General features: G+C 44.6%; 2 protein-coding genes across 2 annotated transcripts in view; both read right to left on the minus strand.

Annotated features, from left to right (window-relative positions):
• Positions 1-123,417: 123,417 nt before the first annotated feature.
• LOC148543382 (intelectin-1-like) lies at positions 123,418-231,267 on the minus strand. The gene is made up of 7 exons (XM_088468519.1): positions 231,208-231,267; positions 175,310-175,468; positions 171,601-171,848; positions 171,289-171,447; positions 145,662-145,782; positions 143,181-143,287; positions 123,418-123,570 (listed from the first exon to the last, which is right to left on the minus strand). Exons 1-7 carry the CDS (start codon positions 231,242-231,244, stop codon positions 123,418-123,420), a joined length of 984 nt encoding a protein of 327 aa, XP_088324645.1. The 5' UTR covers positions 231,245-231,267.
• Positions 231,268-264,601: 33,334 nt separating this feature from the next.
• LOC148543383 (intelectin-1-like) overlaps positions 264,602-282,844 on the minus strand; it is a 55,155-nt gene continuing 36,912 nt past the window's right edge. Inside the window, exon 6 of the mRNA XM_088468533.1 lies at positions 264,602-264,754. Within this exon, the coding sequence (XP_088324659.1) occupies positions 264,602-264,754 (153 nt within the window). The remainder of the gene's footprint in view (positions 264,755-282,844) is intronic.

Genomic DNA, 282,844 nt, shown 5'->3' on the forward strand with positions numbered 1-282,844 from the left:
TGGAGAGAGGGAGTGAAAAGACCCCCCTCTGGCGATCCCTGCCTGAGTAGGCTAGGCTGATGCGCTGTGTCTCATCTCCTGGCCGGCACACTGGGCATGCGCGGGATCTCACAAAGTGCCCCTGTCATTTAATGCCTCAATAATACATGGAGGAGAAGCAGTATCAGTGCACATAACATGCACTGATACCACTTTTTCCCCATATCACCCCTTAATACACCTACCCACAGTACCATACAGTACAAGAGGCCTCCACTATAGAATCTTTCAAAACCAGGCTCAAGATTTACCTGTTTACGCATCTCATTAGTGCCCCTTTAGTTTTGCTATCTTTTCCATAGTCTGTTAATACTTTATTTTATTTTGTATTCTTTTTTCCCCTTATCTGTAAATGTAAGTGCTATTGGGGGAATGCATTAAGCCTTGGAGAGGGATAAAGTGGAGAGTGATAAAGTACCAACCAATCAGCTCCAAACTTTCATTTTTCAAACACAGCCTGTAAACTGACAGTTTGGAGCTGATTGGTTGGTACTTTATCTCTCTCCACGGTTTAGTGGATCTCTTTTGAGTCCTATTGGGGGAAAAGCACATTATTATCTCTCGGATACAAGAGCTGAATGCTTTGTACTATTGATAAAGTGACTGTGCTCCATGTATATGTGATCTCTATATAGAATGCTAATGAAAGTCTTCCTTTTTATAAGTTAACCACTTAATAGGTGCAGTTGCATGGGATGCGACCGCAGCCAGCTGGAATTTAGTTGACACAGTCGCATCCCATGCGACGGTGACGTTCCATTGTGTCTCCCGGATTTTAAGGAGGATTTCCTCCTCCTCATCCGTCCGCTCTTCAGTGATTGCCGACATCACTGCTGGATTTGCACCCCAGAATGCCATGCAAACGGTACTCTGGGGTGCTGCGGGCACTATTTGGTTGAACTCTGCAAGTCAGATCAGCTGTAGCAGGAGAGACTAATGATCAGATCATGCTCCACCACTCTGCAAGATTGCAATTTTGGAGGGGGGGGTTGGGTTGGTGTGACAATGGCACAGGGGAGATGGTTTTGCCCCACATTATAATTATTCAGGGCCGCAACTAGGGTGATGTGACCAGTGCCCTGGCACAGGGCACCGAAGGGCAGGGGGCGTTGTTTGGGCCTGTCAATTTTCTCGTTTATTATCATTCTCACTTGTAGCTTCCTCTTATTTTATCCCCAGCATCTCCTGGCCTCCCCTTTCTCTTCCCTGGCCCTTCCCCATTAGGCCATGGCCCTTTTTCAGGTGAACTATCTTATGTTCCTATTAAAATGGGGGGGGGGGCGCCAATGCTCTCTCTGGCACAGGGCACCAAAAAGTCTAGTTACGGCTCTGTACTTATTGGTGGGGTGCATATATATATATATATATATATATATATATAGATATATATATATATATATCTATACACACACACACAATGTGGTCACATACCATATTCCACCCCAAATCTAGGAATGGTGAGTGCCGTGGATTAGTACTTTTTATATATAGACATATGACACTGGTAAGTGGGAGGGCTCTACCAGTGGGGTTTTGTTACCACTAGGCTGTGTGGAAAATACCAGTATGGTGTGGCCTGTGGAGATGGGGTAAAAGGTGAGATACTTACAGGAATCATTTGTTTTCAAAAACATTTTTAAATACATTTTTGCCATTACATTTTTTTCTTTAAATGTTTTCAAAAACTAAAATTTTCGGGCAGTTTGTGGGCAAATATTAGCGTGATTAAGTGATTAAACACATGTATGTCAAAACCTGATTAGATTTAAAAAGAGCAGCCCTTATGAGTTTACGATGGTTATCAGGGCAGTTAGAACTTAGTAGCCCTCACTGTGTTATACCAGCTGGCAGATATCTACTACAAATACAATCATTGTGTCCTCCAGGCACTTTTGTATCCCCTATATTTACGGATTAATATAATATCAACAAAGTTACGTTGAAATTAATTGTAAATAAGTTATTTATGTTATTGGTTTTTCTGGATTTTGATGATTTTTATCTAGTTTCAGAGTATGTTTAAAGGCTCTAATTCTGAGGCAAGTCCCAATTATTTATTATTCCCAATTATCTAAAAACGGGCACATTAACATGACTGTGTCCAAAAATATTCAATTTGCGAAGAACTTTAAGACACACTTTATTTGACCAGATGTATAATTTCTGAGTTGTCAGGACAGAGCTGCACTACTGAGCAGACGTCTGCGCAAGCCAGAACCGAAAAAAACAGCGAATGGTATTCCATAGGCTACTAACATGGTGTTAGCGTCTGGAGCTTGGTAAATCCGGCAGCTGCTGCTGTCAGAAATGAAGGGTTAGTGGTAAAAAGAAACGGACACTAACTGGCAGAGAATATAATCTAGAACTTTCACTTCTTCATATTTTACCCAATTGTAAAGCTCAACAGAAAATGCTGGCACTATATGACTAAATGTTAATAAATGTGACTTACCACATGAGTACCGACCAGTGACCAGGACGGCCAGCATCACCACCAGACTGTATATAGACATCTCCTGTAACAGAACATTTATAGTACAAATATAATACAAATATAAATACTCCATCACGCTGGTGTAAAGAAAGCATTGACTAGACCCTTACCATTCTCTCACTTTTGTCTTGTGGAATAATATTGAATATTCTTCAGGTCCCGTTTTATACTTTATAACTGCCCGCATTCCTATTGTATATGTTCAGATAGCTTAGGTTGGTAAATAATGGGGATGGCATATATAAATAAATAGATACGTCATCTATTCATCTCTTAGGGAAATCCTGTTTCTTCATCCTGTACAGTATTTAGTTAGTACAGGTATTTAACCACAAAATTATAGGACTGCCTGATTGTGGTGTAGATCTTATACTTATTCATTCATGATAACAGAATCACAACGTACTCACACATAGCACTTGAGACCATCCAAAAATCATAATATGAATCCCAATAATGTCAATGAATAAAAAAAAAGGAAATTACCATAATAACTTTGTGGGGACACATACTCTCAAATGCTGGTGCGAAAAGTCTTTGTTAAAAAACTGGGATAACTTTTCACCATGTTTTACATGGTGAAAGAAAGTGCAGAATTGGGGTTTATGGGAGCAGGCTTAAAAAGAATAGCCTGCCCCCCTGGGAGTGTCCCCTAAAAATAATCTGTGTCAAAAAAACGTTTAAAAACAAATCGGGACACCCAAAAAAATGAACTTGAATTTTGGGGTTAAAAAAAATATGAGGGACAAAATCCTAAAGTAGCGAAATAGATTCCAGAGGGGTTCCCAAGTATGCGGCAGGTGTTTTCTTTATTGCGGGTAGTTGCAGCTTGTGCATTTATGAAGAATTTTAAAAATGCACTTTAGGGACTTAAAAATATACTTGCAGCCATTTTCATGTACCCCAAGTTTGATGGCCATAGTTATTTTTTAGAAAAAAAAAACCTAAGTGCTATTCTGCATCACTTCTTCACAGGCGCAAAAAAGCACTTGCCGTGGCTATTTAAAACCCCTAATTAGCTTCAGCAGGGAAAAACGGGGGTACCCATAGTGATCCCCCATGGCAGGACATCTTTAGGGGGGTCCTAGGAATAATTCCCCAAAATTCCCGAAGTTTTGCGATACTTACCTTTCCGCCAGGTCCCGTTTTCGCTGGACCCTAATTGAATGCGGGGATAAAGTGGGCGTGCGCTCAATACATTATCCCTGCAAAACCTCCCATGTGGAGCGAAAAGTCCAGCATAGACTTTTCGCTCCCAAATTGAATATGGCCCTTAGTCTCTGTCAATATGACTTCAGTTTTTCCACTAGCCCACATACAGTAGTCAGTGACCATAGTGAAGTGTCAATGGATCAAAATACAGGTTGAGTCTCCCATATCCAAATATTCCGAAATGCGGAATTTGATCTAGCATGACTGAGATAATGAAACCTTTGCTTTTTGACGTACACAAACTTTGGTTAAGGCACAAAATTATTAAGAATATTGTATAAAATGACCTATAGGCTGTGTGTATAAGGTGTATATAAAACATAAATGCATTCTGTGTTTAGATTTCGTTCCCATTCCCAAGATATCTCATTATGGTATGCAAATATTCCAAAATACGGAATATTCCGATATACAAAATACCCTGGTCCCAAGCATTTTGGATATGGGAGACTCAATCAGTACTACTATAGGCATCATGCACGCTTAGTTCTTCCTCTGAGTATTTATATGGAAACCTTTCTGTTACTACAGTATGTTGGATAGTTCTGTTTTGTGGCAGCTGCAGTATGTTTTGACTTTTATGGGTAAATACGATAGCTTGTGGATCGCAGGCATCAGTGACTTCCTGGTGACCGATAAAGTAGCAATCATTTAAGAGACAAACCAGGTTGGTTTCGTTAGAGGATGTCGCTTAGCATTGTCTCCTCTCCTGTTGCTGCCAAGGCCCTGCAGTGCACGACCTCCAACCTCAATGGACTACTGAGCATCTATGCACTCTCAGACCCAGTCCTTAGCAGCATTTACAATTTGACTGTGGCACGGCTGGCTCACAGACCGGCAGCCAATCTGGAGTGGCCACGTAACTGCTCCTAATTAGCTGCCAGTCCACGAGCCGTGATTGGCTCACAGACTGGCACCCAATTACGGGTGGTTATGTGGCCGTCCCTGATTGGCTGCCAGTCCGTGAGCCACAATTGGCTTGCAGCCGCACCAAGTTGAAAATGCCATCGGTCGCCCCTGATTGGCTGTCGGTCCACGAGTCGTGTTTGGCCAGCGGCCCAAGCCAAATTTAAACAGAAGCCTGCAGCCGCTTGTTGATCAGCGCTGGGACAGTGACAATCCCAGTGAAGTGAGGTACCGGTAGGACATACCGTTTCATACTGGCACACTTCGAGCACTGCTGGCAAGGCTTTAAAACATCAGCATTATGAAGCTAAAGAAATTATTATGTATTTCATCTATGTTTTTCCCTTTCATTATAATGTATGCAAACGCTGTACTGCTGTCACACAAGTTTTTAACAGTTCTACATGATTCTCTATATAATAAGCGAGAAAGCATGTCTGTCTGTTTGTCTTTTATGCACGGCCAGAGTTTTGGACCTAGCTCCATCAAATTTGGCATGGTGGTGTAGTTTGACCAGGATTATGTTTTTGCCTAGGTTTGAACATGTCAGGGCCACACACTGTCACACAATCCCTAAAAATGGGGGCACTCTGGGGCTCGCTCAAGTGGAAATTGACAGTCTGTCAAAAACCTGTGTGAAAGCAACAAAAGTATCCTTTTAACCTCACAGTCTGAGCAAGTGTCAAATTTTATGACTCATGCAAGTTCATATTAAATCCACAGTTAGTCCTTTTCAAAATGACCATATATATTAGTAAGCCTCCTGTGTTTTTGCATGCAAGGGTGTGACTAGAACTTTGGGGGCCACATAGTAAGATCTTAAAATGGCCCAGCCAAAGGTAAAAAAAACACATACATTTGCCACCTAACAGGGCCCATTCATGTTATGCCACACAGAGCCATTCAGGTTATGCCACACAGTTGTACCCCTTATACATTATGCCATACAGTAATGAATCTTACACTACACAGAAATGCCCCTTACCAGTGGCGTAACTAGGGTATATGGAGCCCAGGGCAAATTTTAAAATGAAAACCCCCCCATGTGCACGCGCCAAAAAAGTGGGCGTGGTCACAAGGGGCATGTTTACTTAAAAATGGGGTGTGTCAACATGACACACACCCCTATCTATCCACTCTAAACATTCCTTTCCATTCCATATGCACCTTAATGAAGTGACCCTTATACAGTCCCCCCTCTGCAGTTCCCCCAGTAGTGGTCCCCCGATGCAGTGCCCCAGTAGTAGCCTCCTCCCCAGTAGTGTCCCCAGTAGTGGTCCGCCCCGATGCAGTTTCCATAGTAGTGGTCCCCGCTGATGCAGTGCCCCAGTAGTAGCCCCCTCCTCAGTAGTGCTCCCTCCCCAGTAGTGGTCCCCCCCAATGCAGAGCCCCCAGCAGTAGTCCCCCCACAGTAGTAGTCCCCCCCTGATGCCGTGCCCCAGTAGTAGCCCCCTCCCCAGTAGTGCACCCAGTAGTGGTCCCCCCGATGCAGTGCCCCCAGTAGTAGTCCCCAGTAGAGGGTCGTCCCCGATGCAGTGCCCCCAGTAGTAGACAAACACATGAGTAAAAAAAATACAACTTACTTGAATCCCCGCTCCGGCGCCTCCCGGGCTGGTGCACTTTGCATTATGGGAGAGACATCATGACGTCTCTCCCATTACCCACTGCAGGAGCAGGAAGAAGGAGCTCATGAGTGAGCTCCAGCCTGGTGCTTGCAGTGGGCGCAGCAGCAGCAGCCAATGAGAGTCTGTCTGACTCTCATTGGCTGCTGATTAACACACACATTGCCACCACGCTGGTGGTGATGTGTGTGTAAATGCACTAGCCTGAGCCCCCCTCCCACCCTCCGCCTAGCACTATTGGGTTAGTGCTCAGGGGGAGGGAAGGGGCTCAGCTGTGCAGCACAGGATGGCACTGGGCACAGGGAAGCCTAGCACAAGTCCTGAGTAAATGTGTAGTGCTGATCGCACTCACTGCGGTCAGCACTACACTGGCTAACTAGGACAGGCCGCTACCATGGTCAGCGGCGCCCCCCGTGCCACCTGTCCCATGGCACCCAGGGCACGAACCCCATGGCCCTGCCCTAGATACACCACTGCCCCTTACACATTATACCAAACAGGAATGTCCTTTACAGATTATGCCACATAGTAGTACTGTCCAATATAACACATTATTCCACACAATAGTAGTGCCCTTTACACATTATGCCACACAGTAATGCCCCTTAAAAAATTATGCCACAGAGTAATGCCCCTTACACATTATGCCTCCCTTAATATATATATATATATTTTTTTTTACATAATTTTTTACACTTTTTTCTCTCTCACCATCTCCACATACACTTATTCTTTATGTATACATACATATCTCAGTATTATTATTGAATACTCATTACCCCACACTGTTTTCATTTGTCTTCTCATTTATTTATCTCAGCCATGTTCTCATCACTTTGATGTTTCATCAATTTTATAACCTTAATTCCTGATCACTCTATACATCCAACATATCCTTTTGGTATTTACCTTATACTTCATGTCAACTTATGTCAAGGTATTTCTGCAGACAATCTGTATTCACATTTGTATACACTTTTCTAGAATATATCACTGTCGTCACATCACCATTCATATTCATATATTTATTAATTATTTATTATCTATTTATTAATTTTTATTATATTCTTTATTATTATTATTTTTATTATCTTTATATTTATTTTTAATATTTTTATTTATTTTTATTTTTATTATTGGTATCATTTTCTTTATTCTAATCACTTTATACACACTTATCTACTATTTATATATCTGTATGTTTGGTATTAGCATTTTTGCATAACTATTTTTGCTGCAAGACAGACACTTCAGCTACTAGTCAGGTTTTCCACCTTAGCCTGTTAGCCTGATCGTTATGAGCTTCATCTAACCCAAACACTCCCCCCTCCTATGACTCACTCCCTCCTGTTGCTGTGGACCAATAGAGGGAGTTAACACTTGGACCTATTGACAAGGGTATTGCATCTGCAACACACAGCAGCTGCTCTCCCATTGGTCACAAAGCAGGTTAAAGATCACCTGTGTATCACAGTCCACATGCATCTGACTGAGGAAGCGACAGTGAAACGTGCGTCTCAGACCCGCGAATCTGGCTGTGTACAGGCGGGATTCGTCATGGCAGCATACTGACAGGCTCTTCTAGCGGCAGATTTTCTATACTACCCACTGGCTCCCTGGAGGTGAGCGCTCAGGTACTTTTCATACTACACTTTCTTTAGCGCACTGAGTGGCTTTATTTAACAGAGACAAGTTTGTGACCCTACAATACCTTTAGGGCAACAGAGCTCCACTTGTCCTGTACTAGCCATAGTGCAGCTACACTCATACTCTTTCTTCCTATCACTGCATATGCGATCTGGGTTTCCCACCACTCACCACTACCTTTTGGTATATGACTGGCAGCAGCACAGATCGCAAACCTATGCTGTGTTATTTCATTACGATAACTATTGTCTCTATGAGTACTCTCATTGGGGTCCGTCTATTAGAGGTTCCTGCAATGTTTACACCAGGACCTTCTTTTTAACACAGTCCAACAGCAGATACTCATTGTACTTATTCCCTACCCTGGGAGTACCTTTATAGTACGCTCACTTGCCATTCAATGGCTATACAATGGCATGCAGCAGCTGCTATTTTGTAAACTCCACATAAAGGAGTAGCTTTACTTTTTCCTATAACTTTACTGTCTACAAGTACCTGGGTGGCATCACAGGCGACCTACGTGTGATCTGCCTCTCATTACAACCTGTGATTTACTTATATTCATTTTGATATTTGCAGGGTCAGCTATTATTCCATCTGACCCCCTTATCATTGTATTTCTCTGATTACTGTTCAGTGTTATTGTGCTGTGATATCTCACGTAACCTATATTGAATATTGTATGGTTATTATCACATTTTTTTCTAGAAGATTTCCTTGTATGCTTCTGCCGTAATTTTGATTAGCCATTGTGCTATGACGACATTATGAGGTCATTGAACTAGTAAATGTTTTATATAGGTCTCAATATTGTATGAGACAGAGAATTATAGACCTATTTGTAATATTTCACTTAGCTTCACACAATTGTGATAAGTATTGTATTATATGTTGTCTTATGTTCTATGTATGTTCGTGTTCTGCTTGTGATAATTTATAGCTGTTATTCCAACAGTAATGCCAATAAGTAACAGGCTCAGACTTGTTTTTGGTATTTTAAAATATATCTAATAAAAGTTATTTTTTATATATTATTCTTATTAGAACCTTTACATTCAGGTGCCCCCAAACAAGAGAGTTTTCTTCTTCTTCCCCATACTACGTTTATCTATACTCTCATGGGGAGCACCTCCACACTTTATAATATTTCTTCTTGACACCTATACTAGGGTTTGATATTTATAATTGTGGATTTTCATTATTCTTTTGACTATTTATATTCAATATATTAGATCCTGTGCTCAAACTATATCCCCCTATTCCCCCCTTCCCTGGTCATTTACATTATGCCTCCCCTCAGCAACTCACCTCCCTCTGTCCCTCCAGAAACTCTCACCTCCACCTGTGTGCCATCGGCAGCCAGCAGATGTGAATTTGGTGCCGGGCCACCAGCTAATTACAGCTGGTGCACCGGCAGGCAGTGGCAGACAGTGCCAGCACAATTTGAATCTGGAGCCGGTCGCGAGCCAATCAAAGCTTGCGGGCCAGCAGCAAAATGGCAGAGGCAAGTGTGCTTCGATTTGGACAAATGAAAATACATGTGAAGAAAAGACAGCAGTGGGTTTAGAGAAGCAAATTAAAAAAAATTCACACAATGTATATGTAATACATATGGAAAAAAACACGCACATTGACACCGACAGGGTAAAAAAAACCACACAATAGCCCCTCATGAAAAACAAAACACATTGGCCCCAACAGGGTAAAAAAAAAATAGTATGATGTCCCCGCATGGAAAAAAACACATACATTGCTACTGACAGGGTAGAAAAAAAACACACAATAGCCCCTCATGAAAAACAAAACACATTGGCGCTGACAGGGTAAAAAACAATATACAATGTCCCTATATGCAAAACAACACAAACATTGCCACCGACAGGGTAAAAAAAACACACAATAGCCCCCACATGATAAACAAAACACATTGACCACAACAGGGTAAAAAAAATAATACAATGTCCCCGTATGGAAAAAAACACATACATTGCTACTGACAGGGTAAAAAAAAAAAACAATTGCCCCCTCATAAAACATATTTTCTAGTTTTTAAGTAAACAAGTTATTCCATAGAAGAGGAACAAAGAATTCCCAAACACTTTTGCCCCGACAGGGTAAAAAAAAAACACACACAATAGCCCAAACATGAGAGAAAAAAAAACACACACAATAGCCCAAACATGAAAAAAAAAAAAACACATTGGCCCTGACAGGGTAAAAAAAATCCATACAATGTCCCCATCTGGAAAAAACGCACACATTGCTACCAACAGGTTTACAAAAAAGCACACAATAGCCCCCACATGAAAAAAAAAAACACTTTGGCCCCGAGTGGGTAACAAAATACATACAATTTCCCTATATGGAAAAGAAACTCGCACATTGCCACCGATAGGGTAAAAAAACCCCCACACATTAGCCCCCACAAGAAAAACAAAATACATTGGTCCCCGACAGGGTAAAAAAAAACAATACAATAGCCCGACATAGAAAAAAACACACATTGGCCCCGACAGGGCAACTGTACATTATTGGCCCACCTGTCAGGGCTTGCTATACTGTATTGCCATCTCCATCCACTGCTACTGTATTCAGTTTTGTAGTTTTCATCAGTGTAGCACTGACCACTCAGCAGTAAAGCTTTGTATTGCATGCCGTGGATCCTTTTGCATCGTACCACGCCGACCCACGGTATTTTCATGCAGTGACTAAGATGCCTGTATGGCATGACCAGAGTAAAGATGAATGATGACACATCTGTATTTAATAAAGATTGAAGCATGGGACCCGGTCAACACAGAACACATCAATATATAAAGATTCAATGGTTGAAAAAGTGGTCAAGGAGTCCTCCAAATATAGTCCTCCAAATAAAGTGTCTAGTATAATTCCACAGATATAGATATTTATGTACTGTCCGAGTGCCGCACCATCTGTTTGTTGTGTATGATTTCTCTGTGAGGGCACCGGAGACCTTTGTGACATTTGGTGAAGAGTGCCGAATCCTTGTAAATATATATATATATTTATGGAATGGTGATCTTGGGAAGCGCCAAATTCCAATTATGCAAGTTAAACTCAACCAGAGTACACACAATGACAATCAATCAGTTTCTGTCTGCTTCGTTGACATTTGGTTTTATTGAAAACAAATACATTTAAAATGAATAAAAACCTTACATCACACATATATCATGGCCCTTGTGGGTTAGATGTTGTTAATACAATAAAATACAAAACTTCATACATAGATACAAACAAATATGATCTTACAAATCCACACTATGGGTTGTTCCAAAAACTATTTCAATCTCCAGATGTTTTCAATGTGTCAGTCCATATATAAGAAAAAACATAAAAAAGAGAAAATATATTGTAGTAATGTTCAACAATAATGAATTTTAACACCCCAAATGTGGGTAGTCATAAGGTATGGTGAAAGTCCAAATCCAGGAAAAACTTTAGGATATCTAAGATCCCATCACAAGCACCCCACACGTAATCGATGCATCATAGGAAGGTGCTTATATGTATGCTTACTGTTGTAAGGTATGGTAAAGACACAGCAGTTTCTTTAGTATCCTCCCACAAGTGTTTTCATACAGGATCCTCAGAATGACATATAAGTTTGGTCCAAAGAATCCAAAAGAAACTGAGGTAATCACAACAAATGACTATATTACCATCAATTTATTAAAAGTACATAAATTAACATATGCATACCCTCTATGCACACCAACATAGACTACTGCGAAAGATGGATCCCGGGAATACCCCTATGTAGGCAATATGGGTCACATTGGGTAGATGATGTTTGTGAAGTAAAAAAAAGAGACACTTAATCAACGCGTTTCAACGCTCTGCAGCGTCTTTTTCAAGGTGTGTCTATTAAAACTAAAATTACAAACATAAACTTTTCAGTAAATATATCAATCATATAAATAGTACTTTAATAGGACAATGTGCAACTCACCGCAAACTGGATCATATTTCTCATGCTGCCGCCATCTTGTCTTTACAGACTACAGTTCCCATAATGCCTGGCTGTTATTTATGCCATGTGGGATCTTAGTAGGGGCGGGACATCTTCCTCCTTTACTTAAGCTAATTGGACTATGTAGCCGACACGTGGCTAAACATCCTGCTTCCTACGTCGCCAGGACGTGCGCGCATACACCATGTAGCTCCCAAATTAATATCGGGGCTCATCAGTATGATGAATGACCTATCCATCCTGATGTTTCTTATTGTCCCTACTTAAACATTGGCATCCTTAGTAAATTATCATATATTAATTTATCAATTTAATTCAAAACAATTTGTCAATTCAGCCAATCGGTATAACTGACAAAAATTGGTAATTTCCCACTAACAACAATTGTTGCACTACATAATCTTAGTAGTACTTACTCAGCTGGAGATATCCAATGGAGGGCAGCTTCCCTGCAACAGTGTACAGCTCACAGGTCCGGTAGTGAATGCTGCTGAGCTAGGGATCTCCCTTTTATACCCAAAGGTTCATTACATCACTTCCTATCTGGCCCTTAACTCTAAAGCCGTTATTTTCTTAATATAATAAATGACTTCATTTTACATTTAGCTGTATTATTTGCCGCCACATTGGCTGACGGAGTGTCTTATAGGGATTTTAATACAGCTAAATGTTAAATGCATTATGATCCTATTGTGGTCTATGACTATATGAGGGATATATGCATATGGTCAAATGCTTTTGGATCCTATTTTGGTCTAAATGATATTAATGATATATGTATATGCCTTTCAACACTTGTTAATTATATATATTTTGGAATTAATTTTATAATGTATATTGAGACACCCATTATATTTTAAAGACACACCTGAAGAAGTCATTATTGGCGAAACGCATTGGGTGACTTGTTTCTGTGACCAAAAAGAGGGGTCAACGAGATGTCAATGAGCTTGCCCCATTAAGGGGTGACAGTGAGTTATTAGCAACATCTAACCCCCAATAGCCACGATAGCCACGATATATGTGTGATGTAAGGTTTTTATTAGTTTTAAATGTATTTATTTTCAGTAAAACCAAATGTTAACAAAGCAGACAGAAACTGATTGTCATTGTGTGTACTCTGGTTGAGGGTATCATTGTAGAAACTGAAAGTGGATCCCTTCTTCATCTTCATCTTTATCCCCTTAAAAGGACACTGAAACAGAAAATATTAAGGAAAAATTTGAACCTGCATAATTGGAGTTTGGCGCTTCCCAAGATCACCATTCCGTAGAACCTTTCTGGTCCATACTGGCAAGGGACCGCACTTGGGGCTGCAGCCTCTACTAAAATGACTTTTTAACGAATCGTACTGTATGTTTTTTATATTTGCATTTAAGATAAATTGGTTGATGTAGCGCGACATAGGTATTGTAATATATATATAAATATATATATATATGCAAATTTTGGACTGCCCATGTCATACATTAATAACAGTTTACCTACTGTACATGTATCACTGAGCGATCTAGTATATTTTTTATTGTTAAATCTCATACAATTGAACAATGAATAAAACTATCATACGGTAAAGAGAAAAAGCATACCATTAATCAGTTGTAATGCTGCATTAGTGGTCACATTCCACCGTTACAAAGAGGAGGAGATAGGGAGAAGATTCTGCTCCAAAGGGAACTCCAATGGATACAAAGGCTGAACACCGAATGGCTTGAATGAGGAGTTTAGAATGGGCTGTTTCCCCTTTTGGTTGCAATTATGGCATATGTCATGGGGGCACGGCCCTGTGTCTCATAATGGCATAATGCAGCTCATCACAATAATGTTACCATGTTGACATCGCTGTATGTTGTACTTTTGTCTCCAGATGGCACAGTGGGTGAAGGGAGAAATGTCATGACGTCTCTCCCTTAGTGCCGAGCAGTATGGGAGGAGTGGACAGCAGCGGGTGCAGGAGCAGGGATTCGGGTAAGTATAGTTTGTGTTTTTTGTTGTGTCTTTCTGTGTGTGTGTTTTATATGTAAAGGGCACTTCTGGGAGAACTGTATAAGGGGCATTGTATAAGGGGCCCTTCTGGGGGGCAGTGTATAAGGGCACTACTGGAGGCACTTCATAAGGGGCACTGCTACTGGAGGCACAGCTACAGGGAGCATTGCATATGGGACACTGCTACTGGGGACATTACTGCAAGGGGCATTGCATAAGGGGCACTGCTACTGGGAGCATTGCATAACGGGCACTACTACTGAGGGCATTAAGGTGCATATGGAATGGAAAAGAATAATCCCAGAGTGACAAGAAATGGTGATATGTCATGTTGACATGCCCCCTTTTTTAGTGGCCACGCCCCTTGTGGCATGTGGTCACGCCCACCTTTTTGGCACGTGCACCTTAGGCATACGCTCACAATTTTGGAGGCTCCGTTTTTCATTTTGCCCTGGGCTCCAAAGACCCTAGTTATGCCACTTCTGCACATTGTTTTCTAAAATGATCTTCATTTGAGCAATTATGTCTGTTACAATTTTGTTTGATATAGTCTGATGCTGAGAGACTCAACAGCTCTCATAACAAACATATTGTAGTGTTCCCTATTGGATATAAGACATGCTTAAGACAACACTGTGATTGGAGGGGTTATCATTTATTATAATAACGAAGTGTGATTGGCTTAGCGCTAGTATTATAAGATTCCAGGGAGCACAATGCACAGGCTGCTCTGTGATCAAGCTTTCTTTGCAAAATGTAAGTCAGTCCGTCAATGGGTCACATGTGCCAACACATGACCCGTTCCGCTTGTAGAGTCTTGGCAGTCAGGACCATGTAACGGATGAGGAGATGGCTGGAACTTTGTGATCTGGGATTCACGTGGAATCACAAGTACACCTTCTCTCCACCTGGGCAAGCAGTGTGTTTTGGCTTGCACTGCAGTTAGCACCAGGGTGGACATCCACGGTTACTGGATTACCCTACGTTTTTATCCTCTATGGTCCCAGAATTTATAAGAGCTGGACTGCTGTATATCCACTCGAACATGAAACTTCCTATCTGCCCCCTTAGTAGTTGCAGCGCTGCACTTATCCACCATTATGGGGCATTAGGGAGCAATTTTTTCAGCTGCTATAGCTGCAAATGCAACCTGTTATATGTGATTTGTGTTATGTTGAGGGCTGATGCCTCTTCTTTTTGGCTTCTGCATGCTGACAAATTTAGGATGGTATACATAATTTATTTTATTCATAATCATTGTACATGTTTACCCATCCTGCTTTGTGACCAGGTTATATTATGAGCCTCAAGTCAATGTGCCATTACAGTGGGGGTTTATCCAAAGGTATTACTGATTCTATCCGGAAAGGTTCCTCCGGCTTGAGGCTCACAGATGGATTATAAATCATGTATGGCTATGTGATACCCCAAAGCTTGGGGTCTCCCATTTATTATTAGGAACTCCTTTGCCCCTTAGCACCAATTGTTTTTTTTTTTTAAAGCAGTGTTAAATAGCCTTATGGATAAGAATGACAGGCTACACTGAACTCTGGCTGACCCCACTTTCCTCGGTCCTCACTGAGTATATTCAACAAAGGGGGAAGAAAATACCCTTTGGTCAGTAACCCATTTATGCAGGAAAATTTCTCATCTTTTATTGGTGGCCTGGGTGTCTGGGTAGAGGAGCCCAGGGGCAGTGTTACCGGGACCCCCTATCCACTCAGAGGAGTTGGGACAGACCCAGGAAGGCGGGCAGAGTAGTGTAGGGAGATTATAAAAATGGTTCCCCGGAGGGTGGAGAGAGCCCTGATGGGTAGGAGCAGGGCAGCAGGAGCTGCCATGTAGCTTGTATAGAGATTCAAATCCTGCAGAAGGGGGAGCAGCTGAGGACACATGGAGATGCCTCAGCAAAGGGAATTCCAGCTGCGGTACGCTGGCACAAGACCCCCCTGCAGGACTCTGACTTCCGGGATGTTACTGCTATTCGGCTGTTGGAGAAAGTGCCTGGACCATGACTGTTATGGGCTGCTGCTGTATGTGTGGAGAGGTGCCTGCCTCTGCCAGTTACCGGTTAGAAAATCTGACCACATTGATCACCTCACTGCTGGAGGACAGAAGCTGAAAGGACCCCAGGGATTGTCTACTTACCGCTGCCAGAGATATACCACTGTATACCTGTCCCAGGGAAAGCTGCTGTGCTGCCGAGCTGTAGAAAGAGACAGCCACAGGAATCCTTGGGAGGAAGACCCCATCGACAGCTGGCTGCTCGGGGGAGTGCCTGTGCAACAGCAGACCTACATCGAGGAGCCTGCTGCAGGACCAGAGGGAGAAGGCCCGCGCTGCGAGGGTGCCCATCACTGCTGCTGACCTGGGAGACACCTGCAGAAGGAAAACCCTGCCCAGGAGCCCAGTAGAGAGTATCCGACAGTAGCAGGCTAAAGAGGGGATGGCCCCTGAAGAGAGCCAATGAGGCCCCCTGGTGACAAGCAGGGCACTGGAAGAGACAGAGTGCCCGGATCCAGGGATTATATAGTTGTGCCTGGTGACGACTGCCCTGGAGGAGGGAGCAGCAGTGGACTATCCGGACCCTAGTCCCACTTAGCATAGCCTGGTGTGGTGCACAGCTTCCCAGGCAGTGCTGGAGATCATGGGATGGCAGAAGAGCTGCTGCATGTGGTGAGGCACTGCTTAAGCCCCCTACTCATCCCCACCCTTAAAATACCTGTTTAGTGGGGTCCCCTCACACTGTAATTCATTGCTGCCCCAGCGCAGCTTTTAGGGAGTAACTAGTGCCCCATCCTATGTTTGAGTGGCCACCCTGTAGTATATCTAGAGTTCTGGGGTTGGTCTCTTGTGTGTTAAGGGAAGTGTGACCCCCTGTATTTGGGTCTTATGGTATACACTGCTAGTGTTTGATGCTGTAATTCATGGGGAAGCCTCTTCATGTTTGTTTAAATATGTCTAATCCATTATGTCAAGTTATGCTGTACATTTACTTTGTTGCATGTAGATCCTGGTTCATTAGCTGGTAAATATTTAAATGATGATTTTTCTACATGTATCACATGTCCATTAACTGTTCACACTCAAATGCTGGTCCTCCAATGTTTGACCATGTGTCCCCTGCAATGCTTATAGCTGTTTACTGTGAACGTCACTAAAGGCCTGTAGGTGTTTTCCCGTCATTGTCATATATGTGTGCTGCATAGATTGCAATGTTACCTGCTTACCTGATTCTTCACTAGTTTCTCTGTGCACCTCAAAAGCTTGCAGTAACCACGCATCTGTTGAACTGTGCTGAACTGTTATTTGCAATATTAAACTGCATGCTAACCAAAGGCTGGTAGTGACTCCAGCTGGTGCATCATAAACTTTTCAATTGCTCCTCACAGTGACATGCATGTGCAGATATTTTATTGCTTGTACTGGTACAATTTAGAAAACTGCTTACCATATAACTTAAGTTGATGAATTGTTGTATTCTACCAAATGTTATTTAGATACAATATAATTGTGTTGTACCCTTATATGTCTGTCATTGTGTCTGTTAATTGGGAAACACATTGTTTGCCCCTCTGATCGAATTCAAACCTGGTCCCTGATAAAAATGGGACATTACAGCTACATCGTTATTGCAGCAATTTGCTACAAATAGGATATGTGTTATTAGATTTTCACATATTGCTTTTAGATTGCCTCAGTTTTGAGACATAGGGGTCTATTTACTAAGCAGTGTTAGGAGACAGAGTGAAAAGTGATAAGGTGCCAGCCAATCAGCTCCCAACTATCATTTTTCAAACAAAGCCTGTGAGATGGCAGTTAGGAGCTGATTGGCTGGTACCTTATCACTTTTCATTCTGTCTCCTAACACTGCTTAGTAAATAGACCCCATATTGTTACACTCATTACTACTGCTATCAAATTTATTTTCTTAAGTTGCATACACACGGTACGATCTGCACAAACAAAGATATCGCTGAATGATTTCCCTACAACTTTTCTGTAGTGCAGGACAAAGTATATTGGATGTACACACTGAAAGATGTCTATGCTAGATATCTTTTCAGTGAAGTCATCCTGCCACATATCTGTACAGGCAATTCTGGATGATATCGTCCAGGTTGGCCTGCATGTACGGACGACCATAGATATCGTTATTGTCCATGTGGGAACGCGCATCGTTGGTTGTTCGTTGGTCGTTCGCTGCATAAAAGTGAACGATGTTAATGATTTATCATTGAACGATGTCATTATCGTTCATATCGTTCATAGATATTGTACAGTGTGTACACACCTTTAGTTGCAAGTGTATCATCAGACTGGATTTTGCTGTTGTATGCATATACATTGCCATTTTAGTTTAAATTTATACTTGAGACATTGTCACTTACCTGTATAAAAATAATCTTTTTGATACTGGGACACAACCCACGGCAAAAACTGAAAGCTATATATTAACTTGTATTATTTTTTGTTTTGTATTGTTCAATTTTGTTACTGTTTCCTTGTAAGTTTGCACCAAACAGGAGTCCTTTTTGCCTTTCCTTGGTTAGTTTTTCTCAAGCACTGCAAAGGGGTAAAATGTGTTTACACATATTCCTCATTAGTTCTTGGGCCACAGGTGAGGGAGGGTAACATGTTAGTACAGGTGTGAGGGAAGGAATGTGTTACTATAGATGTGAGAGAGGAAAATTTGTTACTGCACAGGTGAGGGAGGAAAATGTATTACTATAGAGGTAGGGGAGGGGAATGTGGGCCTGATTCAGAGCTAAACGCTCTGACCAGAGCGCTCGCTCTGAATCAGGGCCATCCTATTTAAATGTGGAGCGGCCTTTTGGACGCTCGCATAAGCTGTGGGTTACCACCCACAGCTTATGCGAGCCTCCATGATGATGGTCGCAATGGTCAAAGACCATCGCGACCATCGGGCTTGCGATGAGACCCTGCGGTAGGGTCTTGCTGCCGCAAGCCCAGGAGTGATTTTGGCTCTATCAGAGCCAAAGTCACTCCCACTGACATCATTACTGATGTCAGTGGGGCCGGACTCAGACGGTAGGCGTTCCCATGGGAACGCCTCCGTCTGGCCGCCATGCCCCCAAAACGCCCACCAAAGGGGGCGTGCTGTCAGTCACCATCGACAGCACGCCCCCTTTGGTGCGAGACTCCGAGCGACGTATTTCTCATCGCTCGCCGGGTCTCGCGCATGCGCACGACGGAGCTCCCTCCGTCGTGCTCATGCTCATTCTCACAACATCGACCCGCTTGCGAGAGAACTTTGCTCGCGAGCGGGTCTGAATGACCCCCTGTGTTGCTACATAGATGCGGGAGGGGAATGTGTTACTATAGAGGTGAAGGAATGGAATGTTTTACTAAATAGATGAGGAAGGGGAATGTGTTACTACACAGGTGAGGGAGGGGAACGTTTTACTACACAGGTGAGGGAGGTTAATGTCAAATGTGTTACTAACTATAGAGTGAGGTAAGGGAATGTGTTACAACATGGGCAAGGGAGGGTAATTTGTTAAAACACAGGCAAGGGAGGGGAAAGTGTTATTACAGGGGTGAGCAAAGGAGGGCTGCTGTGCATGCCCAACCACATCAGCTTCTGCTCTCATGGGCCTTTGCGGACTCCAGCAGGGAGATACACAGTGCCGAGCTGAGCATAGAGTGAGGAGCGCAAGCGTGGCAGCTTCAATATCTGCAGAGTCCAGGCAGGCTGAGGTGAAAAGGTCAGTTTTATTGGCCAGGTGAGTGCTGTGTAGACGGTGCGGGGAGCTTGGGGAGTAATAATGTGTGGCATAATGTGTAAGGGGCATTACTGTGTGACATTATGTGTATAAGGGCATTACTAATGTTGGGCATAAAGTGTAAGGGGCATTACTGTGTGGCATGTGTATGAGGGCAATACTAATATATGGCATAATGTGTAAGGGTCGTTACTGTGTGGCATTATGTGTAAAAGTGGCGCTACTACTGTGTGGCATTATGTGTACAATGTGCACTACTGTGTGGCATAACTTGGATAAAGGGCACTACTGTGTGGTATAATGTGAATAAGGAGCAATATGGTGGGGTGTAATGTGAATAAAAGACAGTACTGTGTGATGAAATGTGAATGAGGGGCACTACTGTAAAGTGTAAAATGTATAAGGTAATGGGGTACTACTGTGTGGCTTAACATGTATAAGGTAAAGGGTGTCGAAACCAAATAATTGGATATGATCGCTTGTAATTTTTATCTGACGATTCTGTGTCAGCGCCATTGCGATATGCATAAATATGCTGGTATTGCTATAGAGTTTGATCAGAGCCTGGAAAAACAGGTCTTTGTGTCAGTGGGTGTTTGTAGAAACTTCGCATACTAATACCATTTGCCTGTAACAAAATTAATTAAAAATGTACAGAAACCAGTATGCTCAAAGTAAGCAATCTAAATGTAAAATTAAGGGTTATTGTCAAGAACCTGCAAGTCATTGGCAATTGGGTGCCTCTTTGTTCAGTACTAGTCTGGTCCAAAGGATCTGGCATTTAGACTGTGAATAAGTAGAGGAAAACCATTGTATTAGTTAATTAGAATGTGGCACCTTCAAGTAGCCGTGGCTCTCTCCCCCCCCCCCTGTTTAGAAATAAGAAGCGGACTCCCATTTACACCTCACACTGTAGTTTTAAAATATGTCAGAAATGGATAAAATATATTAATTCATCACAAAATACACAGACTTACATAAAGGCACAAACATAGACACATATTTACATATAATCATAAATATACACACATTGCTAATTGTATATACACTTATTTAAGTACCCATGGACGCACGTGAGCTTACTGAGGTATATACACATTGTTGAGCATTCACTTAGTTTTAAATACAGACGCACATTAGCGACCACAATCATATATATATATATATTTACACTCATAAAAGGTTCCTGCACAATATGGTTTATATTAAAGATATAAGTTATAATACGAAATGCATGTATTTGATATCTAAGGTATAGAACAATGTAAACACACCATGTTTAGTATCAAACTGATGCTCTGTTTCTTTGCAGGCTTCCGGTTCTGACAATGAGGAAGACGCATCATGTGTTCCCAAAATATGGATCATAGAAAGAGAGGCATTGAAATGTACTCTGTAATGTAATGTAAACTAGCCAGTTTAGACTTGTTTCTAGGGAGGAAGACTACATAAAGGAACAGCTACAAGATCAAGCCATCCCCCTAATGATACCATATGAACTGTCCAATAAGAAGATCATTCAGGAGCAAGAACCAATGAAACAGTGTTTGTCTGTCTCTATTGTGTTGCCATTTCTTGTAAGAGTATATAGTATTGCACAAATGGGGTAGACCTCAGTCTAGGATTGATGACTGGGACCTGGATCCGGGGCGCAAGCGTAATGTATTGACTGTACCTTGTGATTGTATAATTTGTTTGTGCTAATTGTATTTAGATCACAGCGTGTAACTATCTGCTTTTGGTGAATAATATCTTTTTGTGCTTTGGAAACACAATCAAAGTCTGAAGAGTAATTATTTCTTGTGCGACTTATTACGCTAAATAGCGACATATTAGGGGTATAGAGATTATTAGAATTCCATAGTTGGGGGCTTCGTTGAGTGAGATCACGCTACTACTTACACGATACACACACGGTTAGCGATCTCTCACCAAAAAGGTGGAAAGGTGCCATAAGCAGGATAGAATGCTTTGCCTTCAAAAACCTGCTACCACTTGGTTGCTGAGAGACCGCTATCCGTATATTGTGTGAGGTCAAGGAGCGCTGATTAGAATCCAGGGACAAGGGAGGAAAAAGTTTGTTTTCCTTCCATGTTAAAAGGGGAAGTCGCACAATAGCATAAGGGTAATAATACATTTTGTGTAGCAGTCGCATTATTGTGTATGCGACTAGTCGCACAATAGCATATACGTATTTCCTGTGTTGCTGCCACGTGTTTTAAACAAAGCCGTTGAGATTGCATTGTGATATTGATAGAGTGATAGCATTGTTGTAAATATCTTAGTCGGTGTTGCCAAAATCTGGGAGAGCGTTTATTTTTCTGCGCAGGAAAAAGTGTGTTACAGTGAACGTATGTTGGTAGGGGTAACATGTTCCCTAGTTAAGGGTATCATAGGACCCTTAAGTGCTAGGCGCCTGGTGTCGGCCTAGTTGCTCAGTAGTAGATACCGCAGTCTATACACATAAGCAGGTGTAGTTGTTGTCTTTGTTGTTGGTATCGGCTCTCAGTGTGATTGCAGCATTCAGTGATCAGTTAGGGTTATTTGAGCATTGTAATTGAACCGCACAGTTGTGGCAAATTGTGATTGTGAACTGAGCAGAGGGTGGACGAAATCACTGAAAAGGGTAGGTGTTATTGGAATGCCTACATGCTAGCAGTGAAAGGTAGTCAAAAAGGGATTAGGTGCGTGGAAGCAGCCTGGTTATTCTTCCATAGGTGTGTGGGCGTTAATATCGTACACAGGTAAGTGAAAGTAGCCTTGACATTCTTTCACCAGTCTAAATCTCTATTGAAAAGTTTAGTGTTATTTTCCCAGGATGTGAGCCAAACAAACGGTAGAGATGTTAGATGATGTGCTGCTGTTGGAAGCGCCGCTTGGGTCGGCACGGCATATTATGCATACTAGGTACGGTGCTTATGCAACTAGGTACCATGATGTATGGTTTAAAATGACGAGGAAGAGTGTGAAACAGTTTCCCTGGCAGCTTTGATAAGGAGGTATTGAACAATGTCCGAGACAGCATCTGTATGATGAACTCTCAAAAGAAAAAGATAAAGTATAATGACTGTTTAAAGTTATGGCAGCGCGAGGGGAATACATGGCGGTGTAGCATGTATACATGGCAAAGTAGCGTTGCCGAAGGTACAGGCATTAGCGCAGGCAAAGGTACAGCCAATCTCAAAAATAAAAAAAAATGTAACAAGTAATATTTTTTTATTTTTTTCCCTTGTATTAAGTAGAGATGAGCGGTTCGGATTCTGTGGAATCCGAACCGCTCCGAACATTGGGGATCCGAGTCCACCCGAACCCTGTTCGGGTGTTCACCGCCTGACTCGGATCCCCGTTCGGGGCCGAACGGCGGCCGCCTGATGTCGGATTCTCACTAGAGAATCCGACATCAGGTCTCCTCGCGTGTAGGGCAGAGCGCAGTGATAGCGCTCTGCCCTACACAGACACAGACACACAGCCGCCAGCGGCAGCTGTGTGTTTGTTACAGCAGCCAATGAGAGTCACACAGACTCTCATTGGCTGCTGCACGGAGGGAGCCGGCTGGAGCTCACACATGAGCTCCGTCTTCCGGCTCCCTCCTCAGCGTGTGACAGAGCGGACGGCGCGGGAGCGGGGAATCAGGTAAGTTTTATTATTTTTATTTTTTTACTTGTCAAAGGTCCGGGGGCGCTACTGGGGGGGGGTCTGCACTACTGGGGGGGTCTGCTACTGGGGGGGGCTATACTACTGGGGGGGCCATACTACAGAGGGGCCTGCTACTGGGGGGGGCTATACTACTGGGGGGGGTCTGCACTACTGGGGGGGGTCTGCTACTGGGGGGGGCAATACTACTGGGGGGCCATACTACAGAGGGGCCTGCTACTGGGGGGGGCTATACTACTGGGGGGGGTCTGCTACTGGGGGGGCCATACTACTGGGGGGGATCTGCACTATTGGGGGGCCATACTACAGAGGGGCCTGCTACTGGGGGGGGGGCTATACTACTGGGGGGGTCTGCACTACTGGGGGGGTCTGCTACTAGGTGGGGCTATACTACTGGGGGGGCTATACTACAGAGGGGCCTGCTACTGGGGGGGGCTATACTACTGGGGGGGTCTGCTACTGGGGGGGCCATACTACTGAGGGGCCTGCTACTGGGGGGGCTTACTACTACTGGGGGGGCTGCTACTGGGGCAGCCTACTACAGGGGGGGCCATACTACAGGGGGGGCCCATACTACAGGGGGGCTACTACTGGGGCAGCCTACTACTGGGGGGGCCTGCTACTGGGGCAGCCTACTACTGGGGGAGCCATACTACTGGGGGGCATACTACTGGGTGGCATGCTAATGGGGGGCATACTACTGGGGGGGGCTGCTAATGGGGGGCATACTACTGGGGGGGGGCCTGCTAATGGGGGGCATACTACTGGGGGGCATTCTACTGGGGGCACTGCATAGTGGACCCTACTACTAAGGGGACTGCATAGGGGGCACCACTGCTGGGGGACATTGTGTAAGGGACACCGCTACTGTGGGCATTGTGTAAAAGGGTCACTACTGTGGGCATTGTGTAAAAGGGGCACTACTGTGTGTCGTAACATAAATAAGAGACACTACTTTATGGTGTAATGTGAATCAGGCCCTATGTGCGGTGTAATGCTAATAAGATTGTGCACTGTGACTCCTAGGGCCGTAGCCCACTTTGTAAACAAGTACTGTGACTCTGCTGGCCGTACCCCACTGGGTGGGTGCACTACTTTTCATTTCTGCCACTGCTGTGTGGCAATGTGTCATAGATGTGCTTTATACTGTGGTGTCGTTGTGCCGCTGCTTTGTCGCTTAGTAACCAGTCAGCTCACTGCAACCTTTGGCCAATAATGTTGAAAACAATATTATAAGCTGTGATATGGTCTAAATTGACTGGAAATTAATGTTATTGAGGTTAATAATACTCTAGGAAGAAAAAAAAGACCAATTTATGTGATTTTAGCTTTTTTTGTCAATTTTTGTAAAAAAATCCAAATCCAAATCCAAATCCAAAGCCAGTCACCGCAGTTTGGCAAATCCAAATCCAAATCCAAAGCCGGACGACGAATTAGAACCAAATCCAAATCCAAATCCGGCAAAAATGGTCCGGCGCACATCCCTAGTATTAAGGCACTTTAAGGTAAATGTTTCTAAGGAAGAAAATGAATCCTCGGTAAATTCAGCCATGACTGAAATTGGTAGATTAATGTAAGAAGTAATGGTTTAAGCAAAATAATTTATCATTGTTATAAAAGAGAATTATTAACATTTTAAGATACTTAGGTGGTTTCATGTATTAATCCATGTGCATTTCAGGAAAGTAAAATGTTTTTGTTTACAGTAAATATTGGGATTGGGAGTTCAATGCAGAATGGTTACTATATGCTTATAACAACAGTTTTTTTTCCTTTGAAACTTCTTAAAATGTCTAGACAGTAGATTATTTTGTTTTGTTTATAGGAGATTTACTGTGGTCTAGTATTAACAAAGGTTGGGATTCTAAATTACAATAGATAGAATGTTAATATAAGGTGGCTGTCTCAATAAGAATATCACTCCAGCATTGAATTCTCATAGTACTCATTGAAAACTTACATATGTTCATTTTTTTATGGTTATACAATAGTTTCCTTTCAAAAAGGAGTGTTTTTACAGGGCTAGAGTCACACAGAAAAACAAACTGTATGGTTGAAGAAATTGTAATTCCTGGTTATTCAAAAGGTATCTTGTATTAACCCTGTTTGTAGGTTCCTATATCATATCTGTAATAACACACTCCCACTTGGTTCAATAGACCTCTTTATACCTTGATGGCTGCATTGCTATGGGGCCTTACCATTCCATTCAAAACAACACAAACTCATGCATATCCATACACCAATAATTATTTTCTCTGATAGATTTTTCTCCAAGATTAATCTATAGACTAACAGTCAGGCCGGAAGTGCAGATGAATAATTTACAGTCCCTTAAACATGTACATACAGTATTTATCCCCCATACATACACGCATGTACACTTCTCACACATTCATTCACGGTATATCACTACATTCATTCTGTTTAGGTCACCTGGCAGCATATCTACAGTGAAAATTGGGCATTAAGTCACATATGTACAATGTTTGTTTTGGAGTACTGGGGAATTCCTAAGTAATGGCAGCCAACGCAGATATGACAAAATTTTATATATTTGAAGCAAATGAATGTAGCTGGAAATTCATTTTTTTTTTGGTGATGGTGGAATCGTTTCGTTTTGCATGTTGGAATGTGATATATATTTGGGTGTTGTTCCGGTGTGGGGTGTTCTGGGGATGTCACGGGCATTATAGTTGGCAAGTTTGGGATGTTTGTTGTGAGTGGCTATGGTTTATGCCTGAGATGGAGTGCAGCACTGGTGTGAGTTGTGATTTGTATGGGTTTGCGCTAGGGGTGAGCGGGTTCGGATTTCTGAAATCCGAACCCCCTCGAGCCCCCCCGATCCGAGTCCGATCCGAGTCAGGCTCGACTTTTCCCGCCTGACTCGGATCTGAAATCGAGGCAAAAAGTCATCATCCCGCCTTCCGAGTCTCGCGAGTTTTGGATCCTATATAAGGTACCCGCGTCGGCGCCATTTTCTCACTCGGCTGTGGACAGTGAAGAGGGAGGGTGGGAGTTAGGGCTGTGTAGTGTAGTGTAGTGTAGTGCTGCTGTTGTCCACTACTTCAAAGTCCATAGGGGCTGGCTGTGTTGTGCTGTGCTGCTGTTGTTAATAGGGGCTGTGTCCACTACTTCAAAGTCCATAGGGGCTGGCTGGACTGTGTTGTGCAGTCAGTTCTCCATAGGGGCTGTGTCCACTCCAAAGTCCTGTGCAGTGTCCCAGTCCTAAAGGGGTGCTGTAGTGTTGTCCAGGGGGTGCTCTGTCCATCAGGGGTGCTCCCCCAAGTGCTAAAAAAATAATATATTTTCTGTGTTTGTGAATTGTGTGCGCAGTAGCCGCACGTGCATCAACAAAGTAGTGCGAAGCGTGCGCCTGTGTCATAAGTAAAGGGCCGGCTGGCTTGACCGTTAAAGGGTGCTGTAACCCCCGACAGTACACTCCAGTCCAAACCAAAAAAAAAATTATTTTCTGTGTTTGTGAATTGTGTGCGCAGTAGCTGCACGTGCATCAACAAAGTAGTGCCAAGCGTGCGCCTGTGTCATAAGTAAAGGGCCGGCTGGCTTGACCGTTAAAGGGTGCTGTAACCCCCGAAAGTACACTCCAGTCCAAACCAAAAAAAAAATTATTTTCTGTGTTTGTGAATTGTGTGCGCAGTAGCCGCACGTGCATCAACAAAGTAGTGCCAAGCGTGCGCCTGTGTCATAAGTAAAGGGCCGGCTGGCTTGACCGTTAAGGGTGCTGTAACCCCCAAAAGTACACTCCAGTCCAAACCAAAAAAAAAATTATTTTCTGTGTTTGTGAATTGTGTGCGCAGTAGCCGCACGTGCATCAACAAAGTAGTGCCAAGCGTGCGCCTGTGTCATAAGTAAAGGGCCGGCTGGCTTGACCGTTAAGGGTGCTGTAACCCCCGAAAGTACACTCCAGTCCAAACCAAAAAAAAAATTATTTTCTGTGTTTGTGAATTGTGTGAGCAGTAGCTGCACGTGCATCAACAAAGTAGTGCCAAGCGTGCGCCTGTGTCATAAGTAAAGGGCCGGCTGGCTTGACCGTTAAAGGGTGCTGTAACCCCCAAAGTACACTCCAGTCCAAACCAAAAAAAAAATTATTTTCTGTGATTGTGAATTGTGTGCGCAGTAGCCGCACGTGCATCAACAAAGTAGTGCCAAGCGTGCGCCTGTGTCATAAGTAAAGGGCCGGCTGGCTTGACCGTTAAAGGGTGCTGTAACCCCCGAAAGTACACTCCAGTCCAAACCAAAAAAAAAATTATTTTCTGTGTTTGTGAATTGTGTGCGCAGTAGCCGCACGTGCATCAACAAAGTAGTGCCAAGCGTGCGCCTGTGTCATAAGTAAAGGGCCGGCTGGCTTGACCATTAAGGGTGCTGTAACCCCCAAAAGTACACTCCAGTCCAAACCAAAAAAAAAGTTATTTTCTGTGTTTGTGAATTGTGTGCGCAGTAGCCGCACGTGCATCAACAAAGTAGTGCCAAGCGTGCGCCTGTGTCATAAGTAAAGGGCCGGCTGGCTTGACCGTTAAGGGTGCTGTAACCCCCGAAAGTACACTCCAGTCCAAACCAAAAAAAAAATTAATTTCTGTGTTTGTGAATTGTGTGCGCAGTAGCCGCACGTGCATCAACAAAGGAGCAGCGCCAAGCGTGCACCTGTGTCCCATAAGTAAAGAGCCGGCTGGCTCATTTCTTAAAGGCTGGTGTAACCCACAAAGTGCACTACTCTCCAGCAAAAATAAAAAAATATTTTCTGTGTTTAGCCGCACGTATATATCAAATCGATATAACATAAATGGAGGACCAAACTTTCTCCGATAAAAATAAAATAGAGAAAGATCAAGAACCACTTCCTCCTAGTGCTGAAGCTGCTGCCACTAGTCATGACATAGACGATAACATGCCATCAACGTCGTCTGCCAAGGCCGATGCCCAATGTCATAGTAGAGGGCACATACAATCCCAAATGGCAAAGTTCAGGAAAATGACCTTGAAAAAGACATTTAAATCAGCTGAAGAGAAACGTAAACTTGCCAATATGTCATTTACGACACGGAGTGGCAAGGAACGGCTAAGGTCGATCCCTAGTATGTTCATGACTAGTGGTTCAGCTTCACATGACGATGGAAGCCCTCCTCCCACTAAAAAAATCAAAAGAGTTAAGCTGGCAAAAGTACAGCGAAGAACTGTGCTTTCTAAGAAGATATCACAAATCCCCAAGGAGAGTCCAAGTGTGGTGGTGGTTGCGATGCCTGAACTTCCCAGCACTGGACGGGAAGAGGTGGCTCTTTCCACCATTTGCACGCCCCCTGCAAGTGCTGAAAGGAGCACCCACAGTCCACTTGCTGATATGCAAATTGAAGATGTCACTGTTGAAGTACAACAGGATGAGGATACTGGTGTAGCTGGCGCTGAGGAGGAAGTTGGCGAGGAGGATTCTGATGGTGATGTGGTTTGTTTAAATCAGGCTCCGGGGGAGACAGTTGTTGTCCGTGGGATGAAAAAGCCCATCACGGTCATGCCTGGGCAGAAGACCAAACATTCCACCTCTTTGGTCTGGCAATATTTCTATCCAAATCCGGACAACAACTGTCTTGCCATATGTACCATATGTAAAGGTGAAATAAGTAGGGGTAGGGACGTCAACCACCTAGGAACATCCTCCCTTATACGGCACCTGCAGCGCGTTCATAAAAAGTTACTGTCAAGTTCAGAAACTTTGGCTAAGACCGTAAGCAGTCCAGGGACACCTAAATCCCATTGTCCTGTTGTATCCAAGCGCCTGCAAACCACACCGTCAACTCCCTCCTCGTCAATTTCCTCCTTAGTCAGGATCGGAAGTAGTCCTGCAGGCCATGTCACTGGCATGACTGACTCTCCTATCCGGGATTCCTCCGGAGGATCCTGCATTGCTACGCCTACTGCTGCCGCTGCTGCTGTTGCTGCTGCTGGGAGTCGTTCATCATCCCAGAGAGGAAGTAGGAACACCACTACTTTTACTAAACAATTGACCCTCCAACAGTCCTTAGCGAGGAGGATGAAGTACGACAGCAGTCATCCTGAAGCAAAACGTATAACTGAGGCCTTGACTGCTATGTTGGTGTTAGACGTGCGTCCGGTATCCGCCATTAGTGCAGTGGGATTTAGACAATTGATGGAGGTAGTGTGTCCCCGGTTCCAAATCCCGTCTAGATTCCACTTCACTAGGCAGGCGATACCGAGACTGTACAGAAGCGTCAGAAAAAGTGTCCTCAGTGTCCTGAAAAATGCCGTTGTACACAATGTCCACTTAACCACGGACATGTGGACAAGTGGAACAGGGCAGACTAAGGACTATATGACTGTGACAGCCCACTGGGTAGATGTATCACCTTACGCAGCAACAGCAGCAGCGTCACCAGTAGCAGCATCTCAGAAACGCCAGCTCGTTACAAGGCAGGCTACGCTGTGTATCACCAGTTTCAGTAAGAGGCACACCGCCGACAACCTCTTAGAGAAACTGAGGGAAATCATCGCCCAGTGGCTTACCCCACTTAGACTCTCCTGGGGATTTGTGATATCTGACAACGCCAACAATATTGTGCGGGCATTAGATCTGGGCAAATTCCAGCACGTCTCATGTTTTGCTCACACAATAAACTTGGTGGTGCAGAATTTTCTGAAAAGCGACAGGGGCGTGCAGGAGACGCTTTGGGTGGCCCGAAAAATTTCTGGCCACTTTCGCCATTCAGCGACTGCGTGCCGAAGACTGGAGCGCCAGCAAACACTCTTGAACCTGCCCCGCCATCACCTGAAGCAAGAGGTTGTGACACGGTGGAACTCAACCCTCTATATGCTTCAGAGGATGGAGGAGCAGCAAAAGGCCATACAAGCCTATACATCCACCTATGACATAGGCAAAGGAGGGGGTATGCACCTGACTCAAGCGCAGTGGAGAATGATTTCCGTGTTGTGCAAGGTTCTCCAGCCCTTTGAACTTGCCACACGTGAAGTCAGTTCAGACACTGCCAGCTTGAGTCAGGTCATTCCCCGCATCAGGCTTTTGCAGAAGCAGCTGGAGAAAGTGAAGGAGGAGCTAAGATGGAGCGATTCCACTCGGCATGTGGGACTTGTGGATGAAGCCCTTCATTCGCTTTGCCAGGATTCCAGGGTGGTCAATCTGTTGAAATCAGACCACTACATTTTGGCCACCGTGCTCGATCCTAGGTTTAAAGCCTATGTGGTGTCTCTCTTTCCGGCCGACACAAGCCTGCAGAGGTGCAAAGACCTGCTGGTGAACACACTGTCAGCTGAAGCGGAACGTGACACGTCAACGGCTCCTTCTTCATTTTCTCCCGCAACTGGGGCTGCCAGGAAAAAACTTAGGTATCCTAAGCAACCCGCTGGCGGTGATGCAGGGCAGACAGGACCAAGTTTGGACATCTGGTCCGGACTGAAGGACCTGGCAACAATTTCTGACATGTCTACTGTCACTGCATATGATACTGTCACCATTGACAGAATGGAGGAGGATTACATCGGTGACAGCATCCAAGTAGGCATGTCAGACAGTCCATACCTGTACTGGCAGGAAAAAGAGGCAATTTGGAGGCCCCTGTACAAACTGGCTCTATTTTACCTGAGTTGCCCCCCCTCCAGTGTGTACTCCGAAAGAGTGTTTAGTGCAGCCGGGAACCTTGTCAGCGAAAGGCGTAGGAGGTTGCTTCCACAGAATGTGGAGAAGATGATGTTCATCAAAATGAATTATCAGCTCTTCCAGGGAGACCAGCCTCCAGAAGGTACAGAGGGACCTGTGGTGGTGAATTCAAGTGGGGACGAGTTAATACTTTGTGAGGATGAGGATGTACACACTGAAGAGGGTGAGGAATCGGTGGATGAGGAGGATGAGGATGACATCTTGCCTCCGTAGAGCCAGTTTGTGCAGGGACAGATTAATTGCCAGCTTGTTTTGTGGGGGCCCAAACGAACCAATCATTTCAGCCACAGTTGTGTGGCAGACCCTGGCGCTGAAATGATTGGTTTGTTAAAGTGTGCATGTCCTGTTTATACAACATAAGGGTGGGTGGGAGGGCCCAAGGACAATTCCATCTTGCACTTCTTTTTTTTCTTTGCATTATGTACAGTTTGGGGCCTAGTTTTTCTAACTGCCATCCTGTCTGCCACTGCAGTGTCACTCCTAGATGGGTCACGTGTTTGTGCCGCCCACTCGTGTCGCTTAGCATAGTCATCCAGCTACCTCGGTGCAACCTTTTGGACATAAAAACACTATTGTGAGGTGTGAGGTGTTCAGAATAGACTGGAAATGAGTGGAAATTAAGGTTATTGAGGTTAATAATAGCATAGGAGCAGAAAAACCTACAAATTCTGTGATTTTAGCTGTTTTTATGCTTTTTTTCAAAAAAATACAGATCCAAAACACAAAACCCAGAACCCAAAACACGGAAGGGTGATTTTGGCAAAACCAATCCAGATCCAAAACACGAAGAAAGATCCAGATCCAAAACACAAAACACGAAAAGTGGCCGGTGCACACCCCTAGTTTGCGCGCAGTCTTGGAGGATAGAGATCTGTGTGATGTGTGGAGTTTCTGGGCACACACATGCAGTGCAGAGATTTGTGGTTTGTTTGTGCTAACATGATCTTGTTTTTCTGTGTATGTGATTGTATGTGCTCATCTGTGTGGAGTCTGTATGTACTTCTGAGGGTTTCCTTGTAAATATAGCAGTTTGCAGATTTGTTTTAGGTTAGGGGATTCAGTTCTGAGTATGATTCAAAGTGTTGCGGAGATGTGCATGGTGCGGTGTTTGGGATGATCCAGTTGCTGGAGGTGTCTTGCCAGGGAAATGGGGGCAGGTATGGGCCCTGTGGAAGCTGACGGGTTTGGTTTATGGGAGGCTTTGATTGCTGTACACATGTGGTGCAACGGGGACGACCCGGTGTCTGGTGTCTGTGGTGATGCAGGATATCTGAGATGTAGTGGTAAAAGCATTGTTCTTTATGTAGGATATTCTGTTGTTTCAGTTCTATCCCTTACTTCCTATAGAGGCATGTCTTTCATAGTTTGTATACACTAATAATATAGTACAGTTAAGTTAAGGATAGACTGTTGCTAGCAGGGGCGGATTGGGTCTGAAAACCAGCCCGGAAAATTTCTGGATGCAGCCCTAATGAGGGGTGTGGTCTGTTGAGGGGTGGGGTCTTTTGAGGGGCGGGGTCTGGTGAGAGTTCAAGATGCTCTCTTCTCAGAAGCAAGAACTTTCACAAAAATAAAACTGCTATTGTTTGTTTTCCTGAAATCTGATGGGATAAGGGTTACCTCATGCAAGGTGCTTCAGTGGAGAAAACTGTACACAATACATTTTACCTGTAGCTATTCTAATCTACATCAACAGGAGGGCGGAGCCGGCATATCGGGGGGTCGGCAACCCGATCGCACTGTGTGTGGGGACCGCCCGATATGTCGGATCCCCCGTCACATTGCAAGATACCATCGCACCCTGTATGGTCAGCTATATATATATATATATATATATATATATATATATTAGGGGTGTGCACCGGCCACTTTTCGTGTTTTGTGTTTTGGTTTTGGATCTGGATCTTTCTTCGTGTTTTGGATCTGGATTGGTTTTGCCAAAACCACCCTTCCGTGTTTTGGGTTCTGGGTTTTGTGTTTTGGATCTGTATTTTTTTGAAAAAAAGCATAAAAACAGCTAAAATCACAGAATTTGTAGGTTTTTCTGCTCCTATGCTATTATTAACCTCAATAACCTTAATTTCCACTCATTTCCAGTCTATTCTGAACACCTCACACCTCACAATAGTGTTTTTATGTCCAAAAGGTTGCACCGAGGTAGCTGGATGACTATGCTAAGCGACACGAGTGGGCGGCACAAACACGTGACCCATCTAGGAGTGACACTGCAGTGGCAGACAGGATGGCAGTTAGAAAAACTAGGCCCCAAACTGTACATAATGCAAAGAAAAAAAGAGGTGCAAGATGGAATTGTCCTTGGGCCCTCCCACCCACCCTTATGTTGTATAAACAGGACATGCACACTTTAACAAATCAATCATTTCAGCGCCAGGGTCTGCCACACAACTGTGGCTGAAATGATTGGTTCGTTTGGGCCCCCACAAAACAAGCTGGCAATTAATGTGTCCCTGCACAAACTGGCTCTACGGAGGCAAGATGTCATCCTCATCCTCCTCATCCACCGATTCCTCACCCTCTTCAGTGTGTACATCCTCATCCTCACAAAGTATTAACTCGTCCCCACTTGAATCCACCACCACAGGTCCCTCTGTACGTTCTGGAGGCTGGTCTCCCTGGAAGAGCTGATAATTCATTTTGATGAACATCATCTTCTCCACATTCTGTGGAAGCAACCTCCTACGCCTTTCGCTGACAAGGTTCCCGGCTGCACTAAACACTCTTTCGGAGTACACACTGGAGGGGGGGCAACTCAGGTAAAATAGAGCCAGTTTGTACAGGGGCCTCCAAATTGCCTCTTTTTCCTGCCAGTACAGGTATGGACTGTCTGACATGCCTACTTGGATGCTGTCACCGATGTAATCCTCCACCATTCTGTCAATGGTGACAGTATCATATGCAGTGACAGTAGACATGTCAGAAATTGTTGCCAGGTCCTTCAGTCCGGACCAGATGTCCAAACTTGGTCCTGCCTGCCCTGCATCACCGCCAGCGGGTTGCTTAGGATACCTAAGTTTTTTCCTGGCAGCCCCAGTTGCGGGAGAAAATGAAGAAGGAGCCGTTGACGTGTCACGTTCCGCTTCAGCTGACAGTGTGTTCACCAGCAGGTCTTTGCACCTCTGCAGGCTTGTGTCGGCCGGAAAGAGAGACACCACATAGGCTTTAAACCTAGGATCGAGCACGGTGGCCAAAATGTAGTGGTCTGATTTCAACAGATTGACCACCCTGGAATCCTGGCAAAGCGAATGAAGGGCTTCATCCACAAGTCCCACATGCCGAGCGGAATCGCTCCGTCTTAGCTCCTCCTTCACTTTCTCCAGCTGCTTCTGCAAAAGCCTGATGAGGGGAATGACCTGACTCAAGCTGGCAGTGTCTGAACTGACTTCACGTGTGGCAAGTTCGAAGGGCTGAAGAACCTTGCACAACACGGAAATCATTCTCCACTGCGCTTGAGTCAGGTGCATACCCCCTCCTTTGCCTATGTCATAGGTGGATGTATAGGCTTGTATGGCCTTTTGCTGCTCCTCCATCCTCTGAAGCATATAGAGGGTTGAGTTCCACCGCGTCACAACCTCTTGCTTCAGGTGATGGCGGGGAAGGTTCAAGAGTGTTTGCTGGCGCTCCAGTCTTCGGCACGCAGTCGCTGAATGGCGAAAGTGGCCAGAAATTTTTCGGGCCACCCAAAGCGTCTCCTGCACGCCCCTGTCGCTTTTCAGAAAATTCTGCACCACCAAGTTTATTGTGTGAGCAAAACATGGGACGTGCTGGAATTTGCCCAGATGTAATGCCCGCACAATATTGGTGGCGTTGTCAGATATCACAAATCCCCAGGAGAGTCTAAGTGGGGTAAGCCACTGGGCGATGATTTCCCTCAGTTTCTCTAAGAGGTTGTCGGCGGTGTGCCTCTTACTGAAACTGGTGATACACAGCGTAGCCTGCCTTGTAACGAGCTGGCGTTTCTGAGATGCTGCTACTGGTGACGCTGCTGCTGTTGCTGCGTAAGGTGATACATCTACCCAGTGGGCTGTCACAGTCATATAGTCCTTAGTCTGCCCTGTTCCACTTGTCCACATGTCCGTGGTTAAGTGGACATTGTGTACAACGGCATTTTTCAGGACACTGAGGACACTTTTTCTGACGCTTCTGTACAGTCTCGGTATCGCCTGCCTAGTGAAGTGGAATCTAGACGGGATTTGGAACCGGGGACACACTACCTCCATCAATTGTCTAAATCCCACTGCACTAATGGCGGATACCGGACGCACGTCTAACACCAACATAGCAGTCAAGGCCTCAGTTATACGTTTTGCTTCAGGATGACTGCTGTCGTACTTCATCCTCCTCGCTAAGGACTGTTGGAGGGTCAATTGTTTAGTAAAAGTAGTGGTGTTCCTACTTCCTCTCTGGGATGATGAACGACTCCCAGCAGCAGCAGCAACAGCAGCAGCGGCAGCAGTAGGCGTAGCAATGCAGGATCCTCCGGAGGAATCCCGGATAGGAGAGTCAGTCATGCCAGTGATATGGCCTGCAGGACTACTTCCGATCCTGACTAAGGAGGAAATTGACGAGGAGGGAGTTGACGGTGTGGTTTGCAGGCGCTTGGATACAACAGGACAACGGGATTTAGGTGTCCCTGGACTGCTTACGGTCTGAGCCAAAGTTTCTGAACTTGACAGTAACTTTTTATGAACGCGCTGCAGGTGCCGTATAAGGGAGGATGTTCCTAGGTGGTTGACGTCCCTACCCCTACTTATTTCACCTTTACATATGGTACATATGGCAAGACAGTTGTTGTCCGGATTTGGATAGAAATATTGCCAGACCAAAGAGGTGGAATGTTTGGTCTTCTGCCCAGGCATGACCGTGATGGGCTTTTTCATCCCACGGACAACAACTGTCTCCCCCGGAGCCTGATTTAAACAAACCACATCACCATCAGAATCCTCCTCGCCAACTTCCTCCTCAGCGCCAGCTACACCAGTATCCTCATCCTGTTGTACTTCAACAGTGACATCTTCAATTTGCATATCAGCAAGTGGACTGTGGGTGCTCCTTTCAGCACTTGCAGGGGGCGTGCAAATGGTGGAAAGAGCCACCTCTTCCCGTCCAGTGCTGGGAAGGTCAGGCATCGCAACCACCACCACACTTGGACTCTCTTTGGGGATTTGTGATATCTTCTTAGAAAGCACAGTTCTTCGCTGTGCTTTTGCCAGCTTAACTCTTTTGATTTTTTTAGTGGGAGGAGTGCTTCCATCGTCATGTGAAGCTGAACCACTAGTCATGAACATACTAGGGATCGACCTTAGCCGTTCCTTGCCACTCCGTGTCGTAAATGGCATATTGGCAAGTTTACGTTTCTCTTCAGCTGATTTAAATGTCTTTTTCAAGGTCATTTTCCTGAACTTTGCCATTTGGGATTGTATGTGCCCTCTACTATGACATTGGGCATCGGCCTTGGCAGACGACGTTGATGGCATGTTATCGTCTATGTCATGACTAGTGGCAGCAGCTTCAGCACTAGGAGGAAGTGGTTCTTGATCTTTCTCTATTTTATTTTTATCGGAGAAAGTTTGGTCCTCCATTTATGTTATATCGATTTGATATATACGTGCGGCTAAACACAGAAAATAAATTTTTTTTTGGTTCGGACTGGAGTGTACTTTGTGGGTTACAGCACCCTTTAACGGTCAAGCCAGCCGGCCCTTTACTTATGACACAGGCGCACTCTTGGCACTACTTTGTTGATGCACATGCGGCTACTGCGCACACAATTCACAAACACAGAAAATAATTTTTTTTTGGTTTGGACTGGAGTGTACTTTCGGGGGTTACAGCACCCTTAACGGTCAAGCCAGCCGGCCCTTTACTTATGACACAGGCGCACGCTTGGCACTACTTTGTTGATGCACGTGCGGCTACTGCGCACACAATTCACAAACACAGAAAATAATTTTTTTTTTGGTTTGGACTGGAGTGTACTTTCGGGGGTTACAGCACCCTTAACGGTCAAGCCAGCCGGCCCTTTACTTATGACACAGGCGCACGCTTGACACTACTTTGTTGATGCACGTGCGGCTACTGCGCACACAATTCACAAACACAGAAAATAATTTTTTTTTGGTTTGGACTGGAGTGTACTTTCAGGGGTTACAGCACCCTTTAACGGTCAAGCCAGCCGGCCCTTTACTTATGACACAGGCGCACGCTTGGCACTACTTTGTTGATGCACGTGCGGCTACTGCGCACACAATTCACAAACACAGAAAATAATTTTTTTTTTGGTTTGGACTGGAGTGTACTTTCGGGGGTTACAGCACCCTTAACGGTCAAGCCAGCCGGCCCTTTACTTATGACACAGGCGCACGCTTGGCACTACTTTGTTGATGCACGTGCGGCTACTGCGCACACAATTCACAAACACAGAAAATAATTTTTTTTTGGTTTGGACTGGAGTGTACTTTCAGGGGTTACAGCACCCTTTAACGGTCAAGCCAGCCGGCCCTTTACTTATGACACAGGCGCACGCTTGGCACTACTTTGTTGATGCACGTGCGGCTACTGCGCACACAATTCACAAACACAGAAAATAATTTTTTTTTGGTTTGGACTGGAGTGTACTTTCGGGGGTTACAGCACCCTTTAACGGTCAAGCCAGCCGGCCCTTTACTTATGACACAGGGGCACTCTTGGCACTACTTTGTTGATGCACGTGCGGCTACTGCGCACACAATTCACAAACACAGAAAATAATTTTTTTTTAGGTTTGGACTGGAGTGTACTTTCGGGGGTTACAGCACCCTTAACGGTCAAGCCAGCCGGCCCTTTACTTATGACACAGGCGCACGCTTGACACTACTTTGTTGATGCACGTGCGGCTACTGCGCACACAATTCACAAACACAGAAAATAATTTTTTTTTGGTTTGGACTGGAGTGTACTTTCAGGGGTTACAGCACCCTTTAACGGTCAAGCCAGCCGGCCCTTTACTTATGACACAGGCGCACGCTTGGCACTACTTAGTTGATGCACGTGCGGCTACTGCGCACACAATTCACAAACACAGAAAATAATTTTTTTTTTGGTTTGGACTGGAGTGTACTTTCGGGGGTTACAGCACCCTTAACGGTCAAGCCAGCCGGCCCTTTACTTATGACACAGGCGCACGCTTGGCACTACTTTGTTGATGCACGTGCGGCTACTGCGCACACAATTCACAAACACAGAAAATAATTTTTTTTTAGGTTTGGACTGGAGTGTACTTTCGGGGGTTACAGCACCCTTAACGGTCAAGCCAGCCGGCCCTTTACTTATGACACAGGCGCACGCTTGGCACTACTTTGTTGATGCACGTGCGGCTACTGCGCACACAATTCACAAACACAGAAAATAATTTTTTTTTTGGTTTGGACTGGAGTGTACTTTCGGGGGTTACAGCACCCTTAACGGTCAAGCCAGCCGGCCGGCCCTTTACTTATGACACAGGCGCACGCTTGGCACTACTTTGTTGATGCACGTGCGGCTACTGCGCACACAATTCACAAACACAGAAAATAATTTTTTTTTGGTTTGGACTGGAGTGTACTTTCAGGGGTTACAGCACCCTTTAACGGTCAAGCCAGCCGGCCCTTTACTTATGACACAGGCGCACGCTTGGCACTACTTTGTTGATGCACGTGCGGCTACTGCGCACACAATTCACAAACACAGAAAATAATTTTTTTTTGGTTTGGACTGGAGTGTACTTTCGGGGGTTACAGCACCCTTTAACGGTCAAGCCAGCCGGCCCTTTACTTATGACACAGGGGCACTCTTGGCACTACTTTGTTGATGCACGTGCGGCTACTGCGCACACAATTCACAAACACAGAAAATAATTTTTTTTTAGGTTTGGACTGGAGTGTACTTTCGGGGGTTACAGCACCCTTAACGGTCAAGCCAGCCGGCCCTTTACTTATGACACAGGCGCACGCTTGGCACTACTTTGTTGATGCACGTGCGGCTACTGCGCACACAATTCACAAACACAGAAAATAATTTTTTTTTGGTTTGGACTGGAGTGTACTTTCGGGGGTTACAGCACCCTTTAACGGTCAAGCCAGCCGGCCCTTTACTTATGACACAGGCGCACGCTTGGCACTACTTTGTTGATGCACGTGCGGCTACTGCGCACACAATTCACAAACACAGAAAATAATTTTTTTTTAGGTTTGGACTGGAGTGTACTTTCGGGGGTTACAGCACCCTTAACGGTCAAGCCAGCCGGCCCTTTACTTATGACACAGGCGCACGCTTGGCACTACTTTGTTGATGCACGTGCGGCTACTGCGCACACAATTCACAAACACAGAAAATAATTTTTTTTTTGGTTTGGACTGGAGTGTACTTTCGGGGGTTACAGCACCCTTAACGGTCAAGCCAGCCGGCCCTTTACTTATGACACAGGCGCACGCTTGGCACTACTTTGTTGATGCACGTGCGGCTACTGCGCACACAATTCACAAACACAGAAAATAATTTTTTTTTTGGTTTGGACTGGAGTGTACTTTCGGGGGTTACAGCACCCTTAACGGTCAAGCCAGCCGGCCCTTTACTTATGACACAGGCGCACGCTTGGCACTACTTTGTTGATGCACGTGCGGCTACTGCGCACACAATTCACAAACACAGAAAATATATTATTTTTTTAGCACTTGGGGGGAGCACCCCTGATGGACAGAGCACCCCCTGGACAACACTACAGCACCCCTTTAGGACTGGGACACTGCACAGGACTTTGGAGTGGACACAGCCCCTATGGAGAACTGACTGCACAACACAGTCCAGCCAGCCCCTATGGACTTTGAAGTAGTGGACACAGCCCCTATTAACAACAGCAGCACAGCACAACACAGCCAGCCCCTATGGACTTTGAAGTAGTGGACAACAGCAGCACTACACTACACTACACTACACAGCACTAACTCCCACCCTCCCTCTTCACTGTCCACAGCCGAGTGAGAAAATGGCGCCGACGCGGGTACCTTATATAGGATCCAAAACCCGCGAGACTCGGAAGGCGGGATGATGACGTTTTGCCTCGATGTCAGATCCGAGTCAGGCGGGAAAAGTCGAGCCTGACTCGGATCGGACTCGGATCGGGGGGGCTCGGGGGGGTTCGGATTTCAGAAATCCGAACCCGCTCACCCCTAATATATATATATAATTAAATGCGTCCTGGTGCCCACCTATCTCCTCGGTCTAAGCAGGAACATATAATAAGTGGATGCACAATTGTACAGCACTTTAGATGGTTAAAATTATATACAAAGCCCAATTGCCCATCCACTTGCTATAAATATATATATATATATTTATGTGTGTATTATATATTTCTAAAATATATAAAACATTGCAATACTGTGCTGTGTATGTGTGTGTGTGTGTGTGTGTGTGTGTGTGTGTGTGTGTGTGTGTATATATATATATATATATATGTGTGTAGGTGTATTTAAAGTAAATATATATATATATATACTGTATATAAATTAAATATACATATTTATATACAGGTTACAGGTATATATGAAAATCAATATATGTCATATATGATAGTTATATACAGGTTGAGTCTCCCATATCCAAAATGCTTGGGACCAGGGGTATTTTGGATAACGGAATATTCCGTATCTTGGAATATTTGCACATCATAATGAAATATCTTGGGAATGGGACCCAAATATACACACAGAGGGCCTGATTCAGACTTGCTCGTGAGCGCTCGCTAGGAGGTCGTGGTTGCCCAAGTGCGCATGTCGTTATGGGTCTCGCACCACAGGGGGCGTGCTGTTGATGGTGATTGACAGCACGCCCCCTTTGGTGGGCGTGCCGGGGGCGTGGCTGCCCATACGGAGGCGTTCCCATGGGAACACCTACCATCTGGGTCCGGCCCCACTGACATCACTAGTGATGTCAGTGGGAGTGCTTTTGGCTCTGATAGAGCCAAAAGCACTCCAGGGCTTGCGGCAGACGAGACCCTACCTTAGCTTCTCGTGGCAAGCCCGATGGTTACAATGGTCTTGACCATCGCGACCATCATTTTGGCTGCTCGCTATAGCTGTGGGTGGTCACCCACAGCTATGCGAGCGGCCAGGAGGCCGCTCCAAAAAGTAAGAGGGCCGGACCTCTGTCAGAGCGTCCGGCTCTGAATCAGGGCCAGAATGCATTTATGTGTTATATACACCTTATACACACAGCCTGCAGGTAATTGTATACAATATTTTCAATAATTTTGTGGCTCAAGCAAAGTTTGTGTACAGAAATGAAATTCATTTATGTTTCATATACACCTTATACACACAGCCTGCAGGTAATTTTATACAATATTTTTTAATAATTTGTGCCTTAGACAAAATTTGTGTACATTGAACCATCAAATATCAAAGGTTTCATTATCTCAGTCATGCCAAAATAATTCCGTATTTCGGAATATTCTGTGTTTCGGAATATTTGGATATGGGAAACTCAACCTGTATATGAAAAGTAATGGTACTTCCGTATGTTTGCGGCCCACTGCTGGATGTGTGTTGAAGATACGGAAGTAGCGTAAACTTCAGGAAATACTATTCGGATCCTTGCAGGCTCGCTGCGCTCGCCCCACTGCGGGGACGGTGGCTCGCTTCGCTCGCCACATGGATTTATTCCCCCTCCATGCCCACTTGGATGGTAGGGAATGAAGTTGGATGGTAGGGAATGACGTTTGACACAAGTTTATAAGCCAGTATCCAACATCATTCCCTACCATCCAAGTGGGCATGGAGGGGGAATAAATCCATGTGGCGAGCGCATCGAGCCGCAAGGGTCCGAATAGTAATTCCTGAAGTTTACGCTACTTACGTATCCACTGAATAGTGAAGATACGCAAGTAGCGTAACTAGGGGCCGCAAAGATACAGAAGTACCAAAGTAATATGTAATCTATATATATTAGCTATATATGAGATTATATATATATCTCTCAGACTATATATATATATATATATAATATATATATATATATATATATATATATATATATATATATATATATATAATTTTTTTTTAGATATCATATATAGATATATATAATATAGATTTATATTATATTTATATTAAATCTATATCAAACTTACGTTATGCTTTAAAAAATATATTTTTCCTGCTGGTGACGCAGCACAATTATTTGTCAGCCCACCTCCTTGCCTGCTTTTGTGTAGCAGCTGCGTCTTCTGCCTGTGTCCCTGTCTCCTTGTGTAAGAGGCTGGAGGAGGGTCTGGAGGCGGGGCCGTCAGAACTTACTGATGTCCCCGGGCTCCGCCAAGGGTTATGGGAGGAGCTGCTGCGGCTGGGCATGTGCAGCAGCTCCCCCGTCGGCCATTTTTTTTTTTTTTCAAAGCCAGTCACACTGGCTTGAAGACCTATGCACTCGCACAGTGCAGCTGTCCGATCGGAGCTAAGCTTTGATTGTGGGACTCACTGGGAAGAAGTGACTGCGCGGTAGGTGGGGGTAAGACAGGGCTTGGCGGCTGCTGTGCTGTTTAGCTGCCCGATCAGAACTAAGTTCCGATCGTGGCAGCGAGATGGCCGGGCCCGGGGAAGAGAAGACCGCGTGGGAGACCGGCGCTAGAATGTTGAAGGGCCGGGCAGCCGCCGTGCTGCAGCCTTGTTAGTTCAGCTTGCCGATCGGAACTGATCGCAGCAGCGTGATGGGGGAGAGCTGGAGCATGGTCATTGAAGGGTGCAGGGTGGGCAGGGCGGCCTCCAGCCCAGCGGCCCAATCCGCCCCTGGTTGTTAGTAATTGATAATATGAACCTGATTTAAGTATAAAGGCAAAAATAGCTATAAGATCCTTAAGAATATCTTAAATATCACGGGTCTCTTAATTTTTCGACGTGATGAATATTGCGGTAATTAGCAATTATTATTTTATTTATTATTGGAGGCATTCTATTGTTATGAACATTTTTGAACAGGTTCAGGTACTTGATGTTTTTATATATATATATATCTATCTCAAAGGTGTGTGATATCTGGATAAAAGGCTCGGTCAAAGGGTGGAGTCGCGTGAGTCGCTCCTGCGGATTTCTGGTTGGGACTCATCATGTGTAACAACTGGGACTCTGGGCTTGATTCAGAGCCGCTCGTAAGCGGCCGCTCGTTCGCACTGTGCGATGTTCGCACAACTGCGCATGCGTACGGATTGTAATACGCATGCGCGAACCAGTCAGTGCGGCCGAAAATCTTTTGTTTGCTATATAGCGAATGCCTGCTACTTTGAGTGACAGGAGGAGGCGTATGTGGGTGGTAACAGGGGAAGGTGCTTGAAAACGGGGAGTGGAATTCAGAACGCAGGTGTGCTTAAAGGTCAAAACGGGCGTTTTATGGGTGTGCATAATTAAAACAGCAGCGTCATTGACCACGTCACTTGATTTTTTTTTTGTCAGAACTGCTCGCAAAATAGCGGTTGGAAAAACCAACCACAAGAATAGCGAGCAGTTCATACGCTGTTCGATGTACTCGATTAATCTAATATATAGCGGACATGACGTATGGTGCGAGCGGCAAGGGGGCGAATTTTTCCAAATTTCGACCTCAAGTTTTGCTCGCTCATTCAGACGTAGAGGCGTGAAGAGACCGCAAAGTGCGAATGGTTCATTTGAATAGCCACACCTTTTTTTTAAACGAACGACCGCAAATAGTGAGCGGCTCTGAATCAGGCCCTCTGTCTAGTTACAATGGTAGAAGGCATAACTTATAGATAACAGATACTTGAGAATATCTGAGGAAGTTACGGGTTTGTGTGTATTCAACGTGGCTGGAATTGTGGTGATTAACAATTATTTTTTTCTCGTTGAAGGTATTCTGTTATTTAATTATGTCTTTAAAAGATGTCTTGCGGGTTACTTGCTTTGGCGACGCAGTAGGAACTATGAGCAGACCATGCGCAATGGTTGCCTGGTAACACCGGAAGTAGCGATTTTGGTGGGGTCAGAAAACCAGGTCTGTAAGACGAGTTCACCAGTCCTTTAAGGGCCGAGGACATCTCCATGCAACAGGCAGAGGGATATCACACAGATTACTAACACAGTCAATGTACATCATAACGTCACACTAAAATGTGAATTTTTTCCCTAGTTTAACCAACTTGCAAAAAGAGGTATATGTGTTTAACCCATTTGTTCAGTTCTGTAACAAATATAGGTGGCACCATTGTGAAGCTTAAAATCAGGTGATGGTTTGCTGGGCAGGGTGTGATTGATTGGATCGTGTGGCAGGTTTGCAATGAGTCCTGTGGTGGTCGTTCTGTGTATGCTGGTGGGCAGAATGGAGTTGGAAAAGACTGAACCGCAGGTAAACTGGTCAGGTGGTAAGTATAGATGACTATGACTGCGAGAAGTATGATGTAAATATTATGGAAGTTTCATCCACCAGAACCGGAGGATTGTCATAGATCATAAAAATATGCATATGATCGTACTATTTTGAAAGGGTTGTAGTGACAATAACTCACCGGAATGTACGTTTTTCTCAAAAACACCTGTTTTATCTTTGATGTTTTATCTCTTGTGACCAGTAGTGACACTCGCAGGTCCTAGGGGAAGGAGTATTAGAAGGAGAAAAATACATCCATTTCCCAGCAGAGGTGGTAAGGTCTGTAATTACTAGGGGTTTTAGATAAGAAAATACATTTAAGATTATTTCAAGATTGGTTTATAGTTAAACAGGTTTCACAGGATAATTTTCTGTTATTGCTAAATGAACTGGGTATATCTATTAATAGTTTGTATGTCTAGAATAGATACGAATTAGTTGCATATTGACATACTTGAATTATGTATATTAACATTTCTTTCTAGTTCTCCTGAACATCGGAATACAGGTCAAAATGTATTAAGGTTGGAAATGTAGAATTTCCCAGATTAGGGATAATTGTTTGGAGATTTTCATAAAAAATGAGAAAGGAAAAGGCATTCTAGGATCTTTACTGCCACCTACTGGAGAAAACAAGGGAGAGATGAGTCTGTAAACACCTGTCAATGTCAATAGGTTGTGGTTTTTTTTTGGAAACTCCAATATGGAGCCGACAAAATTCTAAATTGTCATAGTGGGAGGGGGACCACTAACGCTCGTAGAATCTGTTTTTCATCCATGCAGGGAAATCAAGTCAACAACAGGATATCTGAAGACTGCAGACGGATCGGGTGAAGACGCCAGGTTGCATAGGAAAGATGGAGACATTCTAGAGAACTGATATCTCAAATTTCCTATTCTAGATGCTGACAAGGCCCAGCTGCGGACAGATGATATTCTTGGTAGATGACGAAGATAACCGGACGAGACACAGATTGGATCCAGATTATCCTGAAGCGTGCCCTCACCCCATTGGGCAGAGATAACAGAATAAGAACAATCATAAGTTTTTCTATTTTTAGAACTGTGAAAAATGACATTGTTATGATTCTATCCAAATTGAATTTTCTCTCGTACCACCTGTATGATCAACATACACTAACACACACCCTAATATAGTGTAGGATTGCATTACAACCCCGACAGTGAATGTGCCTACAGATAATATGTGAACAAGCAAAGTCATATATAATAATAATTATTTTAAATGTTCCTTTAAAACATCATAGATAATGTAGTCTCATTTCCCCAGACTTCCTTTATAGGTTCGATGAGATCCCACATCCTACCCATGGTCCCTTACAGATCCGCTGAGTGCGTATAAGGGTTGCTCTACCATGTGGCAATGCATTATTTAACGGTTCAATGACCGACTTGTGTCATACCGTTTAGAACATTGAATAATACATTATTATGCATGACTGGAAAGGTTAAGATCAGAATATGATAGTGTCTTGTTTGATATCAAAGGGTGGGCTGTCGAAACCAAATAATTGGATATGATCGCTTGTAATTTTTATCTGACGATTCTGTGTCAGCGCAATTGCGATATGCATAAATATGCTGGTATTGCTATAGAGTTTGATCAGAGCCTGGAAAAACAGGTCTTTGTGTCAGTGGGTGTTTGTAGAAACTTTGCATACTAATACCATTTGCCTGTAGTAAAATTAATTAAAAATGTACAAAAACCAGTATGCTCAAAGTAAGCAATCTAAATGTAAAATTAAGGGTTATTGTCAAGAACCTGCAAGTCATTGGCAATTGGGTGCCTCTTTTTTCAGTACTAGTCTGGTCCAAAGGAACTGGCATTTAGACTATGAATAGGTAGAGGAAAACCATTTAAATTAGTTAATTAGAATGTGGCACCTTCAAGCAGCTGTGGCTCTCTCTTCCCCCCCTGTTTAGAAATAAGAAGTGAACTCCCATTTACACCTCGCACTGTAGTTTTAAAATATGTCAGAAATGGATAAAATATATTAATTCATCACAAAATACACGGAATTACATAAACGCACAAACATAGACACATATTTACATATAATCATAAATATACACACATTGCTAATTGTATATATATACTTATTTAAGTACCCATGGACGCACGTGAGCTTACTGAGTTATATACACATTGTTGAGCATTCACTTAGTTTTAAATACAGACGCACATTAGCGACCACAATCATATATATATATATTTACACTCATAAAAGGTTCCTGCACAATATGGTTTATATTAAAGATATAAGTTATAATACGAAATGCATGTACTTGATATCTAAGGTATAGAACAATGTAAACACACCATGTTTAGTATCAAACTGATGCTCTGTTTCTTTGCAGGCTTCCGGTTCTGACAACGAGGAAGATGCATCGTGTGTTCCCGAAATATGGATCACAGAGAGATAGGCATTGAAATGTACTCTGTAATGTAATGTAAACTAGCCAGTTTAGACTTGTTTCTAGGGAGGAAGACTACATAAAGGAACAGCTACAAGATCAAGTCATCCCCCTAATGATACCATATGAACTGTCCAATAAGAAGATCATTCAGGAGCAAGAACCAATGAAACAGTGTTTGTCTGTCTCTATTGTGTTGCCATTTCTTGTAAGAATATATAGTATTGCACAAATGGGGTAGACCTCAGTCATACCCATAGAATGACCGCAGACGTCAGGATTGATGACTGGGACCTGGATCCGGGGCGCAAGCATAATGTATTGACTGTACCTTGTGACTGTATAATTTGTTTGCGCTAATTGTATTTAGATCACAGCGTGTAACTATCTGCTTTTGGTGAATAATATCTTTTTGTGCTTTGGAAACACAATCAAAATCTGAAGAGTAATTATTTCTTGTGCGACTTATTACGCTAAATAGCGACATTTTAGGGGTATAGAGATTATTAGAAATCCATAGTGGGTACTACTGTGTGATGTAAGGTGAATTAGGGCCACTACTGTGAAGCATAATGTGTATAAGGTAAAGGGGTACTACTGTGTGGTGGAACGTGTTGCTGGGTAATGGGTGCTGTGCTAGAAAAGGGGTGCTGGGTCAGAGGTGGAACTAGCTCCAGTGCTAGGGGGTACCAGCCAAAATCTTGCCTAGGGAATCAAATTGGTTAGGGCCTGCTCTGGTCCTGACTCTGTTGCTAGCAGAACTGATGAGATTTGTTTGCAAAATGTAAATGGTTTGTGTCATTCTGCTTGTTTTTATTGTGTGCAGTGTTGCCATCTGTTTTGAATGGAATGCGGTTAATATCCCGACAATCGGGAAGGCTACCGAAATCCTGGTGCCGGAATCCTGATCACCAAGAAAAGGCCGGCGACAGAATCCCAACAGCACTGCGGATGCCGATGCCAGAATCCCGTCAGCTGGCATTCTGATCATAAGGACACAGAGGAGAAGTAAGTAGCAGCCGTGGGTGGGGGGGATAGGTTTAGACACCCCCGGGCAGACTTAGGTTTAGGCACCCCCTTCAGGAGTGTTAGGGTTAGGCTGCTGGGAGGGAAGGTTAGGGTTAGGCACTGCTGGGGGGAGGTTAGGGTTAGGCACCCCTCGGGAGGGTTAGGTTTAGGGTGTGCGGGGGTGCATATGTTTACGCACCCCCAGGGGGCCTTAGGGTTAGGCACCACCAGGGGAGAGTTAGGGGGGGACAGTGGTAGGGTTAGACTACTTTCTCCTGTTTGGATTTCTCCTCATCGGGATTCCGCTGTCGGTATTTCATCCGGCGGTTATTCAGCCACCGGGATATCATACCCAACCCATTTTGAATATCTGATATAACCTCTATTTCTTCACTTCAAATGTATAAGTATGATGGACATCCTGGTTGCCTATTAGTAGCAAGGTCATGTTGCTGCATTTCTTTTCTGGTTAGAGGGGGGTATTCCAAAATGTCAATACCCCCATTCTCTGAGCACACTCTTTTTTTAAATTTTATTTATTACTGAAACATAAAATTGCTTTTTTTTCAGTTTTTTTATTGTTACATTGGTATATTGTCACAAAAGTATGATAAGAAAAAAAAACAAATATACATGTAGCAAGCTTATCATTGCATGATGGCACATAATGGTTAGCCTGCTACCTCACAGCTCCGAAGTCTAGGGTTTATTTCCCAAAAGGGTTTTAACAGTGTGGAGTTTGTATGTTCTCCAAGTGTTTGCGTGGGTTCCTCTGGGTACTCTGGTTTCCTACCACAATCCAAAAACATAGAGTTAGGTTAATTCGCTTCTGACCAAAATAAACCCTAATGTGTGTGTCTATGTGGTAAGGAATATAGACTGTAAGCTCAACTGGGGCAGGGACTGATGTGAATGAGTAAATATTTTCTGTACAGCTCTGTGGAATATGCATGTGCTATATAAACAACTGTTAGTAAATACGTAATAAATACAAATTTGGCCAATGCTTAAAGCAATATAGGCTGTGCAAATCTACGATCATAGACACTTCAAAAAACACAACACCTACAGTGAAATACAGTATGATTCTGCAAAATCTAAGGGCCACTACTCTCTGCTGATTCTCCTTGACACTGTGGACCACCCTCTCCTCCTGCAAATCATTCACCCCAATGGTCTGCATGATATTGCCCTCTCCTAGATGTTGTCCTTCCTTTCTGAACCATTCTTTCTCTTTCTGCTCTCATGAGTCCACCACTCATCCACTTCCACTAACAGTAGTTGTCACCCAGAGTTGTTCTTGGACCTCTTCTATCCTCCTTTTACACATTCTCTTTAGATGAGCTCATTGCCTCCTTTGGCCTCCAATATAATCTCTACATTGATGACATTGAGATCTACCTCTCCTCCTCTGACCTCTTCCCCTTTCTCGCCACACATCTACAACTGCCTCTCTGCTATTTTCTCCTGGATGTCCCAGCTCTTTCATAAACTTAACATGTATAAGACTGAGCTGATCATCTTCCCACCCTCCCGCATAACATCACTTCCCACAATTTCTTTATTGACAGCACCACCATCTCTTCTTGCCCTCGAGTGTGGTGTCTTGGAGTTATTCTTGACTCCTCCCTCTCCTTCAAACCACACATTCAGCATATCTCACAGTCCTGCTGTTTCCACCTTAGAAATATCTCCAGGATTAGACCCTTTCTCATCCTGGAGGCAACTAAAACCCTCATCCACTCACTGGTCATCTCCAGATTGGACTACTGTAACCTCCTGCTATCTGGTCTCCCTTTCTTCCACCTCTCTCCAAGCTCATCCTTCTCTCCAAAAGCATTGCATCTGCCTCTTTGCTCCTACAAGCCATCCACTAGCTCCCTTCCCCTTCAGAACCAAATTCAAACTCCTCACTCACTTATCAAGCCTAATCCATTCCTCTTCCTTTTACATATCTGACCTTACTTCCCTTCATACTCCCTCCTGTCCACTTTGCTCCACACATAAATGCCACCTCTCCTCCAAACTGGTTAATTCCTCATACTCCCACCTCCAAGATTTTGCCTGTGCTACTCACTACCATTAGAACTCACTTCCTCTCCCTATCAGACTCTCCACCTCACCACAAAACTTAAAACGGGCTCTAAAACCCACTTCTATATCAAAACCTACCGGCTCTCATCCTAACCCACGGCTGTGTGCTACTTGCTCACTGTCCCTCCACTCTGTGTCACCCCTGACTGCCTCCCTCTGCCATTTAGAACATACACACTGAACGACCATCATCTGCATGCAGCAGCGGGTCCCGGCATCCAGGGGGCGTGGCCTAATCATGGTAGGCGTGGCTACGCCACATTTAAAATCCAGGCGTCATTGTGGCGATTTTCCAGTCATTTGTATACTGCCGATTTATTCAACTGAGTCATACAAAATCACCATACCAATTATTGTCCAATAAAAGAATACAAATCACCAGATTTACCTACAGTAAGAGACCGGTTTTGAACCCACCGCAAACATGCTAAAAAAATTACATCCTAGAAACCATCCTGCCTTTTATATAATTTTTGATTAAAAATGATAACCAGCACTAGGCTGGTAAAGCCTAGTTATGGCTAGTAGAGATTTTGGAGGAACCCCATGGTCTTTGTCCCACACTGACCAAGGATCGTCAGCCTAGTGCTATTTATTATTTTGCAGAGAGACCCATTGCTGTTCTTTTTAAAAAGTTCTAATTTGTACAAATATAGATTTAAAACGCGATTCAAAATGACAGCCTTTGCATTTAATATTATTGCTATTTAAATCCCATGGGCAAACTGCCAAAATTCAGCAACTTTGAAAATCCAACATTTAATAAATATATCCCATATTCTCCATACAGCTCCAAGATAAAAGAAGTCTATACATGTATATGAAAAATTCCAAACAATTTCTTCATATTTCATGATTTGGGAAATTTGTGTGACACTTCATGTTCAGGGGCAAAAAAAAAATGTCAATTATAAACAACCGATTTAAATAGAACCTACAGTAATTGCATATTTTTTACTGAATGAGGCTTAGGGCTCTGTTCATCATCACTCGATTTCTACAAAAGAAGGTGAAAATTAACATCTTCCCCTACAATTGTAGAAATTAAGATTTCGGGCCATTCATCAAAAGGTAAAGCAAGAAATATCACAGATATCTCTTGCTTACCTTTCTCTCCCGGAATGGCCTGCTATCCTCATACACTAATATGGGGACAGTATTCATCAAGCTCAGAAAATACAATACTTTACGGAGCTTGACTGCGAGAGCATTCGCCATCTTCAGGTGGTGAGTGCTCCCACAACCCGCTCCTTACCTGTACTGCTCCTTCTGCCGGGCGCCACATGCGCACTAGTAACACTCCAAAAGGAGCAGTGAAAAAATCCGGGGAGACAGCTGATTTTCGAATCAGCTGTTTCTGCGCTGGAGCAATGATGAACTGCTCCGATGCTCGCGGTAAATAGAAATGTTAATTATCGAAGTCCGTTCGGACCCGTTAATTAACATGATAGATAGAGCCCTTAAAGATGTCTTAATAATATCATTTGTTATATGTAAACATGCCCAATTATGCCCAAATAATTTATGAGTGTCTCGTTGACATATCCAAGCCAAGTTATTGAATGTAAAAGGTTTTTGGACAAACTAGACCTCTCACATAGTGGAAATTTACACTCCCCACACACACATTAGTACATACATGACCTCTCTGAGTGTCCTCCCAATAAAAAATTGTTATATACTGTGTATGTGTCAGTTCAGGGGTCTCAATGCAATTGAAGAGCTGCCCAACTTATTCTGTTTTATCTCAGGTATACAGATTATTTGAACTACATAAGTATTCATATTCATGTAAATTTTATACTTTTTTTGGTGACTGTATTTGCACTCTTGTATGTCAATTATTGTTTTTTATTATATGCAAAACCCTGTTGAATGTTATATTGAATCTAAAATTAAGTTTAATCCTTGTTATTCTAAAGAATCCATACGCATTTTTGAAGAGAATTATTGTTTAACCATGCTAACTCTGTGATAGTGTAATGGGGGTATGCAATCGGGAAGCCGGCTGACATTATACCAACAGCCGGCTTCCAGACTATCATATCCCAGTGAGGGTGAAATGACCGGCATCTAGATGTAGACGCCGGACATTTTACCGAAGCCGGGAGGCTGGCGCCCAGCAACCCGATCAAAGTGATGCCGGGCACCGCTGTGGACAGCCGCGAGGGGGGAGGGTTAGGTTTAGGGCTCCCAGGGGGGAATTAGGGTTAGGCACCCCCCCGGGAGGTTAGGGTTAGGCTAGTGGGAGGGAGGGTTAGGGTTAGGCACCCCCAGGGGGGACTTAGGTTTAGGCAGCGGGGAAGGGGGGGTTAAGTTTAGGCACTTAGAGGGGGGATTAGGGTTAGGCACTGGGGAGAAGGTTAGGGTTAGGCACCCTTAAGGAGGGTTAGGGTAGCGGGGTTAGGTTAGTTCATACTTACCTGGGGACGATCAGTATTTTCAGCCGTGTCGGCCTGCCGCTGTCGGGATTTGAACCGCCGGACTTGTGTCCGGCGGTAATTCGCATGAATTCCGTAATGGGAGAGCAAAAATGGCTGCTGAAAACCATTTTGTGTTTAGAGCTTTTATGAATGTGTCAGGCATTAGGCGGTGAACCAAGCATTAGATGGTACAGGAATGTGGAAACTAGACACACCTCAATCCTCAAGACATTTTCTTTAGATATATACGTATACATAAGTTGTTATTGATTTCTTATCAGTATTTAACCAATAGAGTAGTTTGAAATAGGTTGTAAGTGGTGTCTGGAGCCTGACAGATGGATGGTTTGAAAGTTTAGGACAAAGGAAATTCAAATCAGCCTTTGCCTGACGCTGATCTGCAGACAGTGACCAGGAATTGTTATCTTTGAATCCTGCTCCGTGTATGGGGATTGAGGTTCCTGGATCCACTGTTAACCATTTATATTCTAAGCAGTTGAGCTAATGAGCAAGTTAAGTGACTTTTAATAATATACATTGATTTACTTTATAATAAATATCTTTCTAACTGAGATATTTGTTTGTTTGGCTTGAATAACGTCTTTGTATCCAAGAATCTTATCTTGTTCCACCGAGAACAGATAGCTTGACTGTATTTAACTTTACAAAAAAAAAAGTGTTCTAGCGCACTGGAAATTAATGAACAAAGGCCCTCATTCAGAGCCGTTCGCTATTTGCGGTCGTTCGTTCAAAAACAAGGGGTGGCTATTCAAATGATCCGTTCGCAAATTGCAGTCTGTTCACACCTCTAAGTCTGAACGAGCGAGCAAAACATACGCTCGTTTATTTGTTAAAAACGCCCCCTGGCCGCTCGCACCATACGTCATGTCCGCTATTTATTAGATTAATCGAGTACATCGACCAGCGTATGAACTGCTCGCTATTCTTGTGGTTGGTGTTTGCTACCACAAATTTGCGAGCAGTTCTGGCTATAAAATAACCCAGTGACGTGGTCAATGACGCTGCTGTATTAATTATGCACACCCATAATACGCCCGTTTTGACCTTTAAGCACGCCTGCGTTCGGATCTCCACTCCCCATTTTCAAGCACCTTCCCCTGTTACCACCCACATACGCCTCATTCTGTCACTCAAAATAGCAGGCACTCGCTATATAGCGTACAAACGATTTTTGGCCGCACTGACTGGTTCGCGCATGCGTACTAAAAACCGTACGCATGCGCAGATGTGCAAACATCGCTCGGAACGAGCGTACTGCCGCTAACGAGCGGCTCTGAATGAGGGCCAAATTTCCTTTTGTCTCATCAAAGGCCCCTTAAAGAGTGTTTGTTTTAAATTAGTTTGACACTAGGGGGTGCTACCACCAATAGCTTGGGATGAATTGCACTTGTGAAAGTAGAGAAAAGGCTATCTCTGGTGTGGTGCACACAGAGTAAATAAAACATAACTTTTATTAATTACAAATAAAAATATTTACATAAGTTTCTGCGAATTATTAAAATGAAAGACTTGTGAAGTAAGAAGAGGAAATGTGATTACAATTTATTGTGTCTAAATTAGAGATCAGCAGTTCGGATTCCTTGGAATCCGAACACACCCGAATTTCCGTGGCGATCTGAGCCGCAGCTCGGATCTCCTTGTCTGCCTAGGATCCATAGTCGAGTCAAAACCCGCTGTCCTGCTGTCAGATGTCGCGATTTTGGCTCAGCGTCAATTTCAAAAGTCCCATTGAAATCAATAGGCTAACTTATAAACTTCAATGGGGCAGACGGACGCAAGATGGAAGCCCCACTGCAGGTTACCCCCTCCTTTGTTGCCAACACCACTGGCACCCCCGCAGTGCTCACATAGGTGACCCCTCTGCACTGCCGACACCGCCAGCCACTATGTACTGAGGACACCACCGGCACCCCTGCACTGCCGACGCTGCTGGCACTCCTGCACTGAGAACATTACCGAAGCTCCTGCACTGCAAACACTGCCAGCACTCTCGCACTGAGGATATCGCTGCCTCCCCCGTACTGCCAACACCACTGGCACCCCAGCACGTAGGACACCACTGCCATCCCCACACTGCCGACACTACTGGCACCCTCGCACAGAGAACATTGCCGGCATCCCCACACTGTCAACACCATTAGCAACTCCACACTGAGGACACCGCCAGCGCCCCCACACTGCCGACACCGCTGGCACTCCCGCGCTGAGAACACTACAGGCACTCCTGCACCGCCAGCAACTATGCACTGAGGACACCGCAGGCACACCAGCATGAAGGACACTGCCAGCACCCCAAACTGTCACTACCACCGGACACTGCTGGCACCCTCGCTCTGAGAACACTACCGGCACACTCCTGCACTGCCAACACCGCCAGCACTCCTGCTCTGAGGACACAGCCACCAACCCAGCATGGCCGTCACCACTGACCCCCCTGCATTGCCGACACCCCCGCACTTAGGTCAATGCCGACACCCTCTGTCACAGTAAGTGCACCACTGGTATATTCAACCTTCACTGTATTTGACCCACACTGTATTTGACCTGCACTGTAACCTGAACTGTATCCGACCTGCGCTGTATCCGGCCCCCACTGTATCCGACCTCCACTGTATCCGACCCCCACTGTATTTTCTTTGCTGTTTGTTATAACTACTACTTTAGAGTAAAGTAGAGCATACTGCACTGCCTAGAAGAAGACCCCACATGGGTTGAAACGTGTTGACGCTATTACACATACCTTATCGTGAGAGCTCTGGAGACCATCACTGAGACCGGACACATCGGTGGCACCTGACGAGCCGCGAACACGTGACACAACATGGAAACAAGCAACAGAGAAGCGACGCCAGGACAGCCACGAGCCGGCAAGGGGTAAGAGCGGAGCCCTGTCGAGTCTAGAGGAGGGGAGTCTCATTTTGAACGGGTGCAACGGTGACTGGTTCTTTGAGCCACAACCGTTTATCCCCCCTAAAGACACCAGCGGTCTGTCTGACGAGGTGCACCGGAAACTGTCAGGTAGCCCAGCACTCAACGGCGCATCCTCCAGTTCAGGACACTGTGTTTAGAGCAGTACGGTACCTCCCGGTGTACCCCAGTGTCACTGCGTAGTCATTACCCCAAGAAACACATCCCGGGCCACAATTTTGTGCAGCACACCTCTGCAATACCATCAATCACACAAGTCCGGGACGCCGCACCATCATCAATACTGCTACATCTTGGATACACTTCCATACCCAATTCAAGGGAACTACAAAGATAAGTCCCACACAAGACTTAACCTTTTGCAGCCATCCTTAAATTAATTGATTATTTTTTTTTTCTGTTTGTCCCCCTTTTTTTCCTCCTTTTGGAACATCGGGGATCTCAACCCCTTTCCCCTCCCCTTACATCTTCTGGCCCCCCACCTGTTCAAATACCATCATATACCTATTTCCCTTGATACAGCAAAGTCTCTAACTTTGATTATACACCCTCGGTCATAACCATTTCCAGTGTATTGTCAATTCTTAGTATTGCTGTATATGTTCACTTGTATGCTGATAATTAGTAAAGATTTGTTTGTATAATTTTAAAGATTGCCTCCTCATTAAATCCTACTAGAACACAATTTAAGTTGCCATCTATGCCATTGATGTAACATCCATATTAGCAACCAATAATCATTGTTTTCATTATTTTCATTATCCTATACTGTCATTTCGCACAAACCATCAGAAAAGGGGGTTACAGAGTGCATTTATCTGATTACTTTCTTTACTTTAGAGCAAGAATATTCCACACATGAAATCTACATTTCTGTGTTGGATTGTTTTCTATTGAAAGTACATGTGAGTTGGTTTGATAGGCTTTTGCTAATACATTACTAATTTGCAAAACAGAAATAACTGCTGTGTATTTGTGCCGCTGCTCTGTTGCTTAGTTTAGCCAGCTCACTGCAGCCTTTGGCCTATATTGGTGAACATTATTGTTGTGAGCTGTGAGGTGGTAAATCACTGAAAATTAATGTCATTGAGGTTAATAATACAAAAATTTTGGGAAAAAAATCCCAAACCAGTCACGGCATTATGGCAAAACCAAAACCGGACAATGATTTAGAACCAAAACCAGCAAAAAAGGTCCGGCGCACATTTCTAGTCTAAACAGCTGTGTACCTGACACTGAAATATCATTAATTTATTTACCTAAATTATATGTGTGTGAAATATCTCATTTATTTCCTACTAGCTGAAGTACCCAGTGTTGCCCGGGTTTAAATCTTCAAATTATTAGGTTTTATTATGGGATGATGTGTGATGTTCTGGAAGTTTGTACAGTGCTGCACCACTAGCACCAGGTTCAGGTGTGTTTGGTATGCTTTGGTGGCCGATTTCCCTGTAGCTAAGTGAGGACACACTGTGACAGAGAGGCAAGCCTGAAATTCCTCTTTTGCAGACACAGTGACCAGTCAGAAAGAATGGTACAACGCAATTTTATTATTTGTTAATAAATAACAAATGACACAGAAAATGTTTAGCATTAACAGGATAACATCTTGCACATTTCCATATCAAGATCTCTATTCAATACCTCCCTGTCCTCTACCGGTGACCTCAGCTTGCAGAGAGTGGTAATGACAAGAACCGGAAAAAAATATGGCTAACTGGCCTCTGTCCGTTTAGCACTTTGAAGAAGGACATATGCGGCAAAGTAACATTTCAGAACCAAAGAATAATTTATCTGCAACGTATACTACAATTACAGATACTTATGCAGTGCATATTAATCTGCAATGGATAGTACACCACGCCCAATTTGTGAAGTAGATGCAGTGCACCGCCTATCACAGCAGGAAAACAATCTGTGCAAAGTTAACTCCAAGCACAATAATGCACATGCAGGTTGGGTAAGTACTTGTAGTGCTCCGGATATTACAGCTAACAGTCTATGCAGAGTAACTAGCTCCAAGCAAAATAATGCACATGCAGGTTGGGTAAATACTTGTAGTGCTCCGGCTGTAATAGCTAATAGTCTATGTAGAGTAAACAGCTCCAAGCAAAATAATGCACATGCAAGCAAGGTAAGTACTTGTAGTGCTCTGGCTGTAAAAGTAAACAGTCTATGCAGAGTAACTAGCTCCAAGCACAATAATGCACATGCAGGTTGGGTAAGCACTTGTAGTGCTCTGGCTGTAACAGTAAAGAGTCTATGCAGAGTAACTAGCTCCAAGCAAAATAATGAACATGCAGGTTGGGTAAGTACTTGTAGTGCTCTAGCTGTAACAGTAAACAACCTATACAGAGTATGCAGACAACCTATGCAGTCTATGCAGAGTAAACAGCTCCAAGCAAAATAATGCACATGCAAGCAAGGTAAGTACTTGTAGTGCTCTGGCTGTAAAAGTAAACAGTCTATGCAGAGTAACTAGCTCCAAGCACAATAATGCACATGCAGGTTGGGTAAGTACTTGTAGTGCTCTAGCTGTAACAGTAAACAACCTATGCAGAGTATGCAGACAACCTATGCAGTCTATGCAGAGTAAACAGCTCCAAGCAAAATAATGCACATGCGGGTTGGGTAAGTACTTGAAGTGCTCTGGCTATAAAAGTAAACAGTTTATGCAGAGTAAACAGCTCCAAGCAAAATAATGCACATGCAGGTTGGGTAAGCACTTGTAGTGCTCTGGCTGTAAAAGTAAACAGTCTATGCAGAGTAACTAGCTCCAAGCAAAATAATGCACATGCAGGTTGGGTAAGTACTTGTAGTGCTCTGGCTGTACCAATAAACAGTCTATGCAGAGTAACTAGCTCCAAGCAAAATAATGCACATGCAGGTTGGGTAAGTACTTATAGTGCTCTGGCTGTAACACTAAACAGTCTAGGCAGAGTAACTAGCTCCAAGCAAAATAATGCACATGCAGGTTGGGTAAGTACTTGTAGTGCTCCGGCTGTAACAGCTAATAGTCTATGCAGAGTAAACAGCTCCAAGCAAAATAATGCACATGCAGGTTGGGTAAGTACTTGTAGTGCTCTGGCTGTAAAAGTAAACAGTCTATGCAGAGTAACTAGCTCCAAGCAAAATAATTCACATGCAGGTTGGATAAATACTTTTAGTGCTCCGGCTATAACAGCTAATAGTCTATGCAGAGTAAAAAGCTCCAAGCAAAATAATGCACATGCAGGTTGGGTAAGTACTTGTAGTGCTCCGGCTGTAAAAGTAAACAGTCTAGGCAGAGTAACTAGCTCCAAGCAAAATAATTCACATGCAGGTTGGGTAAGTATTTGTAGTGCTCCGGCTGTAACAGCTAATAGTCTATGCAGAGTAAATAGTTCCAAGCACAATAATGCACATGCAGGTTGGGTAAGTACTTGTAGTGCTCTGGCTGTAACAGTAAACAGTCTATGCAGAGTAACTAGCTCTAAGCAAAATAATGCACATGCAGGTTGGGTAAGTACTTGTAGTGCTCTGGCTGTAACAGTAAACAGTCTATGCAGAGTAACTAGCTCCAAGCAAAATAATGCACATGCAGGTTGGGTAAAAACTTGTAGTGCTCTGGCTGTAACACTAAACAGTCTATGCAGAGTAACTAGCTCCAAGCAAAATAATGCACATGCAGGTTGGGTAAGTATTTGTAGTGCTCTGGCTGTACCAATAAACAGTCTATGCAGAGTAACTAGCTCCAAGCAAAATAATGCACATGCAGGTTGGGTAAGTACTTGTAGTGCTCCGGCTGTAACAGCTAATAGTCTATGCAGAGTAACTAGCTCCAAGCAAAATAATGCACATGCAGGTTGGGTAAGTACTTATAGTGCTCTGGCTGTAACACTAAACAGTCTAGGCAGAGTAACTAGCTCCAAGCAAAATAATGCACATGCAGGTTGGGTAAGTACTTGTAGTGCTCTGGCTGTAACAATAAACAGTATATGCAGAGTAACTAGCTCCAAGCAAAATAATGCACATGCAGGTTGGGTAAGTACTTGTAGTGCTCCGGCTGTAACAGCTAATAGTCTATGCAGAGTAAACAGCTCCAAGCAAAATAATGCACATGCAGGTTGGGTAAGTACTTGTAGTGCTCTGGCTGTAAAAGTAAACAGTCTATGCAGAGTAACTAGCTCCAAGCAAAATAATTCACATGCAGGTTGGATAAATACTTGTAGTGCTCTGGCTGTTACAGTAAACAGTCTATGCAGAGTGACTAGCTCCAAGCAAAATAATGCACATGCAGGTTAGGTAAGTACTTTTAGTGCTCTGGCTGTAACAGTAAACAGTTGTCGAAGTCAGATAATTGGCTGAGACAGGATCAGTTTAAAATTAGATCTGGGCAACGCCATTTTGCGAATGGCAATGAGACGCCATTTTGCAACTGGCCACTCAGTGCCATTTTAGTGAAACTTGCCATTATAAGTAGATACGGCGATGCTATTATTTAGCATCGTGCGATTCCCACACAATAGAAAGAAGTTAAAAGTCCTCACCATGTAAATACAGAGAGTCATTAAAACATATAAAATGATTATCCCTGCAAAACACGTACCACGGTTTACTCCACAAAACACATAGTCGCACAACGCTAACTAGCGTCTTTTCCCAATTCCCCAATACTTACACACTGCACACTTACATAAAAGGTTCCCTAGCATTAAAGTGTAATATCCAAGGTTTTTGCAGTAATTATTAATGTTGTGTAATAAAGGTTATCTGATACCTAAGGTTTAGTACATGGTGAGCAGACCATGTTTGGTGTTGTACTGATCCACTGTGTCTCCACAGATTTCCGGTATCATCGGAGAGAAGATCGCAACATGCGTCTGCAAACTATGAACTATAGAGAGTTAAAACATTAAAATGTACTCTGTAATGTTAGCAGCTTAGATTAGCATGCAGCGGGAAAAAGGACACAAAGGGTTGTTAGAGGCTGTTTGTGTCCATTCGAATTGACCTATGCACTATCCTTTAACAGAAGCACCTTTAAGAAGAACCAATGGAATCATGTCAAACTTGTCTATTGTATTGCCTATCCCTGTAAGAGTATATATGTGCGTTCTCTGACTCCAGTCTTGAGTCTTCTTGCTGTGCTGTTGACGGAGGTTTCTAATGCTGATGCCGGTATCTGGGCCCATATATAACAACTGTACCTTGGGTCTGTATGATTTATTTGCCCTAATTGTCTTTAGAGTACAGCATGTAACCATCTGTTTTTATATTGAATAATAACTTTTTGTGCTTTGGAACCACATTCAAAGTCTGAAAGCATTTACTTACTGTGCGACTCATTACGCTAAATAGCGACAATTTTAGAAGGTATAGGCAGGATTTTAGAAGGTATAGACAGGATTGGATAGAGGTTTTTAATTAGGTATCCATACAGTCTATGCAGAGTAAATAGCTCCAAGCAAAATAATGCACATGCAGGTTGGGTAAGTATTTGTAGCGCTCCGGCTTTAACAGTAAACAGTCTATGCAGAGTAAGTAGCTCCAAGCAAAGTAATGCACATGCAGGTTGGGTAAGTACTTGTAGTGCTCTGGCTGTAACGGTAAACAGTCTATGCAGAGTAAATAGCTCCAAGCAAAATAATGCACATGCAGGTTGGGTAAGTACTTGTAGTGCCCCGGCTGTAACAGCTAATAGTCTAAATACATGCACAAGTCATTTAGCAAGAAAGTGTTGCCAACTGAGGTCACACAGGGTTAAGAGTTTACCAGCTACAAGGAAGCAATACTAAACAGGTAATGCAATAGTTAAGCAGGTACAGATTTAGAACTAAATCAGCAAATACATTTGAATAATACAGTAGGTAGTAAACAGCATTGCAGAATAATATAGTAGACTAGGGGGCCATTTATCAATCAATATTTGAGGTAAAATCCCCGAAAACACACGTTTTCGGGGTTTACCTCAAATACTAAGTATCCCCCGGATGTATGAAGGAGGGACAGCAGCAGGTATCTCCGATACCTGCTGCGATCCCTCCATTGCCGTTGGCAGCCGCCTCCCCCATAGGTTTCTATGGGGGATGCGATGCTGCCAAATGCATCAATATCGGGAATGCTTTGCATTCCCGATATTGGCCCCAGCAGCTAACGCAATCTGAAGATAGCATTAGCCGCTGTAGTCTATGGCAATTTACCGCATATCAGCTGGCGGAGGGATCTCACGGAAGCCTCCGCCGGCAATGAGAGCCACTCATGTGCAGGCTGCGGGACTGCGCATGCGCAGCAGCCACGACTGTCCTCCGGAAACATCGCAGTGATGGGCTCCTTTCGGAGCCCGTCTCCCTGCATGTCCCGGATAATACATCCAGCCGATAGGATCACATTTTGCAATGCGATCAGGGGCGTTACTGGCATGCCCTGATCGCATTGCAAAAGCGATCCTTGATAAATGGGGCCCTATGGGCCACTATCAACCAATTAACACTGATGGCCAACCGTAAACAGATCAATGACATTACGTTTAGTTTATAGATAAACAGGAAATATTGTACATCACCTACAGCTGTATCAGACATGAATGGACGCAGTTAAACAAGTCAGGTCCCCTCCGAGGCATGAGCTGGAGGTTTACAGGAGAGAAATAACCCACCAAATGAGCAAGGAATATGAGACAGAGAAAAGGGGGTATCCTATCCCTCACACAGCTGGATAATGCAAACTAATCACAAGACCTAATCCTGAATAAGATCCTCACTGCCCCCCTTTTTCAACACTTTACCTAATTTAAAGCCACTGTCAATGAGAGTTTAAATGGCAGGCTAGTATAAACTGATAAACCCCCTGTGTGGGCCTAAGAGTAGGTACTGGGCACAACTTCATGGCGGCAGCTCCTAGGAGGGGAGAAGGGACCCACTAAAAGGGCTGGGGACACACTAGAAGGCATTATGGGGAGGAGGCAAGGGATAGTCACACTCTCACCACAGGCAGGGACTCTTCTGCCCAAATCCGACTCCGGGTCTCTAGAACTGTGCAGCCCGGGATGCTGTGCACCACACCAGGCCACGCTCCACTGCTAGGATCCACTGACGAGTGTTTGGGGTGTACTCCTGACATATGAGAGGGGAGCCAAGTATCCACACAGACGTCCAGTAACAGTAACTACACAGTGCCTGATGTCCCCAGCAGTGCGGCTGTGTCCCCTCTGGGCTCCGGTACAGGGGCGATGACAACAGGTCACTCTTCCGCGGTCCACTAAATTAATGAAGCCTCTCCCCAGCCGCAGCGTCCTCCTCTCTGGTCGGCGCAGGTCCTCTCTGGTCGGCACAGGCACTCAGCTCCATGCAGCATCGGCCCCCTCACTCTGGCAACGATCACCAGCTCCTCGGCAGGGATCCTCCGGTTTGCGGGCACCTCATCAGACAGCCCGCTGCTGGAGAGGTCCTGTTTCTGGGTCCTCCACGTCTCCCAGCAGTCCTCGGCGACAGTCTTCTCCGGGTCCTTCCTCCGGCAGTCTGGTCTTCAGCAGGGTCCTCGCAGTGTCAGCTGCTGGCTTCTGGTGCTGGGGCTTACAGTCCTCTTCACCCAGTGACTTCCGCAGAGCAGTCCTGGCTTTCTGTGACGGGGGCAGGCATGTGGCAGCAGGGGCAGGTGAGTCAGGCAGGTTTTGTAACAGACAGCCCCGGCGGTCCTCTCTTATGGCAGTGGGTCCAGCATAACCCCTCTCCATCCAGCCATTACTCCTCCACTCCAGCAGCCCGGTAAGGTCTCCTGTTCCCACAGTGGGGATTCTCCCAGCAGGTGGTGCACACAGCTGTGGCTGGGAAAGGTTCCCACTTGTAATCCAGTGAGGTTTTCTAGTCCTGCACCATGTGCAGTATTTGTAATCCAGTTCAAATAAAAGGGTTATAGCACCCCTATTTTTACAGATCCAAGTGCACTCCACAGAAACTCCTTACAGACAGCACACCTCCTTCCCTTCGGATGGGTATTTTATAAACTCTCCCATACTCTCCTCCCTGTCAGTCCAGCTTCTATGAGTGGACAGGGGACCCCCAGCAACAGGCCACTTACAAGGATCTCTGCCTGGACACCCAGGCTACCAATGAAGGGGGCAGGACTTTCGCGCAAAAATGGGTTGATGACCAAGGGGCATTTTCTACCTCCCTGTTCGCACATGCTCAAAATGGTCCAGGGAGAATAGGGTCAGTAAAGGTTCACTATACCTGCCTATGGGGCCAATGGTGCTGTATAGACTTAGTACAAAAAAAACTGACAGGCATCTGCAGAGTATTTAGGTCCCCTAACTAGCTAAAGATGTCCAAATCCATCCAGTGGAAGGCCCAGAACAGGCTCCTTGGGTCAAAGTTCTGCCCAGCGTACACCAACGGGAGGTCCGACCGAGACTTCAGCCCCTAGTATGTCTACTGGGATCCAGTGTTACAACTCTGTGAAGTTTTCATCCAAATCCATCCAATGGAAGGCTCAGAACAGGCTCCCCGGGGCAAAGTTCTCCCCAGTGTACACCAGCAGGAGTGTAACCCCCCTAAAACCTGACCAGGATCCAACTGGACAACCTAGTGTTGGTTTCATCCTAATCGGTGCAGTGTATGCACTTGCCGCATGCCGGGTCACGTGACCCACGATGTCAGGCTGGGTACACATTCTCTGATGTGTACCCAGCTTTACATCGATAATCTGGTAACTCCAGGTAAATGGAAGAATTAAATCAACATTGGAAATAATTTGGAAGGAGTGGAAAATTAAGATTGTAGGTGAATTAAGGGGAGGAAATCCAATGAGAGGGTGATATTTAAAGGACAAAATGAGGTTTGCAGTAAATAAACTGACCCTAATTTGCAGAGAATATAATGTAGCACCTTCACAAAACTTCTTCATATTTGACCCAATTGTAAAGCTCAACACAAAATGCTGGCGCTATATGACTAAATGTTAATAAATGTGACTTACCACATGAGTACCGACCAGTGACCAGGACGGCCAGCATCACCACCAGACTGTATATAGACATCTCCTGTAACAGAACATTTATAATACAAATATAATACAAATATAAATACTCCATCACGCTGGTGTAAAGAAAGCAGTGACTAGACCCTTACCATTCTCTCACTTTTTGTCTTGTGGAATGATACTGAATATTCTTCAGGTCCGGTTTTATATTCTAGTTAATAATCGCCCACATTCCTATTGTAAATATTCATATATCTTAGGTTGGTAAATAATGTGGATGGCATATATCAGTTAATACATCATCTATTTATCTCTTAGGGAAATTCTGCTTGTTGATCTTGTACAGTATCTACCGAAGTTAGTATTTTTAACCCATATTTGCCAACTCTCCCTGATTGTTGGAGAGACTCCCTGAAATAGCAGCAATCTCCCTGACTCCCTGACGAGTCTAGCAATCTCCCTGATTGCACCTTACCCCCATTATAAAGCTGTTATATATTAAAAAAAACCATATATATATATATATATAAATATATATATATTAGGGGTGAGCGGGTTCGGATTTCTGAAATCCGAACCCCCCCGAGCCCCCCCGATCCGAGTCCGATCCGAATCAGGCTCGACTTTTCCCGCCTGACTCGGATCTGAAATCGAGGCAAAACGTCATCATCCCGCCTTCCGAGTCTCGCGGGTTTTGGATCCTATATAAGGTACCCACGTCGGCGCCATTTTCTCACTCGGCTGTGGACAGTGAAGACGGAGGGTGGGAGTTAGGGCTGTGTAGTGTAGTGTAGTGTAGTGCTGCTGTTGTCCACTACTTCAAAGTCCATAGGGGCTGGCTGTGTTGTGCTGTGCTGCTGTTGTTAATAGGGGCTGTGTCCACTACTTCAAAGTCCATAGGGGCTGGCTGGACTGTGTTGTGCAGTCAGTTCTCCATAGGGGCTGTGTCCACTCCAAAGTCCTGTGCAGTGTCCCAGTCCTAAAGAGGTGCTGTAGTGTTGTCCAGGGGGTGCTCTGTCCATCAGGGGTGCTCCCCCCAAGTGCTAAAAAAATAATATATTTTCTGTGTTTGTGAATTGTGTGTGCAGTAGCCGCACGTGCATCAACAAAGTAGTGCCAAGCGTGCGCCTGTGTCATAAGTAAAGGGCCGGCTGGCTTGACCGTTAAAGGGTGCTGTAACCCCCGAAAGTACACTCCAGTCCAAACCAAAAAAAAATAATTTTCTGTGTTTGTGAATTGTGTGCGCAGTAGCCGCACGTGCATCAACAAAGTAGTGCCAAGCGTGCGCCTGTGTCATAAGTAAAGGGCCGGCTGGCTTGACCGTTAAGGGTGCTGTAACCCCCGAAAGTACACTCCAGTCCAAACCAAAAAAAAAATTATTTTCTGTGTTTGTGAATTGTGTGCGCAGTAGCCGCACGTGCATCAACAAAGTAGTGCCAAGCGTGCGCCTGTGTCATAAGTAAAGGGCCGGCTGGCTTGACCATTAAGGGTGCTGTAACCCCCGAAAGTACACTCCAGTCCAAACCAAAAAAAAAATTATTTTCTGTGTTTGTGAATTGTGTGCGCAGTAGCCGCACGTGCATCAACAAAGTAGTGCCAAGCGTGCGCCTGTGTCATAAGTAAAGGGCCGGCTGGCTTGACCGTTAAGGGTGCTGTAACCCCCGAAAGTACACTCCAGTCCAAACCAAAAAAAAAATTATTTTCTGTGTTTGTGAATTGTGTGCGCAGTAGCCGCACGTGCATCAACAAAGTAGTGCTAAGCGTGCGCCTGTGTCATAAGTAAAGGGCCGGCTGGCTTGACCGTTAAAGGGTGCTGTAACCCCCAAAGTACACTCCAGTCCAAACCAAAAAAAAATTTATTTTCTGTGTTTGTGAATTGTGTGCGCAGTAGCCGCACGTGCATCAACAAAGTAGTGCCAAGCGTGCGCCTGTGTCATAAGTAAAGGGCCGGCTGGCTTGACCGTTAAAGGGTGCTGTAACCCCGAAAGTACACTCCAGTCCAAACCAAAAAAAAAATTATTTTCTGTGTTTGTGAATTGTGTGCGCAGTAGCCGCACGTGCATCAACAAAGTAGTGCCAAGCGTGCGCCTGTGTCATAAGTAAATGGCCGGCTGGCTTGACCGTTAAAGGGTGCTGTAACCCCCAAAGTACACTCCAGTCCAAACCGAAAAAAAATTATTTTCTGTGTTTGTGAATTGTGTGCGCAGTAGCCGCACGTGCATCAACAAAGTAGTGCCAAGTGTGCGCCTGTGTCATAAGTAAAGGGCCGGCTGGCTTGACCGTTAAAGGGTGCTGTAACCCCCGAAAGTACACTCCAGTCCAAACCAAAAAAAAAATTATTTTCTGTGTTTGTGAATTGTGTGCGCAGTAGCCGCACATGCATCAACAAAGTAGTGCCAAGCGTGCGCCTGTGTCATAAGTAAAGGGCCGGCTGGATTGACCGTTAAAGGGTTCTGTAACCCCCAAAGTACACTCCAAACCAAAAAAATATATATTTTCTGTGTTTGTGACTTGTGTGCACTGTGGCTGCACGTGCATCAACAAAGGAGCAGCGCCAAGCGTGCGCCTGTGTCCCATAAGTAAAGAGCCGGCTGGCTCATTTCTTAAAGGGTGGTGTAACCCACAAAGTGCACTACTCTCCAGCAAAAATAAAAAAATATTTTCTGTGTTTGTGTGCACTTTAGCCGCACGTATATATATCAATATAACATAAATGGAGGACCAAACTTTCTCTGATAAAAATAAAATAGGGAAAGATCAAGAACCACTTCCTACTAGTGCTGTTGCTGCTGCTGGGAGTTGTTCATCATCCCAGAGAGGAAGTAGGAACATCACTACTTTTACTAAACAATTGACCCTCCAACAGTCCCTAGCGATGAGGATGAAGTACGACAGCAGTCATCCTGAAGCAAAACGTATAACTGAGGCCTTGACTGCTATGTTGGTGTTAGACGTGCGTCCGGTATCCGACATTAGTGCAGTGGGATTTAGACAATTGATGGAGGTAGTGTGTCCTCGGTTCCAAATCCCGTCTAGATTCCACCTGCATCCTCAAAGCAGCAGCGACAAGCGTGCGTCTGTCTGTTAAAGGGTGGTGACACCCTCAAAGTGTGCTACACAAACAATTAAAATATTGTTCTTTTTTTTTCTGTCTTTGTGAAATGTGTGGGCTGTAGCCGCACCTGCATCCTTAAAGCAGCAGCGACAAGCGTGCGTCTGTCTGTTAAAGGGTGGTGACACCCTCAAAGTGTGCTACACAAACAATTAAAATATTGTTCTTTTTTTTTCTGTCTTTGTGAATTGTGTGGGCTGTAGCCGCACTTGCATCCTCAAAGCAGCAGCGACAAGCGTGCGTCTGTCTGTTAAAGGGTGTTGTAACTCTCAAAGTGCTCCAAAAAATCAAAAATTTTTTTTTAATGTGTTTGTGACTTGTGTGCGATGTAGCCACACTTGCATCCTCAAAGCAGCAGCGACAAGCGTGCGTCTGTCTGTTAAAGGGTGGTGACACCCTCAAAGTGTGCTACACAAACAATAAAAATATTCTTCTTCTTTTTTCTGTCTTTGTGAATTGTGTGGGCTGTAGCCGCACCTGCATCCTTAAAGCAGCAGCGACAAGCGTGCGTCTGTCTGTTAAAGGGTGGTGTAACTCACGAAGTGCTCCAAAAAATAAAAAACTATTTTTTTAATGTGTTTGTGACTTGTGTGCGATGTAGCCGCACTTGCATCCTCAAAGCAGCAGCGACAAGCGTGCGTCTGTCTGTTAAAGGGTGGTGACACCCTCAAAGTGTGCTACACAAACAATAAAAATATTCTTCTTTTTTCTGTCTTTGTGAATTGTGTGGGCTGTAGCCGCACCTGCATCCTTAAAGCAGCAGCGACAAGCGTGCGTCTGTCTGTTAAAGGGTGGTGACACCCTCAAAGTGTGCTACACAAACAATTAAAATATTGTTCTTTTTTCTGTCTTTGTGAATTGTGTGGGCTGTAGCCGCACCTGCATCCTTAAAGCAGCTGCGACAAGCGTGCGTCTGTCTGTTAAAGGGTGGTGACACCCTCAAAGTGTGCTACACAAACAATTAAAATATTGTTCTTTTTTTTTCGGTCTTTGTGAAATGTGTGGGCTGTAGCCACACCTGCATCCTTAAAGCAGCAGCGACAAGCTTGCGTCTGTCTGTTAAAGGGTGGTGACACCCTCAAAGTGTGCTACACAAACAATAAAAATATTCTTCTTCTTTTATCTGTCTATGTGAATTGTGTGGGCTGTAGCCGCACCTGCATCCTTAAAGCAGCAGCGACAAGCGTGCGTCTGTCTGTTAAAGGGTGGTGACACCCTCAAAGTGTTCTACACAAACAATAAAAATATTGTTCTTTTTTTTCGGTCTTTGTGAAATGTGTGGGCTGTAGCCGCACCTGCATCCTTAAAGCAGCAGCGACAAGCGTGCGTCTGTCTGTTAAAGGGTGGTGTAACTCTCAAAGTGCTCCAAAAAATAAAAAACTATTTTTTTAATGTGTTTGTGACTTGTGTGCGATGTAGCCGCACTTGCATCCTCAAAGCAGCAGCGACAAGCGTGCGTCTGTCTGTTAAAGGGTGGTGACACCCTCAAAGTGTGCTACACAAACAATTAAAATATTGTTCTTTTTTCTGTCTTTGTGAATTGTGTGGGCTGTAGCCGCACCTGCATCCTTAAAGCAGCTGCGACAAGCGTGCGTCTGTCTGTTAAAGGGTGGTGACACCCTCAAAGTGTGCTACACAAACAATTAAAATATTGTTCTTTTTTTTTCGGTCTTTGTGAAATGTGTGGGCTGTAGCCGCACCTGCATCCTTAAAGCAGCAGCGACAAGCGTGCGTCTGTCTGTTAAAGGGTGGTGACACCCTCAAAGTGTGCTACACAAACAATAAAAATATTCTTCTTCTTTTATCTGTCTATGTGAATTGTGTGGGCTGTAGCCGCACCTGCATCCTTAAAGCAGCAGCGACAAGCGTGCGTCTGTCTGTTAAAGGGTGGTGACACCCTCAAAGTGTGCTACACAAACAATTAAAATATTGTTCTTTTTTTTTCGGTCTTTGTGAAATGTGTGGGCTGTAGCCGCACCTGCATCCTTAAAGCAGCAGCGACAAGCGTGCGTCTGTCTGTTAAAGGGTGGTGACACCCTCAAAGTGTGCTACACAAAGAATAAAAATATTCTTCTTCTTTTTTCTGTCTTTGTGAATTGTGTGGGCTGTAGCCGCACTTGCATCCTCAAAGCAGCAGCGACAAGCGTGCGTCTGTCTGTTAGAGGGTGGTGTAACCCTCAAAGTGTGCTCCACAAACAATAAAAATATTCTTTTTTTTTTTCTGTCTTTGTGAATTGTGTGGGCTGTAGCCGCACTTGAATCCTCAAAGCAGCAGCGACAAGCGTGCGTCTGTCTGTTAAAGGATTACATCAGTGACAGCATCCAAGTAGGCATGTCAGACAGTCCGTACCTGTACTGGCAGGAAAAAGAAGCAATTTGGAGGTCCCTGTACAAACTGGCTCTATTTTGCCTGAGTTGCCCCCCCTCCAGTGTGTACTCCGAAAGAGTGTTTAGTGCAGCCGGGAACCTTGTTAGCGAAAGGCGTAGGAGGTTGCTTCCACAAAATGTGGAGAAGATGATGTTCATAAAATGAATGATCAACTCTTCCAGGGAGACCAGCCTCCAGAACGTACAGAGGGACCTGTGGTTCCAGCAGGGACGAATTAATACTCTGTGAGGATGAGGATGTACATAACACTGAAGAGGGTGAGGAATCTGTGGATGAGGAGGATGAGGACGACTTCTTGCCTCCGTAGAGCCAGTTTGTGCAGGGACAGATTAATTGCCAGCTTGTTTTGTGGGAGCCCAAACGAACCAATCATTTCAGCCACAGTTGTGTGGCAGACCCTGGCGCTGAAATGATTGGTTTGTTAAAGTGTGCATGTCCTGTTTATACAACATAAGGGTGGGTGGGAGGGCCCAAGGACAATTCCATCTTGCACCTCTTTTTTTTCTTTGCATTATGTACAGTTTGGGGCCTAGTTTTTCAATGCCATCCTGTCTGCCACTGCAGTTTCACGCCTAGATGGGTCACGTGTTTGTGCCGCCCACTCGTGTCGCTTAGCATAGTCATCCAGCTACCTCGGTGCAACCTTTTGGACATAAAAACACTATTGTGAGGTGTGAGGTATTCAGAATAGACTGGAAATGAGTGGAAATTAAGGTTATTGAGGTTAATAATAGCATAGGAGCAGAAAAACCTACAAATTCTGTGATTTTAGCTGTTTTTATGCTTTTTTTCAAAAAAATACAGATCCAAAACACAAAACCCAGAACCCAAAACACGGAAGGGTGGTTTTGGCAAAACCAATCCAGATCCAAAACACGAAGAAAGATCCAGATCCAAAACCAAAACACAAAACACGAAAAGTGGCCGGTGCACACCCCTAATATATATACACATGGGATCATTAGTATAATTTCCCTGCATTGATTATAAGACACAATGATCCCTATGGCTACATGCATTTTCTGAAAAGTATCAGTGTGTTTTCACCAACAAATAGCTTTTAAGCTGCATACACACGTAACGATTTGTGTGTCAAACGATTTTGCGTAACGATTTTCTTTCAAATTTCCTCTGCAAAAATAAAAACGATTTCGTTCAAAGACATGAACGATGTTGTTAACGATTTGAACAATTTTTTCCAACGATGAACTATTAACGATATCGTTAGCATGCTAATGAAGTAGAAAGTAAAAAATCCAGTGATTGGTCCACTTCTTTCCAAAGGGTTGGCAAATGGGCAAATGCTTTGCGATGGTGAGAGGGGCTATCATGAAAGGATAAAAAGGTGGTGGTCATTTTAAAACTCTGTATTTATGGCTAGTTTACTGTGTTTTATACCAGCCAAATGTTGTTGCATAGCTATTTTTCTCCGCTTTGTTTTTGGCTTGCCTTCAACAAAGTGCGTTATTTGTGCTTCTGTGATGGATTCCATAAGTCATAGTATACTGGTGGCTTATGCTGGAGTCGTCATGTTGTCTGATAGGACGAGGGCTGAGAGGAGGAGGAGAAGGCCTCGTTCTTGTTGGGCAAAGGAGTGGCTGCAGCGGAGGGATACCATGTTGCATATACCCCTGTTGACCGAGATAAGTGAAAATAATCCGGATGATTACCAGAATTTCTTACGGGTGGACGAGGAGACCTTCTATGATTTGTTGAGGCTTGTTACACCTGTAATCCTGAGGCTGGATACAGGCATGTGGATGTCTATATCTGCTGAGGAGAGGCTGGTGGCTACCCTTTGCTTCCTAGCCACTGGAAGATCCCTGGCAGATCTCAAATTTGGGATGTTGACTTCCCCCCAGGCTTTGGGACAGATAATTCCAGATGTGGTACCCCAGAACCTGGGAGTACCTCATGTTGTGTACCCTTATATATGTGTTGCTGGACATTTGAATGTATTCATTGGTGACAGTGAACAATGTAGCCAGCTTCAGGAGCTGGCATGCAGCTGGAGAGACTGGACTTCCAATGCAATAGAGAAACAGTGCCCCGTGACCAGAGGGGCTTGTACTGGTAGTTGGGCAGCAGTTGGTGTGTGCAGTTGGTGAGGTAGCTGGACAGGAGAAGGGGCTGTGCTGCCTTGATACTTACCTGAGTGCTGCAACCGTACTCCGGGACAAGTAGCGGAGGTCTCTGAGACAGGGAACATCCAGTGGGGCCAAGCAGTGTCATCCGGGGAGGTTCCTGAGAACAATCAGCCTAAGAGGGGTGTGTCGAACGACCCCTAAGGAAGTGCGTCTGGCGGAGCTGCGGAAATAGAGAGAGACTGAGCTTATAAAGGAGCCGGAGGTTGAGAGCTGATACTGGAGGGGTAAGAAAGCTGCTGCAACCTCCCAAATAGACACTCAGTGACATTAGTGCCTATTAACTGGAGGCCTACAGTTGTCCACCGTTACATATGCACAGCAGTCCCTTCAGAGATCAGCGTGGGGTTTATAGACTGCATTCATAATAGTAAGAGTAACCCCCTGATACCGCATATTGGAGGTTAGGTACAACAGTTACCAGCAGTGTTAGGGTGACACTTCACTGCCAGCACTTGTAATACTTCCGCTATGAACTAAGGTTGCTAAGCAGAGAAGGCGCAGACTGTAATACCACAACAGAAATCTTATTGCAGGCACAGGGAAACTAGTCAGGAGAGATTACAACCGGATAGCTACATTTCACTCTAATTAAGCCTAAGAAGCTACAGTCCTTTGGTAACTACAGTAATAGTATTGCACAACACATTGAATCCAGGCAAGCTACCAACACCATCGCAGCAGGATCAGTTACAGAGGATTACAGTGTTGCATTAATTAGAGACAAGTACTGTAGCTGGAGCGGTTTCTGAACATCTGTACAGGACTTGGCAAAGACAGAGTAGATTGTCAGTTAAATAATTCCCAAAGAACTGTTCTTCATATCCCGGGCAACAAAGGGTGCACCCTATTTACTATTTCAGCGCTGAACTAGCATTGTCTAAGACTTGTAAAGAGCAGTAGTTTGAGGAAAATGTTTTCCTAAAAAGGTGTATAGAAAAGTAACACGTTTGCAATTGTATTCTTGATGCAACCTTATCCGTTTATCATACTCACGTGAGGCTATTTGTATAATTTAGAGGTTTTAAGGGAATTGCATAATTAGTAATTCGTTAATTGCCACTAGAGAATACTTACCCATTTATAGTTTGCAGGTTCGAAGTCCAGAGTTTGCTGGTGAATTTCAGGTTCCTGAAAAATAAAATAAACAAGAGTGTTAATGTGTGTGTTACTGTCTACTGAAATGCATTGCTGATATATGAATATTGCCAAGTGTTTCTTTGTTCTTGCAAAGTAAAATGATCATAAGAAAGGATTCACTATCTCTATCTTTATACTATGTAGTATGATTACATTGTGAATAAACTCATAGTTTAGGGTATCACACAGAGACCTGTATGGCTATATACAGGGCCTTGAAGTCTGAATATTTTAAGGTATTTAAATTGCATTCTGTGTTTTTTTTGTAATGTTACCTCAAAATGTATATCATGTTTTTATTGTTTAAACTGTATATATTTTGTGGAATGAAATTGTTTAAGGGAGCATTGGTCACATTTATAAAGGTCCATTTGCCCAGCATTTTAAATACAGTATGTTAGCAAGCATACTAGCATATTTGAGCAAGAAGGCGGCCAGAGCAGTGTGATAGAATGTCCCTTCTGAATGTGTTAGGGGTCCTATAACCTGTTTCTATCACATGTGTGTATGAATATGATAGTATCTGTATTTGCTTTCATCACATACCTTTATAGTTGTAAGCAATATGTAGTGGTTTTGTACAGTATATATGCCTGACATTATCATTAAGCATTCACACTTTGTTGCTGTTTGGGGACGGGGAGGGGGCGTCCCCTTACAGCGTTTCTGGAAACGTTTCTGGTGTTGCCCAAGGTGAGGGTCTGTGTTGGTGCACGCAGACTTCCTGCCCTTGGAGGCTGGCAAGATGCCATCAGACCAGTGGTATAAGTTCATCCCAGACGCCCGGAGGCGTCTGGGATAGTGCCTCCCCCTATCCCCCATATTTACAGCCCTAAGTGGGGGTGAATATATTTTGGCTGTTGGAGGAGGTGCCCATTCAGTGCTGGCGCCCTGTGGCAGGCGCCTCCATTGTCTCCAATACTTCTGCCCCTGCATCAGACTGCATTTGTCTGTAGCTACCGCACCATGATGAGCCCATTATTGTTACCAAACGTCACCTGTTTCTTTTGCAAGTGTTCCAATGTTGCCCCCATGCTGTGACCTGGTCGTAGTTCTGGGATCAGTGCAAATGGCGGAAGGTGGTCTTTTACACATCCTTCGGCATTTGCCTTTTTTAAGTACGGAGTTGTACAGCCAATTGCGTCTGCCTGTGCATCTCCGTCCTAACCCGAATCTGGCTCTCTGTGCCTGATTCAGACCCGGTCGCAAGCGCTAAGCGCTCGCAACCGGGTCGATGGTGGCCCAGTGTGCATGCGCACGACGGAGCCAGCTCCGTCGTGCGCATGCACGAGACCCGGATAGCGACGGGCAATCCGTCGCTTCGGATCTCGTACCAAAGGGGGAATGCTGTCGATGTTGAGTGACAGCACACCCACTTTGGTGGGCGGGCCGGGGGAGTGGCTGCCCAAACGGAGGCATTCCCATGTTAACGCCCCCGTTTGGGGCTGGCCCCACTGACATCACGAGTGATGTCAGTGGGAGAGATTTCGGCTCTGTTAGAGCCGAAATTTCTCTGGGGCTTGCGGCAATGAGACCCTACCTCAAGGGCCTCGTCGCAAGCCCGATAATCGCAATGGTCTTGACCATTGCGACCATCTTCCTTGCCGCTCGCTATAGCTGTGGGTGGTCACCCACAGCTATGCGAGCGGCCAGGAGGCCGTTCTAAAAAAAAAATAGCCCAGTCCTGATTCAAAGCGAGCGCTCTGTCAGAGCATCCGGCTCTGAATCAGGGCCTCTGTGCGCAACAAAAATGGCATTGATTACCCTCTTGTGTGTGTATAGGGCATTGCAGGTGTTAAGTGTACAAATCAGCAGTGGGTATATAAGTCCGGTAAAGGTAATGTTTAGGGGTAGTCGTGCTGATAGGCACATATATGTTCTTCCAAGTATAAACAAACTACACTGGGGTGCATAGTGTGGCTGTATTTTTATGTTACACACATAATAATAAATGAGGATTTGACATATTTGGGCATATAACATGTGATTATGCCATTATTATGAGTAATCTCATCTCCTGCTTTTTGTATGAATATATATATCGTTATTTTGTATTTTATTATTTTTATACATTGGTTATTATTTTTGGGTATTTTTTAAAAATGGAGCTTTAAATAATTACCTTCTTTTTATTACATTAAATTTACAGTTTCCATCTACTGTGGATGAATGGCAGTCTATTGCTTCCAAATTTGATCATAAATGGAATTTCCCAAACTGTGGTGGAGCCATCGATGGTAAACAATCGAATCACCCCACCCAGCAAATCAGGGTCCTTTATATTATAACTATAAAGGATTTTTCAGCAGAGTCCTTATGGCTATAGTCAATGCTAACTTGGAATTCATATTTCTGGACGTAGGAAAGAACGGATGGTCTTCCGACGGGGGTTCTCTTAAAAACACAGAGTTTTATAATCGGATGGTTAATAAGAACCTTAGGGGGTCATTCAGACACACTTGTGAGCGTCAGGACGCTTGCAAGCGGGTTGATATTCCCCACTGCGCATGCGCACGACGGAGGGAGCTCCGTTGAGCGCATGCGCGAGACCCGGGGAGCGACGGGCTTTCCATCGCTCCGGGTCTCGCACCAAAGGGGGCGTGCTGTCGATGTTGATTGACAGCATGCCCCCTTTGGTGGGCGTGCCTGTCAGATGGAGGCGTTCCCATGGTGCGCCTACCGTCTGAAGCCGGCCCCACTGACATCACTAGTGATGTCAGTGGGAGTGATTTTGGCTCTGAAAGAGCCAAAATCACTCCAGGGCTTGTGGCAGGGAGACCCTACCGCAGGGTCTCTGTTGCAAGTCCGATGGTCGCGATGGTCAAGACAATCGCGACCATCTTTTTGGCTGCTCGCATATGCTGTGGGTGGTCACCCACAGCTATACAAGCGGCCAGGAGGCCGCTCCATTTTCATGGAGGAGGGCCCTGATTCAGAGCGAGCGCTCTGGTCAGAGCGTTCAGCTCTGAATCAGGCCCTTAATCTTCCCCCACGATCAGTGTGCTCATGGCCTTGGTTTTGTTTTTGTGGCCAATGAGGCCTTTGCATTAAATCAGCATGTTCTAAAGCCCTATCCACAAAAGACATTGCATCACGATAGGCGTATATTCAATTATCGCCTAACCTGGGCACACAGATGTGTGGAAAACGCATTTGGGATTCTATCTAACAGGTTTCGTGATTTCCATTCAGCAATTAATCTGAGGGTAGACAAGGTAAACTGTGTGGTGCTAGCCTCCTGCGCATTGCACAACTTGCGGTTCAGGGAGAGCCAAGGACAAATTATTGTTTCTGGAGTGGATTCAACTGAACAGATTGTAGAAAATATGCCCTCTGTGTCTCGTCCGCCTTTTCCAAGTGCTAGTCTCCCAGGCGCAAAAGAGAAAAGGGAGCAGTATCTTACTTTCTTTAATGGTGAAGGGTCCGTTTCCTGGCAGGAAGCCCGTATTCTATAAGTAGTAACCAATGATTGATTTATGTTTTGTTTGCCTTGTCTACTGTAAAAAATGCAAAATAAAAATCAAAATGTTTTAATTTTATACTGTTGTTGGTTGTAAAGGAAGGCATTAAATTAATTTTGTTACCTTGTTCCCTTTGTTACCTTGTTTCATCTTGTGTTACCCTTGTTACCTGTTGCCTTGTGTCACCTTGTTACCTTCTGTCATCTTGTCACCTTGTGTTGCCTTTGTTACCTTTTCACCTTGTGTTACCTTTGTTTCCTTGTGTCACCTTGTTACTTTTTCACCTTGTGCTACCTTGTTACCTTCTGTCATCTTGTGTCACCTTTTACTTTTTTACCTTGTGTTACCTTGTTATCGTCTGTCATTTTGCGTCACCTTGTGTTACCTTTGTTACCTTTTCACCTTGTGTCCTTCTGTCATCTTGTGTTACCTTCAGTGGCGGGCTGGACCGGGGGGCAGTGTGCCATGTGGCCCCCGGGCCGCAGCGTCATGCGGGCCGCAGGCCGCGGGCAGTCTGTGTCACTGTGACACAGGCTGCACCGCGTGTGTAGCGCTGACCGGACGGAGTTCGGTCAGCGCTACACAAGTGACAAACACACAGCCACCGGCTCCGGCAGCTGTGTGTTTGTTGTAAGCAGCAGCCACTGAGAGTCTGTCAGACTCTCAGCTGCTGCTGCGCCCACTGCAGGAGCCGCTTCATCTTCCGGCTCCCGCAGTGGGCAATGGGAGAGACGTCATGATGTCATATGACGTCTCTCCCATAATGCAGAGTGGCCCAGCCCGGGAGGACAGACGGAGGAGCAGATGGCGGCGGTGGGAGCGGGGATTCAGGTAAGTGTTTTTTTTATTTTGTTTTTTTATATTACGTGTGTTTACAGGGGGGAGGGTCTGGCACTACAAAGAGGAGACCACTACTGGGGGCACTACAAAGGAGGGGACTACTACTACTGGGGGCACTACAAGGGGGGTGGGTGACTACTACAGGGGACACTACAAGGGGGGGGACTACTACTACTGGGGGCACTACAAGGGGGGGACTACTACTACTGGGGGCACTACAAGGGGGGGACTACTACTACTGGGGCACTACAAGGGGGGGACTACTACTACTACTGGGGGCACTACAAGGGGGGGACTACTACTACTGGGGGCACTACAAAGGGGGGCTGCTACTGGGGGCACTACAAGGGGGTACTACTACTACTGGGGGCACTACAAGGGGGGAACTACTACTAGGGGCACTACAAGGGGGGGAACTACTACTAGGGGCACTGCATAGGGGGGAGGGGACTACTACTAGGGGCACTACATAGGGGGAGGGGACTACCACTGGGGGCACTGCATCGAGGGACCACTGCTGGGGGCTCTATATAAAGGGCAAAACTGGGGGTACTGCATAGGGGGGAGACTACAACTGGGGCCACTATTTAAGGGGCATTGCATAAGGGTCACCACTATTGGGGGCACTGCATGGGGGGTGGACTGCTACTGGGGGCACTATATAAGGGGCACTGCATAGGGGGGACCACTACTGGGGGCACTATATAAGGGGCTTACTACTGGGGGCACAAGGGGCACAAGGGGCACTGCATAGGGGGGGATCACTACTGGGGGCACTACTGGAGGCCTGCATAAGGGTGTTCTCTCCTGTGGCACACGGGGGCACTGCATATGGGCACTACGACAGGGGGCTGCCCCTAATCTTTATTTTTACCTTACATTAATCCCATATGGACCCGCCTCCTCCCTGAAACACTTGAGGGGGGGCAGCGACGTAGCACGCACGTTCTTCGGGCACCCTGGCTAGACGCTACTCCTCTGCCAGGGCCGCCTGCATGCATTTGCCCCCCAGGCTAAAAGTTGCCAGCCAGCCCCTGGTTACCTTGTTACCTTTTCACCTTATGTTACCTTTGTTACCTTGTTACCTGTGTTTGCGTGAGACCTGTTTTATTTTTGATTTTTATTATTTAAATTATAACCTACTATTTTCACAAATTTGGTTTTGGATTTTTATCCAAAAAGTTTTTTAAATCTTACGAGTTCTGGACAGGATTTCCAGATTTGTACTAAGCCAATGAGTGTCTTTAACATACATCCTACTCAGATCAGGAGTACCAGGCACATGAAAATTACAGATGTATTGGAAGAAACCAATGCAAAAAGCAGACATAACCCAGTAAAGCAAAAAATAACAAGTTCCGAACAGTGGTCCTGATTCAGACCCACTCGCAAGTGCATTGGGCTCGCAAGCGGGTCGATGGTGGCCCAGTGCGCATGCGCGGCTTGCGCAACGCGCATGCGCAAGCCCCGTAGCGAGCGAGAAATCACTAGCTCCGAGGCTCGCAACAAAACGGGGAGGCTGTTGATGTTGATCGACAGGTCGCCCCATTTTGTAGGCGGGGAGGGGGGGTGGCTGAACAAATGGAGGTATTCCCGAAGGAATGCCTGCCATTTGTGGGCGGCCCTACTGACATCACTTGTGATGTCAGTAGTGGACTTCCTGCTCTATTAGAGCAGGAAGTCCACTCGGGCTTGCGAGACCTGAGACCCTATCGCAGGTTCTCCTCGCAAGCCCTATGGTCGCGATAATCGCGACCACCTCCTGCCCGCTCACACCCACAGCTTTGCGAGCGGACAGGAAAAAAAATAAAAAATTCCTCCCCGCCCTGATTCAGAGCGTGCGCTCGCAAATAGCGAGCTCCTCTGAATCAGGCCCAGTGTCTGTTGACGCCACAACCCAGAGCCGGCCCTAGCCCATTTGATGCCCTAGGCAAAATTTTGCTGGTGCCCCCTAACAACTTCCCATACCGAGCTGAACAGCCCCCCAGGAAAAAACAGGCGGCACTCCTCAGTAGGTGCTGTCATTTTACGACCCATCAGTCTTTTCATCAGGACATGTCCTACATACCTGGGCTGTGGCGGTTCGCTACTACGCAGCAGGGAGTGCACCAAGGCAGAGTATTTTTAAGAAGGAGCAAAGGAGCTGAGTGCCAGTTTTTTTGGGAGGAGTGGACGCGGCTGGGCATGCGCAGCAAGCCCTCCCACGGCCATCTTGTTTTCTCCTGTAGTCAGAATGAGCTTCTGTCCAGAAGCTCATTCTGACTTGGGCAGCTCACCTGCTCCGATCGCGGCAGCAGCAGGGAAGGGGCGCAGGGCGCTGACCAATCGGAGCTGAGCTCCGATCATGTCAGCAGCGGGGGGGGGAGCGCGGCAGAGCCCTGGAATTTAAAAAATCTTCATCTAATTAAAGAGTTGACTGTGCACTTCGCCAAACTGCGTGCACGCCACTCATGGATGGCCCAGGTAGGTTGGCAGGGGGCGCACTGGTACCCGATGCATAATGGGGCACATACTGATAAGGAGGATTTTGGGGATACACTGGTGGGGGATGTAAGCTTGTGAATTCTGCGGGAGTCAGCTGTTTGGGTCTATATGGGGTTAACGTTGTGGTTTCGTCAATTTCATCGACCAAACCACGATGTGATGCCTCATATATGAGCCGCCGATAGTACAGCTGGGTCTGGGGCTATTTTGCGAATGTCGTTTGCCATATTTAGCCCAAACACTGTGCTTTTCTACAATACCTCCTTTGCAAGCTTTATAAACTCATCCTGTTCCTCCAACCGTTCCAAACTTGAGGATTTTGCAGCAGACTTGCCTGCCGACCTCCTTCTCTTGGCCGTGGACTCAGAGGCTTCTTCTGCTGCTGCTGATGGCGGAGGTGCCACCACGCTAGTGTCCCCAAGTTCAATGAACTCACTGGTCGGAGAACCAGGAGCGACTTGCGTGCAAAGGAACTAGGAGAGAAACAAAAGTTAGTTATCAAATATAACACATGTTCAAAGTAGAGATGAGCGGGTTCGGTTCCCTGAGAACCGAACCCACCCGAACTTAGGGGATCCAAGTCAGATCCGAGTCGGCTCGGGTTTTCCTGCGGGTTTTGGATTCTATAAAGGTCCCGCGATCGCTGCCATTTTTCATTCTGGCTGTGGAGAGTGAATAGGGAGGGAGCTGGGAGCTCTGCTGCTGTGCATAGGGGCTGGCTACAGTTGTGTTGCTTAATGTCCATAGGGGCTGGCTGTTGTTGTGACTGAGGTTGTCCTGTCCATATATGGGGGCTGGCTGTTGTCCATATATAGGGGCTGGCTGTTCGTTGTCCAGGGGGTGCTTTTCACCCCCTGTGTGAAAAATAAACAAAAAACTATATTTTCTGTGTGCGTGTTAGCCACACTTGTCAGCAACGTAGGTGCGCAGGGGTGCTGTGCTGCCTGTGTCATTTATCAAGAGGCTGCTGCCTCGTTCGGGTGCTCTCCCTTCCAAGTGCCCCCCAAAAATTAATTCAATCATTCAATCTTTTTTTTGTGTGTGTGTCAGGGGTGCTGCCTGTGTTGTTTATCAAGAGGCTGCTGCCTCGTTCAGGTGCTCTCCCTCCCAAGTGCCAAAAATTTTTTTATTCAATCAATGTGGTTTTTTTTCTGTGTGTGTGTGCCCATTAGCCATGGCATCACAAACGCCTCTGCTGAGATTTGCACAAACATTTTCAAAGGTGAAAATAGAGGATATGGTTTAAAAAATGGAATAAAGCAGCTAAAGTTGTGTTCTCTGTTTATAGTGTCCCTACTCCCTACCCATGGCCCCTCTACCTGACTTTCAGTGAGTCAGAGGGGGAACTCCATGCATTCGTATTCCAGAGTGTAGCTGCTCCTCCTGTAGCCCAGGTCAGAAGATGTGTAGGGGGTGTGGTGATGATATGGACTAAAATGGAGCTCACAGCCACTAAAGTGGACAATGAGTCCCCAATATAACAGGGAGCGCAGCTATAATTTATACACAACACAGGATGGTTGACGATATAGGCTTGGGTGATGGCATAATCTGGGCTGATGTATACATAATCTTTTTCACACAATATTAATTTGTCCCTGCTGGAATCCACCATTACAGGTGCCTGTGTAATATTTGCACGTAATTGACGGCAAAGGTCTTTCTCATAGAATTTGCAGTTCATTTTGATGGACATCATCTTTTCAACATTTTGGGGAAGTAGTCTCAGGCCGATCACTGACAAGGTTCCCGGCTGTGCTGAAAACTCTTTCTGAGTACACACTGGAAGGTAGGCAGCTCAAGTAAAGCAAAGGCAGTTTTTTTGTGTAAGGGCCTCCAAGGGGTATATTTATTTACTAAAGTTTGTAAATACTGTATGAAAAGTGTTCATGTTGCCCATAGCAACCAATAAGATCCTGTCTATGATTTTGTAGAATGCAATAGAGAAATGATAACTACAATCTGATTGGTTGCTATAGGCAACATGAACACTTTTAATTTTTAGGAACTTTAGTAAAACTAAAATTACCCCCAAATTGCCTCTTTTTCCTGCCAGTAGTTATTTACATGTATCTCTTTCTCTTCAGATCTGTGTCCGTTGTGAAGAAAAAACAATGGCCCTCATTCAGAGCCGGACGCTCTGAGCAGAGCGCTCGCTCTGAATGAGGGCCGTCCTCCATAAAAATGGAGCGTCCTCCTGGACGCTCGTATAGCTGTGGGTCACCACCCACAGCACATACGAGCGTGCAGGATGATGGTCGCGATGGTCTTGACCATCGCCAGTGCGACCAGAAGCCTGTGGTCGGGTTTTTCGACCACAAGCCCTGGAGTGATTTTGGCTCTATCAGAGCCAAAATCACTCTCACTGACATCACTAGTGATGTCAGTGGGGCCGGCTTCTGACGGTAGGCGTTCCCTTGGGAACGCCTTCGTCTGGCAGGCACGCCCCTGGCACGCCCACCAAAGGGGGCGTGCTGTCAATCAACATCGACAGCACGCCCCGTTTGATCAGACACAACGAGTGAAGGAATGTCCTTCGCTCATCGCGTCTGGCACATGCGCACGACGGAGCTCCCTCCGTCGTGCGCATGCGCAGTGCAGACCATCGACCCACTTGCGAGCGGACAGCCGCTTGTGAGTGGGTCTAAATGAGGCCCAATGTCTACATCCCTTCTGGGATGAAAATTCACTCCCAGCAAGCAGGCATGGTGCTCAAGAATTCCCAAGAAAGACACAACGTAAGACTTAGGGGGAGATGTATCATCGGCGACATCGCCGATGCGGTACATCCCCCCCGACTTTGTGTACACACCGCGGTTAATTACCGCGGTATGTACCAAGAATATCGCAAAGAACAGCTCTCTCGACGAGAGCTGTCCTTTGCGATACTGCCGGGCAGAGAGACTTCCGGGTTTAACACCCAGAAGTCCTTCTGCGCATGCGCAGAAGGACGTGGGCCACGGGGGCTCATGGGAGCCCCGAGCGTCACGCTAAGAAGCCCATAGGCTTCTATTGGGTAACGCCACCTGAAGGTGGCATTACCTAGCAACGTGAAGCAGCAGAATGCAGCGCATTCTGCTGCTTAATACATACGGGGAATGCGGTAAAACCCCCGAAAACTGCATTTTCGGGGGTTTTACCGCATTTTTGCCGTTAATACATCTCCCCCTTTAACTTTAAATCTGAAATGTTGAACTTAATGCTCTGTTCCACTTGTTCACATATCTCATATGGTGAAGTGGACAGTGGGAACAATGGCAGTTTGAAGGCCATTAACTAACTCTGTTTTTTTTAATGTCCCTGTACAGGTTGGGAATGCCTTTACAGAAGGTTTGCAAAGGATTATTTAAGTCAATTGTTTTTGGAAAGCACTCTTCCTGGTCCACTTCTGGGATGAAAATCCACTCTTAGCCACAGAAGTAGGCACAGGATTCTCAAGAAAGACACAACATAAGGCCTTAAATCAGGTGTAGCCAAGCTCAGTCCTCGATAGCTACTAACAGTTCATGTTTTATAGACCACCTAGCTGGTGCACAGATGTATTCATTACTCACCAACACATTTAATTATTTATTACTATATTCTGTGAGGAGACCTGGAAAACATGCACTGTTGATAGCTCTCGAGGACCAGAGTTGGCTACCCCTGCCTTAAATCATAGATCTTATGCTTGTCCACATATCTGTGCTGGTTAAGTGGCACTGGTGTGAATGAGTAAAATATTTTTTTGTAAATGCCTCCTCCCCTTCTCCCTCATAAATTTACTTCAGAATAAAAAAATTAAATTAAATTTACTACCAAACCCTTCCTGTCCCTGCCTTCAACTACATACATACTTCAACTCCCTCAGGCCTCTCTTGAATAATAAAAACATTTGTTTACTGATGTGCCATGTTGGAAGTTGAACTACCACGTGTTTGTGCTGCCCACTGCTGCCGTTTAGCTTAGTCAGCCAGCTAGCTTGGTGCAAAATTTGGGCCTAAACTGAATGAAAACAATATTGTGAGCTGTGAGGTGGTCAAAATTGACTGGAAACGAGTGGAAATAAATGTTATTGAGGTTAATAATACTGTAGGAATAGAAACAGGCCCATTTTATGTGATTTTAGCTGTTTTTATGATTTTTTAAAGAAAAAATCCAGATCCAAAATTAAAAACAAAAACGGAGGTGAGGTTTTGGCAAAACCAATCCAGATCCAAAACCAAAACACGAGGGTCGGCGCACATCTCTAGTTCAAAGTTACCTAAATAGTGCAGATGATATTAATAAAATGTAGACATTGTACAAAGAAAAGGTTGTATTAAAAAAAAACAAATTATGGAAAAATAAAAAAACAAAAATAAAAGGACTTACGGCATCCTGACTCTATAATTCCTGATGAGGATGTGAGCTCATTGACGGCATCTCCGGCCCTTTCTCCAGGACGAAGCTGAGTATATCGTAATACCAAAAAGATGGTTTCTGTACCTCGTCCGCCCCTGCTCCTGCACGTTTGGACTTGGTGTACTTGGTGTGCTCCCTCATGAACGCTGTCCGAAAGTTGTTAATTTTTTGCTTCAACCAGGCTATGTCTGCGTCTGGCTTTAGGGTAGGGGTGAGCGGGTTCAGATTTCTGAAATCCGAACCCCCCCGAGCCCCCCCGATCCGAGTCTGATCCGAGTCAGGCTCGACTTTTCCCGCCTGACTCGGATCTGAAATCGAGGCAAAACGTCATCATCCCGCCTTCCGAGTCTCGCGGGTTTTGGATCCTATATAAGGTACCCGCGTCGGCGCCATTTTCTCACTCGGCTGTGGACAGTGAAGAGGGAGGGTGGGAGTTAGGGCTGTGTAGTGTAGTGTAGTGTAGTGCTGCTGTTGTCCACTACTTCAAAGTCCATAGGGGCTGGCTGTGTTGTGCTGTGCTGCTGTTGTTAATAGGGGCTGTGTCCACTACTTCAAAGTCCATAGGGGCTGGCTGGACTGTGTTGTGCAGTCAGTTCTCCATAGGGGCTGTGTCCACTCCAAAGTCCTGTGCAGTGTCCCAGTCCTAAAGGAGTGTGCGCCTGTGTCATAAGTAAAGGGCCGGCTGGCTTGACCGTTAAAGGGTGCTGTAACCCCCGAAAGTACACTCCAGTCCAAACCAAAAAAAAATTATTTTCTGTGTTTGTGAATTGTGTGTGCAGTAGCCGCACGTGCATCAACAAAGTAGTGCCAAGCGTGCGCCTGTGTCATAAGTAAAGGGCCGGCTGGCTTGACCGTTAAGGGTGCTGTAACCCCCGAAAGTACACTCCAGTCCAAACCAAAAAAAAAATTATTTTCTGTGTTTGTGAATTGTGTGCGCAGTAGCCGCACGTGCATCAACAAAGTAGTGCCAAGCGTGCGCCTGTGTCATAAGTAAAGGGCCGGCTGGCTTGTCCGTTAAGGGTGCTGTAACCCCCGAAAGTACACTCCAGTCCAAACCAAAAAAAAAATTATTTTCTGTGTTTGTGAATTGTGTGCGCAGTAGCCGCACGTGCATCAACAAAGTAGTGCCAAGCGTGCGCCTGTGTCATAAGTAAAGGGCCGGCTGGCTTGACCGTTAAAGGGTGCTGTAACCCCCAAAGTACACTCCAGTCCAAACCAAAAAAAAAATTATTTTCTGTGTTTGTGAATTGTGTGCGCAGTAGCCGCACGTGCATCAACAAAGTAGTGCCAAGCGTGCGCCTGTGTCATAAGTAAAGGGCCGGCTGGCTTGACCGTTAAGGGTGCTGTAACCCCCGAAAGTACACTCCAGTCCAAACCAAAAAAAAAATTATTTTCTGTGTTTGTGAATTGTGTGCGCAGTAGCCGCACGTGCATCAACAAAGTAGTGCCAAGCGTGCGCCTGTGTCATAAGTAAAGGGCCGGCTGGCTTGACCGTTAAGGGTGCTGTAACCCCCGAAAGTACACTCCAGTCCAAACCAAAAAAAAAATAATTTTCTGTGTTTGTGAATTGTGTGCGCAGTAGCCGCACGTGCATCAACAAAGTAGTGCCAAGCGTGCGCCTGTGTCATAAGTAAAGGGCCGGCTGGCTTGACCGTTAAGGGTGCTGTAACCCCCGAAAGTACACTCCAGTCCAAACCAAAAAAAAATTATTTTCTGTGTTTGTGAATTGTGTGCGCAGTAGCCGCACGTGCATCAACAAAGTAGTGCCAAGCGTGCGCCTGTGTCATAAGTAAAGGGCCGGCTGGCTTGACCGTTAAAGGGTGCTGTAACCCCCAAAGTACACTCCAGTCCAAACCAAAAAAAAAATTATTTTCTGTGTTTGTGAATTGTGTGCGCAGTAGCCGCACGTGCATCAACAAAGTAGTGCCAAGCGTGCGCCTGTGTCATAAGTAAAGGGCCGGCTGGCTTGACCGTTAAAGGGTGCTGTAACCCCCGAAAGTACACTCCAGTCCAAACCAAAAAAAAATAATTTTCTGTGTTTGTGAATTGTGTGCGCAGTAGCCGCACGTGCATCAACAAAGTAGTGTCAAGCGTGCGCCTGTGTCATAAGTAAAGGGCCGGCTGGCTTGACCGTTAAAGGGTGCTGTAACCCCCAAAGTACACTCCAGTCCAAACCAAAAAAAAAATTATTTTCTGTGTTTGTGAATTGTGTGCGCAATAGCCGCACGTGCATCAACAAAGTAGTGCCAAGCGTGCGCCTGTGTCATAAGTAAAGGGCCGGCTGGCTTGACCGTTAAGGGTGCTGTAACCCCCGAAAGTACACTCCAGTCCAAACCAAAAAAAAAATTATTTTCTGTGTTTGTGAATTGTGTGCGCAGTAGCCGCACGTGCATCAACAAAGTAGTGCCAAGCGTGCGCCTGTGTCATAAGTAAAGGGCCGGCTGGCTTGACCGTTAAAGGGTGCTGTAACCCCCGAAAGTACACTCCAGTCCAAACCAAAAAAAAATTTATTTTCTGTGTTTGTGAATTGTGTGCGCAGTAGCCGCACGTGCATCAACAAAGTAGTGCCAAGCATGCGCCTGTGTCATAAGTAAAGGGCCGGCTGGCTTGACCGTTAAAGGGTGCTGTAACGCCCAAAGTACACTCCAGTCTAAACCAAAAAAAAAATTATTTTCTGTGTTTAGCCGCACGTATATATCAAATCGATATAACATAAATGGAGGACCAAACTTTCTCCGATAAAAATAAAATAGAGAAAGATCAAGAACCACTTCCTCCTAGTGCTGAAGCTGCTGCCACTAGTCATGACATAGACGATAACATGCCATCAACGTCGTCTGCCAAGGCCGATGCCCAATGTCATAGTAGAGGGCACATACAATCCCAAATGGCAAAGTTCAGGAAAATGACCTTGAAAAAGACATTTAAATCAGCTGAAGAGAAACGTAAACTTGCCAATATGCCATTTACGACACGGAGTGGCAAGGAACGGCTAAGGTCGATCCCTAGTATGTTCATGACTAGTGGTTCAGCTTCACATGACGATGGAAGCCCTCCTCCCACTAAAAAAATCAAAAGAGTTAAGCTGGCAAAAGCACAGCGAAGAACTGTGCTTTCTAAGAAGATATCACAAATCCCCAAGGAGAGTCCAAGTGTGGTGGTGGTTGCGATGCCTGACCTTCCCAGCACTGGACTGGAAGAGGTGGCTCTTTCCACCATTTGCACGCCCCCTGCAAGTGCTGAAAGGAGCACCCACAGTCCACTTGCTGATATGCAAATTGAAGATGTCACTGTTGAAGTACAACAGGATGAGGATACTGGTGTAGCTGGCGCTGAGGAGGAAGTTGGCGAGGAGGATTCTGATGGTGATGTGGTTTGTTTAAATCAGGCTCCGGGGGAGACAGTTGTTGTCCGTGGGATGAAAAAGCCCATCACGGTCATGCCTGGGCAGAAGACCAAACATTCCACCTCTTTGGTCTGGCAATATTTCTATCCAAATCCGGACAACAACTGTCTTGCCATATGTACCATATGTAAAGGTGAAATAAGTAGGGGTAGGGACGTCAACCACCTAGGAACATCCTCCCTTATACGGCACCTGCAGCGCGTTCATAAAAAGTTACTGTCAAGTTCAGAAACTTTGGCTAAGACCGTAAGCAGTCCAGGGACACCTAAATCCCGTTGTCCTGTTGTATCCAAGCGCCTGCAAACCACACCGTCAACTCCCTCCTCGTCAATTTCCTCCTTAGTCAGGATCGGAAGTAGTCCTGCAGGCCATGTCACTGGCATGACTGACTCTCCTATCCGGGATTCCTCTGGAGGATCCTGCATTGCTACGCCTACTGCTGCCGCTGCTGCTGTTGCTGCTGCTGGGAGTCGTTCATCATCCCAGAGAGGAAGTAGGAACACCACTACTTTTACTAAACAATTGACCCTCCAACAGTCCTTAGCGAGGAGGATGAAGTACGACAGCAGTCATCCTGAAGCAAAACGTATAACTGAGGCCTTGACTGCTATGTTGGTGTTAGACGTGCGTCCGGTATCCGCCATTAGTGCAGTGGGATTTAGACAATTGATGGAGGTAGTGTGTCCCTGGTTCCAAATCCCGTCTAGATTCCACTTCACTAGGCAGGCGATACCGAGACTGTACAGAAACGTCAGAAAAAGTGTCCTCAGTGTCCTGAAAAATGCCGTTGTACACAATGTCCACTTAACCACGGACATGTGGACAAGTGGAACAGGGCAGACTAAGGACTATATGACTGTGACAGCCCACTGGGTAGATGTATCACCTTACGCAGCAACAGCAGCAGCGTCACCAGTAGCAGCATCTCAGAAACGCCAGCTCGTTCCAAGGCAGGCTACACTGTGTATCACCGGTTTCAGTAAGAGGCACACCGCCGACAACCTCTTAGAGAAACTGAGGGAAATCATCGCCCACTGGCTTACCCCACTTAGACTCTCCTGGGGATTTGTGATATCTGACAACGCCACCAATATTGTGCGGGCATTACATCTGGGCAAATTCCAGCACGTCCCATGTTTTGCTCACACAATAAACTTGGTGGTGCAGAATTTTCTGAAAAGCGACAGGGGCGTGCAGGAGACGCTTTGGGTGGCCCGAAAAATTTCTGGCCACTTTCGCCATTCAGCGACTGCGTGCCGAAGACTGGAGCGCCAGCAAACACTCTTGAACCTGCCCCGCCATCACCTGAAGCAAGAGGTTGTGACGCGGTGGAACTCAACCCTCTATATGCTTCAGAGGATGGAGGAGCAGCAAAAGGCCATACAAGCCTATACATCCACCTATGACATAGGCAAAGGAGGGGGTATGCACCTGACTCAAGTGCAGTGGAGAATGATTTCCGTGTTGTGCAAGGTTCTCCAGCCCTTCGAACTTGCCACACGTGAAGTCAGTTCAGACACTGCCAGCTTGAGTCAGGTCATTCCCCTCATCAGGCTTTTGCAGAAGCAGCTGGAGAAAGTGAAGGAGGAGCTAAGACAGAGCGATTCCGCTCGGCATGTGGGACTTGTGGATGAAGCCCTTCATTCGCTTTGCCAGGATTCCAGGGTGGTCAATCTGTTGAAATCAGACCACTACATTTTAGCCACCGTGCTCGATCCTAGGTTTAAAGCCTATGTGGTGTCTCTCTTTCCGGCCGACACAAGTCTGCAGAGGTGCAAAGACCTGCTGGTGAACACACTGTCAGCTGAAGCGGAACGTGACACGTCAACAGCTCCTTCTTCATTTTTTCCCGCAACTGGGGCTGCCAGGAAAAAACTTAGGTATCCTAAGCAACCCGCTGGCGGTGATGCAGGGCAGGCAGGACCAAGTTTGGACATCTGGTCCGGACTGAAGGACCTGGCAACAATTTCTGACATGTCTACTGTCACTGCATATGATACTGTCACCATTGACAGAATGGAGGAGGATTACATCGGTGACAGCATCCAAGTAGGCATGTCAGACAGTCCATACCTGTACTGGCAGGAAAAGGAGGCAATTTGGAGGCCCCTGTACAAACTGGCTCTATTTTACCTGAGTTGCCCCCCCTCCAGTGTGTACTCCGAAAGAGTGTTTAGTGCAGCCGGGAACTTTGTCAGCGAAAGGCGTAGGAGGTTGCTTCCACAGAATGTGGAGAAGATGATGTTCATCAAAATGAATTATCAGCTCTTCCAGGGAGACCAGCCTCCAGAACGTACAGAGGGACCTGTGGTGGTGGATTCAAGTGGGGACGAGTTAATACTTTGTGAGGATGAGGATGTACACACTGAAGAGGGTGAGGAATCAGTGGATGAGGAGGATGAGGATGACATCTTGCCTCCGCAGAGCCAGTTTGTGCAGGGACAGATTAATTGCCAGCTTGTTTTGTGGGGGCCCAAACGAACCAATCATTTCAGCCACAGTTGTGTGGCAGACCCTGGCGCTGAAATGATTGGTTTGTTAAAGTGTGCATGTCCTGTTTATACAACCTAAGGGTGGGTGGGAGGGCCCAAGGACAATTCCATCTTGCACCTCTTTTTTTCTTTGCATTATGTACAGTTTGGGGCCTAGTTTTTCAAACTGCCATCCTGTCTGCCACTGCAGTATCACGCCTAGATGGGTCACGTGTTTGTGCCGCCCACTCGTGTCGCTTAGCATAGTCATCCAGCTACCTCGGTGCAACCTTTTGGACATAAAAACACTATTGTGAGGTGTGAGGTGTTCAGAATAGACTGGAAATTAGTGGAAATTAAGGTTATTGAGGTTAATAATAGCATAGGAGCAGAAAAACCTACAAATTCTGTGATTTTAGCTGTTTTTATGCTTTTTTTAAAAAAAATACAGATCCAAAACACAAAACCCAGAACCCAAAACACGGAAGGGTGGTTTTGGCAAAACCAATCCAGATCCAAAACACGAAGAAAGATCCAGATCCAAAACCAAAACACAAAACACGAAAAGTGGCCGGTGCACACCCCTACTTTAGGGTTCTGCAATACATCAGTAATTTCTGGTATGCCTGTTTCTTCTTCGTCCAATCTGAGTAGCACTTTAGCTGCATGTTCCACAGGCACTCATTGGCTCTGTACAAATCTAGAAATCCTGCCCCTATGCACAGCCATCCACCCCCCCCCCCTCACAGTGTAGCCAGCATTCCCCCCCGCAGTGTAGCCAGCCGTCCCCCCCTGCAGTGTAGCCAGACACCCCCCTGCAGTGTAGCCATCTCCCCCCCTGCAGTGTAGCCAGCCACCCCCCTGCAGTGTAGCCATCTCCCCTGCAGTGTAGCCAGCCATCACCTCGGCACCCCCTTTGTGCACTAGTGTCCCCTAGCAGGGCCGCAACTAGGGGGGGGGCTGGAGGTGCACGTGCACCGGGTGCGCCACTGTACCCTGCGTCAGTGACCTCCAGCCCGGCGCCGCAGGGAGACTCTAATGCGGGCGCCCGCTGAGATTTTATTACCAGCAGGCGCCCGGCTCTTCTCTGCAGCGCCTCGCTAGCTGGAGTCTGAAATTCTCTCCTGAACTCCAGCTTCCGGCTCTCCCCACAGGCACTATGGGAGAGACGTAATGACATCTCTCCCATAGTTCCGAGGAGCAGCCGGTCAGACCCAACGGCGGCGGTCACAGGAGCAGGGTTTAAGGTAAGTATTTTTTTTGTGTGTGTGTGTAAGCGGCACCAGGGAGCACTACAGGGGCATTATCAGGGGGGCACTACGGGGGCATTACCAGGGTGCACTATGGGGGCATTATCAGGGGGCACTACGGGGGCATTACCAGGGGGCACTACAGGGGCATTATCAGGGGGCTCTACATGGGCATTATCAGGGGGCACTATGGGGGCATTACCAGGGGGCACTACAGGGGCATTATCAGGGGGCACTACAGGGCATTACCAGGGGGCACTACAAGGGAATTACCAGGGGGCTCTACAGAGGCATTAGCAGGGGGCTGTACATGGGCACTACAGGGGCATTACTAAATGGGCACTACAGGGGCATAACTAGGGGTATTACTACATGGGCACTACAGGGGCATTACCAGGAGTCTCTACAGGGGCATTACTAGGGGGCACTACAGGGGCATTACTAAATGGGCACTACAGGAGCATTACTAGGGGTATTACTACATGGGCACTACTAGAGGGCATTACTATATGGGGACTACAGGGGAATTACTATTTGGGCACTACAGGAGCATTAATATGGGGTCATTACCAAATGGGCACTACAAGGGCATTACTATGGGAACATTACCATATGGCCACTAGTACAGGGGCATTACCTCAGCGGGCATTACTATAGGTGCACTTCTGAAGGGGCATTACTATGGGGGCACTGCTGCGGGGGAATTACCAGGGGAAGGGGCGCCAAATTACTGTCTTGCCCCGAGTGACAAAAACACTAGTTTCGGCCCTGCCCCTAGCATTGGTGGACAGGGGGGTACTTACCGTTTTCAAGATTTTTCCAGGTGTCAGCGTTGACGTTGCATCTTCTGCCTCTTCTAGAGCAGGTATGTGTAGTCCTGCGGGGAGTGTATGGGGAGTGGCCATCGTTCATCGTTCAATTGGTAAATTATGAACGATTTGACGAACAAAATCATCAAGTAGGACAGTTCAAATGGACGATGAAACTTATCTTTCATCGTCCAGACGGAAACACGTATCGTTCATTGTCCTTTAGAAAACAATCAACGATATGAACGACAAAACTATGAACTACATTGTTATCGTTCAAATCGTTCAAAAAAAATCGTTACGTGTGTACGCAGCTTTACTAACTGCTTTTGGGCTCATTTACATTTAGATGTAAGTAAATTTTATTACATGCCTCTAACATGCCCAGTAGGTGTTTCTTTCATAATCTCCCTGAAATGCATTTCAAAAGTAGGCAAGTATGATTTAACCACAAATTGAGAGGAGTGCTTGATTGTGATGTAGTTATTATACTTAATTCATTGTAACAGAATCACAACATAGTACACATTGTATAATTATCTATAAGTCCATCACAGTAACTCAGGATATGATATATTTATTGTATAATGTGTAGGCATGTACAATCTCCGATAAATCGGTCTCTTCTGGAAGGGTCATAAGATGTGATATATTTGGTTATGGCGTCAGAAGCATCTTGCAGGTTGTGCGCGCTGACGACCTATCTGCCAAGATATTTACTGAGAATCTGTGTAGTGTGTACGGGGGCACGATATTTCCTTCATGCTAAAGAGATAAATCGGAGGATCGGAAGAAACAACTGTATACTGTATACACTTTACTATGGGAACGATTTCTAGCAAGGACAAACCGAGAGTTTGTCAAATACAATAACAAACACAATTGTACAGTGTGTAAATTCACACATAGCACATCAGACCATCCACAAACCATAATGGAGAATCCAAAAAATGCCAATGACTAACAAAAAAAGGAAATTATTCATAATCATAACTTAGTGGGGAAACATTTTAACAAATGTAAATGCTGGCTCATTACTAGAAAGTTATATACTCTGTTAATGTGACTTAAGTTTTTCCACTAGCCCGCATCGTCAGTGACCATAGTGAAGTGTCAATGGATCAAAATACAGTACTATTATAGGCATGCTCGCAGGGGTGTCTTTAGAGAGGAGGCCCGTGTGCATTCCCCGCCATGGGCCTCCTCCTCTCACTCCAGTGTCCGGCAGCCGACAGACACGGCTGGCCGGCCACAGCAGAATCAATAGACTCTGGGCACTAGGGTCTATTGCACATGCACAGGTCGCCGTGGAAATGGCGCGGCCGCCATTTTCCCAGCGATCTTCTCACAGCGCATGCTCAAAAAGCCAGAAAAATTATCGCGGTGGCCATTTTCCAGCATTTGAACAGCACTGGGAGACCGGACACGGGTCTTCGGAGAGGTAAGTATGACAAAGCATGGCTGCAGGGTGTGCGGCGCACCGCACACCCTGCACCTATTATAGATACGCCCCTGCATGCACGCTTAGGGCCTGATTCAGACCCGGACGCAAGTGGCCGATCGTACGTTCGGCGTACGTGCCGAAATATGTAAATTTAAGCGCTCGCACGTAATTTCGAACGCACCTAAAATTCCACCCCAAAGTCTACCGACCCCTCCTCTAGCTAACGAGCGAGCCAAATAGCGAGCGTACATCCACAATGTGGCTTGCAGGGAACGCACGCACAAGTACAAACCGGAAGTGGGTCTGTCAGATTCCGATTACCTGCTCGTTTATTCTGCCTACCTCCTTCAATCGTATCATGCCAATCAATATATCAATTAGCTTAATTGCTCTTCACATGTGTTCGTTTTTTTTTTTTTTTTTTATTGCAATAAACTTTACTCTTGTCCGTGTTTGTGTTTACCCGCAGAATACGTACGGTTTAAACAATAGCTTTCTTTTGCCAAAATACATGTTTGAGCCAATTATCCATTTGTTTTCCGTGTTTTTACCCACGCATATTATACTGGGTTAATTTCTTTATTTAAATTAGCTTACGCATGTCACTGCATCAAGCCTATCATAACTCACAATAGATTTTTGGCCCTGTCGAACACATGACTCATACACTAACCAATAGAATGGTTCCTGTTAATTTCCCAACTACATTAGCCAATCAAAATTACTTTCTGGTCTTTATTAAAACTGTTTTATTAAAAATACACCATTGCCATCATGAGAGCCTCTGCATTCACCAAGCGAGAACTTCTGGTTTTAACAGAGGTGATGCACAGGCGGATCACCAGCCACCCTCCCCCCATCAGCAATCGTGAAAAGCGCGCCGCCTATGCGGAGGTTCGCGGACGCCTGCGTTCCTTCGGCTCACGCCACCAGATCGGCCAGCTGGAGCGCAGGTGGTCCGACCTTCAACGGCGGACGCCCCGCTTGCTGGCATGCTTTCGCATGCGTATAGCGGAAAGTAAGTTTTTTTTTCTTTGGTTTTCATGTTTATCTTTGTGGCCCTATCTGCGTGTGCATGTTTTCTTGTATGGCCTGTTTATTATTTGCACTCATATCTGCGTGTGCATGTTTTCTTGTATGGCCTGTTTATTCTTTGCACTCATATCTGCGTGTGCATGTTTTCTTGTTTGGCCTGTTTATTCTTTGCACTCATATCTGCGTGTGCATGTTTTCTTGTTTGGCCTGTTTATTCTTTGCACTCATATCTGCGTGTGCATGTTTTCTGGTTTGGCCTGTTTATTCTTTGCACTCATATCTGCATGTGCATGTTTTCATTTTTTTGGATTAAACAATTAGCGTTTAACAAGGTGATGTTCTAAACTAACCTCAATTTGTTTTCCATCATTTAGGGGCCGAGCGAAGACTACGGCGTCATCGCCAGCAAAGACGGCGCTCTCGTCCCCTCTCCCCAACCCCCAGCCAAACCTCCTCTCCCCAAAATACCCAAAATTCCCCCTCCTCCCCAGCCTGCCCAGACCCTGTCACCCATCCCTCTTTGCTATTTCCCCTCCATCCCAATTCCCCCTCCCCTCAACCCACCCCTCTCTTGACCACCCCATCTCCTGAATCGGTGATAACCCCTCCCACCTCCTTGGGAAATTTGACCACCTCCGAGGAGGACGAGGGAGTGGTTTCGGGGCCAGCTGTCATTCATAACGGTATGTTTCCCTTTTATCCTTTTTTGTTGTTGAAAATGTGTTGATCTAATCCTTTGTCTGTGCCTTTTCCTTTTTTTGTTTTCAAAAAGTTGGGTTATATATCTGTTTGTATTTACATTTCACAGCTGATTTCCCCATACACATATCCCACATGGCAAAACAGTCAAACTTGTATGTCTGGCTTACGGTTGCTATTTTTTTATGGTTTTTTGTTTGTACATTTTTTGGGGGGTCTGGGTTTTTGTTAAAATGTGGTTTTTGCAACACTATTGTCACTTTTTGATAACTCTCTTTTGCTTGTGTTTTTTTTGAGATTCATAAATTATGGATTCATTGTAGTAAGCACCACAATTTTCTAACCCACAGAGGACCTAGCCGGGTGCGTCCAAGTTATGCGGGGGCACGTGATCGGCCTGCTGGTGGTCCTGGATCGTATGGCAGGGATCCTGCGTCCCTAATTTTTTTGTTTTAACCCTCAAATTATTTTTCAAAAATAAAAAGTTAAATTTTGATTTCAGTCTCATTCCTTGTCTCAAAATCTTAGATTGTTTAAACTTACATAAGTAGACTCTTGCAGCAAGTATTTGCAACTAATGTCACTAAGATTGTGTTATGTTGTTTTTTTAAAGCAGGCACATGAAACAGCTAACACTAGGTTTAGCGAGTTTTCAGGTTTTTTTTTTTTTTTTTTTAAATGTACATGTTACAATTTTGTGGGAAACCAGCTTAGGCCGAGATTCCAAAGCATACTGATTCTACATAATACCTTTTGGTGTTGGTTTTGACCCACAAAGCATAGTTAAATAATGTGCAAATTCCCACATTACAGGATTAACCCTTAAGCAAATTTAACGTGGGTGAACCTGTTTACACTTGCTTGTAATATACAATAACATTTTTGGGATTCCAAAAACAAAAAATGTATTCACCACATAAAAAAAACCAAAGTGTTGGTTCACAAACAATACACACAGTGATAACAAAATGTAAAAACCAGCAAACACCATAATAAAAATTACAATAAAAATCAAGAACTGGTTGACGAATGAGCATGCCAACATGATTCCACAAATGTTGCGTTTCCAAATTGGGTCCAGAATATATATCCAATGTGTCCCCATGAAGTCATTTTTTGGGAGCAGGAAGTAGTCATCGTTTCAGTCCAAAAGATTATGAAATAAAACACAAGATGGGAAATAAAAAACCAATTAATTTGATGGTCCCAAAAATTCCTTACGACATTGTGTCAAATAACTTCTTTTGTGCCAATAATTACCTAAAATATCTGGCCACCACATCATCGCGTATGGCCCCCCCACATACTGACCTCCGACCAACCTCAGGGGGGCCATCCTTAGGCAAGGCATCCTCTGGCTGCATTGGGACACCACTCCTTATGGCGATGTTGTGAAATATCCCACACAGGACCACAATTTTCGAAACCATATCCGGCAAATACATGAGTTCGCCACCAGAGCGGTGGAGGCATCTGAATCGGCCTTTTAAAAGGCCGATACAGTGCTCCACCACTTGCCTGGTGGCTGTAAGTGCGGAATTAAAATTACTTTGTGGCCCTGGTGTGGGAGCCAAATAAGGAGTGAGCAGCCAGGGCGTGCAAGGGTAGCCACTGTCTCCTGTGAAAAAGAAGTGACAACATCAGGAACACTGTGTATCAAGCTTAGCATTGGTATGTACTAAAGGTCTCCACTTACCCAGAAGCCACGCATCACCAGCTTGTAGGTTGTCTAATTTTTGCCATATCCCTGATTGCCGGATGACGAATGAGTCATGTGCACTCCCGGGTAATTTTGCATTCAGGGACAGGACCTGGAGGGAGGTATCATATACCACCATTACATTCAGTGAGTGATAGTGTTTGCGGTTCCTAAAAATGGCCTCCAGCCGTGCTGGAGGCTGAAGTGGTATGTGAGTACCATCCACAACCCCTATGATGTGTGGGAAGCCAGCTATTTGGTAAAAGTTGGCCTTGGCCACACTAAGGGCACCCATATCCAAAGGCATTTTAATAAAATGATGGAGGTGCTTGAAAAGGGCCTCCATCACTGCCCTCAGGATCCTGGAAAAGGAGGATTGGGATATTCCCGCAACTATTCTCAACGTGGTTTGAAAGGATCCTGAGGCACAGAAATGTAACACCGCCATAAATTGCGTAAGTGGTGGTATTGCTGTAGGACTGTCAATTTGCCGCTCAAGATCACTCTCTATTAATGAGAGAGTGTCTATGATGATTTGGGGCGGAAGACGGTAGCGCCTTAACACCTCATCATCAGGCATTCCAAAAAGGGTGACACGTGTTCTATATATCTGGGGCCTTGCACGCCTACGATGCCTACGCCTGGGACGAGATTGAGGTTGGTCGGCTTCCGGGAGCATGGCCACAACAATCCGACCAAGATCAACCTGAAATGGCAAGAATTGAATTTAAGGTTTGTTTGCCCCAAAAAAGAACGAAAAATACTTATCTTTACGATACAATCCAATGATGCTTACATGCCGGGGTATTGTCATGATTTGCAAAGCCTAAAAATCAAAATACCAGAACAAGGACAAAATGTTTGGTGGCCATTTAGGATTCTTAATTGGGTAAAAGACAAAACATAAAAGGGGATAAACACACATTTCTCCAAAGAGCAAACCGACAGTGCGCACACTTCCACAATTTGGGGCCCAAACAACAACCAAGATTGGGAACAGTAAATATCACCCAATTTAACTACAGAAAATAAGCAGACAAAAATGCGCTAATTAGTTCGCAATTTAACTACAGAAAATAAGCAGACAAAAATGCGCTAATTAGTTCGCAATTTAACTACAGAAAAAAAGCAGACCAAAATGCGCTAATTAGTTCGCAATTTAACTTGAGAAAATAAGCAGACAAAAATGCGCTAATTATTTCAGACATTTAGGAAACACAAAAACAAAGAAAAAAACTGTAAGGTCCACAAAAGATGCGTAAAAAAATACATGAACATTTAACAAACAAGTGAAAATCCAAACTTACCAATACAGGATATAGAAGTCACCGAACAAAAAGGTCGTTGGGGCAGAGCCAAAAGAAACCTACAAAAGGAGAATTTTTTTAAATTTTTGGAGCCAAAAAAAAAAAAAGAAGGATAGCCAAATTTAACAAAAGGAAGACGGAAAAAAACTTACCAAAAAAATACACCACAACTAAAAGAACCACACCAAAAAAAGCGAACGGAAAGATAAACACAAAAAAAAAAGCACTGAAAAAATCGCCAAACACCGCCAAATACAATTCCCGCCAACAATCCACTCCGACCAACGTAACCTCCAACAAACAACACCCGCCACCTAGACTCGAGACGGAGAAAGCCATAAATAGTGTTTCTTTTCCCGCTCAAATTAAGGAGGGATCATAGGAACGCACAATCAATGATGCGGACGAATAATAAGGACGCATGTATAAATACATCACGACCAAAAAAAAACGGTCTGGTGTATTTCTTGTTTTGGTATGAGAAATGGCTACAGACCAGCCAAACAATGGCCAAGAGGCGGCCGGTAAGTTTTTCTGGCATTTCCAAACAAGGATTATTTTGAGGCAGAATATAGTGAAAGTTGGGCAGCTAAAATTTCACAATTTTATTGAAAATAGGTGTGGAGGATGACATGGAAGAGGCTGCTGGGCCCAGTATTCCGGGCAAAGCAGGGAAAAAGAAAAGGCAGCCACAATTCACAAGAAAGGAGATGGAGGTTTTGGTTCAGAAGTGTGTGGACATCCTGCCACAGGCAGACAGGAATATGGGTGCAAGCCAAAAGTGGAGAATGTGGGAGGAGATAGCCAGAGCTGTCAATAGGGTGGGTGATTATGTCTGTCTAGCCCGGGATGTCAAACGCCGGTAAGTAAAAACTTGACCACCCAAAAAAAACAGGGTGAAATAATGCAGGAATAATGGCTACTTTTTCACCCACAGATGGCAAGACTTCAAATATCGCCTGAAACAAAAAATGGCTGACAGGGCTAGGCATGCAAGGGGGACAGGTGGGGGTCCCACCCCTGTGTCATTGGAGTTTAATGATTTGGAAGAGCTGGCACAGGAGTGTGTGCAGGATGTGGAGGTGTTTGGCGTGTCCAACATGGATACGGACATGCCAGACTTTGCGGCTCCTCATGTTGTCCCAGGTAAATGTTGTGATGTAACCAACTCTGAAATGTTAATGTGACAATATGTAGATTGTAATGTTCCTCTTTTCTCTTTTTTCTCACAGAGACACAGGCGGATGAGTCTGCTCCAGAGGGGAGCCTTGGCCGCAGAATTTCTGCTGGCTCTGCAGGGGAGGATCCAGTACATCCGGCTGAGGACCCTGCAGAAGCCAGTCCTGGGCAATCCCCCTCGCAGGCAGTGGCACTCCTCACAGAACTCAATTTTAAATCGGATTCCCATACGGAGATTCTGCAGAGGATGGACGCCAGTCTGCTACGGGTGGCTGAGGCCCTGGAGCAAAATACGGTGGCCAACGTGACTATTAGTCAGGCGCTGGCTGAAAATACCAGGGCCAACATCAGAATCGCCAATGCCCTGGAGCAGCTCGTTCGCCAGCACATGGTGGAGCCGACCTCCCTTCCTGCCGGAACATCAGGATCCTCCACCTCTGGCCCAACAACAGCCATTCCTCCAAATGTGCCTAGCCCTGTGCCTAGTCCAGAGGCCACAACATCTGCCTCTGGACAGGCCAGCTAGAGGACATCCCGGAGCCGGTCTGGCGCCCACCCTACCCCAGCCAAACGGGGAAAGAAACGATGACAGCACTAGCTACTTTGCCCACACTCCTTCTGTGCTTGCCCCATATTCCTTTCTGGCCAAAACTTCCCTCTCCTTTCTTGTGAATTGTTTTTTTTAATTTTGTCTTTTTTGTTCAAAAAATATCATTTTACAAAAAATAATGTTCCAAATATTAGTGGGTAACAATGACCCCAAAAATGTACGTGACAATGCACATGATTTGTTTTAAAATGTGTTTTGAAAATAAAACCTACAAATTGTTCTCAACTGTATTGTGACATTAATTGAAAATTGGTTTATAGTTAATTCTGTCCCACAAGGAAAAAACTAAATCTGAGTTTGGGACTTTCCAAAAATCAAGGGTTAAAACAAAATGTTACTTTAAGGAACACTTTGGAAAAAAAAATAAAAAAAAAAGCAGCCCAATGCAAAAGGTTACAATACACACAAACATGATTACAATATTGTTACAAAATGCAAAAATACTAACCAAATTGTAACATACATTCCTACAAAAAAACGCTAATTGATTGTGTAATCCTGAAATTAGCAGCCGAGATTTTCAGCTGCGTACGGTTTTGTGCTATTCCAAAGGAAAAAAAAAAACAAAAACATTACAAGCTGGTTTTCAATCCAAAGTTGATTGTTTTTCTCATAAGCTGTGATAAATCGATGAAACATCAAGGAGGCCCGGGTCAAAGGACAAGGCCATCGCCATTGTGGTTGAGTAATCCAGACCCTAAGCTGTGCGAGCAGTTTGAACGGAAAGAGGATCAGCCAGTGACGTATGAGTTGGTACGAACACATTGGACGTTCGCATGAGCTAATTTATGTACGCCCCAAAAACGCCTCGCCACGCCTGCGTTTTCCATCTCCACCCCCGTCAATGCCCAAAAACGGCCTGTTCTGTCAATCACATTTGACATGTCACTTCCTGTTCGCAATTTGCCGAACGAGTGAAAAAAAGCTCGCAATCTGCCGTACGCACATGCGCAGTGTTACACCGACGCATGCGCGGTTTCTCAACATCGGAACGCAACGAGCGTACTGCTGTTAACGAGCGGCTCTGAATGAGGGCCTTAGTTCTTTCCCTGAGTATTTATTTGGATGCATTTCTGTTACTTCATATTGTAGGATAGTTCTGTTTAGAGATGTGCACTGACCCCGGTGTTTTGGTTTGGGATCTGGATTCATCTTCATGTTTTGGTTTGGGATTTGCAAAACCAACCTCAAGAGTTTTGGTTTTGGATCTGAGTTTTAAAAAAATGTTTTTTAAAAAACGCTAAAATCATGTAATTTTTGCTATCCAAAATGGGAAATTTGGATTTAAAATCCGAATTCCGAACCACGGGAAGATGAGAACCAGGACCCGGATCTGTCGGATTCATGAAATTTGGGTGGATTCGGATTAGAGGGGAACCGAACCGCACATCTCTGTTTTGTGGCAGCTGCAATATGTTTTGACTATTAGTCAGTTAGCCATTTAAAAATCCTACCTACTATAGGCTGATGTCGTACAAGGCTATAAAGCCTCAGCATTATATAGCTAAACAAATGAGACTTTTGATCTCTGTTTTTCCCTTTCGTAAATTTGGTATAAACTGTACTGCTGTCATACAGGTTTTTAACAGTTCTAAATTATTGCAATTTATATATGCCAATACAATATTGGTAAGGTAAGGCAGAGATTTACATACAACATGCAAAATGGCAGAGACAAGTGTGCTTTGAATTGGACAAATGAAGAATACACGGGGTATATTTACTAAAGGTTGATTTTGATTGATTTCAAATAAATACAAATCGATCAACATCGATGTTGTCTGTCTGGGGCTAAATCACACATTTACTAATACTTTTTAAAAAAACAAAAAACGTCTGTTAGTAAATGTGTGGTTTAGCCCCAAATCGATTAAAATGGACCTTTAGTAAATATAATGTGTATGAGGAGCAAAGACAGCAGTGGTTTTGGAGAAGCACATAGTTGCACTGCCCACTAGAAAGAGTTGAATAGCGCACGTTGGGCTATCCTGTTTATTTGGAAATTATAAGACTGCATGGGCTTGGCACAGTTTGCTTCATTGCTGCGATAGACTTTGTGCAGTGAAATACAGGTTAATTTAGGGCAGTAATCATAGGCGTGCACATGGGGTGTGAGTCCGCACACCCCTTAGGCAGCAGTCACCTGTCAGTGCAGACCCTGCACTGGCTGTAATCACCAGAATTGGCTGTATATCTGGAGGCTGGGTGATGCAGCATTAACTTTAGGGGGGCAGACACCTAAACTGCAAGGGGGGCACCCTCACTGCTCTTGTGGAACCTATACTTGGATTGGAGGTTGCCCGACACCCTGCAGCCTGGAGACACCACAGAAATTTTCCATTGCAGGATTTATCATGGACTATATGGTGCAAAATTGCAAATGGTGCAGCTGAACCAGGTGCCATAAAAAGGGGCTTTATACAATAATATAAATAATAATAAAATAGTACTAATAAAGGTTAATGATATAAATTAATCTTAGAGATACAACAAAATTAGATTCTGGTAACTGGTAAACTGCCACACGGTCCACCAAGGCTCACGTGACCGTTCTTGTTTTGGTCTTGTCGTCTGTCCCATTCAGACGGCCACTGAGAATGAGTGTGGCATCGCTCAGTACAGTGTTGCCAGAATGGGGCGAAGGGTTCTCCAAATTGGAGGTTTTGAAAGGCCATTGCAATAATTTTGGAGATAACTTTCTTTGGTTGGTTTTTTGGGGAGCAAAATATATATAGGGGCAATAACATATTATAAGTGCTTAGGGCCTCTAAAGGTCTTAATCTGGCCCATGTGCTGGGCATGGGGTGTAGCAGAGCTAGCCCAGGGTGCATTAGTGCCCTACTATGGCACTGTGCTCACTCAACAACATTTAGCTGTATTGTATTACCATTGAACCAGGGCAGCATTGGACTGAACAGGTGATTCATTCACCTAATGTCAATTAATCTTGATGAGCTGCCAGTACATGATAATTTAGTATTTTTCTTAAACTGTTTCCTGCAATTCACTCAATGCCAGATTCAGATTATTGTTGTGAGTTCCTTGTTCCTGACATAATTTTCTTGATGATCTAGATAAATGGGTTCAAACTTGGCCTGGACTGCTACAGGAAGAAACCAATTGTAGTGCATTTGTATATTAAAATTGTATTTTTATTAAAGTATCCTTAAGAAATTTCTGTACAGTGAATTGGAATATATGTTTCAGCTAAATTAAACAACAAAGGAAGTATAAAAATAAGTTACACACAATAAATTTGTGATAAAAAAAATCGGTGTGTTTGTCACTTTTCTAAAATATTGCAGTTTCAAACCCTTAATTGCCCATAGATACAGCTATCCCTACATCCAGTGTTCAAAGTGTGCCGGTATGAAATGGTTATGTCATTCCGACACTTCACTTCGACACCTGGCGCTGGGACTGTCACTGTCCCAGCGTCGGTCAACAAGTGGCTGCCTTTTTAAACTTGGCTCTGGCCCGAGCTAATCATGGCTCGTGGTTCAGCAGGCAATCAGCGGCAACCGGCAGCATATTGAATTTGACGCCTGCTGCGAGCCACTGACAGGTCGCGGACCAGCAGCCAATTAGGGGCAGCTATGTAGCTGCCCCTAATTTGCTGCTGGTCCGCGACCTGTCATTGGCTATTTCAATATGCCGCCGAGGAGGAGTGCGGCTATTTCACACACGCCGGTTTTCACCGACCAGCAAAAAATACTGCCTTTTTTTTCCGTTTAGTAAATTTAATTAAGAATGTAAGCAGATGGGTCCTTTCAGAGAGCACGGGGACGGCACAATCGCCGTGTTACAGCCTGTAATATTCACTGTTAAGGATGGCTGCCATGCCATGTCCGTACTGTCACTGCAAGTCAGTGAAGCTGGGAGGCAGGGGCGTATCTATAATAGGTGCGGGGAACACGGGCCCCTGAGTCCAGGGGGGGTCCACACCGCACACCCTGCACCCATAATATTACTTACCTCTCCGGAGTCCCACGTCGGCGAGGGGGTCCGGTGCTGTAAAACGACTGGAAAATGGCCGCGGCGGCCATTTTCCCATCGATTGCGCAGTACAGGGAAAATGGCCGTTGTGGCCATTTTCCCGGTGACCTGTGCATTCATTATAGACTCTGGGCACACTCTAGTGCCCAGTCTATAACTCCGGCGCTGGCCGCGCACAACTCTTTGTGCTGCTGGCCGCCACGCGGAGAGGAGGGGGCCTGTGTCGGAGTCTGCACACGGGCCCCCTCATCTCTAGAAACGCCCCTGCTGGCAGGTGTGCTGTGGGAACTGGAAGGTGCGCTGTGGGAGCTGGGAGGTGCGCTGTGGGAGCTGGCAGGTACGCTGTGGGAGCTGGCCGGTGTGCTGTGGGAGCTGGGAGGCGTGCTGTAGGAGCTGTGAGGTGAGCTCTGGGAGCTGTGAGGTGCGCTGTGGGAGCTGTGAGGTGCGCTGTGGGAGCTGGCAGGTGCGCTGTGGGAGCTGGCAGGTGTGTTGTGGGAGCTGGGAGGTGTGTTGTGGGAGCTGGCGGGTGTGCTGTGGGAACTTGCGGGTGCGCTGTGGGAGCTGGGTGGTGTGCTGTGGGAGCTGGGAGGTGTGCTGTGGGAGCTGGAAGGTGCGCTGTGGGAGCTGGGCGGTGTGCTGTGGGAGTTGGGAGGTGCGCTGTGGGAGCTGGGAGGTGCGCTGTGGGAGGTGGCAGGTGCCCGTGTGCAGACTCCGACACGGGCCCCCTCCTCTCCGCCCTGCGGCCGGCAGCGCACTGAGCTGTGCGCGGCCAGCACCGGAGTTATAGACTCTGGGCACTAGAGTGTGCCCAGAGTCTATAATGAATGCACAGGTCACCGGGAAAATGGCCTCCCAGCTCCCACAGCACACCTCCCTGCTCCCACAGCACACCTGCCAGCTCCCACAGCGCACATCCTAGCTCCCACAGCGCAGGTGTGCTATGGGAGCTGGGAGGTGTGCTGTTTGAGGAGGAAGTGGGGGATGGAAGTATCAGGGGGGCTCAGGATTTGGGCCTGCCTAAGTAAAGCCCTCCCTGATATTTCCATACCCCCACTTTCCAATTTCCACTTCGACCACTACCTTAATCATAGTAAATGTGTCAGAGTATACTATAAGCTCTAGAGCATTTGTTCAGTAACACTTCCAAGAGCGTCCTGAAAGGTATGCGCTATCACTATGTGGTGGTGGTGGTGGTGGTGGTGGTGGTGTTGGGGATGGGAGAAGGGATATCTGTTGTGACATGTGAAATGGAACTGTGATTGTACTGTGGGTGCAAATAATGCAAATGAGGCAGAAGTGGGGGAAATGTACATTTAGCAGCACAGACGGTGTAATTGTTAGCATTACTGCCTCACAGCACTGATGTCATGGGTTCAATTCCCACTAAGGCCCTAACTGTGTGGAATTTGTATATTCTCCCTGTGTGTGCGTGGATTTCCTTCGGGTACTCTAGTTTCCTCCCACACTCCAAAAATATACTGGTAGGTTAATTGGGTCCCTACAAAATTAACCCTAGTGTGCATGTGATAGGGAATATAGAGTGTAAGCTCCACTGGGGCAGTGACTGGTATTGTCTGTAAAGCGCTGCGGAATATGTGTGCACTATATAAATAACTGGTGATAAATAAATAATACACAATATAATAGTACTCTTGTAAAGACCCAGAGCTGATAACTAGACAATTTCAGGTGGAGTGCTTTTGGAGCACCCTTTAAATTCGTATAATGGCAGGAGACCACTACACCCCCCAATTGAATGTGTGTTGGAGAGATTCCAGGTGATTCTTTTAGGGAATCTCTTTAGGTATAGCAATTAAGCTATCACCACTTTCACACTGCCAGCAATAACCCGGGTTACTATGCAGTCTGAAATTGCCAGGTTGAAATAACCCTGGTCACGAGCAGGGTTGAACACAGGTTCGACCCAGCACGCGAAGCAGTGTGAACTAGATTCCATTCACAGCATTGGAAGTACGGCGCTTGATCTCATCTCCAAGCGCGAGCTAAGCACGTGATGGTGGTGATGTCATCGACCAAGCAATAAGCCGGGTCGGCCCTCCAGTCTTAAATGGGTCTCAGCCGGGATGGACCTGTGTACAAAATCCGGGTGTGACCCGGCATTGCGATGTGAGAGGAGTATTAATGTAGCAGGTATCCTCTTTCCCTTAATTGCTACAATAAACCTCCTTATATTTCTTTCCCTTTAGTGCCTCCACCCAAGTCTTTCATTTCTTTATACTATACCTGGTGATAAGGTCCCTATTTGATAAAAACGTTTTCCTTTTTCAAAAATGATTCACTGTCCAGTCTGAAGTTAAATAATAATTATTTTATTTATAAGCAAATATTCATTTACAGAAGACAATTAGAGTGCAAATAGAGAAATACAAGGTAAAACAGAGAAATACAATTCAGCCAATAAATGTCATTATAATAATTACATGTCTCAGCACGACTTGCCAGTCACTCCAGTCCAAAAGTCCCTTTCGAGCCATATTTAGCAGGACTATTTATCTTTAACTATCAGATGATGTCATCAAGGTTTATCTAGATGGTCATTCTTATCTGTCTCAACATCTGTGGATCCATCCTTGAGTCATCTCGACACCTGCAGGCCCCTACACGTGATGTTCCCTGCCCTATGTCACCCTACATAACCTTGACCTATGTCCCAATACGCTTCTGTCATTTTTAACTAATATGACTTTAACCTTTATCCAAATAGGCTTCTATCCCACTTGGCTTATATAATTTCAGCAGCCATTTTAATTTATGTAACATCATAAGTATCCAGGGGGATCGCGGGCAGGAGAATCACGCGGGGGGGGTTGCGATCACGGGGGGAAGGGGGTCGGTAGCGGCGCATTTCCAAAAAATGCAGAGAGAAGTTTACAGGCAGGATTCACAGGGACAGAGCCTTATTGCGAGCTCTGTCCCTGCATGCTGATGTTTGTACATCCCTGTGATATTTCCTATATTCGCAATGCAAATTTAGTTGAAAATTTCACACTACAACCGCATTTTGAATGCGGATTGTAGTAAATAGGGACCTAAGGCCCTGATTCAGAGCCGCTCGCGATCGTTGTGCACTCGCAAGTGGCCCGATGTTTATGCACTGCGCATGCGCAGCATCCGGCGTTTGCATGCGCGAGCCCCCTGAGCGACTGAAGTTCAGTCACTACGGGGCTCGCAACAAGGCGGGACGGCTGTTGATGGTGTTAGGGTGACGAGGCTTCCTACCCCTGGATCATGGTATGAGAAATACTGCTCCTGTATTATTAATTTTCCTTCCAGCCGGCTGGGGAGATATGAAAAACTCAACACACAAACTGTGATGAATTCCACTAAGCTCTCAGAGGTACATCCTCTTTGAGCCATCTTTTATAACTTCAGAAAACTGCTGTTACAAACATTTGCCTAAAATGGTTTGACAGAAAAGAATACATATGATTGGTTTAACAAGTACATAGGATGTGTCAATGCGTCTTCAGTTTGTGTTTTCTTCACAGTGTCCAGACTTGGTATCCTATTCTGGGATCTTTCAGCTGTTGCTCTCTTTCAGCTGCTCATTCAATATGATGGTGGTTCAATCTCATGATATTTGTGTGAAGGAAAATGGCTTTTTCTCATAAATACTGATGAATCTTACAGTATGTTTTAAATAAACAATATAAATTATTATAGACTCTTACAATCCCCTCTTTTTATTAAAACATACTATCTTTCCCTTATTGGAGTCATGGCTTTCATAGTAACTATATTACTTTCATAGTCACCCTACTGATGCTATGCAGGTAGATGCTAGCATCATTCATCACTAGATTACCAAGAATCCCGGCGCATCTTTCCCTATAAAGAGGGGTTTCTTCCAACATCAGTACTACAGAAAACACATTTCTTCTCAGGTGTGATCAATGTAATTTTTTCACATGCTAAACACTTTTCCCACTCGGAGGCACTCTTCTTATGTGTGACAGAGTCCCTACCGGTGCAGATGCTTTATTTACCATTTCCTAAAATTATAAGATAGATAGCAATTCCACAAAATGAGCAAAATTAATACAATGATTATAATGATTACTGGATGAATGAGACCACTAAACATCCTGTTGACTGAAGGTGAGTTACCTGTGAACACATCCCACCAATGGTGCTGTAAATTATCTTATAATTGTGTGGCTACTTCCACCAATTTCTCTGCTTCTACAACTGTCTGCATTTGTGCATGATGGGCAGAATAGTTTACTTTCTGTAAGTGGTGAGCAAGTTTTTCTTTATTATTAATGGCATTAATGATACTTTGGAGATTAACTGTAAGGTTATGGGGAGGTATCTCAGTCACCTGAAATTCAAACTGTACATCTTCTTGTCTCTTCGCATAGAACACATAAGTAGTGTTCTTCCACTTGAGATGTGTGTAACGTTAAGTAAGCATCCGGAAAAAGGATTTGGTAAATTATAGAGGGAAGTTGTATTCATATCATATGTGACTAGGCATACAGCCTGAGGCTCTACCTCTATAAACATATCCACCTCTTTATCATGCAATTCCCAGTTGCATACACTGGTTGGGTTTTCTAACTTACAAGGCTCATATAGCTGTGTTTGCTGAGGACATACTAATCCATCATCAGTATCAGTACATAGGGATAAGTCATGTGTCCTATTATTGGTGTCTATGTGTGTACCTCTCATCTGAAGAGTCCACAACTGAGTGCCTCCAGTAGTTGTCCACAAGGGGACTGGTAGGATGAAGTACTTACACATAACCTGTTTCTGTGTGACATTATACACATGAACTTCACCAGTGCAAAAGTTGTCAGTACACAACATCTTCTTTCCCTGAATTTGTATCCATAACAAGGAAGATATATTAAACATTCTTCTGTATGTTCGTTACCTGTCATTATCTGTGTTTGTGCTTTGCCCTTTTGCATATTTTGATGCATGGTTCTGAGAGAACATTCAGTCCAATTAAACAGTTTAGAAACATTTGTTGACAGGTAAAGTGTGTTAAACAATGTGCTATTGAACACCTGTAAATATTAATTATCCTAAGATATACTGGCCTGTAATGGGGTAAATACTGTAGGCATCCATGTAGCTTGCATTGTAACTAATCTCATATCTTCTCTTGCATTACTCATTTTGCTGGCTAAAGTTTCTATATCTATACTATTAAGTAACCCTATACCTGTACCTGATGCTCCTAGCAATGTATCATACCATTCTCTCTTTTGTCTGCTATAGCATTTTGGATCTGGAGGGAAAGAAATATTAAATCTTAATATAGTGGTTTGTCTTTGGGTACCCACATTTACACAAGTGGAGGGAACTTTAACTAGTGAGTCATTCCTTATAGTGGGCTTGCTATTTAGGACGTACATCCTTGTCATTATTACTGAATTATTTGGTAATTGCGTGGTATTGGTGCAAACTAGCACTACACCTCTTTCTATAGTTGTTGGGCTTCCTATGGGTATACCAGGGTCCGTACTATTGACACACTGAATACCCTCTGCCTATGTTTTCTTAAATCCTTTATAGCCCGTAAACTTATCAGTACAACACTTAATTTTTATTCCACTTATGATAGTAATATTATCATGCTCCCTTGGTGCCCAGTAGAGATGCCTTATATTATATTGTCCCAAACTTTTTACATATATCGAACCTCTTGACCAGGTTACATTAAATCTGTGTAACTGGTAAGTCTGGTTACCATAGACTTCCCTAGAGTACTCTATTTGTCCTCCTGTTGTCCCCTGGTGTGTGTGCAATACCCTTAGCCTAAGTATAGCCAACATTATCACACAAAAAGGATTCATGATGGTGGTTCAATCTTGTCCATCAATTCTTGCAATGTGAGCCGTGTAGCCACGTGCTCTTTCCTCCAATTTTCACTGAAGTTGGTGTAGTCAACAGAACCTGATATGGACCATCAAATCTTGGCTCCAGAGACTGTCTGACGTGTCTTAGTGTATACCCAATCACCTGGTTCCAATGAATGTACACCAGGTACCGCTTCTGGGTCTGGAAGGGAGGAGAAAACTAAGGAATGGATGTTATTCACTTGATTACAAAGAGTAGCTACATAGAGCCGTATTCAATTTGAGCCGAGCCGCATTAAGTTAACGCGTCCCGGACTTAACACCGACTTCGCCTTTTTTGGAGGCATAAAAGTATCGCATGCGTGCACGTTTTACCCCATATTCAATTTGAAAGTACGCGTAAACGGCACCCGCCGATAATTTAACAAGCGGAAAGTACTGTCAGTTTTGGGGAAGTCAGCCTGACACCCCCCAAATGATGCTCAGACATGAGGGTTCACTATGGTACCCCCGATTTGGCTTGCTGAAGGTATTTGGTGTTTTTAAATGGGTTCAATAGGTGCTAAATAGCGTTTTCTATACCTGATGCAGAATAGTATTTAGGAGTATTTTTTCCAGAAAATAAGTTATCCCAGCAAATTTGGGGTACTTGAAAATGGGGGTCAGCATATTTAAATTTGCTAAAGTGAAGTTGAAAAAATCATGAAAAATCCACCTGCCGCAAACACCTGCAATCAAAAAACACTTGGGGCATACTTGGGGACTCCACCAGAGTCAAGTTCGCTAGTTTTTAAGTTTGTACACCCAAATTTTTTTTTTTCCCCCTTTTTCAAAGTAAATTTTTGGGGTGTCCTTAAGTTTTTTTTTTTTTTTGACACAGATTACCTTTGGGGGACTATCTGAAGGCTGCAGGGGGGTTCCCGCAACATTGCACCCCAAAACCCCAATTCTACACATTTTTCCGCCTGTCGTTCATAGGTGATACTTTACCGCCTATTACATTGCATTGACTTTCCGCATATGCGGAAAGTTTTTCAAATTGAATACGGGGTAAAACCAAAACAGGAGATAATGACGTCTTTGGCGGAAACTTAACGCAGATCCGGACTTAACGCTTCAAATTGAATACGGGCCTAATGGAGCGTACACACGGTCAGATTTGTCAGACTTGTCAGATTTGTCAGATGAACGATTGAACGATTAAACGATCTGAACGATTTGAACGATTTTACCAAAGTTTTGAACGATTTGAACGATTTGAACGATTGAACGATTTTTGACTGCATTAAAATGAATGGAATCGTCCAAGTCTGACTGCAAACCCATCAGATGTCAGATATCGTTATCTGACAAACGGGAACGCGCATCGTTGATCGTCCATCGTTCAGGCATGTCAGATATGAACGATTTTCCTTCAGATATGAACGACTGAACGATTTTTAAATCGTTATCGTTCATATCTGAAGAAAAAATCTGATCGTGTGTATGCACCATAAGTCTGTTAAATCTGCATGATTGTGCTGCAACTGTTGGGGGAAATAACACCCTGTCTTAGGAGGTCCTAAGAATAGTATTTCATAAGGTGACAACTTATATTTCTTACTGGGGGTGGTTCTTATGGAATATAAAGCTATGGGCAGACAGTCCACCCATGTCTTGCCTGTCGGTGCCATCATCTTTTGTATATTTAGTTTGAGGGTACCATTTAGTCTATCTACATGCCCACTGGCCAGAGGCCTATAAGGGGTGTGAAAGGCTTGTGCAATGCCCATATCCTTCATGATATGCTGCATAATTTCTCCTGTAAAGTGTGACCCTCTATTAGACTCTATAGTTTCTGGTATACCATATCTGCAAATTACTTCACATATTAATTTCTTGACTGTTGTTTTTGCAGTGGCTTTAGCAACTGGCCAGGCCTCTGGCCAATTAGAGTAAAGGTCTGTACAAAACTAGGGCGTACTCATATGTCCCCACCCTAGGCAACTGAATATAGTCTATCTGCATTCTCTGAAATGGGTATAATGGCTTTGGTGTATGTCTCTGTGGTACTTTTACTATCTGTACTGGATTGTGTTTCCCACACAGGCCCTGGGGAGGCACCACCTAGTGGCTTTAGCCCAATGCATATTAACACAGGTGGCTCCCTCTTTTTCCCAGCCTCTCTTTTCGCCTTCTGTGGCTTGTTCTTGAAACTGGTGTCTTTCCTTGTGTCTGTTTCTATACCATAGAGGGCTGGGATAGGTAACAGGTCAGCTTGCTTAGCCGCAGCATCTGCTTTGGCATTCCCCTTGGCCTCAGCTGCTTTCTCCTTGGTATGTGCTTGCACCTTTAAAATGGCTACTCTACTTGGAAGATATAAGGCTGTAAACAACGATCTAATGAGCTCAGCATACTTAATGGTTTTACCAGCCGAGACCATAAAATCCCTACTCTTCCAAATAGGCCCGAAATCATGGGCCACACCCCAGGCCTACCTGGAGTCAGTGTAAATGTTTGCTGTCTGATTTTCAGCCATTATACATGCCTCAGCGAGTGCTCTCAACTCTGCTTCCTGTGCTGAGCAGGAAGGTGGGAGTGGTTGCTGAATCAATACCTCATCTAAGGTGGTGACTGCATACCCTATTCTTGGGGTACCCTTCATGATAATATCTAGAGCCATCTACAAACAATTCCCAGTCTGGATTAGATAAGGGAACATCTGTCACATTTTCTAGTTCCTTCATTTCCATTTTCATAAGTTCAAGACAATCATGGTCAGAAAAAAATTGATTTGTATTTCTATGTGACTGTATATGCAGTACATTATCCCCCTCATCATCCTCACTGTTGTGTTCCTTATTGCCATTACCTGGTATGTTATCAACAGGTGTATGTATGCCTCCCTCACTATTCCCCTCTTTTGAATCCTGTGTTGGAAGCAATGTAGCAGGATTCAACACTGTGCACCTCTTAAAGGTCACATTGGTAGGCTTAGTAGTACTACCTCATACTTGGTTAAACTGGCTGCAGAAAGGTGCTTAGTTCTGGCCTGGTTAAGTATTTCTGTTACTGATGGGCAACCTGTATTATCAATGAGTGGTCCAGCACTAAATCTGCTGCCTTGTCTTTAAGCATAGCTGCAGCTGCTACTGCTTTTATACAAGAGGGTGCTCCTTTGATTATACTATCTAGCTGCAATGAATAATATGCCAGGGGCCTTTGTTTACCACCATGTTCCTGCACTAATTCCCCTTGAGTATGTCCTTGTGTTTCATGAAAGAATAGTATAAAAGGTCTGTCATATCTGGGTAATCCTAGTGCTGGTGCTTGGGTAACTGCAGTTTTCATATGCATAAAAGCTTCCTTCTGTTCTGATGTTAATATTATTGTTTTGTCTTTTGTATCTGTCAATGCATCATGGAGTGGCTGCATTATGAGGGATGTGTTGGCAATCCATTCCCTGCAATACCTTTTTAGTCCTACAAATGCTCTGAGTTGCCTGGTGGTACTGGGCTCTGGCACTTTCTGTATAGCTGATATCCTATCTTGTGTCATATGTCTTGTACCTTGAGAAATACAATGTCCTAAAAAGGGGACTTGTACTTGAGCTGTTTGCAATTTTTTTTTTGACACTCTGCAATTTTGTTCACACAGAAAAATAAGTAATTATTTAGTTTCAATTTGACATTGTCCCTCTGTATCTGCACATAGGAGCAAGTCATCCACATACTGCAACAACTGGGTGGTGTCAAACTGTGGTCTCCACCCTTGCAGTATGATGGACATAGCCTCTGTAAATGCAGATGGAGAGGTTGCCCTTCCTTGGGGTAATCTAGTCCAGCAATACTGTTTCCCCATACTTGTAAAAGCGAAGTAGAGCTGACACTCTGATGTAAGAGGTACAGAAAAAATGCATTAGCTAAGTCTATTACTGTGAAATTAGTTGCTGTTGCTGGTATTTGGTTTAGCAAGGGGTGTGGATTAGGCACTATAGGTACGTCCACCACCAACCATTTGTTTACCTCTCTTAGATCATGCACCATCCGGTATTCCTGTTTACCATCTGCCCCCACCTTCTTTTTCACTGGAAATAAAGGGGTGCTCCATGGGGACCAGCATTCTCTTATTACCCCTGTTTTCTGATATGCAGCAATCTGCTGCTGTATAGCCTTTTCCTGATCTCTGGTCAATGGGTATTGTTTAATCTTTACTGGCACTACACCTGGTTTTAAGGTGAGTGTAACTGGTTGTACAACCAGTAATCCCACATCTGTTTTACCCTTAGACCATCATTTTTCAGGGACTCATGAAAGCCAGTCAGGGATCATCACTTCTGTGTCTGGTGTTGCAGCAAATATATTGCTGCTGCTAGCTGACATTGAAGATCCTGCCCTGTACTTTCTTTCAGTATTACATTGCCATCCCTGTACTCAATGGTAGCTTGTAATTCATTAAGGATATCTACTCCTAACAAATGTGGAGGTCAGGAATTCTACAGGCATTTTAATTTCTTCTGACCCCACTGCAACTTTTATGGGCTTAGAAGCATGTCAGGCTATAGTATGTCCTGTTAGTCCTGTTCCAGGAATTGTTTGATTTGTTACATATTTCTCAGGAACATCTTCTGCCCTTAAAACGGTATGGCTTTTGCCAGTGTCTATTATACAGTCAATTTGTTCCCCCCAGGTAATGTCAATTGTTATTAATCCCTTGGGACATGAGGTATTAATAATGGATTGTGGGGGACCTGACACTGGACAGCCTATTTCCTATGGGCTGTGCACTGTTTGAACCCTTACTCCAAATTGCTCCCTCTTCTCTGCCCATTCCTTATATTTCTGACAATCCCTTTTCATGTGACCTGCTTTATGACAGAAGAAACATAACCCTCTCCTTTTTGCTTCTTCTGGTGATACTTTACTATTATCTCTGGTCTGTCTAGGCTTTGGTTCATTATAGGGACCATCCTGCATCAAATGAACTGTCACCCTTGGAACCTGACCTCTCTCTCTTACTTTCCTTTTTTTTCTTCTTCCTGATCTTCTATAGCTCTTAATACATCCAGTACAGCTGGAAGTGTCATAGTACCTGCTTCTGGTCTCTTTTGATATAGTTCCACCCTCAAATTTTCAAGTAAGCCTCCCAAGAAAGCAGTTCTAAGCAACCACTCATGTGTAGGATTATTATCTTGGAATCCCCTATCTAAGTGTGACTGGTGTGTTTGATCATAATAATCCTTCACTGACTGTCCCATTCTCTGTCTACCATCAGGCACAGCAGGCATGCTGTTGCTGCTCACACCACCTCCTTAACCTAGTAACAAAGAGTGTCCCTGACTCAGGAGTTTTTCTGTTATCTGCGCCTGGGACTGCCACTACTCCTGCTTCACCTATTGGCAGAGCTAGTATTTCTGTCAGGCTGCCTGCTCCCACTGTCATCCTACATATTTCCTCCAAATCTGCCCAAGAAGCTCCCCAAATAGCTACTAATCTCTCTGCATATCTGTGGAGAGCCATTGGATTATTCCTGGTGTCTGGGGCTTTATTTACAATATCATTCATCTCTGCTGCTGTCCAGGGTCTATACTGATTCTGGGTTCTTACTCTTATCATAACTGCTGCATTCTGGAGATTTGGTTCAAACACCTCATTTGTAGTTACAGGATAAGCCTCTACAGATGTCTTTTGGTATGGGGGTGGACCTGTCCCTTTCTGAGAATACATCTGTTCACCCCCACAGTGATCACAGCCACAAGGTTCATCAATATTGCCTATGGCTTGCTTCTTGCACACCCGTGTCTTGTGTCTGTTTTTATTAACCATCCAAGGCATTAAGGTGCCTGACCACCCTTGTATGGAGATAGGGCTGAAATTTCCTCCTGCATAAGGCAGTGGATGAGCTGGTGGTGTAGCTGGTGAGAAATGTGGAGGTGATGGATAATGAGGTGATCTGGTTAAGCCTTGTTGATCACAGGGTTCCCCTGGCCAGGGCAGTTGATTCCCACAAAATGGGCAATTAGTGTTAGCATTAGCATTGTGGTAACATTTACCACATACTGGGCATTTTCTGCCATCTCTTACTGGTGTGGTAAATGGAGCCAAACTTGGGTACTTTGGGCTTAAATCAGGGGCTGTTAGTGATGCCTATTGATTTACAAAAGGGATCAGTGGGACAGGCCTCACAGTATTTGGACCACAATCTTCCATAAACTCAGTGTCTTGTGTTACCTCCTGTTCTTTATGTATTTCTTTGGCTACCTTTAACCAAGCCTGTACTTGCTTGCCTACTTTCTTACACTCTATCCAAGCCTTGTTTTCTTTTGCAAAGGTTTCCCATCTTACAGGATCTAGGGAACCCACACTGGGCATCCCTGCTTTCTGTAGTATCTTTTGAATATCTTTAAGTGCACTTTTCCCCTCCCTGGATTCGACTAGATCCACAGGAGCACATGGTAATTCTTTTACCATGCCTGTACTGCTCTGAGCCCCCATTATGGGTTACCAGCTCCTAGTTTTACCTGAATCCTCTGAGGAATCTTTATTTTATTCAAAAGAACACTCTCTACTTATTCCTTAATTCTGAGTACTGGGTAATCATACAACCATACCTGTCTTATCAGCTTCAAATGCTTCAGCTGGCAACCTCCTAATAACTGTACAATCTACTACTGAACTATCCCTGCACAAATTACTGGGTAGCTAATTTAATAGTCCAGCCCAGTCCTCCTCTATTCTGGTAGCCAAATATGTTGACACCCTATGAGGCAATTATATACCTCAGGGACCCTCTGATTTATTACAGCTATTAGATCAGGACTTATAAATGATCTGGTTTTCTGTAATATCACTACACAAGTACACCCCTCACACTTTAGTTATATGTGGTTCATATATCAGACTCTGGAGACCTGTTATCCCTGTCCTTAATTTCCAGAGGCAATACAGTATTCCCAATGTCACTATAACACTCTCACAGATTATGACCCACTGTTCTAATCCTTCTGGCATGCTACACAGATGAATAACATGAGGAAATGTGAAGGACTCTATCCCAAATCAATGGGCATCTTTCTCTGTACCCCTAAACACTTTTGCCGTGTTTAGGCGCTAGGTTTCACTTTTTACAGCTACTATGAGAGCAAGGAGATCAGTGAATGTCTCAAACCAGGGGTCACAGTTCTCAAAAGACAGGACAAGCCTTTAGTTGCAAATGAGAAGTGCAGTCTTTGGTTGATTATTTAAAGATCTGGTTCCTTCATATACATCTCATAGTTAGCACTCATACAATCATACTCCTTTCACTCATCTTCAAGACAAGACAACTTACACGTTAAAAGAGCAGGTTTGTCATACAATCTATTCATAGATCCCCGATTAGTCCATCCATACTGAACCACACAATACTAATTAGGAAGTGCAGAAGAGAGCATTGAAAAGCGCAAATGCGCATTTGTTTTCTATACTCACTGAGTATTTGCTTCTGCGATTCCAAATTTTCAAGTGGAAATTCATCAGTACAGGACAGACAGTTGGGAATCCTGGACATTTGCCCCCAGAAATGTTAGGGTGACGAGGCTTCCTACCCCTGGATCACGGTATGAGAAACACTGCTCCTGTATTATTAATTTTCCTTCCAGCCGGCTGGGGAGATAAGAAAAACTCAACACACACAGTGTGATGAATTCCACTCAGCTCTCAGAGGTACATCCTCTTTGAGCTGTCTTTTATAACTTCAGAAAACTGCTGTTACAAACATTTGCCAAAAATGGTTTGACAGAAAAGAATACTTATGATTGGTTTAACAAGTACATAGGATGTCAATAAACACTATAAACACTATAAATTATTATAGACTCTCACAATGGCGAGTGACAGCTCACCCCGTTTTGTGAGCGGGTAGGGGGGGGTGGCTGGACAAACGCAGGCTTTCCCTTAGGAACGCCTGGCGTTTGTAGGGAGGACTTACTGACATCACTACTGATGTCAGTAGTGGACTTCCTGCTCTATTAGAGCAAAAAGTCCACTCGGCCTTGTGGCAGCCTAGGCCCTACCGTAGGGTCTCGTCGCAAGGCCGATGGGTGCGATTATCGCGATGGTCTCCAGGCCGCTTACACAAGCTGTGGGTGGTCTCCCACAGCTTTGCAAGTGGCCAGAGAGCAAAAAGAAAAAAAAAACGCCCACAATCCCAGCGAGCAGCCAGCGGCTGTGAGCGGGTCTGAATCAGGGCCAAGTGTTTTCAATATTGCAAAATCATACGTGCCACTGCAAAGTCACATCAAAGCAAAATCCTGTGTCAATGTTTACACCAATGTGGATCCATAAACCACCTCCACGGTTATTATAGCTAAAATCATACCAAGGTAAAAGATGATTCTTTGCAAAATCTCTCCTTGTAAAAATATTCTTTAATCCTTTTTAAAAGAGAACACCAATCGTGCAGGAAAAGCAGTGGCTGCTGCTGTGTATGGCCTGCCTTTTCCTGCACAATTAGTTTTATTTTTTTATTTAGATGCTATTGCCATTATTCACAGTGGTAGTGGCAATGCCCCCATCTTATTCAGGGCCCCGGCCAAGGTCTTTGACAGGCTATGATATGTGTTTGCAGGAACCAAGCCTGGGTCTTGGTGTTGGGAACTGGGTAAGTCTACCTGCCAGTGTATCCACTTTACAGGAGCTTAATTGGTGGATGGCACCTTATTTTTAGTATTGTCACACAGATTAAACAAGATGCATTTTTTTGACATCCAATGTTAAATTATTTTTAATAAAAAGTATCAATATATGGGAGGAATCAATTCAGCTCAATGATGAATAGCCGCTGGAGGGAGCTCCCACAACTATTCAATTCAATGCGCTGTGTGCCTTGTCGGGAAGCAGGTAAGAGCTGACTGTAGAGCGGCTGCTGATTGGCTCCGGCTACTGACAGTTCCCATGTGGGTGCGTCACACCACGGCGGAACTGTCAGTATGCCCCTGGGTAGGGCATGTAATCGAATTAACAGGCTAAGGGATAGAAGAGTGAGTTTGAAATAAGCTCTCATTCTTGCAGATGAGATGTCACGTGGACCGGAACCGGAAGTGACGCGGGTAGGACGAAATACGGACCAGTATAAAGATGGAAGAAATGCCATTATACCTCCACACCTTGATAAAGAGAATCATCTCGAAACGCGTTGGTTTGGAGGCCGGAGAAAAGAAAGAAGAAGACTCTGCACTGTGGGGACTTTTCTTTGAGGTATGTGCTCTGTGTTTTTTACTAGAGCTGGTTTTATTTGAATTTTTTTGGTGCTCCACAACACATACCTCACTGCATCCCAGTGCAGATTTCCATTTTTCACTATCCTTTTATATATGAATTTTTTTGTATTAAGACTTTTTATGGTATGTTTTAAACACCTTTTAGTTTTTGAATAAATTATATTTTGGAATCAAACTGTCACCTGTGGGAATCTATAGGAACGAAAGAAACCCAGATATATGTGTCATTCCCGTACCACACGTGAGTATGGTACGCACAACTTAATACCTGTTAAACCTAATGGAATATCCCAACTATAAGGGAAGGTATTATTTCAGCTATTACCTAGAGGAAAAGAAACTGCTATAAGCTTTGAACAGCATATACCATACGTAAGTCAGGTGTGTTACCTGATGAAAACAATTTTCTGGGGACATATATGTAAAGACCTTGGCCCTCATTCAGAGCCGTACGCTCTGAGCAGAGCGCACGCTCTGAATGAGGGCCGCCCTCCATAATTATGGAGCGTCTTCCTGGACGCTCGTATAGCTGTGGGTCACCACCCACAGCCTATACGAGCGTGCAGTTTGATGGCCGCGATGGTCTTGACCATCGCGACCATCGCCACTGCGAGCCGGAGCCTGCAGTTGAGGTTTTCAACCGCAAGGCCCGGAGTGATTTTGGCTCTATCAGAGCCAAAATCACTCCCACTGACATCACTAGTGATGTCAGTAGGCCGGCTTCTGACGGTAGGCGTTCCCTTGGGAACGCCCCCGTCAGGGAGGCACGCCCCCGGCACGCCCACCAAAGGGGGCGTGCTGTCAATCAACATCGACAGCACGCCCCCTTTGATCAGACACAACGAGCGAAGGAAAGTCCTTCGCTCGTCGCGTCTGGCGCATGCGCACGACGTAGCTCCCGCCGTCGTGCGCATGCGCAGTGCACAACATCGACCCACTTGCGAGCGGACAGCCGTTTGCGAGTGGGTCTGAATCAGGCCCCTACTTCACAAGATTCTGCTACCAATCAGTGGGGTGCGGATATTGTGAATAATCACCCAATATCTACCTGCTCTCACAAGATTTCAATGATTCATTGTATGGACATATAATTACCTTCATTAGATTGTGTAAGGCCAGTAAGAGCAAGTTAAATAGAAATTCTGAAAGTGTGTGCATTTCAGAAACTTTGAAGGGTATTACACAATGGATAATATGTTTTCTTGCATATCTGTGTGCCCACCTTGAACTGATGCGAAAAAAGTGACAATATCAACGAAATGAGCAGCATATGAGACAGTTTAAGATAAGTATCCATCTTTGTTTTAGACTGTCACCTGTGGTTGATAAGGGATATCGCCTTACTTTTGCACAAAGGATGATATAGCTGTATGCACCGACGAACAGCAGGCTTCACGCTCCCAGCTTCGTGTTTCTGCGCGCCGTGTGTGCACTGTATTCACTCGTTACCGGCCACCAGTTTGAGGTGGGAGGCATCGGCTAAAAACACAGACAAGTAGCGGGCTCCATGCTCCCAGCTCCGTGAATTCTGCGCACTGTGTGTGCGCTGTGGTACACTTGGTATCAGCCACCAGTATGAGCAAGCAGGTTGTTTCCAATTGAAGGCGGTGAATTGAGCTGTGCAAAGAGATTCTAACGCGTTTCCCTCTGGATCACAGCTTCGTCAGAGGTAGTAGTATGTTCTTATAGCCACTGTTAAAAGTACTACTTTCCCTGAGGAAAAACTGTCCAGACTAGTTTTAAACTTATTTAAACTTATTTCCCACAGGATCAAATGGAAGTTTACTCACTAGCATGGTGTCTAGGCTTTCAGGGAGTTTGAGCATGCGCAGGCCTGGTCTCTACTCTAGAAATTATGATGAGGTCCAGGTACATTATGAAGAAGGATCTCCACAATCCTGGCTTCAATAAACTCAGGGGAACCCTTCCGTGAAAGAGGGGAGTTCCTTCTTAATTTAAGTCAAAGCCTATTTCCACTAAACACGGGTGAGCATTTATGGATTTCTGTCTTCATAGTGATGATCAACTGGGAGTTTGGCACAAAAATTAATATGATTTGATCCCTATGGTGACTTTTTTCCTTATAGTGAAAATAACTATACCCCTTTATATGCAAAGTGACCGACAATATATATTTCCTCTTTCTTCCGCTTCATGCTGTTGTGAGTTATTTTTGATACATGACAGTAGTGTAAAAATATTACAAAAACAGAATTATGTTTAATTATGAGTAAGTTGGATAAATCAATCCTGAAGTATAGTTCACAAAAATACATTAAAAACGTGCAATTCAGAGTTTTTGCCTTATGATTATTATCTTTTATTGGTATAGTGCTAACAGTACATTACAAATAATGTTTAATCATTCACATTAGTCCATGTTTAATCATTCACATTACTCTACTACAAAAATCAAACTATTGCTGATATTGATCAAAGCCAATGAGGCTACCAGTAGGGGGAGGCTGGAGTACCTGGAGGAATCCCACATCATCACAAGAAGAATATACAAGCGTGGATCAATAGATAAGGTAACAAGACCTCTCATTGCATAAATGTATTCAACTCGTACATATACGTATGGCCTTAGTACAGATTATTTTTTCATATATTCCCCATACTTGACTAAGCATTTGTTCCAATGGCACACCAAGGCAGGGATGTATCTATAATGGGTGCAGGGTGTGCGGGGAACACGGGCTCCTGGGTCCAGGGGGGCCCCGCACCGCACACTCTGCACCCATAATATTACTTACCTCTCCGGAGTCCCACATCAGCGCGGGGGTCCGGCGCTGTAAAACGATTGGAAAATGGCCACGCCGGCCATTTTCTCTTCGTTTGCGCATGCGCAGTACAGGGAAAATGGCCACCACGGCCATTTTCCCGGTGACCTGTGCAGACACTATAGACTCTGGGCACACTCTAGTGCCCAGAGTCTATAACTCCGGCGCTGGCCGCACACAGCTCAGTGCGCTGCCGGCCGCCAGGCGGAGAGGAGGGGGCCCGTGTCGGAGACTGCACATGGGCCCCCTCCTCTCTAGAAATCCCCCTGCACCAAGGCATCTATCCTGGCATAGAAGATATCAGTGTCAAGTGCCTGAAGCCAGGACATGACGGCTTGCTGAACTTCACCGTCGGTTGTGTATCACTTTCCACCCAGGCGCTTCTTCAATTGTCCCAAGAGATGGGTGTTATTAGGTCAGGACTTTAGGAAGGATGGTCCAGTACCTCCTAATGGTAGCGCCGTAACAACTCACGCATCTGTCCTGCCGTTATCAAAGGCCGTGCACCAAACCCAAACCTGTTTCCGTGACATGACGTTATCCCCGTACACAGACAATGAATTTCAGGTGATGAATTTCAGCTTCTGATGTGAACTTTAGACACAGAAATCTGATTACACTACGCCTCTCAATGTTTGAACATGTGTCCGGCAAGCCCCGCCATCTTACACCTGATATGGGACAGTATGATGGATATGAGGCGCAGTCTAATGGCCTTGAGGGAAGCAGTGGTCTACCTGCTCTGGCCTGGCGGGAAATGAGTATCAAATAGAGAACATTACACATGAGAGGTCTTGTTACCTTACTTATTGAACCACCCCCATATAGTCTCCTCACAAATGTAGTGCAGAACTCATGGCCTTAGTGTTAAGACAGCAATGTTAACCTCTGTGCCACTGTGCTATCCCATACATTTTTTTATAAAAGATCCAGTTATATAAAAACTTCGGCACTGAAAGTGGTGTGGCCTCTCAGTATGTGGGTGTGCCTTTGCTTAAATGTTTGGGTAAAACTGGGAAGTAGTTGATAGTTTGGAGATGCAGCTTCTATAGATTATGGGGATTATTTTTTTCTACTTCAAATATTTAGAGTCATTGCTTTTATTGTGATACATCAATGTGTAATCAGTCATTGTTAGGGTGTTACCGCTCCGTTTAACACACAAAAAAAAAAAAGATATCTGTTCCCATACAATGGCCCAAATATCTCAGTACAGCCCCTAATTTTTCTAGTGAGCCCGGTTATACCATATTCTGTCCTCACAATGTACAAAACCTTCCTGAATATCTTGCAGCAAAATAATTAATTGGAAGGTAATACAGTATATTTGAATAGTATATTTGATTTTGTCCTAGTTTAAGGGACAAAATTTTCTAAAAAGATAATGTCCCCTCTGTTCTTAAATGTTTCTGTTTCTCTATTGGCATTTAGATCAGTGGTAGTAGATAAGCACAGCAGCCTCAGTTATATCCTTGCTAGCACTCCACCCAGTGTGTGCACCAACTCCATCCCAGTCAAATGATGCGAAGTCTCCACACTGTTTGGGGCTTTGCTCTGGAATGTAGCCACCTCCACCAATACAGTACTGTAATATTAAAAGAGAGATTTATATTTAAATAAAGTTAGCAGTAAAATGTGTTAAAATGAAAATAAACTATGATAGCAAACCTTTTCCAAAAAGCAAACTCATGTTTAAATAAGCAAGTAGATTGCATTGCTTTGCACTGCTTTTACCTAGGCTCTGCACTACCATTTATAAGCTTTAAGCAGGATCTGAGGGTACCCTGAGTGACCCTCCTCCACTGTTCCTGTCAGCCAGAAAATTCCCCCCCCATGCCAGTGCCTGAAGAGTTAAATGGGGTTGCAGCTACATGTCCAGAGCACTAAGAATGAAGGAGGATCCTTCTTGCTGCTCTGTCTCAGTCTTAACAGCATGTGAGTGACTGCTGGACAGAGGGGTATTCAATTCTGATAACTAATAGGCAGGGGGCATGTTTGGGAAAAAAGTGTTTAGTGAAAGGTTTTATGAGGGTAACGTTGGCCGGTGGAGAAGGCATGTGTAGGAAAAGCTGGTGGAAAGATGGGTATGTGAGTTTAAAGCAGGGGACATAGGTTCATGTGATGGAAAAACTGATGGGCAGGGGGACTTGTGGGGTAGAATCTAGTTGACAATCGAATACGAGAAAAAATCTGGTGAACAGAGCGGTATGTGAAGGGAAAGCTGGTCTGAAAAGGGGCATGTGAATGTAAAACTGGCAGGTTGGATAAAATGTAGAGGGCGAAAGGGAAACGCTGTCTGGCAAAAAAAAAAAAGATAATGTGAGGGAAAAACTGGCGGACATGTGAGGGAAAAGCTGATGGGGAGGTGGGAATGTGAGGGAAAAGCTGGTAGGTAGAAGTGCATGTGAGGGAAAAACTAGCAGTGTTCTCCCCAGAATTTTTTTTTAGCCAGGTGGGGGCCTTCGCAATAATAAAATGTGTTATTTCAAGTTTAAATCATTATAAGGTCATCTTATAATGATTTATACTTGAAATAAAACTTTAGATATTAATTCTCCTCTTCTTCTTAGAGGCCCAGTTGTCTGCAGCTTTTTCATAATCAAAGTCTGTAGGATCTGGTCCCTCTTGTGAAATCAGCATCAAGTTATTTAGTGTGCTCTGCTTCATGCGATTCTTTAAGCAGGTTTTAATTCACATTTCACATTCAGCTGTGCTTACAGGTATAGTCAGTCCAATAAAAGCTAGTTTAGTTAAATTTGGAAAAGATTCTTTGAGTTCAGTTGTTGTTGAAAATGTATGCATTATTTGTTTTGAATGTAAATTTTTGTAGGATTCTAGTTCAAATAATTTTGATGCAACTGCCCATTCTAGCTTACTATTTACATAGTTTAAGATTGCGTGACTTCCATTTTTAGAATAGTGCTCAAAAAGAATCTCACAAGCCTCATTTTGATCATGGTTCTCTGTATTGAAAACTCGTGAAAAACAGGATATTATTGGCATATCTGGAAATCTCGCTTCTAGGTGGTTAATAAGTGTGTCTATATATTTTCCATAGATATTTTTCATAAAAGCAGTAGCATTAGCATCAGAACAATTTACTTTAAGGTCTGACCATTCACCAGCAAGATGCAGATGGAGATTTTTAAAATGAGTAGCAGGTGTATATTTCAGTTCCATAATGCATATTTTTGTAGCTTTCAAGATAGGGTCTATTTCTGTTAAATTAACATCTTGCCTTTGCCAAACTTTAGACAACTTGGACAAATGAGGCAGCACATCTGAAAACATCATAAGTGAAGCTACAAAATTGTATGTTCTCATAAGTTTGCTTAAACCTTCAGCTGTGATGTCATTTCTCTCAGTGGCCACTCTCTCCAGTGCAGCAATGACACTCACCAAGGATTCTCTTAAAGACTGCACAGCAAAGTCAACAGACAGCCACCTAGTGTCACTAGCCATTTTAAGTTTAATCTGAGGACTGTTCAGTATATTTTGGACTTCAGTTAAACCTGCCATTCTAACTGGGGAATTTTGAAAAAAGAACAGTTGTCTTAAGAGGTCGTTAAATTTAACTAAATAAGGCACTTCAGCAGCTGCTTGGGCACTAGCAAGAGCCAGACGGTGGTTTATACAATGACAGTTGACCATGATTCCACCTGTTTCATCTTTCAATAGTTTTGCTACCCCTTTGTGCTTCCCAATCATGACAGCAGCTCCATCAGAGCCTAGGCCCACCAAGTTAGATTTTTTTCAACCCTATATTGTAAATTTGTTCAATTATTTTGTTAGTTATAGTTTCAGCTTTGCCATCAATGATACTACATGTGGATATAAAACTAACAGTAATCTCTTTTTTTACTTGACAAACATATTTAATGTATATAATAAGTTGCTTCAAAACAGAGATGTCTGTTGTTTCATCACATAGAACACTGAAATATTCTGCTGAATGCAATTGTTTAAGTATTTCACATCTTATCTGTGAAGCTAAGATGTTAAGCAGTTCTTGCATTATTCTTTCGGAAGTGTAATTTGCATTCTTCCCAATATCAAGATGGCGTAAATATGTACAACCCATAGCCTTGCAGTGTTTAATCAAATTTCCGTACAGTGTAGTATGTGGTAGTTCGTTTTTTGCCAACCAATACATACTTCTTAACGCTCCCGCAAAAGCATCTCTCTGCAAGTTAATCAAAATTGAAACTGATCGTTCAATGTCTCCTATCCCTGTTTCTTCAAGAACACGTTTTTGAAGTATATTTGAACACAAATCGGTGTGTAATTTACTTTGCTCATGGTCAAGTAAGCTTTCTTTACGGAGTCTTTTGCACGGAATAGTTACCCAAGTTACTTCCTTATTTGCAGCCGGTCTCTTTCCATATTTTATACAAGTGGAACACATCATTCCACTATCTTTTACCAACAACCACTGAAATGTTTTAAACCAGTCATAGTTTACTCCTGATGTGCGATGTTTAGAGAAACATTTATCATGTGAAACAGACTGTGATTCAGAAGATGGTCCGGCCTCATCTGAAGTGTCCTTGTTGGAAATCTCTGGCTCTGAGATTTTGTTAGTATTTTCATTTTTCTTAAAGAAACTTAAAATTGTTGTTTTCTGATTTATATTCTTACTCATTATGGGTAACAAGTGGCTGAACACAGATGTATTTTTTAACAGCTCCCAGGTACTGTCCCCACTTGCTGGCACCAAAGAAATATATTTTTATACAGCCTTCAGATCAGGGCCGGATTAAGGTCTGTGGGGGCCCCTGGGCAACAAACTTGACCGGGGGCCCTATCAGTGACCCAAATTATTTATAATAGGGGTGTGCACCGGCCACGTTTTGTGTTTTGGTTTTGGATCTGGATCTTTCTTCGTGTTTTGGATCTGGATTGGTTTTGCCAAAACCACCCTTCCGTGTTTTGGGTTCTGGGTTTTGTGTTTTGGATCTGTATTTTTTTTTAAAAAAGCATAAAAACAGCTAAAATCACAGAATGTGTTGGTTTTTCTGCTCCTATGCTATTATTAACCTCAATAACCTTCATTTCCACTAATTTCCAGTCTATTCTGAACACCTCACACCTCACAATAGTGTTTTTATGTCCAAAAGGCTGCACCGAGGTAGCTGGATGACTATGCTAAGCGACACGAGTGGGCGGCACAAACACGTGACCCATCTAGGAGTGACACTGCAGTGGCAGACAGGATGGCAGTTTGAAAAACTAGGCCCCAAACTGTACATAATGCAAAGAAAAAAAAGAGGTGCAAGATGGAATTGTCCTTGGGCCCTCCCACCCACCCTTATGTTGTATAAACAGGACATGCACACTTTAACAAAGCAATCATTTCAGCGCCAGGGTCTGCCACACGACTGTGGCTGAAATGATTGGATCGTTTGGGCCCCCACAAAACAAGCTGGCAATTAATCTGTCCCTGCACAAACTGGCACTACGGAGGCAAGATGTCGTCCTCATCCTCCTCATCCACCGATTCCTCACCCTCTTCAGTGTTGTGTACATCCTCATCCTCACAGAGTATTAACTCATCCCCACTGGAATCCACCACCACAGGTCCCTCTGTACGTTCTGGAGGCTGGTCTCCCTGGAAGAGTTGATAATTCATTTTGATGAACATCATCTTCTCCACATTTTGTGGAAGCAACTTCCTACGCCTTTCGCTGACAAGGTACCCGGCTGCACTAAACACTCTTTCGGAGTACACACTGGAGGGGGGGCAACTCAGGTAAAATAGAGCCAGTTTGTACAGGGCCTCCAAATTGCCTCTTTTTCCTGCCAGTACAGGTACGGACTGTCTGACATGCCTACTTGGATGCTGTCACCGATGTAATCCTCCACCATTCTGTCAGTGGTGACAGTATCATATGTAGTGACAGTAGACATGTCAGAAATTGTTGCCAGGTCCTTCAGTCCGGACCAGATGTCCAAACTTGGTCCTGCCTGCCCTGCATCACCGCCAGCGGGTTGCTTAGGATACCTAAGTTTTTTCCTGGCAGCCCCAGTTGCGGGAGAAAATGAAGAAGGAGCTGTTGACGTGTCATGTTCTGCTTCAGCTGACAGTGTGTTCACCAGCAGGTCTTTGCACCTCTGCAGGCTTGTGTCAGCTGGAAAGAGAGACACCACATAGGCTTTAAACCTAGGATCGAGCACGGTGGCCAAAATGTAGTTGTCTGATTTCAACAGATTGACCACCCTGGAATCCTGGCAAAGTGAATGAAGGGCTTCATCCACAAGTCCCACATGCCGAGCAGAATCGCTCCATCTTAGCTCCTCCTTCACTTTCTCCAGCTGCTTCTGCAAAAGCCTGATGAGGGGAATGACCTGACTCAAGCTGGCAGTGTCTGAACTGACTTCACGTGTGGCAAGTTCGAAGGGCTGGAGAACCTTGCACAACACGGAAATCATTCTCCACTGCGCTTGAGTCAGGTGCATACCCCCTCCTTTGCCTATGTCATGTGGATGTATAGGCTTGAATGGCCTTTTGCTGCTCCTCCATCCTCTGAAGCATATAGAGGGTTGAGTTCCACCGCGTCACAACCTCTTGCTTCAGGTGATGGCGGGGCAGGTTCAAGAGTGTTTGCTGGCGCTCCAGTCTTCGGCACGCAGTCGCTGAATGGTGAAAGTGGGCAGAAATTTTTCGGGCCACCCAGAGCGTCTCCTGCACGCCCCTGTCGCTTTTCAGAAAATTCTGCACCACCAAGTTTATTGTGTGAGCAAAACATGGGACGTGCTGGAATTTGCCCAGATGTAATGCCCGCACAATATTGGTGGCGTTGTCAGATATCACAAATCCCCAGGAGAGTCTAAGTGGGGTAAGCCACTGGGCGATGATTTCCCTCAGTTTCTCTAAGAGGTTGTCGGCGGTGTGCCTCTTACTGAAACCGGTGATACACAGCGTAGCCTGCCTTGGAATGAGCTGGCGTTTCTGAGATGCTGCTACTGGTGACGCTGCTGCTGTTGCTGCGTAAGGTGATACATCTACCCAGTGGGCTGTCACAGTCATATAGTCCTTAGTCTGCCCTGTTCCACTTGTCCACATGTCCGTGGTTAAGTGGACATTGGGTACAACGGCATTTTTCAGGACACTGAGGACACGTTTTCTGACGTTTCTGTACAGTCTCGGTATCGCCTGCCTAGTGAAGTGGAATCTAGACGGGATTTGGAACCGGGGACACACTACCTCCATCAATTGCCTAAATCCCACTGCACTAATGGCGGATACCGGACGCACGTCTAACACCAACATAGCAGTCAAGGCCTCAGTTATACGTTTTGCTTCAGGATGACTGCTGTCGTACTTCATCCTCCTCGCTAAGGACTGTTGGAGGGTCAATTGTTTAGTAAAAGTAGTGGTGTTCCTACTTCCTCTCTGGGATGATGAATGACTCCCAGCAGCAGCAACAGCAGCAGCGGCAGCAGGAGGCGTAGCAATGCAGGATCCTCCGGAGGAATCCCAGATAGGAGAGTCAGTCATGCCAGTGACATGGCCTGCAGGACTACTTCCGATCCTGACTAAGGAGGAAATTGACGAGGAGGGAGTTGACGGTGTGGTTTGCAGGCGCTTGGATACAACAGGACAACGGGATTTAGGTGTCCCTGGACTGCTTACGGTCTTAGCCAAAGTTTCTGAACTTGACAGTAACTTTTTATGAACGCGCTGCAGGTGCCGTATAAGGGAGGATGTTCCTAGGTGGTTAACATCCCTACCCCTACTTATTTCACCTTTACATATGGTACATATGGCAAGACAGTTGTTGTCCGGATTTGGATAGAAATATTGCCAGATCAAAGAGGTGGAATGTTTGGTCTTCTGCCCAGGCATGACCGTGATGGGCTTTTTCATCCCACGGACAACAACTGTCTCCCCCGGGCCTGATTTAAACAAACCACATCACCATCAGAATCCTCCTCGCCAACTTCCTCCTCAGCGCCAGCTACACCAGTATCCTCATCCTGTTGTACTTCAACAGTGACATCTTCAATTTGCATATCAGCAAGTGGACTGTGGGTGCTCCTTTCAGCACTTGCAGGGGGCGTGCAAATGGTGGAAAGGGCCACCTCTTCCCGTCCAGTGCTGGGAAGGTCAGGCATTGCAACCACCACCACACTTGGACTCTCCTTGGGGATTTGTGATATCTTCTTAGAACGCACAGTTCTTCGCTGTGCTTTTGCCAGCTTAACTCATTTGATTTTTTTAGTGGGAGGAGGGCTTCCATCGTCATGTGAAGCTGAACCACTAGTCATGAACATAGGGAAAGACCTTAGCCATTCCTTACCACTCCGTGTCGTAAATGGCATATTGGCAAGTGTACGTTTCTCTTCAGATGATTTAAATGTTTTTTTCAAGGTCATTTTCCTGAACTTTGCCATTTGGGATTGTATGTGCCCTCTACTATGACATTGGGCATCGGCCTTGGCAGACGACGTTGATGGCATGTTATTGTCTATGTCATGACTAGTGGCAGCAGCACTAGGAGGAAGTGGTTCTTGATCTTTCTCTATTTTATTCTTATCGAAGAAAGTTTGGTCCTCCATTTATGTTATATCGATTTGATATATACGTGCGGCTAAGGCGCACACAAACACAGAAAATATTTTTTTATTTTTGCTGGAGTGTAGTGCACTTTGTGGGTTACACCACCCTTTAAGAAATGAGCCAGCCGGCTCTTTACTTATGGGACACAGGCGCACGCTTGGCGCTGCTCCTTTGTTGATGCACGTGTGGCTACTGCGCACACAATTCACAAACACAGAAAAATTTTTTTTATTTGGTTTGGAGTGTACTTTGGGGGTTACAGCACCCTTTAACGGTCAAGCCAGCCGGCCCTTTACTTATGACACAGGCGCACGCTTGGCACTACTTTGTTGATGCACGTGCGGCTACTGCGCACACAATTCACAAACACAGAAAATATTTTTTTATTTGGTTTGGACTGGAGTGTACTTTGGGGGTTACAGCACCCTTTAACGGTCAAGCCAGCCGGCCCTTTACTTATGACACAGGCGCACGCTTGGCACTACTTTGTTGATGCACGTGCGGCTACTGCGCACACAATTCACAAACACAGAAAATATTTTTTTATTTGGTTTGGACTGGAGTGTACTTTGGGGGTTACAGCACCCTTTAACGGTCAAGCCAGCCGGCCCTTTACTTATGACACAGGCGCACGCTTGGCACTACTTTGTTGATGCACGTGCGGCTACTGCGCACACAATTCACAAACACAGAAAAAATATATTTTTTTATAGCACTTGGGGGGAGCACCCCTGACGGACAGAGCACCCCCTGGACAACACTACAGCACCCCTTTAGGACTGGGACACTGCACAGGACTTTGGAGTGGACACAGCCCCTATGGACAACTGACTGCACAACACAGTCCAGACAGCCCCTATGGACTTTGAAGTAGTGGACACAGCCCCTATTAACAACAGCAGCACAGCACAACACAGCCAGCCCCTATAGACTTTGAAGTAGTGGACACAGCCCCTATGGACAACAGCAGCACAGCGCAGCACAGCACAACACTACTCTGCACTACACTACACTACACTACACAGCCCAGCCAGCCCTAACTCCCACCCTCCCTCTTCACTGTCCACAGCCGAGTGAGAAAATGGAGCTGACGCGGGTACCTTATATAGGATCCAAAACCCGCGAGACCCGGAAGGCGGGATGATGACGTTTTGCCTCGATTTCAGATCCGAGTCAGGCGGGAAAAGTCGAGCCTGACTCGGATCGGCCTCGGATCGGGGGGGCTCGGGGGGGTTCGGATTTCAGAAATCCGAACCCGCTCACCCCTAATTTATATATATATATATATATATATATATATACATACACACATTATACACACATATACATACATATATACAGTATATATACATACACAATATATATGTATTGTGACACAGTTAGGTTAGGGGGTCCCTCTCCTGGGTAGAGGACTCATTCCTTTCACACACAGCAGCTGGGAAACAGTACACCAGACTGGATGCAAGTACAAGCTGGTCGGCGCCAGTCTTTATTGTACAATGTCAGAAATAACATAAAGAAAACATAAACATAAATTCTAGCCCTGTTGGGGCACTAACTTCACAGGTAGTTCCCTCACTACCAGAACCTGGCAGGGCCTAATGCCCTCACCAGCAACAAAGGCACAGCACAACACTTACAGATAGGTTTTCAAGTGTCTCTGAGCAAACTCCCTGCCTGCTCTCCCAGGTGAGACACTCAGCCCTAAACACACTAGGCTTATATTGGCCACTCTCAGGTGGAAACCCTAACAAGCCTGTTACCAGGCTGCGAGAACCAAAATCTGGAGTGGCCGTGGGTGGAGCCCTCCCTCTCCTCTCACCCACAACCCCCAGGTCCCAAACCGGCTTTTCAAAAAGCCGAGACTCAAGCCTGCTACACTGCAGACTTTCTCCTGGGGATTTAAAACACATAAGACAGGAATCTGGGATAAATGTCCCTGTCACAGACCACTTTACCAGTGATCCTATCACATATCCCCCCCTTTGTTTCGACCTATGGGGCGGAACAACTGAAGCCCCCAAACAATGAACGCGTGACAACGCGTCTGCATTAGACAACAGGCCCCCTGGCCTGTGTTCCACTGAAAATTTTAAAGTTTGTAACGCCAAGAACCATCTCGTAATTCTCGCATTACTGTCCTTATTTTCGGACATCCACTTCAAAGGGCATGATCAGTGATCAATATGAACTTTCTTCCAACCAAGTAGTACCTGAGAGCCTCTAACGCCCACTTTATGGCCAACGCCTCCTTCTCCACTGTGGCATCGGGTAGGCATCGAATTTTGAAACACTGTTCAACTTTCGGAAGTCATTGCAGAAACGCACACTCCCGTCGGGCTTTGGAATCAACCCAATGGGACTTGACCATTCACTATGTGATTCTTCAATAACCCCTAACTCTAGCATATTTTTAATTTCTTTCGACACCGATTCTCTTTGTGCTACTGGTAACCTATAGGGCTTTAGATTTACTGGAGGGGCTCGGTCTGCCGACAGTACCGTTCTATCTTTCCAGGGCTTTAACAGATTTATATGGTATATCTGTTCCGGCTTTCTTTTCCCCGACTGGTAAACTTTGTAATTGACCTGTCCCACTCTTTCTAAGATTTCAAAGGGGCCTTGCCATTTAGCCAAAAGTTTATTTTCCACAGTGGGAACCAACACTAACACTCTGTCCCCAGGAGCAAAGCTGCTTAACCGAGCATAGCGGTTGTATACCCTCTGCTGTGCCTGTTGAGCCTGTTCCAGGTGCTCTCTCACTATCGGCACCTCTATAATAGGCAATGGAACTAGTGGACCCTTAAAACGTGGTCTGGGAGCATGATACTGACACTCAGGGCAGGATACGCAAAAGTCAGATACCTCTTTATGAAGCCCGGGCCAGAAAAACCTCTGCATTATTCGCTCAGTGGTTTTCTCTACCCCTAGATGGCCTGCCGTTATATGACCATGGGCCAGATCCAACACTGTTCTTCTGTAGGCTTTGGGAACTATTAGTATTCCACAATATCTTCCCTCTTCTTAGTCACCTGATATAACAAATCCTGACACATTACCATGTGGGGATAGGACAAAGGACTATCAGGGTCTACGGGTTTACCATCAACTACTTTTACATTCTCCCTGGCTTTTACCAAAGTAGGGTCATTCAACTGCTCCACGGCAAAGACCTCTCTTCTGACCTCTAAATCAGGCAGACGATCACCTGGCCCAACAACACTTCCCACCTCAGTGGGAGGCACATCAGTTGGCGGGCCACCGTCACGCTCTGCATTCTCTAGTTCGCCAATCATAGTAGAAAAAGGGAATAACTCTGACTCAGAAGAAACTCCCTCCTCCACTACATTGACAACCTTCTCAAATGGATCGGGGTTGTTCACTTCTGGAACAAAACGGCTTTCCCACAACTTCCAGAAGTGAGCAAAGTCTCTCCCCAATATTGCATCGTACATCAGACCATGCACCAAACCCACAGAAACTATAGCTGAACCACATGGTGTCTCGATGTTCACCTTGGCAGTAACATAATATCGAGTATCCCCATGTATGCAGGTCACACCAACAGTTTTCCCCTTATGCCTCAAGGGGTTCACCAGCTCAGCTTTCATAAGTGTCACCAAACTACCAGAGTCTAACAGTGCCTCTACTCGGTTGCCATCTACAGTAAGTACACACATGTGCTTATCAGTCTCAGCCTGCCGGTCAGCCATACCGGCTGTCTGTGCAAAGAAAGACGCCCTGCGGTAGACATGAGCAGTATCACATTGCATAGGTTCAGTTGTAAGTGAACAATTAGCGGAAATATGGCCGAAGTCACCACACCGGAAACACTGAATCATATTAATGTCTAGTTGTTTACGGGGCAAGAACCTTCCTGGCCTGGCAGGCCTGTCTCCAGGTTCTACACCCTCAGTCTTAGGTACATTCCACCACCCAGCACCCTTCTCCCCTGGAACAGTCTTACCAGTGTCTGTGGGAGTTCGCCGGTGCGCCATCGGGGCTCGGTGGGGCATACTCATCAGCTCCTCAGCTGCCACGTACCTCTCCACCAGCTCAACTAACTGGTCTGTGGACTTAGGGTCTGCATGGCTCACCCACTTGCGCAGAGTCGCAGATAATGATCGCAGGTACCGGTCCATCACGACCCTTTCCACAATCTGTGGTCCCGTCAGCGTCTCGGGCTGTAGCCATTTTGAGGACAGATGGACGAGGTCATGCATCTGTCAACGTGGAGGCTTGTCCATATGGAACTCCCAGCGGTGGACCCGTTCGGCACGAACAAAGGTGGTGACTCCCAAGCGAGTTAGGATCTCCTGTTTTAGTTTTTTATAGTCCTTGGCATCAGCCAGGCATAAGTCGAAATATGCTTTTTGTGGCTCCCCAGACAAAAAAGGTGCCACCAGACTTGTCCACTGCTCCTTGGGCCAACTCTCCCTTTCGGCCGTTCTTTCAAATGCGGTGAGATAGGCCTCCACATCATCGCCCGAAGTCATCTTTTGGAGGAAGTGACTGGCTCGTACGGAGTGAGTGGTGGTGGGAGGACCAGTATTAACATCTCTGGGCCGGGCGACCAGGTGCTGTACCACCTCTTTTATGGCCTGGCTGTTTTCTGCGATGGCGACCTGTTGTTGCCTCTGGGCTGTCTCCAAGGCCAACAGTTGCACCCTGGTGGATTCCTGCTGAGCCCTGGTAGATTCCTGCTGAAGTTTGTTCGTCTCCTGCTGAGCTCCTGTAGCTTCCTGCTGAGCCCTAATAATGTCCTCCATTTTGTCCTGGGGTGTAGGTTGGAAGCTGAACTTTGCCTCTCTGAGCATTGGCTGATGCCTCCTCTATGGGACTCCAAGGACACAGTGTTATTTCCACGCTCACAAATTGGGTGTCTGTCCCTTTAATTTTTAAACGGAAAGTTTTCCTCTCGCTGCAACTTCAGTGTGTGTGGGTGCCCACATTCTCCACCATATTGTGACACAGTTAGGTTAGGGGGTCCCTCTCCTGGGTAGAGGACTCATTCCTTTCACACACAGCAGCTGGGAAACAGTACACCAGACTGGATGCAAGTACAAGCTGGTCGGCGGCAGTCTTTATTGTACAATGTCAGAAATAACATAAAGAAAACATAAACATAAATCCTAGCCCTGTCGGGGCACTAACTTCACAGGTAGTTCCCTCACTACCAGAACCTGGCAGGGTCTAATGCCCTCACCAGCAACAAAGGCACAGCACAACACTTACAGATAGGTTTTCAAGTGTCTCTGAGCAAACTCCCTGCCTGCTCTCCCAGGTGAGACACTCAGCCCTAAACACACTAGCCTTATATTGGCCACTCTCAGGTGGAAACCCTAACAAGCCTGTTACCAGGCTGCGAGAACCAAAACCTGGAGTGGCCGTGGGTGGAGCCCTCCGTCCCCTCTCACCCACAACCCCCAGGTCCCAAACCGGCTTTTCAAAAAGCCGAGACTCAAGCCTGCAACACTGCAGACTTTCTCCTGGGGATTTAAAACACATAAGACAGGAATCTGGGATAAATGTCACAGACCACTTTACCAGTGATCCTATCACAATATATATATATATATATATATATACATATATACACACACACACAACACATACACACTATATATATATACATATATATATATATATACACACACACAACACATACACAGTGGGTGTATAATATATATATATATTTCATTTAATATTGTGCCTGCCCAACCCCGCAACCAGTAGCACCACCACACATATAAAAAAAACATTATTTGACTCACCTTCCAGGCTCCACGCCAGGGCAATCACACAGCAGCAGACCCAGGGCAGCAGCTGCAGGTCCTGTATTTTCACATCTGCGGTCTTCAGATGCAGCTGGCGTGGGGCTGCGCAGCGCGACCTTTGACGTCACGCCTGCAGCACCGCACAGCCTGCCCGCTTTCCGAAGCAGCGCTGCGCTCTGATCCAAAGTGGTCAGTGATCTTTGCCCGCCTGCAGTCACCGGTTACTGCCGAGGAGGACCTGGGCGGAGACAGCTAAATGCTGTACTCCGCCGGTCTTAGGATTGGAAGGGCAGTAGTGGCAGGGGACAGGCTGTGGGGGCCCCCTATGTGTGGGGGCCCCTGGACGACCGCCCCTGTCGCTGTGCCTTTAATCCGGCCCTGCTTCAGATACAGGCCTAACTTGCTGGCTCAAATGAATTTATTTTTAAACAGCCCTCAAATACAGGCCTAACTTGCTGGCACCAAAGAAATTTATTTTTTATACAGCCCTCAAATACAGACCTAACTTGCTGGCACAAATGAATTTTTTTATAGCACCCTCAAACACAAGTGACTTGCCGGCACAAATTAATTTTTTTATAGCACCTTCAAACACAGGTGACTTGCCGACACAAACTAATTTTTTTATAGCACCTTCAAACACAGATGACTTGCCGACACAAATGAATTTTTTTATAGTACCCTCAAACACAGGTGACTTGCTGGCACAAATGAATTTCTTTTTATAGCACCCTCAAACACAGGTGACTTGCCGGCACAAATTAATTTATTTTTATAGCACCCTCAAACACAGGTGACTTGCCAGCACAAATGAATTTCTTTTTATAGCACCCTCAAACACAGATGACCTGCCGACACAAATGAATTTTTTTATAGCACCTTCAAACACAGATGACTTGCCGGCACAAATGAATTTTTTTATAGCACCTTCAAACACAGATGACTTGCCGGCACAAACAAATTTTTTTATAGCACCCTCAAACACAGGTGACTTGCTTGCACAAATTAATTTTTTATAGCACCTTCAAACACAGATGACTTGCCGGCACAAATTAATTTTTTTATAGCACCTTCAAACACAGGTGACTTGCCGACACAAATGAATTTTTTTATAGCACCTTCAAACACAGATGACTTGCCGGCACAAATCAATTTTTTTATAGCACCTTCAAACACAGGTGACTTGCCGGCACAAATTTATTTTTTTATAGCACTCTCAAACACAGGTGACTTGCCGACACAAATCAATTTTTTTATAGCACCCTCAAACACAGGTGACTTGCTGGCACAAATTAATTTTTTTATAGCACTCTCAAACACAGGTGACTTGCCGACACAAATCAATTTTTTTATAGCACCCTCAAACACAGGTGACTTGCCGACACAAATTAATTGTTTTATAGCACTCTCAAACACAGGTGACTTGCTGGCACAAATTCATTTTTTTATAGCACCCTCAAACACAGGTGACTTGCTGGCACAAACTAATTTCTTTTTTATACAGCCCTTTGATACTAGCCCCTAAGGCTCCTAAATACAGTCCCCACAGAATAGTTTGAGATCCAACACAGAGAGAGTGGACACAGGTCTACTCTCTTTAAGCAGCTCAGGCAACTGTTCCCGCCTGAACAGTGCGCCTGTGATTTTATACAGGGGGAGGGATCTTTGCACTGCAGTCTGACACCTCCCCTGAGCATCCCCTGCCCAGCATGGTCATCCACCCGACACCTCCCCCTTCGCAGAGCCGCACCCCTTGTCCGGCACCTCCCCCGTCCCAGTGCAGCGTCCGCTGCCCGGCACCTACCATAGCAGCATCCCCCCATCCCAATAGAGTCAGTGTCCCCTGCCTGGAGTCCAGCGTTGGCATCACATCGGGCACTAGCGCCGGCGTCATATCTGGCACCCATGTCCTTGGCAACAGGGACACATTAAGGGTGACCAGGAGACGTTGTGCATTGTGGCCAGGGGGAATGCTAAATGCTGGGCGGCAGAAGTTAGGAGACTTTGCGCATTGTGGCCGGGGGGGAATGCTAAATGCTGGGCGGCAGAAGTTAGGAGACTTTGCGCATTGTGGCCGGGGGGGAATGCTAATTGCCGGGCGGCAGAGATTTGTTGCCGGGCGCTGTGCCCGGAACATAGAGTGTGGGTAGAACACTGACTAGTGTAGGTTTTGATGCTGTTAATAATTTTTGTTTCTCTGATTTAAGAGCATAGAATTTGGAGCCAATGCAAAGTTGAATGCAAATCCCTTTGAGAGGGTATCTTGCATGTTTTTGTCCTATGCAAGCTTCAATTACCAAGCACATGCAAGTATAGGCAATACAGAGTCATCTCCATTTGCGACTGAAGGTTTGTAATTGGACTGTAACATGATAAGGCAAAGTTCAGATAAGGCATTTTGACAGATTTTTTTGCTATGCTGATTTGTGCAGCAACGTAAATTTGCTTGTTTTCAGACAGGTTTTTTTTTACCTTTGGTAGGGTTGCTGCATGTGCATTGATGACAGTTATCAAAACTAGCACACAGATTAGTACTCTGTATATGTGCGAATATATTCATTTAGTTCCATGCACACAATGTGGGAGCAATTACATTTACTTGTGTTCAATTCTGTATTGGACCCTTTATGTATTGTATTGTGTAGTTGCGGGCATTTTACAGTGCTTTTAAACAAGTGAATAATGCACAGACAAAAAGCTTAATTCATCAAGTGGTGATGTTTCATAATCGCACTTGTTCTTGTTTTTTTTTGATGTGTCATAAACCAGTGACTTTATTAAAGGAAATCTCAGCATGATAGTTTTTGTAAATATAGGTTTTTCACAGGTTTTCCAACATGCTTGCCTTTAATGAATGCACCAATTTGTAACCACTATTTGCTAAATCAGGGCCAAACAATTTCAAAAAGTGTATGTTGCTGGCTTATTGCAAAAAAATTATTATTTTTGCCTTGTTCCAAAATCTAACATTTGGAACACCCTTCTAGAAATCCTGCTCTTGCCCCTAAACAGCAGTGGAGCCACAACAATGTTCTACATCAGAACTGAATACGTCAGTTGGTTACTTTACTTTTATTTTTAACTTGCACGTGTGTGACTGAAGACTGAAGCTTTGCCTAGTTCACTGAGAAATCTCGGACCAGCTATAATTGCATGCTTCATTTAAACATCAGATAGGTATAGCCCTACTGTATCTGCAGAATCAAACAGTGTTAAGAAACCAACACAACAAATGATCCGAGTGATTGGCCTGACTTCGTAGAGGCCAGATCTCTATAGCTTTGGCCTCACATATACATACATAAAAAACCTGAAAACCCCAAAATTTGGTGCACCGTTATGGCACAATTAACTCCCTCAATCAAACACTGCAAACACAGTCAAATGTGGCAATTGTCCAACTGTCCAAGATCTGATATTGATCAAGACTTCAGTTTTTGGTACCCCTAATTGTGATTTGGATAGCCTTATGTATAACCCATAGATGCTTAAAAATACCCAACTTTATTAGCCTCTACCACTTTTTGGGGTGGTTATTCCACCTCTACTACCATTTTGGTGAACTCATTTTTCTTTAGATTAACTTCAAACATGCTACTCTTCAGTTGTAGAGCATGTCCTTTTGTTCTTTTTTTAATTATTATGTAATTTTTTTAGGGATTTTAAAGACAGGATTGAGTGCAAAACATGTTTTTGCACAAGTTTGCATTGTATATTTTAGATTGTTACAGTGAAAGTAAGTTTATATTGTTACAGTAAAAGTAATCAGACATTCATCCATTCAATATCACATTATTACCTTATTTAGCAAACATTGATGTTTTATCGCCAATAGGAAATATAAGAATAGTAATGATATGTGTGAAATGGCTTACTGTTCATGTTGTGCTTATACAGTATTCTGGATACCAATTCAAAGCGAGAAAAGCTTGAGTGTTTGGATGTTCCCACATAGAATTAGATAGGGAATCAGTATGAGTGCCTAACCCTAACCTCCCCCCGGAATTGCCTAACCCTAACCCCCCCTTCCCCTAGCCTAATCCTAACCCTCCCAGGGGGCTGCCTAACCCTAAGTCCCCCCCAGGAGCCCCTAACCTAACTCCCCCCCAACGTCTGTCCGCACCCGCCACCCGGCTTACCTTCGATCGGTATGCTGGGCGTCAGGCTCCCAGCCTAGGATGGGATTTCGACACCTGTCATTAGTACCCTGCCGGGATTTGACAGTCGGGAAGCCGGCGGTTGGCATTTCGACCATTGGCTTCCTGACTGCATCCCTTAGGTAGATGGGGGAAGGTACCGTGAGCGATGAGGGTGAGGCAGACTTGTAATGGGGTAAAGGATGAGTGGAAGAAGTACTGCGGTGAAGGAAGGATGGAGGGGCATATTCAGTATGATGTCTATGTTATATGAATCATATTCTCTTGTTCTAATGCTGTTCTTCCTTTGAAGAATCCTTCTGTCCTGCACCTTATTAAAATCATTGATATATTTGAATAATTTTTATCATCATCTGCAATAATCCTTCTCTACTCCGAGCTCTACATTTTTATATCCTTTAATCTTTCCTGCTAAGTTGTGACTTAGTCCGTGAACCATTATAGTTGCCCATCTTTGCACAATGTCTAATTTATTTGTGTTCTTCTGGAGATAGAAGATCCCTTGATTGTGCCATATTTTCTTCCTAACTTGACATAATCTATCCAGTAATTGCCTTAGCTTGCTTTAATCACACATATACGCACCTTCACCCTTGACTCTGATGACCCGGCCATCACTCTTCAAAACTTATCCTCTGCCTGCAAAAAAGCTGCAATCTCATTGAGCACTGCTGGAGGAAATCTCGCTCCCACATGACTTGTTTCACTTCAAATTATTTCATCCTACACCTCTGCCCTCTTTCTCTCACTCTCTAAGCAACCATACTTTAAATTTCGTATTTAGTCGGGATGTAGTTAAATCTTAGATGTTCAAAACATAGACTGTCATAATGTAGACATGGTCAAAACTTAAAACTTAGACAACGAAAAGTTGGATAGGGTCATAAGGTCGACAGTTAAAATGTAGAATATAGTCAAAAGGACAACAGTAAAAAATAAATGTGTACAGTCAAAAGGTCGACAGTTAAAACAAAGACAAATCAAAAGGTTGACAGTCATAATGTCAACGTTCAGAATACTAATTGCAATCAGCTTACATATGCTAATAGCAATGAATCTGTGGAAAGAATCACACACAGAGCGTGAATCAGCAGTGCACTGCTGAACGCAGTTTTCCGATGTTTGGGAATCTGCGCAGGCGCCAGAACCATTCTGCTCATGTGCAGAATGGGTCTGCAAGTCCGCTTGCAAACTGGCAGCAGACTGTCAGTGATTGACAGCCTGCTGCTGTTTGGGGGTGGCGACAGCCTTCTGTTACCCGAAACGGAGGAGTGTCAACACCGTTGGGGGGGAGGGAAGAGACCAGGATCTACGTCTAATCTACCGTCTCTTCTAAACTGTGGCTGCTGGACCCTATGGGTCACCGCAGCCGGCCGATGGTATACAGATTAATCGATGCTGCGTTGAACAACGCAGCTCAGTTAAGTAATGCACAGGAGGCGTGATGCCTCCTGTGCATTAACATATCTGCAAGGATAGCAATTGCAAAGCTGCCTGAGTGCATACATCATATCTATAGACTGCGTGCATACATCATATATCTATAGCCTGAGTGCATACATCATATCTATAGACTGCGTGCATACATCATATATCTATAGCCTGCGTGCATACATCATATATCTATAGCCTGAGTGCAACTTTGCAATTACGATCCTTACAGAATTAGGCCCACAGTCTGATTGCAATTAGCATATGTATACTGATTGCAATCACCTTGCATATGATAATAACAATGAAACTAAAGGCCCCCATACACTAGCAATGGATTATGGCGATCCTGCGTTGGGTTGGAGGATGGGTAAAATCCAACATTTTGAATTTCACTGATTTGCCGATCACAATCAAAATATGATCGTGATTTGCAAATCAGTGAAATTTAACATGTATAATTTCACCGATCCGCTGACGGATCGCAGAAAATCGATGGCCGCCAGTCGACATTTTCAGCTGGCAGATCTGAGTTTCCGATCCGATTGCTGGATCCAGCAATCTGTTGCCTAATGTATGGGTGCCTTAACTGAGGGAAAAGCACAATACATATGCTAATAGCAATGAAACTGCATATGCGCAAACAGTCATCCCAGCATGTGAGTCAAACAGTAATATGTCCGTAAATGTCACATAATAAAAATCATTGGCTCCCCCCACTACAGTACCGTGCACAGACAAACTGCCCACCAGTTATGTGCCGCACCGCACATTTGATGCTGTGGCCACTAATCCCTGTCATAGTAGCCGTGCGCTAATGCCCTACTTTGTTGATCTAAGTAAAGCATGTACACCTGCCTATAGTTTGACTTTAGGTTATTTGAAACGTTCTGTCTAACTTTAATATACACCTTGTCATCCTATTTCCAGCTGTGATACCAATGTCAGCTAGAAGAAGGAGTTATTTATTTTGCTAAGGTAAGATGCGGGGCTTGGGGTGGGAGGTCCCGATGCACGCAAGCCCCATCGGGCGTTAGTATGCCCTGACTCCATGAGACTGACCTTTTCCATGTATTCACAAGATAGCAGTTAACTTGCCACCCAGAAAAACTGATTTCAAAGATAGAGAGGTCCGGCCACACACCAGCCGCTCTCGTATCCTCCATCATGCGCAGTCTGCTGAAAGGAGCACCAAGTGCCCGCAGCCGGACCTGCAACTGAATCATACATTTTTTTCACTTATTTTTTGCTATGACTGGCAGCAACTTACATGTTCAGAATTGCATTCGTTGGTCGGTTTCACTCCGGGGCATAAGGCCAGTGCTGCTTTTTCATTGTTAAACACACGGAATTGGATAAAACCAGCAGTGAATTCATCTGCAAAAGAGAATTTAAGGTTTCATTGTTCAGTGTCAGAAATGCAGCTCACTATTATTTATACAATGTCATTGGAACACACATTAAAACTGCTACGCGGAGGAGGTAATATACTGAAAGTTACAAATAGTAGCAAATCAGATTTTTGTTTTTATGTGTTTAGTAAATACTCTATATAATAATTTTGGAAATATTGTTATACAGGACAGTGTAGTACTACAGAGAAATAAAAGAATGATGGCATTAATGGTTGTAGAAATCGACAAAGGGTCATTAAATTGCAATTTGCTTTCATTTTTCCATTGAGATTGTAGTCACCATATGTAATAGAATGTGAGTGTAGCCTAAAGGCTCATACACACTAGACGATGAGCTGTATGAACGACATGGGTGAAAGATTTCCCTTGAACTTTCTGTAGTGCAGGACAAACGATATTGGGTGTACACACTGAATGATATCTATAAAGATATCTTTCAGTGAAGTCCTGCAACATCTCTGAACAGGCAATTCTTGGCGATATCGTCAGACTGGCCTGTATGTATGGACGACAAAAGACATCATTAACGACCCGCATCATTGGTCGTTCACTGCATACACACTGAACGATATGAACGATATTTCATTGAATGATATCGTATCGTCCATATCGTTCATAAAAATTAATGTGTATGCGGCTTAACTCACCAGAATATTGACCCCCACCATTTTCAGCATGACACAGCCCAGATGTTTCTAATGTTAAATATACACTGGATATACAGTAATAGTGTGTAAGTTTGAAAATAGCTGGAATTGCACCAGAAAAACACACTGCATAATAGACAGTCCAGGGGGCAGCAAGATAGCTGCTAATGATGGGTACACACTCTACAGATATATCTGCAGATGATGGTTGTTCATACACACTGAACAACCAACAACCGTCACCTGGCTGTGGGTCCCTCTGGCTAGGAACATGTTGTGGCCTCCACTGCAAGTGTACGGGTGGTCGGCTGACCGCCGTACACAAAGCACAATGCTCAAATATATCTGCAGATATATTGGGCATCGGCTGTGCAGGACAGCCGACGTGATATTTCTGTGAACAACGTCATTCACAGACATATCGCTGGTGCACACTGGCCGACGGGCACCCAATATATATCTGCCAGTGTGTACCAGCATCACTGAGAAACAGTCTGTACACTGGTGCAGCTTGGAATCCAGAAGACACTGTGTGCTAGTGCGGCTTGGAAGCCAGGAAACAGTCTGTGCACTGGTGCGGCTTGGAAGCTGGGAAACAGTCTATGTACTGATGTTTAGACAGTATAACCGGCACAGAGTGCAGGGCTGGCTGTATCTTAAGAGAAGCAGGACCAAATCAGAGCCGTCTCTAGCAGAGAGTAATTCCTAATCACAGGCTGGTGTGCACCTGAGATCTGCAGAGAGGCAGATGATTAGTAGCACCTGAGAAAAACATACAGACAGACAGGAATGACAGGCTATGAACTGAACACAGACAAAACAGGATTAGATGCAGTCTCCAGTAGTAACCAAGACTGGAAACTACCACCAAGATGATCCACTACCTGCGGATCCTAACAAAGTCATACTTGCATAAGACTTTGTAGCATCACCATTGCAACCTCCCCCACTGAAGTCAATTGCTGAGAGATGGATAAAATTCTGTCTATGTATTCATTCATGCTCTTACATGCACTAAGTTCTGTGGCATACAATGTGCACTTCAAGTTAATTATTGTCATTAGCCCTTTGTCTTAATAAGTCATTTGCAGAGTTACCTATATGTCATGATGTGCTGTCGCTTTACCCTGAATAATAGAACATGTGATTCCACTGCTAGACCAATTGTCCCCATAGCTATTTCTACTTTGTCAAAATTTGGATCATCACCAGGATTAGTAGTAACCTTCCATAACTTCTCCCGCTATAACTGCATCTCCATGGCAAATTTCCATGTAGAAGTACATTACATCAGATTCCAGTTATGTGTGTATGAGGGCGAGTAAAAAATTATATGCACTCCAGTTATATTAATACGTCTGTTGGCCGCACTGTCTTATCAACACTTTCCGTACTATATCGCTGTCTCTCCAGTCACTGCTGTGCAGGTTTGAACGTGTTACGTCAGTTCATTTGTGACTGTAGTGCAAGAAAAAATGGCTGCCCCACTTGTGATTTTCACGAAAGAAGAGCAGCGTGCAGTGTTTGGATGTTTTTTGTTTTTTTAACTACAAAAAAATTTACAGAGCCTCAACACAGATGCCCAGCAGTGTATATGCACTTAATTTTGTGTATTTGTGAACATGAAAATAGTTAATAGGAATCTTTAAATTATTTATCAGCATATATTCCAGAGACAAAAAAACTTACTTCTTGCATTTGGTGAGTAATAATTTGCTGTCTTTTCTGCATTACCAAAATCATACACAACAGGTATTGCAGGTCCATTGTTTGCTGGGCAGCTACCAACATTGTATACAACTGGGTATTTCTGAAAGAGGATAATGAAGGTAGAGTTATACACCGGAATGTTTACATTATGTTGTAATTACTTGACTCATCATTATAATTTCTTAATAAAAATGTAATACATTTTAAAATGTAATAAAATTTTTTTTTGATGCACTGAATTCATATTTTAAATTATATTGATGCCTAAGTTCGGTTATAAAGTCTGTGCCAACTACTACATTATACCTCTAGAGTTAGACTGTAAGTTCACACAATGCGCCTCTCTACCCTCTATCTTACTTATATACCTTTTTATTTGCAAACTTGTATGTTCTAAATTTATGTATTTTTTGCATTATTTGTTATATCAACTAATAAACAATGAAAATAAAGAAAAAAAGTGCGCTCAGATGCTCAACCTGGTTAATTATGTCCTGAGATGAAAATGAATTGTCAATGCATGTAATTCATTAAAAATGTGGTAATTTATTCATACATTAAAATAGTTCAAGATGAATAATCCCTGTATATGTCAATATATAGTATGACTCAACCTTCCAAAGGGGTGCTGAATAAGAACCAGGTGTTAAAATAATCACCTGTATGTTTAGTGTCACTGTGGGGAGTCAGCTTATCTTTTAGGGACAAGCTCTCCGTATGTTCTCTGCTGCTATGCTTGTAACATACGTACCCCTAGGGGCTGCTATGCAGTCAACAGTGAGTGAACATATAGTGTATTATAAAGGTATAGGCACTAGCCACCTTCCTCAGTCTCACTGCGGGAGGTCAGCCTTTCTTGCAGGGATAGGCTCTCCGTATGATCTCTGTTTAAAACTTCTATCATACGTCTCCCAGGAGGTTGCTATGCAGCCATCAGTGAGAAAGTGGCTTGGTGTAAACTAATGATTGACACAGTAAGCAGCGTCCTGCACTGTTACTCACCCCACTTCTGTGTAACTTCTCATCTGAAGTCAAACCCCTCCCGAAGTGCGGAACTGTTTGCAGTATAGAGTTCTATGTAGACTTGCACTTATGTGTGCAAGCATAGTGAGCCAATTGGTTGATGCTGTAAGTCTTTGGACACCAGATCAGACAGTCTTATGTTATAGGGTCTGGGTCTGGGACTCCTAAATGTCTGTCCGCTTGCTGCGGTAAGAGCTGCGCACCTCCACGCTGCTCACGCTGATACTGGAGAACTGTAGATAACGAGTCCCTCAGTATTGTATAACGGGGACTCAGTCCGGGGTTCCTCCTCTGTTTGAAACGCTCGTGCGGGAAGCTGGTGCACGCTGGCTGCTCGTGCTGCTTCTCACGTGCTGGTTGTATCCGGGTATGTCTCTGTTACGTCATGCAGGGATTCCCAACGCGTATCGGCCTCTGATTGGCCTTCCTCACACACCCCCCTGAGGAAGGCCGATCATACGGAGAGCCTATCCCTGCAAGAAAGGCTGACCTCCCGCAATGAGACTGAGGAAGGTGGCTAGTGCCTATACCTTTATAATACACTATATGTTCACTCACTGTTGACTGCATAGCAGCCCCTAGGGGTACGTATGTTACAAGCATAGCAGCAGAGAACATACGGAGAGCTTGTCCCTAAAAGATAAGCTGACTTCCCACAGTGACACTAAACATACAGGTGATTATTTTAACACCTGGTTCTTATTCAGCACCCCTTTGGAGGGTTGAGTCATACTATATATTGACATATACAGGGATTATTCATCTTGAACTATTTTAATGTATGAATAAATTACCACATTTTTAATGAATTACATGCATTGACAATTCATTTTCATCTCAGGACATAATTAACCAGGTTGAGCATCTGAGCGCACTTTTTTCTTTATTTTCATTGTATATGTAAGAAGGAGGACCCCTTTATCTGATTAAGTGCTGCCTTATACCAACTTATTCATTTTTTCAGAGCGCAGTAAATTCTTATTAAAAAAACTAATAAACAATGTTGAGTTTTGTGCAGCCTTATCAATGAACAATGCTGATGATTATCCAAATCTTTATTTTCATTTGTAAATACTTATTAGCATGAAGCAAGTGGAGTCTAAATATAAATTAAAAGTTTTACCTGTAATTTTAGTTCCATGAAGTTATAAGTCTGCACATTAGAATCTCAAGGAAATAAGAAGTTGAATTTGGAAGTCTAAATCATAAGGATTGGTCCAAATTGTTGGTTTGTGACCTACATGTAAAATTGTACCCAGTATCGGACTGGGGCATGAAGGGCCCACCAGGAGAATGCAGTGGTGGGGGCCCTTGCTTATGGGTTGTGGTCATCCACCAGAGGGGGTGTGGCCAGCCACTACAGATGCTTGGCTAACCATTAGACAAATCTCGGTTAGTTTCTATAGAAGGGGATCAAGCCCCATGTTGATCAGTGATCCTCCAAGTAACTGACCATCTAATAGAGTAACAAACTATAATTTGAGGTCTGGAACTTGACACTTAGAAGAGGGAGGAGGATGGGTCCATAGGCAGTGGGGCCCACCGGGGATTTCCCTTGTACCCCTGTGGGCCAGTCCAACCCCGATTGTACCAAATCATGAATTTGCTACCTTCCTAATATTTAAATCTATATTATACCCATAAAACCTGCCTTAGTCGAGATTAATGGTATGGCGTACACTTAGTCACCCCAGACTGTGCATGACAAAGACAGGACAGAACATCCAGGATCATTATATAGCTACTCCCAATTGACCCAATTGCTCATTTACAATTTGTGCCCTGCATTCACATTGGTTTGTTTGTTCCAATTCCTTTTAATATTTGGAAATTACAAGTACCTGCCACTGGATTTTTGGTGATAGCATTTACAAATTCTCCTGCAAAGTAGAAAGTCATTGGCAAAATCTCATACTTTTGATAACTTCCTAACAAAAAATGCTGCTATTTAACACTTATAAGGAAAGGATACTGCCAAACAAATATACTTCCAATCTCTCATCATTTCATCTGGATTCTAACCTCTTTAAAACAGTTAAATCTCTTCTCAAAACAGAAAAGAAATATGCCCACGCTCGGTTTTACCCATATCAAACATGGTACCAGCAGCATGGCAATATTAATGCCATAAATGTATACAAAACAGAAAAACTTTTGCTATCGGCGCTATCAATAATATGCTACAAATTTATGTGTGTGCAGCAAATAAAACAAAGGGGATTTTGTCATGATTTGATCAAAGCATTTAAGCCTGCAGCCCAGCGGCACGGGACCCCGCGGGCATATTTCTTTTCTGTTTTGTTTCAAAATGTTGCCTTGTGCTTTCATGGCAGCTTTCAATTAAGGCTATAAAAAGCCTAGTTGCCTGTGGCTAACAGCCAGCCCCTGTATATATGTGTCCCTCTGTACCTAGGAGGTGAGTACATTTTAACTGCAATGTAATGATGTGCTGGGCATATATGCTAGTGTTAGGGACCTGCAGAAAAATGGGGTCCCTTGATGCTGGGCTGCAGGCTTAAATGCTTTGATCAAATATCTTCTCAACCTTCGCATAGATATCCCCCTGACCACCATCACTGCCCAAGGTTTAGCATCTGACTTTAACAACAAGATTGACAAAATTCTGCTCAATTCCTGTCCCAATTCCTCTGGAACCTTCTTTTTATTTTAAACCACAAATTATGATGATATTTTTCAACTCTCCACTTCTCCCAGTAAATTCAATCTAGTCACAAATAAGTAATTCACAAGATATAGCCCAGGCGCTGAGGGGTTGATATTTACTGAACAGATTCAATGTGGTTGTGTGGGGTAGTCAGTCCCACTCAATAAAAAGTACATGAAAGATAAAGCAACCACAGATTCTGTTAGTATAATTAAAAATCACTCAAACCAGTAGCAACAATGTATATAATAAATGAATTATATCTTTATTAAGACAAAGCAGCCAATGCTTATAAATTCAATAAGAACAATAAAACACACATGTAAATAATGAAATTGCATGTAAATAATGGTTCCTAAAATATATGAATATAAAGTCCCGGACTTTTGAACAACATTTGGTGAAACCCTCTGAAGAATTCCTCCATACACATAGATATATTTTGGACTGATGTTGATTAGTTCATCATCTGGTATAAAAGTTACAAAGTAATAAAATAGATGTCGATATTACCTTCCGTATAGTTGGATCAGACCCAGATCTGGGTATATGACCACAATGTAAATGATGGTTACCGTAGCTGAAGATGGCAGACCTCCCGATCTCGACCCAGCTGACGATGGAGATGCAGAGGGGAGCAGGTGGTCGCTCTAGTGCTCCAGGTCCGGCACAGGGGGGGGGCGAAACAATGTACTCCGTGCTCTGTGAGTGAATGGGTCGTCTGACCAAGATGCACGCGCTCTACCCGGCCAGCGGGGAGACTTGGGAAGAATTGAATGATGCCACTCTGGGGCTCCGTGTCAGGGGGAAAGGAACAGAGGGCTCTGCGTCCCGGATGGGTATGGAGGATATTCCACTGCAAGCTAATAGGATGGTTTGAAGCTTGCCAAGCACGGTGTGTGGACGTGCAGAGAGAGCCAGTGATGAAACTCCAGGAATCAAAGACCGGGTAAGTGTAGCAAAATCAGCAAAGCAAAATGGTGCTTGATTTTGCTACACTTACCCGGTCTTTGATTCCTGGAGTTTCATCACTGGGGTCAGACGAAATCGGAGTCACAAACAAGCCAATGTCAAGGTCTGCCATCTTCAGCTACGGTAACCATCATTTACATTGTGGTCATATACCCAGATCTGGGTCTGATCCAACTATACGGAAGGTAATATCGACATCTATTTTATTACTTTGTAACTTTTATACCAGATGATGAACTAATCAACATCAGTCCAAAATATATCTATGTGTATGGAGGAATTCTTCAGAGGGTTTCACCAAATGTTGTTCAAAAGTCCGGGACTTTATATTCATATATTTTAGGAACCATTATTTACATGCAATTTCATTATTTACATGTGTATTTTATTGTTCTTATTGAATTTATAAGCATTGGCTGCTTTGTCTTAATAAAGATATAATTCATTTATTATATACATTGTTGCTACTGGTTTGAGTGATTTTTAATTATACTAACAGAATCTGTGGTTGCTTTATCTTTCATGTACTTTTTATTGAGTGGGACTGACTACCCCACACAACCACATTGAGTCTGTTCAGTAAATATCAACCCCTCAGCGCCTGGGCTATATCTTGTGTCTTTTCTACTGTTGAGTCAACCCTTTGGCAGCTGATATGAGTTGTTTAAATAATTTTGACGAACGTACTAAGAGGAGACAGACATTTTATAGAGATAAAGATCTTGAAGAGAACGGAGATATTTTAAGAAAGCATGATAATTGGTTGAAAAAAATGTACAAATTGGAAAATTTATTAAAAACTGAACTTAAACATTGGTTAGATGCTACGAATCTTCAAAAATATGTGGAAGAAAAAATTGTGCCAAGAGGCTTACGCCTTAATAAACCATGTATTTTTGAAAAGGATGAGGAATTATTGAAAGAATGGAATAACACTTTAGATAATTGCTCCCTTAAACTTATGTCTATTATTATTAAATTTCGTATGAATAAAGTAGAGGAAATAAAGGGTGAGATTGATAAACAAAGGAAAATAGTAGAATGTTTCAAGGATTGTTCAGGTTTCTTAGAAAAAGATGAATCAATCGGAAAGAAAATCAGAGTTTGAAAAAAACACTATTTATAATAAAAAGAGAAAATATTTGAGAGATAGCACAGATTATCAGAAAGGTGAGGTTAGAACATATAATCGGAATAGGAAGCAACACCATGATATGAATCCTCTATTTAAGAGCAAGACTTACAGTCATACCCAATATACACCCAGAGACATCCAGAATAAAGAGTGGAATACTTATAGAACTCAATACTCTAAGAAACCGTATAGTAACCGGGAGGAGCTGGATGAGATTACTAGCTTCTACCCTAAAAGAAAACATTCGCATGGTGATAATGCCATCCCACCGAAAGTGACTTCTGGAGCTATCCCCAAAAGACCAACTAGGAAAGATTCGTCCAATGAAATTTCACAGGTTTTTTTAGAGAAACGTGCCTACCACCCCAAACAAGGTCCCTTGTTGCACAATCGATTCAGCATCCTAACAACCCCCAAAAAAAGACGTCTATCAGATCCAGTAGAAAGAGAGGAAATAAGAAGGACAGATCTAAGATATTAACCTCTAATGGGACTTAGGGAAATAAATCTATTTTCAATCTCTCAGATAAAGTGCTAAGTGAGAATCAAAAGAGAGTGCTCCTTAAAGGATTAAAATTCTCACCTTCTTGTGGTCCAAATATTTTCGAACTTTATGTGGACCTTAACAGATACATTCGAAATTTATGTAGGCAACGATATTTTGCCAATAAAAGATTATCAAAAAATGCACCAGAAAGTACACCTATTTTGCTGGATAGTGGAGACACAAATGCTCTTAACATCCTAGAAGAGCTTCTAGATGAGAATAATGAGGAAAATGAGGACCTTAAGCTGTTTGATGTTAGAGATAGCATGAAACAGTTTAGGGTTAAGTCAGAATTCTTCCCTATAAAAAATAAAAGTTCAAGTATAGAATGTTTCTATAAGACAACATTGAATGATTTTAAAGAGATTTGTTCGACATACAAGGCGAGGGATTAGAATCTAAACAAATGGGAAAGGGTAGCTATCTGAGAGTTATGTAAAGACGACTCTTTAATAATTAAAGAAGCGGACAAGGGAGGAGGTATAGTCGTTCTAATAGAGACGACTATATCCTCGAAGCCCTCCGGCAATTGAAAGATACTACTTTTTACAGAGTATTAGCTTCGGATCCCTCAGCAAAATATCTTAATGAGCTTACTGTTTTATTGGATAAAGCCCTAAATCAGGGAGTCATTACCAGGGAGGTATACAGATTCCTGCTGATACCTTTTCCTGTCACCCCCATTTTTTATTATTTACCCAAAATTCACAAATCTCTCACTACACCCCCTGGCCGCCCTATCATTTCTGGACTTGATTCTCTCACTTCCAATTTATCTCACTATGTAGACTCTTTTCTCCAACCACATGTTACACGGCTAAGGTCCCATCTGAAAGACACTACACATTTTTTGAATTCTATAAAAGATATCATTTGGAATGAAAAATATGCCTTTCTCACGCTTGATGTGAATGCGCTATATACACATATCCCCTATGAGTTGGGGATTAATGCGGTAGCAAATTCATTGTCTGAAGATGGAACCCTATCCGTTCAACATCAGGAATTCATTCTCCAAGCTATTCGTTTCATTCTCACTCACAATTATTTTATTTTTACTGACACTTTTTACTTACAGGTGCTTGGGACGTCCATGGGGACCAGGTTCGCCCCGAGCTTCGCAAACCTATACATGGGACAATTTGAGTCCCAACGTGTGGGGGAGCGAGTTCGGGGGGAACCTGGTCTTCTATGGCCGCTACATAGATGATCTTTTTATTATTTGGGACGGGGACTCTAATAGTGCACAATCTTTTGTCTCTTCCCTTAACACCAATTCTTTTAATCTTTCCTTCACACACACATACAGCAGGGATCTGGTTACCTTCCTGGATGTGACTCTCACAATTAGTGAAAAACATATTATAACCACTAACTATTGTAAAGAAGTGGGAGCTAACAACTACCTGCACTTTAAAAGCTGTCACCATCATCCTTGGAAAACCAATATACCCAAGGGACAATTTATGCGTATCAAACGCAACTGTTCCAATCTTGAAGATTTTTCCAAACAGGTCTTAACACTTTGTGAGAATTTTTTATATAGAGGTTACCCTCGAGATCTGCTTGAAAAAGCATATAATCAAGTCTTACTTATACCGAGGGAATCACTACTGCAACCTAAAACAAGAGGATCTCATGTACACAAAACAGAGAGTAATTTCGCATTTATTTCAACCTATAACGACTCTTCGAGAAAAATTAAAAGCATTATAGAGAAAAATTACTCTATGTTAAAATTCGATCATGTGCTGAAACAAATATTACCAACGAAACCTACTATCATTTATAGGAAAAATAAATCACTTAAAAATATACTTGCACCGAGTACTTTTAAGATTCCCACTAGGACTTTAGAATCCAGATTAGATTGGCTTCCATCCAGACCTCCCGGTTTCTATAAATGCGGTTCTACTAGATGTATCACATGTCACCATGCATTAAATAAAACAAAAACTATTAACCTTGAGGGAATGGATAAGAGCTACACCATTAAGCAATTTATTAATTGCAATACTAAATATGTGGTGTATGTGTTATTGTGCAGTTGTAGTGACGTTAGATATGTTGGTAGAACCATTAGAGGTTTAAAAGAGAGATTCCTAGAACATAGGAGAAACATCCTGAAGAAAAACGTTTTACTTAGTGTCTCCCGACACTTTATGGATAAACATAAGGGTGATATATGCTCCCTAAGAGTTTTAGGAATAGAATCAATATTGCCCACTTCTAGACAAGGAGATAGATTTAGAACTCTATGTAAACGGGAAGTTTACTGGATTTTTAATCTCAATAGTCTCTACCCTGACGGTCTTAACGAACAAATTGAGTTAAATACTATTATTTGACTACACCTAGTGCTATTCTTATATATATATTTTTTTCATCCTTATTAACATAAGACTTATAGAATTGATCTCACATAGGTACATACCAATTTGTCGCTTATTGTTTTAATTCGTTATACGTGTGTATATATACATATATATATATGGGTGTGCACCCATATCTGCATGTATATGTTTATATACACAAATGATTCTGCCTGTTCTCCTCTAGAATTATTGTTCTTATGTCTTCCGTTCTTATTAGTAAATATATGTATGTGCATTTATAAAGTGTCTGCTCTATGAGCCATTCATGTGCCTTTAATAGGATCAAACTGCTTTTTCACTCAAACCAGTAATTAACTATACTCATATGTATCTAATGCTGATTAATTGCTGAAGGTACTTAAACTGTTCAAACTTGCAATGCCCCATTCACCTTGAAAAAGGCGTCAGAAGGACGTTGAAACGCGTTGGTGCTTGATTTTGCTACACTTACCCGGTCTTTGATTCCTGGAGTTTCATCACTGGCTCTCTCTGCACGTCCACACACCGTGCTTGGCAAGCTTCAAACCATCCTATTAGCTTGCAGTGGAATATCCTCCATACCCATCCGGGACGCAGAGCCCTCTGTTCCTTTCCCCCTGACACGGAGCCCCAGAGTGGCATCATTCAATTCTTCCCAAGTCTCCCCGCTGGCCGGGTAGAGCGCGTGCATCTTGGTCAGACGACCCATTCACTCACAGAGCACGGAGTACATTGTTTCGCCCCCCCCTGTGCCGGACCTGGAGCACTAGAGCGACCACCCGCTCCCCTCTGCATCTCCATCATCAGCTGGGTCGAGATCGGGAGGTCTGCCATCTTCAGCTACGGTAACCATCATTTACATTGTGGTCATATACCCAGATCAGGGTCTGATCCAACTATACGGAAGGTAATATCGACATCTATTTTATTACTTTGTAACTTTTATACCAGATGATGAACTAATCAACATCAGTCCAAAATATATCTATGTGTATGGAGGAATTCTTCAGAGGGTTTCACCAAATGTTGTTCAAAAGTCCGGGACTTTATATTCATAAATTTTAGGAACCATTATTTACATGCAATTTCATTATTTACATGTGTGTTTTATTGTTCTTATTGAATTTATAAGCATTTGTTGCTTTGTCTTAATAAAGATATATTTCATTTATTATATACATTGTTGCTACTGGTTTGAGTGATTTTTAATTATACTAACAGAATCTGTGGTGACTTTATCTTTCATGTACAAATAAGTAATTCACTGTCTCCTATGCTTGTAACTAGTCATTTAGTCATCACCACTAAATCTAAAAGGCCACAGAAGATTTGTCGACAGTAATGCTGTCAAAGGTCAAATTGTTGACAGCATTATGTTGACAGAAGAATGCTGATGTGGCTGTAATGGGTTTTTAAAGCATTTTAACCATGTTGTTATTATAATTTTAAAGAATCTCTATTATATTTAATCTATTAATACAGTTTGGTGATCACGTTCTAAATAAGTGCAAAGATAAATTATTCAAAAATTGTTAAGCAACAATTGTAGTGTATAATTAAAACTAATACTATTGTGAATAGTAACTAATTAATGATAAGTCATTGACTTGATAACCTGTGAAAGTAAAAAAAATAATTTAATTAGCCAATACAAGTAACATGCCGAACATGGGTGACAATTGTCATTTACTGGATCGTAAGTCCGGCATGATCTTTCATTCCTGGGGTCGCTGGCTCCATGCTCCAGCTAGTGTCTTCTTCTTTAATGGCTAGTGTGGCCCCTTGCAGTGATTAGCCTTTGCAGCCTGACCTAGCAGCAATGTCTGGCCAGGTCCAATGTTCTCTGCTTGCTTGTGCACAAAGATCATAGGGTGCCTAACTGCAGACAGCTCCTTCTTCCACCCATACTGAGATGATAACCGCTTGCCTCACTAGTCAATTTAATAATATATAAATTTGCCTCTTCCATATTTTTTCTATGCTGACATCTTGTGGCTGTGTCTGGTATAAGAGTTTTGCTATTAATCTTAGTGGACTAGTTTGCACCAATTACAGTCCCCTATCTTCTCTCCCTATTTTAGCAGAATGTCAAAGAGTAAAAAATCGAGCTCACATATGCTAACAAGCTACCTCACTTTGGGCCACTCACCTTCCCCACAAAATCTAGTACTTGCCTCTCCTTTCTGGAGTGAAGCTGATGTGGAATCAGAGATGGAGAACTCTTTCACACCATCTACTAAATCTGACACTGTAGCTAGTCTTCAGATAATGAAAAACATGAAACTGACCAGTAGGGATGAAGTCACCAGTGTAGTGTCTGGACTTTCAACAGAAGTTCTCAGCACTGGTAACAGAATGGATGCCCTTGAGTAAGCACAATGAAATCATTGGGATACAATGACCCTGAATTTGCTTGTCTGTGGCAAGACCTCCAACAATTAGCCAACAAGTATTAAGATGCTGGAAATAGAATGGTAAGTTGCATAAGTAAAAGAGCCTTTCCATTATCAAATCTAATTATGCGTTTTTTGTTTTTTTGACTGAATAATATTTTATTAATTTACCATTTTAAAACATGTAACAAATAATACAACATAAAATAAAACATAGTGATGCTTGACAGACATAACACAGCAACATATCTAAAATTCAATACCAATTCCAACATTCAGTAAATAGAACCAAAACCCAATATATAGCACCTAGTGGCAAATTGAAATACACTTCTACATTTAACCATCGCAACAATAGCTATATAAATATTCTAAATATAGTGATCTAAAACATAACTGCAACTATAACAATTAAATGTAACAATAATTATAATAATTACAACTAATTTAACCAAAATAAATATGAACCACGGTGAAAATCTATATGGTTATTATGGGTATCCAAACCACTAAGACATCAACTTTACATTTATTAACCTCCAATATAATAACCACACTCCTAATGACTATAAATATAGTGATCGTGTACATTACTGTTAATAAGTGCATTGATTATAAATGTGTTTATTTAAATTATAATAACTATAAGTGTATTAACTATCAGTGAAATAGCTATACTTTTACTAACTAATTATATCGTGACAATAATAGTGACTATGAATAACATAAATTACCGTTATTAATTATATATTTTGTTGTTAAATATAATAACATATATACTAACTTTAAATACAACCTTTTAAATGCTTAATAATAATAAACCCAATTACAACCAAAATATATAATTTATGAAAAAAATATATAGTCCCATGTAAAATGTAATAACTACAGTATCTCATTTTACAGTGTACACTTTATGCCTATACATAGTATCACTTATATATGCAAAAACAAGGAAAGAGAAAGGCAGAGAGAAACAAAAAACAAACAAAAAATAAAATTTCTCAAAAGCTGCACTGGCTCTCGTATCATAACTTAAATACACAAGAAAGCCATACACTATTATGTACATCTAATAATTGATAAATGTTTGCCTAGAGATAAATTACTATGAAATTTTCCTTATTTCTTTATGATGAGGCAAATCTGCACTCCTGCCATCTACCCGAAATCTGATTAAATTTAATTTCTGCCTTACGTGTAATATAAACGTGTCTTTCATGCTGAACAGTAAGGCTGTTATAACTCTTAGACAGATTGTGGATGCGGACCGTATATAGGGAATTGGCTAGACCTATGCCTGAGGCACAGAGTCTAATGTGCCGGCGGTATTCACGAGGGACCCTCGCAAGATGTTATGGACTTGGCTGCATCCGACACACAGATCGTGGCCCTCAGGTTAGGTTCCCCTATACAGGTACTGTTGGACACTGGATCAGGTGCAAAAGAATAAACATAGTCGACAGGCCGGGTCAGAACCAAACAGACGTAAACGGGTCACAGGAAGCAGCCAAGGTCAGAATCAGATATCATGAGCAGTACAAGGGGTCAGACGAAATCGGAGTCACAAACAAGCCAATGTCAAGATCAGGATAACAGGTAAGTACTAGGAATGCTGGAGTATGGAATGGAGCCTATAATCTGCCACCTGTCTGGTGCCAGAGACTTCCTCTTATAGAGGAGGTTCAAATCTCGCGCCAAACGTGACTTCACGTTTGGCACGCCTGTCCCTTTAAATTACTTTGCAGGACGGCGCACTTCCAGCTGGCATGCGGGGACCCGGAGCAGACATCATGGCAGCCGGCGCCGGGGACTCCACGCCCGCTGCCCACCGCAGATTCCAGTGCTGCCGGACCAGTAAGTGGTAGCCGGGGTCCGGTGCACTGTGACATTACCCCCCTTCTAGGGGTGGGCACCGAACACCCCCAAATGGTTTGTTGGGAAACTTCTGGTGAAATTTTTGAAGAAGCTGAGGCTTGACCCAGCAACGTTCCTCAGGACCATAGCCCCTCCAATCTACTAGAAACTGAACAGCTCCTCTAGAGACCCTAGAGTCTAGAATCTGTTTCACTTCATATTCCTCTTGATGGTCTACCGGAATCGCAGGAGGAAGGCTGCAATGAGTTGAGAAACGATTGAGCACCAAGGACTTGAGAAGAGAAACGTAAAACACATTGGGTATTCTTAAAGTGTTTGGAAGTTTCAAACGATATGCCACTGGGTTGATCACCTGTAAGATTTGAAAAGGACCAATGAATCTGGAAGCAAATTTCATTGTCAGAACCCTTAATCTCAGATGTTTGGTTGACAGCCAGACTTTATCACCAGGAGCCAGCACCGGACCCCTCCTCCTTCTCCTATCTGCAAACAGCTTGTACCTTGAAGAGGTTCTACACAAATTCCTCTTTACCATCTTCCAGACCCTAAAGAATCGATTCACTGTACCACGTACGGCTGGGAGTGATACTGGCTGAAGGCCTGGTAACTCGGGTATCACTGGATGCACACCATACTGAACAAAGAATGGAGAATGTCCCAATGCCTCATGGTACAGGTTTTTTGTGGGCAAATTCAGCCCAAGGTAGCAGAGAGACCCAGTCATCTTGATTGGCTGAAGCATACATCCTAATGAATTTTTCCAATTCTTGGATTACTCATTCAGTCTGGCTGTTACACTGGGGATGATATGCCGAAGAAAAGCTCAGAGTGATGCAAAGCACCTGCATAATGCTCTCCAGAACTTAGAGGTAAACTGTACCCCTCTGTCGGAAACAATGTCCTTAGGAAACCCGTGTAACCTAAAGATTTCTCTTACAAAAATCTCTGCCAACTTTGGTGCTGAGGGCAGACCTTTCAAAAGAATAATGTGAGCGGCCTTGGAGAACTTATCCACCACCACCAGAATTGTGTTGAACCCTTGGCATGAAGGCAGATCAGTCACAAAGTCCATGGAAATGTGAGTCCAAGGGCAATCAGGCACTGGTAGTGGCAACAGGGAACCCGATGGAGAGTGCGGTGGAATGTTATGCTGAGCACAAACATGATAGGCTGCCACAAAGACCTTTACATCCTGATGGAACGTTGGCCACCAGTACCACCTGAGGATCAGTTCCAAGGTTTTTTTAACGCCTGCATGCCCACTAAAACATGATGGATGTACCCACTGAAGTAGTTTAGCCCGAAGTTCTGAGGCTATGAATGTTTTCCCCAGTAGAATCTTGACCCTCTTGGTGGCTGCTAAGAAACAGGCAGGGTTTAGGATGGCCTTATCCTCCTTTACTTCTTCCATTTCAGCAGAACTAAATGCTCGAGACAGGGCATTGGCCTTGATGTTCTTATTACCTGGTCAGTAAGTAATCACTAGATTGAAGAATAATGACCATCTGTCCTGAGGTATGTCAAATTCTTATGATCGGTGTAGACTGTTACAGGGAATTTAGCTCCTTCTAACAAGTAACGCCATTCTTGTAGAGCCAGTTTGATGGCAAGTAGTTACTCATCACCAACAGAATAATTCCTCTCTGATGTAGAGAACTTTCGTGAGAAGAACCCACAGGAGTACCACTTATTTCCTTTGTCTCTCTGTGACAGGACTTCCCCAACCCTATCCATGGAAGCATACACCTCCAGAAAAAATGGTTGGTCACAATTAGGTTGTCTCAGGATGGGTGCTGAAAGGAAGTGCTGTTTTAACTGGACAAAGGCTTCCTCTGCCTCAGTTGACCACTCACGAGTGTCTTGACCGTTCCTGGTAAGAGCAGTGATGGGAGCAGCGATGGAAGAGTAGTTCCTGATGAATAGGCGGTAGAAGTTGCAAAGACCCAGGAAGCGTTGTATTGCTTTTAATCCAACTGGGCGGGTCCAGTTGACAATAGCCGCAATCTCCTCTGGGTCCGTTCGAAGGCAGGAACCCGAGATTATGTACCCCAGAAATGTCAGTTCATTTTGTTCAAAAAAGCTTTTCTCAAGTTTGCAGAAAAGTTGATTAGCTCGGAGTCGAGAAAGCACCTCACAAACATGTTGGCAATGACTTGCTATATCTTCAGAAAATATTAGGATATCGTCCAAATACACCATTACATAATTATACAACAGATCCCGGAAAATATGATTCATGTATTTTTGAAACACAGCTGGGTCGTTGCTTAATCTGAAAGGCATATCTAAGTATTCGTAGTGGCCATCTCGAGTGTTAAAGGCCGTTTTCCACTCGTCTCCAGATCGGACTCTGATTAAATTGTAGGCCCCGCGAAGATCTAGCTTTGTGAAAATCTTTGCCCCTTTAAGCCGATCAAAGAGTTCTGAAATCAGAGGTAGAGGGAACCGATCCTTGATGGTAATTGCATTCAGGCCCTGGTAATCGATGCATGGTCTCAAAACCCCATCCTTCTTTTTAACAAAAAAGAGATCGGCTCCAGCAGGTGATTTAGACTCTCTGATAAATCCACGTTCCAGGTTCTCTGTATTGTATTCAGTAACTGCCTGGGATTCGGGAAGTGAGAGGGGAAAAATTCTTCCACGAGGTGGGACCTTTCCAGGCAATAAATCTATAGCGCAATCCCACTACGATGGTCAGGAAATGTCTCTGCAGCCTTTTTGCTGAACACATCTCTGAAGGACTGGTATGGAGCCCGAAGCTGATCTTCTGAAGAGACAATGTAGGTCCGAATGATGCGATGAGGTTGTTTGACAGACAATAAACAAGACCCTCGGCATTGAGAACTCCATGACAGGATTTGAGGATCTCTCCAGTCCAGAACAGAGGCATGCTTGCAAAGCCAAGGAAGACCCAGGATAACAGGACTTTCGGCTGATGGGGGGATATAGAATGTTATTGATTCCCGATGAAGAACCCCTATTTTCATGGTGATTTCTGTTGTACGTGAGTGAATGGTAGCCATGGGAAGTTTATTTCCATCCACGCCAATGATACCAAGGAGTTTTTGCAGCGGTATGCTAGCAATGCCTAACTCTTGGACCTTTTTAGACGTGATGAAATTGCCATCGGCATCTGAATCTAAGAAGGCTTTGACTTCTTCACAGGAATTCCCACGACCAGGGTTACATCGATGGAAAACTGGGAAGTAACTTGTTTTTTTGGGGTGTATTTCAACGCTCCTAAACTGACCACTCCTCCAGGGCCGGATTACCAATGGGGCGGATGGAGCTGCAGCTCCAAGCCTCCCTTCAAAATAGGCCCACAGCATCTGCTATGCTGCTGTAGACAGGAAAAACATTTTTCCTGCTACAGCAGTAGGCTGCCCTACCAGCCCTCGGCTGCCTGAAGCCCCACCCCTGATGCACGGCAGCTCCACCCCGCTGAGACCCCGGTGGCTCCTTTCTCCTCTCGGCTGACCATCCTCCCCCCACTCTAATCTACCAGCCGCTGCTCAGTGGAACGCAGTGGACTGGTTCAGTAGCCCAACTCCAGTGTCTCCTACGCACCGCATGCCATAACAGGTGCCGCCCCCACCACTGCTAACCTTAAGCAGCCGAGGAGGCAGAGGAACTTATCTCAGTGAAGGGGCCCACATGACAGAGTGACTGATCCGGACTACCAAGTGGCAGTGCTGCTGACTGCCATTTGGGATAACATGTCCAGCTGGCTGCTGCTGCTGATCTCTGAGCTTCAAAGTCAGTACTAATACAAAAAGGTATGCATACACTGAGAGGAATTGTATTTTATTGATCAAGTTTCATGTGTGTGTGTATACAGTGGTGTACAGTATGTGTGTATATACACAATTGGATTTGTTGAAATCTAATAGATGTTGTAGAAACCTTAGGAGACATCAATGCCTCAGCCCAAGTCTCATCTTTAATAAGACCCAAATCCTCTTCTCACTGAGATTTAAGTCTAGGTAAATTTTCAGTATGGTGAAAGGATGATTAAAACAAATAAGAGTGTGATAAAGGCTTACGGGGGCCGAGAGTAAGCAAAAATGTTTTTAATAAAGAAGAAATGAAAACTCTATCAGCAAGGCATGTCTAAGCTGTAGATATCGATAGAAATACTCTGACGGTGAATAATACTGCTGTCTAAGCTAATCAAATGAGCAAAGAACCGAGTTATCATACAATTGACCTAGTGTAGAAATGCCCAGAGGCTGCCTATATAAATTAAGTCGGCGACGGGATGGGGGATCCGACGTCTGACATATCGGGAGGTCCCCACACATGGTGCGATCGGGTGGCCGACCACCTGCTATGCCGGCTCCCCTCTCCCCCAACCCACATAGTGCTGCATGGGATCACACATCGCATCCCCTGATCGACTGATCCTGCATTAAGATCAGGGGGTGCGATGTACGACCCCACGGGTGCGTGCTTGGTCCAACATCAGGCCCATACACGGTGCGATATAGCAGCCAAATCGTATCAATCCATCGGATCGGCTGCTTTATCGCACCGTGTATGGCCCGCTTTAGGCCAGTTTGGTCAGTACACTCCAGCTATTCAAGGAAGTTTCAGGATATAATCCAGGAGCCTCTATCATGCCGGAGACATGTCTCCAAACTTTTATTGCTTGCTTTTAAAAGGGCGGGCTGGATGCACTAATTCTACCTTCTAACAATGGCCCTGATTCAGAGCCGGACGCTCTGACCAGAGCGCTCGCTCTGAATCAGGGCCCACCTCCATAAATATGGAGCGTCCTCCTGGACACTCATATAGCTGTGGGTCACCACCCACAGCCTGCAGGATGATGGTAGCGATGGTCTCAACCGCAAGGCCAGGAGTGATTTTGGCTCTATCAGAGCCAAAATCACTCCCACTGACATCACTAGTGATGTCAGTGGGGCGCCGGCTTCTGACGGTAGGCGTTCCCTTGGGAACGCCTCCGTCTGGCAGGCACGCCCCTGGCACGCCCACCAAAGGGGGGGTGCTGTCAATCAACATCGACAGCACGCCTCCTTTGATCAGACACAACGAGCGATGGAAAGTCAATGTTGAGTGACAGCTCGCCCCCTTTGGTGGGCGGGCCGGGGGGTGGGAGCCCAAACGGAGGCGTTCCCATGAGAGTGCCTGACGTTTGGGGGCGGCCCCACTGACATCACGAGTGATGTCAGTGATGTCAGTGGAGAGATTCCGGCTCTGTTAGAGCCAAAATCTCTCTTGGGCTTTCGGCCACAAGACCCTACCACAAGGGTCTCGTCGCAAGCCTTGATCATCGCGACCATCAACCTGGCCAATCGCTATAGCTGTGGGTGGTCACCCACAGCTGGGTGGTCACCCACAACTATGCGAGCGGCCAGGAGGCCGCACACAAAAAAAAAACGCCCTGATTCAGAGCGAGCGCTCTGTCAGAGCGTCCGGCTCTGAATCAGGGCTTCTATTCCCAAGTCTGAATCAGGCCCAGAATCCTCTAATCAGTGCAGCTGGTGATTTCACTCAGCTGGATAATATACTGCAACTGATGTTTGCTGAGTAAAGGGCCCCAATACATCAGTAATTGATTGCTGCAATTCTGCAATTTGAAATCGATTGAAAAAGGGAAAGATTTTTTATACACAATCGATTGCAAATTGCACAATTGCTGCAATCAATTGCTGATGTATGGAGGCCTTAAGTGCACTGGAACAGCTTGTGATTCCTAAACTGGAATACAGCAGCACACAAATCAGGACACAGAAACTGTAGTATTTGAGCCAGATAGCAGTGATGGTTTTCTGCACAAAGGAGCCACAGGATAGAACTTAACACTAGGGGGTAAATTTACTAAAGTGAGAGTTTTTAGAAGTGAGTTTAAAAGTGATGTTGCCCATAGCAACCAATCAAATTATAGCTATTATCTTCTAGGAGGTGCTAGTTAAATGTTACGTAGAATCTGATTGGTTGCTATAGGCAACATCACTTCTAAAACTCACTTCTAAAAACTCTCACTTTAGTAAATTTACCCCTATGAAGCACCTCTTTGCTCTGGCACCAGTGGGAGTTCTCACAGGGGATATGAATCTGCTGCCAGTCCCTGATAGGCTGCTGAGGTCAGCTGAGGCACGAGCACTCCCACTGGAAGAATGCTAGCAGCTGACTGGCCCTGATTCAGAGCCGGACGCTCTGACCAGAGCGCTCGCTCTGAATCAGGGCCCACCTCCATAATTATGGAGCGTCCTCCTGGACGCTCGTATAGCTGTGGGTCACCACCCACAGCCTATACGAGCGTGCAGGTTGATGGTCGCGATGGTCTTGACCATCGCGACCATCGCCACTGCGAGCCGGAGCCTGCGGTTGAGTTTCTCAACCGCAAGGCCCAGAGTGATTTTGGCTCTATCAGAGCCAAAACAACTCCCACTGACATCACTAGTGATATCAGTGGGGCCGGCTTCTGACGGTAGGCGTTCCCTTGGGAACGCCCCCGTCTGGGAGGCACGCCCCCCGGCACGCCCACCAAAGGGGGCGTGCTGTCAATCAACATCGACAGCACGCCCCCTTTGATCAGACACAACGAGCGAAGGAAAGTCCTTCACTCGTCGCATCTCGCACATGCGCACGACGGAGCTCCCTCTGTCGTGCGCATGCTCAGTGCATGGACAGCCGCTCGCGAGTGGGTCTGAATCAGGCCCATAGTGCTTAATGGTGATGTCAGTTCATGGTTCTTGAACAAGGTCAGGCAGAAGTCCTGATCTGCAGCAAATGGTAATGTAAGTCACGCCATTTGATCAGAGTGTGACAATATCCCCCTCCTAACGGGTGGCCTCCGGATACCCCTATGTCTTGAAAAAAAAAAAAATTTGAATAGATCTCTGAACACCAACACAACTAATTAATGCTTTCGACAATTCTTCTTGCCCTTTCGGGAATGTCTTGATACACCTGGAAGAGATGGATTCTCTGGTTCAACGAAAACTTCCTTTCTAAACATAGGACCTCCAGAGAAAGGTGCTTCGTTCGCTATAGGATCATAATAAGAATCCAAGTCTAGAGTCAGAATCAAATTATTTTTCTTGAAAACAGAACCAGAAGTGGATGATGGATCCAAAGGACCAGGATACCCAGAGGAGCCTTTATGGAGAGGGGCCAAGGAGGTGACATCAAGTCTCAATACCGCAGGCTGTGGACCTTGTGCTGATCTTGAGGCTTTTGGAGGAAACCTTTGCAGTACTGCTTCAGCGAAAGCTGAGAGATCTTCTAAAATGGGATCCTTGGTCTCTATGAGTGGATTAGCCCAGTCCAAAGCTTTACCCCTAAAGGCCAAAAGGAAAAATTTTACCACATTGGCAGGAGTAAGTGAAGGAAACAATCCAGAGTCCACATCGGAAAGATATTGACGTACCAAGGTGTAAAGCTGATCTAAATCTCCATAAAATAAACGGATGGAAGATCATCCACCAAACTTCTTAGCAGAGAATCAGGTGAAGGGCTCATTACAGCAGGTATTACATTGATCTGTGAGAACTCTAAGTCCTTTTTGCAACCAGGAGACGGAGGGCTATCACCTGGCAGAATAGGTAGAATCGGATTTGGATTGGAGTCACTTAAACTGGCAGGAATCGTAGAGGTTAAAACCGGATTAAGACCGGACACACTGGAACTGGATAGAACAGAAAGTTTAGATGACCCTTTCTGAGTCTGGACTGTATTAGTAGTCCACATGGTGATGCTCTCAGGAAGTGGCAAACAGGAATCCATGTCTGTATCTATGGCACTGTGAACATGTCTGTATCCATGGCACTGTGAATCCCTCCTGGGAACTTGGCACTGGAAATCTACCCTAGGGATAAGGCAGTGAAGACCCCTCCTGGCGCTGAGGCACTGGAGACCCCTCCTGGGGCTGAGGCACTGGAGACCCCTCATGGGGCTGAAGCACTGGACACCCCTCATGGGGCTGAAGCACTGGACACCCCTCTTGGGGCTGAGGCACTGGACACCCCTCCTGGGGCTGAGGCACTGGACTGGACACCCCTCCAGGGGCTGGCAACTCAGGCAACTCCTCTGGGGTTGGCAACTCAGACACCTCCTCTGGGGTTGGCAACTCAGACATTTTTCCTGGAGCTGGAGGCCTACATGCCTTCCTGGAGCTGTAAAATCAGACAACCCTCCTGGGGTTACAAAGTCAGATGCCCTTCCTAGGGCTACAGAATCATATGCCCTCTCTGGGCCTACGAAGTCAGATGCCCCCTCTGGGCCTAGAGAATTGGATGCCCCCTCTGGGGCTGGAAAGTCTGATGTCCCCACTGGGCCTGGGAAGTCAGATACCCCTTCTGAGGCTGGCACATCGGTCACTGCTCTTGAGGCCGAAACATCAGCTGCCCCTGCTGGGGTTAACACATCAGATACCACTGCTGAGACTAGAACATCGGATACCCCCTGGGGTTGAACAGCCAAACACCTCTCTTGAGAGTGAAACATCAGATATATCTCTTGAGGCTGAAACAAAGGATTCCCCTGCTGGAACTGAACCATTGGATACCCCTGCTTTTACTGGAACATCAAATGCCCCTGTTGAAGTTGAAACATCGGATACTCCTACTGGGGCTTCAACATCGAATTTCTCTCTTGCAGCTGGAACATTGGATACCCCCATTGGGGTTGGAATATTGGACACCTTGCTTACAGGTAGAACATCGGATACACCTGCTAGGGCCTGAACATCAAATACTCCTTCTGGAGTCTGAGCATCGGATATCCTTGTTGGAGTTGAAGTATCAGATACCCCTGCTGGTGCTGGAACATTGAATATTACTGCTTGGAGTGAAACATCAGATACCCCTGCTGAAGACTGAACATCGGATATTCCTTCTGGAGTTTGAATATCGGAGACTCCTCCTGAGACTGCAAGAACAGACTTCACACTAATTTTGGGAGATCTGAACACTCTCTTTTGATTTCCAAACCTGGAATAGGGTGCTCTTGTCACTGGACCCCAATGTCGCACTGGAGTTCCTTTTTGGGCAACTTCCTTAGCACTCCTAGTAGTGGAAACTGGAACTGAAGATGACAATCTAGATAGTTCATTGGCATTAATGCTGTGACACTGAGACTCGTCACCCTTCCTTGATTTCCAGAGAGAACAGTCTTTTATAAAATGATCAGGACCCCACAGTAAAGACAAAGTTGAAATTCCTTATGTCGCTGACGTTCAGCTTCTGACAGCTTGAGCCGTGGAAAACTCTGATACTTTTCCCTTTTCGATAGAGATGAGGAGACCAAAGTCTTTAAAGCTCCTAAATCTGCAAACTCCTTGGTTTTATTATACTGAGTTGGGATTTCATCAGAATCAGAAGAAATTAATTCCGGTAGAATCTGGATAAGAATGGCTAAAAGCTTTTGCAGCTGCTCCAACATTTGCTTAAATATTACAAGTCGTGCAGGATTCAATTTACTTGGTGACTGGGAGATCTGTGAGCAATTGTGAGTAGAGGTCCCTTTAACACAGTTATTTACTTGATTACCATGAAATTCTTCAGAAGAGAGTGGAGGTATGCAGGAGTTAACAGAGTCTGAACATTTTCCCTGAGACTGAGAAGCCATGGTAAAACAATCAGCCAAATATTGTAGTATACATGCTTGTGTCATCTCAAATCTCTTCACCACATTTATAAGGCCCAGACTGGGGTCTGCCACTTGAGTCTGACCAGCAGCGTCCATATTTTTTATGGCCAGAGCAATCTGTCACAACTCTCGGATGGCAAATGGACGCAACCCGTATTTGGGGATTGGCGTGACCTATTTCTGAGGCGCAGAGTCTAATGTACCGACGGTGTTCACCAGGGACCCTCGCAAGAGGGTATGGGCTTGGCTGCATCCAACATACAGGTCATGGCCCTCAGAATAGGTTCCCCTATACAGGTGCTGGTGAACTCTGGATGGAGCGGAGAAGACTTTCAGCATAGTGAACAGGCCGGGTCAGAGCCAAATGGACAACAAAGTACCAGGGAGCAAACGTGTGCAGATCGCAGAGAATAGCCAAGGTCAGAACCAGATTACCAAACGCAGTACCAGGGATTAGACAGAAGCAGGTCAGAAACAAAGCCAGGGTCAGGAACAGACTTGCAAAGGCTGATTGCAGAAATCCTCTAATCAGTGCAGCTGGTGATTTCACTGAGCTGGATAATAGACTGCAACTGATGTTTGCTGAGTAAGTTCACTGGAACAACTTGTGATTCCTAAACTGGAATACAGCAGCACACAAATTAGGACACCGAAACTGTAGTATTTGAGCCAGATAGCAGTGTTGGTTTTCTGCACAAAGGAGCCACAGGATAGAACTTAACACTAGGAAGCAACTCTTTGCTCTGGCACCAGTGGGAGTTCTCACAGGGGATATGAATCTGCTGCCAGTCCCTGATAGGCTGCTGAGGTCAGCTGAGGCAGGAGCACTCCCACTGGAAGAATGCTAGCAACTGACATGATGGTGATGTCAGTGCATGGTTCTCGAACAAGGTCAGGCTGAAATCCTGACCTGCAGCAAATTGTAATGTAAGTCACACCATTTGAGCTGAGTGTGACAGGTGCATTACTGGGGGCTCTGCATAAGGGGTATTACTGGGGGCTCTGCATAAGGGGCATTACTGGGGGCACAACATAAGGGCCATTACTGGGGGCACTGCATAAGGTGCACTTCTAGGGGCATTACTGACGCACTACATAAGGGGCACTACTAGGGACATTACTGGGGGCTCTGCATAAGGGGCATTACTGGGGGCTCTGCTTAAGGGGCATTACTGGGGGCACAACATAAGGGGCATTACTGGGGCACTGCATAAGGTTTACTTCTAGGGACATTACTGGGGGACTGCATAATGGGCACTACTAGGGCACTGCATAAGGGGCATTGCATAATGGGCACAAATTCAGGGGGCATTGCAAAAGGGGCTCTAATACAGGGTGGAATTGCATAAAGGGCACTACTACAGGAGGCACTGCATTGGTTTTTATTATTAATAAACCTTTCAAAATTGCATATAAGACTTTTTTTCTTTTTGCGGCCCACAAACTCGAAGACCTTGAATATTCGGGCATGATGTTATTTTGAGTTTGACATGCCTGCATTAAACTAATACAAGAATGACGATTCACCCAAACCAATGAAGAAATGGAGCTATTTTGTTTCCTAAATATACCAGCAGAAAGAAAAACAGGAGAATGTGGAAGTATGTATAGCTTGGGTTGCAGAACCATTTTTATTAAACTGACTGCCCTAATTTTATCCTTAACATAAATAGAAAAGGGTTTATATTAAGGGAAACAAAATCACTAGCTGTGTTTGTTATCCAAAGACCTAAATATTTAAAATGGTCCTTCCCAAGAGGAAGAGAGTCTAAAGGGGTTACTGAGCAGCTACCTCTAAGTGGCATAATATATGACTTATACCAGTTAATTTTTAGACCAGAACACACTCCAAATAAATCTATGACTTGAAGAGCTGCTGGTAACCTGATTAGATAATTAGATAAAAACAACAAGTCGGCGGCATATGAAGCCACCCTATCTGCCCTTCCAGCCACTCACAAAACTATAATGTCTGAATGAGATCATAGGATACATCCCAGTGGCTCCATCGCCAAAGCAAATGAAAACAGAGACAATGGGCACCCCTGGCGCGTGCCTACGGCCATTGAAAAAGGGGAAGAAATTGAACCATTCACAGACAATCTAAAAATATAATAATGCTTGTAAAATTATTATTAATATTTTAAAGTGATATTCACCTTCATCCCCAGTTGCCAGGAATCCCCTTTACCCAACCTGAAGCATAACTCACTGAGACGTATTCTCCAGTGGCGTCACAAGGCGGGTGCGGGGGGTGCGGCCCGCACCCGGGTGTCACCCGCTGAGGGGTGACACCAAGGTGCAGGATCCCCCTCAGTGACAGGAGCCGGGTGCTGCACTATAGCATTAAGTGCAGCACTCGGCTCCTGTCAGTGAGGGAGCCGGCACTGCCCATGCCCGCACCTCCTGCACCCCCCGCCGGGCATCACCCCATTGATACCTAATGTATCATTTTGTTAGCCACGGCCACGGGCCGGGTTTGCGCCGCGAGGCCACGCCCCTCCCGAAGGCCCGCCATGCGATGCCACGCCTCCAACACACCCCCTCCCGAAGGCCACGCCCCCATTTTGGCCGGTGCCGAGCGCATGGCGTCCCTCCCCGCACCGGGTGTCACCGTGGGGAGGGACGCCACTGGTACTCTCCACTATGTTATCTCACCAATGCAAAAAAATGTAAAGCCAAATGCAGTGATCTGTTCATGCTGATACTCTCAACTCCTGTGATGTCTTCACTGTGAGATGAGTCATTGGTCTTGTTTCCATATACTATACCTAGATTTTCTAGATGCTAGGGTCCCCATTACTGGAAAGTGAGTTTGTCTAGACTGATATTCAGGGGTCTGAATGTCCCCTAGAGATCCTCCATCTTTCAGTACCCAGGAAGTACAACTTGGCAGTGTGGAATGTTCTAAGGGAATTCCATTTTAAGAAAATACAGAGATGTACAGTATCTGCATAAGTCTGCATAATATACTGATTACTTTTTGTACAAACCTGAGAAAAATTTAATTCTGAGGTCATATTTTACCTTGTACAGTTGAAAGAGGTTTCCACCTTTATCAGACAGGAAGCCATTATCTGTGCGATATCGGAGAAGGGATGATTCTCTCCATTTGGTTACTGGTGTCTTGTTTGGCACGTGCCATATGCCCACGTCATTAGCAGATATATCATAATAGCCGGGGTTCTAATCACATGGGAGAAATAATTTTCATATGTAAAGTGCTAGAGAAACATTTATTGCTCCAGATAATAGGGTAGCAACAAGTCTCATCTGCCACAATAGAAACTAAATATAACATAATATAGCAGAAATCCTGACCGGCACGATCATTCTTACCTTGTAGTCATCACTGGTGGCTCCATCTGGTAAACCAAATGTGGCATAATTTGCCCAGTTGCCATCTCCTTCTGGGTTAGTTTCATTGTTTCCCTGTTGGCTGGACCAGCGGTCGCCAGTAGTGCACTTCCCAAGCATATTGTTTTCATGGACACTGGCTACCAAAGTCCAACCTCCTCCATTGGTGGTCATGTCACAGAAGGTCTGATAGGACACCCCATCTTCACTGGTTAGTGTGTAGATTCCATCTGTATTTAAAGCACATTAATAGCTATTCTCTTTCAATTAAAGTAGGTAGTGTGCACATAGAAGCATGTAGTACAAACTAAAAGCACAATATATGTACTGTAGTTAGTGTTTTCTGTATAATATATCTATATACTGTATGACCAGAACTGCATACACCATATAGCAAGGACGGAACTTGCGAGTGGTGGGCCCAGGTGCAAAAAATATGCTTTGGGCCCCCTCCCTTCTAGTGCCCACGCTGAGTTCATAATATGGCATATGGTACTGCACCACATGACAGCCGGACAACACAGACAGCATTCCAGTGTCTAATAATAAACTGTGCCCCATTTTATCAAATAATAATAATAATAATCTGTGTCTCCTTTAATCAAATAATAATACTCTTTGCCCCTTTCAAACTCACCAGTGTCTGATGTCAGTAGTGTTGCTCCGAGGCTACACAGATGATCTGCTGGCAGAGGGTGATGGGGAGAGACAGAGGCTGACGTAGAGAGGGTGATGGGAAGAGACCCAGGGTGATGGCGAGAGGCATATGGTGATGGGGAGAGGGTGATGGGCAGAAGATGACAGAGAGAGGCAGAGGCTGATGGGGCCAGGCAGAGGCTGATGAGAAGAGGCAGACATTATACCGACAGCCGACTTTCCGACTGTCATATCCCGGCGAGGGTAAAATGACCGGCGTCTAGATGTAGACACCGCTCATTTTACCGATGCTGGGAGACCGGCGCCCGGCATCCCAATCGAAGGGATGCCAAGTGCCGCGAGCGGACAGCCGCGGGAGGAGAGGGATAGGTTTAGGGCTCCCGGGGGGGACTTAGGTTTAGGCACCACCCCGGGAGGTTAGAGTTAGGCTAGGGGGAGGGAGGGTTAGGGTTAGGCACCCCCGGGGGGAGGTTAGGGTTAGGCACCCCCCGAGGGAGTTAGATTTAGGCAGCGGGGAAGGGGGGGTTAGGTTTAGGCACTTAGAGGGGGGATTAGGGTTAGGCACTTGGGGGGGAGGTTAGGGTTAGGCACCCCTAAGGGAGGGTTAGGGGGGTAGGTTAGGTTAGTTAATACTTACCTGCTGACGATCGGGATTTTCAGCGCTGTCGGGCTGCCGCTGACGGGATCTGTTCCTCTGCCGGCCTGACGCTGCCGGGATTCGAACTGCCGGCCATGCGGCCGGCGGTATTACATACCTATTCTGATGGGCAGATGGTGACTTGGAGAGGGAGAAGATCATGGGTATATGATGACAGGACGGGGCATAGGGTTACTATGAGTGGCACAGTAAAGGTGCGTACATACTAGACGACAGTGTAACGACTGCATGATTACAACATTGTAATTGTGCAATTGTTTTTCATCTAGTGCAGTGGATAATGGGCCTGATTCAGACCTGATCGCTAGGATGCGTTCACTCGCAGCGAGACGATGTTTGCAATGTGCGCATGCGTATAAGTCGCAGTGTGCGTGCGTGAACCAGTCCATGCGATTGCCTCTTTTACACAGTCGCCTCACTAGAATGAGTGACAGGACGAGGTGTTTGTGGGTGGTGACGGGTTGGTCGAGGGAAACGGGGATGTGGTGGTGCGAACGCAGGCGTGTCTGTGCGTCTGAATGCTGTTTCAGAGTTGTGCATAATTAAGACGCAGTGTCAGCATACACGTCATATGGCTGAATTACACACTGAAGCACTCGCAGTGCTTGTGGTAGGGTATGGTCAGCCACAAGTGCTGCGTATGGGTGCAATGATACTCGATGTTACCAATTGTTGAATACACTTCCTGGAGATGACAGGTATTACTAAGGCTGGTGGGTGTCTACATACACACTGCGATCGCCCCGCCAAGACATAGTGTGCGTGCTAATGCATTGCTGTGCGATCGTGGGATTTGCTTACTTTGGCAGCTGATGGCTGCGTGCGAACGAATCTAGCGAGCGAGTCTGAATTGGGCCTGAAGTGCCCACACTGAACTGTCATTCAGTGCAGGCACCCTCTCTCATCCCCGAACATATCCAACCTGTCGTTTGGCCTGTAGGTTGGCCTGCATGTTCAGGTGATGTAAAAAATGACCAGCGGGGGCGCACATCATTCGTCGTTTTTGACATTTTATTGGACGATTTATGAACAATTAATGAGCGATTGAACGATAACGATGTTGTAATCGTTCAATCGCTCATTTTAATCATTTAGTGTGTATGCATCTTTAGACATGCAGTCGAGGCAGTAACGCGTAACTAATCAGAGGACTTGAAGAGGCCCTCTCCTCCCATCTGCAGTACTCAAAAGATCACCTCCACGAGTCTCCAGCAGGCAGTTCCTGTACAGCAGACCATCCTCTCTGAGATTGCTGACAGTCCAGACTGTCCAGCAGTCCCGGGTGGGTAGCAGCCAGTGACAGCCATCAGTCTGATGGCTGACGGCACTGCAACTCATCAGTGATAATGACCTGATCAGTGGAGGGGGCCCCTCTGGATCCCTTACTCCACAGGGCTCTGTTGCAACGCACTGGGTGCACCGGCAGCAGTTCTGCCCCTGACATATAGTCCTACAAAACAAATTAACAGCTCATAGAGAGAAGCTGAAAAAAATGGATATTATAATCTGGTGTGTAATTCAATATAAGAAATGTATTCTACACAAAATATTCAAAAGTACCATGTTAGACAATAACACATAAAAACTAACATAAAATAATAATTAATTTATGTGCAATAATCAAATGGCAGGAAACTTTATTTCACTTGGTAACCTGGTATTAAAGTCCAGATACCACTTTAAAATTATACCTATGCCTTATGGTATGTGCACAAATATTCCTTGTATAGGATATAACAACAGTATAAAATGTATCTGTGATCTCAGTAGTTCTTTCAGGGGAATCGGTATGAAATACCGCCATCCCGACACTGGAACAGATCCCGGCAGTGGCAGCCCGACAGCGCTGGAAATCCTGATCGTCCCTAGGTAAGTATTAACCAACCTAACCTACCCCCCTAACCCTCCCTTAGGGGTGCCTAACCCTAACCTCTCCCCAAGTGCCTAAACCTAACCCCCGCCTTCCCTGCTGCCTAAACCTAAGTCCCCCGGGGGGGTGCCTAACCCTAACCCTTCTTCCCCCTAGCCTAACCCTCCCGGGGGGGTGCCTAACCCTAAGTCCCCCCCGGGAGCCCTAAACCTAACCCTCCCCCCCTGCGGCTGTCCGCTCGCGGCGCCCATCATCTCTTCGATCGGTATGCCGGGCGCCAGTCTCCCGGCGTCTGTGAAATGAGCGGTGTCTACATCTAGACGCCGGGCATTTCACCCTCGCCGGGATATGACAGTCGGGAAGCCAGCTGTCGGTAAAATGTCAGCTGGCTTCCCGATTGCATCCCCTTTCAGGAATGTGATAAAACAGTGTGGTGTCGCAACTATGATTATGAGATAGTATTTGATTGCTTTCCAGATTGTATAAAGTGTGTATACATTACTCACCTCTGGCACCACACTGTGACTGCTTAATTTCTTTGCAGCTCCTATACTTGTAGCTATTGTCCACAATGTTGTTTGATGGACTGTAACAATTATAGTCATCTTTCCAGCAGGCCAATAGATTCAGAATGCTCAACTTCTTCTCATGAAACGATGGATCATCTGAGAATATATGAAAAATGTTAGATATTACACATCTTTTATATTAGGATTGGGCAGTCTCTATTCTTTATTCAAGTAACATTCCTTACTCTCTCATTTCCAACTGTAAAGCGCAACAGAACTTGCTGGCACTATATAGGTAATTTATAATATCCTCCTTTTGGATATATTCTACATCTTAACTCATACATCTTTCCCATGGCTTCCATGTGTAGGGTTCTCCTGGTATTTCAATAAGTTTTCTATTGTAAATATTTGAGTACTGTATTACAATTTAGTGTTTTCTATTGATAGATGTGGTTTATGCATGTGTAGCCCATTAATACCGGGGATTACAGTGGCAAATGCAGGATTTCTATAGGGGGGGTTTCCAAATGCTTGATTTTAGAGCGAGTGTGGCCAGTCCATGAAGAGGGTATAATTAGCACTTATCCAGCTTTAATATGTTACATACAAAGTATATTGTGTTGCATAATTCCAGCATATACAGGACCAGCGATCACAGTATGGCACTAGATGCAGCATAAAGTCCATCCTGTCTAAGCAGAATGTTTTTTTTTTCAGATGTGGGCATCATTCCAGAGCATTGGAGTAAGTCCGGGAGTCTGAGGGAGCAGCAGAAGAACTTAGCACTGCCCTGGACATATATGTACATATCGGTCTCCTTATGTACTGGATAGTGTATTATTGTACAGTATTAATTATTAACCCTATTGATGGTCTATAGCAGTGCACCCCTAAAAGTGCATGTTTTCTTGATCTCCTAGTTGGTGCACAGGTATATTCATTACTGGCTGACATATTTTAAAAGATCCACAGTTGGTGCTAATTATTTCATTTGTGATAAAGAGAAGAACATGCAGCACTAGTAACATTCTATTATATTACTATTTCTAGTAATACAGAACCCCCCCTGCGTTTGCCTATGGCGCATGTATGGTTTAGGCAGATGTCTCTTAAAGAGTCTACAGTCTTTTGTTTTTCGCAGTTTTTTTTTATTTTTTATGTTGCTAAGCGTTTGTAGAGCATTTGCATAAAATACAACTTGACAAGCCTGTATATTAGTGATAGTTACTGCAGCCAATCCTGCACTTCAAACCTTAGGCAAGGACTGATTGGTTTCCATAGAAGCAATTCCGGGACTAGAACAATTCTGCTTCACCCAATTATAATTACTTCTAAGAGGGAGGTCTCATACGCAGTGTTTTATATGAGTAAGTGGGCATCTTATTACACCTACTCCTGTCACCGGCCTCCAGTCACAATTGCTAGAACATTGTAACTCATTTTGAAGATATTTCCACCTGCTCTAACAAAAACCATTGGGGATTATGTTAAATCTGAATATATTTACTTTGAACTTCACAGTAAAATGCATACATTAAAAAAACACAGTTTTGTGCATATGGTAAGTTGCAATGATCACATGATCCATTGCCAACTACCCTCTCCTCTGGGCCATGTAGCGACCTCACCCCTCTCCCCGTGGTAGTTCCATTACAATTTGTAACCTTGATTTAATCTTTCTGATCATTGGGTATGTAAAAGGTATCTTACTTTCTCAGATAGTAATTAGAGCATTCCATATGCTTTGCAGGGTGCTTTAATCATTAGAACTGCTATGTTTGTCAATCAGTCATTGAGAGTCAGGTGATCCTGATCATCAGTGTCGGCTCCAGGGGTGGGGCTGCAGTACAGTCCAAAATTCAAATAGGGGAGGCACACCCAGTAGCGGCTCCAGGCACGGGCAAGCCGGTCCGTCGCCCGAAGCGCTACTGTTTCCGGAGGGCGCTATAGGACATATATTTCCCTCCCAGCGCTATAGGACAGATTTAAGCTCAGGGGGAGGGAGCGGAGGAGGGAAGGGACGGCAACACAGGACGGCGCTGGGCGCAGCACAGCTTAGCGCCGGCCCTGGTCACACCAACTGCCAGTGAGTCCCGGCCATCTATGTTTGGCAGTGTGTAAAATGACAGTTGGTGAGGCTCCCCTATTTGAATTTTGGACTGCGCTGCTGCCCCACATCTGGAGCTGCCACTCCAGATGTGGGGCTGCACATTTAAAAGTAATAAAGTATTTAAAAGTAATAAAAACATGCTCATATGTGTCCAAACTCTCAGCACAGAGATTGACCCTTATATGGACTTCCTATCACCAGCCAAGGTAACAGTGACACAATATATTTGTACTTCAGTTTGATATGACAGGATGTCAGTTTGTGTCTCAGTCTATTTGGTTATAGTCTATTGTCTATTCATCATCAGGCTAAAAGAAGTAACATTTAAAATTAAAATACAAATTGAAATCAGCCTGTGCCAAAAGTGTTGCTGTCAGATCAAACATTCTGATCACATTATTTGGAAGCAATCTGGTGGTTTTTAAAAATTCTAACCACAAAAACAACCATTTTTTTTTAATTTACTCCTTTTGATGCTGTCCAGTGGTACTATAGGCAACAGTGTTGCAGGGTTTAATTTATTGCAGGATGATATTACTGGGGCATTGTACAATATGCAGGCCAGTTTAGGACTTTTGCTTCAGAACTCAGCTGGAATAACACAGCACATATAGCAACCTACTGGCAAAATCTATCTGTGTTAATGATGAATTAGTTTTGAGATTTGACCTTACAGCTGGAGAACCTGATAACAATCTGTATGATGGTGGACATCCATGTTAGGGTATGAGCACAGGTGAAGGAGTAGTCCAGATGATATAACTTCAAACTAAAACCCTGCTTCGCCTCACTGGTTCAACCAACCCTGGAAGAAACCATGCAGTTGGATCATACTCGCATTACTCCTGAAGAACATAGGAAAAGTCTAAAGAATAAGTGGTGCCTCTATTGTGTGGAAGCAGGAAAATGGCAAAGCCAAAATGGCGCTGGGGGAGGCTATGTTGGGTACAATTCTTCACATACAGAAGCAACTACCTCTTTATCAGCCTAAAAGTCTTTTTGCAGATTCCAAAATTTAGCCTTCCTTGATCTGGGGGTGGATTGGAATTTCATCACTTCCTTCATGGTAACTGAGATGGTACTCCCCATGGTACCACTTCAGGTTCCCCTCCCCCTTGCAGTAAACCCCTAATGCCACTTAATATAAGAAGACTGAGGCTCTGATTCGGAGCCGGACGCTCTTTGTGAGCGCTCGCTCTGAATCAGGGCGTTTCCCCCCCGCGCCTCCAGTCCACTCGCTAAGCTGTGGGTGACCACCCACAGCTTTAGCGAGCGGCCTGGCGATGGTCGCGATTATCGCGACCATCGGGCTTGCAACAAGACCCTTGTGGTAGGGTCTCATCCACCGCAAGCCCCAGTGAACTTCCTGCTCTAATAGAGCAGGAAGCTCACTATTGACATCACTGGTGATGTCAGTAGGGCCGGCCACAAACGGCAGGCGTTCCTTCAGGAATGCCTCTGTTTGTCCAGCCACCCCCCCTGCACACCTACAAAATGGGGCGAGTTGTCAATCACAATCGACAGCTGCCCCGTCTTGTAGTGAGTCCCGCAGTGAGTGAAAATTCACTCGCTTTGGGGCTCATGCATGCGCACTGCCCGGCCATCGACCCGCTTGCGAGCGATATGCACTCGCGAGCAGGTTTGAATCAGGCCCTAAAACTGATACCAATCATATTGAAAAAACAAAGGCTTCCACATAGGTGTGATCAGGGGCAGCCTGATCGGAGGAGCAGGGTGCCAATTGCCCGCACCCCCTCCCGGGCTGGTCCCATTTTCAGAGCCTCAGTCCGGCCCAGTGCTGCAGAACTTATCAGGAGCCACCAGGGTGGATAACAAATAACAACTGAGCTTCAAGTTGGCTCTCTTTAGTGAGTAATCTTATATCTCCCTATCTTCAAGATCTCGGAGCAAGGGACAGTCTTGCAATTAATTTGCCACTTTAAAAGTATAGTGGCAAGTAGTTTGCAGATTGTCCCTTTCTACCAGAATGAGTGAGACCTTACAGACAGGTAGAATGCAGTCAGTGTGGTAAGTATTGGCAGTGGTCAAATGGGGGAGGGGGTAATGGACTCTGTGACATAAGGGGGAACCAGAGAGATGGGGGACTGGAGTGACACATGGGAATCTGGAGTGACATTGGGTAACTGGAGTGACACGGGGAGCTGTAATGACCAATGGGAGCTGGAGTGACACAGGCAGGAGCTGAACTGACAGGAATGTCACAGGGGGCAAGAGTTGACACAGGGGACATGAGGCCAGAGTAACATGGGGTTGGAGGCTGGAGTTGACACAGGGGACACGGAGCAGGAGGCTGGGGTGAGACAGGGCACAAGGCTGGAGAAGGAGCAGGGGGCATGTGGCAGGAAAGACTTGAGGCAGGAGTTGACCATGGGTTTGAGGTTGGAGTGACATAGGGTAGGAGGCTGGAGTTGACACAGGGGACATGTGGCCGGAAAGATACAGGGGGCAGAAGGTGACACAGGGAGCACAAGGCTGGATAGACAGTGGTAGAAAAAAGAGAAAGAGAAGAGAATGTCCTCTTTGCTAGGGCACTGTTAGATCATTGTAAAATGTAACTTTTATTATTAATATTTAAAATAGCAAAACTTTCATAAAGTGAAATATGCTAGGAACAATTAAAGTTGTGAATTAAAAATAAATAAAATTAAAATTGTCTCTATATAAATTGTTATATCAATGAATATATAAGTTGGTCATTCATTGCCCACCCTAATAATTACCATCTAATGAATTCTATAAAACTGTGATAGGTTCTAATAGGATTTATGTGTACACCACTAGCGTATTAAAGCAATGACAATGCTGGTTACAATTCTAAATGCTACAATAGTGTCTGCTTAATAACAGTTCCTCTATGGGTAAACAATGTAGTGAGTTAAATCACAACAAGCAAGTCAGTGTGATTGTGTATACACCACTAGATGGCATTGTTGTTATAATGATCATTGTAGTTTAATTACATTCATGAAAATTAGAGATGTGTGCCGACCCTCGTGTTTTGGTTTTGTATTTGGATCTCCCCTGGTTTTGGATCAGAATCTGGTTTTGGATTTTTTTCCTTGGTGTTTTGTTTTCATGTTTTGGTTTTCGATCTGGATTTTTTTCTTAAAAAATAAAAAAACAGCTAAAATCACATAAAATGTGCCTTTTTTTGTTCCTACAGTATTAATAACCTCAATAACATTTATTTCCACTCGTTTCCAGTCAATTTTGGTTACCTCACAGCTCACAGTATTGATTTTTTTCATCTAGTTAAAGGGCCAAAAGGTTGCATCCAGCTTGCTGGCTCAAAACTGATTGATATAATTATTAATAGAGTTGAGTACTGTGCAAAGATGATGGTTGGGATACCCTTGAGGATTGAAGGCATGGGCCTTCATAGAGGACAAGGAAGTTGACGGCCTTGCATTATCATGAAGACTGCTGGCGGCAGCTACAAAATGTGGTCCTTGGTCTTGCTCTCCTGCCATGTGACAGCCCTCCATATTTTCTGAGGTCTTGAAGCAGTGTCACAAGCACCAATAATGTAGCCAAGGTGCGGTTACAAAATTCACACACTTGCAGTCGTGCACACACAGAAAAAAATATACAAAGGACACTATTTTTTTTTTTCGGGTCCAGAACTTGGGCCCTGAGCACAGATTGATGACGACTGGAGTCAGGCAGCACTAGGTTGCGTTGCTGTATCTTGTGTGGCTAAGCCTAACACGCACACACACACACACAGAAAATAAATAGACAAAAGACACTATTTTTGGGGGGGGTTTGGGTCCAGAACTTGGGCCCAGAACACAGATTGATGATGACTGAAGTCGGGCAGCACTAGGTTGCGTTGCCGGCTTGCTAGATCTTGTGCGGCTAAGCCTAACACGCACAGACACACAGACAATTATTAGAGAAAAAAACAGTTGGTTTTTTTTCAGCTCCAGAACTTGGGCCCAGAGCACAGATTGATCACGAATGGAGTCGGGCAGAACTAGGTTGCAACTTGCGTTGCTGGCTGGATCTTGTGCAGTACTGCGGTTAAGCCTAACACGTACACACACACAGAAAAATATAAAAGACACTTTGATTTTCTTTTTTTTAGCACGACTGGAGTCAGGCAGCACTAGGTTGCAACTTGCGGTGCTGGCTGGATCTTGTGCGGTACTGCGGTTAAGCCTAACATGCACGCGCACACACACAGAGAAATATAAAAGACACTTTGATTGATGGATTTTTTTTTTTTTAGCACGACTGGAGTTGGGTTGGATCTTGTGCGGTATAAAAGACACTTTGATTTTTTTTTACTTGGCCCCAGAGTTGGACACAGCACAAGCCCAGGACACAGCAGACAGCCCAGATGGATCAGCAAACAGCACAGTGACAGTGACAGCACCGTGGCCAGAGACCAGAATGGATCAGCACTAGCACTAGCCCAGGACACAGCAGATAGCACCAGCACCTCTCCCAGCCCTACACTACCCACCCTCCCTGTTCAGTCTCCACAGCCGGAGTGAAGTGGCGTCTGTCGCGTGGTCCCTTCTATACTACATTGATCATAGAGATGAAAGCTCACGAACCGCGAGATTTCATCTCTATGGTTTTGCCTCGATTTGAGAGATCAGAGTAAGGCAGGAAACTCCGAGCCTGCTTGGATCCGACTCGGTTATGCTAAATTCAGGTGGGTTCGGAACTCTGGTACCGAACCCGCTCATCTCTAATGAAAATGCCTGTAATAAAGTAGCAGATGCCTCATGATAGGTGGATTCTGCTTTAGGTGCTGCTGAGGTTCTAGCACTAACAAAATAACTGGGTATATAAAGTATTAGTGTGTATATATAACACATACCATTTGATATTCAAATAAATTATGCTAGATATTACACTCTGCACTGCACTGATCACAAGGGTTAATTGATGAGTATATATTGTCGGTTACTTAATTCCCATATATATTACTAAATCGTGATTTCTTGAATCGTGCATCACTTAATATATCAATATAAGCGGCAGTAATGGTATACACAGGTATAGATCTAATATTCTAAAGAGGGAAGTAGAAAAAAGATCAGTACATAATATGTGTCTAATAATCCATGGAACACCCCTGGTAACGTGGCTGAGCTGAATCAATATATTATTCAACCTAGAACTGAGTTAGTAGAGGTGTATATGTGTCTTAACATTCTTGAGTATTATGAGGACACAACATATATATAGTATGTGTGTTATCACTAGAATTGCGGATCACGTATAACACCAATATATGTCTCTTCTATCAATGATATAATAATTGACGTAATACTGGCAGAGGTAGATCAATTAAATTTGTGTATCAATAGCCGCGTTGGCGTGGGTAATAAATACTGTTCCCACTGCCAGCTGGATAAACAGATTACGTTGTTACAATATTGGTACAACCCACTAACAAACCGAGTGGTGATAACTGTTCTCTCTGCCAATTTAACTTACAGTATATCTACATTGACACTTAATGTGTGGATCACATTAAACAATAATATTTATCTCCTCTCTCAATGAATATAGCTAATGCGTACAAGTTTACTTATATATGTGTTGCCACTCGATATGCGGATCGCATTAAACAATGATAATGATATATTTACCCTTTCTTAATAGATGGAGCTAGCGTTATTATGTTGCCTGAGGTTAAGTACATTAATCTATGTGTTAATGACCACATTAGCATGGACAGTGAGGGGTAATTCCACTGTCAGTTTGATAAGCAGATAACGCTTTTGTAATAGTATAAGTCTCTTCTCTCATAAGATATAGTTAGTGTTATTATATTGCCTGAAGTGGCTCAATTAAATCTGTGTGTTAAATGACCACATTAGAGTGGGCAGTGAAAAGTGTTCCCACTGCCAGCTCAATAAGCATGTCACGTCTTTGCAGTAGAGGCACAGGGCACAAGTCAACAACAATTGTAAACAGTGTTATTAATAAAGGTGGGGGTATATGACCACATTTACAATACGGTAATCATAACCAGAGAACACAGCACTGAGTAGTGAAAACTACTCTACACGCCGACGTACGTTTCACTACTAAAGTTTTTTCAAGGCAACCCGAGTTTGCCGTGAAGCTGTTTGATATTCAGAATGGAGAGCCTATCATGAGGTCCCTCAGAGTCACATGCTTTATCTCACCAATAAGGAATACTTAAATGAGTAACCAATCAACCTTAGTTATGGGTTGTCACATGTATGGGCATCCTCAAATTGGATTTTATTGCCCGAATAGATAGGAGAAAAGGAACAATTAATTCAGCGAATACTGCTGCATTATAAAAATCTATTAAATGATGAATATTAAGAGATATTGTGTCAAAAGATAATTAATGACATCGGTCTGAAGGATGTACTTGTACACACATATAACGTCTACTGTACATTGTGATAATTAATAGTCTCTTGCATAATTGGTTCTCTCTTCCTAATAGATATGTTTTTCCGAACAATTTCTTTTTGTCCTCAACATTTCCCCTTTAGGTATGCCTTTTAAGGTGGCTGGTAGATGAGAACTTTTGAAATGTAGAATGCTATTGGTGGCAGTTGGTTTTCTAAATATATCAGTAATGATATGGCCATCATCCATAATTTGAATGGTCAGATCCAAAAAATGAACTGAGATTGGCTAGCTTCTCCTGTAAGTTTCAGATTGAGGCTATTATTGTTAAGTTTACCTATAAATTCCTCTAGAAGTTCTATCTCGCCGTCCCGAAGTACCAAAATATCATCTATATACTTAGGACAATGCCGACACCCTCTGTCACAGTAAGTGCACCACTGGTATATCCAACCTGCACTGTATCTGACCCACACTGTATTTGACCTGTACTGTAACCTGAACTTTATCCAACCCGCGCTGTATCCGACCCCCACTGTATCCGACCTCCATTGTATCCGACTTGCATTGTATTTTCTCTGCTGTTTGTTAACTACTACTTTAGAGTAGAGCATACTGCACTGCCTAGAAGAAAACCCCACGTGGGGTGAAACGCATTGACGCTATCAACCTATACCTTATTGTAAAAGCTCTGGAGACCATCATTGAGACCGGACACATCGGCGGTATCTGATGAGCCACGAACACGTGACACAACATGGAAACAAGCAACAGAAGAAGAGACACCAGGACAGCCAAGAGCCGGCAAGGGGTAAGAGCGGAGCCCTGTCAAGTCCAGAGGAGGGGAGTCTCATTTTGGAGGGGGGCAATGGTGACTGGTTCTTCGAGCCACAATCGTTTATCCCCCCCATAGACACCAGCGGTCTGTCTGACGAGGTGCACCGGAAACTGTCAGGTAGCCCAGCACTCAACGGCACATCTTCCAGTTCAAGACACTGTGTTTAGAGCAGTATGGTACCTCCCGGTGTACCCCAGTGTCACTGCGTACTCATTACCCCAAGAAACACATCCTGGGCCACGATTTCGTGCAGCACACCTCTGCAATACCATTAATCACACAAGTCTGGGACGCCGCACCATCATCATTACTGCTACTACACTCCCATACCCAATTCAAGGGTCTCCAGACCTCACTATTAGGAACTACAATGATAAGTCCCACACAAGACTTAACCTTTTGTAGCCATCCTTTAATTAATTGATTTTTTTTTTTTCTGTTTGTCCCCCTTTTTTTCCTCCTTTTGGAACATCAGGGATCTCAACCTCTTTCCCCTCCCCTTACATCTTCTGGCCCCCCCCACCTGTTCAAATACCATCGTATACCTATTTCCCTTGATACAGCAAAGTCTCTAACTTTGATTGTACGCCCTCAGTCATAACTATTTCCAGTGTATTGTCAATTCTTAGTATTGTTGTATATGTTCACTTGTATGCTGATAATTAGTAAAGATTTGTTTGTAGAATTTTAAAGATTGCCTCCTCATTAAACCCTACTAGAACACAATTTAAGTTGCCATCTATGCCATTTATGTAACATCCATATTAGCAACCAATAATCATTGTTTTCATTATTTTCATTATCCTATACTGTCATTTCGCACAAACCATCAGAAAAGGGGGTTACAGAGTGCATTTATTTGATTACTTTCTTTACTTTAGAGCAAGGATATTATCCACACATGAAATGTACATTTCTGTGTTGGATTGTTTTCTATTGAAAGTACTTGTGAGTTGGTTTGGGCTATTGCTAATACATTACTAATTTGCAAAACAGAAATAACTGCTGTGTATTTGTGCCGCTGCTCTGTTGCTTAGTTTAGCCAGCTAATTGCAGCCTTTGGCCTATATTGGTGAACATTATTGTTGTGAGCTGTGAGGTGGTCAAAATTGAGTGTAAATGACTGAAAATTAATGTTATTGAGATTAATAATACTCAAATTTTTTGAAAAAATCCAAAACCAGTCACGGGATTGTGGCAAAACCAAAATCAAAACTGGACAACGATTTAGAACCAAAATCAGCAAAAAAGGTCCGGTGCACATCTCTAGTCTAAACAGCTGTGTACCTGACACTGAAATATCATCATTAATTTATTTACCTAAATTATATGTGTGTGAAATATCTCATTTATTTCCTACTAGCTGAAATACCCAGCGTTGCCCGGGTTTAAATCTTCAAATTATTAGGTTTTATTATGGTATGATGTCCGAATCCATCCAGTGGAAGGCCCAGAACAGGCTCCTTGGATCAAAGTTCTGCCCAGCTTACACCATCGGGAGGTCCTACAGGGACTTCAGCCCCTAGTATGTTTAGGGTTCCGGACTGTAGATAGACAGTGTTATGTTCTGGGTTGTTTGTGGACCCGGGGTGGTAGCAGGAGTGATCACAGAAGCAGATTTGAAAATAAAACTAGGATTTTTAATAAGTGCTTGAGTAGACATATAATGTGGCAGTAAATAAAAGTCCAGGAATATATAAATGTGCACAAGAGTTCTGTGGTGGGAGTAAAAGGGTTAATGTCCAAGTAGAAACAATTAGAGCTGTCCAGGTGTGCAGGTAGTGAAACTGAAAATAATCAAACCAGGTATGCAGGTAGTGAACTGAAAATAAACAAGCCAGGTATGCAGGTAGTGAACTGAAGTGCAGGATCAGCAGGCTCAGGCACTCAGGTATGGGCAAGGGTGATGGAGGAAGCGGGGTAGTCCAGTGGCAGCTAGGAGCTGACAGGCAGACTGGCAGACAGCGAATTCACAGGAACAGGATAAGCACAGAGAACTCCCTCTCAGCTAGGCTGAGATACACGTTGCACTGGCAAAGTAGGAAGGCACTGACCCTTCCTAAATACCCCATGCCGTGCTGTTACTGGCCGGAGGGAACATGTGACTCACCAGGATTGGCCAGCCGCATCACATGGCCAGAAGGCAAGATGGCGGCACCCATGCCAAACGGAACGGAGACGCCACCAGGCCTCACCAGCGCAGAGTAACAACAGGGGTGCACAACAACGCGCGCAGCCAAAGCCCCCCGCCAGACACCAGCTCCGCCACCAGACAGCCCGCGCCAAAACGACCTCACAGGTAACACCCGCCTAGCGCCATGCTGAAATACCCTGGCCGTGACAGTACCCCCCCCTTTTGGGGTGGCCTCAGGATACTCACCAGGCTTCTCTGGATGGGCAGAATGGAATCTCCTGATGAGCGTCGGAGCGTGGACATCATGAGCATCGGTCCAGCAACGTTCCTCTGGACCATAACCTTTCCAGTCCAACAAATACTGAAGATGACCTCTGCGCAGACGAGAGTCCAAGATCTGGGCGACTTCAAACTCAACTCCTCTCTCCTTCTGGACTCGAGGAGAAGCAGGTAGAGCATTATGGAACTTATTCAGGACTAGGGGCTTTAATAAGGAAACATGGAAGGAATTGGGAATTTTTAGGTATGGGGGTTACTGTAAATGGTAGGCCACTGGATTAATGACTTCTGTTATGGTGAAGGGGCCAATGAAGCGGGGTGCGAATTTCATAGACGGAACTCTTAGACGAAGGTTCTGAGTAGACAACCAGACCTGGTTTCCTACTTGCATGCGTGGAACTATTCTACGCTTTCTATCGGCCTGGGTCTTATAGCGAGAGGATGCCTTCAACAATGAGTCCAGATGGCAGGAAAATTCCGCACCGTGTCCTCCACGGCCGGAACATCGAAAACAGGCAGACTTCGAAATTTGGGAACACGAGGATGAAGGCCATATACAACCTGAAATGGCGTTTGGTTAGTTGACGAGTGGTAGGAAGCATTATGTGCAAACTCAGCCCACGACAGCAAGGCAGCCCAATTGTCCTGGGAAGATGACATAAAAATTCTTAAGAAAGTCTCTAGATCTTGATTAACTCTCTCAGTGGAGCCGTTGCTTTGCGGATGGCAGGCCGTGGAAAAGTTTAACTTCACTTAAAGAACAGAACACAAAGCCCTCCAGAATTTTGCAGTAAATTGCACACCACGGTCAGAGACAATTTCAGCAGGAAGGCCATGTAGACGAAATATGTGTTGGACAAACAACTGTGCCAGGTCAGGGGCAGAAGGTAACTTCTTCAACGGTATATAGTGGACCATCTTAGAAAATCGGTCTATTACAACCCAGATAGTGTTGAAACCTTGAGAGACTGGCAGGTCTGTGACTAAATCCATGGAGAGATGCGTCCATGGACGTGATGGAGTAGGTAATGGAAGCAATTCCCCAGCTGGAGCTTGTCGTGAAGATTTATGCTGGGCACAGGAGGAGCAGGAAGAGATGAACTCCATTATATCTGCCTTCATAGAAGGCCACCAATAGTGTCTTTTCAGGAACTCCAAGGTCTTCCGAGTGCCTGAGTGCCCTGCAAAGCGAGAGGAATGTGCCCAAGTGAAAAGCTGCTTCCTTAATTCCGGGGTCACAAATGATTTTCCCGTAGGAGGCTGAACTTGTAATGTGGCGAAAACTCTTGATTCCAAGACAGGGGTATTGCTTTGATTTTCAGATTGATCATCACAGAGGAGAGATCTCGATAGGGCATCAGTCTTCTGATTAAGTGCTCCAGACCGGAAGGTCAGGGTGAACTGAAATCTGGCAAAAAATATTGCCCAGCGGGCCAAACGAGGACTCACACATTGGAGGTTTTTGAGAAATAGGAGATTTCTATGGTCCGTAAATACAGTAACTGGAAACTTGGCGCCTTCTAGCAAATATCTCCATTCCTTCAACGCCAACTTTACAGCTAGTAGTTCTTGCTCACCTATGGCGTAGTTCCTTTCGGCAGGTGAGAATTTTTTAGAAAACAACCCACACGGATGGACTCGGTTGTCCTCATAACATTGATACAAGACTGCTCCCACAGCTTCAGATGATGCGTCCACTTCCAACAAAAAAAACCTGTCCAGATCTGGTTGTCGAAGAACTGGTGCTGTGATAAAGGCCTGTTTTAGAAGATGAAAGGCAGACTCTGCCTCAGGTGACCATTGGGCAGGATTAGCACCTTTGCGGGTCAAGGCTGTAATGGGAGCCAGCAGTGTAGAAAATCTCTTAATGAAGCGTCTATAATAATTGGTGAAGCCCAACAATCTCTGGATGGCCTTCAGTGTCTGAGGTCGGGACCAATCCAGAATTGCTTGTACCTTCTTGGGGTCCATTTCTAAACTGGAGCCAGATATTACATAGCCGAGAAAAGGTACACTGGGCACTCCAAAGACGCACTTCTCCAGTTTGCAGTAAAGGTGGTTTTCTCTCAAACGGGTCAGAACTTCTTTAACATGTTCTTGATGTTTAGCCACAGAGGGTGAAAAAATCAGTATGTCATCCAGATAGACAACAACCGAAACATATAACAGATCCCGTAAAATCTCATTAACGAAACTTTGAAAGACAGCAGGGGCGTTACACAATCCAAAAGGCATTACTAAATACTGGAAATGTCCATCTCTGGTATTAAAAGCGGTCTTACATTCATCGCCAGCTCGGATACGAATGAGGTTGTAAGCCCCTCTCAGATCTAATTTAGAAAAAATGACAGAGCCCTTGACCCTATCAAACAACTCAGTAATCAGGGGAAGAGGGTATTGATTCTTTACAGTAATGTCATTAAGGCCTCGATAATCGATACATGGTCTTAGACCACCGTCCTTCTTGCCAACGAAGAAAAACCCAGCTCCGGCAGGTGAAGTAGAGGGGAGAATGAACCCCTTTGCCAGGTTGTCCCGGATGTACTCGGTCATGACTTGAGTCTCAGGCAAGGACAGCGGATAGGTACGACCACGAGGTGGTATCTTATCAGGTATCAATTCAATTGGACAGTCCATTCCCTATGAGGGGGTAAGATATTTGCTTGTTGCTCAGAGAACACGTCGGCGAACATCTGATATTCCTTGGGAATGGCAGAAGAAACTAATGGAACTGTCTTTCTCACAGGTTGAATTTTTGGAAGACAGGATTTCTGACAGTTGACGTAACCAGGGTAGACCAAGAACAACTTCTTGAGAGGCCTCTGATATCACCAGGAATTTTAAGGACTCAGAATGAAGTGCCCCAATTCGGACCAATACTGGTTGAGTCTCTTTGGTGACTATCCCGTTAGTTAGAGGGCGTCCGTCTATAGAGGTCAGAGAGATGGCATGGTTGAGAGACAAACAAGGAATCTGAAATTTATCTATGAAACTAGACGTTATGAAATTTCCGGCTGCTCCCGAGTCAAGTAGAGCAGTAGCAAAGACAGGTTTGGGTTTAAGATCAAAGGCTAGGGTAATCGTGAAATCTTTAATTTTTGGAGACGGGTTCATAACTCCTAACTTAATGTCTCCAGGGTCAGTTAGGATTTGGCATTTCCCGGTTTATGGGGGCAGGAGATCAGCAGGTAACCGGACTCTCCGCAGTACAGACAGAGGTTCTTTTGCATTCTTCTCTGACGTTCTTCTTTGGAGAGGTGTGTACGATTCACCTGCATAGGCTCCTCTTCAGTAGGAGAAGGAATGGGTCGGGTAGAAATGGAGGGGGTAAATGACCTTTGCCGGTCAGTTCTGTTTTTTTTAGCCTGACGTTCCCTGAAGCATAGGTCAACTTTGATACACGAATTCATGTCGTTCAGATTAGTAGGAAGCTCTTGAGTGACTAGATCATCCTTTAGTCGGTCTGACAACCCATGCCAGAAGGCCGAGGTGAGAGCTTCCTCATTCCATTTGAGCTCTGATGCTAAAATTTGAAATTGCACGGCATATTGACTGACAGGACGGACCACTTGTCTCAGTGTCATGATGTTTGATGATGCTGATACAGTACGCCCAGGTTCATCGAAAATCCTCCTGAAGGATGACACAAAGCCTGCATAATTATCCAGCAGCGGATCTGAGCGCTCCCAGAGTGTGGAAGCCCATTCCAAGGCCTGGCCGGATAACAGAGAGACTATATAAGCCACTTTAGTTCTTGCAGTTAGAAAGTTGTCAGGCTGCAGGGTAAAATGTATGTCACACTGATTTAGGAATCCTCGGCAGAGTTTAGGATTGCCGTCAAATGTACTTGGTAAAGGAAGATGTAAGCGGGGAGATGATCTGCCTCCTGTATTCCCAGACGCTGATGCGGATGTAGATGCTGGTACTTCAGGGGTAGAAAAGGAAGTTTGCAAACTATCCTGTCGCTTGGCCATCTCTTGCAGAAATTGAGCCATATGATGCTGCATGTTTTCCAGATTTTCTAAACGACCAGAAATGCACCAGAACAAATCCACTCCTGACTCCTGATCCGTGGCCGGCTCCATGGGGCCAGTGCAAACTGTTATGTTCTGGGTTGTTTGTGGACCCGGGGTGGTAGCAGGAGCGATCACAGAAGCAGATTTGAAAATAAAACTAGGATTTTTAATAAGTGCTTGAGTAGACATATAATGTGGCAGTAAATAAAAGTCCAGGAATATATAAATGTGCACAAGAGTTCTGTGGTGGGAGTAAAAGGGTTAATGTCCAAGTAGAAACAATTAGAGCTGTCCAGGTGTGCAGGTAGTGAAACTGAAAATAATCAAACCAGGTATGCAGGTAGTGAACTGAAAATAAACAAGCCAGGTATGCAGGTAGTGAACTGAAGCGCAGGATGTCAGCAGGCTCAGGCACTCAGGTATGGGCAAGGGTGATGGAGGAAGCGGGGTAGTCCAGTGGGAGCTAAGAGCTGACAGGCAGACTGGCAGACAGCGAATTCACAGGAACAGGATAAGCACAGAGAACTCCCTCTCAGCTAGGCTGAGATACACGTTGCACTGGCAAAGAAGGAAGGCACTGACCCTTCCTAAATACCCCATGCCGTGCTGTTACTGGCCGGAGGGAACATGTGACTCACCAGGATTGGCCAGCCGCATCACATGGCCAGAAGGCAAGATGGCGGCGCCCATGCCAAACGGAACGGAGACGCCACCAGGCCTCACCAGCGCAGAGTGACAACAGGGCCACACAACAACGCGCGCAGCCAAAGCCCCCCGCCAGACACCAGCTCCACCACCAGACAGCCCGCGCCACAACGACCTCATAGGTAACACCCGCCTAGCGCCATGCTGAAATACCCTGGCCATGACAGACAGTAATTAGTTAGACAATGTCTAGATAGATCCCAGATGTTAGACAGTCAATAGGTCGACAGGTAAAAAAGGTCAACACACTAAATGTCAACATGTAAGAAGGTTGACAGGTACAAATGGTCAACAGGGTCAAAAGGTCGACATGAAAATGGTGGACACAAAAATGATTGGTTAGGTTTAGGGTTAGGCAATTAGTGCAGGGTTAGGGTTAGGCACTTATCCCCACAGTTAGGGCTAAACACTTACCAAGACAGTTAGGGTTAGGCACCAGGAGGGAGGGTTAGTGTTAGGCACTTTCCGGAGGGTTAGGGTTAGGCACTAGAAGGGGCGATTAGGGTCAGGCACCTACCCTGACGGTTAGGTTTAGGCACAAGGAGGGAGAATTAGGGTTAGGCACCAAGGGGAGGGTTAGGGTAAGAGTTAGGGTGAAGATTAGGGCTAAAAAACTTAAAAAAATAATGTGTCGACCATTTTTGTGTTAACCATTTTCATGTCAACCTTTTGACAATGTCGACCATTTGTAGCTGCCAACCTTCTTACATGTCGACCTTTTGTACCTGTCGACCTTTTGTACCTGTCAACCTATTGACTGTCTAACATCTGGGGTCTATATAGACATTGTCTATCTAATTACTGTCTATCTCTTATACCACACCCGTATTGCTACTGGGATCCAGTGTTACCACTCTGTGAAGTTTTCGTCCAAATACATCCAATTGAAGGCTCAGAGCAGGCTCCCTGGGTCAAAGTTCTGCCCAGCGTACACCAATAGGAGGTCTGAATGGGACCCTAACCCCCCTAAATCCTGGCCAGGATCCAACTGGACAACCTAGTGTTGGTTTCATCCTCTTCGGTGCAGGGGAGTCTAAATGCATAACCGGACAGATAGACAAACAAACAGACCAATGGATTTTATATATTAGATGAGAGTTCTGTACAGTTATGAATATAAAGAGTTTTAATTTCAAATAGGAACACCTCTGTATTTTGTATACTCCTCTTTGTACGTCCCTTGCGAGGATTCCAAGGTGATTGGACTGATTTATTTGGAATATAATTAAATTAGTGTATAACAGTTTCCTAAATTTAGAATTTAAATAGAAACAATATTATTTGTTGCCTCTTTACCGCTATCTAACGGCAAATAAAAATTCCTGCCAGGCAACATCATTAATTATATGAAAAGTAATTATATTATTATATTTATTAACCCGCAGTCAGATATAGCTGTTATATTACCACTATTCAGCAGCTATTTCAGTTCATTTTAAACAGCTTGTTTATAACTATTAGATAAATATGTATTCTATAAAATTATGGCATCAATTACTTCCCAATAGGTATCCAGTTTAGGGATTTAAATGTCCCTTGCAGAAAATGTGATGCTTGATTAACAGATTTAATTTTAATTCATTCCCATCCCATCTGATATTTGTGCTGCCGCAGAAGGTGTGGCCAGCACGGCAGGGGTGTGACTACTGATGTGGAGAACAGGGTGACCAGTGCTGTGGGGGTGTGGTCAATACCATGGAGGACATAGCTACTGCCTACTGTCAACCACCCCAATTTCTTTTCACACATACCTTTCTGTTAGGGATGAGCGTTTCGGATTCTGTGGTATCCGAACCACTCCGAACATAGGGGATCCGAGAGTCGAGACTTGTTCCCACCTGACTCGTATCCCACTTCGAGGCCGAACTACATACTCCCAACGTCGGATTCTCGCGAGACTTGGTTCTATATAAGGCGCTGCGACCGGGGCTCCGCGCCATTTGTTACTCGGCATGCATGCTGCGCACTGCTCTGCAATAAGATGGCTGTGTCCAGACTCACAAGTGGCTGTGCTGTTAAGTGACTGTGTATAGGGGGCACACTGCACGCTGATGTATGCTGCGCTACTCTTCTAATTAAAGTGGCTGTAGCCTGTGTCAAGACTCCAGACTCACAAGTATATGTGCTGTTAAGTGACTGTATTTAGGGGGCACACTGCATGGCACACTGATGTACAGTGTATGCTGCGCTATACTCTGCTGATTAAAGTGGTTGTGTCCAGACTCACAAGTGGCTGTGCTGTTAAAGTGGCTGTGTATAGGGGGCAGTGCACGCTGCACTATACTCTGCTGATTAAAGTCCAGACTCACAAGTGGCTGTGCCGTTAAAGTGGCTGTGTATAAGGGGCAGTGCACGCTGCACTATACTCTGCTGATTAAAGTCCAGACTCACAAGTGGCTGTGCTGTTAAAGTGGCTGTGTATAGGGGGCACTGCATGCTGCGCTATACTCTGCTGATTAAAGTCCAGACTCGCAAGTGGCTGTGTTTACAAGTCATGCTGATGTATGCTGCATTGTACTTGTGCCCATCTGCTCCAGTGTAAAAAAAAGTAAAATACTATTTTTTTAAAAAGTAAAAAAAATTAATAAAAGTTTAAAAAACTGTTTTTTTGTGCTGTATCACTTATCTCTGGAGTCTGGTCACTGTCACTGTTTGAATAACCGGCGGCCAAGGTTGGGGGCATGGGGGATCTCAGTGGGCAGAGTTTCGGAAGGCCGCTAGCAAGACAGGCTGCTGTGCAGGAAAAAAAAATCCCGGCTACACTGCAGCAGCAGCACAGCAGATGTTGCTGCGTGGGCCTATTTTGATGGGAGCTGCAGTTCCACTCGGCCCATTGATAATCTGCTCCTGCTGCAGAGTTACATGGCTAGCTCCCGTGTTAAACCCTGCAATCTGCCGGAGTTGCATTGCCGGGTCACTTGACCCGGGAGTCCAACCCTGGCCTCTTTCGTACCTAGCAGCAATCCGAGTTAACCTGGCAATAACCCAGGTTTTAGGTGCTAGTCTGAAAGGGGTGTCAGTAAACTAAAGATACAAATGTCTCTAAGATTAGGGTGCTAGTCTTCTCTGTTAAATGGAAGTTGCGTTAAACTATTTGCTGATACTTTATATATTACAGTATGTTACTCTCCAAGAAAGCAAATCTCTGAATCTCTGCATTGGAAGTTGTGTCTCCTTAGCAGTATAAACCACGTAAAATATCAGATGCAGTAACTAGCCCTGCGTGAAAGTCCAGCCTCTGCGCTTGTTTAATTTCCAATTAGCTTGTACATAATATAATAATGATAATCTTGTTCATACCCCTATAAGGAGATGCTAAACTTATATTTTTAATTACTGTATAGCTGGGAAATGAACAGATGTAGATCCCAGAGCTGTAGGCTACTTTAGAATACTTTAAAGAGAAAAATTTAAGCAGAAGGAAGTGAAAAGAAGACTCTTTGTTGGAGGCACTCTTAAATTAGTATGAATAGATTAAGGGGTTTATTTACTAAGCAGTGTTAGGAGACAGAGTGAAAAGAGACAAGGTGCCAGCCAATCAGCTCCCAACTGTCATCTCACAGGCTGTGTTTGAAAAATGACAGTGCTTAGTAAATAGACCCCTTAAACTTAACTGTTATTTTTTTAGGTTTTAGAATATAAGGGGGAATAGGTTATTTTTCAACCTCCAATAATATTTAAATACAACCAATAATTACAAACAAACATAGAAATCAGTATAGTTCACTGACAATTTTTGCTCCTAACTGTCATTTTTCAAATACTGTAAAAACCAACCAATGACCTCGGCGCTAATGAACCATAAAGAATATATACAATCGGCTAAGTGCTTCTCTGTCCTCCCACTTTGCAAGTGGAGGTAATATAACAATCAGCTGCAAATTTAAACTCCAGTGATTGTGATTCCCTAGTAAAAACAAAAATCCAAATAACCAAACAAGACTGCGCTAATTAGAAACACACTACTAGACTGTGAGATGGCAGACATTTATAACAGTAGTCAGGGCTTTTTATATGCAAAAATTAATAATTTAATCACATTTGATATATTTGACCACATCACTATTCATTTAAAAATAACAATGTAACTAATAATATCCACAGTTATATAGATATCTCAATAATAATGACCTAATAAGGTACTTTGTAGGGCCTTCTGGAATAGATACATATTTGACTCTAATAGGCTGGTGTTTGATCCATAAAGAAATGAGTCCAAAGGTCAGTGGAAATCCGTGCGGAATGGAATATAAACGAAACACACAATTCCTTTTAAGACAGAAATAACGAGCTGATGTAAAAAGTCTTATCCCAAATCCTGTATAATTACCACGCTTGGGTCCGTTTAAGTTAATGGGAACGCCTACCGTCTGAGTCCGGCCCCACTGACATCACTAGTGATGTCAGTGGGAGTGATTTTGGCTCTGATAGAGCCAAAATCACTCCAGGGCTTGCGATCACCGAGACCCTACCGCAGGGTCTCGTCGCAAGCCCGATGGTCACGATGGTCTTGACCATCGCTACCATCATCATGGACGCTCGCATAGCTTTGGGTGGTAACCCGCAGCTATGCGAGCATCCAAGAGGCTGGTCAGAGCGTTCGGCTCTGAATCAGGCCCTAAGTCCAGAAAATATTCCAGTACTCCAGTGCACTTGACACACTTGGGGGTGCTGATATTCAGGGGTCCTCTGACATGTTTCGCCCCTCCACATAGAGGCTTTTTTTCGGGTCACGGATGTGCAATGCCGTCGGGGAGGTAGTGAGGAGGCTGCGGAGGGATCCCTCTTTGCATCCCCGGTACTCCTTCCCATAGGAAGGATCGGGGCTAAGAGAGCAAGCGCCGTCTGAAGATGGCGCTTGTTCTCGGCAGCAAACTTTGCGGAATACCAAAGTTTGCTGAATACATATCGGACCCTTGATGATGAATGGCCCGGTAACTTAAATATGAGGAAACTAGAATTTCCGCATAGTTACTGGGCCATTTATTGTTTGATGAATAGGCCCCTTACGCTCTTCTGCTCAGGTTAGCAATTCATTCTAAATATGATAATTAGGGGGAGATGTACTAAGCATCGCTTCCGCGATGTGGTACATCCCTCTTGAGTCCGCGTACATACCGCGGTTCATTACCACGGTATGTACTAAGCATTTTGCAAAGGACAGCTCTCCCGATAAGAGCTGTCCTTTGGGATGCTGCCGGGCAGAGAGACTTCCGGGTTAAACACCCAGAAGTTTAATTCATATGCAAATTTCAAAAGAGCTGCAGATAGCTATAAATTCACAATAAATCTCAGACAAAAAATACACACATAAAAACAAATAAAATAAAAGTCCTATAGAATTCACAGCATGTAATTCAAATCAATCTAATGAAAGGGAAAATGTGGTAATAACATTTTGTCAACCAGGATTAGTAATGAAAAAGTCTGATTAGCACTGTCCAGCTTAATTAGCAGTCAAAAGCAAGCAAGTTCAGCAGCCAATTGGTTAGTAAGCCTTCACTTAGTAGCAAGAGTGGCAGGCAGTATCAATGTGGTGACTTTTATATCAAACTGGATACTAGAAAAAACCTCAAGTGTTGATCAGACAGTGAGGAATTACTCTGATGTATGCGGTAGATCACGTTTTCACACAGAGATCTTTTAAGCTGTAGATTCAGCTACTGCCAAATAGGAGATAATATATCTTCATTAACATGGACGATCCGTTAACATGCTCCGGTCTTAGGACTGTGTTATCTCCGCTTAGGGGAGGGATTACTCACTGTGCACAGTGGGCCTGATTCAGACCCGGTCGCAAGCGCTGAGCGCTTGCAACCGGGTCGATGTTTGTCCAATGGACATGTTCACGACGGAGCCGGCGCATGTCGATGGTGAGTGACAGCTCGCCCCGTTTGGTAGGCGTGGCCAGGGGGTGGCTTCACAAATTGAGGCGTTCCCAAGCGAACACCTGCCGTTTGTGGGCGGCCCCACTGACATCACCAGTGATGTCAGTGGGAGAGCTTCCGGCTCTATTAGAGCCGAAAGCTCTCTGGGGCTTGCGGCCACGAGACCCTACCACAAGGGTCTCATCGCAAGTCCGATGGTCGTGATGGTCTTGACCATCGCGACCATCAACCTGGCCGCTCGCTATAGCTGTGGGTGGTAACCTACAGCTATGCGAGCGGCCAGGAGGCCGCTCCTAAAAAAAACAGTGCCCACCCTGATTCAGAGCGAGCACTCGCTTTTTGCGAGCGCCTCTGAATCAGGCCCAGTGTCCCGACAGCTGACTTGTGGTAAGCCGCGTCTTAGTGCTGCATAACGCGGTCTTGCAGTCTGTTTGTGCCGGGTTGGAACTTTGCTGCTTGTGGTTTCACAGCATGTGACGCTGGCTGTTTCCTGGTATGACATCAGGGGGCGCTTATTTGTTTTTATGTGTGTATTTTTTGATTGAGATTTATTGTGAATTTATAGCTATCTGCAGCTCTTTTAACATTTGCATATGAATTAAACATGTATTCAATATTTTACTAATTTCTTTGAACATGTATCTAGACAGTCAAAGTCAGCGCTCCACTACCCCTTTCTAGTGTTTAAGTATTATATTATATTATCTAAAATTATATAAAATTATACAGTGTACATAGGCAAACACAGGGGGGGGGGGTTTCCGGTTGCCTGGAAACCCCCCGCCTCCCCAGCCCACATCATGACCACAATAGAGTAGTAATACAGTATAATAAAATTGACCAGTGCTGCATGTTCTTCTAAGTACAGCAAATGAAATAATTAGCACCACCTGTGGATCTTTTAACATTTGTCAGCCAGTAATAAATACACCTGTGCATCAACTAGGAGATCTTGAAAACATGCTCTGTTAGGGGTGCACAGCTAGAGACCAATATGTACATATATGTCCAGGTCAGTGCAAAGTTCTTCTGCTCCTCCCCCAGACTCACAAACTTGCTCCAATGCTCTGGAATTGTGCCCACATCTGACATAAAAACATTCAGCTCAGGCAGGATGACCCTACTGCAGCATTTAATGGCTTACAGTGATCGCTGTCCCTGTATATGCTGGAATTGATACACACAATACACTTTGTATGACATATATTAAAGCTGGTTAAATGCTAATTATGTCCTCTTCTTGGACTGGCCACACTCATTCTAAAATCAAGCATTTGGAAAATCCCCTCTAGAAATCCTGCGTTTGTCACTGATGTATACAGGTAGGTATTATGAAACATAGTATTATCAATTGAGAATATATATAATATTCAGAGGAGTTCTTATTTGAGATTAATACTCCTTATCAGTGGCGTAACTAAGGGGGGTCGAGCAGGGCGTGTGCCCTGGGTGCCGTAGGACTGGCGGCACGGGGGGGGCGCCGCCGGCCACGGTCCGGCCCGCCCTAGTTAGGCAGTGTAGCGCCGACCGCAGTGAGTGCGGTCAGCGCTACACATTTACACAGGACCGGCGCTAGGCTTCCCAGCGCCGGTCCTGTGCTGCACAGCTGAGCCCCTTCCCTCCCCCTGAGCGCTTGCCCGATAGCGCCGGGAGGAGGGTGGCAGGCAGGTGGGCTCAGGCTGTGCTAACACACACATCGCCGCCGAGCGGCAGCGATGTGTGTGTTAATCATCAGCCAATGAGAGTCAGACAGAGAGTCATTGGCTGCTGCTGCACACACATCTCCGGCAGTGCTGGCGGAGATGTGTGTGTTAAATAGCAGCCAATGAGAGTCAGATAGACTCTCATTGGCTGCTGCAGCGCCCACTGCAAGAGCCAGCTCCCTTCCGGCTCCTGCAGTGGGTAATGGGAGATATGTCATGACGTCATGGCGTCTGTCCCAGAAGGGCGGACGTCGCTGCGGCGAGAGCCGGAGCCGTAGCAGGAGCCGGAGCGTGGATGCCTGTAAGTTTTATTTTTATTTTATTTTTTTGCTATGTATTTGGGGGGGCACTTCTACTGGGGGCAATAATCAGAGGGACTACTACTGGTGCAACCTCTACTGGGGGCAATAATCGGGGGAACTACTACTGGGGGCAACCTTTACTGGGGGCAATAATCAGGGGGACTACTACTGGGGGCAACCTCTACTGGGGGCAATTATCGGGGGGACTACTACTAGGGGCAACCTCTACTGGGGCAATAATCGGGGGAAGTACTACTGGGGGCAACCTCTACTGGGGCATTTATCGGGGGGACTACTACTGGGGGCAACCTCTACTGGGGGCAATTATTGGGGGAACTACTACTGGGGGAAACCTCTACTGGGGGCAATTATCGGGGGGACTACTACTGGGGGCAACCTCTACTGGGGCAATTATCGGGGGGACTACTACTGGGGGCAACCTCTACTGGGGGCAATTATTGGGGGGACTACTACTGGGGGAAACCTCTACTGGGGGCAATTATCGGGGGGACTACTACTGGGGGCACTATATAAAGGGCACTGCATAGGGGGACCACAACTGGGGGTACTGCATGGGGGGGACTGCTACTCGAGGCACTATATAAGGGGCACTGTATAAGGGGGGTCTACTACTGGGGGCACTGTATAAGGAGCTTACTACTGGAGGCACAAGGGACACTGCACTGGGGGCACTAAATAGGGAGGACCACTACAAGGGTCACTGGATAGTGGGGACCACTACTGGGGGCACTGTATAAGGGGAACTAATGGGGAGCTGCACAAGGGGGACCACTACTGGGGGTACTGTACAAGCGGCTCTACTGGGGGCCTGCATAAGAGCCACCACTACTGGGGGCACTGTACAAGGCACACTACTGTGGGCCTGCATAAAAGGGACCACAACTGGGGGCACTGCATAGGGCAGACTGTATAAGGAGCACTACAGGGGTTAAGGTGCATATGGAAAGGAATGTTAAGAGCAGCGGTGTATCTAAGGGTCAGAGTGCCCCTGGCAAAATAAGGGACTGGCGCCCCCCCCCCTCACAGCCCCGTCCCCTCACACAGCTTTTACTACTTTTAATATTAAAAAACACACATTGGCTTCCACAAGGGAAAAAACAGCCAGCCCCCCTTCTAAGACCCCACTCCCCAGCCAGCCCTAGCAGGTCCCCTTCTGGTCCCCCACTCCCCAGCCAGCCCCAGCAGGTCCCCCTTGTGCCCTCACTTCCCAGACAGCCCCAGCCTTTTATATCCCCCACTCCCCAGCAGCCCCCCTTCTAAGTCCGCACTCCCCAGCCAGCCCTCTTCTGTGCCCCCACTCACCAGCCAGATCGAACTTGTTATGTTCCCCACTAGGTCCACTCCCAAACCAGTCCCCCTTCTAAGTCCGCACTCCCCAGCAGGCCCCCTTCTGTGCCGCCACTCACCAACCAAACCCAGCCTGTTATGTTCCCCACTCGGTCCACTCCCAAACCAGTCCCCTTCTAAGTACCCACTCCCCAGTCAGCCCGGCAGGTCCCCTACCATGCCCCCAATCTCCGCTTCCTACTTTTTTGCTGCAGTGTTCCCACGGGCTGCGGCTCCTCTGCCCGATCTTCAGCACTGGTCACATGCGCCGGGTCTTCTCTCCTCACAAAAAAAACTTTGTCTCACGGTGCCGGCAGGCGCACACTTCAGGAAGCTGCACAGTCGCAACAAGGATGAGGCTGCTGCTGCTGCCAGCCCTCCCTGGGCCGTGCAGCTTCCTGAAGTGCGCACCTGCCGGCACCGTGAGACAAAGTTTTTTTTGTGTGGAGAAAAGACCCGGCGCGTATCTACCACCTGGCCGTGGATGGCACCGCTGGGTGACGCCCCCTCCTGGCTGGCGCCCCTGGCGACTGCCATCCAGGCCAATGTGTAGATACGCCCCTGGTTAAGAGTGACAAGAAAGTGGTATATGTGTCCTGTCGACACGCCCCATTGTTAAGTGACCCCGCCCCTTGTGACCATGCCCATTTGTTTGGCGTGGTCACAAGGCGCGCGCATCCGGGGGGGGGCGGTCTCCATTTTAACATTTGCCCTGGGCTCCAAATACCCTAGTTACGCCACTGCTCCTTATATACATACAGTACAGAAATCTCATAGGAAATACAGTACATGAGATATTTCTACAAACACATACAGCATAGGAGAAAATATTAAGTGATGTTTATTCAGTGTCAGGTACACTTCTGTTGTCAGGTACACTTCTGTTTGGATGCAATCATATTTTAATCACTTTTCTTTGTAACATATTTTATTGAAGAATTGTCATACAGCATGATACAGTTTGGATATAACCTAGATATAACATAGAATGAGACAAAAACAAAAAGCATTTCCGAGTCATGAGAAGAGGAGCGGATACCAAATGAGGCAAAAACAGAACAGGTCAGCACTACAACAACCAATACAGTTGTATGTATAATGAATATCAACAACATTAAACAGCCAATAAAGGTGTAAAATAACATACATCGAGAAAGTCAAACCTCATATAGAAAAGTCAAAAGTGGCCTTGCTGCCAAATGTGCGATAGTCTAGAAATGGGGCGTAAGATATGGAACCCACTGTTCCAAAAGGTACGAAGGAGAGATGGGAAAATAACTGAGAGCCCTAAAGCTCTTATAAAAGTAGCAAAGTATGACTTAAAATGGAGTGTCATGACTGGGAGCTTGTATATTGATTATATTCTATCAGGAAATTAGGGAGAAATAGATCCATAAAGAATCTTTGATCTGAGGGGAAAGTCTGTGAATATAGGGCAACCAGGTGGTAAAAAATGTTTCTGCTACACCTACCTTATCCTCTGAGCCGCCACTGGACCATAAACAGTGATAAATGTCAGCATCGGGGGGAGGCACATTTATAGCAGCAGTGGGAGAAGCACCCATCCCATATGGTAAAGACATAGATATTATTTGTTTATTCATTTTGGAGCAAGACTGAACAATATTCCCCAGTAAAATCAGCCTGCCAATTCACCATCCTAGCAGTGTAGGAATCCAATCATAAAGGAGGGAAAGAGAGTGAGTAAATGTAGGAGGTTGGCAAGGGCCTCATTGGTCGTTGGCGCTAAGCACCATCCGTGCTTCAAGTCAAATCAGTGGTAGTAAGGGCATGTCGCATCTTCTGGGCATAGCTAAGTGCCTGCAGAAATGGAAATAAGGGGATAGGCAAAGTAGATAATTTCTCTTAAAGTTGAGAACGAGTGAGAGGTTGTGCAGTGGGATCATGTATTATTTGATAAGTAAAACGTAATCACCATCGACAGCTCGCCCCCTTTGGTGCGAGATCTGGAGCGACGGAGCGCCCGTCGCTAGCCGGGTCTCGCACATGCGCACAATGGAGTCGGCTCCGTCGTGCGCATACCCAGTGGGCAAACATCGACCCAGTTGCGAGCGCTCAGCGCTTGCGACCGGGTCTGAATCAGGCCCACAGTTCGGACCATACGCTATGCAAAGCAGGTACTGTTTAATAATATGCTATACTACAGACAAATTTGCATCTGATATGATATATATATTAATTACCATGCAATTTTGTGCATATAATCTAAATATACCATCAGAAATTTGATTTCACGTAAGGTTTTTCAAGATATTTTGAAAAATGTGAGTTCAAAATTTCAATTTAAAATTTGTGCCCGCGGCCTATGCAGTGGACAATAGAAAAACTTATGAAAGTATGGCTGTGTTGTAAGGAATCAGGTATAAGGACCATGGATGGGATCTTTGTTGTGACTTAAAGGTAGTTGCGCTGCTGTTAGGTTTGCAAGGTGGAGTCACAAAGTCCTGCTGTTGTCTGTGTTTATGGGACAGCAGAGACACCAATCATCACTATATCACAAAGAAGTGGCCAGATAGAGAAATCTATGTTGCTGGAGAAAAAATGTCAAGTACACTCCATTGGTTGAGCTGCATAAAATCATTTTACCTCCTCTTACATTAAGTTGGGCCTAATGAAGAATTTGGTGAAAGCTCTGGATAAAGAAGGCCAGGCTTCAGATATCTGAAGGAAAAGTTTGCGCAGTTAAGTGAAGCAAAGCTAAAAGAAGACATATTTGTTGTCCCCCAAATAAGGAAACGGCTTACAGGTGAAATATTTAACGCTAAATTGATGGACATTGATTTTGCTGCTTGGTCCTCCTTCAAGGATGCTGTGTGTGGATTCTTAGGGAACAGAAAAGAGGTCAACTACGTGAATGAACTCTTGGACAACTACAAGAGAATGGGTTGTAGAACTTCACCTAAAATTCACTTTTTACCTTGCTATCTAGACTTTTTCCCTGATAACCTGGGGTAGTGTAAGTGATGAACAGGGGGAACATTTTCATCAAGACATTCTGACAATAGAGCATCGTTACCGAGGACCCTGGGACCAATGATGGGGGACCAGCGCTAGTTCCTTTTTAGAGCAACCAATCAGACACTGTATAAATGGAAAGTGTCAACATCATATTTCCCTAAAGCAAAGTGACTTTACATTTTATCTTTTATTTACAATTACATTTTGGCTAAATTGGATTGTTAAAAGAGTTTCTGCAGTTTTTAAGCTTTTCTGTAGTTTTATTAGTATTTTATAAATGAATATGATGAGAATGTTTCAATTCAGTAGAGATTAATTGAAATTTTTGCTTATCTTACTTTTTTTCAGACATAGCTATTATCGCTTTTGTTATTTGTGTCTATCTAATAAATGTGACGTGATAGAGAAAATCTGATTTTTTCACTGAATTCAGCACCCCTAAATTAGGCGAAAGCACATATTCACATGTTAGACAGCCCCTCTCAGCTCCATAGATAAGGCCGGGAAGTCTGTGTCAGAAGATGCACTGCCAGAAAACGGGAGTAACACGTCCCCGTTTTCTGGAACAGAGGCCGACCCCCGCCACCTCTCCGCCCCCAAATGGCCACAGTCTGTCAATCAGGCTGTGGCTTGGGGTATATGCGACCGATCTTGAGGAGGGAGACCTGCACATGTGTCGTACAGATCCTGTGCAGGTCTCTCACAGTCAGTGTAGCATTTTAGGTAGCTTATATTGTAGCTCTATATACAGTGTAGCAGTGTGTGGATTTTTCTTTTCATTTTTAAATGTGGGCTAGCATTGAGAGGAAGTGGTTTAGACTGGGGGCCTGATTCTGACCCGCTCGCGAGCACTGAGCGCTCGCAAGCGGGTCGATGGTGCCCAAGTGCGCATGCACACGACGGAGGCGCCTCCGTCGTGCGCATACGCGAGACCCGAATAACGACGGGGTAGCCGTCATTATGGGTCTCGCACCAAAGGGGGCGTGCTGTCGATGGTGATTGACAGCACGCCCCCTTTGGTGGGCATGCTGAGGGCATGGCTGCCCATGGGAACGCCTACCGTCTGGGTCTGGCCCCACTGACATCACTAGTCTCGTCGCAAGCCCGATGGTCGCGATGGTCTTGACCATCGCGACCATCTTTTTGGCCGCTCGCATAAGCTGTGGGTGGTCACCCACAGCTATACGAGCGGCCAGGAGGCCGCTCCAATAAGAGGTAGGAGGGCCCTGATTCAGAGCGAGCACTCTTATCAGAGCGTCCGGCTCTGAATCAGGCCCTGTGTGAGAAAGTTACAATTTAGGGATGAATGCAATTTTTAAACAGTGCATATACTATAAGAGCAACAGATTTGACTTCCAGCTCCGCCCCCAATGGAGATCGTTGCAAGCTGAGCCAGCTCCTCCATAGCGCATCAGCAGTTGTTTTTCGCCCTTTGACGGGCCCATGATGCAAGAGTAGGCAGACTCCTTCAGGCAAGCCTTACAGGAGGCAAACTCAAACATTGTCCAGCTTAAACACCGGGTGCTAGTTACTGAGAACAGACTGGGCGACACATTCCATGATGTCTCTAATTTAAAGCACTAATACGATTTGCTTTATAAACAACATATGCAGGTTATGACTAAGGAGGACGACCTTGAAAACCGCTCACGCGGAAATAACGTATGTATTGTGGGTCTCCCAGAATCCATGAAAGGTGACGCACTGATATATTTCATTACAGTCTCTTTCCTGGAATTACTGCAAGTGCAAGACCCAGGACCGGCGCTTCCACTAGAGAAGCTTAGGCAGCTTCCAAGGGGCGCTGGCCACTAGAGGGCGCCTGGCTCTCCGATTACCACCCCCCCATTTGCCGGGTGCCCGTTGAGATTGTCTTACCATCGGGCACCCAACTCCTTCTCTACCTCCCCCCCACCCCTCGGCAGCGCCCGGCTCCTTACTACCCCCCCCCCCCCGGCTCTAGCCAGAGGACGGAGCTCAGGGGGGGGGGGGTAGTAAGGAGGTCCCGCAGTGCACTATGGGTCATGACATCACTACCATAGGCGGGCGCCGGGGACAGGCGGCAGCAGGCACTGGAGTGGGGTTTAAGGTAAGTGTTGTTTTTTTTTTTATATGTGTGTGTATGTATGTATGTATATATATATATGTGTGTGTGTGTGCGCACGCACGCGCGCATGGGGGCGGTAGGGGCACTACAGGGGCCGCACTACAGGGGGCATTACAGGGGCCGCATTACTTGGGGCACTACAAGGGGCATTACAAGGGCCGCACTACTGGGGGCACTTCAAGGGGCATTACAGGGGCTGCACTACTGGGGGCACATCAGGGGGCATTACAGGGGCTGGACTATTGGGGGCATTACAGCTGCCGCATTACTGGGGGCACTACAGGGGGCAACACAGGGGCTGCATTACTGGCGTCACTACAGGAGCCGCACTACAGGGGGCATTACAGAGGCTGCACTACAGGGCCTTACTATTGGGGGCACTACAGGGGTCTTACTGTGGGGGGCACCACAGGGGCCTTACTATTCGGGGCACTAAAGGGGCCTTACTATTGGGGGCCCTACAGGGGCCTTTACTACGTGGGGCACTGCAGGGGACATTACAACTGGGGGTACTACTGCAGGGGGCATTACTTTTAGGGGCATTATTACTGCTGGGGGCACTGCGTAAGGGGCACCATTACAGTGGGCATTGCATAAGGGGCACCATTACAAGTGGGCATATAATGTTTTAGGGGAACTACTACTGTGGGCAATGTGTAAGACCTAAAAAAAGTCCTAGTTACACCCCTGATACTGTGTGTGTATGTATATATACTTCTGCCTTTGCCCCCCACTTTGTACTCATTTAGCCCCTCAGGTGAAAATGACTTTGCACAGGTGGAGTGGCGGATAAGTTTTGTGTTTTATACATATACATATATATATATATATATATATATATATATTATAAATATATATTTTTTCACACAGAACTCATCCGTCACTCCACCTGTGAAAAGTCATTTTCACCTGAGGAGCTAAATGAGTACAGGGGGGGAGGAGGACGCATGCAGAAGTTTTGCCTAGGGTGCCTAGAAGTCTAGCACCGGCCCTGGCAAGACCCATGTGAGGGCATGATAGTGGAAAGAGCTCACTGGCTTGGCCCCCTTCGCTCTAACACTGATGCACACCCTAGGGTGACCATATTCCATTGCCTTAACTTTCTTCACCGGGAATCTCTGTGGCAAGCATCTAGACGTCAATGCTCAATAACTTGGAAGGGACAACCAGTAGTTCCTTTTCCAGGATTACTGCGCAGAAGTGACAAGAGCAAGGCATGCTTTCTCCGTGATATGTGCGGGACGGGTTATAGGTAACCGTTGTTTTGCCTTATTATTCCCTGCCCATCTATGCTTATTCACTGCAGATTCTTTTGTGGACTTTTCTACACCGGAAGACGCAGATGCTTATCTCCAAGAAGAAGCCCAGGCTGAGTTGATCCCTACCTCTCCCTCTCATGTGGTCTCACAGGACTGAGGCCCTGATTCAGAGCCGGACGCTATTTCAGAGCTCTAGCTCTGAATCGGGGCGTTTTTTATATTTTTTTCAGAGCCAGCCTCCTGGATGCTCGCTAAGCTGTGGGTGACCACCCACAGCTTTTGCGAATGGCCAGGTGATAGTCGCAATGGTCACGACCATCGCGACCATTGGGGCTTGTGACGAGACCCTTGTGGCAGGGTATTGTTCCCGCAAGCCCCAGTGAGCTTCCGGCTCTAAATAGAGCCGGAAGCTCACCACTGACATCAATGGTGATGTCAGTGGTGCCTCCCATAAATGGCAGGCGTTCCTTCGGGAACGCCTCCGTTTGTGTAGCCACCCCCCCCTGCCCGCCTCCAAAACGGGGCAAGCTGTCAATCACAATCGACAGCCACCCCGTTTTGGTGCGAGACCCGTAGTGACAGAGCGCCCGTCGCTGCCGGGTCTCACGCATGTGCACGCCGGAGGCGGCGCATGAGCAGGGGGCAAACATCGATCCGCTTGCGAGCGCATAGTGCTTGCGAGCGGGTCTGAATCAGCCCCTGAGTGTGATATAAGTTTATAATAATTTTTTACCTTAAATTTCTTGGAAGCATAATGCTCTCCTTCAGGAGCTGGAATTGTATATTTCATCGAAATTGCTGTTGTACTTCACATGCTGTTTTAGATTGTATAATTTCTTAATTGCAAGTACGGTATGTTTCTGTTATCCTTTTTGATGGTGGCATAGGTTTGGTTATCATATTTACCTCACCCACCCCATTTTACATAAGTATATGCTGAGTGCTCTAATTATTCTGTTTAAATATATGGGATGGTCATTATATGCTGTGGCTCCCTGAAGCCCCTCTCTCCGTTGCAGTGGGGTAACTTCATCCCAGGTGCCTGGAAGCAAGATAAATGTTGGTGCCCCCCCCAACCCCCCCCAAATTAAAATTTACCATCGCCCCAGCACCTATGCCAGCCCCAGCTGCTGCTGCCCCCCTATGCAGTTCCTTTAATACAATGCCCCCAGTAGTGGTCCCCCTGTGCAGTGCCTTCAGTAGAGGTCCCCCTATGCAGTGCCCACCTATGTAGTGCCCCCCAGTAATGGTCCCCCTATGCAGTACCTCCAGTAGTGGTCCCCCTATGCAGTGACCCCAGTAGTAAGGCCCCTGTAATAAGCCCCCTGTAGTGCCCCCAGTAGTAAGCCCCCTGTAATGTCCCAAGTAGTAATCCCCGTGTAGTGCCCACAGTAGTAAGCCCCCTGTAGTGCCCCCAGTAGTAAGCCCCCTGTAGTGCCCCAACAGTAGTAAGCCCCCTATATTGCCCCAGTAGTAAGCCCCCTGTAATGCTCCCTGTATTGCCCCCTGTAATAAGCCCCCTGTAGTGCTCCCTGTAATAAGCCCCCAGTAGTAAGACCCCTGTAATAAGCCCCCAGTAGTAAGCCCCCTGTAATAAGCCTCGTGTAGTGCCCCTGCGTGCACACACACATACAAAAAAAAATGACCTTAAACCCTGCTCCAGTGCCTGCTGCCATCCGTCCCTGGCGCCAACTCCTCGGAACTATGGGAGTGACATCATGACATCACTCCCATAGTGCACTGCGGGACCCGGAAGCCGGAGCTCAGGATTGAGCTCCGTCCTCCGGCTGCCGCTGGCGCCGGGGGGGAGAGAGGTGAGAAGGAGCTGGGCGCCCGTGGTAACACACTCAGCGGGTAGCCAGCAAATGGAGGGTGCAGGGGGCGCTCCTTCTCCATGCAGCTCCTCCTTAGCAGTGCCCGGAATGGCCGGCTGACAATGGAGCCAGGTGCCCCTTTCAGGACTGGCGCCCGGCGGCAAATGACCGCCATTGCTCCGTTGTACTTTCGGTGTGGTGCTACACTGGTTGTGCACTCACTTCAATTATCTGTTTGTAACCCTGTGTTATTTATGGATAGGATATTGGGTTATTGAAATAGAATATGTGCCTCCACCCAAACTTGTTACAGGTTGTCTGGGAAACCGTGCCCACTATTCGTGTGGTTACAATGGTTAGTATGCAAATCTATATTTTATATATATATAATCGATAGGCAAGAATTATATAACAACGGTTATCTCAAATTTACCACCCGAATCCGTTCCTCCTTTGTCAGGTACAGCTGTCGATGTACAACCTGAACGTCTGCTAAAGTGAGTATTAATTAATGACAGATAAATGTTAATTTGTTTATAGCAGATAATATCAATAAATGATCAGGGTAATAGTACTTTACATTAGAGATGTATATTACATTTAAACAGTATACATTTACATAAAATACTACATTAGACATACAATATATAGTATAAGTCCATAGGGTGTAAAGATTATCTGTAAACGTTAGTATGATATCCTTATATAACTTGGTGTTGGACTTTTTCTTCTATATAGATTTTATAGTCACTGATGAACTTTAAGCTCTTACGAATGTAGTCCTTAATGTGTCCTCAAAGTCCAATTCGTATACAGTTACCTATCAACCAATTTTGCGATTATATCGCCTCACTCTTTCCTCCTTATCTCCTGTGAGATTGGACGGCACCAGAGCATAAGACGGTGTGCATTAAATTATCCTGACTCACATTGGCAGCAGAGGAAACTTACTATAAAATAAGTTTTGTTTCCTGTAAGGTTAATAATAATATCCTTCTTCAGATCCTCACTTTCCACTCTAAAATGTTTCAACTTAAGGATTTATCTCCTGTAGGCACTGTTTTTAATATGTTGATATATGCACAGCTCTTCAAGACAAGAGTGTTACTTTTCAAGGGAATGTCCCTAAATACCCAGTCTTTATAAAATGAGTCTTACTAATACATGTCAGCATTAGCTATTGGCAACTCTGTAGTACTCTTTCTAGCTTCCTGCTCCTTATAAATAGGGTTATTATCCCAAGGTAGGCTAAGGAATTTTATTCCAGTAAGGTCTCTTATTCTACAATCCTCAGGGGGCCCCCTCTATGTGGACTGAGTGGGTATGTGTGAGTGCCAAATACTGGTTACTCACTGTAGAGTCACTGCTTGCTGCTGAAGCTTAATCAGCGCTGCTCCTTGGACACTTGCACCTCAGCGCTGCTCTGATCCTCAGGGCTGTGATAGTCAGCCTATCAGGGTCTAGGCCAGCCCCGCCTCCTGCATTGATCCTCACTCCTCTCCCCCAGAGGGATGACACCTTCCGATTGCTTCAGACAGGAAGCGCCGCTGTTTTCACGCAGGGAGGGACCCGCCCGACTCACACCTCCTCCGGAACCTGGTCACCCCACTCTTACTGCCGGGGGTTTCCCTAGCGATCACGCTCAGCTCCGGCGCCCCACACTGGCACCACTATCGCTGACAGGAGCGCTCCGCTCCATGCAGGTCAGTACGATGTGGGCTCTGGAGGGGGGATCAGCATTCTGACTCTGCCGCGCTAGTGCAGCCCTATTTATCCCTACCGCCCGCGCGACTCTCTCCTTCCCGCTTCCAGCGCGAGCTCTCCCCCAGCTGACAGCTCGCGCAGCTTCTGGCATATTCCAGAGTCTCCTCCTGTTGCCAATGTGTGAAAAATCAAGCACTGTCTATGCGGTGGTCTTGCCCACCCCCCTCACAATCTATACAATAAATACATATATATATACAATTTACCACATCAGGTCTAATTACATCAAGGTGCCAGGCAGCACTCTTAATGTATATGTGTATCCTCCCCCTGATGTGTACATACTCATATGTTAGCCTATAATAATAGGGCTACACTCTCCCCCTGGTAATCTATGTAAATCCAGTAAGTAGATTACCATACTCAATACTCATGCGAGTGACTTCTATTAGCAATACTATTCCCCAGTCCCAGAGTACCCAAAGTAGGGCCAATTAAGAACTATGCTGGGGTGTATTAATCTAGTTACACTGCTAGGTTCCCCCAGACTATCATATGTCAAAATCAGGGGTGGCTTTATTTTCCTTCTGGGCCTTGTACTACACCCTAGTTTTTCCACATCACCATCTTCATAAGCAGAGCAGCTTTCTTGTATACTTTCCTCACCTCTGTCTATAGGAAGTTCATTATTAGTTTTACAATTATTAGTACTATCCCTTACACTTCCTACTCTTTCTGGCGGGATCTCAGGTAAGTATTCTATTTGAGGAAGATTTTCCATATAGAAGTATCCTTGTCCCTCATTCTCAACGTCATGTTCTTCAGTATCACTTAGATCCAAGTGGCTGATTTTTTGTTTTTTCGTCTTCTCATGAGGTTTTCTTTCAGGAGTCACGACACCTGAAGGCTGAAAGTTACCTAATCGAATTTCATCTCCAATAGGAAGCAAGTGTTGCCTATGGTAAGTATACACTTTATTAGGCCCATCTTCTGGCATAATTTTGTACACTGGCAAATTCGAAAACTTTTCCACCACTACATAGGGTTCCTCCTTCCACCGATTAGCTATCTTGAATTTCCTAGGTACCCCTAATTGCCTGAGGAGTACTCTATCTCCAGGAGCCAATTCCTGATTGCGGACCCTTCGATCATATATAGTCTTATTTTTTAGTGCAAGTTTGTCAGCAGTCCTATTGGCTAATTCAAAGGCCATTTGCAATTCACTCCTAAGATTCTCTACATATTTTGTGTGGGAAATGGGTGATTTAGGATTTGGATTGATTCCCATACACACATCTACAGGAAGTTTAGCTTCTCTTCCAAACATTAAGAAGTAGGGTGATAACCCTGTGGATTCGTTCTTTGTGCAATTATAGGCATGTACTAGTTTGTTAATGTCTTTTTTCCACTTACTCTTATCTAATGGATTTAATGTACCCAACATATTTAGCAATGTGCGGTTGAACCGCTCTGGTTGAGGGTCACCCTGGGGGTGATAAGGTGTGGTTCTAGATTTTTTTATGCCACAAATATCGCAGAGTTCCCTAATTAACTTGCTCTCAAAATCTCTTCCTTGATCCGAGTGCAACCTATTTGGGAGGCCATAATGTACAAAATATTTGTCCCATAAAGTGTTGGCCACGGTAAGAGCCTTTTGGTTAGGTGTCACGTAGGCTTGTGCGTATCGAGTGAAATGGTCTGTAACTACCAACACATTGCATTTTTTTCCCGTATCAACTTCTAGTGTTAGATAATCAACACATACTAGATCCATTGGGCCAGCACTTTGGATATGTCCCAATGGTGCTGCTCGGTTAGGTAAAGTTTTTCGTAGGACACAATTCCCACATGATTTACAGTAATTTTCAACTTCCACTCGCATATTGGGCCAATAGAACCTATCCGCCACTAACCCATATGTTTTTTCTATTCCTAGATGGCCATGGTCATCGTGCAGGGCATGCATCACGGTCTTCCTATACTTATAGGGCAGCACTATCTGAAATTTCTTGCTTTTTCCCATCTTGGAATCAATTTTGTATAAGAGTCCATTTTTCATTATTAATCTGTTTCTTTGCTTTCGTAACAATTGAGCTTCCCGGGAAGTGTTGGAAGTATTAGTAGAAATAGCGACATGTTGGTTCAGTTCTTCATACAAAGGTCCTATCTCAGGATCTTTCAATTGTTCTCTTTGCAATTTTCTATGATCCACCTTGGGTATTCCTTCTAACTCGTCTATACTTAACCAACAATACAAAAGAGGCAGGACTTTATCAGATGCCCCCAAACTGCTAACCATTTCGTGGCAGTTTTCAATGTCCATTCTCATGTGGTGGCACATCCCCTTGACATCCCCAGCAGGCACTTCTATCCATTCTTCTTTTTGCTCCCCAGCCACTTGATTTGGGATTCGGGACAAAGAGTCAGCATCCGTGTTATTAACACCAGGCCGGTATTTCAGTTTAAAGTCGTAGAGAGCCAATGCAGATAACCACCTATGTCCCATGGCATCTAGTCGGGCAGTGGTTTGGATGTAAGTTAACGGATTATTATCCGTGTGTACTACAAAGGACGCACCATAGAGATAGTCGTGGAATTTATCTACAATACACCATTTAAGTGCTAAAAATTCGAGCTTATGAGCGGGGTACCTTTTCTCACTGGGTGACAATCCTCGACTTACAAATGACACTGGCCTTAACTGATCTTGTTGGGTCTGATATAATACCCCCCCTATCCCTTCTAGGGATGCGTCCGTATGTAAAAAGTAGGGTAGCAGGGGGTCAGCATAGGCCAAGACTGGTGCCTTTGTTAGACAGATTTTAAGTTTTACAAATGAATCTTCACATTCTTGGGTCCATCTGCTCCCAAATGGCTCATTAAGCTGGTGATATATTTTGAGCTCTTGCGGAGATTTCTTTGAAGATTTACCTGTAGGTGGGTATCCTTTAGTCAGGTCGGTCAGGGGTTTAGCTATTTTAGAATAGTTAGGCACAAACCGGCGGTAGTACCCGCAAAATCCCAAAAATGAACGCAGTTCTTTCAGTTTTGTGGGAATGGGCCAATTATTGACAGCTTCAACTTTGGAAGGGTCTGTGGCTATTCCATGCCGGCTGACGATGTGACCCAAATATTTCACGGATTCCTGACACAGTCGACATTTGTCTAATGACAGCTTTAGTCCTCCTTCTTCCAGTCGATCAAGGACTTTCAATAACCTTTTGTTATGTTCTTCGAGTGTGTTTCCAAATATTATTATATCATCTAGATAAACTATAGCTTCCCTATAGTTCATGTCTCCCATGATCCGGTCCATTGTTCTTTGAAAAGTGGCTGGAGCTCCCTTGATACCCTGGGGCATCATTAAGAATTCAAAAAACCCGAGGGGGCATATAAACGCGGTTTTCTCCCTATCTGTGGGGCACATGGGTATTTGGTAGAACCCACTTCGAAGGTCCAACACAGAGAACCAAGCACTCCCTTGTAAGCAATCTAGGGCCTCGTCAATTCTTGGCACCACATACTGGTCCGGCACCGTCCTCTGATTTAACGTCCTGTAGTCAACGCACATGCGGACATCACCATTCTTCTTCCGTGCGATCACAATTGGAGAAGCATAGGGGCTTCGTGACTCTATTATTATCTGGTTCTCTAGCAACCCCTTTAAATGTAATCTCACATCATCAAAATCTGCAGGCGGAATTCGGCGGGAACGTTCTCGGAAAGGTGTTTCATCTGTCATCTTTATTTGATGTTCTGCCCCCTTGGCTACTCCCAAGTCCCATTCCCCTAGAGAGAAAACTGATTTTCGTTTTTCTAACTCAAGTATTAAATATTCCATATCTTGAAAGGAAATATCGCTATTTCGGAAACACTCAGCAAACCCCCTCTGTACATCACATCCTACACCTCCCACCCCGGTCTGCACGTTCCATGTGTTAACTGAAGGTGTGGTCTCATTTTCTTGACACCATTCAGCAAGCATGTGGTATATGTTGGTATTAGTTCCAATTATAATGGGAAGTTCACTTCTCCCCCCTGGGATTTCTGGGCATATAAGAGCAATAAAAGGTATCTGAACTTCTTGGCCATCAGCACTTATCACTTCCAATATTGCTTGCACATACCCTAGATAAGGGTACTTTTCTGTACTTAACCCCAAATAACAAGCCCGGTTAAAGGCTGTATGGAGACTTCACACAAATGTTCGCGATACCATGATTCAAATATTATAGACACCTGTGAGCCACTGTCTAATAATACATTACATGGGCTCCCATTCACCTTTGCAGACACTATTGGGGTGGGTCCCAATAAACCTTCTGGTAGAGCGCCATTCCACCAAGTGTTCCCCATAGCGCATATACTAATTTCTAGGGGGCCTGTGAGGGGGTCACAGACCTCCCCCGTCCGTTTCCCGGCTCCCTGAGGTCTCTACCTTGCTCAGGGTTTTCGTGAAAATTTTCGTCATGTACAACATTCAGGGGGCATTCATATGACAAATATCCCCTCCTCCCACATCTATAGCACCCCCTATTTATAGGCCTGACTCCTCGGCCTATGCCCCTACTGGAAGTGTTTGGAGTATTCACCCCTCGCCGTGTGGTATTGGCACTTTGTGAAGCGATGAACCTATCTATTTTGGCGTTCTGCTCCTCCATCATTTTAAGTATTTTTTCCTCAAAAGACGTAGGTTCTACGGCAGGTACTACCACTTTTACTTTTTTCACAGTGTTTTCCCGCAATTCTATCATAGTTTCCTCCAGCTTGACGTCTTTCATTAGTTCATTAAATGTCGGGGGTGGTTTCGTGTCTCTGAACACCTAATTTTTTGGGCAACAGGGTCAGATGTCAAAGCACCCCTCAGTAACTGCCTCATTCTACTCTCATCGACATCTTCTTTTTTTATCCCATCCTTCTCCACTATCTTATATAGAAGTTTGTCCAATCTGAACAAATATGTGCTTAGTTTCTCCCTAGGCTCCTGGAATGTATGATGGAGCCTAGAGATTAAATCTCCTACGTCTTCCAGTGTCCCATATGCATAGTCTAATGCTTCAAAATAAACATCTAAAGTGGCATCGGGGTTGCTCCTCCTAGCAGCCTGAATGACCCCCATGGCAGGTCCCCTCAAGCTTTCAACTACCCTTTGTTTTTTTATGTGATCAGGGCATTTCCACTCTTCAGTCTGCTGCACTGCCGCCTCTTTCCATGCATCATATTGTTCCTCCCCAGCAGGTACTGGTTGTATACCAGAAAAAATTCTTAATCTCCTGTAGCTTCCCTCGTAATGCCATCTCTCTAATTGGGTGACTACCCATTCCATAATGTTTTCAAACTGACTCCCACATTTTTCCTCATTATTATCCGGGTCTCCTCTACTCTCTCCCCCATTACTTTCTTTAGTAGAGCTAACTTTTTGTGTCGGCATACCGGTATTCTCCGTTTCTCTTGTTCTTGGCCATATTATGCTCCATCTCCTCCCTGTATTGTAATCTGCAATCATCATCACAGGGATCAGGTTAGGGTCTAACTCCCTCTCTGTTTCTATAAGCATTGCACATACCAACCCTAATTCTCCTCTCCATTTATCCACTATTTGAGGTTGTATGATCCCACACAATGTTCTAACTTGCTTAATTACGTGCTCATCGGTGAATTCTGAGAGATTTCCTCCCACTGCAAAACACCTTTTTGGGTCTACCCCTTTACTCTCACACCATAAATACAGTTCATCCCCATTAAAACATTCCATTTTTTTTTTTTTTTACTGCTTACTATGTAACCCTCGAATCTCAGCAGTGCCTCCAAAATGTAACCCTGTGTTATTTATGGATAGGATATTGGGTTATTGAAATAGAATATGTGCCTCCACCCAAACTTGTTACAGGTTGTCTGGGAAACCGTGCCCACTATTCGTGTGGTTACAATGGTTAGTATGCAAATCTATATTTTATATATATATAATCGATAGGCAAGAATTATATAACAATGGTTATCTCAAATTTACCACCCGAATCCGTTCCTCCTTTGTCAGGTACAGCTGTCGATGTACAACCTGAACGTCTGCTAAAGTGAGTATTAATTAATGACAGATAAATGTTAATTTGTTTATAGCAGATAATATCAATAAATGATCAGGGTAATAGTACTTTACATTAGAGATGTATATTACATTTAAACAGTATACATTTACATAAAATACTACATTAGACATACAATATATAGTATAAGTCCATAGGGTGTAAAGATTATCTGTAAACGTTAGTATGATATCCTTATATAACTTGGTGTTGGACTTTTTCTTCTATATAGATTTTATAGTCACTGATGAACTTTAAGCTCTTACGAATGTAGTCCTTAATGTGTCCTCAAAGTCCAATTCGTATACAGTTACCTATCAACCAATTTTGCGATTATATCGCCTCACTCTTTCCTCCTTATCTCCTGTGAGATTGGACGGCACCAGAGCATAAGACGGTGTGCATTAAATTATCCTGACTCACATTGGCAGCAGAGGAAACTTACTATAAAATAAGTTTTGTTTCCTGTAAGGTTAATAATAATATCCTTCTTCAGATCCTCACTTTCCACTCTAAAATGTTTCAACTTAAGGATTTATCTCCTGTAGGCACTGTTTTTAATATGTTGATATATGCACAGCTCTTCAAGACAAGAGTGTTACTTTTCAAGGGAATGTCCCTAAATACCCAGTCTTTATAAAATGAGTCTTACTAATACATGTCAGCATTAGCTATTGGCAACTCTGTAGTACTCTTTCTAGCTTCCTGCTCCTTATAAATAGGGTTATTATCCCAAGGTAGGCTAAGGAATTTTATTCCAGTAAGGTCTCTTATTCTACAATCCTCAGGGGGCCCCCTCTATGTGGACTGAGTGGGTATGTGTGAGTGCCAAATACTGGTTACTCACTGTAGAGTCACTGCTTGCTGCTGAAGCTTAATCAGCGCTGCTCCTTGGACACTTGCACCTCAGCGCTGCTCTGATCCTCAGGGCTGTGATAGTCAGCCTATCAGGGTCTAGGCCAGCCCCGCCTCCTGCATTGATCCTCACTCCTCTCCCCCAGAGGGATGACACCTTCCGATTGCTTCAGACAGGAAGCGCCGCTGTTTTCACGCAGGGAGGGACCCGCCCGACTCACACCTCCTCCGGAACCTGGTCACCCCACTCTTACTGCCGGGGTTTCCCTAGCGATCACGCTCAGCTCCGGCGCCCCACACTGGCACCACTATCGCTGACAGGAGCGCTCCGCTCCATGCAGGTCAGTACGATGTGGGCTCTGGAGGGGGGATCAGCATTCTGACTCTGCCGCGCTAGTGCAGCCCTATTTATCCCTACCGCCCACGCGACTCTCTCCTTCCCGCTTCCAGCGCGAGCTCTCCCCCAGCTGACAGCTCGCGCAGCTTCTGGCATATTCCAGAGTCTCCTCCTGTTGCCAATGTGTGAAAAATCAAGCACTGTCTATGCGGTGGTCTTGCCCACCCCCCTCACAATCTATACAATAAATACATATATATATACAATTTACCACATCAGGTCTAATTACATCAAGGTGCCAGGCAGCACTCTTAATGTATATGTGTATCCTCCCCCTGATGTGTACATACTCATATGTTAGCCTATAATAATAGGGCTACATGTTGTTATGAAAGCCTGGAAGTTTATTTCTTGGCCTGCAGGTCAGCGGGAGACTTTTGTCCTCGACCTAATTTTACTAGTTACCAAAACTGTTTTCTCTCATTTTTCTATTGTTTTCTTATTATTTTTATTTAAATAAATTTATTGTTTCTCTTTTGATTTCAGAGTGCACCGGACTACCTTTATTTTCCTTATTTGCCACGGTGTTTATCCAAGATGTTCACTTTCAACTGATTGAATGTATTTTGGGATTTAGCTGTGCTAACATTATCTGGTTATTCTTATTTGCTTTGCAATAATTATACTACTACTTCATATGTTGTTTATATATCATGTGTACGGGTACCTTTCTATTAGTTCTGCCCTGATATGGCTCCCATAAAAAGAAAATAGATTTTCACCTATATACGAAAGTTGGGGATGGATATTGTAATGCTGCAGGAAACACACTTACTGGAGGCTGAAGTTTTAAAGTTAAATATTATGGGATATTCTGTTCTATCCTATACTAATTATTAATCCAAAAAACATAGGCCCTGATTCAGACCCGGACGCAAGTGGCCGGATGCACTTACGACGTACGAGCCGAAAAATGCAAATTCAAGCGCTCGCTCATAATTTCATACGCAGCTAATCTTCCACCCCATAGTCTACCAACCCCTCCTCTAGCTAACGAGCAAGCCAAATTGCGACCGTACATCTCCAATTTTGCATGCAGGGAACGCTCGCACCAGTCCAAACTGGAAGTGGGCCTGTCAGTTTTCGATTACCTGCTCGTTCATTCTGCATACATCCTTTAATCGTATCATGCCAATCAACAGATCAATTAGCTTAATTGCTCTTGACATGTTTTTTTTTTTTTTTTTTTAATTGCAATAAACTTTACTCTTGTCCGTGTTTGTTTTTTCATGCAGAATACGTACGGATTAAACAATGGTTTCCTTTATCCAAAATACATGTTTGTGTCATTTTTCATATTGTTTTCCGTGTTTTGTCTGACGCATATTTTACTTGTTTCATTTTTTGATTTAAATTAGCTAACGCATGTCACTGCATTAAGCCAATCATAACTCACATTAGATTTTTAAGCCTGTCGAACACATGACTCATACACTAACCAATAGAATGTTTCCTGTTAATTTTCCAAATACATTAGCCAATCAAAATTATTTTCTTGGCTTTATTAAAACTGTTTTTTCCGAAATCCACCATTGCCATCATGAGAGCCTCTGCGTTCACCAGGTGGGAGCTTCTAGTCCTGACGGAGGTAATGGACTGGCGGATAACAAGCCAGCCTCCCCCCATCACCAACAGAGAGAAGCGATCCGCCTATGCGGAGGTTCGCCGCCGCCTGCGCTCCTTCGGCTCACGCCGACAGATTGGCCAGCTGGAGCGCAGGTGGTCGGATCTTCAGCGACGCACGCCACGCTTGCTGGCATGTTTCAGACAGCGGATAGCTGAAAGTAAGTTTTTTTTTTTTCGTTTTCCTTTTTTATTTTGTGGCCCTATTTGCGTGTGCATGTTTTCCTTCTTGCCCTGTTTGTTTATTTACTACATATCTGTGTGTGCATGTTTTCCTTCTTGCGCTGTTTGTTTATTTACTACATATCTGCGTGTGCATGTTTTCCTTCTTGCCCTGTTTTTTTTATTTACTACATATCTGCGTGTGCATGTTTTTTTGTTTTTTTTTCAACTCTAAATATTTTTTGAGGGAGAGCAGAATACGCCGTCATCGGCAGCGACGCCGTCGGCCACGTCCCCTATCCCCAACTCCCAGCCAATCCTCCTCTCCCCACCCTACCCCTAATTCACCCTCCAACCCAGCATGGCCAGACCCGGACGCCCCTCCCTCTAGTATACTTCCCATCCCTCAAAATTCCCCCTCCCCTCAACCCCCCCTCTCTCTTTTCATCACCCTCCCCTCCAACCACCCCTCTCTTTTCCACCCCCTCCCCCCTTCAGAAATCACCCCTCCTCCTACAGACCTGCATTGGCCTACCTTCGAGGAGGACGATGGTGAGGCTTCAGGTCCAGGCGGCATTGTCAACGGTATGTTTCCATTTTACCTTGTTTTTTCCAATTTTTGGGGGGGATGTTATCCTTTGCCTGTGCATTTTTTTTTTTTTAAATGTTTGTTAGACAGATCTGGTTTTCGAAATGTCTATGATGTTTGGCCCTTACACATATTACACATGTCCAAACACTCATACTTGTATCTCTTGTTTACGGTACCCACCAAAGTAGCTTTTCGGTGTTTTTCTCTTTTTTTACAATTTCTTACAATTTGTTTTGTTGGCTTTGAATTGTAATGTTTGTCCAAATTGACTTTTTTTGGAAAGTTGCATTTCCTTTGGCAGTTGTTTCTCAAACAAAATTATGTTTTTTTTTATTAAGAACCTCAATTTTTAAACCCACAGAGGACCAGAGGCGACTGACGGAGGCAGCAGTGTGTGGAGAGGCTGAGGGGCCATGTTATAGGCATGATGGTGGTCCTCGATCACATGGCAGGGATCCTGCGGCATTAATTTTTTTCCTTTTCCAAAATTTTGTCAGTTTTTCAAAAAAAAAAAAAGTTTCGTTTGAAGTCTCATTCCTTCTCTGTAAATATTATATTGTTTAACCTTACCTAAGTCGACTATTGCAGCAAGTTTTTTAAAGTAATGTAACTTAGATTCGAGAAAGCGGAATTAGGTAAGCTGGCACATTCAACACCTAACAATACCAATAGGTTTTTTTTTTGGTTTTGTATAAAGAATTTTATTTTTGGGGGGGGTAAGGTAAATATTAAATGAAACCTGTTTAGGCCGAGAATCCAAAACATACTGATTGACCATAATACCTTGGGGTGTTTGATTTGAGCCACTAAGCATGGTAAAATACTGCACAATTTAAATCATAACTGGATTAGCCCTTAATCAAGTTTCCATTTTGGGAACCAGGTTACACTTGCATGTAATTTAGAATGGAAATGTTTGTTATAACGTTACAAAAATTTATTTTTAAAAAAATTAGAAACACAAAGTGATTAAGGACAATCAATACACACAGTGAAAACACTCGTCAAAAAACAGCCTACACCAAAAATATACAAAAACAAAACAATCAAGAACTGTTTGACGAAGTAGCATGCCAACATGATTCCACAAATGAGTTGACGACAAATTTGGTCCAGAAGTTAAATCCAATGTGTCCACATGAAGTCAATTTTTACGAACAGGTAGTAGTCATGGTTTTCACGATAAATATTATGGAAAAAAACACACAAACAAAACAAAAATTTAAATTGTTAATTACATTATTACATGTCTACATTGTGTCATCTAACTTCATTTTGGACAATAATTACCTGAAAAAACGGGCCACAACATCATCGCGTATGGCCCCCCCACATACAGACCTCCGACCAACCTCGGGGGGCCATCCTCAGGCAAGGCATCCTCTGGCTGCATTGGGACACCACTCCTTATGGCAATGTTGTGAAATATCCCACACAGGACCACAATTTTCGAAACTATATCCGACAAATACATGAGCTCGCCACCAAAGCGGTGGAGGCATCTGAATCGGCCTTTTAAAAGGCCGATACAGCGCTCCACCACTTGCCTGGTGGCTGTAAGTGCGGAATTATACTCACTTTGTGGCCCTGGTGTGGGAGCCAAATAAGGAGTGAGCAGCCAGGGCGTGCAAGGGTAGCCACTCTCTCCTGTGAACAAGAAATTACAAAATCAGGATCACTGTGTATCAAGCTTTGCATTGCTTTCTAAAAAAGGTCTACACTTACCCAGAAGCCACGCATCACCAGCTTGTAGGTTGTTTAATTTATGCCAAATCCCTGATTGATGGATGACGAATGAGTCATGTGCACTCCCGGGTAATTTTGCATTCAGGGACAGGATCTGGAGGGAGGCATCACATACCACCATTACATTCAGTGAGTGATAGTGTTTTCATTTCCAAAAAATGGCCTCCAGCCATGCTGGAGGCTGAAGTGGTATGTGAGTACCATCCACAACCCCTATGATGTGTGGGAAGCCAGCAACTTGGTAAAAATTGGCCTTCGCCACACTAAGGGAACCCATATCCAAAGGCATTTTAATAAAATGATGGAGGTGCTTGAAAAGGGCCTCCATCACTGCCCTCAGGATCCTTGAAAAGGAGTATTGGGAGATTCCCGCAACTATTCCCACTGTGGTTTGAAAGGATCCCGAGGCACAGAAATGTAACACCGCCATAAATTGCGTAAGTGGTGGTATTGCTGTAGGACTGTCAATTTGCCGCTCAAGATCACTCTCTATTAATGAGAGAGTGTCTATGATGATTTGGGGCGGAAGACGGTAGCGCCTTAACACCTCATCATTGGGCATTCCAAAAAGGGTGACATGTGTTCTATATATCTGGTGCCGAGCACACCTACGATGCCTACGCCTGGGACGAGATTGAGGTTGGTCGACTTCCGGCAGCATGGCCACAATAATACGACCAACATCAACCTGAAATGGTAAGAATTGTAGTTAAGGTATGTTGCCCCCCAAAAAGTCCAAAAAATACTTATCTTTACGATACAATCCAAAGATGCTTACATGCCGGTGTATTGTCATGATTTCAAAAAACTACATTTCAAAAGACCATAAAAAGTTAAGATTTTGTGGTGGCCATTTTGTAATCTTGTTTTTTGAAAATGCACAAAAATAAAAGGGGTAAACACACATTTCGAAAAATAGGAAACCGACATTGAGAGGACTTCCACAATTTGGCACAAAAAAAACAACCCAGAATTTGAATGCTAAATGGTTTGCATTTTTACAAGGGGAATCAAGCCTACAAAAGCGCGCTAAATGGTTCGCATTTTTACAAGGGGAATCAAGCCTACAAAAGTGCGCTAAATGGTTCACATTTTTACAAGGGGAATCAAGCCTACAAAAGTACGCTAAATGGTTCGCATTTTTACAAGGGGAATCAAGCCTACAAAAGTGCGCTAAATGGTTCGCATTTTTCACATCCCCAAAAACCCGGAAAAAAACTGTAAAGACCCCAAAATATGCGAAGAACAAGACATGAACATTTAACAAACAAGTTAAAATCAAAACTTACCATTACACGATAAAGAAGTCACAGAACAAAAACGTCGTTGGGGCACAGCCAAAAAAAACCTACAAAAATTTTTTTAATTTTTATTTTATTTTTGGCCCAAACCAAAAAAAAAGGAGACCCATATTTTACAAAAGGATGACGGGAAAAAACTTACACAGAAAAAACACCACAACTAAAAAAACCACACCACAAAATGCGAACGGAAAGTTATCCAAAAAAACGCCTCTAACACAATCCAAAAAACCGCCAAACACAACTCCCTCCAACAATCCACTCCGAACAACGTAACCTCCAACAAACAACACCCGCCACCTCGACTTGAGTCGCCAAAAGCCAAAAATAGTGTTTCTTTTCCCGCTCAAATTAAGGACGGATCATAGGAACGCACAATCAATGATGCGGCCGAATAATAAGGACGCATGTATAAATACGTCACGGAATAAAACAAACGGTCTGGTGTAGTTCTTGTTTTTGCATGAAAAATGGCTACAGACCAGCCAAACAATGGCCAAGAGGCGGCCTATAAGTATTTCTCACATTTGTAATCAAGGCTTATTTTGAACCAGAATATAGTGAAAGATTGACATCTAAATTAAAATTAATTTAATGTAAATAGGTGTTGAGGATGACATGGAAGAGGCTGCTGGGCCCAGTATTCTGGCCAAAGCTGGCAAAAAGAAAAGGCAGCCACAATTCACAAGAAAGGAGATGGAGGTTTTGGTTCAGAAGTGTGTGGACATCCTGCCACAGGCAGACAGGAATATGGGTGTAAGCCAGAAGTGGAGAATGTGGGAGGAGATAGCCAGTGCTGTCAATAGGGTGGGTGATTATGTCCGTTTAGCCCGGGATGTCAAACGCCGGTAAGTAAAAACTTAAAAAAAGAAAAAAAACAGGGAAAAATAATGCAGGAATAATGCCTACTTTTTCACCCACAGATGGCAAGACTTCAAATATCGCCTTAAGCAAAAAATGGCTGACAGGGCTAGGCATGCAAGGGGGACAGGTGGGGGTCTCACCCCTGTGTCATTGGAGTTGAATGATTTGGAAGAGCTGGCACAGGGGTGTGTGCAGGATGTGGAGGTGTTTGGCGTGTCCAACATGGATACGGACATGCCAGACTTTGCGGCTCCTCGTGTTGTCCCAGGTAAATGTTGTGATGTAACCAACTCTGAAATGTTATTGTGACAATATGTAGATTGTAATGTTCCTCTTTTTTCTCAAAGAGACACAGGCGGATGAGTCTGCTCCAGAGGGGAGCCTTGGCCGCAGAATTTCTGCTGGCTCTGCAGGGGAGGAACCAGTACATCTGGCTGAGGACCCTGCAGAAGCCAGTCCAGGGCAATCCCCCTCGCAGGCAGTGTCCCTCCTCACAGAACTCAATTTTAAATTGGATTACCATACGGAGATTCTGCAGAGGATGGACGCCAGTCTGCTACGGGTGGCTGAGGCCCAGGAGCAAAATGCTGCGGCCAACGTGACCATTGGTCAGGCCCTGGCTGAAAATACAAGGGCCAACATCAGAATAGCCAATGCCCTGGAGCAGCTCGTTCGCCAGCACATGGTGGAGCCGACCTCCTTTCCTGCCGGAACATCAGGATCCTCCACCTCTGGCCCAACAACAGCCATTCCTCCAAATGTGCCTAGCCCTGTGCCTAGTCCAGCGGCCACAACATCTGCCTCTGGATAGGCCAGCCAGAGGACATCCCGGACCCGGTCTGGCGCCCACCCTACCCCAGCCAAACGGGGAAAAAAACGATGACAGCACTGGCTACTTTTCCCACACTCCTTCTGTGCTTGCCCCATATTCCTTTAGGGCCAAAACTTCCCTCTCCTTTCTTGTGAATTGTTTTTAATGTGTTTGTTTAAGTTGGCCAACACTGGTAATATGTTTTACAGATTTATTTACGTTATTATTGCCTAACACTGCCCAAAAAGTGTGTTTGCAAAATGCACCCCCAAACTTGATAAATTTGTCTCAGAAATTAAAATTTTGGAAAATGTTCTCCATTGTATTGTGACATTATTTAAAAAATGGTTTAGAGTTAATCCTGGCCCACAAGCCAAAAACGTCCACCACAAAAAAAAAAAAAGGTTTCTTTAAGGAACACTGTAAAATTAAAAAAAGGATGCAAATTCTCCTGGCCAAAGCAAAATGGTAAAATACACACAAACATGATGACATTATTGTTACAATAGCACAAAACCAAAATCCCCCCAAAAAACCATTCAAACAAATGTACGCTAATTGATTGTGTAATCCGGAAATTAGCAGCTGAGATTTTCACCTGCGTACGGTTTTGTGCTAAACCAAAAAACTCTTGTCAAAACACATTACAAGGTGGTTTGCAATTCAAAGTTGATTGTTTTTCTGACAAGCCGTGATAAATCGAAGAAACATCGAGGAGGCCCGGACCGGAGGACAAGGCCATCGCCATTGTGGTTGAGTAATCCACACCCCAAGCTGTGCGAGCAAGTTGAACGGAAAGAGGATCAGCCAGTGACGTATGACTTGGTGCGAACACATTTGACGTATGCATCTGAAAATTTATGTACGCCCCAAAAACGCCTCGCCACGCCTGCGTTTTTCCATCTCCACCCACGTCAACGCCCAAAAACGGCCTGTTCTGTCAATCACATTTCACATGTCACTTCCTGTTCGCTATTTGACGAACGAGACAAATAAAGCTTGCAATCTGCCGTACGCACATGCGCAGTGTAACACCGGCGCATGCGTGGTTTAACAACATCGGAACGCAACGAGCGTACTGATGCTAACGAACGGCTCTGAATGAGGGCCATAGTGTAGTTATGCTGGTCAGAAAACAATTAAGACCCCAATTACATTCTTTACTGGTAGACCCCATAGGCAGATACGTTATCTCTGATGTCACTATTTCAGGTGATAGGTTCACCATTTGTACTCTATATGCCCCTAATGTGTACTCCAAACGTTTCTTTCAATTGATATTGGCCAAACTTAGTCCATTTATAGACTCCTGCTTGATTGTGGGAGGAGACTTTAATATCTTGGCCTCTGTTTTTATGGATCGACAGTCTCCCTCCACTCGCCCTAAGCGCCCACCCTCCATTGGTATTCCACAATTTAATTCAAAACTCCAGTTATCCTACTGATAGAGAATTCACGTGTTTGTCCACAGCCCATGCCACTTTATCACGTATCGATTTAATTTTAATGACAGAAAAGCTGCTCTCAGGAGTTGAAGACTCTAACATTGAAACCATCAGCTTATCAGATCATGCCTTGATATGATTTGGCAAATTCAGTTAAATTTAGAAATATGCTGGAAACCCGTTGGCAGGACTATCTCCAGAATAATGGGCTACACAAATCCTCTCCCTCCTTATTTTGGCAGACCGCTAAATCTGTCCTGAGAGGTGACATCATTGCATATGTCTCCAAACATAAAAGAGAATGTGCTCAATTATATGTACAGGCCCAATCAGATCTCACGTCCTCCTTTCAGGAATTTAAATATCATCCTTCCCCTAGTTCTCGTGAGAAATATAAAAAAGTCAAAGCCCATTTTGAAGGTGTTTTAGATCAGCTTGCCTCCCGCCATACTTTTCGTAAGCAATGTCAATTTTATAAGCATGGAAACAAGGCGGGTAGGCTCCTGTCTAATCTATTATACAGTCCTACTGCTCTCTCTTCTATTTCAGTACTTTGCACCTCTGATGGTAATCAGGTTCATAAGGGTCAAGACATTGCTAATTTATTAAAAATGTTGTATTCTGACCTGTATTCTACCCCTTCTATAGACTTGAGTCGTAAGACAGCTTTTTGGGATTCTATTGTTTTGCCCTCTATCTCCTCAGATGCTGCTACCTCTTTGCTGGCTCCCATAACACCTGAGGAAGTGGCTGCTGCGGTGAAAAAATTTAAACCTTTGAAGGCTCCAGGTCCAGATGGATACTCTGGGGAGTTTTTCAAAATACTTAGTAAAGATATTTGTCCTCCATTAACGTCCTTTTTAAATTCTATTCTATCTGATTATAATATCCCTCAATATTTTAATTCAGCGGTGATTAAGGTGCTACCAAAGCCAGGTCGTGACCCTGAATTGTCTACCTCATACCGCCCCATCTCACTTTTATATGTGGATTATAAATTATTTATGAAGATTATTTCAGAATGACTAAAATTAATACTACCTTCTATTACAGCTCCAGACCAAACTGGGTTTAGTTGGGGTAGACACTCCACAGTTAATATAAGAAAGTTGTTCTCAGTGATCCAGGAGTTGGCCTTTTCGTCTGTCCCTTCTCCTCAGGTCATTATTTCTATGGATGCTGAGAAGGTTTTCGACCTGATCACCCTGGATCACCTCTACACGACCCTGCTTAAATTTGGTTTCCCTACTGATTTTGTCTCCCTCCTCCAGGCGTTATATACTTCCCCAACCACCCAGGTATCCAGCAATGGTTATTTATCCTCTCCATTTCAGGTTTGCCAGGGTACGCGCCAGGGATGCCCCATGTCCCCTCTATTATTTGCTGTGGCATTAGAGCCATTGGCTGACGCCCTCCGTTCATTGGCTGAATTTACTGGTATATTTATAGGTCAGATGGAGCTTAAACTTTCACTCTTTGCGGATGATATGTTGGTTTTTGCCTCAAACCCGACAAATTCCATACCTGCCATTATATCTTTGTTGTCCAATTTCGGTTCTTTTACAGGTTATAAGATCAATTTGCATAAGTCTGAACTGCTACCTATGGGTGGTATTACTACTGAGGATTTGAAAGACCCAGCTTATGGTCATTTTCGTATTACCACCTCTACTTTTAAATAAATTGGTATAACAATTCATTTAGTATTGTCCTCTCATTATAACCTGAATTTCACCCCAGTAATAACTCAGATGACAAAATTGCTGGAGACCTGGAAATTTTTACCTCTGTCCCTGCTAGGCCGCCTAGATCTGATTAAAAGTGTGGTCTTTCCCAAACCTTCTTATCCCATTCAAATGATTCCTATTTCCATCTCTCGCATATAAAACTTTGTTCTAAAATTTTTACGGAATTTTTGTGGAAGGGTAAGCACCCAAGAATAGCTGCCTCTAAGTTGCAGTTGGCCAGGGAAAAGGATGGACTGGGTTTGCCTAACATTAATTTATTTTCTGAAGTAATTTTCTTTAGATATATTAGTGACTGGTTATTATCTAGGGAAGTTTACACCCATGCTCCCTCTGAATCAGCATTATTTGCCCCTTATTCTGCAGCAGCCTTGCTCCATATGCCAAAAAGACTCATACCCAGTCATATTTATAACAATATTCTATTCTATGACACATATCTGGCATGGAAATCCATTTGCTCTAAACTGTCTAGGCCTTACACAACTTCTAAATTTATTTCTTTTTGGGGTAACCCACTGTTTCCTCCTGGTCTTGAGAACCCCTTTTTTTCTACATTGGAGAGATAGAGGGATTTCTAAAATCAGAGATGTGTTTGATCTGGGGGGTGTTGTTCTTCATTTAACACATTACATGACAATTATCAAATCCCACATAGACAGTTTTTTATGTGTTTGCAAGCAACCCATTATGCTAAATCAGCACTAAAACAATTACAGAGGTTGGAATCCCTGGACTTTAATGACTTGTTGTTAGCATTTATTGTATTACATCCTTACAAAACAAAATTCTTATGTTCAGAATTGCTGAGAAAGACATCTTCTCGGATATGGAGACAAACTGTGGCGTCACGGAATTGTGATATTCCCTCTATTGAATCTTCTGACTGTCTCTTGCTCCATTATGATTCTGTGTTAAGATATCTACGTTGCTCCTGGCTACAGGATGTATACATACAAACCATTCACCGGATTTACATTTCTCAAGCTCGTTGATGATATATGGTTTCAGAAGAGTCGGGGGATTGTCTGAAATGTAAGCGCCCTAATGCAACTTTTTACCATAACTTCTGGCAATGCCCCAAGATCCAGAAATTTTTGGGAAAAGTAATTAACTATATAAACTCTATTTTTCACTGCCATTTCTTAGTGGATCCCACTGTTTTATTACGTACTGATTTTTCTAATTGGCAATTGGGGATACAGGAAAAATAATTTCTACCCTTATTGACTATTATCGTTACAATTGCCAAAAAAGTTATTTTGTGTAACTGGACATCTTCTGTTCCTCCTTTTTTAGGCTCAGTTAAATCATTAATGTTAAAAACCCTCTATTTTGATAGGCAAGCCTTGTTTCCTGCTCTTGAAGAGGGTGTGGCTTCATTTTATAGAAAATGGGGCCCTTTTTTGGATTCACTTGACTCCTCTACATAAATTAATATAATGAAGGTATTTGAAACTACCTCTTGGTTTTTGACTCGTAATCTTACTTAATTGAGCGTTACCTCTGTATTAGGATTTGAAATCCATTGGATATGATTACTGAAAATGTATACTTTTATATCTATTTTAGAATTTTCTTTTTGGTGCACTCTGGTCTCATTAAGTTTTTCTTTTATTTATTTTATTTTTATAACTATTTTTATTCTTATATATTTTACTTTATATTTTATAGTATTTTATGTTATATTATAATTTTTATTTTTAGTTTGTTGTTCTTATTTTCTGTTAATTCTATTTTAGATACTGTTGGGTTGTGTATATTGTTATTTGGCTTGTGTCCCTGTTTACATTATGTCTACTGTACTTTGCGATACTTTGCAGGGAATTGCTATACTCTGCAATCTAGACTTATTTAGTCAATGTTATACACATCTCAATGTTTTTGTATTCTGTATTGTGTTATCATTATTTCTTGAAAAAATAATAAAAAAGATTTAAAAAAAAAAAGAAAAGAGAGCAACAGTTTTAAATCTGGACACACAAGAATTTCACTTACTATGTGGCTTCACTGCAGCTATCTTCCTTGCATAATTATAAACACTGTAGCATGTAACATGAACTCATTGTAGGGCTATCATGTAGCAAGTGTAAATCATATGGGCCTGGACTTAAGCTGGGAGCACAGTGCACACTAGACGATATGTCGTCCGATCCCGCAGATCAGATCGACATATTGGATACATCGTCTAGTGTGCACACATTATATGCGCACTTCCGTGGGTGATTATTGACATTGCCCGTCGGCCCTACTGCAGCGCTGATGGGGATGTCGCTAACAATACCATGCATTCTGCAGCATGGCACGTCCCACCCCCCATCGGACTCAGCATTGGCAAGTGTGTATGCACTTGCCGCATGCCAGGTCCCGTGGCCCACGACGTCAGGCTGGGTACACATTCTCTGATGTGTACCCAGCTTTACATGGGCAATTTGGTAACTGTAGGTAAATCTAAGAATTAAATCAACATTGGAAATAATTTGGGAGGAAGAGGAAAATTAAGATTGTAAGAGGTGATTTAAGGGGAGGAAATCCAATGAGAGAGTGATATTTAAAGGAAAAAATTAGATTTGCAGTAAAATAAACTGATCCTAATTTGCAGAGAACATAATGTAGCACCTTCATAAAGCATCTTCGTATTTGATCCAATTGTAAAGCTCAACACAAAATGCTGGTACTATATACAGTAAATGTTAATAAATGTGACTCACCACATGAGTACCGTCCAGTGACGAGGACGGCCAGCATCACCACCAGACTGTATATAGACATCTCCTGTAACAGAACATTTATAATACAAATATAATACAAATATAAATACTCCATCACGCTGGTGTAAAGAAAGCAGTAACTAGACTCTTACCTTTCTCTCTCTTTTTGTCTTGTGGAATAATACAGAATATTCTTCAGGTCCTGTTTTATATTCTAGTTTATAACCACCCACATTCCTATTGTAAATGTATTCTTAGGTTGGTAAATAATGGGGATGGCTTATATCAGTTAATGCATCATCTATTTATCCCTTAGGGAAATCCTGTTTGTTAATCTTGTACAATATCTAATTAGTATTTTTAACCCATACTTGCCAACTCTCCCTCATTGTCAGGGAGACTGCCTGAAACAGTAGCAATCTCCCTGTCTCCCTTAAGTGTCTAGCAATCTCCCTGATTGCACCTAACCCCATTATGAAGTGGTTATATAAAAAAGGAGATATATACATTCAAATGGGATCATTAGTATCATTTCCCTGCATTGGTTATAATGCACAATGATCCCTATTGCTACATGTATTTTCGGAAAAGCATCAGTGTATTTTTATCAACAAATAGATCTTACTAACTGCTTTGGGGCTCATTTATAAATAGATGTGTCAATTTTATGACATGCCTCTCACACGTCCACTTTACCGCCACGCTCATACAGTAGGTGTTTCTGTCATAAACTCCCTGAAATGCATTTTCAAAAATAGGCAAGTATGATTTAACCACAAATAGAAAGGAGTGCTTGATTGTGGTTTAGTATTATACTTAATTCATTGTAACAGAATTACAACATGGTACACATTGTATAATTATCTATCAGTCCATCACAGTAGCTCAGGATATGATATATGATTGTATAATGTGTAGGCATGTACAATCTCTGATAAACCGGTCTCTTCTGGAAGGTTCATAAGATGTGATATATTTGGTCATGATAATAAACAGTGGGTGCGGCACTCGACTCCAAATAACTGGACAAACACACAACAAGTGTTTCAACGTTTCAGTGTACTCAACACTATCATCAGGATACAAAGAGTAAAATGGTCTTACCTTACATACACCATCACCACAATGTGCACACCGCGCCGGGATCGGGACCACACACCCTTCCGGCTGCAGCTAGTGATGTCATCATGCACTGGCGCTGCCGCGCACCATGCTGACGTCAAGTGAACAATCACCAAGGCAACTGAAAATAACAAAAACAGCAGCATGGAAAAGCATGTTACAGTATACATAAACTGAATAAAACACCTAAGATTCAAATACAGAAAAGTTAATACATTCATTAAGACCCTTAGGAGCTATTACATCTAATCGATGGATCCACCGCGTCTCGCACCGTAACAACATCAGATCACGATTACCACCCGCATTGGTAAGGGGACGTGGTCAATCATCCTATATTTTAAACTTAACAAATTGTGTTTAGCTTCCAAAAAATGGCGAGCAACCGGTTGGTCGCTAGTGCCATTCAATAAAGCAGCTCTTATTGTAAGCGGTGGGTGGCCATGCGTTCTTTGAATTTCCGTTCCGTTTTTCAATATAGGAGAGACCGCAAGGACAGATGATCTGATAGATTACATATGTGCTATTACAGGTAAGTTGGTAAGGAATGGAGAGTGTTTTGCCTGAATGGGGATGGAAAAAGGAATCTCCCTGAATCAGATAACGGCAGGTGACACATCCACAACGGAAACATCCAAATTTCTTATTCACCTGGAAATAAGAAGAAAGATCAGCGCTATTCTTTTTACAGGTAATGTCTGATTTAACAAGTAGATCACGTAGGTTTCTGCCGCGTGACTAACACGGCATCAACCTCGTAGAAGATAAGCCCAATGTGTCATCTGAGCCCACAATGGGCCAATGTTTTTTAACCACTCAGGTGACAGGACATTGAGGGGTCTAGTTACTAAGCAGTGTTATGAGACAGAGTGAAAAGTGATAAGTCTGTGATAAGGTGCCAGCCAATCAGCTCCCAACTGTCATTTTTAAAACACAGCCTGTGAGATGGCAGTTGGGAGCTGATTGGCTGGCACCTTATCACAAACTTATCACTTTTCACTCTGTCTCATAACACTGCTTAGTAACTAGACCCCTGATTCTATTTACCCAAGGAAAAACAGGGTCTGAAACCCTCTGAGCCTTCTTTTGGAGTAATACATTATGATCAAAATTCATAACTTTATTTTTAGTTTGAACCAGCGACTCTCTAGTATACCCACGGTTGATACATTTCTCAATCAATAAATCAATCTGGTGGCTAGCCATATTACTGTCTGAATTGATCCTCTTGATCCTGATCATCTGGGAGTAAGGTAATCCCTTTTTAAGATTATAAGGATGGCAACTCTGAGCCAATAGCAGAGTGTTACGGTCAGTCTCCTTGTAATGTACAGAAGTTTTGAGATTCGTACCCTCCCGTTTAATCAGGACATCCAGAAAATAAAATTGAGTCTGGCTCAGCCTAATAGTCATTTTAACAGGGCAATCACTGATATTATGGTTCTCCATCAAATTAATGAATGTAGTATCTGCATCGTTCCAAACAATAAAGATATCATCTATAAATCTAGTATAAAACATGATCTTAGATGAAATCACAGAGTCATCAAAAAACATCATCTGTTCAACATCAAGCATATATGCATTCGCATAGCTTGGAGCCACAGCAGAACTCCATAAAAAAAGAAGAAATTCCGGTTAAGAATAAATTCCAATAATTGAAGACAGAAATTAATAATGTCAGGATCATAGTGGTTACTAGTTGTTAATAGCCATCTGACAGCTTGCATACCAGCACCACGAGGAATGATCGTATATAGGCTTGTCACATCCGCACAGATTAGCCAAGCTTCCTCCAGAATATAGTCCAACTCAAGTAGTTTATTAAGAAAAGAAGTTGTGCCCAAAAGACAGTTCGTATGTCCTTGAATCAACGGTTGGAGTATAGAATCCCAAAAAATTGAGCTGGGTTGTGCCAATGATCCACGTGCATGCACACAATAGGTCGACCAGGGGGAGGGTATATACCCTTATGGACCTTAGGGAGAGTATACAACAAGGGGACCAAGGGAATTCAGGTAATAATGTTTGATGAAGGTCTCAATCAATAATATGATTCTCCAATGCTGCATCCAAAATAGATTTTAACTCTTGTTTAAATGGACCAGATGGATCACCCTGCAATTTATGATAAACAGTGATGTCATTTAGCTGCCGCATAGCCTCATGTCTATAGTCATCAAGAACCTGCAGGACGATAGTTCCCCCCTTATCTGCAGGTCGTATAACTGAATTAGAATTATTGGATAAGGAGGTTAATGCTGCCCTTTCTGCTGGATATAAATTAGGATGGACAGAGTGGGTGACACTGACAGTGTTCGAAACATCAGTGTCCAATAGACGGGCAAAGGTTTTAATGCTCGCATTTGTTGATAACGGTTCAAATGTAGAACGTGGTTGTATTTTACATAATTGTGGTGGAATAGAACTGGGTTTACTAACCGACAGGTTCTCAGGTTTACAAAAGAACTCCTTTATTTTAAGTTGTCTTTGGAGCTGATGTTTTTCAATCTGCCACTGAAGATCATTGAACGACACACTCTGAATAAATGAAAGACCCTTCATAAGTAAATTAGACTCACTAGATGATAAGATATGTGAAGATAGGTTGAAAATTATTTCCTTCTGGGTACCGAGGTTTTTTTCCAAGTCTGCTTCCGCCAATTTTGGCGCCCCCTTCTGGTGAATTTATAATGTTTGCGGTGGTCTTTGAACGGGTTGATGTCCCTAAAAGGACCTTATGTTTACTAGTAGAGGGTTCCACATCACTTGTCCCACTATTAGAATCTCGAGAAGATTCAGTATCACCCAAATGTTTAGGATATCTCCTCCTAAAAAAAAGTTGTCTAGTGTCCTGTGGTCTCCCTCCTATGAGCCATTGGTAAACTCGGAGTTGTTCATAGTCTGCCTCCACTTTCACACGTTCCTCTCTGTTGAATTTTAGTAAATCATTTTTGTATATAGAAATTTGGTTGTTTAATTTGTATCCTGATGATAGTGTGGAGTACAGTGAAACGTTGAAACACTTGTTGTGTGTTTGTCCAGTTATTTGGAGTTGAGTGCTGCACCCACTGTTTATTATCTTCACCAATTTGTGAGGGCACCGACCAGGGTTAAACCACCCTTATTGTGGCAGTGCCGGACCTTTGGATTGGCTATAGATTTGGTCATGGCGTCGGAAGCATCTTGCCGGTTGTGTTAGGTGACGACCTATCTGCCGAGATATTTACTGAGAATTTGTGCAGTGTGTACGGGGGCATGATATTTCCTTCATGCTAAAGAGATAAATCGGAGAATCAGAAGAAGCAACTGTATACTGTATACACTTTACTATGAGAACGTATCTATAATGGGTGCAGGGTGTGCGGGGAATACGGGCCCCTAGGTCCAGAGGGCCCTGCACCACACACCCTGCACCCATAGAATTACTTACCTCTCCGGAGCCCAACGTCAGCGCGGGGGTCCGGCGCTGTAAAAACAACTGGAAAATGGCCGCCACAGCCATTTTCCAGTCATTTGCGCATACGCAGTACAGGGAAAATGGCCACCATGGCCATTTTCCCGGTGACCAGCGTATCCTCTATAAACTCTGGGCGCACTCTAGTGCCCAGAGTCTATAACTCTGGCGCTGGCCGCGCACAGCTTAGTGCGCTGCCGCCCTCTGGACAGAGAGGAGGGGGCCCATGTCAGAGACTGCACATGGGCCCCCTCCTCTCTAGAAATGCCACTGATTTCTAGCAAGGACAAATCGAGAGTTTGTCAAATAGCAATACAGGTTGAGTCTCCGATATCCAAAATGCTTGGGACCAGGGGTATTTTGGATAATGGAATATTCCGTATTTTGGAATATTTTTCATATCATAGTGATATATCTTGGGAATGGGACCCAAATATACACACAGAATGCATTTATGTGTTATATACACAGCCTGAAAGTCATTTTATAAAATATTTTCAATATTTTTGTGGCTCAAACAAAGTTTGTGTACATACATGAAATTCAGTAATGTTTCATATACACCTTATACACACAGCCTGAAGGTAATTTTATACAATATTTTTAATAATTTGTGACTTAGACAAAGTTTGTGTACATTGAAACATCAGAAATCAAAGGTTTTATTATCTCAGTCAAGCCAAAAATATTCTGTATTTCGGAATATTCCGTATTTCAGAATATTTGGATATGGGAGATAATTGTACGGTGCGTACATTCACACATAGCACATCAGACCATCCAAAAACCATAATGGAGAATCCAAAAAATATCAATGAATAACAAAAAAAAAGGAAATTATTCATAATCGGAAACATTTTGACAAATGTAAATGCTGGCTCATTATTAGAAAATGTTATACTCTGTTAATATGACTTAAGTTTTTCCACTAGCCCACATTGTCAGTGACCATAGTGAAGTGTCGATGGATCAAAATACAGTACTATTATAGGCATGCTCGCTTATGCTGGCCATACACCTGCACAATTTCGGGCCGATTGCCAGATTTTCGACGAGTCTTACGATGGATCCTGTGGAAATCGTGTATTTTTGGATCTGATGCGCGCTCCCTCAGCTCCTATAATCGGATCGTATGATCAGATGTGCAGCCCATATTATCCATTGTATCGTATGCAGATCGTGCTGTTTATTTTCTGCATGCGATGCATCGTGCGTCCATTCAAGTAATTTCAATGACTTTTTCCCGATGACCACGTGAGGCACACGATCGATCGTATGATTTTGTATGTTTTGGTTTTGGTTTTGGATTTGCAAAACCAACCTCAAGTGTTTTGGTTTTGGATCTGGGTTTAAAAAAAAAATTTGATAAAATGTTTTAAAAAAATCGCTAAAATCATGTAATTTTTGCTATCCAAAACGGGAAATTTGGATTTAAAATCCGAATTCTGAACCACGGGCAGATGAGAACCGCAACTTGGATCTGTCCGGATTCACAAAATTTGGGTGGATTCGGATTTGAGGGAACCGAACCGCACATCTCTAATTCTGTTTTGTGGCAGTTGCAATATGTTTTGACTTTTAGTCAGTAAGGGCTCTATTTATTAACATTATTTTTACTAAAATAAAGTGAAAAAGGGTGTATTCACACCCTTTTCACATTATTTTAGTATCACCTACAGTTACTATAGGGCAATTGGAGTAGAATTCGTAAAATTCTACTCCAACCCCTAAGTATCACTTATTTTTAGCAAGCAGATCACATTTCCCATAATTGTAATGGAAAATGTGATCCGACCAGAGTTACTAAAAATAAATTGTAAAAAAATATCGGGGAAAGCCCTGTGATAATAACGCCACCTGGAGGTGGCATTATCCAGGGTCTCCCCCATTTACCAGACTCCTGCAGAGCTGGGAGTCGGTCCCAGTAATCAGCTGTGTGGTCTAAACAGACCGCAAGCTGATTACTGTAAAAAAAAGAAAAAAAAATAGTAAAATTTTTTTCCTACTTACCTGACTCCAGGGACTGGTAATCAGGCCTCGGGTGATGTCTCCCCTCCGGTCAGCTGGTCTCCCATAGTGCACTGCGGCTCAGTCATCAGGTGATCGGGTCCTAGTGCAGTATGGGATATCACCTGACCGGACGGATGGAGAACATCACCGGAGGCCCGGATCATGCAGGTAAGTGCTATTAAGGGAGAGGGGGGGTCGCGGGGAGGAGGGGGGTCGCGGAAGGTTTGCGCGATTGAGGGGGCGGGACTTAGCACCGGGGGGCGGGGCTTAGCGCCGGGGGGTAGCAGCGGTGGCCGTGCGGCGCATGCATGGACACTTTGTCACGGTATTTTTTGCGAAAATACCGTGACTAGAGTGCGGAAGGGATTCGCAGGGACATAGCTTTATCGCAAGCTCTGTCCCTGCAAGGGATTTGTAGTAAATCCCTGTGATATTGCCTGAATTCGCAATTCGAATTCAGTCGATAATATCACACTACAATCTGCATTCAATATGCGGATTGTAGTCAATAGAGCCCTTAGTCATTTAAAAATCCTATTTACTATAGGCTGATGTCGTACAAGGCTATAAAGCAGGGATGGGGAACCTCCTGCCCGGGGGCCGTATAAGGCATTTGGTCTGGCCCTCTGAGCTTGTTTCTGCTAGCCCTAGCTTGCTAGCAGGGTGCCTAGAATGGCACCCTGCAGCCAGAATCTATGCAGCAGTGCTGCCTGGAGCGTATTTAGGACGCTTCAGATGGTCAGGATGCACCGGGCATTGCTGTAATCACCAGTGATTGTGGCCCCGCCCCTTATGACATCATACGGAAAGAGGGCGTGGTCTGCACCAGGCCCGTGAATAATGTTATATATATCAAAATGGCCCTCAGCAGAAAAAAGGTTCCCCAACCCTGCTATAAAGCATCAGCATTATAAAGCTAAACAAATGAGGCTTTTCATCTCTGTTTTTCCCTTTGGTAAATTTGGTAAAAACTGTACTGCTGTCATGCAGGTTTTTAACAATTCTAAATGATTGCAATGAATATATGCCAATACAATATTGGTAAGGTAAGGCAGAGATTTACATACAACATGCAAAATGGCAGAGACAAGTGTGCTTTGATTTGGACAACTGAAGAATACGTGGGGTATATTTACTAAAGGTGGATTTTGATCGATTTATATATATATATATATATATATATATTGTAACAAGTCCCAAGTGCAGCACAGAGGATACTGGTAAGGGGACGGGGGGAAGCTGCACAGTGGAGCTGGAACATAGGTAAAGGGAAGGGGAGAGAGGCGGAATAGATGAGCCGGGCCGCAGGTGATACGATGGGGTGATAGGCTAAAAGTTTGCCTAGGGCGCATATGAACCTTGCACCGGCCCTGGGCATGTGCATGGGGTGTGAGTCAGCCACCAGCTGTCAGTGCAGACCATGCACTAGCTGAAATCACCAGAATTGGCTGTATGTCTGGAGACTGGGTGATGCAGCATTAACTTTAGGGGGGCAGGCACCTAAAGTGCAAGGGGGGCACCCTCACTGCTCTTGTGGAACCTGTACTTGGATTGCAGGTTGCCCGACACCCTGCAGCCTGGAGAGCCACCAAGCACATCCTTAGAATGCACCAGGCACTCAGTTTCCTATTCCTGACCCCCTCTTCCATTACGTGCTGGGCAGGGCTGGATTAACCATTAAGCAAAATAAGCACATGCTTAGGGCATCCAGGGAAGGGGACACCACAGAAATTTTCCATTGCAGGATTTATCATGGACTATATGGTGCAAAATTGCAAATGGTGCAGCTGAACCAGGTGCCACATATAGGGGCTTTATACAATAATATAAATAATAAAATAGTCATAATAAAGGTTAATGATATAAATTAATCTAATACCTCTTTTCCACCAAAAACCTAGGTCCGACCTGGGTTTTTGGACATGGTTCCAACCCTGGTCAGACCCAGGTCAGACCCATTTACACTGCACCTTTGATCTGGGTTACTCCCAGGTCAGCCCTGTTCACACTGAACTCAGGTCTGCCCTGTTAAACCTGTGAGGTCATAAAAAGTGGGAGGTGAATGCTCCACAACCACCAATCCGTTCATTTTAGGCATGATCCAGGTCAGATAACCCGGGTTGCACCGTTTACACTGCACCATTACCTGGGTCCATCCTGGGTCCAACCCTGGTAGCTACCTGGGTTGGATTGCAGGGTCACTTGACCCAGGTTATTTTTCAGGGACCCTTTTACACTGAGCTGCAACCCGGGTAGACCCAGCAAAAACCCAGGTTTTTGCTCTGGTGTAAAAGGGGTATTAGAGATACAACAAAATTAGATTCTGGTAACTGGTAAACTGCCACACGGTCCACCAAGGCTCACGTGACCGTTCTTGTTTTGGTCTTGTCGTCTGTCCCATTCAGACGGCCACTGAGAATGAGTGTGGCATCGCTCAGTACAGTTTTGCCAGAATGGGCCGAAGGGTTCTCCAAATTGGAGGTTTTGAAAGGCCATTGCAATAATTTTGGAGATAACTTTCTTGGTTGGTTTTTTGGGGAGCAAAATATATATAGGGGCAATAACATATTATAAGTGCTTAGGGCCTCTAAAGGTCTTAATCTGGCCCATGTGCTGGGCATGGGGCGTAGCAGAGCTAGCCCAGGGTGCATTAGTGCTCTACTATGGCACTGTGCTCACTCAACAACATTTAGCTGTATTGTATTACCATTGAACCAGGGCAGCATTGGACTGAACAGGTGATTCAGTCACCTAATATCAATTAATCTTGATGAGCTGCCAGCACATGATAATTTAGTATTTTTCTTAAACTGTTTCCTGCAATTCACTCAATGCCAGATTCAGATTATTATTGTGAGTTCCTTGTTCCTGACATAATTTTCTTGTTGATCTAGATAAATGGGTTCAAACTTGGCCTGGACTGCTACAGGAAGAAACCAATTGTAGTGCATTTGTATATTAAAATTGTATTTTTATTAAAGTATCCTTAAGAAATTTCTGTACAGTGAATTGGAATATATGTTTCAGCTAAATTAAACAACAAAGGAAGTATAAAAATAAGTTACACACAATAAATTTGTTATAAAAAAAATCGGTGTGTTTGTCACTTTTCTAAAATATTGCAGTTTCAAACCCTTAATTGCCCATAGATACAGCTATCTCTGCATCCAGTGTTCAAAGTGTGCCGGTATGAAATAGTTATGTCATTCCGACACTTCACTTCGACACCTGGCGCTGGGACTGTCACTGTCCCAGCGTCGGTCAACAAGTGGCTGCCTTTTTAAACTTGGCCCCGGGCCCTAGCTAATCATGGCTCGTGGTTCGGCAGGCAATCAGCGGCAACCGGCGGCATATTGAATTTGGCGCCTGCCACGAGCCAATGACAGTTTGCGGACCAGCAGTCAATTAGGGGCGGCTATGCAGCTGCCCCTAATTGGCTGCTGGTCCGCAACCTGTCATTGGCTATTTCAATATGCCGCCGAGGAGGAGTGCGGGCTATTTCACACACGCCGGTTTTCACCGACCAGCAAAAAATACTGCCTTTTTTTTCCGTTTAGTAAATTTAATTAAGTATGTAAGCGGATGGGTCCTTTCAGAGAGCACGGACACGGCACAATCGCCGTGTTACAGCCTGAAATTTTCACTGTTAAGGACGGCTGCCAAGCCATGTCCGTACTGTCACTGCAAGTCAGTGAAGCTGGGAGGCAGGGGCGTATCTAAAATAGTTGCGGGGAACACGGGCCCCTGGTTCCAGGGGGGGCCCACACCGCACACCCTGGACCCATAGTATTACTTACCTCTCTGGAGTCCCACGTCAGTGAGGGGGTCCGGTGCTGTAAAATGACTGGAAAATGGCCACGGCGGCCATTTTCCCATCGTTTGCGCATGTACAGTACAGGGAAAATGGCCGCTGTGGCCATTTTCCTGGTGATCTGTGCATTCATTATAGACTCTGGGCACACTTTAGTGCCCAGAGTCTATAACTCCGGTGCTGGCCGCGCACAGCTCAGTGTGCTACCGGCCGCAGGGCGGAGAGGAGGGGGCCCGTGTCGGAGTCTGCTCACAGGCCCCCTCATCTCTAGAAATGCCCCTGCTGGCAGGTGTGCTGTGGGAGCTGGGAGGTGCACTGTGGGAGCTGGGAGGTGAGTTGTGGGAGCTGGGAGGTGTGCTGTGGGAGCTGGAAGGTGAGCTGTGGGAGCTGGGAGTTGTGCTCTGGGAGCTGGGAGGTGCGCTGTGGGAGCTGGGAGGTGCGCAATGGGAGCTGGCGGGTGCGCTGTGGGAGCTAGGTGGTGCGCTGTGGGAGCTGGGTGGTGCGCTATGGGTGCTGGGAGATGTGCTGTGGGAGCTGGCCGGTGTGCTGTGGGAGCTGGGAGGTGTGCTGTGGGAGCTGGGATGTGTGCTGTGGCAGCTGGCAGGTGTGCTGTGGGAGCTGGGAGGTGTTCTGTGGGAGCTGGGAGGTGCGCTGTGGGAGCTGGGAGGTGCGCTGTGGGAGCTGGGAGGTGTGCTGTGGGAGCTGGGAGGTGTGCTGTGGGAGCTGGCAGGTGCGCTGTGGGATCTGGCCGGTGTGCTGTGGGAGCTGGGAGGTGTGCTGTGGGAGCTGGGATGTGCGCTGTGGAAGCTGGCAGGTGCGCTGTGGGAGCTGGGAGGTGTGCTGTGGGAGCTGGTAGGTGCGCTGTGGGAGCTGGCAGGTGTGCTGTGGGAGCTGTGAGGTGCGCTGTGGGAGCTGGGAGGTGCACTGTGGGAGCTGGGAGGTGTGCTGTGGGAACTGGGAGGTGTGCTGTGGGAGCTGGCAGGTGTGTTATGGGAGCTGTGAGGTGCGCTGAGGAGCTGGGAGGTGTGCTGTGGGAGTTGGGAGGTGTGCTGTTGGAGCTGGGAGGTGCACTGTGGGAGCTGGGAGGTGTGCTGTGGGAGCTGGCAGGTGTGCTGTGGGAGCTGGGTGGTGTGCTGTGGGAGATGGGAGGTGCACTGTGGGGGTTGGGAGGTGCACTGTTGGAGCTGGGAGGTGTGCTGTGGGAGCTGGGAGGTGCGCTGTGGGAGTTGGGAGGTTCACTGTGGGAGCTGGGAGGTGTGCTGTGGGAGCTGGCAGGTGCCCGTGTGCAGACTCCGACACGGGCCCCCTCCTCTCCGCCCTGCGGCCGGCAGCGCACTGAGCTGTGCGCGGCCAGCACCGGAGTTATAGGCTCTGGGCACTAGAGTGTGCCCAGAGTCTATAATGAATGCACAGATCACCGGGAAAATGGCCTCCCAGCTCCCACAGCACACCTGCCAGCTCCCACAGCGCACATCCTAGCTCCCACAGCGCAGGTGTGCTATGGGAGCTGGGAGGTGTGCTGTTTGAGGAGGAAGTGGGGGATGGAAGTATCAGGAGGCTCAGGATTTAGGCCTTCCTAAGTAAAGCCCTCCTGATATTTCCATACCCCCACTTTCAAATTTCCACTTCGACCACTGCCTTAATCATAGTAAATGTGTCAGAGTATACTATAAGTTCTAGAGCATTTGTTCAGTAACACTTCCAAGAGCGTCCTGAAAGGTATGCACTATCACTATGGGGTGGTGGTGGTGGTGTTGGGGATGGGAGAAGGGATATCTGGGAGGCAGGGGCGTATCTAAAATAGTTGCGGGGAACACGGGCCCCTGGGTCCAGGGGGGCCCACACCGCACACCCTGGACCCATAGTATTACTTACCTCTCTGGAGTCCCACGTCAGTGAGGGGGTCCGGCGCTGTAAAACGACTGGAAAATGGCCACGGCGGCCATTTTCCCATCGTTTGCGCATGCACAGTACAGGGAAAATGGCCGCTGTGGCCATTTTCCTGGTGATCTGTGCATTCATTATAGACTCTGGGCACACTCTAGTGCCCAGAGTCTATAACTCCGGTGCTGGCCGCGCACAGCTCAGTGTGCTACCGGCCTCAGGGCGGAGAGGAGGGCGCCCGTGTCGGAGTCTGCTCACAGGCCCCCTCATCTCTAGAAATGCCCCTGCTGGCAGGTGTGCTGTGGGAGCTGGGAGGTGCACTGTGGGAGCTGGGAGGTGTGCTGTGGGAGCTGGGCGGTGCGCTGTGGGAGCTGGCCGGTGTGCTGTGGGAGCTGGAAGGTGCGCTGTGGGAGCTGGGAGGTGCGCTGTGGGAGCTGGGAGGTGTGCTGTGGGATTTGGCAGGTGTGCTGTTGGAGCTGGGCGGTGTGCTGTGGGAGCTGGGTGGTGTGCTGTGGGAGCTGGCGGGTGTGCTGTGGGAGCTGGCTGGTGTGCTGTGGGAGCTGGCAGGTGTGCTGTGGGAGCTGGAAGGTGAGTTGTGGGAGCTGGGAGGTGTGCTGTGGGAGCTGGAAGGTGAGCTGTGGGAGCTGGGAGTTGTGCTCTGGGAGCTGGGAGGTGCGCTGTGGGAGCTGGGAGGTGCGCAATGGGAGCTGGCGGGTGCGCTGTGGGAGCTAGGTGGTGCGCTGTGGGAGCTGGGTGGTGCGCTATGGGTGCTGGGAGATGTGCTGTGGGAGCTGGCCGGTGTGCTGTGGGAGCTGGGAGGTGTGCTGTGGGAGCTGGGATGTGTGCTGTGGCAGCTGGCAGGTGTGCTGTGGGAGCTGGGAGGTGTTCTGTGGGAGCTGGGAGGTGCGCTGTGGGAGCTGGGAGGTGCGCTGTGGGAGCTGGGAGGTGCGCTGTGGGAGCTGGGAGGTGTGCTGTGGGAGCTGGCAGGTGCGCTGTGGGATCTGGCCGGTGTGCTGTGGGAGCTGGGAGGTGTGCTGTGGGAGCTGGGATGTGCGCTGTGGAAGCTGGCAGGTGCGCTGTGGGAGCTGGGAGGTGTGCTGTGGGAGCTGGGAGGTGCGCTGTGGGAGCTGGCAGGTGCGCTGTGGGAGCTGAGAGGTGTGCTGTGGGAACTGGGAGCTGTGCTGTGGGAGCTGGCAGGTGTGCTGTGGGAGCTGTGAGGTGCGCTGTGGGAGCTGGGAGGTGCACTGTGGGAGCTTGGAGGTGTGCTGTGGGAACTGGGAGGTGTGCTGTGGGAGCTGGCAGGTGTGCTGTGGGAGCTGTGAGGTGCGCTGAGGAGCTGGTAGGTGTGCTGTGGGAGTTGGGAGGTGTGCTGTTGGAGCTGGGAGGTGCGCTGTGGGAGCTGGGAGGTGTGCTGTGGGAGCTGGCAGGTGTGCTGTGGGAGCTGGGTGGTGTGCTGTGGGAGATGGGAGGTGCACTGTGGGGGTTGGGAGGTGCACTGTTGGAGCTGGGAGGTGTGCTGTGGGAGCTGGGAGGTGCGCTGTGGGAGTTGGGAGGTTCACTGTGGGAGCTGGGAGGTGTGCTGTGGGAGCTGGCAGGTGCCCGTGTGCAGACTCCGACACGGGCCCCCTCCTCTCCGCCCTGCGGCCGGCAGCGCACTGAGCTGTGCGCGGCCAGCACCGGAGTTATAGGCTCTGGGCACTAGAGTGTGCCCAGAGTCTATAATGAATGCACAGATCACCGGGAAAATGGCCTCCCAGCTCCCACAGCACACCTGCCAGCTCCCACAGCGCACATCCTAGCTCCCACAGCGCAGGTGTGCTATGGGAGCTAGGAGGTGTGCTGTTTGAGGAGGAAGTGGGGGATGGAAGTATCAGGAGGGCTCAGGATTTAGGCCTGCCTAAGTAAAGCCCTCCTGATATTTCCATACCCCCACTTTCAAATTTCCACTTCGACCACTGCCTTAATCATAGTAAATGTGTCAGAGTATACTATAAGTTCTAGAGCATTTGTTCAGTAACACTTCCAAGAGCGTCCTGAAAGGTATGCACTATCACTATGGGGTGGTGGTGGTGGTGTTGGGGATGGGAGAAGGGATATCTGTTGTGACATGTGAAATGGAACTGTGATTGTACTGTGGGTGCAAATAATGCAAATGAGGCAGAAGTGGGGGAAATGTAAATTTAGCAGCACAGACGGTGTAATGGTTAGCATTACTGCCTTCAAACACTGATTTCATGGGTTCAATTCCCACTAAGGCCCTAACAGTGTGGAGTTTGTATATTCTCCCTGTGTGTGCGTTGGTTTCCACCGGGTACTCCGGTTTTCTCCCACATTCCAAAAATATACTGGTAGGTTAATTGGCTCCCTGCAAAATTAACCCTAGTGTGTATGTGTGTGAGCATGTGATAGGGAATATAGATTGTAAGCTCCACTGGGGCAGGGACTGATGTGAATGGCCAAATATTATCTGTAAAGCGCTGCGGAATATGTGTGCACTATATAAATAACTGGTAATAAATAAATAATATATTTCTAGTACTCTTGTAAAGACACAGAGCTGATAACTAGACAATTTCAGGTGGAGTGCTTTTGGAGCACCCTTTAAATTCGTATAATGGTAGGAGACCACTACCCCCTCCAATTGAATGTGTGCTGAAGAAATTCCAGTTGATTCTTTTAGGGAATCTCTTTAGGTATAGCAATTAAGCGATCACCGCTTTCACACTGCCAGCAATAACCCGGCTTACTGTGCAGTGTGAAATGGCCAGGTTGAAATAACCCTGGTCACGAACTGGGTTGAACACAGGTTCAACCCAGGACGCGAAGCAGTGTGAACGGGATTCCGTTCACAGAATAGGAAGTACGGCGCTTGATCTCATCTCTAAGCGCCAGATAAGAACGTGATAGTGGTGACATCATCGACCCAGCAATAAGCCGGGTCGGCCCGCCAGTCTTAAATGGGTCTCAGCCAGGTCACAGCTGGGATGGACCGGTGTATAAAATCCTGGTGTGACCCGGCATTGCGATGTGAAAGGAGTATTAATGTAGCAGGTATCCTCTTTCCCTTAATTGCTACAATAAAAGTCCTTATATTTCTTTCCCTTTAGTGCCTCCACCCAAGTCTTGGATTCCCTTATAAAGTACCTGGTGATAAGGTCCCTATTTGATAAAAACGTTTTCCTTTTTCAAAAATGATTCCCTGTACAGTCAGAAGTTAAATAATAATTATTTTATTTATAAGCAAATATTCAATTACAGAAGACAATTAGAGTGCAAATAGAGAAATACAATTCAGCCAATAAATGTCATTATAATAATTACATGTCTCAGCACGGCTTGCCAGTCACTCTAGTCCAAAAGTCCCTTCGAGCCATATTTAGCAGGACTATTTATCTTTAACTATCAGATGATGTCATCAAGGTTTATCTAGATGGTCATTCTTATCTGTCTCAACATCTGTGGATCCATCCTTGAGTCATCTCGACACGTGCAGATCCCTACACGTGATGCTCCCTGCCCTATGTCACCCTACATAACCTTGACCTATGTCCCACTACGCTTCTGTCATTTTTAACTAATATGACTTTAACCTTTATCCAAATAGGCTTCTATCCCACTTGGCTTATATAATTTCAGCAGCCATTTTAATTTATATAACATCATAAGTATCCTGGGGGGATCGCGCGGGAGAATCACGCGGGGGTGGTTACAATCACGGGGGGAAGGGGGTCGGTAGTGGCGCATTTGCCGACACATTCTCCCTTTATTTTTTTCCGAAAAATGCAGAGAGAAGTTTACAGGCGGGATTCACAGGGACAGAGCCTCATCGCAAGCTTTGTCCCTGCATGCTGATGTAAGTACATCCCTGTGATATTTCCTATACTCGCAATGCAAGTTTAGTAGAAAATGTCACACTACAACCACATTTTGAATGTGGATTGTAGTAAATAGGGTCCTAAGGCCCTGATTCAGAGCCACTCGCGAGCATTGTGCGCTCGCAAGTGGCCCGATGCTTATGCACTGCGCATGCGCCGCATCCACCGTGCGCGTGCGCGAGCCCCGCTGAGCGACTGAAGTTCAGTCGCTACGGGGCTCGCAACAAGATGGGGCGGCTGTCGATAGTGTTAGGGTGACGAGGCTTTCTACCCCTGGATCACGGTATGAGAAACACTGCTCCTGTATTATTAATTTTCCTTCCAGCTGGCTGGGGAGATAAGAAAAACTCAACACACAAACTGTGATGAATTCCACTCAGCTCTCAGAGGTACATCCTCTTTGAGCCGTCTTTTATAACTTCATAAAACTGCTGTTACAAACATTTGCCAAAAATGTTTGACAGAAAAGAATACATATGATTAGTTTAACAAGTACATAGGATGTGTCAATGCGTCTTCAGTCTGTCTTTTCTTCACAGTGTCCAGACTTGGTATCCTATTCTGGGATCTTTCAGCTATTGCTCTCTTTCAGCTGCTCGTTCAATATGATGGTGGTTCAATCTCATGATATTTGTGTGAAGGAAAATGGCTTTTTCTCATAAATACTGATGAATCTTACAGTATGTTTTAAATAAACACTATAAATTATTATAGACTCTTTTTATTAAAACATACTATCTTTCCCTTATTGGAGTCATGGCTTTCATAGTAACTATATTACTTTCATAGTCACCCTACTGATGCTATGCAAGTAGATGCTAGCATCATTCATCACTAGATTACCAAGAATCCCGGCGCATCTTTCCCTAGAAAGAGGGGTTTCTTCCAACATCAGTACTACAGAAAACACATTTCTTCTCAGGTGTGATCAATGTAATTCTTTCACACGCTGAACACTTTTCCCACTCGGAGGCACTCTTCTTATGTGTGACAAAGAGAGTCCCTACCGCTGCAGATGCTTTATTTACCATTTCCTAAAATTATAAGATAGATAGCAATTCCACAAAATGAGCAAACAATGATTATAACGATTACTGGATGAATGAGACCACTAAACATCCTTTTGACTGAAGGTGAGTTACCTGTGAACACATCCCACCAATGGTGCTGTAAATTATCTTTTAATTATGTGGCTACTTCCACCAATTTCTCTGCTTCTACAACTGTCTGCATTTGTGCATGATGGGCAGAATAGTTTACTTTCTGTAAGTGGTGAGCAAGTATTTCTGTATTATTAATGGCATTAATGATACTTTGGAGATGAACTGTAAGGTTATGGGGAGGTATCTCAGTCACCTGAAATTCAAACTGTACATCTTCTTGTCTCTTCGCTTAGAACACATAAGTAGTGTTCTTCCACCTGAGGTGTGTAACGTTAAATAAGCATCCAGAAAAAGGATTTGGTAATTTATAGAGGGAAGTTGTATTCATATCATATGTGACTAGACATACAGCCTGAGGCTATACCTCTATAAACACCTCTTTATCATGCAATTCCCAGTTGCATACACTGGTTGGGTGTTCTAACTTACAAGGCTCATATAGCTGTGTTTGCTGAGGACATACTAATCCATCATCGGTATCAGTACAAAGGGATAAGTCATGTGTCCTATTACTGGTGTCTATGTGTGTACCTCTCATCTGTCCACAACTGAGTGCCACCAGTAGTTGTCCACAAGGGAACTGGAAGGATGAAGTACTTACACATTACCTGTTTCTGTGTGACATTATACACATGAACTTCACCCGTGCAAAAGTTATCAGTACACAACATCTTCTTTTCCTGAATTTGTATCCATAACAAGGAAGATATATTAAACATCCTTCTGTATGTTCGTTACCTGTCATTATCTGTGTTTGTGCTTTGCCCTTTTGCATATTTTGATGCATGGTTCTGATAGAAGATTGAGTCCAATTAAACCATTCAGAAACATTTGTTGACAGGTAAAGTGTGTTAAACAATGTGCTATTGAACACCTGTAACTATTAATTATCCCAAGATATACTGGCCTGCAATGGGTTAAATACTGTAGGCATCCATGTAGCTTGCATTGTAACTAATCTTCTCACATCTTCTCCTGCATTACTCATTTTGCTGGCTAAAGTTTCTGTATCTATACTATTAAGTAACCCTATACCTGTACCTGATGCTCCTAGCAATGTATCATACCATTCCCTCTTTTGTCTGCTATAGCATTTTGGATCTGAAGGGAAAGAAATATTAAATCTTAATATAGTGGTTTGTCTTTGGGTACCCACATTTACACAAGTGGAGGGAACTTTAACTAGTGAGTCATTCCTTATAGTGGGCTTGCTATTTATGGTAATTGCGTGGTATTAGTGCAAACTAGCACTACACCTCTTTCTATAGTTGTTGGGCTTCCTATGGGTATACCAGGGTCCGTACTGTTGGCACACTGAATACCCTATGCCTACGTTTTCTTAAATCCTTTATAGCCTGTAAACTTATAAGTACAACACTTAATTTTTATTCCACTTATGATAGTAATATTATCATGCTCCCTTGGTGCTCAGTAGAGATGCCTTATATTGTATTGTCCCAAACTTTTTCCGTATATATTGAACCTCCTGACCAGGTTACATGAAATCTGTGTAACTGGTAAGTCTGGTTACCATAGACTACCTAGAGTACTCTATTTGTCCTCCTGTTGTCCCCTGGTGTGTGTGCAATACCCTTAGACTAAGTATAGCCAACATTATCACACAAAAAGGAATCATGATGGTGGTTCAATCTTGACCGTCAACTTCTTGCAATGTGAGGCGTGTATCCACGTGCTCTTTCCTCCAATTTTCACTGAAGTTGGTGTAGTCAACAGAACCTGATATGGACCATCAAGTCTTGGCTCCAGAGACTTTCTGATGTGTCTCTTAGTGTATACCCAATCACCTGGTTCCAATGAATGTACACCAGGCACCGCTTCTGGGTCTGAAAGGGAGGTGAAAACTAAAGAATGGACGTTATTCACTTGATTACAAAGAGTAGCTACATAGAGCTGTATTCAATTTGAGCCGAGCCGTGTTAAGTTAACGTGGCCCGGACTTAACGCCGACTTCGCCTGTTTTGGATGCGGAAAAGTATCGCGTGCGTGCACGCTTTACCCCGTATTCAATTTGAAAGTACATGTAAACGGCACCCGGCGATACTTTGACAGGCGGAAAGTACTGTCAGTTTTGGGGAAATCAGCCTGACACCCCCCAAATGATGCTCAGACATGGGGGTTCACTATGGTACCCCCGATTTGGCTTGCTGAAGGTATTTGGTGTTTTTAAATGGGCTCAATAGCTGCTAAATAATGATTTTCTATACCTGATGCAGAATAGTATTTAGGAGTGTTTTTCCAGAAAATAAGTTATCCCAGCAAATTTGGGGTGCTTGAAAATGGGGGTCAGCATATTTAAAGTTGCTAAAGTAAAGTTGAAAAATCATGAAAAATCCACCTGCCGCAAACACCTGCAATCAAAAAAACACTTGGGGCATACTTGGGGTCCCCCCCAGAGTCAAGGTTGCTAGTTTTTAAGTTTGTACCCCAACATTTTTTTTTTCACCCCCCTTTTTCAAAGTAAATTTTTGGAGTGTCCTTAAGTTTTTTTTTTTACACAGATTACCTTTGGGGGACTGACATTGCATTGACTTTCTGCATATGCGGAAAGTCTTTCAATTTGAATACGGGGTAAAACCAAAACAGGCAATGATGACGTCTTCGGTGGAAACTTAACGCGGATCCGGACTTAACGCTTCAAATTGAATCCGGGCCTAAGTCTGTTAAATCTGCATTTGTGCTGCAACTGTTGGGGGAAATAACACCCTGTCTTAGGAGGTCCTAAGTATAGTATTTCATAAGGTGACAACTTATGTTTCTTACTGGGGGTGGTTCTTACTGAATATAAAGCTATGGCCAGACAGTCCACCCATGTCTTGCCTGTCTGTGCCATCATCTTTTGTATCTTTAGTTTGATGGTACCATTTAGTCTCTCTACATGCCCACTGGCCTGAGGCCTATAAGGGGTGTGAAAGGCTTGTTCAATGCCCATATCCTTCATGATATGCTGCATAATTTCTCCTGTAAATTGTGACCCTCTATCAGACTCTATAGTTTCTGGTATACCATATCTGCAAATTACTTGACTTAATTTCTTGACTGTTGTTTTTGCAGTGGCTTTAGCTACTGGCCAGGCCTCTGGCCAATTAGAGTAGAAGTCTGTACAAATGAGGGCGTACTCATATGTCCCCACCCTAGGCAACTGAGTATAGTCTATCTGCAGTCTCTGAAATGGGTATAATGGCTTTGGTGTATGTCTCTGTGGTACTTTTACTGTCTGTCCTGGATTGTGTTTCCCACACACCTGGCATGATGCTACGTACACTGTAGCTGCTGCATTAAAGCCTGGTGCTATCCAGTACTGGAGCACCGTGTTTACCATGGCCTCCTTTGAATTATGCACTGGACTGTGAGCCAGCTGGGTCATCAGGGGATATAAGGTCCTTGGGAGGCACCACCTGGTGGCTTTAGCCCAATGCATATTAACACAGGCGGCTCCCTCTTGTTCCCAGCCCCTCTTTTGTCTTCTATGGCTTGTTCTTGAAACTGGTGTAATGCCTGTATGTCCAAGGGGTCTTTCTTTGTGTCTGTTTCTATACCATAGAGGGCTGGGATAGGTAACAGGGCAGCTTGCTTAGCAGCAGCATCTGCTTTGGCATTCCCCTTGGCCTCAGCTGTTTTCTCCTTGGTGTGTGCTTGCACCATTAAAATGGCTACTCTACTTGGAAGCTGTAAGGCTGCAAACAATGATCTAATGAGCTCAGCATACTTAATGGCTTTACCAGCCGAGCCCATAAACTCCCTACTCTTCCAAATAGGCCCGAAATCATGGGCCTCACCCCAGGCATACCTGGAGTCAATGTAAATGTTTGCTGTCTGATTTTTAGCCATTATACATGCCTCAGCGAGTGCCCTCAACTCTGCTCCCTGTACTGAGCAGAAAGGTGGGAGTGGTTGCTGAATCAATACCTCATCTAAGGTGGTGACTGCATGCCCTGTTCTTGGGGACCCTTCATGATAATATCCAGAGCCATCTACAAACAATTCCCAGTCTGGATTAGATAAGGAAACATCTGTCACATTTTCTAGTTCCTTCTTTTCCATTTTCATAAGTTCGAGACAATCATGGTCAGAAAAAATTTGATTTGTATTTCTATGTGACTGTATATGCAGTACATTATCCCCCTCATCATCCTCACTGTTGTGTTCCTTATTGCCATTACTTGGTATGTTATCAACAGGTGTATGTATGCCTCCCTCACTATTCCCCTCTTTTGAATCCTGCGTTGGAAGAAATGTAGCAGGATTCACCACTGTGCACCTCTTAATGGTCACATTGGTAGGCTTAGTAGGACTACCTCATACTTGGTTAAACTGGCTGCAAAAAGGTGCTTAGTTCTGGCCTGGTTAAGTATTTCTGTTACTGATGGGCAACCTGTATTATCAATGAGTGGTCCAGCACTAAATCTGCTGCCTTGTCTTTAAGCATAGCTGCAGCTGCTACTGCTTTTATACAAGAGGGTGCTCCTTTGATTATACTATCTAGCTGCAATGAATAATATGCCAGGGGCCTTTGTTTACCACCATGTTCCTGCACTAATACCCCTTGAGCATGTCCTTGTGTTTCATGACAGAATAGCATAAAAGGTCTGTCATATCTGGGTAATCCTAGTGCTGGTGCTTGGGTAACTGCAGTTTTTATCTGTATAAAAGCTTTCTTCTGTTCTGATGTTAATATTACTGTTTTGCCTTTTGTATCTGTCAATGCATCATAGAGGGGCTGCATTATGAGGGATGTGTTGGCAATCCATTCCCTGCAATACCCTATTAGTCCTACAAATGCTCTGAATTGCCTAGTGGTAGTGGGCTCTGGCATTTTCTGTATAGCTGATATCCTATCTTGTGTCAAATGTCTTGTACCTTGAGAAATACAATGTCCTAAAAAGGTGACTTGTACTTGGGCGGTTTGCAATTTTTCTTTTGACATTCTGCAATTTTGTTCACACAGAAAAATAAGTAATGATTTAGTTTCACTTTGACACTGTCCCTCTGTTACCCCTTTTACACCAAACAAATAACCCGGGTTATTGTCAGGTCGACCCGGGTTGAGGCTCTGTGTGAACGGCTCCCAAAAAAATAATCCGGGTCGATTTACCAGGCAATCTTACTCGGGTTGAGAGCAGGGTTGAAAACGGGTTGTTCCCGGGTAATGAGGCAGTGTAAACGGGTGCTAACCTGCTTATTTGACCCGGCTAGCTCTGAAAGATGCTGATTGGAGCTTCAGGGGCACCGGCAGGTGATGTAATTTGTCAGTGCCCTGCAGAGAGAGACGCACATGAAGCCATCACTTGCCTGCCTAACCACCTACACCACAGCAGCCTGACCAGCAGCCACAAAAGCAGGCAGGCACAGCCTGCCACAGCCAGAACTGCAGCCTGCACCACAGCCTGACCAGCAGCCACAAATGCAGGCTGATACACAGCCTGCCATAGCCAGAACAGCAACCTGTAGCAATGCTGTAAGCAGTCCCCACCCCTCTCTTTTGTTGCCTTTTGTGACCATCTTTGTCAGACCTTAAAGCAGACCATTTTTAATGACTTCTATAGAGAAAAGCAGGGATTACCCGGGTTCAGTGTAAACGGTGCAAACCCGGGAATAACCCGGGTCGAGTTGCAGTGTAAATGGGGTCTGAAGCAGAGTTCGACCTGGCATTGACCAGTGTTCAAATTCCAGGGTTGAACCCAGGATTTTGGTGTCAAAGAGGTATGTATCTGCACATAGGAGCAAGTCATCCCCATACTCCAACAACTGGGTGGTCTCAAACTGTGGTCTCCACCCTTGCAGTATGATGGACATAGTGTCTGTAAATGCAGATGGAGAGGTTGCCCCTCCTTGGGGTAAACTAGTCCAGCAATACTGTTTGCCCATACTTGTAAAAGCTAAGTAGAGCTGACACTCTGATGTAAGAGGTACAGAAAAAATGCATTAGCTAAGTCTATTACTGTGAAATGAGTTGCTGTTGCTGGTATTTGGTTTAGCAAGGTGAGTGTATTAGGCACTATAGGTATGTCCACCACCAACCATTTGATTACCTCTCTTAGATCATGCACCATCCGGTATTCCTGTTTACCATCTGCCCCCACCTTCTTTTTCACTGGAAATAAAGTGGTGCTCCATGGGGACTTGCATTCTCTTATTACCCCTGTTTTCTGATATGCAGCAATCTGCTGCTGTATGGCCTTTTCCTGATCTCTGGTCAATGGGTATTGTTTAATCTTTACTGGCACTACACCTGGTTTTAAGGTGAGTGTAACCGGTTGTACATCCAGTAATCCCACATCTGTTTTACCCTTAGACCATAACTTTTCAGGGACTCCTGAAAGCCAGTCAGGGATCATCACTTCTATCTGTGTCTGGTGTTGCAGCAAATATATTGCTGCTGCTGCTAGCTGACATTGAAGATCCTGCCCTGTACTTCCTTTCAGTATTACATTACCATCCCTGTACTCAATGGTAGCTTGTAATTCATTAAGGATATCTGCTCCTAACAATTTAACTGAACAGGATGTGGAGGTCAGGAATTCTACAGGCACTTTAATTTCTTCTGACCCCACTGCAACTTTTATGGGCTTAGTAACATGTAAGGCTATAGTATGTCCTGTTAGTCCTGTTCCAGGAATTGTCTGATTTGTTACATATTTCTTGGGAACATCTTCTGCCCTTAAAACGGTACAGCTTTTGCCAGTGTCTATTATACAGTCAATTTGTTCCCCCCAGGTAATGTCAATTGTATTATTCCCTTGGGACCTGAGGTATTAATAGTGGATTGTGGGGGACCTGACACTGGACAGCCTATTTCCTATGGTCTGTGCGCTGTTTGAACCCTTACTCCAAATTGCTCCCTCTTCTCTGCCCATTCCTTATACTTCTGACAATCCTTTTCATGTGACCTGCTTTATGACAGAAGAAACATATTCCTTTCCTTTTTGCTTCTTCTGGTGATACTTTCCTATTATCTCTGGTCTGTCTAGGCTTTGGTTCATTATAGGGACCATCCTGCATCAAATGAACTGTCACCCTTGGAACCTGACCTCTCTCTCTTACTTTCCTTTTCTTTTCTTCTTCCTGATCTTCTATAGCTCTTAATACATCCAGTACAGCTGGAAGTGTCATAGCTCCTGCTTCTGGTCTCTTTTGATATAGTTCCACCCTCAAATTTTCAAGTAAGCCTCCCAAGAAAGCAGTTCTAAGCAACCACTCAAGTGTAGGATTATTATCTTGGAATCCCCTATCTAAGTGTGACTGGTGTGTTTGCTCATAATAATCCTTCACTGACTGTCCCATTCTCTGCCTACCGTCAGGCACAGCAGGCATACTACTGGCACACCACCTCCTTAACCTAGTAACAAAGAGTGTCCCTGACTGAGGACTTTTCTGTTATCTGCACCTGGGACTGCCACTACTCCTGCTTCACCTATTGGCAGATCTAGTATTTCTGTCAGTCTGCCTGCTTCCACTGTCATCCTACATATTTCCTCCAAATCTGCCCAAGTAGCTCCCCAAATAGCTACTAATCTCTCCACATATCTGTGGAGAGCCATTGGATTCATTCTGGTGTCTGGGGCTTTATTTACAATATAATTCATCTCTGCTGCTGTCCAGGGTCTATACTGATTCTGGGTTCTTACTCTTATCATAACTGCTGCATTCTGGGGATTTGGTTCAAACACCTCATTTGTAGTTACAGGATAAGCCTCTACAGATGTCTTTTGGTATGGGGTGGACCTGTCCCTTTCTGAAAATACATCTGTTCACCCCCACAGTGTTCACAGCCACAAGGTTCATCATTATTGCCTGTGGCTTGCTTCTTGCACACCCGTGTCCTGTGTCTGTTTTTATTAACCATCCAAGGCATTAAGGTGCCTGACCACCCTTGTATGGGAATAGGGCTGAAATTTCCTCCTGCATAAGGCAGTGAAGGAGCTGGCGGTGTAACTGGTGATAAATGTGGAGGTGATGGATAATGAGGTGATGTGGTTAAGCCTTGTTGATCACAGGGTTCCCCTGGCCAGGGCACTTGATTCCCACAAAATGGGCAATTAGTGTTAGCATTAGGTACACATTTACCACATACTGGGCATTTTCTGCCATCCCTTACTGGTGTGGTAAACGGAGCCAAACTTGGGTACTTTGGGCTTAAATCAGGGGCTGTTAGTGATGCCTATTGATTTACAAAAGGGATCAGTGGGACAGGCCTCACAGTATTTGGACCACAATCTTCCATAAACTCAGTGTCTTGTGTTACCTCCTGTTCTTTATGTATTTCTTTGGCTACCTTTAACCAAGCCTGTACTTGCTTGCCTACTTTCTTACACTCTAGCCAAGCCTTGTTTTCTTTTGCAAAGGTTTCCCATCTTACAGGATCTAGGGAACCCACACTGGGCATCCCTGCTTTCTGTAGTATCTTTTGAATATCTTTAAGTGCACTTTTCCCCTCCCTGGATTCGACTAGATCCACAGGAGCACATGGTAATTCTTTTACCATACCTGTACTGCTCTGAGCCCCCATTATGGGTTACCGGCTCCTAGTTTTACCTGAATCCTCTGAGGAATCTTTATTTTATTCAAAAGAACACTCGCTACTTATTCCTTAATTCTGAGTACTGCCTGTCTTATCAGCTTCAAATGCCTATCAGCTGGCAACCTCCTAATAACTGTACAATCTACTACTGAACTATCCCTGCACAAATTACTGGGTAGCTAATTTATTAGTCCAGCCCAGTCCTCCTCTATTCTGGTAGCCAAATATGTTGACACCCTGTGAGGCAATTATATACCCCAGGGATCCTCTGATTTATTACAGCTATTAGTTCAGGACTTATAAATGATCTGGTTTTCTGTAATATCACTACACAAGTACACCCCTCACACTTTAGTTATATGTGGTTCATATATCAGACTCTGGAGACCTGTTATCCCTGTCCTTAATTTCCAGAGACAATACAGTATTCCCAATGTCACTATAACACTCCCACAGATTATGACCCACTGTTCTAATCCTTCTGGCATGCTACACAGATGAATAACATGTACAACCCTTCAGCCCCAGGTGCCCCTAGGGGTACCAATGAGGAAATGTGAAGGACTCTATCCCGAATCAATGGGCACCTTTCTCTGCACCCCTAAACACTTTTGCCGTGTTTAGGCGCTAGGTGTCACTTTTTACAGTTACTATGAGAGCAAGGAGATCAGTGAATGTCTCAACCCAGGGGTCACAGTTCTCAAAAGACAGGACAAGCCTTTAGTTGCAAATGAGAAGTGCAGTCTTTGGTTGATTATTTAAAGATCTGGTTCCTTCATATACATCTCATAGTTAGCACACATACAATCATACTCCTTTCACTCATCTTCAAGACAAGACAACTTACACGTTAAAAGAGCAGGTTTGTCATACAATCTATTCATAGATCCCCGATTAGTCCATCCTTACTGAACCCCACAATACTAATTAGGAAGTGCAGAAGAGAGCATTGAAAAGCGCAAATGCGCATTTGTTTTCAATACTCACCGAGTATTTGTTTCTGTGATTCCAAATTTTCAAGTGGAAATTCGTCAGAACAGGACAGACAGTTGGGAATCCTGGATGTTTGCCCCCAGAAATGTTAGGGTGATGAGGCTTCCTACCCCTGGATCACTGTATGAGAAACACTGCTCCTGTATTATTAATTTTCCTTCCAGCTGGCTGGGGAGATAAGAAAAACTCAACACACACGCTGTGATAAATTCCACTCAGCTCTCAGAGGTACATCCTCTTTGAGCTGTCTTTTATAACTTCAGAAAACTGTTGTTACAAACATTTGCCAAAAATGGTTTGACAGAAAAGAATACATATGATTGGATTAACAAGTACATAGGATGTCAATAAACACTATAAACACTATAAATTATTATAGACTCTCACAATGGCGAGTGACAGCTCACCCTGTTTTGTGAGCGGGTGGGGGGGTGGCTGGACAAACGCAGGCTTTCCCTTAGGAATGCCTGGCGTTTGTAGGGAGGACTTACTAACGTCACTACTGATGTCAGTAGTGGACTTCCTGCTCTATTAGAAAAGAAAGTCCACTCGGCCTTGTGGCAGCCTAGACCCTACCGTAGGGTCTCGTCGCAAGGCCGATGGGTGCGATTATCGCGATGGTCTCCAGGCCGCTCGCACAAGCTGTGGGTGGTCTCCCACAGCTTTGCGAGTGGCCAGAGAGCACAAAGAAAAAAAAATGCCCACAATCCCAGCGAGCAGCCAGCAGCTGCGAGCGGGTCTGAATCAGGGCCTAAGTGTTTTCAATATTGCAAAATCAGACATGCCACTGCAAAGTCACATCAAAGCAAAATCCTGTGTCAATGTTTACACCAATGTGGATCCATAAACCACCTCCACGGTTATTATAGCTAAAATCATACCAAGGTAAAAGATGATTCTTTGCAAAATCTCTCCTTGTAAAAATATTCTTTAATCCTTTTTAAAGGAGAACACCAATCGTGCAGGAAAAGCAGTGGCTGCTGCTGTGTATGGCCTGCATTTTCCTGCACAATTAGTTTTATTTTTTTATTTAGATGCTATTGCCATTATTCACAGTGGTAGTGGCAATGCCCCCATCTTATTCAGGGCCCCGGCCAAGGTCTTTGACAGGCTATGATATGTGTTTGCAGGAACCAAGCCTGGATCTTGGTGTTGGGAACTGGGTAAGTCTACCTGCCAGTGTATCCACTTTACAGGAGCTTAATTGGTGGATGGCACCTTATTTTTAGTATTGTCACACAGATTAAACAAGATGCATTTTTTTGACATCCAATGTTAAATTCTTTTTAATAAAAAGTATCAATATATGGGAGGAATCAATTCAGCTCGATGATGAATAGCCGCGGGAGGGAGCTCCCGCAACTATTCAATTCAATGCGCTGTGTGCCTTGTCGGGAAGCAGGTAAGAGCTGACTGTAGAGCGGCTGCTGATTGGCTCCGGCTACTGACAGTTCCCATGTGGGTGAGTCACACCACGTGGGAACTGTCAGTACCCAGAGCCAATCAGCGGCCGCTCTACAGTCAGCGCGGCCGCTGATTGGCTCTCAGGACTGCCAGCTCCGTGGATGTGCCGTCAGCTGGCATTCGGGAGCTATGAGTATGTGTGGCAACACACATACTCATAGCTAGTTTGTGGATTGTGTATTAGTTTTTTTTTTTTTTACCAAGTACGTGGATTACTGCGGAGACCAGCGCCAGGATATAGGTGAGTATGATTTTTTATTTGCAGAGCTATGTTTTTCGGAAATCCTACTGGAGAAGGGGACAGATTCATCTGGTATAGGTAAGTGTGTGTGAATGTGTACGTGTGTGTAATAAAGTTATACTGTCACGGTGTGTGTGTTTTGCCTTTTTTTTAACTATTTATTTTACAGAGAAATTACAGGTGCCGCATGTCTGCTGGCACTTGTAGTCCCACAAGTGCAAAATGGCAGGCATGCTGGCACTTGTAGTTCCACTGTAAAGTACAATAGTGTTACATTATTTGGCCCCACTATTACCCCCATACCCACTGCTCCAGGGGTATGGGGATGAGCCCCAGGTTTCAGCGTAAGCCTGTGGTGCTCGGGAGAGGGGGGACTCTTTTATGGGGGGTCCCCGACTCCCCCGAGATCACCAGCTTGTGCTGACCGACTTGGGGTGTAATGCTTTGGACCTGAAGCCCCGGTGATTGGGTCTCCGGGCTGTGGCATTACACCCCAGTCGGCTGGGTCTGGTGCCGGTCTTAAATATAGGGGGATCCCCACGTTTTTTTACCCCCCCTATATTTAAAACCAGCACTAATCCCTGCAACCTGGTGTTGGTTTCTAAAATACGGTGGAACCCTACACATTTTGGTCCCCGTATTTTTAGAAACCACCACTGGCTGGCAAGCCTGGGGCTGGTTTGGCTTTCGGGGGTGACCTTATGTCATTTGTTTTGTAAATTTTTACTACTTTTTTTTACAGGTTAAAAAAAACGTGAATTTTCGGAAAATATTCTGGGGACCGCCCTAAAGATGTGTAGACATGGGGGATCACTATGGGTACCCCCATTTTTATCTCCTGAAGGAAGTCGGGATTTCTAATAGCAGCGGCAGGAAAAAAGCTATTTAAAAACCCGACTTTCTTTTGCAGGCAAAAACAGGGGTACCCATAGTGATCCCCCATGTCTGGACATCTTTAGGGGGGTCCCAGGTATATTTCCCGAAAATTCCCGTTGTTTTTCGTAAATGGGGTCAAGGGTCATTTTTAAAAAAACAGGGATAATTTTTTAATTAACTATAGCAAGTGAAAAAAAGTTTAGATTTGGGGTATAGGGGTGCAGGCTTATAAAAAATAGCCTGTACTTTTTGGAATGCCCCCTTATAACGAAATGTCCCTAAAAAAATAAAGAAATCGGGACACCCCAAAAAATAGAAAAAAAATTTGACGGTGACAAAAAAAAAATTTCAAACAAAAAGCCAAACTAACAACATTAATACTGGTGGGGTCCCCAAGTTTGTGCCAGGTGTTTTTTTGCAGAATTTATAAAACTACCTTTAGGGACTTAGAAATATGCTAGCACCCATTTTCAGGTACCCCAAATTTGATGGGACCACTTTAAAAAAATGAAAAAAAAAAGCTAAATGCTCTTCTGCATCACTTCTTCAAAGTTGGGATAAAAACACCAGCTGCGGCAATTTAAAAACCCCGACTTTCTTCTGCAGGCAAAAACGGGGGTACCCATAGTGATCCCCGAGGTCTGGACATCTTTAGGGGAATCCTACAATTATTTCCCAAAAATTCCCGTTTGTTTTTGCCAATCCAAGTATGGCCGGGTGCCATTTTCACCTACTTTGAAATGGAATACGGGGATACGCGGGCACGCGCGCGATACTTTTCCGCTTGTCAAACAGGCGAAGTCGGCGTTAAGTCCGAGCTGCGTTAACTTAACGCGGCTCGGCTGATATTGAATACGGACCTAAGTGGAAGTCCCAAATTGCTGCACGGTCAATAGGTGGTTTCTGCCAGAGGGTAGGTCTCTCGGGCTGGGAGACGAGGTCTGTCCCTGGACTTCGTAAATTGACTGCGGCAGTGAATTCTGGCTGAGCCCAGATCGCGTATCCCGCAGGCAGTGAGACTGAGTGCAGGATAATGCTTCGGCAGCTGCAGTCTGCAGAAGCAATCTACCCAGAGGCAGATTGGATGATATAGCTGTATGCATCGACGAACAGCGGGCTTCACGCTCCCAGCTCCGTGTTTCTGCGCGCCGTGTGTGCACTGTATTCACTCGTTACCGGCCACCAGTTTGAGGTGGGAGGCATCGGCTAAAAACATAGACAAGTAGCGGCTCCACGCTCCCAACTCTGTGTGTGCGCTGTGGTACACTTGGTATCAGCCACCAGTATGAGCAAGTAGGTTGTTTCCAATTGAAGGCGGTGAATGGAGCTGTGCAAAGAGATTCTGGCCAGTGTGAATAACAGCAGCCCTTCAGTGAATCGGCTAACGCGTTTCCCTCTGGATCACAGCTTTGTCAGAGGTAGTAGTATGTTCTTATATCCACTGTTAAAAGTACTACTTTCCCTGAGGAAAAACTGTCCAGACTAGTTTTAAACTTATTTAAACTTATTTCCCACAGGATCAAATGGAAGTTTACCCACTAGCATGGTGTCTAGGCTTTCAGGCAGTTTGAGCATGCACAGGCCTGGTCTCTACTCTAGAAATTATTATGAGGTCCAGGTACATTATGAAGAAGGATCTCCACAATCCTGGCTTCAATAAACTCAGTGGAACCCTTCCGTGAAAGAGGGGAGTTCCTTCTTAATTTAATTCAAAGCCTATTTCCACTAAACACTGGTGAGCATTTATGGATTTCTGTCTTCATAGTGATGATCAACTGGGAGTTTGGCACAAAAATTAATATGATTTGATCCCTATGGTGACTTTTTTCCTTATAGTTAAAATAACTATAAACCTTTATACGCAAAGTGACCGACAATATATATTTCCTCTTTCTTCCAGTTCATGCTGTTGTGAGTTATTTTTGATATATGACAGTAGTGTAAAAATATTACAAAAACAGAATAATGTTTAATTATGAGTAAGTTGGATAAATCAATCCTGAAGTATAGTTCACAAAAATACATTAAAAACGTGCAATTCAGAGTTTTTGCCTTATGATTATTATCTGTTATTGGTATAGTGCTAACAGTACATTACAAATAATGTTTAATCATTCACATTAGTCCATGTCAAGCATATTAATCACATTACTCTGCTACAAAATCAAACTGTTGCTGATATTGATCAAAGCCAATGAGGCTACCAGTAGGGGGAGGCTGGAGTACCTGGAGGAATCCCACATCATCACAAGAAGAATATACAAGCATGGCTCAATAGATAAGGTAACAAGACCTCTCATTGCATAAATGTATTCAACTCGTACATATATGTATGATCAATAGTATGGCCTTAGTACAGATTATTTTTCCATATATTCCCCATACTTGACTAAGCATTTGTTCCAATGGCACACCAAGGCAGGGATGTATCTATAATGGGTGCAGGTTGTGCGAGGAACACGGGCTCCTGGGTCCAGGGGGGCCCTGCACCGCACACCCTGCACCCATAATATTACTTGCCTCTCCGGAGTCCCACATCGGCGCGGGGGTCCAGCGCTGTAAAACGATTGGAAAATGGCCACAGCGGCCATTTTTTCTTCGTTTGCGCATGCGCAGTACAGGGAAAATGGCCGCCGTGGCCATTTTCCCGGTGACCTGTGCAGACACTATAGACTCTGGGCACACTCTAGTGCCCAGAGTCTATAACTCCGGCGCTGGGCGCACACAGCTCAGTGCATTGCCGGCCGCCAAGCGGAGAGGAGGGGGCCCGTGTCGGAGACTGCACATGGGCCCCCTCCTCTCTAGAAATGCCCCTGCACCAAGGCATCTATCCTGGCATAGAAGATATCAGTGTCAAGTGACTGAAGCCAGGACATGACGGCTTGCTGAACTTCACCAGCGGTTGTGTATCACTTTCCACCCAGGTGCTTCTTCAATTGTCCCAAGAGATGGGTATTATTAGGTCAGGACTCTAGGAAGGATGGTCCAGTACCTCCTAATGGTAGCACCGTAACAACTCACGCATCTGTCCTGCCGTTATCAAAGGCCGTGCACCAAACCCAAACCTGTTTCCGTGACATGGGTACACAGACAAGCTGGCGATGAATTTCAGCTTCTGATGTGAACTTTAGACACAGAAATCTGATTACACTACGCCTCTCAATGTTTGAACATGTGTCCGGCAAGCCCCGCCATCTTACACCTGATATGGGACAGTATGATGGATATGAGGCGCAGTCTAATGGCCTTGAGGGAAGCAGTGGTCTACCTGCTCTGGCCTGGCGGGAAATGAGTATCAAATAGAGAACATTACACATGAGAGGTCTTGTTACCTTACTTATTGAACCACCCCCATATAGACTCCTCACAAATGTAGTGCAGAACTCATGGCCTTAGTGTTAAGACAGCAATGTTAACCTCTGTGCCACTGTGCTATCCCATACATTATTTAATAAAAGATCCAGTTATATAAAAACTTCGGCACTGAAAGTGGTGTGGCCTCTCAGTATGTGGGTGTGCCTTTGCTTAAATGTTTGGGTAAAACTGGGAAGTAGTTGATAGTTTGGAGATGCAGCTTCTATAGATTATGGGGATCATTTTTTTCTACTTCAAATATTGCTTTTATTGTGATACATCAATGTGTAATCAGTCATTGTTAGGGTGTTACCGCTCCATTTAACGCAAAAAAAAAAAAAAAAAAAGATATCTGTTCCCATCCAATGGCCCAAATATCTCAGTACAACCCCTAATTTTTCTAGTGAGCACGGTTATACCATATTCTGCCCTCACAATGTACAAAACCTTCCTGAATATCTTGCAGCAAAATAGTTAATTAAAGGTAATACAATATATTTGAATAGTATATTTGATTTTGTCCTAGTTTAAGGGACAACATTTTCTAAACAGATAATGTCCCCTCTGTTCTTAAATGTTTCTGTGTTTCTCTATTGGCATTTAGATCAGTGGTAGTAGATAAGCACAGCAGCCTCAGTTATATCCTTGCTAGCACTCCACCCAGTGTGTGCACCAACTCCATCCCAGTCAAATGATGCGAAGTCTCCACACTGTTTGGGGCTCTGCTCTTGAATGTAGCCACCTCCACCAATACAGTACTGTAATATTAAAAGAGAGATTTATATTTAAATAAAGTTAGCAGTAAAATATGGGTTAAAATGAAAATAAACTATGATAGCAAACCTTTTCCAAAAAGCAAACTCATGTTTAAATAAGCAAGTAGATTGCATTGCTTTGCACTGCTTTTACCTAGGCTCTGCACTACCATTTATAAGCTTTAAGCAGGATCTGAGGGTATCCTGAGTGACCCTCCTCCACTGTTCCTGTCAGCCAGAAAATTCCCCCCCCATGCCAGTGCCTGAAGAGTTAAATGGGGTTGCAGCTACATGCTCAGAGCACTAGGAATGAAGGAGGATCCTTCTTGCTGCTCTGTCTCAGTCTTAACATCATGTGAGTGACTGCTGCATAGAGGGGTATTCAATTATGATAACTAATAGGCAGGGGCATGTTTGGGAAAAAGTGTTTAGTGAAAGATTATATGAGGGAAAAGTTGGCAGGTGGAGAAGGCATGTGTAGGAAAAGCTGGTGGAAAGATGGGTATGTGAGTTTAAAGCATGGGACATAGGTTCATGTGATGGAAAAACTGGTGGGCAGGGGGACTTGTGGGGTAGAATCTGGTTGACAGTTGAATATGAGAAAAAATCTGGTGAACAGAGCGGCATGTGAAGGAGAAAGATGGTCTGAAAAGGGGCATGTGAATGTAAAACTGGCAGGTTGAATAAAATGTAGAAGGCAAAAGGGAAACGCTGTCTGGCAAAAAAAAAACAATGTGAGGGAAAAGCTGGTGGACATGTGAGGGAAAAGCTGATGGGCAGGTGGGAATGTGAGGGAAAAGCTGGTAGGTAGAAGTGCATGTGAGGGAAAAACTAGTGTAGGTTTTGATGCTGTTAATACTTTTTGTTTCTCTGATTTAAAAGCATAGAATTTGGAGCCAGTGCAAAGTTGAATGCAAATCCCTTTGAGAGGGTATCTTGCATGTTTTTGTCCTATGCAAGCTTCAAATACCAAGCACATGCAAGTATAGGCAATACAGAGTCATCTCCATTTGCGACTGAAGGTTTGTAATTGGACTGTAACATGATAACGCAAGGTTCAGATAATGCATTTTGACAGATGTTTTTGCTATGCTGATTTGTAAATTTGCGTGTTTTCAGACAGGTTTTCTTTTACCTTTTGTAGAGTTGCTACATGTGCATTGATGACAGTTATCAAAACTAGCACACAAATTAGTACTCTGTATATGTGCGAATATATTAATTTAGTTCCATCCACACAATGTGGGAGCAATTACATTTACTTGTGTTCAATTCTGTATTGGACCCTTTATGCATTGTGTAGTTGCTGGCATTTTACAGTGCTTTTAAACAAGTGAATAATGCATAGACAAAAAGCTTGTCTGTCCGCACCCGCCGCCCGGCTTACCTTCGATCGGTATGCTAGGCGTCAGGTTCCCGGCGTAGGATGGGATATCGACGCCTGTCATTAGTACCCTGCCAGGATTTGACAGTCGGGAAGCCGGCGGTTGGCATTTCGACCATCAGCTTCCTGACTGCATCCCTTAGGTAGATGGGGGAAGGTACCGTGAGCGATGAGGGTGAGGCAGACTTGTAATGGGGTAAAGGACGAGTGGAAGAAGTACTGCGGTGAAGGAAGGATGGAGGGGCATATTCAGTATGATGTCTATGTTATATGAATCATATTCTCTTGTTCTAATGCTGTTCTTCCTTTGAAGAATCCTTCTGTCCTGCACCTTATTAAAATCATTGATATATGGGGGCGTGGCCATGGCGGATCTGGTGTAGGCAGCTGGTCCTGTAGGCTCCCCAGTACTATATCCTGCATATCTATCCTGTGCACAGCTACCCGGATAAAACTGCTCGCCATCGAGTACTTACCCTCCCGGGATACTGCTGTGCTGGTCCTGAGCTCCGAGGCCGAATACAGCGCCCGGCGGGGTCGCCGAGAGTTTGGGCCTTGCCACCGCCATTGCTGGACTGTAGAGCCTCGGCTGTTGTTTGGCGCCTCCGCTGAGACGCGGCTGTGCTGGCCGGGAGTAACCTCCACATCCGGACTGACCCTTCTCGTCGTGGTCGGGCAGTCGGCTCTCTCTCCCCTGTACCTCGTGCTGGCCTGATGCTTGACTGGGCCGCACGGCCACATGACACCGCCGGAGCTTGTCCTGGGCGCCATTGCTGGTCCCCGACAGGTGGCTATTCTCTGCTCCTGATTATACTAATTAAACCTAGCTGGATATTTCTGTGACTGAGCTCTCTTGGATCTCTCTTTCAGCCTAGTCTTTATAGCATTCCTATTACAAATACCATTCTTTCAAGATATTGTTTATTGTGCAGTGGACTGCTACTGAGGGACCGGCTATTACATTATTGTCTGGCGATATAATGGGAAAGTCCGGACATGGTGCGGCGGCTGCGGCTAAACTTGAGCGCTTTGTCCGCTCATCAACGCCACCTGTGCCTCCGAGTGTTGCCCCCCTAGGGACATCCGGACAACCAACTGTCGCACCTAACACTGGAGTGGGTTCCACTACATCTTCGGAGGTGACCCTAGAACAGGTGCTGGAGGCAGTCACCTCCTGCGAAGCTAGACTAGCTCACAAAATCGAAAGTGTTCAGTCTGATCTGTCTCTACTACGACATGATGTACAAGGGGTGTGGGAACGGGTCGGAGAGGCAGAAACCCGTATTTCTAATCTAGAAGATTTGCACACCCCATTACAATCACAAGTTGCTTCTCTGACTGCAAATAAATGGCTACTCTGCAGAACAAAATATCTGATATCGAAGGCAGACTCCGTCGTAATAATGTGAGAATTGTGGGGCTTCCTGAGAAAGAGGAGGGTTCCGCCCCTGAAGCTTTCCTTGAAAAGTGGCTCATCGATTTCTATGGCAGAGATTCTTTTTCAGCCCAATTTGCAGTGGAGCGGGCACACCGTGTCCCTCCTAGACCTTTGCCTCCCGGTGCTTCTCCACGCACATTTATTGCTAGACTCCTACATTACCAAGATCGAGACACTATTCTCAAGTTAGCACGTATTAAAGGTCCATTGAAACGGAATGGAGTTAAAACTTCTATTTTTCCAGACTTTGCGGTGGAGGTACAAACGGACAGAGCAAGATTTCTCCCTATTAAACGTCGCCTCCGTGACCTAAATCTATCATATGCAATGCTTTTCCCCTCTAAGCTATGGGTGGTGGCAGATGAGGAGACCAAGTTCTTTGCTTCCCCAAAAGAGGCGGCGGCTTGGCTAGATCATAGATCACCTGGTCTCCGGCAATTGGAACCAGAGTGATTATGAATAATATATAATTTTGTGAATATATATCTATATTGCTGTTGGAATCGATGTTCTCAGATATAATATGTTACTTCATTGATTGCAATATATACACTAAGTAGGTACTGGATATAAATAATAGTTTACGGAGGATAGTATTCACTATATAATACTTTTGTTATAAAATCACTCTACAATATGTCAGTTCATATAAGTATAAGTGAATATGGTACTGTTGCTTTAATATTATTTCTATACTGGGGAGCCCATCATGTTCTTTGGTGGTCATTAGAATCCATTACTCCTAATACTCTCAGCTTGTTTTTGGCTATCAGAGTAATTGTGTAGCTGGGTGGGTTGTGTTACTATTAGTTTGTAGGGAGGGAGAGTTTAATGTTTAGGGATCCAAGTATGCCTTGGTTGGGTTGGTGTACAGGGTGGGGGGGTATTTGGGAGAGATTTATGTCCTCTTTTTTTATTTTTATTTGATATTATTTTTATGTTTGGTAAAGTGATGTACTGTATTGCCGTATTGACTATATATATATCCGTTCTGTCAGTCTGCATAATGTCTCTAGTGGATTGCTGGGGGATATCCTGAAACTCTTTTTACTTCCCTATATATGACTAAAATATTGACTTGGAATGTGAGGGGTATTAATGATAGGATAAAACGTTCCTTAGTACTTAGACAGTTGCGACACTATGGATCAGAGATTACCTGTCTTACAGAAACGCACCTGGTGGGTGGGAAACTTTTATCACTTAAGAGACCGTGGGTGGGTTGGGCGTTTCATTCCCCATTTACCTCCTCTTCTAGGGGAGTGTCTATTCTTATAAGTAAACCAGTCCCATTTGTCTGCAATACCATTAAAATTGACCCTGGAGGGCGATATGTTTTCTTAGACTGTAGCATTTATTCATTTAATATATTTATTTTAGCAGTATATATTCCTCCACCCTTCTCATATGAGGTTTTGAAGCGTGCAGCTGAATTTGTAGCTTCCTCTCCTGATACCCCAATTCTGTGTCTTGGGGACTTCAACAATGAACTAAATCCTGCTATGGATAGGTGGCACGAATCCTCTGCCTATCACGTCCCATCAGGTAGAGGGCTGGCAAATTTTGTGGCGGATATTGGCTGGATTGACCCCCGGCAGGAAAAACATCCAAATACACACCAATATTCCTGTTTTTCCCATTCCAATCATTCTTTTTCCAGAATAGACTTGGCCCTGGTCTCCAGAAACCTATTGCCCTGCATCTCTGGTATAGAGTACAAGGCTAGGGGTATATCTGACCATTCCCTGCTATTCTTGCAGTTAGATATTAAAATAGATAAGGGTGAGCATTTTTGGAAGCTACATCCCTCCTGGTTATTGCAAATGGGGTCGGGGTCTGAACTGGAGGTGGCATGGCAGGGCTACTTTGCTGATAACATGGGTTCTGCTCCTATTGATATGATATGGAATGCATTCAAGGCCTTTATGCGAGGTTTAGTGATAAAGAGGGTGGCAGAGCTGAAACTATTCTATAGGAAAAGGGAATTTGAATTGGAAGCCAGATGCCGAGCTTTAGAGTTGTCATATCTGGTGGATAAACTAGAATCCTCCAGGGTATCATGGTTACATGCTCAAAAAGAATGGACTACTCATTTACTGGACCGAACTAGCCGTCGATTATTATTTACTTCACATTCCAGATATTTTCAAAGTGACAGGTCAGGAAGCTATCTAGCATACTTGGTTAACTCAGACAGACCTAGTAACACTATTGCTAAGTTGAGATCAGCTGATGGCTTGGTAGTTGATACAACCCCTGAAATAGCGGATGTTTTCCTGAAGTTTTTTAAGAATGTCTACTCATCTGATTTAAAATGTAGCCAGGCAGAACTGCGGAATTATGTAAATAATGCCAAGCTTCCTATCCTTACTAATGAGGCCAGCAACATATTGGAGGCCCCTATCACTATTGAAGAGATTAACACAGCTATTAAATCATTTCCGAGTGGCAAAGCTCCCGGAATTGATGGTATTCCCCTTGAAGTTTATAGAAAACATGTGTTATTTTTTGCCCCCATATTATTAGACATATTTAATGCTTTGTTTGAGGAAGGGATCTTCCCTGCCTCCATGTCTGAGGCGGTGATAGTGGGACTTCCGAAGCCGGGAAAAGATCCCCTATTTCCAGAGTCATACAGACCGATATCCCTGATATCCACTGATGCTAAAATTCTGGACAAACTCCTGTCTATGTGACTTAATAGAGTTATTGCTACTATAGTTCATCCAGACCAGACAGGATTTATGCCCGGGAAATCCACTTCTGAGAATCTGAGGAGGTTATTTACACATCTACAGATCTCCCATGGTGATGAATCATCTTCAGTTGTAGTGTCACTGGATGCAGCTAAAGCCTTCAATTCCATAGAATGGCAGTTCTTATGGGAAGTTATGCAAGCATTCGGGATAGGTCCACGCTTCATTAAATGGGTCCAGTTGCTATATATGGTCCCTAGTGCATGGATCTCAATAAATGGTTATGTTTCACCCTCCTTCCATTTATCTAGGGGAACGAGACAGGGTTGCCCCTTATCTCCATCCCTATTTGCTTTGGCAATGGAACCGCTGGCATGTGTACTGCGATCCCATCCTGATATAGTGGGTCTTCGGGTAGACAATGGAAATGACACTGTGGCCTTATACGCAGATGACCTTTTATTGTTTTTGGCTGACTATGCTCTCTCCATGCCGGCGGTGCTCCAGGTTATTACAGCCTTCGGTATATACTCTGGACTAAAGATTAATTGGGGGAAATCCCACATACTTCCACTTAGGGGGTCCCCTCCCGCATCTCCCAGTATACCTCTTCCCCTTCAGTGGGTAGACCGCTTTAAATATTTGGGAATCTGGGTTACTAATTCTCCGCAGGATTATATCTCTCTGAATATCCAACCATTATTGGAATATCCCCGAATGAAATCTCGCACTTGGGTTAAACTTCCTTTGATACTGACTGGTAGAATTAATTTGGTAAAAATGATCGTGCAGCCTAAATTCCTATATGTATTCCAACAATCTCCTATTTATATACCACTATCCATATTTAGGAAACTAAACAGTTTGATCTCCTCTCTGGTCTGGATGAACAAGCGTCCCAGGATTCAATTGAATACTCTAACTAGATCCCGGAATTTGGGTGGACTCGCTCTCCCTCATTTTAGATTATATTATTTTGCGTCTCAATTGGCGCATTTGAGATTATGGTTGCAGGGTGGCCCGGTGGGTGACTTGATATCTGTAATGGTCTCCCAGGCTTCGCCGGGACACTCCCCTATACAGGCATTACTTGCAGAGGGATACTATAAAAATGATCCTCCTGTGTTTTATCAAGCAATTTACATCTGGAGGCTAATTTCAAAAATGGTCAAGTATGAAGGTGTAGACCCAGACACTTCACTGTGGAACTCCAAAACATTAGATGAGTTGTCTTATTTACAAACAGATAGAGTATGGGGTTCTAAAGGGTTGTTCTCTTTGGGACAATTGTATGATAATGGTATTCTTAAATCCTTTACTCAGTTAAGGGATGAATTTTGTCTACCTAGCTCCTATTTTTACTGATATCTTCAATTGCGACATGCGCTAGCTGCCCAATTCTCGGACTCTTCGCCAAATATATTAGACTCTCCTATTAAAAAGTTATTGTTGTCTACGGGGTCCCGTAAAATTATATCTAGTATATACTCTTATCTTATGTCCGCTCATCATGGTTCGGACTTCCTGGTCTTCGGGAACGTTGGATGTCTGATATGGGTCCTATGAGTGATGAGTCCTGGAGCCTTGCCATGGGGTCTCTGAGATGCTCTACTGCATCAATTAGATTTCAACAGATACAGCTATTCATTCTGCATAGGACTTATCTCACACCCGTTAGGCTTATGAAGTTTGCTGGAAGGATCAACGATATCTGTCCTAAGTGTGCTTTACTCAGTGGTACTTTCTGGCATTTGATTTGGGAGTGTTCCGTCATAAGTACATTCTGGAACAGAATTCTACAAACTGTGGCCACTACTGGTGTCCCTATTTCTATACTAACACCTAGTGCATGTGTTCTAGGAATAATACCTTGTGATATTTTGGATAAACATACTACCCAATACGTTATTAATCTGTGTACATTGGCAAAAGTTGTCATAGCTAGATCATGGTTGGCTTCTACGGGACCTGAATATGCGACGTGGAAATCACTTGTTAATTCTACGGTGATGCATGAGAAATATATTTATATCTCACGAAAGTCTGAGTCTAAGTTTGCGAAGACATGGAATAGATGGCTATAATCTAGTTTCTATGAGACACCCAGTGATTCATAATTGGCTCTAATGTTCTATTGGGAAGTTTTCTATTATGCGGCAATATCAGTATCAATAATAACAACATTAACACTGTTTTTTAAGTGTGCTAAGTACATCACAGTTGTAAACTGTTATTAGTTAGTATGTATGTTTAAGAACATTATATCTGTTTATATTAGGGGTGTGCACCGGCCACTTTTCGTGTTTTGTGTTTTGGTTTTGGATCTGGATCTTTCTTCGTGTTTTGGATCTGGATTGGTTTTGCCAAAACCACCCTTCCGTGTTTTGGGTTCTGGGTTTTGTGTTTTGGATCTGTATTTTTTTGAAAAAAAGCATAAAAACAGCTAAAATCACAGAATTTGTAGGTTTTTCTGCTCCTATGCTATTATTAACCTCAATAACCTTAATTTCCACTCATTTCCAGTCTATTCTGAACACCTCACACCTCACAATAGTGTTTTTATGTCCAAAAGGTTGCACCGAGGTAGCTGGATGACTATGCTAAGCGACACGAGTGGGCGGCACAAACACGTGACCCATCTAGGAGTGACACTGCAGTGGCAGGCAGGATGGCAGTTAGAAAAACTAGGCCCCAAACTGTACATAATGCAAAGAAAAAAAGAGGTGCAAGATGGAATTGTCCTTGGGCCCTCCCACCCACCCTTATGTTGTATAAACAGGACATGCACACTTTAACAAATCAATCATTTCAGCGCCAGGGTCTGCCACACAACTGTGGCTGAAATGATTGGTTCGTTTGGGCCCCCACAAAACAAGCTGGCAATTAATGTGTCCCTGCACAAACTGGCTCTACGGAGGCAAGATGTCATCCTCATCCTCCTCATCCACCGATTCCTCACCCTCTTCAGTGTGTACATCCTCATCCTCACAAAGTATTAACTCGTCCCCACTTGAATCCACCACCACAGGTCCCTCTGTACCTTCTGGAGGCTGGTCTCCCTGGAAGAGCTGATAATTCATTTTGATGAACATCATCTTCTCCACATTCTGTGGAAGCAACCTCCTACGCCTTTCGCTGACAAGGTTCCCGGCTGCACTAAACACTCTTTCGGAGTACACACTGGAGGGGGGGCAACTCAGGTAAAATAGAGCCAGTTTGTACAGGGGCCTCCAAATTGCCTCTTTTTCCTGCCAGTACAGGTATGGACTGTCTGACATGCCTACTTGGATGCTGTCACCGATGTAATCCTCCACCATTCTGTCAATGGTGACAGTATCATATGCAGTGACAGTAGACATGTCAGAAATTGTTGCCAGGTCCTTCAGTCCGGACCAGATGTCCAAACTTGGTCCTGCCTGCCCTGCATCACCGCCAGCGGGTTGCTTAGGATACCTAAGTTTTTTCCTGGCAGCCCCAGTTGCGGGAGAAAATGAAGAAGGAGCCGTTGACGTGTCACGTTCCGCTTCAGCTGACAGTGTGTTCACCAGCAGGTCTTTGCACCTCTGCAGGCTTGTGTCGGCCGGAAAGAGAGACACCACATAGGCTTTAAACCTAGGATCGAGCACGGTGGCCAAAATGTAGTGGTCTGATTTCAACAGATTGACCACCCTGGAATCCTGGCAAAGCGAATGAAGGGCTTCATCCACAAGTCCCACATGCCGAGCGGAATCGCTCCGTCTTAGCTCCTCCTTCACTTTCTCCAGCTGCTTCTGCAAAAGCCTGATGAGGGGAATGACCTGACTCAAGCTGGCAGTGTCTGAACTGACTTCACGTGTGGCAAGTTCGAAGGGCTGAAGAACCTTGCACAACACGGAAATCATTCTCCACTGCGCTTGAGTCAGGTGCATACCCCCTCCTTTGCCTATGTCATAGGTGGATGTATAGGCTTGTATGGCCTTTTGCTGCTCCTCCATCCTCTGAAGCATATAGAGGGTTGAGTTCCACCGCGTCACAACCTCTTGCTTCAGGTGATGGCGGGGCAGGTTCAAGAGTGTTTGCTGGCGCTCCAGTCTTCGGCACGCAGTCGCTGAATGGCGAAAGTGGCCAGAAATTTTTCGGGCCACCCAAAGCGTCTCCTGCACGCCCCTGTCGCTTTTCAGAAAATTCTGCACCACCAAGTTTATTGTGTGAGCAAAACATGGGACGTGCTGGAATTTGCCCAGATGTAATGCCCGCACAATATTGGTGGCGTTGTCAGATATCACAAATCCCCAGGAGAGTCTAAGTGGGGTAAGCCACTGGGCGATGATTTCCCTCAGTTTCTCTAAGAGGTTGTCGGCGGTGTGCCTCTTACTGAAACCGGTGATACACAGCGTAGCCTGCCTTGTAACGAGCTGGCGTTTCTGAGATGCTGCTACTGGTGACGCTGCTGCTGTTGCTGCGTAAGGTGATACATCTACCCAGTGGGCTGTCACAGTCATATAGTCCTTAGTCTGCCCTGTTCCACTTGTCCACATGTCCGTGGTTAAGTGGACATTGTGTACAACGGCATTTTTCAGGACACTGAGGACACTTTTTCTGACGTTTCTGTACAGTCTCGGTATCGCCTGCCTAGTGAAGTGGAATCTAGACGGGATTTGGAACCGGGGACACACTACCTCCATCAATTGTCTAAATCCCACTGCACTAATGGCGGATACCGGACGCACGTCTAACACCAACATAGCAGTCAAGGCCTCAGTTATACGTTTTGCTTCAGGATGACTGCTGTCGTACTTCATCCTCCTCGCTAAGGACTGTTGGAGGGTCAATTGTTTAGTAAAAGTAGTGGTGTTCCTACTTCCTCTCTGGGATGATGAACGACTCCCAGCAGCAGCAGCAACAGCAGCAGCGGCAGCAGTAGGCGTAGCAATGCAGGATCCTCCGGAGGAATCCCGGATAGGAGAGTCAGTCATGCCAGTGATATGGCCTGCAGGACTACTTCCGATCCTGACTAAGGAGGAAATTGACGAGGAGGGAGTTGACGGTGTGGTTTGCAGGCGCTTGGATACAACAGGACAACGGGATTTAGGTGTCCCTGGACTGCTTACGGTCTGAGCCAAAGTTTCTGAACTTGACAGTAACTTTTTATGAACGCGCTGCAGGTGCCGTATAAGGGAGGATGTTCCTAGGTGGTTGACGTCCCTACCCCTACTTATTTCACCTTTACATATGGTACATATGGCAAGACAGTTGTTGTCCGGATTTGGATAGAAATATTGCCAGACCAAAGAGGTGGAATGTTTGGTCTTCTGCCCAGGCATGACCGTGATGGGCTTTTTCATCCCACGGACAACAACTGTCTCCCCCGGAGCCTGATTTAAAAAAACCACATCACCATCAGAATCCTCCTCGCCAACTTCCTCCTCAGCGCCAGCTACACCAGTATCCTCATCCTGTTGTACTTCAACAGTGACATCTTCAATTTGCATATCAGCAAGTGGACTGTGGGTGCTCCTTTCAGCACTTGCAGGGGGCGTGCAAATGGTGGAAAGAGCCACCTCTTCCCGTCCAGTGCTGGGAAGGTCAGGCATCGCAACCACCACCACACTTGGACTCTCTTTGGGGATTTGTGATATCTTCTTAGAAAGCACAGTTCTTCGCTGTGCTTTTGCCAGCTTAACTCTTTTGATTTTTTTAGTGGGAGGAGTGCTTCCATCGTCATGTGAAGCTGAACCACTAGTCATGAACATACTAGGGATCGACCTTAGCCGTTCCTTGCCACTCCGTGTCGTAAATGGCATATTGGCAAGTTTACGTTTCTCTTCAGCTGATTTAAATGTCTTTTTCAAGGTCATTTTCCTGAACTTTGCCATTTGGGATTGTATGTGCCCTCTACTATGACATTGGGCATCGGCCTTGGCAGACGACGTTGATGGCATGTTATCGTCTATGTCATGACTAGTGGCAGCAGCTTCAGCACTAGGAGGAAGTGGTTCTTGATCTTTCTCTATTTTATTTTTATCGGAGAAAGTTTGGTCCTCCATTTATGTTATATCGATTTGATATATACGTGCGGCTAAACACAGAAAATAAATTTTTTTTTGGTTCGGACTGGAGTGTACTTTGTGGGTTACAGCACCCTTTAACGGTCAAGCCAGCCGGCCCTTTACTTATGACACAGGCGCACTCTTGGCACTACTTTGTTGATGCACGTGCGGCTACTGCGCACACAATTCACAAACACAGAAAATAATTTTTTTTTGGTTTGGACTGGAGTGTACTTTGGGGGTTACAGCACCCTTTAACGGTCAAGCCAGCCGGCCCTTTACTTATGACACAGGCGCACGCTTGGCACTACTTTGTTGATGCACGTGCGGCTACTGCGCACACAATTCACAAACACAGAAAATAATTTTTTTTTGGTTTGGACTGGAGTGTACTTTCGGGGGTTACAGCACCCTTTAACGGTCAAGCCAGCCGGCCCTTTACTTATGACACAGGCGCACGCTTGGCACTACTTTGTTGATGCACGTGCGGCTACTGCGCACACAATTCACAAACACAGAAAATAATTTTTTTTTAGGTTTGGACTGGAGTGTACTTTCGGGGGTTACAGCACCCTTAACGGTCAAGCCAGCCGGCCCTTTACTTATGACACAGGCGCACGCTTGGCACTACTTTGTTGATGCACGTGCGGCTACTGCGCACACAATTCACAAACACAGAAAATAATTTTTTTTTTGGTTTGGACTGGAGTGTACTTTCGGGGGTTACAGCACCCTTAACGGTCAAGCCAGCCGGCCCTTTACTTATGACACAGGCGCACGCTTGGCACTACTTTGTTGATGCACGTGCGGCTACTGCGCACACAATTCACAAACACAGAAAATAATTTTTTTTTTGGTTTGGACTGGAGTGTACTTTCGGGGGTTACAGCACCCTTAATGGTCAAGCCAGCCGGCCCTTTACTTATGACACAGGCGAACGCTTGACACTACTTTGTTGATGCACGTGCGGCTACTGCGCACACAATTCACAAACACAGAAAATAATTTTTTTTTGGTTTGGACTGGAGTGTACTTTCAGGGGTTACAGCACCCTTTAACGGTCAAGCCAGCCGGCCCTTTACTTATGACACAGGCGCACGCTTGGCACTACTTTGTTGATGCACGTGCGGCTACTGCGCACACAATTCACAAACACAGAAAATAATTTTTTTTTTGGTTTGGACTGGAGTGTACTTTCGGGGGTTACAGCACCCTTAACGGTCAAGCCAGCCGGCCCTTTACTTATGACACAGGCGAACGCTTGACACTACTTTGTTGATGCACGTGCGGCTACTGCGCACACAATTCACAAACACAGAAAATAATTTTTTTTTGGTTTGGACTGGAGTGTACTTTCAGGGGTTACAGCACCCTTTAACGGTCAAGCCAGCCGGCCCTTTACTTATGACACAGGCGCACGCTTGGCACTACTTTGTTGATGCACGTGCGGCTACTGCGCACACAATTCACAAACACAGAAAATAATTTTTTTTTGGTTTGGACTGGAGTGTACTTTCGGGGGTTACAGCACCCTTTAACGGTCAAGCCAGCCGGCCCTTTACTTATGACACAGGGGCACTCTTGGCACTACTTTGTTGATGCACGTGCGGCTACTGCGCACACAATTCACAAACACAGAAAATAATTTTTTTTTAGGTTTGGACTGGAGTGTACTTTCGGGGGTTACAGCACCCTTAACGGTCAAGCCAGCCGGCCCTTTACTTATGACACAGGCGCACGCTTGGCACTACTTTGTTGATGCACGTGCGGCTACTGCGCACACAATTCACAAACACAGAAAATAATTTTTTTTTGGTTTGGACTGGAGTGTACTTTCGGGGGTTACAGCACCCTTTAACGGTCAAGCCAGCCGGCCCTTTACTTATGACACAGGCGCACGCTTGGCACTACTTTGTTGATGCACGTGCGGCTACTGCGCACACAATTCACAAACACAGAAAATAATTTTTTTTTAGGTTTGGACTGGAGTGTACTTTCGGGGGTTACAGCACCCTTAACGGTCAAGCCAGCCGGCCCTTTACTTATGACACAGGCGCACGCTTGGCACTACTTTGTTGATGCACGTGCGGCTACTGCGCACACAATTCACAAACACAGAAAATAATTTTTTTTTTGGTTTGGACTGGAGTGTACTTTCGGGGGTTACAGCACCCTTAACGGTCAAGCCAGCCGGCCCTTTACTTATGACACAGGCGCACGCTTGGCACTACTTTGTTGATGCACGTGCGGCTACTGCGCACACAATTCACAAACACAGAAAATATATTATTTTTTTAGCACTTGGGGGGAGCACCCCTGATGGACAGAGCACCCCCTGGACAACACTACAGCACCCCTTTAGGACTGGGACACTGCACAGGACTTTGGAACTGACTGCACAACACAGTCCAGCCAGCCCCTATGGACTTTGAAGTAGTGGACACAGCCCCTATTAACAACAGCAGCACAGCACAACACAGCCAGCCCCTATGGACTTTGAAGTAGTGGACAACAGCAGCACTACACTACACTACACTACACAGCACTAACTCCCACCCTCCCTCTTCACTGTCCACAGCCGAGTGAGAAAATGGCGCCGACGCGGGTACCTTATATGGGATCCAAAACCCGCGAGACTCGGAAGGCGGGATGATGACGTTTTGCCTCGATGTCAGATCCGAGTCAGGCGGGAAAAGTCGAGCCTGACTCGGATCGGACTCGGATCGGGGGGGCTCGGGGGGGTTCGGATTTCAGAAATCCGAACCCGCTCACCCCTAGTTTATATGCATATCTATATTCTGTTCTTTTTTTTTTTTTTTCAATTACTCAAGCCAATGGGAACAGATATTTACTCTAACTATTTGTATATGCCTGTTAATACTGATGCTATTTGATATGTATGCATGTTATGTACATGCTTGTATGGTATGTTTTAAAAAAAAAAACTAAAATAAAAAAATGTACTCAATTAAAAAAAAAATCATTGATATATTTGAATAATTTTTATCATCATCTGCAATAATCCTTCTCTACTCCGAGCTCTACATTTTTAGATCCTTTAATCTTTCCTGCTAAGTTGTGACTTAGTCCATGAACCATTATAGTTGCCCATCTTTGCACAATGTCCAATTTATTTGTGTTCTTTTGGAGATAGAAGATCCCTTTCCTCCTCAGTATTTGCATTCTGTTAGTGCCATTATTACTATGTTCAGATTTTGGGCATTTGAAACCCAAGTGCATGATTTTGCTTTTTTTTTGTAATGAAACTGTAATTGCTCCATCCTTAACTAATCACCTTGTCTATCAGAACATTAATCACTTTCTTTAGCCCCTGTAGTGTCCATGGCAAATATTTGTATAATGATATTAATATCATTAGGTCCTAATATAGATCACTGAGGTACTCCACTGACAACCTTTTCCATCCCTGAAAGCCCTCTATTTACTAAACCTCTCTGCTATCTATCTTCCAACCAACATGTCTATTCACCATTCGAGTCATTAATAGCACTATGATGCTAGGACTCACTGCCAGCTTGTGACAACTGAGGATGACCGCTGCTGAGGAACAGATTTCTATTTCCCAATTTCCAAGAAATTTGTTGCCTATTTTCAGAGCTTCAGTCCAACATCCTGGATGGCTTAATCATACTGCTCCCAATGGACCTCTCCCCCTCTTTTCTTCATTTGACCTCTCACAGTGGACTTCCTCTCTGACCCAGTGAAACAGTTACTCCCTTGATATAATCTTCTCCCACCTTTGTGCCATCTCTGATTTCACCAACTTTAGAAATCAAATAGAAAAAAGAGAGATGTTGCTGCGCTCAACCAATATATAATGCGTTAGTGATATTAATATTGAAGACCCATCTGTTAATGCAAAATTACCAAATCAGACAATTAATAAAATGTGCATATACACACCTGGTGATAATCATACATACACAGTGCACTCTATGTATCAAATGGTATAACCAAAGGTAATAATGGTCTGTATATGAAGGTGGATAATCTATCCTAGGTATGTTGTATATAGACATAGATTTGTCAGAAGCATATCTTGTAAAAAGCAAAATATTTTATTAGGGCATGTGCTAAACCAGAGCTAGCTAGAAAAGCTGCACTTGCAAAAATGGTGTCAATAACATCCAGCTGTATCAGGCGTCAGTATAGAGAAGAATATCTAAATGGATGATGTCCAAAGATGTTTGTGACTGGTGATAATGATGTTGAATTGGAGAGTCAATAGCGGCGTCCCGCTGCGGTGAATCAGATAGTGAAACTTGAAAATGGTGCCCGGGGTGGCTTCTGCGGGTCAGGGAGTACGGTGTGGACTACCAGGGAGAGGCAGTCTCTCTGCAATGCTGGTGTCACTCACGGGCTAGGATGCTGGAAGACGCTTGACTGAACAGGCTGACTCCGGCAATCTGTGTCGGGGTGCCCGCTGCGGTCCGAAAGGGAGACAACGCAGCTGTGCAGCTCGTCAGATTAGTATGCCGCGTGTCACCTAACAAACACAGGAGACTTACATCTCTACCTAGAGGGCACCGCTCCTGCCCTGCCGGCCAGGTCTTCTTCCCACGATCGGAGGCGCTTGCTTACTTCCTTCCTTGGTGTTCCGGGGGATAACTGCGTTGTCTCCCTTTCGGACCGCAGCGCGCACCCGACACGGATTGCCGGAGTCAGCCTGTTCAGTCAGGCGTCTTCCGGCATCCTAGCCGGTGAGTGACACCAGCACTGCAGAGAGACTACCTCTCCCTGGTAGTCCACACCGTACTCTCTGACCCGCAGAAGCCACCCCGGGCACCATTTTCAAGTTTCACTATCTGATTCACCGCAGCGGGACATCGCTATTGACTCTCCAATTCAACATCATTATCACCAGTCACAAACATCTTTGGACATCATCCATTTAGATATTCTTCTCTATACTGACGCCTGATACAGCTGGATGTTATTGACACCATTTTTGCAAGTGTAGCTTTTCTAGCTAGCTCTGGTTTAGCACATGCGATAATAAAATATTTTGGTTTTTACAAGATATGCTTCTGACAAATCTATGTCTATATACAACATACCTAGGATAGATTATCCACCTTCATATACAGACCATTATTACCTTTGGTTGAACAACGCAGCTCAGTTAAGTAATGCACAGGAGGCGTGATGCCTCCTGTGCATTACCATATCTGCAAGGAAAGCAATTGCAAAGCTGCCTGTGTGCAACTTTGCAATTACGATCCTTACAGAATTAGGCCCACAGTGTGATTGCAATTAGCATATGTATACTGATTGCAATCACCTTGCATATGATAATAGCAATGAGACTAAAGGCTCCCATACGCTAGCAACGGATCATCATGATCCTGCGTTGGGTTGGAGGATGGGTAAAACCCAACATTTTGGATTTCACTGATTTGCCGATCACAATCAAAATATGATCGTGATTTGCAAATCAGTGAAATTTAACATGTATAATTTCACCGATCCGCTGATGGATCGCAGAAAATCCATGGCCACCAGTCGGCATTTCCAGCAGGCAGACCTGAGTTTCCGATCCAATTGCAGGATCCAGCAATCTGTTGCCTAATGTATGGGGGCCTTAACTGAGGGAAAAGCACAATACATATGCTAATAGCAATGAAACTAACTGAGGGAAGAGCACTGGAGTCATCCCAGCATGTGAGTCATACAGTAATATGTCCGTAAATGTCACATAATAAAAATCATTGCCTCCCCCCCACCAGAGTACTGTGCACAGACAAACTGCTCACCAGTTATGTGCTGCACCACACATTTGATGCTGTGGCCACTAATCCCTGTCATAGTCTTCGAGTTGCTGTTATCTATCGCCCACCTGGGCCACCTCAACAATTCCTGGAACATTTTTCTGCCTGGCTCCCTCACTTCCTATCCTCTGACATCTCCACCATTATTATGGGTCACAGTCCACAATCTCCTCATGCCTCCAACTACTCTCTCTAACCTCTTCTCTTGGCCTCTCCCAATGGACTGACTCCGTTACTCATAAGGAGGGCCACTGCCTCGATCTTGTATTCACCCGACTGTGCTCAGTTTTCTGATTTCACTAATTGTCCTTTCCCTCTCTCAGATCACAACCTTATCGCCTGCACACTCTCCTCCATTACATCAACCTCAATGTCGGTGAAATCAACCAAACCTCCTAAAACCCGCAGAAATATTAATGCTATTAACTTTCAACAACTATCTACCTCTCTACAACAATGACTCTCACCAGTTTCTACATTCACTTCTCCTGAGACGGCTGCATCACACTTAAACCAGATTCTAGAAAAAGACCTTGATGAAGTAGCTCCAGCTACCCATCACACACCACGTAGACTTAGACGTCAACCTTGGCACTCTAACTTAACAAGGCATCTACAAAAACTCTCACGTAGAGTGGAACGTCAGTGGCGAAAGCAGGGCCGAAACTAGGATCTTTGGCCCTCATTCAGACCCACTCGCTATTTGCGGTCGTTCGTTCTAAAACAAGGGGTGGCTATTCAAATGATCCGTTCGCAA

The sequence above is a fragment of the Taudactylus pleione genome, unplaced genomic scaffold (assembly GCF_031769625.1).
Source record: "Taudactylus pleione unplaced genomic scaffold, aTauple2 ptg000004l, whole genome shotgun sequence".
In the NCBI taxonomy this organism is placed as follows: domain Eukaryota; kingdom Metazoa; phylum Chordata; class Amphibia; order Anura; family Myobatrachidae; genus Taudactylus; species Taudactylus pleione.

What these genes read in the sequence shown, in the direction of transcription:
- LOC148543382 (XM_088468519.1), bottom strand. Translation starts at nt 231,244, where the DNA reads ATGCTGGCCGTCCTCGTCACTGGACGGTACTCATGTG. An exon ending in CCACCAGTGATGACTACAAG is followed by an intron (nt 171,448 to 171,600) that starts GTAAGAATGATC and finishes CCATGTGATTAG; the next exon opens with AACCCCGGCTATTATGATAT. An exon ending in TTACTCACCAAATGCAAGAA is followed by an intron (nt 143,288 to 145,661) that starts GTAAGTTTTTTT and finishes TCTCTTTTGCAG; the next exon opens with ATGAATTCACTGCTGGTTTT.